We start from the raw sequence: 288358 nt of genomic DNA, 5'->3' as shown, positions 1-288358 counted from the left end.
CTGAGAACGAGCCAGTGCCTTCCACAGTTTGTAACATGCAGGAGACGTGTATTTTGGCCTAGGTTCACCTTCAGCTATTTAGGAACACTTATTTAAATATAAGCTATATACACATGCATGTGACCTTGTTCTGAAATTCAGAGGGTCAACTGGGTCTTGTTTGTTTTGTTTTTTTGAGACAGGATCTCACTACATAGCCCTGGTTGACCTGAAACTCACTATGTAGATTGGGCTGGTCTCAAATACCTGGAGATCTGTCCACCTCTTCCTCCTAAATGCTGGGATTAAAGGTGTGTGCTACCACATCCCTGGGGTAAAGAGGATCTTGTGATGGGTGTTCTGTACTCAGAGTCCAGGATGCACACCACTTGTCACAAGATGCCATGATTTCAGTCTTGCAGAGGGATCTAAGTGTGAATTAGAACTTGGTAAGGGGGGCATGAGCCTGAAGCTTGAAGGGACAATGGAGTGAGACAATGCTTTGGTGTGACTTTAAATATGTTTATCAGTGGATACAATGGTAGGAGAAGCTTGTTAAGAAGAAAATGGGGTTAGACCTGAGGAAGCCATGCCCACCCATTCATTGAAGAAGAAAAATTGCCTGAGACAAGGACCCAGGTTCGAGGCCAGCCTAGTCTGCAGAGTGAGATCCAAGAAAGGTGCAAAGCTACACAGAGAAACCCTGTCTCAAAACAAAAACAAACAAAAACAAAACAAAACAAAACAAAACAAAACAAAACAAAAATTGCCGGCAGACACAAGAAGTAACTATTATAATGAGTTCTTTTAAGGGGTAAGAATTATTGGGTCTCCCCGCAGGAAGTGTGCCTGCACCTGTGACAAATAATAGCCCGGAATCAGGCTGAACTAATTACGTGCAGAGAGATAATGGAGGGAGGTAAGCAGTGTCCCACCAATGTTAATCCTGGGAATAGAATACTAGCACCGAACAGGGACATTTGTGCTCATTGTTGCTCAGAGGACAGGGCTATTCCATGACAGTTCACTAGCAGTACATGCTGAGCTGGAGCAAAACTGAGGGTCAGTATTATAGCAACTGACCAAAGAGTCCTCTTTCTATATAATCTGAAGATGTTTTTCAAAAAGAACCTATTAAAAATTCCTATTTCTATTAAATCATTTCATTAATTTTCTGTGGCAAATTAAAAATAAAAGAATACAAGTCCTCTAAGTAGTGATAATAAGACAAGCATCATTTGGAGGAGAGTAGGTAGTCCGCTGGGGTAGGTTGAGGGTCAATAGTTAGATGAAGGGAACTCAGTGAAGACCAGGCACTCTGGGAAGGCTTCCTTCCTGGATGCTCAGGTTAGAGTGTGGAAGACAGACGAGATTTGACAAGTGGAGAGGACCCCTCGGGTCATGCCCGCAGCCACAAATGGGCATCACACTTGGATGAGTTTTTCTGCTGTTTCACGGTATGCATATTCATCCCACACCACGATCAGAACTGGGTCAAGCAGATGCAGGCATGGAAGGCTGAGCGCCGTGATGACCCTTAGATATGGCCCTGACACGATAACTCTTCATAGTGTCAGTGAACATCCTTTTATATCCCTGTAGAGTGTAAGAGCCGAGAGGTCAGAGGCTCCCTCTGGTGCTGTGCCCAATTAAGCCCAGCAGACAGCAAATCTTAAATAACAATTTTAGTGAGTGAATGGATGAGCGGGTTTTATTTTTAACACCTCAAAACACGAGGGCTGAGTAAAATTGGCAGTTCTCAAACAATAAAGCGAGAAACCTTTTTTAAAAAAGGTGATGTCATCCAACCCACACACTCAAGATTCCATCCTTGTGTCTCCGTAGGATTTCATTTGATGAAAGAATTCCACTCTTATTTTGAAGAATACGATATTAGATTACTTCTGAGGCCTCTCCTAACTTGGTTTTTCTATTGTAAGTGCACCAGAAGGTAAATAATAGAGGCTATGAAAACATTGACTTATTTATCTGCAGCTGTAGGTGCAGAATATCTAGGGGTATGTTAGAATATTGGAATTGCTGGGTCCTGATTGGCTTGTAGAGACCCTGAATGAAGCTCCTGACTAGGTTACACGAGAGGTATCCATTGCCCCCTAAGAGTGCATGTTGAATTCCACATGTCAATGTGTCTCAGCTGGGGAGGGCTATGGCTGTGTGTAATATACACACAGCGATGGACAGGAAGAACACTGTGGGGACCTCTGGTCACCACAGAGACTTAAGTTAGTACATGGTTTATTCTTCTTCCATGGTAAGTCACAGCAGAGTTCCACAGCTGATGTATTTGGTCAGTGAAGCCCTCAAGATCTAAGTTTCTTATAACATGTGGCTTTTGTACTAATGGTCCCAAGACAGCTGCTCCACTGTAGGAGAAAGGAAAGAAAGTCAAACTGGTACCATTGGACTTTGTCAGAGCTGGTAAAACTTGAGAGGAGGGACAAGAGGAGGGACATTGTATGCCCTTGACAGACATTATGACTCTGAGCCCAGCTGAGTGAACTTCTGTTTTTGGCTTCTGTTTCTCTGACTCCCTGCTAAGCAGAACTGGTCTTGTAACATTGTGGCATGCAGGTATCTAGGACCAGCCCTGAGGAAAAGGAGAGCCATCTCTTTGGATAAGCTTTTGCTATAGGGTCCCAAATGCCCCTCTGGGATTCTAGGGCTTGAGTGGGTGTTCAAGGAGCTTATTCTCTGAGACAAGGACCCAGACATCCCATCTCATCTGGTCTTTTCCGTATTTGAACATTTATTTTCTCACTTCCTATCTATTTGCCTCAGAAAGTGAGTGAACCAACTCTTCATTGTTTGTTTCAGGAGCAGCAGAAACCATTCAAAGACACTGGGGACCAAAGCCACCATCTGTTATACATCTCTGTATCCATCTTTCTGAGGCAGATGGAAGCTAGGATAGAAAGACTACAGGTATCCCAACAGGTCTTTGAAGTCCTTACCAGACTGACTGGCAGGTTTTTATGGAGGGAAAAGAGACAGGAGAATTTGAGTGAAAGAAACTTTACTGGGTCATCTTTCAGGCAAGAGCTCTCTTTACTCTGGCAAGCAGACAGACAGTACAGTATGGGGGTCTGATGTGTGTGGAATATTCCTTTACACTGTGTAAATTACCCTGTGATTGTTTTAATAAAGAAGCTGACTGGCCAATAGCTGGACAGGATAAGACTAGGCAGGAAAACCAGACTAAGAACACTGGGAAGAAAATGGGCGGGGCCAAAGGAGTTGCCAGTGAGAGACACAGAGAAAATAGGAGGTGCAAGATGAAAGAGAGGTAACATCATGTGGCAGAGTGTAGATGAATAGAAATAATTAGTTTAAGTTGCAAGAGTTAGCTAGTAATAAGCCTGAGCTATTGGCCAAGCATCTATAATTAATATTAAGTCTCTTGTGGTTATTTGGGAGCAAATGCTGAGACACAGGAAAACCCCACCTACAGATGGGGTCTGAAATAGCATGGGTCCTACCAGACAAAGAAGATGTCTACTCTTAGAGGTTCCTGGGGGAAGGGGTTCCTGCACAGCACGGGAGCAGGCTTAGTTAGTATACGATCTATACTATAGGGGAGAAATAACTTGGCTTCATGGCAGAGGTCACATTTTGTTTAGGTTAGGAAGTGAAACTTTGCTAATGCATGACCTATAAGTCATGACTACAGTCAGGCTGGCTTCAGACCCCGTCGTGGAGGCAAGGAGGGTTGTGTGTGCCTAGGTTTTCCCCCAACCTGCTTATAGCCTTCTCTGCGTAGGCCTGGAGAGCCAGGATGCTCTAACAGGGCCAGAGAGACCATTACCAAAGCTTCAGAAATGATGGCTCCTCAATCACGTAGGGCTCCATTGGCAGCTGGCTCCTGCTCTGCACACTGCCATGCCACCTACAGTGGAGAAAAATACCCTCGTATGTATGACTGGGGAGACCCTACTTCTCCCTGTGAGAGACAGACCAAGGGGCAGTACTCCAGGAGAGAGGGAGGGAGAGGGGGAGGGGGAGGGAGGGAGGGAGGGAGGGAGGGAGAGAGAGAGAGAGAGAGAGAGAGAGAGAGAGAGAGAGAGAGAGGGAGGGAGAGAGAGATAGAGATAGAGATATTGAGATTGAGAGAGAATGGTTGGGGGTCCAGGTTTTTGAACACCAGATCTAAGATTTTCAGGAAAAAAAAATCAAATCCTTTTTCCCCAGGGGTTCATCACACCAGCTACTTTTGACACCAGGTGTGTGGGAAATTCTCTATACACAGCATGCAGTTCTCCAGTGGACACCTGCTGAATGACCTCTGGTTTAGTCTAGATCTGGAAGATGGTGTCAGACCCACAGGCTGGGAGCTCAATCCTGGAAGATTAATCCTCACTTAAGATTCTAATTCCAAGTCCCAGGTTGTGATGTGTGCTTCTGACCCACAGGCTATAATATACCAGGCTCCCCATGACCCTTCCTTGTTCTGTTAGTTATCTAGAGCAACTCACAAAACTCTGGGAAACATTTGACTCATGTTCGTTATAAAGGATATTATAAAAGGTAAAAAGGAGAGCTGGAGAGATGGCTCAGCGGTTAAGAGCACTGACTGTTCTTCCAGAGGTCCTGAGTTCAATTCCCAGCAACCACACGGTGGCTCACAACCATCTGTAAATGAGATTTGGTGCCCTCTTATGGCCTGCAGGCATACATGCAGGCGGACCATTGTATATGTAATAAAATAAATCTTTTTTTTTTTTTTTTAAAGACTTTGAAAAGAGGCTGTTATAACAGATGAGACATGTGGGAAGCTGTGATGATGAATATCGATTGTCAACTTGACAAGGTCTAGAATCACCTTAAAAAAAAAACAACCTCTGGGCATATCTGTGAAGGAGTTTCTAGAGCCACCCTAAGTGTGGATGATACTAGTCCATGAGCTGGGGTCCCAGACAGAATGAAAAGGAGAAAGTTCATCTCTGCTGGTTGACAGGGGACGCTGAGTGACCAGCTACCTCAAGCAGCTGACACCCTCCCCTGTCACAGTTAACGTTTAGGTTGCAATACATCCTTCTTCCTTTGAATTGCTTCATCAATGATTTGATCACAGTAATGAAAAAAGTAAACAACGCAACACCCTTTCCAGTTACACCACCCTCCAGGAACCTCTACATCAGTACTTCTTAACCCTTCGAACGCTGCAACATTTTAGTACAGCTCCTCGTGCTCTGGTGACACCAACCATAGAATGTATTTTTGCCGCCACTTCATAACTGTAATTTTGCTGCTGTTATGAATGGTGAGGTTAATATCTGATATTCCCGATGGTCTTAGGTGACCCCCATGAAAGGGTCATTTGACCCCACAAGGTTGAGAACTGCTACTCTACATGTCTAGCTCCAACAAAACACACCAAACTCTAATGTTGGGGTTTTTAATTGATATGCCTTATTACAAAGGCATAATTGATTATACCACTGGCCTTTGATGATTGACTCCATCTTCATCCCTACTTTCTTCTCTGGGGGGGGGTGGTAGAAAGTCTCCATTTTCTCTAATTGTGTCTTGATCTTCCCAATCACTGACCCCCAGTCCTGAACCTGCCTAGAGGGACACCAATCACCAGTCACCTCATGAGCACACAGAAGACCATCATCAACCTGTGGGCAATCCTGGGGGCTCCAGGAGCTGTACATCAAGAAACAAGAGAAAGACCAAACTTCACAACACTGCACTGGTCTTAGCGTCAGTAATTCTCATGAGAGGCAAACTGGGTAAGTGCCCACATTCCCATTTCCCAGATGCTGAAGGCCCCATGTTTAAGAAGCAACTCCCAGGCCCTCCCAGAAATACACATGTCAGCTGCAACCAAAATATCCGGAGGTCCCACTTGGCTTCATTGGCTGTGGCAAGAACTTGTGAGTCTATCCCGATGCTATCTGCTGGGAACAAATTTTATTGTATCTCTAACACCCTACCCCACATCAACCAGGTTCATGAGACGTGTAAAATAAGAAGCTATTAATCACTGTACAGAAGTATTCATAACTGTGTTAAAATTCTTTTAAAAGACAACATCTAACTCAAAATGCAATCCATCTTCCCCAAATCCTATCCAAGAGATTTCAGGAACATGCTAGGGACATGATAAAGTTAATCTAGACTGTAGATTCTTTTTCTGTCTCAGTAATTATTATCACTACCTGCAGGTCAGAGTTGTGAATCCCAACTTTGTGTAAAATCCACAAGGGGCTTTCCTAAATCACATGACAGCCAAGAGTCTACTTTTTTTTTTTTTTCTGAAAATCTTAGAATCTGTTGACACAGAAATTATCATACACCTAAATCCTGGGGGATTATGTCTATGCAAAGATAGATTTATTATCTATGCAAAGATACAGCTATTTGGTGTTTGCTGGTACCAAGACCTTTGCTGCTTCCCACCACCACCCCCAAGCCCCATCTCAGCATGGAAAGCCAAGGAGGCATTGTATCAGAGCCTAGGAGTGGTGAGGGAGAGTAGGGGAAATAAAAAAAGAACAAGATATTTAGAAAAAAAAATCTGAGCTGAATCCCATAAAAGGGGGTGTTTTAATTTTTGTTTGTTTTGAGACAGGGTCTCACTATGTCCTGGAACTCGCCGCGTAGACCAGGCTAGCCTTGAACACCACTATACCCGACTGGTGTTTTCCTTTTTAATAGAAAAATCTAAAGAAGGGCTTTTCTGGTGTGTCTCAATATCTACCCAGAGTTCTCCCAGGTTCTGACTTCCCTGAGCTGTAAAAGGAAATGGGAAATAAAATACATGGAGCCATGCACCATAGTTTCTGGAATGACATTGGCTTTAAATATATTATCTGTATTTGTCCTCTTCAGCGCAGGTTGGGTGTATGGGAAACGTGGTTGCTGTAGGTACGGGTGTTTCTGTTTGCTGTCTTGCTTCTTGTCTTGGTTGGTCAGAATGATAATTCTATCTGTCCCAAAAGACGCTGCACAGTGATTGTCATTCTATTCTGCTAAGGCCAAAGGCTGCACCTGAGCCAGGAAGTGGTAGGTAGGTTCTCGAAGCGTCTGGAAACCCACACCAGGCCATCTGTGAGCTTGGCATAGCCAGAGTGCATCTTGATGAACAAGAGACCCAGGAATCCTAAGTGTGGAAGGGATGGATGAGCCATAAATGGACACTCCACCATGACCTTCTCTGTCACTGGGTGAAAGTTTATGAAAGGTCCTTGGGGGTGGGGGGGTTGATGATGCCCCACCTTCCCTAAGTGACTAGATAGTTACACGTCTAAATCTTATTTTGGGAAAATATGCTTACTCTATTTCAGTAGTCACAATAAGTCATTTATGAGACACGATTAGACCCCCCCCTCAGAATAGGATCCAAGAAAGCTTTTTATTGACTCGGTTTCATTTTGGAGTAAATGGAAAACAATTGGCCATCGGGTGAGGCACAAGCATAGGGTATAGATCTTGAATGGGCAAGAATAGAAATCTGTTGCAAAGGTGGAATTTAGGAAAAGTTGTCTGTATTTGGGTCCAAATTCATGGAGATGGGGCACTTAGTAAACCTAGAGCTGGTCCAGGAATGTAGCTCAGTTGTTGGTGTCCAGTTTGGATCCCAGCCTGGTAGGCAGGTGCTCTTGATCCCTGCTCTGCTCCCTCCCTCCCTCTCCTCCTCCTCCTCCATATATAATTTATTCCTTCAAAACTAATCTATCAACCCAGAGATGATGGCAACTGGGGCCAGACACCCCTTACTCAAAAGAAGTCCTCAGTAGATGCTACTGAAATGTGCACCATAGGCTTTCTGGTTCAGGACACTGCTGGTCCCTACTTTCTGGTTACGTTTAATGGCCTCTAGGCATTCTGATTAGATGCCTATAAATGCATTGCTTCTGCCTACAGGCAGTCTGAAAGGTATGTGGGTTTTACACTGGCTAAGGACACAGGTCAAAAAGGAAGACACAGTGTGGAAGTCATCTGGCCTGTTTTTATAAAGATCCATACAATGAATCCCATGTAACACTTCAGACTATACATGCATGTCCTCAGGTGTGTTATCACTTCATCTTTTTTTTAAGATTTATTTATTTTTATTACATGTGACTGGGTGTTTTGCCTGCATGTATGTGTATATGTGCACCACATGCATGCAGTCCCCATAGAGGCCATTATAGGGCATTTGATCCCCTAGAACTGGAGTTATAGATAGTTGCAAGCTATTATGTGGATAATGTGACCCAATGTAGGTCATCTGCAAGAACAGACAATGCTCATAAGTACTGAGCCATTCTTGCATCACCAACTTGATCATTTTTAAAATATTTAAAAAAAATTTGATATTATAATTACATCATCTCCCTCTTTTCTTTCCTCCCTCCAACCCCCTTTGTTTGTTTTTATGGATGAAAAAAATGAAAGTTAGAAAAACAGACTGAATTTTACTGATGATGGTGTGTGCTACATTGTAACTGTTATGAGTTAACTGAATTTTCAGAGGAACTTCATCTGTATGAGAAATGTCACAAAAGAAGTAATTTTTAAAGCGCTACCAAAATATATCATTGCTGGTGGTGATTCATTTAATGGGAGGATAGATACTAATATTAGAGAGAGATGGTAGGTCAAATTATAGTTTTGGTACATTCTTAGTGAGGTTTCATAACTTTCTGAGCCCGAGCTCAGAAAATGAACAGCTTTTCCCTATAGGGTATTTTCCCTATAAGCTGCTATACTTCTCATCTAGTATATTTTTCATTTCAAATATATCTTTAAGATTTTATTTGAGAATCTCTTTCATGTCTTATTGCATCAATATTTTCCTATACATTTTTGAGAACATGGAGCATATTTGTAGTGGCTATTTTAATATCTCATCTGCTAATTTCTGCATCTCTCCTATTCCTGCCGACTGACTTTGTTCCTGGTCATGGATTACGTTTTGGTTTCTTGGTGTGACTAGTCATTAATTAGGAGCTGCACATTGTACTTTTTAGTTCTTGAGGATGGAACCTCATTATATCCCTTTAAAACAGTGGTTCTCAACCCGTGGGTCACAACCTCTTGTGGGGACGGGTGTTGTATATCAGATATTTACATTATGATTCATAACTATAGCAAAATTACAGTTATGAAGTGGGAACAAAAATAATTTTGTGGTGTGTGGGGGGTCACCACAACATGACCTGTATTAAAGGGTCACAAGCATTAGGAAGGTCAAGAACCATTGCTTTAAAGAGTATTGGTGCTTTTTCTGGTTGGTAGTCACATGGCTCGGGGATTCTTTCATTGCTTCGGTTTTTAAGCAGCCTTAGAGCAGGCTAAGAGAAACCTTTATTTATGTCAGGGATCGTTTGACTCCACAGCTGTTACACACCCCTGGACTGCCTGGTTTTGAGTGTCAACTTGAGGTAAGCTAGAGTCATCAGAGAGGAAGGAGCCTCAGTTGGGGAAACGCCGCCACAAGATCCAGCTGTAAGGCCTTTTCTCAATTAGTGATAAACGAGGGAGGGCCCAGCCCATGGTGGATGGTGCCATGCCTGGGCTGGTGGTCCTGGGTTCTATCAGAAAGCAGGCTGAGCAAGCCATGATGAAGCCAGTAAGCAGCACCCTCCATGGCCTCTGCATCAGCTCCTGCCTCCAGGTTCCTGCCATTTTTGTTCCTGTCTGTCTTCCTTCAGTGATGAACAGCAATGCTGACGTGTAAGCCAAATATACCCTTTCCTCCCCAACTTTGCTTTTGGGTCATGGTGTTTCATCACAACAATAGAAACCCTAACTAAGACAACCACAAAGGTCTCTAGTGAAGATTTCAGGTACTCACTAAACGTGTTTTAACTCTGGCTGGTGGGAATTTGTAAAATGTCCCACTCTAAGTCAGCTCTGAGAATTGTTCTGATTGTAGTCAGCTTCACTATTTAAAAAACATAGATAAAATTTCAGTCAGAGGCTCCAGAGGACCCCTGAGAAGTTTTCCAGAGCATCTTCCTTATGAAGCCCCCCCATTCAGGCATTTCTCCTAGCATATCTGAGCTGCCCTGGCTTCCTTGATCTCTAGATTCTGTCCCCTCCACTGGGCAAGACTAGTAGGCTCTTCCTGGATTCAGCTTCTCCCATCACTAACTAGGAATTTCATTTCTTCAGGGAGAACCTGAGGTGATTCAAGGGCTTGCCTCCACTGTCCTAATCCTCTCAGTCATAATCCCATGTTGATCACCGTTCAATATTTGAAAATTGTTCCTTACATTTTGTCCTGTTTTGGTTGTGTATGGCAGGTGGCAGGTATAGGGCTGTCTTATTCTTTCGTAGGCAAAACCCAGACTCTTGGCTTCTGATACAAGTCTGTGGCATCCCTCAGGTTCTGCTGTTCTCCCTGAATCTTTGATTCTGCTCTCAAGGTCATGGCCTGTCGTTCTTTTGGAATCCTTCATTGAACTCTATGGCCCTCAAGTCCTGCTACTTACCGTCCATTGATAAGTAAACCAAGCCCCAGTCTATGTATCCGGCCTCAGAAAATGAAGATCAAAGAACGATTGAGAACTAATTTCACGCAATTATCACCAACAAATTGCATCATTATGAAAACCCAGTTTCGCCGATATTACTGTTGCCAAAGAGACAAGGCCTCTCTCTTCTATCAGTTATTGGACAAGGGTGCTTTCAGCCCATCAGTGAGGCTTTCCAAGGCTCCGCTTCCTGGGTTGGACCTTCACATTGACTGGCCAGCCCTACACTCAAGAGTCCAGGGCCAGCACAGCTTGGAGGACAGACGAGGTCTAAGAGAGGTAGGGAGCCTCTTTTCCCTTTCTTTGATCTTCATGACTAGGCATCACCGTAATTGCCTCCGTGCTGTCCCCTGCGTTCCTAGGAAGTCATTTGGAGACTTAATGTCTTATTTTGTGCTTCTGATCTTCTGTGACCTGACCCTAGACCAGTTGCACCTGGAGGTGAGCAGAAAGAGGTTAGACACCATGGGGGACAGGTAATGGGAAAAGAAGAGTGTAGCTAGAGTTTTCCTGCCTTGCCCACAGTCAGGACAAATCTTTGTCACCCACCAGTCCCACAGCCGCTCAGACCCAACCAAGTAAACACAGAGACTTATATTGCTTACAAACTGTATGGCCGTGGCAGGCTTCTTGCTAACTGTTTTTGTATCTTAAATTAACCCATTTCTATAAATCTATACCTTGCCACGTGGCTGGTGGCTTACCGGCGGCTTCGCATGCTGCTTGTCATGGTGGCGGCTGCAGTGTCTCTGCCTCAGCCTTCTGCTTCCCAGAACTCTCCTCTCTCCTTGTCCCACCTACTTCCTGCCTGGCCACTGGCCAATCAGTGTTTTGTTTATTGACCAATCAGAGCAATTTGACATACAGACCATCCCACAGCAGAAGAGTGTGGGTGGCAGCTGGATGAAGGCCCAGGAGCTGGGGCTCACAAAATAGGGTGTGGAAAAGGTGGGGCCTCTGCCCAAGGCCTTTACCTGCGGCACAAGAGGCAAGGGGTCTGGCCTTGTGCCGAGTCCACAGTTCACACAGAGGTTCCTCTCTCTCAAGCTGTCTGCTATGAGTCCACATCCTCCCAGAGGGGTGCCTTTCCCGGTTCACACTGGCGGCCACAGACACTTGAACATCAGCTCCCCCACCTCTGAAGTGGAAGTTGTGATATTAAGGCAAAAGGTGGTGTCTTAGTTCTTCTTCTTGTTGTCGTGTTAAAGTTCCCTGACTAAAAAAAAAAAAAAACAGCTTGAGGAAAGAAGGGTTTCTTTGGGCTCACAGGTTGAGGGTGCCGCTCATCATGACAGGTAAGTCATGGCGACTGGAGTTTGAGGTGGCTGGCCGCATGACCTCTGCAGTCGGGGAGCAGGGAGTGATGAAGGCCAGTGCTTAGCTCACTTTCTCCATTTTGTACCGTCCAGGATCCCTGGTCAAGGAATGGTGCCACCCACAGTGGGAAGGTCTTCCCACCTCAACTAGCCGAATTGAAATGATTCCCCACAGGTAGCCTCAGATGCCCATTTACCAAGTGATATGTCTTCAAGTTGACAGTCAAGATTAGCCTTCACAGGTGCTTAGAGGGCTTTTTGTTTGTTTGTTTGTTTGTTTCTTTTTTTTAGAAACAAAGATACTGATGCACTGAAGTAGCCCTTCTGAATGGCAGAACTGAAAAGTAGTAATTGCATCCTAAGTCCCAGACTCTGTCCACTGAAGCCTGGTAGGGACCCAACGCAAGACTCTGAGAATTTGCAAAAAGAAGAAATAGAGAGAGGTTGGGGGCTGGGTCACTTACTCTATAGCAGAGTGAGCAGACTCCTGTTGTGGGATATTTGTACACTGTGTGAAAGCATTTTACTGTGATTGGTATAATAAAAAGCTTAACGGTCAATAGCTAGGCAGGAGGTATAGGCAGGACTTTCAGGCAGACAGAAAGCTCTGGGAGGAAATAAAAGTGGAGTTGCCAGCCAGACATGGAGAGGAAACAGGAGGTACAAGACAGAAGAGAGGTAATGCCACATGGCAGAACATATATTAATATAAATGGGTTAATTTAAGTTAAAAGAGAAGCTGGGCAGTAGTGTCACCTTTAATCTTTGCACTTGGGAGGCAGAGGCAGGTGGATCTTTGTGATTTTGAGGCTAGCCTGGTCTACAGAGCTGGTTCCAGGACAACCAGGGCTACACAAAGAAACCCTGTCTTGAAAAACTAATGAATAAAATAAAAAAAAAAAATGTCTCAAATGATAATCTGTTTAAGTTATAAGAGCTAGTTGAGACAATCCTAAGCTAAAGGCCAAGCTTTCATAATAAATAGGTTTCTGTGTCTTTATTTGTGAGCTGGGGGCTGATGAGAAAGCCAGGCTACAGACTCCCTTTTGAAAGAAAGGGCCTTTGGGTATGATCCAAAATGACTAAAGTGGCCTTGACTCCTCGAGTCACCATATTGTCCCCAGCAGCTGAAACCACCCTTCAGCTCAAGTTCTCTGCTTTTTAAAATGTGGAGGCCCCTAGATCTTAGGCATGTTCTCCGTCAGTGAACACATTCCCTTATATAGGCGGCACGTGCTCACCGGATGTGATGTCTTGTCTGATCTTTGCTGGGCAAACGGGTTACAGCAGGGGCCAAGCCTTGGGTCAAAGTGTGGATAGGATAGCAAGGTGGGCAGAGGAAGGGGATGAGGGTGACGGGACTTATTCTGTCCAGAGAGACATCTGGTGGAGGTGTCCTCAGAATATGCACCTTTTAGTGCTGTGGAGATTAGAATAGTGGGGAACCAGGGTCCCCCCTCTTATTTTGTTGTGTCCTGTTCCTAACACACCTTGGTTCTGTCCCACTGTCCACCTCGGTCCTGAGGATAATGCCAGGGTGTCTTTCTCTGTTCTCCCTACCATATTTTTTTGAGACTGCATGTCTTATAGAATGTGAAGCATGCTAATTGCTGATTGGCTAGACTGACTGTCCATCAAGCTCCCCAGTTTGGCCTGTCTTCTTCACCAAGTACTGGTATGATTGGCATGGATCGCCACACCCATATTTTTACAGGTGCACTGGATACCTGAATTCACACCCTCATCCTTGGTCACTCAGTTAGCACTTTACCTATTCAGTCAATTCCCCAGTCTTCCAGATGATTTCTAAAGCCCAAATCAATCATCAGTGAAGAAGCCAGGACAGAAGACCTTTGATAAATAGAGGAAAATCCCTACATCTTGATCTCGTTTCCTCTCCTCCCGTTTGGTTTAGAAGATACATGAAACATAGGTTTATTGGATGTGCAGCTAGCACAGAGCTTTGAAGATTCAATAATACAAAATCTAGAGTCAAAATCTGAAATGTTTTCAACAAGCTGTGCCCAAACTAAGGAGACGAAATGTAGTCAAGCTGACCTAAACCACTGCCACTGTGTTATTTATCTTAATTTGTTGCACATGTCCCTAACAGAATAGGCCCCATTTCTATGGTACTTTATGCAAAAGATATCCAGTTAATTTAGTTGACCTACAGTGTAACATGAACAAATAGTTTCGAGTTGCTGTCAAATAAGATAATATGCATCCAGCCCACGTTTAGTGTAAGCGCTTAGGCTTTGTTTGTGAAATTGTATTCTATGAGGTTTTAGCAAGCATTTCCTAGACTGGAAAAGTTGGGTTCTGTGGTCAAGGGTACTTGGGAAATCTGTGCCACATAAACTTTCGATGTTGGTCAAGGTGCTTAGTAGATGGAGAAAATGGCCTACAAATTATCCTCAATCTGTTGATGACCAAATTTTTTCTCTGAAGAACTTCTCCCTTAGAACACGATCAGACCGAAAACCCACCGGACCATTCCATCAAATTGCAGTTTGAGGGTTGTGTTTGAATCTTGGTGCCGTATCAATCAGGTGATGAAAGCTAATCTAGGTAGAGGTGACGACGGTTTAGAAACCGGGTCACCTGAGGAGGAGCTGGAGACATGGTTAGGTGTTCAGAAGGAAGGTGAGAAATACAGGAGGATCCAACTGTCATTTCAGACATTTTAGGAGGCGGAACTAGCCCAGTGGGTGGATATTTCAGGAAGCTCCTTTGGAATTAAAGGACATTTCTTGGTGCTGGCACTGTGTACCTCATGTTAAACCTAATACAGTCTTCCCTGGAAATAGGTTGGTTGTGAGTGACTCAAGATGGGAATGTCCCCAACCTATAAATATGTCCTGCTGTGGGTAGAAGTTCTTGAAGATCTGAATAGTCCAGAGGTTTTCCAAGCCTGGATGTGGCTGCGTGAAGCCCTGTCTAGACATTATCTTTCGTCAGCTCGGTTGATAGGATACCAAGACTTATACAACCCTCAAAATAAAATTTGCTTAAACAATACAGTGTTGTTAACTAAAGAATAACATTTAATTTTTTTAAAGAATGAAAGACATTTCTCTTAACTGGAGCTGTCCATCCCCATAAAAATGTGGGCACCTATCTTAACCTGAGAAAAATGTCAGGAAACCCAAAGGGGGGGGCTGTTTGAATGGACCTGAAACCAGCTGCCTCCATTATCATTATTAGATTGTGAAATATGTCACATAACATACATTCATCTGTCCCCTTTCAAGCAAAGTCCAGCCAGTACTGGATGTCACACTGAGGTCAGGAGCCATCACCAAGGCCCAGGCTCTCCAGTGAGCTCTCTTCACTCTTCCTGTCACGCATACTCTGGTGTTTCTAGACCCTCTGGCTGCCCTCACCTGGACAACATGGCTCCTTCTTATTCAGAAAGAGATAAGCTTTGGGCTAGTGCCTCATGTGACCCCCTTCTACCCTCTTGCAGATCTGGGAGCACATGGCTTCTCTTTCAGTCTCATAGCCTGCCAGGGTGATCCTGACTCCATGGGACTTAGCGTTTTAGGTTTGTGAGCCAGTGTAGGCTGTTGGTTGAGAGCCTCATTCTGAGATGTCTGCCCGGGTTTGAACCCCAGGCCTGGCCCTTCCTAGTCCTGTGATCTTATGTAAAAACCATTGAGCTTCATTGCACCTTTGGTTGCTCACCTGGGACTGGAAGAGAGGAAACTAAAAATTTAGTTGGAGGCGTGCTGCAAGAATGAACATGGATGACAAGAGACGCTGGTGATGGATAACACACACACAGAGTGTTGGGTTCCAACCCTGTCATCCCACCGTGATGGAGGTTGGCTATTGATAGCACTGCTTACATTTCCTGAGGGTGAGGATGAGGCAGCCACAGAGTGCTGGTTAGTGTCCATTCTCCTGATTCCTAAGAACCATGGGGCCCTCACCCATCATTTAGTGACTGGGTGGCAGCTACCCTGGAAAACAAGAGCTCAGGGGAGTTTAAGGCATGCCGGGAACTCAGCTACTCTGGTGCTCAGCTCTGGGTTTTCCTAGCAAATGCTCTGCCTTTTTTGGGGGGGGGCAGTTTAATCAAGGCCTTATTGTCTCCGCTGTAAAAAGGGCTCCCAGAACTAATCATCTGAGAGTTGTAGTAACAGTGCTATCTTTGTAGATACTCGGATATAGTACAGGGTGGTGGCTAAGTATACAGCCATTGGGGCAGGTCTTAGCTTTGTCACGAGCTGTGTGAATGTGGGTTAGATCATAGCTTCTTTGAGGATCTTTTCATCATCTAGGATATGGGGGCGCCAATGTCTGCCTTGCCTACTAGGCGTCCATGGAGTAACACAGATAAAGTGTGTGATTGCTACACCACAGGAAGACTCAGAGACAGTGTAAAGTTTTGTCCTAGTTTCTTAGATGTCCATGGATTCAGACATGCTCTCCAATGCCAAGTATTAAGCTTTATAATTTAAAAAAACAGACTAAGAGGCCCATATGTTGGTTTTTAACAACAATAATAATGGTTTTAATTTAAATCACATAAAGCCAGCATATCAAAACACCTTACATCATTAAGTAGAAATGATAATTTCTTTCTTTTCTTTTCTTTTCTTTCTTTCTTTCTTTCTTTCTTTCTTTCTTTCTTTCTTTCTTTCTTTCTTTCTTTCTTTCTTTCTTTCTTTCTTTCTTCCTTCCTTCCTTCCTTCCTTCCTTCCCCTCCCTCCCTCCCTCCCTCCCTCCCTCCCTCCCTCCCTCCCTCCCTCTCTCTCTCTTTCTCTCTTTCTTTCTTTCTTTCTTTCTTTCTTTCTTTCTTTCTTTCTTTCTTTCTTTCTTTCTTTCTTTCTTTCTTTCTTTCTTTCTTTCTTTCTCTTTTTTGAGCCAGGATCTTACTATATAGCCTTGGCTGGTCTGAAATTTGCTATGTCTTCCAGGCTGACCTTAGGAACCCATCTGCTTCTGACTCCCTAGTGCTGGGGTTAAAGGTATATGTCACCACACCTGGCTGGAAAATGGTCATTTCTGTGGCCATCTCCATTATTGCCACTTTCCCAGAACTCTTGTCTTCTGGCTCATTCCATTGTTTCCTATTAAGGACAAGGGCACTATTGGCTGGGCTGGACAGTGAGGAGATGGGGAGCCAGATGGGAAGATCAGAGCTTGATTGGGGCCATTATCAGATTACATACCGCTATCCAGGTGGTCAACTATGGCTTTTAGAGCTGAGAGTAAAACTACTGGAAGCTTTGACTGTTAACCTCTTACCAGCTCAAAGCATACGGTGCTGCGAGCATCTGTGAACTCAAAGCCTCTGGAAGCAGCTGACGCTCTGTAAGGTGAAAATAAGTCTGCCACATTCCTTCAGGGAATGGCCTCCAAATGGCAGTTCTGCACAGTTACATAAGATAATTCTCTCCCCCCTTGGCCCTCTATACCTGACCACTAGCCATATTTTCTCTACCCTTCCCCTTTCCCAAACTCAGATAGCCTCCTGGATTTCTAGAACACACATCTGGTCAAAGCGCTTCTTTGTGGGAAGCTTTTTAAGGCTCGTCCCCTTTACCTCTGGTGGAGGTCCAAACTGCTTAGCATATTTGGCATTTAAAGTTCGTCAGAAATTGGACTCTGTCTAGTCTGCCAGCCATGGTGCTCTCTCACTAATCTCCTGAGTCACAAAGTTGGAGCCACTTCAGAGGGTGAATAATGTTTAAATACATTTTACCCGCTGCTTGACTTTCTATAATCCAGGAGACCTCTCTTCTCTTCTAGAATCTGTGGGAAATGTAAAGAGATGGGATCCTAGGTCCTGTGTCTAATTCTTACGCCACCAGCAATCTTTCCATAGTGTTAACTCCTGTTTATTGGCCATGCCTGGCTTCCTTAGTATTAGCTCTGGGTTCTTTGTAGGTTTTCTATGTACAGGGCCACACTGAGCCAAGATACCTGAACTGGGTATGCCTGTGGACACCATGAGAGAGATGGGTAGGCATGGAGAGCACTGTACTTCTGGGCGTGAATGGGGATGAATTATACACTCCTCAGGCAGGGAGGAGGGAGGTATGTGACCTTGTCGTGTGACTAATGAGGACTGTTACTGCCTGGGGGCGGAGATCTAGAGATGTGGATCTGTGAGTAATAGAATCTTCAGTTATTATGATCGCTATAATTCTCCTAACGTTTACCAGAGGTTGCCCCATGGAGGCCATCATACAATCTTCGGCAGCACCCTGTTATAATATCCACTTCGCAAAGCAAGAAATTGAAGCTCAGAGAAGTTAAGGAGCTTGACTGGGATTTAAATCTAGACTCTGGGCAGATGCTTTCAACTACTAAACAGATTGACTTCTGTTTTGGAGACGAGTGACCTCCTTGATTTAAAGATGCTGATGCTGGGGGTGTAATAGGGAAGAGGTGGGTGATGGAGATAAAGATGTATTGATTGAATAATAACATTGAAATGAACCCTATTTAAAAAAAACAAGCTCAAGATTTAGGTCTCTGAAGTGGAGGGATGATTTAAGGGGCCTCATATAGGTGTGGATGTGAGTGTAAAAATCATGGACTTAGGGTAGCAACCTACAATCAGTGCAGGAGCTGTCAGCTGCTGCATCTCTGCTCTGCTAGCTCCTGCCTCTGGATTCATTTTGTTGCTTTTTGTCCTCTTGACACTCTGTGTGGAAATTTGTGTAGGCAGGAGAGACTTCCTGTGCACCTCAGGGTAGTCTACAGGTCTCTAGTTCAGGCTCAAGAGGAGAATTAGCAGTCTAGAAACAGCTGGCTGGGGGAACTCTGGGGATCACTGGTCATGTGTTTGTGCAACTTGGATGCATCTGTCCATACTAATGCATCTCCTACCTTAGTTTAGAGCAGTGGTTCTCAACCTGGGAGTCACGACCCCTTGGGGGTTGAATGACCCTTTCACAGGAGTCACACATCAGATATCCTGCCAATCAGATATTTACTTTATGACTCATAACAGTAGTAAAGTTATAGTTAAGAGGTAGCAACGAAATTAATTTTATGGTTGGGGGTCAGCACAGCATGAGGAACTGTATTAGAGGGTTGCAGCATTAGGAAGGTTGACAACCACTGATCTAGAGGCATTGGCAGCTGGAGACTCTCTTAGCTGCATTGTATCTTTCTCGTTAGCCCCTAACATTCTGGTGCAGCAACAGACTCCAAGTTGGCTCAGTGGGAAGTAGCTAGCATGCACACTACCCAGAACAGGGCAGCTGTGGTTTTATCAGGCTAGCTGGCAGTGTCCCTCCTATGGGTGACAATGGCAAGTTCAGGACCCTGTGAAGGAGAAGCATTCTGGAAGCCCTTCATTCTATCAGGTTTTGGATTTAGCATGTATTCACCCTTCATTTATAAAATATTTACTGAGCATTACTTTGTATCCAGCACATATGAAGGGACAGAAGACTGACTCTGTATATTCGATGTCTCTGATCATAATAATGCCATGTGACAAAGCCACCAGATTTCAGCAGCATAAGATAAACAGTTTTATACTTCTGGAACCATACAGCTGGGAATCAGTGTGTCTCAGCTAGCTTGTTCCTGTATCTGGGGGTTTTGCTGGGTCCTCTAATCGAGGAAACTCTGACCATGCTTGCCTTCCAAAGGTCGATGACAGAACACCAAGAAGGCCAGCTTAGACATGTAAGGCCTCCGAGACACAGGAACTGATCTGGTACACCGTGCCTTGCAGCCCATTGTGTTGTCTAGAGCAAGCCACATGGCTGAGCCCATCTCAGCACACAGGAAGAGATCCTCCCCCCATTTCATTTCACTTTGCAGGTAGCAGGGTAGGGAAACACATTTTTAAGGACCTGTGTTCAGCTGCGGACTCTAGCAAAGGCAGTATCAGAGGAACAAGGCTACAGAGTGTTACACAAAGGCGTTCTGGGGGACCTTAAGACAGAACCCTAAAGAGAAAAATGAGGCAGCCAGGAAGGATCTTTCGGATTAGGAAAGACCCAAAGTGGAACATCATGTGGGGTCCTGGATAGAGTACAGACACTGAAGGGAAACTGGCTCAAGATGAGTCTCAAAATCAAGGTTGGATAAGACAGGGTACACGGGTTAGAAGTAAGCCTCCTCAGTTAAGCGCTGGCTTAGCCTTCTCCCTCATGCAAACACTGTATCCCCCCTTGCCTTTGTGACCTTTTCCTGAACCACATTCAGTGCTTGGCATGAAGTAGATGCCTGACACATGTTTGAGAATGCATGGTACAATATGCTTAGAAGACAAATTCATGTAGGATGCTGGTCCTTTTCCCCTCCGATTGCTCCAACTTCATTCATTATAGATCACCTGTCATGTGCTGGGTGTGTATGAGGTGATGTTCCCTGTAAGAATGTTGGATTCTGGAGTTGAATCCCCTGATCCTTTTTATGTTTCATGCAGCATTTCGTGTTTAAGTTGTGTGCTGGCTACATTTATGTCAGCTTGACCCACACTGTAGTCATCTGAGAGGAAGGAAGGACCCTCAACTGAGAAAATGCCTCCATAAGATCAGGATGTCAGCCAGCCTATAGAGCATTTTCTTAATTAGTGATTGATGGGGGAAGGCCTAGCCTATTGTGGGTGGGGCCATCCCTGGGCTGGTGGTTCAGAAGTTCTATAAGAAAGCAGGCTGAGCAAGCCATGTGTAGCAAGCCAGTAAGCAGAGCCCTCCCATGACCTCTGCATCAGCTCCTGCCTCCAGGCTCCTGCTCTGTTTGAGTTCCAGTCCTGACTTCCTTTAATGATGAACAATGATATGGAAGTGTAAGCCACATAAACTCTTTCCTCCCCAGCTTGCTCTTTGGTCATGGTGTTTTGTCATAGCAATAGAGACTCTAACTACAAAAGGTTGCTTAGAAAGAATCCCGTGAAAGCTTGTATTGCTCCTCTGATCTCAAATGCTCATTTTCTGGAATGTTTTTCTAAGATGTGGAGACCTTTAATATATGTTCCCTTAGTTGTCTCAGTGTTCACTGTGAGGGTGGCATTCAGCTGGAAATGGATATGGCAATGGATAGAATCTTCTGAGTTCTTCCCAAGATGCCCAGTCCCACGTGCAACTGCGCATGCGTCTTCTGATCCCAAGCATTCCCACAGTGGTGACTCTAAACTACAAGAAGATAATGTGTATTGGCACCGGACAGGCGAGTCCACAGCTTGAATGGTCTCCTGCAAAGTCATGTGCTGTCATGGGAAAACTGGACTGAGATCTGAGACGCAGGCTGAAGCCATAAATCTGGATAAATTGTGCTAAAGCATGGCCTCTCTGCTACCCCATATGTGAAATGAGTGGGCTTGGCTTGGTGGTCTCTAAGATCCTCCCCAGTTCTGATCATCTCCAGCTCAATAAGGAGACCATCAAAGCATTCAAAGTCAGAAAGAAATGGCGGCCACCTTGCTGGAATTCCACTCGGGAAGCTTTCTCTGACATCATTGGTAGTTTCATCATTATCTTTATCAATGGCACTGTCATTTTGGGTGTAACGGCCCGATTACGCTAAAGGTCTCCCACATACAAGCTATCAGATCAATGGACTCATATATGCAAACACGTGGAATATGTTTTAATGGATTTCTGCTACCTAGTTGGTTTGCACAGCTGCCCAGAGCCCGTGTGAGCATACCAAATAGAGTTCATGTGGGGAAACTCGTTAAGAGTTGCATGTAGAGCGAGTGATAGTTTGGCTGCCATCATTCATAGGCACTGTGAGAAGTCGAGGTTGATTACATTTCAGGTTGATTTATACATACTGCCAGGTGTTGTGGCCCCTCTGGCTAAACCATTCATTAAGTGTCCCGCCTCCATGATTCCCGAGGAGTGGGCGGGCGAGGCTCAAGTGAGGCAGGTCTGAACTTAATAGCCTTTGCTTTCGCCGAGGCTGGTGAGTACCCTGAACTGCCAAGAAGGCTGGAGTCCTATCTGCCCTCCTTCGGGACTCTGCATATGGCCTAAGCGTAGCCCTTTCTCGAGACCAGTTTTCCTTCATCAGTCATCACCCTCTCAGGCGAGAAGCTTTCTTTTCTGCAGCTCTCTGTCTTTGCTCGGCAGTAAGGATTGCCTTGGATTTAAGTCCAGCTATCCATTTCAAGCCATAACCTTGTCATGAGAAGAAATATAAAGCAGCATGGCCTAAGCATGCTGGCCCCAGAGTGATGCACTTAGCCTTCCTGCTTCGCTTTCAACCTGCCAGGGAATCAAGGGCCTCCAGGAAACCAGACCCTAAGCAGAGAGGGTGGCGAGCAGGACAATAATAACACACTCAGCCCTCTGCCACCAGGGATTTCAGCTAGCCCAACTACTGCCATGCAATATGGATCATCCATTAAGCAAGCCCCACCCTGCTACCCAGAGAAAGAGTGGTCCCTATCCTATAGCCTAAGTCAAGCGTGTCCACTTCCCCTCTGTCCTACTTTGTTTTGGTGGGACTGAAATTTAAACCCCTGCCCATGGTTGGTGTTAATGAAGGTTTTGTCCCAAGGGTGATTCTATTCTCTCCTCCTCTTTCTACCTCTTCCTCCTCCTCTTTTCTCTTCTCTTTTCCTTCCCCAAAACCTAACACAACCTAAATGACCTCACATATACCAAAATGTCGCCACATCTAGGATAATAGCTTCAACCTCAAGGTCTGAAGAAGGAATGCTATATCCCTGGACATTTGTACAAGCATCTGTACGGTGACAGAGGTGTTGGCTAAGTATCAGCAGTTGGGAATGGGAATGCAGTGGGGTTTTATAAACACAGAAAAGAAGAAGGTAGGTGGGATCCTAGTGGAGGGCATTGGCTCTGGCATCTGCAGTCATGGTGTCTTCTGCTGGCAATGTTTCTAGGTGACTAGGTTGAAAGACCAGTAAATTAAAAACATGTGAGTTCTCCGATTCTTTGTGCTTTGAGACATGCGACAGTCTGTTCGACCTGTGGACTACTGGATCCATTTCAAATCTTCCCAGAGCTTTTTGTACCTTCTGAAAATAACAACAAACCCATGCTATGTTGTACAGGTATACAGTGGGTGGTTGATAGACTCACTTCTTTAACTTCAGTGAGTTTATGCACTGTTTATGACATTCCCTACAAACAGGGCATTGTCCAATGCCCACATATTTCTCAAAGGTCAGTGCTCCTGAGCCTTTCATTACTTTACTGCTTAACTCTTGATTTACAAAGGATCCTGATAAACACTGGTGCCTGCCTTCCGAGTGCACAGCTGGGTGAAGAAAGCCAAGCAAAGGGATAACTAAGGAGATAGGGTGGCCTGGTGGATGAGCACTGTACCAGAAGAGTGGGTCACCTTCAAAGGATGGTCCAAAGATGCAGGAATGGATTTTACTCAGGAAAAGACCATAAAGCAATAGTTCTCAACCTGTGGGTCATTACCCACTTGGGGAGTCCCATATCAGATATCTTGCATATCAGATATTTACATTATGATTCATAACAGTAGCAAGATTACAATTAAGAAGTAGCCACAGCATTAGGAAGGTTGAGAGCCACTGCCTTAAAACGTGCTAGATGATAAAATGGAAAATGATTTGTCTTAAAGTGGCAACCCTTGAGATATTGCTGATGATTACAAAAGATGATCGCATATTTATAGATGTAAAATGTATTTATTTTATGTCTATAGGTGTTTTGCCTGTATGTCTGTGTATCCCATGCCTGCTTGGTGTCCATGGAAGCCAGGAGAGGGCACTAATCTCCTAGGACTGGAGTATAGACAGTTGTGAAGTGCCATGTGGGGGCTTGGACTTGATTGAAATGCTCTGGGGGAGCAACCAGTACTCTAAACCACTGGACCATCTCTCTGGCCTCCATATTTATAAATTTTGAAAGATTTTTATGTTCATTTATATATTATTATATCTGTCATTCTATTCTACCATTGTGATATGTCTTTTAATTAGTTGATTTATTTTACAACCTGACTGCAGTTTCCCCTTCCTCCTCTCCTCCCATCCCCCCATCTCCCGGGGGGGGGGGCATCCCCTCCAACCCTCAATCCACTCCTCCTCTGTTTCTGTTCAGAAAGGGGCATCCCTCCCAAGGGTATCAACAAAGCATGGCATATCAAGTTGCAGTGAGACTAAGCACCTCTCCTTTTATTTAGGCTGGGCAAGGCAATCCGGTATGAAGAATAAGTTCCCAAGAGCCAGCCAAAGCACTAGGGACAGCCCCTGCTCCCATTGTTAGGAGTCCCACACATAGACCAAGCTACACAACTGTTATATATCAATAAAAGGCTTAGATCAGTCCCATGCAGGCTCCCTGGTTGTCGGTTCAGTCTCTGTGAGCCCCTATGAGCCCACGTTAGTTGTTTCTATGGGTTTTCTTGTGGTGCCCTTGACCCCTCTGGCTCTTCTGATACTTTCTCCCTCTCTTCAGCAGGATTACTGATCTCAGCCTAATGTTTGGCTGGGGCTCTGTATATGTTTCCACCAGTCACTGGATGAAGGTTCTTTGATGACAATTGGGTTGGTCACCATTCTGATCACAGGAGATGACCAGTTCAAGCTATGTATTCACTATTGCTAGAGATTTTAGCTGGGGTCACCCTGGTAGGTTTGTGGGAGTCTCCCTTGCGTCAGGCTTCCTGAAAAGCTTCTCCCTTTACAGTCATCTCTTTCAGTACTCTCCCCTCAACCAGTACTATGTCTTACTAGCATTGGCTTGGCCCATAAATACAGTTTTAGAGAATTTGAGTGGGGGGGAGGTGATACCATTTTCCTATCTGCAACACTTAGATGGCAGTGTGCAGGTTAACGTTTGATGCACATGGTTTTATTTCAAGTTCCTTAGTCTGAGAGAGCCCTGGCTGGCTTCTCATGGCCCCCACTGCCTTCCTACATCTTTCATGCATTGCATTTATTCTCCTGAATCCACACGTCACAGGGGCAACTCCAGGATGACCTGTGCTCTGCCAATCTCCAGTGATTGCCCTCAATCTTCTTCTAAACTAAGCTGCAGAGATCAGAGGCGGAGGCCACCACCAGCCTTTATTAATCTCCCTTCCTTTGCTTTCATTCTAGGGCATAAGACCAGCAGAGACCTGGGGCAGGTAGAGTGGACAGAAGTCAGGGTGAAGGTCTGGGAGCTAGGCACTCAGAATGCTACATAACTAAACACTAAAGATTAGCTGTAGCAGGACAGGCCCATAGGGTCAGGGAAATTGGCTCAGACCAGTTACCAAGACATGCACATAACATACTCCTTAGGAGCTAACCTGTAGTCTGCCTGAGGGCCTAGCAACAGGCGCCGTTAGAGTTCCTGGTCACCGTCAGAGGTCCTGGTTGCTGTCAGAGTTCCTGATTGTGCCCAGCCAGTGAGGGATGACCACACAATGCCATCAGACTGTGACGCAGACTGGGTGCTGGGAGGAGGGTATATAAGGCCTTCCCCGTTATTAAATAAGTGAGTTTGTTGTTTGCCTTCAACTGATTGCCATTAGTACTGAACCTTCTCACTCCCTGCCCGGAGGAAGCCTTTAGGATCCAGCAACAATTAGCCAATGAACGTGAACAATGGAAACCATCGCCAAGGAAAGGCAAGATTCCAGTCCTTGAGCAGTAAGGCAGGACAGGTCAGGGAACCCGGGGGACTGGGTTGTCATGAGGGGCAGCTCACACAGAGCATACCAAAGTGAGCGCCGTTCTCTGTTGTCAAACTCTCAAGGGAAATGAGCAACTCCTACAAAGAAAGCACCGCCCACCCAGTCCCTCCTTTTCTTCTTTTCTGCCTTGTATAAAAAATTCAGTCGTCCAAAAGAACCTTCGAGATTTCAGATGAGGCTCAGAGCAGGGCAGTCAACGGCTGAATGTAAATAGAACGGCCTTCCTGCTGTCACCGTGCTGGGCTAGAGAAATGATCTTAGCCTCCAGGGTGTTTCTACAGTGAAATGTATGTATTTATAATGGGGGGAAAAGAAGGATAAAGGATGCAATGGGCTTTGGGTGGGTAAAAGCGGGCCAGCTTTGCCTGCTTTCGGGGAGGAGCAGGGCCGGCTGCCCACATCTCAGTGAGCCATGGAGTCAAAGTCTGCTGGAGTCTTCAGCCTCGGGTCCCAAGTTAGGTCTCTTCTACTGTGTCCTAAGTAGAAAGGAACACAGCATCTAGCCGGACTGGAAGCAAGGAGTGACTAGGAAGAGATATTCCAACTGTGTGCTTTTATCTTGCTTTATTAATCTGTAAAATGCATCCCAGTATGCCTACGTCACTGGGCCATTATAAAGATTAAATAATGCCAGCAAGCTGCAGACACTCAATAAATGAAACTCCAATTTCCCTCCTTAGGCAGTGCAAGTATTTTATGGCTATTATTTTTTATTTTTATTTTTGCCTCGAGAGTGATCACTCGCCTGAAATACCCAAGGTCTAGAGTTGTATTTTCTTCCTCTACCACATTCCTTCTTTGAACATATCAAATCCTCTCTTGTGTGTGGCCTCCTGGGGACTGCTCCAGTCTCCACACAGACAGCTGCAGTGACCCCTGAGAAAGCATCCGTCTCCATGTTAAAATAGCTTTCGAGTCAAATAGAGAAAGACTTTACTTTCTGCTTACCCCTGCTTCCTCTGCTTCAGACACAGTATGTTTATCCATCAGAGCCTTGCCCTGCCAACCAGGGGTTTTCTGGACAATCAACCCAGTAAAACTGGGTGACTCAGAACTGACAAACAGTTGCTCCAAGAATCCTGCTGAGTGATGAGTTGTGACTTAAAAATGGCCTGGTATTTATCGTGGGAAGAAGCCCTGGCAAGAAGTATGGACTGGAGTTCAACTGATCCTCTGGGACTTCTAGTGTAATGAAGATTCTCTGTCTTGATTGGCTGCTTATGGGCTTGGCTGATGAGCACGAGTTGTTCTCTTGGCCCTGGAATGATGAGACCAGTTTGGGCAGTATCTATTCATCTCATCCCTGGTCCAGCTAGCCAGCTGTCTACTTGAAGACATTTACCTACCAAGTATCTCCGTGGGTTAGACACTAGGGTAGGAACCAGGCTAGGCACTAAGGATGCAGAACTCTCTGTCTGCTGAAGAAGAGATGACTGACAAGTGGGATGACCCGTGGATACTCAGAGAATTGTAGAAGACACTGGTGGACAAGGACATTGAGTCTTCAGGGAAAGAGACAGTGGCTAAGAAAATAAAAGGAGACTAATGTTCTGGAAGCAATGGAGAGTGGGTCTCGGAAAGCAATTAGTGGTTCAGAGGAATGGGCCAGTGAGCCCTCCTGCTGCGGAGAGCCTCCCCTGAGGAGCAGCAAAGGCAGGGTGTCTGAAGCGCGAGCTGAGGTGATTCTCTGCCTTGCTTGTGATTTAAGACCCTTTGTTCAGACGACTCAACCATTCTGGAGCTCTCAGCCTTGTCGGTGAAATGGTGACAAGAAGGCTAAACTCATGGAGCTCCTGTTAAGTCTGGATGACGTAACTTCTGCCAACAGTGCAAGCGAATGGCACCTAACCGTGAGCTCCATCCTTTCTCTGCAGGAGGGCACCTTCCTCCCGTTTGTGGCGTGAGCCTAGTCCACTGCGGCCGCTAGATGGCGCACTGTCCACACACAAGGGCTCTTGATGCACTTGGACTAAGCTGTGGCCACTTCAGCAGAGCTGGCTAGGGGAAAGCTGGTTAATTAGGGGGTCTTGGCAGCCTAACTGGACTCACTTTTCCTTGCCTTGACTCTTTTTCTTCTGTTTAGGTTTTACTTGATGAGCAGTGCTTTATAGGCTGCATTTGTTTCTGGAAAAGCGAAAAGCCGTGAATGAAGTCCTCACTCTACACATATCTACCTTGAGTCCCGGGGTCTGCTAGAGTACTTAGCTCACATTTAGGATTTATGGTTTTAATAAGTTATTTAAAGACATTCATTTGAATCCTATCATTTTATTTTTAATGAACAATTACAGTAACAGATTTCTTTATAGCATGTTCATAAATGCTTCTCATTTGGGTTGATCCTCTGTACCCCTTCTTTACCCCAATCTCCCTGACCCCCTTTATCCCTCCGGGATTCCACTTTCCACTTTCATGTCATATATGTCCTGTTACCCTCCCTAAGTCCTGTCATTTTAAAAATTACACTAAGGGATGGGGGTGGGGAGAGAAGGTCATGTGTGGAAGCCAGAGGCCCCAGGCCTTGGCTGAGTGGGCATACCTTCTGAGGGCATTAAAAAAAATACATCCTAAATTCTTCCTCCAAAGAGGGTTAACTACTTGGGTGAAGTTCCAGAGCTCCTCACTTTCAGGCTGCAAGCCACATGCTCTCATCTAGCAGGAGATGGTCCATTCTGGGCCAGACTTAGATGGCAGGGAGTCTTAAATATGGAGCTGTTGTCCCGTCATCGAGCTATGCAGACCAGTGTGTTTGTCAGCAGCAATAGCCTGGCTGAAGCGGGAGCAGCAACAGTAACAGCAGCAGCAGCAGCAGCAGCAGCAGCAGCAGCAGCAGCAGCAGCAGCAGCGTGGGTATGGTCTGAAAGACTCGGAGTCAGCCCTGTTTTACTGGTTCACTTGGCATTGCATACAGTTGGTAACACAGGCTTGAGTCACACCATGGCATAATTAGCCTGGTAACTAACAAGCCCTCATGTTCTGTGTGGTAGCGAGTTTCCCGGGAGCAGCTTGCTTGCTTGGCTTTTGAAGAGCATTCCTTTTCTGGTTCTTGGATGACTTGACAAAGGAGGATGGGGGGGGGGGCACACTGGTGTTGAGAGTGCCCTGGTCTGAGGGCTCATGTAGAGAGAACTGCAGTGGTCTCTGGGTGCAGACGCCTTCTCCCACATTGTCTTTGTCCCTTGGCTGGACCAGAGCAGCGGCTGAGCTCAGACTAACCTCCTGCTGTCTCCTACCATGAACTAATGACCATGAAGTTGGGCTGGCAGCATAGTTTGGAAATGATCTTGAGCTGGCTACTTGGGCCTGTTCAAGGAAGCAAGCACTTTCTGTGAAGCATGAAGCATTTGGGGACATGTATACTTGTGTGTGCACATGCACACATAAATATGTGCGTGTGTGTGTGTGTGTGTGTGTGTGTGTGTGTGTGTGTGTATACAAGACTGATACCCACACTTCCAGAGTTGATTATTTTGTCAAATATAATCCAGCTCAGGGGCTAGAAGTTCTGAATCCTGTGAGTTCTTAGGAGAGTTGGAGTCCCCAGAGGATCAAAATGATCTAGGATTAGGCTGATGAAACAGGAAACACATTGGCCGGAAGCCAGAAGGCTCACGCTTGTGTCTCTTAGACTACCACTGAGTTTGTGGCTATGGCGTGAGTGAAATCACTTAACCTTTGAGTCTTAGGATCTTGGACTTCTGAGTTGGGATGCTATCTCCTGCTTCACAGGAGTGGGGTGACGATGCACTAAGATAGGGACTGTGGAAGACCTCTGTAATCTCTACTTGGGGTAGAAGTGACTGTTCTGGTGGACCTGGCATAATATGTATGCCTTCACGGAGGCTATTAGATTCTCCCCAGGAACTAAGATAAGCAAATCAGGCAGTTAGTAAATGCAGAGTGCAGAAGCAAATGATTGAGAGTGAAGTACGTATGTGTGAGCGTAGAGAGGAAGGGATGAAGGAACAGAACAGACGTTGCATATTCACAATTCACACTCAATATACATGAGGCACAGGAAGCACCACATATTCAGGACACAGCAACCACGCACAAGATGCGTGAGGCTCTCATTCAATTGGCCTCTTCGTGATGATGCCCCAGTGATGTCTTCAATTTGAGACTCTAGAAATGGAGATGAAAACCCAAGACCTTCAGGAGACTAGCTGAGAAGGTGAACTGCAGCTGGCTGTCCCTTGACCCTTGTCTTTTTTATTTTATATATATATATATATATATATATATATATATATATATATATATATATATATATATATATAATGTTTGGCTTCCAGGTACCATCTGTCATTAGGATCCCTGGGCACACCTCAACTCAGTGCAGCAGCTGGAGGGTTTGATATGGCAGATGGACCAGCCATGGGAGTATCATACAACCTAGAATCCATGGATGCTTTTTCTCCCCTCTCACAATACTGTAAGGGGGTCTCCCACATCTTTTGACCCTTGCTTTTCATTATGACTTGGGTAGATTTGAATATTTATGGGATGTGAGCCACTTACCATGAGCCCTTCCCTGGGGTGACTGGGACTACTCTCTGGTAGTGGATCTGGAGGCTGCCATGACAGCAGGATAATTTCCTTCAGGAGGACACTTGGGCTAGGGTAGGGGAGCCACAGTTGGAGCAGTGGGACCTTTAGCCTTCACAGTTTAACTTGGCTCCTGACATGTGGTTCCATATCTATGGGGAGCTGGAGAAGACAACCATGCTGATTCTTAGTCCTTCCCCCCATCCTCCCCCTCCCCGCTAGCCTTCCTCAAGGTAGACAGAAAATTGAGCTCCTGACCAGATGCAATGGATAGCTTCTTGGGACCCTACACCCACAACTCTGGTCCTGAAGGCAGAGGGGGGTGAGTTCACAGGAACTCAGTAGACTTACATCCTTCCTTTGCTAGCCTGACTCATAGTCCACTAGTGTTGACACCCTCTTGTTCTCTTGATGTTCCACATGTCATCCATGAGAGGCCCAATATCAGAGTGTCACTTAAGCAAGTCTCCCAAATAATTTGTGCCTTGATTGCCTAGGCTCAGATAACAGTAGACACCATTGAATAATGCCAAATATGAATAAGATTGGTAATCCTTTTTCTTTCCAATTTCCCCTATTCTCTACATACATACATATACACGTGTATGTGTATGTGCTGTATTATGTAATTATATACAATAATCATATACTATGTAATTATATTATATATTGACATATTTGCTTTATTTTTAAATAGGCACATGGGCACAAGTCTAGGTCCCAGTATGTAGGAATAGATGACTAGTTTTTTTTGAGCTAGGTATTCAGGTTAAGGGGAAAATGTAAGGAAGCCATCCCAGACTAGCACAGATTCCATCTGGGGTCCTTAGATGAGCCTTGGGAGTCCTGAATGACTTTCTTTGTGAGCTGAAGGGAGGCCCAGAGAAAGAACGATGCTCTAAGGAAGAAGGAGGAACTTGAGAAAGTACGTTCTACGTTCTGACAGGAGGATTCACCAGGAGCACAAGGGACCATAAGGACAAGTAGCTCTGCCAGCATATTATACACCATCTTAGAGACATTGTTCCAGCAGAAGAAACATTGGCAGATGGAGAAATGAGAAGGTCAGGAAATCAAGTGACCGGAAGGATGTCACAGATCCTCATGATTCACTCTTGCTCGGTGTCTTCAAGTACGTTGGGCTTCAGAGAGCCTTGATGGGGCATCTTTTCAAACAGGTCTGCAGTCTTCTCCCATCTTAGGGTCACACCTCCCACCTTGCACCATCAGAGACCCAGACTTTCTAATTCTGTGTAATAGGCAATGTTTTTTTATTAAGAAATTTTTTTATTCATTTTTACATACCAATCACAGATCCCCCTCTTCCCTCCTCTCACCCCTTCAGCCTCCCCCCACCCCCCAATCCACCCTCCATTCTCTCCTACAAGAAGGTAAGGCCCCATAGGGAGTCAGCAAATAAGCAATGTTTTTAAAGTACTGAAAAGTGACAGGGAAGGAGCTGTCTGAGGATAGTCATGGAGGTAGCCTCCTCCAGCCCATGCTTTCCTTTCCTGGCCACCTGCAGCCAAGAGTGACCGTAGGGAGGGAACGAGGAGAAGGAAGCAGAAGCAGACCAGACACGATAGGTTTATGCGTTGCTGCTTGGCTGGAGCTCTTCCAGGCTCAGCTAAGAAGGCACTCTTGTTCTGTCCATCGTGTGAGAACAAGAAAGTAGAAACTGGCACCCGATTCAGCCAATGAAACAAGGCGCTGCCACCCTGATTCACCCAGTTCAAAACCAGGACCCTGAGCAAGTACTTTAAAAAAAAACCCAACACCTTTTGCTATGCTATAATCCAGTGGTTCTCCACCTGTGGGTCGCGACCACCCTGGGAGTCACATATCAGATATTTACATTGTGGTTCATAACAGTAGCAAAAATACAGTGATGAAATGGCAACAAAAATAATTTTATGGTTGGGGGGTCACGACAACATGAACGGTTTTAAAGGTTTTAACAGCATTAGGAAGGTTGAGAACCACTGGTACCATTTCTCTGAACATTTGGGAGGCTGTTGGTCACAGGAGAGGTCTAGAAGCCCTTTTATTGGAGGAAATCATCCTGACTTTAATGGGAGGTACCAGCTGGGAGAGAGGCACCATATAGGAAGTTGAATAGGGAGCTGTAACGTAAATGATTGTCAAACTATAACAGAACATTGGAGTATTGAGAGTTTAGGTTGTAAGAACAACACACTGTGATGACATTTGTAAGCGACATCACTATCCCATGGCCAAGATGGACTGGCCCGGGGAGTATTTCCTTCCTTCTACCCGGAGTGGTCCAGACTTAGTGGAAAGGTCACCACGATCGTTGTTCCCAAGCGTCAGAGAAGTCACTGTGGTACCTTGCTGCAGAACTTGCTGGAAATCTGCCCGAGGGCACCAAGGGAAAGCTATTCATGGGGAGGCATCCTACCAGACACACTCCGATATTGAATGGCTCACTTTATAAAGTGTAATCCCCTCCCAGAAAAATATTGAAAGGACTTGTATTCAAGGGTTGAGATTTAATAAAATTAATCATTTTTACTGCTTCATCGGAGACATTCTTAAACGAAATAGACTTTTTTTTTCTTCGTCTACTGCGAGTGTATGGCAGTAAGGACCACAGTGACTAGCAGCTGGCTCTGGTGTAATTGGCTTGATTTGTATTAAGGCCCCGACAATTTTACCCACCATTGATTTGCATTGTCAACATAAATATCAATCCTAGGAGAAAGGAGAGAACACCTTATACCTATTAATAAGACAGTTTTGACACCACAGTCCCTCCAGGGTCTCACACACTAAAATAAAAATCCAGACATGAGCTGGGCATGGTGGGCATGCCTTTAATCCCAGCACCCTGAAGGCAGAGGCAAGCGGTTCTCTGTGAGTTCAAGGCCAGCCTGGTCTACAAAGCAAGTTCTGGGATAGCCTGTGCTATTACACTGAGAAACCTTGTCTTGAAAAACAAAACAAACAAACAAAAATCCAGACATTGGACTCCTAGCTTTAAACCCTGGGACATTTTCACCAAACCTATTCCAGTCACCAAAAAATAGATTTTCTCTTCCTTGTCTGAATGCTTAATGATTGAGAAATAAAGTGTTGAGTCCAAATGTCATTTTTATTTGTGATAGAGACAAGATTAGAGCATGTCACATTAGATCTGCTAACAAAGGGGTCTTGATAAGGCTAAACCTAACCAGGCACAAAGCACCAGGCATCCAGAGAGGCTAGGGGAGGGGAAGGGAGGAGGGAGTGGCCCAGAGAAGCAGAGCAGAACCGGTATGGATTGCTGCTGTTGACCTCAGGAGCAAGGAGGGCAGAGCTGAGCATGGCCACTTAATCCTGTCGAATAAGTGTCTCCGCTCTCAAAAAATAGAGGGTAGAGAGTAATGGTTCAGTACATATAGTGCTTGGCATACAAGCAGGAAGACATGAGTTCCATCTCCTGTAGTCCAGGAGAACATAAAGCTAGTCATGGCACCACCTGCAATTGCAGTATGGTGGAGGAGAGATGGAAGGGTCTCTGGGAGGCAGAAGGAGCTTGCCTAGTTTGCAAGAGACTTGGACTCAACAAGGTGGATGGTATACACATAAATACAAACAACACACACACACACATACACACACACACAGAGGGAGAGGGAGAGGGAGAGGGAGAGGGAGAGGGAGAGGGAGAGGGAGAGAGAGAGAGAGAGAGAGAGAGAGAGAGAGAGAGAGAGAGAGAGAGAGAGAGAGAGAGAATTCAGCCTTAAAATAGGAGTCCCAGAATCTTCATGTTCTTAAATTCTTTACCTGAGCTATTTTTCCTCTACTTCACATCTGGATTTTTCATCCTACTCATCAAAATGGACTCTATAGCACAGTGATTCTTAACCTGTGGGTCAAGACTCCCTTTGGGGCGGCGGGGTTGAAAGACCCTTTCACAGGGGTTGTGTATCAGATATTTACATTACGATTCATAACAGTAGCGGAGCTCCGGTTGTGAAATAGCAATGAAAATGCTTTTCTGGTTGGAGTCGCCACAGCTGGAGAAACTGTATAAAAGGGTCAGAGCGTCAGGAAGGTGGAGGACCACGGCTCCAGCAGATTTCTAATCATTTCTTTCAGTAATCCCTTCTCTTCTCTTTGCAACTTTCTATGACTAAAAACAATGCCATGCTTGTGTGAATGGATAAGGCGCTCTGGGTTTCCATCAACACCCCCACCCTTGCTGAGGGACAGGGATGAGGTGGAACAGAGAAGCAGGCCAGGGTCCACTCGGAAGTGCCATGCTGAGATGGAAACTTCACCATTCTGGGCTCAGCTGGTCAGGAATGGCCGGGCAGGATACCCAGAAATGACCAGGTTCTGGTAAACTACATCTGTGCTGATTAAATTTTGGCAACTTGACACAAACCTGGATATGTCAATTGAGTAGCTGTCCCCACTAGATGGGCTTGTGAGCATGTTTGTGGGCATTTTTTAAAATTAGTAATTGATGTATTGGGGGACTGTGAATGGTCTGCAAGGGTGGCCCTGGGCTATCTAAGAAAGGTAACTAAGCAAGCCAGGGCAAGCAATCCAACAAGCAGGAGCTCCGCCGTGGTGTCAGCTTCTCCTCCTGCCTCCATGTTCCATCCTTGAGCTCCTGCTTTGGCTTCATTCAATGCACTGTAACCTGTAAACCGAACCAAATACATCCATCCCTTCCTCCAGTTGGTCTGGCCATGGTGTCGATCATAGCAAAAGGCTGCAACCTAGAACAAGGTCCCCACCCCACTGTAGTGTGTCCCAGGAATTCAATCTAGAGTGGAGGACTCCTCTGGAGAATGACCGGATGCTTAGATCTACCTGCTAGGAAGAGTGGCCTCTGGACGCCTGGTGGAGCAAACAAATCATTAGATAGCTAAACAGACCCACAGCCTGGGGACTGAGACCAGACTGACCCACAGCAGAGTGGGCCTTTCTGGTGATTATATCTTGGTGTTGCCAGATGTGTACTGACCCCATCCCCATGGACAGCCCTCCACTAGCATCAAGGAGCAGCTTTCCAAGATGCCGCAGCAGCCATCAGCTGTCCGTGACTCTCATTTGTCTGCTGCTGTTTCCTTATTTTAACACATGGTATTCTCCTGGCGGGTCCCGCTGCCCAGGTTTGCAGGTCATTTTATGTTGACTGGATTTTTGAGTGGTTCCTAGTCACCCCTGCAGCATTATTTACTCTGGGGAAAATTTCTTCCCAGGCAGTTAATCCTTGTCCAGAGTGAGGCTTCCCAGGAGGCCTGATCAAAGACTTTCCCACAGCCTGTCCTTTTCTGAAAATGTCACATATGTGAGTTTCTTTAGCTAACAGTTACTGCTGTGAATGTTTAGGAGCTTGTGTGTGTGTGGGGGGGCTTCAAAATATTCTTTAAGCTGAAACCAGCAGATACTATGTAGGGGCTCCAGCAGAAGGGGAGTATGGGGTTTTGAAATGAAAATCTTTCCCACTGCATACATTTTTTTTTTTAAAGTAAGCAAATGATTAAATGGTGTTTAAAAACTCACCTTTTGAAGAAATAAAAATTTAAAAATAAACCCACGTCTTTATCTTCCAGTGTAGATACCTCCTAATTTCCTGTATTTAAGAGGTTTCCTTGGGGAATTGCCTGTTTACTCTAGCTTGGTGCCTGAATTACTCATGGAGGCTTTTGCTTTAAGAGCTCATCCATAAGTCAAGTGGCCTCCAAAGGAATATGTTTGCTTTAAAGATGGAGTCTGTTAAATGGATTGATTAGTTGGTTGTTTACATGTTTGCAGGATTCCTGGGTGCTGACTGTGTTCTGCCAGTGATATCCTAGACCAGGATTGCCCGCAGGGTCTGTCACTTTTGCAACAACTGTGAGCAAAGCATCTGAGAGGATAATGACTTCAAAGGAGGAAGACATTGTTATGGCTCACGGTCTCAGGACGTTCAGTCTGTGGCTGTGTGGCTCCCCATGCTTAGGGAACGTACCATATGTACCATTGAGCTCAGGGAGCATATTGCGATGCTCCCCATGCTTAGGGAGCATATCGTGGTGCTCCCCGTGTGAGAAACATGTGAGAAAGAAATTCTTTGCCTCAAGTTGGACAGGAGAGAGAGAGAGAGAGAGAGAGAGAGAGAGAGAGAGAGAGAGAGAGAGAGAGAGAGAGAGACCTACTTCTTCCAGCTAGGCTTTATCTCTCCCAATTTCTAGAACCTCTCAAAATAGCCCTACATGCCAGGAGCCAAGTGCCAAGTGCTCCAAATAGGAGCTCATGGGGGAATATTTCATATTCACCCTACCATGCCTGGGAAGGTTCTAAACACAACTTCTTAGGTCCTGTGGGTCACCTGCATCTGAACACATCACACCTTCACAGCCTGACATATTTCTGAGGTTTACAGATGTGTTCATGTGGTTGCATTTGAGAGAGTTTTGTCCCCTGGGTATGCAGGATGCTACTTCAGTTCACCCAAAGCAACTTCAGTGAGTCTGATGGATGCAGAAGCCAGTTTTTCAAAACTTACCAGATAACCCTTCTTTAGGAATTCTTGCTTTTAACATCCTTCTCCAGGATAGGGTCATAGTTTCCAGGACATGCCAGACTTTTATGAGACCCTTATTAGGCAGACACTATCTACCTTGACCCCTTGGAATAATGGGAAACGCCAAATAATGTCTACACTTCTGCATGAATTTACCACTTTGTCCCTTTGGACTCTCGCTTTCTCTAGAGCTCTCCAGACATGAGATAGGATCTGAAGATGCTCAGTCTGCTGATGGGGCAGCAGGTGGGTGAGTCTGGAGAAGAAGTGAGAGAAAGGGTGAGCGTTTGGTCTGTGATATTCACATACACATATGAATTTTAGGTTCTTAATCTGCTTTGGTAGACAAATCACACACATTCCCATGAATAACCATGTCTGTTATGCAAATTGGCTTCTGTCTGCTGGTCTGTTGAGAATAATCTTCCATAATTACAACAGTTATTTACTGTGGGCAAATCAGCTGAGTTAGTTACCTTCATCAGCCCAGGGAGGCCTCCACCTGCTGTAGCAGTACCAGTATCTGATGGGCCTGTGCGTTCTGACTGGATGAGCTGTGATCTGAGTGCACAAGTCCCAGGACAGGAGGAGCTACAATACTTTCAGGTAATGTATTAGGACCAGGCTCCCTTCTGCTCCTCCATGCCGAGGTGTCTAGGACAGGGTCCTCAAGGGTTTCACAGCTCATTGAGAAAACAAGTCACGTGGAGCAAATGGAAGATAATTAAACCTTCAGATGTAAAATCCTGCTTAGAGCCATTTCAGTGAGTATTCAGCAAGGAGGATGTATATTGTGGTTAGAACATTCTTAGATGTCTCTCTAGAAAACTTGCCCTGGGGCTTATGAAAATGGGAAGGATTCCTGCAGAGGCCTCAGCTGGGAAGGCCCTGAGCAGAGCTATAGGAAGGAATTAGTCTTAAGAGGTCTGTCTGGATCCTAAGGAAGTAGGAATCTAAGTCTGGAGATAACTACTTGAAAGGTTTATGTATCCCAATCCTGGGTTTCTCCACCAATGCAATAAGTCAGATCAGGTGGAATTAAAGTCCAGGTTTTAATCTGAGCAAAGCATTCCCAGGTAGTCTCAGGGGAAGAGGGGAAACCATGAGGCAAGTTTATGGGCTAGACCTTAAATAATCTGTAGGCATGGTCTTGAGCATCTCAGGGAGAGGAGCTGCTGCTTAGCAGGCTTTCTCAGGGGCGGGGTCTGGAGATAGAGGTGGGGCTTCCACCTAAACACTACTGTGTGCTGAGCAGTTGTATCTGACCTGTACAAGTCAGGTACATGAAGTAATCAAATTCCTGTAGTGAGGGAAGTGGGGGTAGCTGAGACAGGGAGGGTTGCCTGAGATAAGAAAAACAGGGACAGCTGAGATTCAATTGTAAATAACACCAGAATTAGGGAACAATGGAAGTTCAGGAAGCCAGGGAGAATATGGTACATTTCTCTGTCTCTACGGATTTCGTATATGCATATCCCACAGACTAAAAATGCTAAGTAATAATCACCCGCACTAAATGTATTTAGACTTTATCTTGGAATCATTCCAAAACCAAAATAGTTTAATAACCATTTATATTATATTGGAGATGATAAGCTATCTACAGATTATTTTAAATATATGGGAGGACTTTGTTAGATTATATGCAAATGCCTTGCCATTTCATGTAAGGGATTTGAACATCCTTGGATTTTGATATCTGTGGGGGTCCAGAATCCATCCTCACAGATGCTAGAGGACTACTGTTCCTGAGACATGGCTCTGCAAGGTGATGATCTGTTGGAAATTAACAATGCTGGGAGTATAGGCCAGACCAGAGATGCAGAGTCAGGGAGGGGCCCATGTTTCTTCCAGAATTTCCATCTTTTCTCCCTATCATGTTTTCTACTTTGATTTTACAAATTGAGCTCTATAACATTACCAAACAGCTCAGGACAGAGCTCATTTTTCATATTTTATAGATAAGGAAAATGTGACAAAAAGAAAACTGTGTGTCATCAGTCATTTCGTCACATCACAGGGGACTGACTCTCTGGGGTGGGGGTGGTCTGTCACTCTTGGTTGTAAATAGTAAAAATGTCAGTAAGATGGGAAATTATAGCTGGGGGGACTCATGTTTTGATACTTTTTGTACTGTTCTTACTACTTGAGATGATATACCCATTACCCCAGGCATCTTTGACTGTGATGCGAAAGAATTCATGTTTTATTGGGTGAGGTCAGGGGCAGCTACTAGGTCACCTATTGCAGAGCCCTGTTGATTCACCTGCAGCCATTTCGGTGGCACAGAGTCAGACCTCCAGAAGCCCAAGGAACTCCAGGAATGCTGTGTTCTGGAAGAAGGGGACTAACAGTTCAACTCCAACTGGAATGGGCAGGATTGAGAAAGGTGGAGGTGAGGACACTGTGAGGAAGATCAAGCCAGCTACACAGAAACAGGCGGAATGCTTTCTCTGTGTGGTAGAGTTGCAGGGTAGCCACCTTGCAGCCTGGAACACATCTGGGCACAGGCATTGTTACGAGAGGGAGGTATATGTATCATTCACTCATACATGTATCTGGTGAGCATTTATTGAGCACCTACGTTAGGCCAGATGTGCAAATCTGGAGACTCAAAGATAGTCTTTGCTGTCCAGGTATGCTGGTTTGAATAGAGTGCCCCCTCCCCGAGTAGGCTCATAGATTTGAATGCTTAGTCACCAGGGAGTGGAACTTTGATGGGATTAGAAGGATTAGGAGGTGTGGCTTTATTGGAGGAAGTGTGTCATTGGGGGTGGGCATTGAGGCCAGGCCCAGTGTCATTTCTCTGCTGGCCTGTGGATCAGGATGTAGCTCTTGGCTACTGCTCTAGCGCAATGCATGTTGTGATGCTCCCCTCCTTGATGATAAAGAACCAACCCTCTGAAACTGTAAGCCAGCCCCCAATGAAAAGGTTTCTTTTCATTGTAAGAGTTGACTTAGTCATTGTGTCTCTTCATAACTGTAGAATAGTAACTAGGACACCATGGTTCTCATGAGTCTTAGTCTAGTCAGTAAGAACCCAATACTCTTGGCATCAAAGTGAGTGGACCCCCTTGGAAGGACTGAGTGTGAGGCATGATGCACGTTCAGGGGTTGTGCCCAGATCACAATGCCCAGAGAGACCACCAAAGATGAGCTTACCAGAATGCAAAGGCAAGGCTTTATTGGGGAGCAATACAAGCCTAGGCAGGGACCCCATCAAGCCATCCAACACAGTGGAGGCTGGAGGAGGTGCCCACACCTCTGCAACCTCAGATTTTAAAGGCAAAAACCACAAGGTTACATCAGTTAGGCGTGCTAGTATGGGTACAATTCTGATTGGCTTGCTTCTAGGGACTTTTTAGAAACCTTATCTTCATCTTACTGCTAGGGTGGGTGGTTGTTTGTCAGCATTTCTCATTGGCTGCCCGAGGGTTGGGACATTCTGTGGTTAAACAGTCACTACCAGATGGTTAACTTGATATCAGCAGTTCTGAGAATTCAAAACTCAGGCCTGTTTCAAACTGGGGTTAGGGGCTTGCTTAAAAATGGAGGTGCTTTGGTTCTTCACAGGGAGGGCTCGTAGAGAGTCAGGAAGGCTTCTAGGAGGAGATGGCATTTGCGCATTGGTCTTGCTGATCTTCTGGCTGTCACTCATTCCTTCCTCTTTGAGGGTGTTTGAATTTGCTCTTCCTTCACTCTCCGAGGCTGTTCCACCCTTTGGGCTATGTTCTCCCACGCATCTTTATGCATAAACACCAGTTTCTCAGAGAAGCTCCTCTATCCCTCCTCCCAGATCTAAGGGTGACTCCTGCTATTTTCCGTTTCTAAATACCTAACTCCTTTCTAATGCAAACATATTTATGGTGTGCGTGAATTTTAAATACATTTTAATTTTCCTATTAGCTTCTAAGTTCCTTAAAATAGGCTTTTTTTTTTCTACTTTGTTTCTGGTATTATCTGCCACACAGAAAGCATCCAGTAAATATCAGTGGGATGTATGAATAAAGTCACCCAACACAGGCGAGTTAATAAGCATTCTGGAGCTCAGTGTCTTCATGTAAAAATGGGACTTATATATTTATTCCATAGAGTTTCTATAGTGTGGGAGGCTGACCAATATCTCCCAAAGAAGTTCATATCCTAATCCCTGGCTCAGAATGGAGAAGGGAACTCTGTATGTGTGACTAAATGAAAGGTCTTGAAGTGGGGGGAATCTCCACGGTCATCTGGGAGGATCCCATAGAAAGTGCAAGTGTTGTCATAGGAGAGAAGCGGGAGACCAGAGGACAGAGAAGGTAGCTGCAGAAGCAGAGATTTGGAGGTGGTGTTCAGTTGACCTTGAATGTGGAAGCAGGACTTTAAAAGAAGGGCTTCAAGTTGGAAGAGACAAGAAACAGATCATTCTCTGGAGCCTTCAGAAGGCACATTCTTACAGACACTGGTTTTGGTATTTTTAGACTTCTGACCTCCAAAATTACAAGAGAAAACAGAAACACTAACTTAAGCCTCTAAATGCTTAGTAATTTGTCACAGCAGCAATAGGAAACTAATACTTGTAGTGATCCAATCTGATAATGCATAGGATGAGGCTTGGAAAAGCACACAGCCAACAATCATGGGCTTGTGATAGCTCGCCTCTTGCTGATTCCATTTCTGCACAGTGCTGTGTAAGTTCCAAGTCCTGTAATAGAGAGAAGTGCTTGAATAATAGCCCCACACCCCAAGGAAGGATAGTTTTTCATGGTTTATAATTGCCACGGAGCTTGAATATCTTCCAGGTCTTATAGTTCTTAATTATGTTCTCATGCATATGCATCAGTTTACCCACACACTGCTACCTAGCTTGTTAGTGCAAAGACAATTTAAAACATATATATTTGGAATGGTTTCTTCTGCATGCATTGCCCCCTGAAAATATCCTATGAAATAGTTCATTTCCACTGCAATCACCTACCCCAGTTGGGACTCATTTGCCAGCCTTCCCCAGCACAATAGAATTAAGCCTCCTCTCATCCATTAAGCCTCTTCTATCATCTGAATGCACCTCCAGTCCTGGCAATAGCCTCTTCCTTCTATCTCCCCAGGGTTACAGATTGGGTTTTCTGGACTGTGCTTGCTTTGCTGGGTATCATCTGAAATCCAGGAAGGACCAGGGACTGTCTAATCCAGGAATTAGTGTTTAAATGACAATAGAAAGACAAAAAAAATGGTACTGACATTTTGCTCGCTATTTCTCCTTTGTAGAAGTGGTTTTAGTGTCAGGAAGACAGCTCAGTTAGTCAAGTCCTTGCCAGGCAAGCAAGAGGACTGAATTCAATCCCAAAGACCATGGGAAAAGCTGACTCTGATGCCTTGCCCTTGTAATCCCAGAGCTGGGGTGAGGGAGAAAAGGTGGAGCCTTGGAATTCTCTAGCCAACTATCCTCACTTGATCAACAGGTTTCAGGCCAGCTAAAATCCTGTCTCAAAGCAGAAGGTGGATAGGTCCTGAGGGATGATGCTTAAGGCTAGCCTCTGGCTTCTCCACTCAGGTGCACTCACATACAAACACATCTGCATGCCTGTGCTCAAAGAATGAAGACACACACACAAACACACACACACACACACACACACACACACACACACACACACATGCACACACACGCACACACGCACACACGCACACACCAGAGTGCTTTTGTCTGGTCTGTGAATCTGATCTATTGAATTCCAGAGTGTTTGAATGCTAGAGAGGCAGTTTTTCCAGCAAATCATAACTTCACTATCTATGAAGGCACATGATTGCCCATGTGACCCTTTAGCCTTTTAGACTCATAGGGCTCCATCTAACTGGTCTGGAAGGCCCTTCCTCTCTGTACTCAGTTCCCCATCTCCTGTTACCCAGGAGCTCATGGGAGGAGCTCTATCTGCCTGCTTATATTGGGACAATGATAGCATCTTCATGGAGGTGTTCTCCTCCAATGCACCAATGTTGTGAATTGAGTGGTCTGCCCACGAGTTTTGACTGCTACCCTGGATTTCACTTCTTTTTTTTTCTTTTGTAAGAGAAGAGGTTGCTGTTTTGGGAACCTTGCTGTATTTTTAGGAGGATCCTATCAGCTCTCTGTGGCTAGGTTTCCTTGTCTGTGAAGTGGAGATGATTTGTAAACACGGTGGTGCCATGTGGAAGATTACATGCATTAACATGCAACTGTTTGGCATTGCTGAACTCCACCTTGCCCAGCTTGAAAGGTTATCGTCAGCCCTTGCTATGTTTCCTTTAGAGGAACCACCTTGGGCAGGGGAGTCAGGATCGACTTGTTTGGGAAGAGAAGCCCGGCGTTTTGAACAAGCTGTGTGGACAGTATTGATGCCCTGGTCACCTGACTGTTCTTAGCAACGGCATCTTCAGCTGGAAAGACGTGAGCTTGGAGCCTGGGCATCTTTAGGGCAGCACCTCTATGGTGTCACCTGTTTATACTCACGGTGGCTGTCACAGATGAGACATGGAAGCCTATGTCAAGCGAGTGCCTCTCTATACCTCCAATCTTCCCTGATTCATTTGTATACTTTGCTCCTCACTATGCAGTTAGAAGGCTATGTGTGGATTCCACTAGTGCAGTGAGAAGTGGACCTTGATGCTCCTAAGGGGATGTCTGAGCTTCCATTCCCTCCTTCTAGCCGGCCCAAATCTGTGTCTTTGGGGAATACTAGTCCAAACACCATACTTGATATGAAATTATCCTCTAGTTAGAGCAGACAGTACCTTCTTCTCAAATGGGGCCCTCTGTGTCATTTGGATGTGCATTCTGGTGCATGTGCACTAACTCCTCCAGTAGCTTACCAGCTCCTCTCGGCCTCCCTCCAGTATCTCACGAGTCTGTTGCCTCCTCCCACCTTGGCCATGGTTGTGCCAAGTTCCCTCACCCTGCTTGTCATTCTTAACACTAGCCACTTCTTATTTCCTGGCCTCTTCCAGAGAACTCCTTTCGTCTTTATAGCCAAAGTGGGTCCTTGAACATTGGAGTCTGGAAACCATCACATCCTGTAACCTGTATTTGTCTATGTTGTCCCTTAGAAGCATCCATGTTTTTGTGTGGTGGTCCACAGAGGCTTCCTAGTGAGACCTTACTCAGGGTCAGAGACTCTGAGCTTGCTTTACCCAGCAGGCCTGCATAAGGGGATGATTTGGCCATGGGTATGTTTACCACGTGTTTGGAAGGGCCTACACTTGGCTGTGTGGTGTACTTTGATCTTGCAGGGGGAGGTCTTTTGCCTCTTCCCTTGGCATATTATTAAAATCCCTTTTGAATAAAGCTCTGGGCAGCTGGGTATTGAGCCAGGGCCCTCCCGAAGCTATCCTGTGTCTCTGTCTTTCTTATCGTCTCCTTCTATCTTTCTATCTATCATTTCCTCATTCCTCTCTCCTCCACCCAAGAACCCTTTGAAAAGTGGGAGCAGATTGGATCTGGACTCTGGTAGACTCCCATATTTTTGCTCTGTGCTCTTGGGATTAAGCCCAAGCCTACAACTATTTCTACCATCTTGGGTCATTGCTGGACTAGCTTTGTTTTCTATCCTGAGTAAAAGAAAACATCTCCATAAAGTTCCTTCTTGGGTCCCCAAATCTAGGTTGTATTTCTTCATTTCATGGCCTTGCAAGCACTTCCCATGTTGCCCTTCTCTTACTTTATAATTTTCTATCAATAATTACTCAATTAATGTTTATCTCCATAAAAACAAGGACTCTTCTGCTTTTATTCACCCTCAGTCTTTTGTTTTTTCCTTGGTAGGTATGACCACATGCCAGGTGCTCAGAATACATCTGGTAAATGGGTGAAGGAATGGAAACATGATTGGGACTACATAGAGCTGATTTTTGAGTTGAGACTTTTGAACTCATCCAGGAAGCACCTTGGATTCATCAAGCCCTGGGAATGCACGGTAAGCAGTTGGTCTCTAGTTAGTAAGTCAGAATTGAAAATCTCATGAAACTAGGTATGGCTTAACTTGGATGTGGGGAATCTTCTGTTTGATTATGGTAAATGATCTTCATTAGATAGGCATCCTTCAACTCCTCTAAGAACATAGATTTCACTGACTACTTAGGGGACAGACTCGAGTAAACAGATGGTCATAGAATCTTGTGTTACTATGAGCATTGGAGACAAGTGGTTTTTACTGAGCAAGAAGGTAATGAGTGTGATTAGGTAAATGGAATTAGGGGACAGGGGGGTATGGAGGACATGGAGTTTCTGCATTGAGGTCATGTACTCTCCACCCGATGCTAAGATTTAACAATATTCCACAAGGGTATATATTGCCAGGGTGGGTGATGGGAAAGTAATGAACGCTCGAGGGTGTGACTAAAATGTGGAAAGTGAAGAAAGCCTGTTGATTGAAGGGCAGAAACACACAGAGACTACGGAGAATAAGAGGTGGGGGAGATTCTGATGGAAATTGAAAAGCTGAGCCCATCTGGTCCTGCTGTTGAAGTCGCTGAGCCAACCAGGCCCTTCTGTTGAAATCGCTGAGCCAATCAGGTCGTCCTGTTGAAATCACTGGGCCAATCAAGCCCTTCTGTTGAAATCCAGAGAGGGAATTATTTGTCATAATCTGAGCCTGGACCAGAGTCAGCTCCCAGGTAAGGCAAAGTTCAAATACAGGAGCAGAAACCAGGGAAGCCGAAGCAGGTCCACAGAGGAAGGACAGCACAAGACAGAGGGAGCCAGATTCCAAGGCTGTTTGCATCCGACACCCGCCCTTTGCTTTCCAGTTCCTTGGATTCTGCTTCCAAGAGCTCTGGCTGGTTTCTCTAGGGATTAGTCTTCATTTTAAAAACAAACTCTCCTTTACTTTGGCTAGCCCAAGTGGGTCTGTGTCCTTCAGAGTCAAAAGAACTTACTGAGGGAACCAGTATTCAAGCAGGCGATGGGACAAGTGGTTTCAACTTGAATGCAGGATGAACCTAGAAGGGCCAGCTTTGCTGAAGTTAGAGTCCAGAACACATCCTTCGAAGAAATGAATAGATCTATCACATTTGTATGTAGCTAAGCCGAAAGCTAGGTCTTGTATTTATGCATATTGTTGACATGAACTATTGGCCACACTTCAGTGAGGGGAGTGTTCCAACTTGGACAGTTGACCTAGAGTGGATTGACATAATGGCTTGTGGTAGAGGGGCCATTTATTACATTGGCCTCAAGGCTGGCATTTGACAGCGAATTGCTGGAAGAGATGGTCCAGCTTCTCTCTCTTCCCACTCTTTCTCTCTTCCTATTACTCTTCCCTTCCCCCTCTTCTTTTCTCTCTCTCTCTCTAAGTGGCAATCCAGACTTTTTAAAGATTATTGCTGCTACAAGAGCTATTTCTATGACAAGGGCTCAGCCTCTTGTAAAATTGCACAAGCTTCTATTTCCTCTTGTACAGAGTCTCAGCTAAATATGGTCAGATGTTCAAGGGTGCAGTTTTGGTAATCACCTCTCTGGCCTCAGGTTGCCAGCTAGTCAGCCGGTGTTTACTGAGCATCCCCTGGGTGCTCGTTTCTACAGCAGGTGTTCTGTACACTTGGCGCACACGTGTGAAGAAAACAGTTAATTGACTGCTCGGTGCGCCGCTCTGTTTGGAAGAGTTCTGATGCTTTCGGGGGGCATTGCCAGGGCAACCGGACCAAGAGTCTCGTCATTAATTAATACTGCAGCAATTGCACCCAACCCCTGCTAAACAGAAGAGGAAATAGGTTGGAATGATTTTCTTCTCAGGGTGGAGGCAAAGAGAAATACAGTTGAAGAGGCTTTACCCTATTTCAAAGTTACTGGGAAAGGACAGGAAGAGGGGCAATGTGGGAGAGTTAGGATGAAAATGGTGTATCTCATAACCAAGAAGAGGACCAGCAGCATAATAGTGGGATACCCCCTTTGGGGAGAAGGCAAGCACAGCATCAGGGAGGTCTATCATGGGTGAATCTCTTTTGCCCAATTTGGGTTCGGGTGCATGGAAAGGTTGGTTATATAATATATAAGTTCCTGAGAAGATCCACTTAGAAGGGTTTTCATAGACACAGCTGAGGATCCGTGAAGAAAAACACACATCCATGTTCTGCATAAGTTTTTATTTGTGTTGCTGTGTGTACAGCCCTTGGGCACTGTGAGATATTCTGCTATATATGTAATGAATTGCTATTCTTTGCTTAAGTCAGTTTAAGGATTTTTTTTTCCATGCTGTTAATGAGTTTCACATCTGAATCCCCACTGCAAGTCTTAAGCAGTTATGAGCTATTTAGAATCCCATACGGGGAGTGAGGCTCTTTACCACCACCCAATGGCAATGTCCTTAAAGCACGATAATTCTAACAAGGGATAAAACAGGCTGGGAACCGAGAGGTAGTAACTCTGCAGCTGTTTCTTATGCCAATTTCCCCAAATTTTTAAACCAAAAGGAATTGCTTTCTCGAAGGCACCAAAAGAGGACTTATTTGTGCATTCTATTTCAGGTACAAGGGAAATTTGGAGAAGTGAGTTGTTCATCACTGATCCTGTCCTGGATTCACTTCATACAAACTATTCTGATGGTTCTAGGTCGCAATTCTACACACAATCCTGGCGGATTATATACTCCAGCTTTTTTGCCCTCACTCTGGCTAAACGCTACGAATAAAATAGGACCTTGTTAGAACTGAAGTGACCCTTGAGGCGTGTAAATACTTAAACATCAAGAATGGATATAAGTGACACTGTAGTTTGAGGTTATAACTGCTGCTAGATTTGTGTTTGTGGGGAATATTTATTGACTACCTTGGCACCAGTAACTTGGCATGCCCTACTGTCTCCTTCTGTATCAAAAAGAATAAACTCCATTCAGAAGATGAGGGAATTGAACTGAAAAGAGATTAAATACTTTGCTGGGCCAAAATCATTCATGGTTGAAAGAAAATTAGCGATTCTCACATTGAATTGCCAAACTGCTACAGCTGGCAGAGTGCAAACCAGAGCTCTAGCTGCAAGAGAGGCTGGAAGTGCTAGCCTTCTCGACTCCACTGGGTGAGGTATCGTCAGCCTCTCATCAGGGGAAGAGTTTTCTGAGGGACAGAAAAAGGCTCGAATACAGGCAGCAAAACAAGAGTCACAAGTTCACCAGAGTAGCTGACATTGGTGTTTCTGGTGATGGACAAAGTTAGTAATGTGTTCCCTGAGACTACCTCTTCGTATTGTCTTCCATGAGACCACCGAGGTGCAAGGAGATGTTGCTTTAAAACACTCAGTGAACAGAGATAGCGTCACATATTTCCAGTATGTCCACCAGATTGCTAAGTGGTAGAGAAGTAAAGGTGTAAAGGGCATGCCCCTTTCCTTCTAGGTGACAGCTTGGCCATCTTTACAGAGTTTGAATAATGGGAGCGGGTAACTAGGTGTGATGGTTCATATAGCTTGTCAACTGGATAGCGTCTAGAATCACCATGAAGGTAAACCTTTGGGACTGTTGGGGTGTGAGGGGGGTTCTAGATTAGGTTAACTGAAGTGAGAAGAAGATCTACCCTGAGTGTGGCCTGCACTGCTTCATGGGCTGAGGTCTCTGACTGGAAAACAAAGGAGAAAGTGAGCGAAGTCTAGCCTCCATCTCTCTCTGCCTCCTGACTGCCAGGTGCATCGTGATCGTCTGCCTCACGCTCCTGCCACCATGCCTTGCCTACCACCGTGAGCTGGAGCCTTAAACCAGAAGCCAAAGTTAACTCCCATTCCCCTGAACTGTTCTTGTCTGGCAACCTTGACATGGCAACAAGAAAAGTCATATCATAGTCCACGGTGAATTCCATCAGGTGCTTCCTATGCATTCTGAGTCCTGACTGCAACCCTGTAAGATCAGGTTCCCAAGGCCACTTCTTCCCAAAGTATTGTGTACAAGCTCAGAAGGACATGGCCGAGTTACAGTCAATAAGAGGCAAATCCTAGTGTAGAACTCGAGGTCCACCCAACCAACTCCAAATCGAGGAAAGAATAGCTCTGTAGCTTGATGAAATCTCACAGCCGGAAGCGAGGCTGGGACAGGAACACACAGCCTTCTCCCTATAACACCTTGAGCTTCAGATGGGGCTCAAGGGACCCCATTACCTTTGTGTTCCCTTTGCTCTCTTGTGCTGTACTTGTTGGTCCTTGCCTTTGTTGTTCTGAATGCTTTTCGTTTGCTCTGGGTTTTTAAAGCTTGTCCACTTTTTTGCTCGGTCTTTGTGCTCAGACAACGGCCCTCTTAGCTGATCCTGGGAGGGAGATGTTACAGGGCTTACAATACCCAGAGGTATCCTCCAAAAGCAGGCCAAGGAGAATAAGTTCTCAGCCAGGTGACGTTAAGGGTCTAACTTCTCATGGTGAAGCTGCTCCCTGGGATGTGTGATACCCGTCCCCCTTTTTGGAGAGAAAGCCTTGGGTTGTAGCTTCCATCAATGGGACTGCTGGGCTATCTCATGCTGATCACCCACCCTTTCTGCTAGTGAGTTCTTTCCCTTGCAGCGTTGATTAGCTTCTTAACAATAGCGAAGATCTATTGAAGAGGGAACCTGCTCAGGGAACATAATCACTGTGGCTGGGAGCATGACAGAGACATTGAGCAGGTGCCTTCCAACTAGTCCTGTCTACTAGGAAAGAGCTAGTATTCTGAAAGAGTGGTTAGAAGAAATAGAAAGAAGGGTGAGGGGTGAAGAAGAAAAGGAAGAGGAAGAAAAGGAGGACTAGGAAGAAAGAGAGGAGAGAGAGGGGGAGGGAGAGAAAGAGAGGTGGGGGAAGGGGGAAAGAGAGAATGTAATTAGAGCTGTTTTTTTTTTCTTTCCTACCTTCCACCACTTATTCAGGTTCTACCATTAGCTTAGTAGTTTTTGAACTGTCCCTTAATAGGTATGCCATTTCTACATGTACTGGCTAGTTTTATGTCAACTTGACACGAGCTAGAGTCATCAGAGATGAGGAAGCCTCACTGATAAAATGTCTTCATAAGATCAGGCTATAGACATGCCTGTGTGACATTTTCTTGATTAGTGAAACATGGGGGTGGGGGGGCATCCAGCCCATGGTGGGTGGTACCACTCCCGGGCTGGTGGTCCCGGGTTCTATAAGAAAGCAGGCTGAGCAAGCCATGAGGAGCAAGCCAGTAAGCAGCACTCCTTCATGGCCTCTGCATCAGCTCCTGCCTCCAGGTTCCTGTCCTGTTTGGGTTCCTGTCCTGAATTCCTTTGATGATGAACAGTGATATGGAAGTGTGGTGGTATTGTGTTCCCCAAAATATTGTGTATCCTAATAAACTTATCTGGGGTCAGAGAACAGAAAAGCCACAATATTAAATATAGAGGATAGGCAGTGGTAGCCCACACCTTTAATCCTAGCATTCCAGAGGCAGAAATCCATGTGTTCAAGGATACAGCCAAGCATGACTCATGCCTTTAATCTCAGAAAGCCAGCCTTTAATCCCAGGGAGTGGTGGTAGAAAGCAGAAAGATATATAAGGTGTGAGGACCAAAAACTAGAAGCTTTTAGCTGGTTAAGCTTCAGGCTTTCGAGCAACAGTTCAGCTGAGAGCCATTGGGATGAGGACACAGAAGCTTCCAGTCTGAGAAAAAAGGACCAGCTGAGAAGTTGGCCAGGTGAGGTTAGCTGTGGCTCGTTCTGTCTCTCTGATCTTCCAGTATTCATCCCAACAACTGGCCCCGGGTTTGATCTTATTAATAAGAACTGTTAAGATTCATGCTACATGGAAGTGTAAACCACATAACCACCCCCTCTAAGTTTCTTTGGTCATGATGTTTCATTATAGCAATAGTAACCCTAACTAAGACACTACAAAGGAATTAAATATTACTGTTGTATTAGCATCCCAGTAGCATTTCCACTCAGCTCCTGCAAATGGAATTCCATGCCACCACCAACCACCCTCTCTCCCCACCCCACCCCCACCAGTGCAAACTTCAGAGTCATTTGCTGCACCCTAGAGATCATTTTGTCTTCGCAAGACCGAAAAGAAAAACCCATCAGCCGTCAAGGATTTTAATTATTTATTTTTAATTACACAAGCAATGCTTGAATATGCTCCAGTAGTAAAAAATTCACACAATACATATAAAATGAAAATCTCCCCAGGTGAAGAATCTTAAATAGCTCTGGTCTTAATCTAGCAGTCCTCAGCTCTGCTGTGGGCCATTTCTGGGGAAAGGTAGAGAACCTCTCAGGGGTCATGGGCGAAGGTCACGCTTGTATACAGGGAAGGATGGGGAAGCGAAGTGGGTCTTAAGAACTGAGCAGTCAGGGGTGTGCTGTTAGAATTTGTTGTTCCTCACAAAGGAATAACAAGAGGAGAGTGAGCCCCACCCTTTGTGGAGGTTTACCTTCTCTCCAGTCCAGGGGTTCTCAACCTGTAGGTCTTGACCCCTAAGCCCATCAGGAAACACAGATATTTACATTATGATTCATAACAGTAGCAAAATTACAGTTATGGAGTAGCAACGAAAATAATTTTTATGGTTGGGGGTCACCGTAACATGAGGAACTATATTAAGAGGTCTCAGCACTAGGAAAGGTGAGACTCACTACTCTAACCCATGCTGCCTTTAGGCTGGGAGCTTTGGAGGCAAAGACTCGGCATTCTGGCCATATTTAGCCCCAGCAAATGGGAGGATTTTTGTCAAATTCATTTTTTTCCCAACAGCATCCTAATAGTGGTTTTCCCCTTATAACTCAATAAACGCCTTTTATAAATTTGTTCTGGAGCCAAATGGAGATGGATAGAGAGATTTGGGAAAGGAGTCTGGAGCATCATTGCATGGAAGATAGAGATGGAAGCGATCTTAGATCTTAGAGTCATCCTTCACTTTGCAGATGACATTACCAACCTCCAGAAAAGTTAGGTCTCCTGAAACAAACCACACAGGCAGAGACAGTGAAAAAACCCTGCCTAATGCATTGGGATTCTAGATGCCACTGCAACTTACCTAGAGGACTTGAGAAGGTGAAAACAAATCTTGGTCCATATTACCCTCATCTACCTTAGGGCATTATTGCCGGAGTATCTGATGAAATAATGAATGTTAAGTGTTGCTCAATGGCCAAACAATTTTTGAGTACAAAAGAGTGAACTTTGAGTTATTGGAAAAAAATATTCTTACGTATCTGTAGTCCTGTTTCTCAAAACATGATTATCACCTAACTGGATCAAAATTCTTGGGGATTTAGCCCAGGGAGATGAGTTTTTGTTTCATCTTGTTTTGTATTGCTTGTCTTTTTTAAATTCTCTAGGAATTTGATTATGGACTCGGAGTTATATGATGTGGGCATTATTTTTAATTCAGTTAGGTGTACTGTGGAGTGTGGTGCGGGTTATGTTGGAGGATGTCATTAATCTTAGGAAACACATGCTAACATAGTTCTGAGTTGCTTGGGGTTATGGTTTGGTCAGATGTATCCAACCTGCAGCCCAGAGGCTGCACACATCCCAGGTTGCCTATGAATGCAGTCTGATATATTCATAGATGACAACATCATGTTCCAATATCAGGTTGGACACCTCTGGCTTAGGATCACTGTGGTTTAATTAAATATCCTCCCCCAGGCCCATGTGTTCAAGACCTGGTCCTCAGGATGGTCCCTTTGGGAGCTGTTAGAAGCCTTTGAAGATGGTGAAGGTGGTTAGGCTACCGGGCGAACTCCTTTGAAGGAGATATTGGACTCTTGGCTTCTCTCCCTCCTCCTCTCTTTGTTTCCCTTGGATACGAGGCATGCGTTTTTGCTCTGCCACATACTCTTGTCATGGTGTGCTACCTCATAACAGCTCCAAAGACGAGGAGTCAATCATAGACTGAAACTTGCCAAACTGTGAGCTTATATCAGCTCATTGTCATTATAAGTCACTTGCTTCAGGTGTTTGTAATAGTAATAGAAAGCTAACACAGGTACTGTGCATGAAGATGTCTGTCATTTACCTTTAATGGCCCAGTAATTGCATAGACATGTTTGAGTAGCACCAAGTATAGCTGATAAGAGCTAACTTTTTTTTAAAAAAAAAACCTGAGTTATTAGTATATCACATGCATGTTGAGAGTACTATGAATACATTTTCCATACATGCTCAAATTAATTTTATAATCAAATGGCCAGTAATACAAGTTCTCCAGGTGATTCTGAACCTCCCTCCCTCCCTCCCTCCCTCCCTCCCTCTTTCTTTCTTTCTTTCTTTCTTTCTTTCTTTCTTTCTTTCTTTCTTTCTTTCTTTCTTTCTTTCTTTCTTTCTTTCCTTCCTTCCTTCCTTCCTTCCTTCCTTCCTTTCTTTCTTCTCTCTCTCTCTCTCTCTCTCTCTCTCTCTCTCTCTTTCTCTCTCCCTCCCTCCCTCCCTCCCTCCCTCCCTCCTCCCCTCCCTCTCTTTCCTTCCTTCCTTCCTTCCTTCCTCCCTCCCTCCCTCCCTCCCTCCCTCCCTCCCTCCCTCCCTCCCTTCCTTCCTTCCTTTCTTCCTTTGGTATTTTGGTCTTTTTGGTACAAGGTTTTTATGTGTAGCCCTGGCTGTCCTGGAATTTACTCTGTAGATCAGGGTGTCCTGGAATTTACTCTGTAGATCAGGGTGACCTTGAACTCATAGATCTGCCTGCCTTTGCCTCCCAAGTACTGGGATTAAAGGCATGCACAACCATTGTTTTATTTTTTTTAAATGCTTAAGGAATCATTGATGTAGAGCTTGTAGTCTCTGTACAGTCTTTTTCTTTTCTTCCTTGGTGTTTTATAGAACTGGAGCTCCTTTTCCTTAACAATACTTGTGAAGCTTTAGTTTTCTTTGCCTGTCTTGTCTGAGTTGTCTGTCAGACCCAAACACAGAAACAGTGGGCCATCCTTGCCTTTCTAGGCAGGCCTACAGGTGGCATTGAGTTGACTTGAAGGCAGCTAGTAAACCAGTGGTTACCAAACTTGTGTCCCTAGAGAATCTACCTGTAAGTTTTCAGCAGGCAATGAGGTGGAGGCAGGTGGGGTGGAGGCAGGTGAGGTGCAGGCAGGTGGGGTGCAGGCAGGTGGGGTGCAGTCAGGTGGGGTGGAGGCAGGTGGGGTACAGTCAGGTGAGGTGGAGGCAGGTGAGATGCAGGCAGGTGGGGTAGAGGCAGGTGAGATGCAGGCAGGTGGGGTGGAGGCAGGTGGGGTACAGTCAGGTGAGGTGGAGGCAGGTGAGATGCAGGCAGGTGGGGTGCAGGCAGGTGGGGTGCAGGCAGGTGGGGTTCAGGCAGGTGAGGTGGAGGTGGGTGAGGTAGAAATGGGTGACTTTCTAACAGCAGAATTCCCTAATTCCAATGGACATCTAGGTTTGAATTCTTTTGTTTCAAATCTCAGTGGTGGGCTGGAGAGATGGCTAAGCGGTTAAGAGCACTGGCTGTTCTTCCAGAGGTCTTGAGTTCAATTCCCAGCAACCACATGGTGGCTCACAAACATCCGTAATGAAATCTGGTGCCCTCTTCTGGCCTACAGGTGTATACGCAGACAGAACACTGTATACATAATAAATAAATCTTAAAAAAAAAAAAATCTCAGTAGCAGAAAGACAAGATCACAGGTGAAATTCCTACCTTAAAAGCTTTTTAACCTTGTATGAAGAAAAGCTTTGCTTTTTCGTGACATTCTTTTACACTTTATATCATTCATGCCATTTCAAAATAGGGGCCTAGGAGAGAGAAAGTGAATCAACCAGGGCAATTTATAAATGAACACACACAATATCGTTATTTTATTTTATTTTATTTTTTTAGTGAATAACTGGCATGTTCTCTTGTAGAGGTGGTTGCACTTTATTGATGGGTAAAAAGGCCTTTATTCTTTCGTCTCTTATTGCAAATGTATCAACTACCTCAGGAATTTTGGATGAAAAGGTAAAAACATTTTGTCAGCACCAGTGAGTTGGCATCAAAATGAGTGATGTTTTTAATGAGAAACACTTGAGGAACACTTACCAGGCAAGCTGAAAGGGAGACACAGAAACACAAGGAAGAGAAACCCTGACTCACCCCACCCAAGCCCCTTTGTCATTAACAGGTTCTGGGGCCTTGCAGGTCTGGAACAGCTCTCAGGCTGAGCTGGGTCTCTGCTGCAGGAGTCAGCAGGATCCTTCACTGGCACGCCATAAAGCAGCTTCGCCTGCTCTTATGTAATACGTCTTTGCAGCTTAAACCTTTAATTAACCAGAGATGTCATCAAGAAAAGTTTGCCAAGGAAGAGGATGCCTGGTTTAATTAAAAAGATCTTTAATAGTTATTAAGGAAATCAATTTGGAATTCAGGCCTAGGAGCAGAGACGGGGGAAGGAATCAGTGAGAGGAACCTTCCCATCTTTCTGGGTAATGGATTTTAGCCCTGTGATCTGCACTGCTTCAAAATCCCCCAGGCTGGTGGTCCAGCACATGGAGAGAGATGCTTGTCACTCATCGGTTTTTTGAATCTGTATCCCAGATCTGAGAGGCAGTTCTGTCTTAATACAAGAGAAGGCTAACCTTTCTGGAATGCAGTTATCCTGGCAATCAAAAGAAATAGGAAACCTTTATAAATTGAAAATCTCCTACCTCATAAGTATAAACGATTTCTTTTCCCCAAAGAGACGCATTATTTTTCCCTGAGGATTTGTGCTTGGACTGTACATCAGGCTTCTTTTCCATTAACGTTCAAACTGGCCTTTGTCGGATCAAGCCGGAGAAGGGGATTTGGTTCTTTTGTGCACAAGAGAAATATTATTTTTCACTTGTCTCATGAAAATGAGGACACAAAAGGTGAGACAGCCAGAGGATGGGTGAAATAAATTGTCTTGCATAGAGAAAACTACAACAGGGGGATGATATTTATATCATTTTCCCATGAAGCGCAGTTAAGTTCAAATGCTTAAAGCACTTTTCAAATAATCTATGTTTAATTAATATTTGTACTGCACTTAGCAAGTGAAATGGAAGACAGGTGCAGAGCATGGCTCTAAAAATGATTTTCCTGTTGGGATGTGGCTAATTTTCCGTTGGACCAAGGTACCTCCATCCAGGAGACCTACTGTCACCCAGCAGAGACATGAGGAGGGACCAGGTCTTGAATGCTCAAGCTTTTCTTCACATTGCCAGTTTATATTTTTTGAGAGAGAGGGGGGAAGGCTATTTATTGATATTCCTCAGAGCAAACTGCTTGGAGTCTGAGCTGATAGTAGCGTGGCTGTTTTGTGGATTCTCTGGAACCTTCTGAGTTCAGTGGCTTCCCCATCTCCATTCCCAGAAGTATCTCAGCTCCCTCTTCCTCTTGGCCTGTCAAACCTAGGGAAGACTGTCCCTTTGGAGCACGGTGTATAGTGAGGAGGCTTGAGAACTACAGGAGGGTAGATATGGGACAGTCCAGGCTTGACCATGAACACACGGTCTTGCTGCTGCTGGCTGATGAGAGATTTTTCTGGGCTACAATTTCTTCAAGCACAAACCAAAGAGTGCTGAGATAAATGATCTCCAAGGTTCTCGTTGGACCCTATGATTCTGATCCATCTCCCTCCTTTTCCTAGCTAAGTCTCCAAGGTAGGAGGCAGTATCCAGGAACATCTGCTTGTGGCCACGTATAAACTGGCAAGCAGCAGGCTAGATCCAGATTACATACCTGTTTTGTTTACTCCATTTTTTTTTTCCATTTGTTTTTTTGGTAAGGGGACGGGTTATTGAGTAAGCTACCAACTGTTAAGATCCTCCGGGAGACATCATGAATTCACATCACCATCTAGACATCTGTGTCTGTTGAGAATCTGGCAAGCTATCATCGCTACAGTTGATTTGTGTTGGTGGTGACCAGGTATAGTTAGTCACTGCTGGACTTCCATGGCCCCCCACATTCCCTGCTGCTGTGATCACTGTGCCCTACACCCCAATGTTCCTGCTTCTGTTTTCATCATGCTCACACCACTACTCCTCGGCTTCCTCTCACTTCATCCATTCATATGGCTCTCGTGGCATATGTAGGCATGTGGACCAGAGGGAGAGGTGGTTGTGAGGATGAGTAGAGTATGGGTTTGGGAACTCCTTGTCCTCTGAAGGAACCCAGGTGCTTCCCAGGATCTGTGAGCTGCTGTGTGGGTGAAACATCTTTAGTAGTATGTGTGGGATCAGAAAATGCCCTGACATCATTGTGTGATTACCTTATGCAAAGCCCCCTTAATTTGTCCATATTGTCAATAATAGTCCTGTGTGACTATTTGTGGTGATATATTGTGTACCCTAAATGTGGTGATAAATTGTGTACCCTAATAAACTTATCTGGGGATCAGAGGATAGAGCCAGCCACTAGATTAGACATAGAGGCCAGACAGCGGTGGCATACACCCTTAATCCTATCACTTGGGAGGCAGAGATCCATCTGGATCTCTGTGAGTTCAAGGCCACACTGGAAACAGAGCCAGGCATTGGTGGCACACACCTTTAATCCCAGTACTGGGAAGCACACACATCTTTAATCTCAGGAAATGATGTCGGGGCAGAAAAAGGTATATAAAGTGTAAGGAAACAGGAACTCATGCTCTTGAGGCTAAGGATTTCGTAGAGGTAAGTACGTGGTTGGCTTGTTCTGTTTCTCTGCTCTTTCAGCTTTCACCCCAATACCTGGCTCCGGGCTTTTTTTTTTTTTTTATTAATAAGAACTTTTTTTTTTTTTTTTTTTTTTTTTTTTTTTTTTTTTGGTTTTTTGAGACAGGGTTTCTCTGTGTAGCTTTGCGCCTTTCCTGGAGCTCACTTGGTAGCCCAGGCTGGCCTCGAACTCACAGAGATCCGCCTGGCTCTGCCTCCCGAGTGCTGGGATTAAAGGCGTGCGCCACCAACACCCGGCCGTACTTTTAAGATTCATGTTACAACTATTTAGGGCATCTCAAACTCAGTATATATATAAATTTGAAGAGCAAGGACCCATGTTTTAAGCAATCTTTCTTATTCATCAAATTTATTATCTATACCACAAATGTCTTGAGCATGACAGGGGACATTGTTGACAGTTGTGCCAGAAATATGAGTAGAAGAAACCCAAGCAAACTGAGGCATTGGGGCCACTCTTCTCAGCTAGTACCGCTACAGGAAAAGTGCCCTCAGCCTCGGTTGGTTGTTCGAGTGGCTATCCACTCTTAGGGCGTGCTTGGCACCTCTTTGAAGTTCCTGGCAGATTCGAGAGGCCTATATAGACTTAGCTTTCCTGTTCACTTTGACCGTAGGCTCATACCTTCAAGCTGAAGCCTACCAATAAAGATGGATTGTATGTGACTATCATATATAAAGCAGGTGGGATCCAGGGCATGACAACCGCCATTGGGTTTCCCGATTCTGCAGACTAGGCTCTTCACTAGCTAATTTGAGTTAAAGATTTTCCTTCTGTGTTTTTTTTTTCTTTTTTTTTTCCATTAAGCTGAGTCACTCCTTCTCACTAGCAAGAACATTGCATTTTCTATGCAAAACGTGGGGGAGGGGCCACCATCCCTGATGATCAAACCAGTTTCTACAGTCAGATAAGACCTATCATTGTAGCCGTAGTAAATTTTACGCTTGGCATTTGGATAAGGAACAAAGAAAGTTTGGGGGGTATTTCAAAATAATGGAAAAGCAGGCTTTTGAAATGCAAAAATCTAAATCCCTTTGAAGGAAACAAATTATACAGTAGTGCATAAGAAAATAAAAAGGCGGAGGGAAGGGCTGAGGTGGTGGGAGCATAAAGTAAAATGTTTAATAGATAAAGGTTCAGAGAGGTGACCGCCAGGTGCCTTAACCCGTACATAGATAGAGCCACCCATGTCCTCATCAAAGATGAGGGGAAAAGGCATCCGGCTTTACTCCTCTGACGAAAAGGGTACCAACGTGGCCGAATGGGCAGGCATGGGCTTCGTAATAGCTCCTTCTCCTTTGCACTCAGCCCAGATGATTCCATCGCTCAGTGCAGAAAAAGCCTTGGTAGGAGACCTGGGACGTGTGATTTTTTTGACAGGATCTACGGTAGAGAGAAAAAAACAAGAACGCAGAGGCAGAGGGGGTTGATGCATTATTTACAGCTAACACTTGAGCAGGGCCCACTGCAGGGGCTGGCTCAAAGACTGTAGGGCTGTGGAATAAAGACAGGCATCTTTGAATTCTCCCTATCACTTTTTTTTTTTTTTTTTTTTTTTTTTTGCTGGGGAACCCGGCCAGGGCTGGAACAGCATGCCAGCCTCTCATCTTACTGAGCCAGCCACCATCTGCCTTGCCCCTGTTCACCTTTCCCCCTGGCCTAGAAAAGGTAAACTCTTCCACAGAATACCACCTAGCCCCAGTAGGTCAAAAATCTGTGAGGCTGGCCGTTAGGGGCATCACACGCAGGGGCGGTGACAGGTCTGGTGAGTGTTCAGATGGCAAGATACGCATGCAGCCACCCGTGCAAGAACACACACACACACACATGCACGCTCCCGGGTGGGCAGCGAGGAGGGACTTGATCCAGAAGGAACAAAGGGTGTGCAGGGAGCTGAAGGAGAATGACAGGCCCAGGCAGACAGCTAAAAGAAACCGAAAGCCCAAGTGTGAAAACCCACAGCACACGCCGCCGCCGCCGGAGAGCATATGCATCGGACTTCACAGCTTCCTCCTGTTTCCAGCTTACATTTGCTCCATATGCTGCTTTACACAGCTTTCTGGGACCATAATGGGTTTTATTCTGTAGTTTTTATACTAACATGAATGACTCACATCTGCTCCAGTACCCAATTTGCTCTCTAATGTCTTCGCCTGTGAGGAGGGAACAGCTTCTCCTGAACTTACCAACGACAGGAGCGGCGCAGCGTCCAAATCCAGGGGAAAAGGCAGGGTTAGACTTGGAAATGTGTCAGCTGAGGGGTTCTTTGCAGAACTGGAACGTGGAGAAATATGAACTGGCTCAAGAATCATGACCAAGAGGTAGCTCTATTTAGCCTGCTAAATGAGAGTCCTAATTCAGAGCAGATTTTTTGTTGTTGTTGTTATTTTCTTTTTTCATTTCCTGCCAAAATCTTTTGCTCGGAGCTTTTCCTCCCTCTATTGATCATGATGAGAAAGCTGTAGTTTGGGTTGGTCACCAGTGATAGAGTTAATGCCCCCTGTGGGATCAATCGAGCACTGTGTTATTTAGGCTGTTTTGTATTAGTGTGTGAGTGCATAAGCACAGGCATGTGGGGACCAGAGGATAACCTTGGGTGTTTTTCTCAGGCATCATTCATCTTGTGTTTTTAAGGCAGGGTCTCCAGCTGGCCTGGAACTCACCAAGCAGACTAGGGTAGCTGGCTAGTGAACCCTTAGGGACCGCCGTTCCTGTCTCTGCCTCCTCAGCTCTGGGTTTATGAAGTACAGCTTCCTTTTTTCCCTTCCTTCCTTCCTTCCTTCCTTCCTTCCTTCCTTCCTTCCTTCCTTCCTTCCTTCCTTCCTTCTCTCTTCCTTCTCTCTTCCTTCCTTTCTTTCTAAGTGAGTTCTGGCAATGGGACTCAGAACCTTGTACTTGCAAACACTTGAACAGACTGAGCCATTGCCAAGCCCCCAAGCCTGGTGATGAAACAGTTTTAAATATCTGTCCAAGCTTGGGGACCTCTAGATATATTGGATCTCAGGAGAGATCTACAGTGCTGGGATCTGCACGGAGATTAAAGACTCACCTGTAATCTACTCCAATTCAAATGCCAATATGCCCTCTGGTTGGGTCAGGTAATGGCACTTAGCAAAATTGGATTCTTTAGAAATCTGTCAAGGCCCAGGCACTCCTCCCCATGTGAGAGGAAGGCAAAATAACGATGTAAGAGCAAGTGCTTGCTTTAGAAGAGAATCTCCAGTCTCCCCAGCATTATACAGGCCTTCCTACCGAGACGTCTCACCCCAGGGCCTTGGTTTCCCCATATGCCAGCCAGTCTGAATGAAGCACCTCAGCAGCAGGCAGTGTGGGGCTGCACCATCTCAAGAGCTTGGCGGTGGTGTTGTGTAACTGTCTGCCATCTGTTACTCAGAAGCAGCAGCATCACAAAGCGCTGAGCAATGGACTCTGCTGCTGCTGCTGCTGCTGTGCCTGCCTAGAGCACTGAGCAGCTCCACAGCTTGCTTGAGGGGTGGGCGTGGGTCCCCTGCAGAGCCGACACAGAACACTTTGGAGGTCCAGGACCAGGGACCTAGGGTGAGGCTCCTGGAATAGATCCGGGGGGCTCAGAAAGCTGCCGCGTCCCAGCCCTCCTACGGCGGCAGTTATTTGCCCAGGCCTTTGGCTGCCTGAAGCATTAACTGGAGAGTAGGAGGTTAGGAGTCCAACAAAGAGACAAGTGTGGGACATCAGCAGTCAGCGGGGGGTCTGTGTGTGGTGCTCAGCAAACTCAGCTGTATCTGGAAATGGGCTGGCAAGCTTTTTTTTTTTCTGGCTGTTGGATTTCCACAGCTGTTTCCAACCCCCCAGTTTCTTAACCTCCAGCCTCTTACCTCCAGGACTCTCCAGGGCTGTTGGGCAGGGCTGCCTTACGGCTGAAACACAAGGTCCGGTACCGGTACCAAACACCGGAGGCTTTGTGTGGGCTCCGCTGTTTCTGAGCATGTGTCTTGAGGGCTCCATAGCACTGGAGGAAATCTGGAGACTTGATTGACACCTTTCCTACCTGTAGTCAGGTGTGGGCGCTGCCCTGATGCCGAGCTCTAGCTCGGTGAATGAAGATGTAGGGAAGATGCAGCCGCATTACTTGCTGCGTCATCCTCACCTGAAGAAACTTGGAGCCAGGATCCCTCTAACTCAAACGGCGTGGCTCCAGTGGCCACGGCTCCCCAGACTGCGCACGATTTTCACCTTTTCTCTCTGAACTCTCAGGGAAGACAGATAGATGCCTGGCATTCAGTGTTCACATCCATTTTAAGATGCAGAATCTAATAGGGAAGGTATAGGATGCAGCTGTGATTTGCACGGTTGATGTAGGTAGGCTTGGTTAGGAACCATTCCCTATTAGATATGGTTAGAATGCCAGCCTACCTCAGGCCTGTGTGGGAACTGGATTCAGAATGTCCCCTGTCTCTAAATCCTAGTGGCTTTTGTCTGTAACTGGAGGGCATATTCCTTAAAAGCAGTTGGGAAAGGGATTTTGAAAGAGACTTGCGTGTACCTAGTGCTCCAATTCCCACCATCACTTTCTCACAGCTTCCTATAGTTGCCCTAACTTTAGGTCCCCTCTCCAGCAAGCCCCGGTACTTTACAAGGAGAGAAAACTCCTCAGGGAGATAATTTTTGCCTTAATTTTTAAAAGGACATCTTTCAAGTTAAATTTAGACCCGGCTCAGTTTTCCATTAAGCAGAGAAAGTTGCCAGGCACCTGCTCACAGGCAAAGACATGCCCTGGGGAGATGGCTGAACTCGACCTTGGCCCTGAATGGCCAAGCAAGTGTGCCTGGACTTGAGGCAGCATCTGGGTCAGCCCCACTCTCCCCGTGTTGGCTCCGGGGCTACAGGACCCTGATGCGAGCTCCACGCGCAGCGCCCCGCGGCGAACGGGAACTCCTCCCAGGCCGTGCTTCACCTGGCGCGGGTTGGTCCTGGTCCGGTCCTTAAGTCTCAGCTTGCAGCGGGTGTAGCTAGCATTCCTGTCACTTGTGCCCGCCCTATCCCGCCCCTCACGGCCCCAGCCCGGGATGGTCCGAGAGCTGCAACCAAGGTCCCTGAACGAGCACGGTGCTCCTCGGTCGGCGGGAGGCGGTAGCGCCCCCTCTCAGAGCCCGGTTCGCTCCCGCCCCGCTCTCTTCTCCCTCGGAGTCAGTCTGTCTGTCGGGCCCGCCCTCCCTCCGCGCTCCCTCCTCCTCGTGCTCCTCCGGGGGTGCCGGGCACAGCCTCAGATTCCACCTTCCCGGCTGCTCCAGTCAGTTTCCCTCGCGGCAGCCGCGGGCAAAGGCAGCCGCGGCGAGCAGCAGCAGCTCGGCGGTCACCGCGGCTCTCCGGCTGGAGCGGGCGCCCGACTGAGCTGCCCCTCGCCCCTTCCCGGTCGCGTCTCGAGTCTCCGGCGCCCCTCGCCCCGGCTGTGGCTTCTCTCCGAAGCGGGCGGGGCAGGATCCCACCACCCAACATCGGGATCCCGGGAGCAGCGTTTCTCTTAGAGCGAGGCGCTCGGCGACTCGTGCCCCGCCGCCCCTGACCGCCGGGGGGTGCCCCAGGGACGCGTCGCCGCCGAGAGGAGCAGGCAGAGGGGACCATGCGGCGCCTGACTCGCCGCCTGGCGCTGCCCATCTTCGGGGTGCTCTGGATCACCGTGCTGCTGTTCTTCTGGGTCACCAAGAGGAAGTTGGAGGTGCCGCTGGGACCCGAAGTGCAGACCCCCAAGGTATGCCGTTTGGTGGCGCGCAGGGCGCGGGGCACTGGCCGGTGGGAGGGCGCGCGGTTTTACGCGCGCGGGGTTTCAGGGTTCCAAGGCAGCCGGGGGTCTGGGTGCCGCGAGCAGGTAACAGGCGCGGGATGCGGCCATGGGGAGGTGCTTGAGGAATTTAAGAAGCTTCGGGCGTCTCTGGATCCCTGGCGTGTGTAAGTGCCAGTGGGTGTGGGTGGTGGGCGCGCGCTCGTGGACAGAGCGGGGCTCCCAACTTAAGTAGCAGTCCGGTGGCCGAGGGGGCGCTGCGGACCAGCCACCCTGGGACTGGCAGTCAGTGGGTGCCGCTGGAGGGTCACTGGAGGTTGGCTGGGTTGGCGATGCTGGCACCCGTGAGAAGTCTGCATGTTCGGACCTCCTTCCCTCCGCCGCTGCCAGGCCCCAGGGGAGGAGGTTGATGATCCGGGTGCGCAGCGCACGTGAGCCACACTAGCGAGCTCCCTTGGAGCTTTCCCAGACGGTGCCTTCCCTGCCCACCCGGCCTGGCCTGGTGGCACCTGGCTCTGTAACTGTTCTCCAGCCTGTTAGCTGAGGTGGAAGTTGAATGCGTTCAGAACACCACGAAGGAGCCCCCAAGAACGGAAAGCTTCCTACTGGCAGGGAGTTTGGGAAATGGGAATCCAAGTGGCTTTTCTAACTCTTGACCAGGGGTGCAGCCCAAAGGAGTGGGAGGTTCCCCCTACAGTTTCATGCTTGAGATTCAGAGCCCTTGTCCTTTTCCACAGCCTTGAACAGGGGAAAGAGAGCGAGGCCTCCGGGGGATTTGCTGGCAGCTAAACAACCTTTATGAGTTCAGGGCAGTCTGTAGGAGTGGGAGGGGGCCTTGGAGGAGCTTGTGGTCTGAAAGAGGAGGACTGATGAGCACCAGTGTGTTGAATAGGAGGGGATCTCATCACCGAGTATAGCAGGGAGGGCCTACTGTGTGCTGAGTGCCCAGTGGGCGCTTTCTTCATACGTCGTTGTTGAATAGTGTTCTTACTTCATAGATGGGGAAACAGGTTGAGAGTCTTTAAATAACTCACCTTACTTGGATCATTCTGGATTTGAACTCAAACCTCCACATTCAGGATTTGCCCACTTGGATCCTATAGACTCTCCTCTAAACCAAGTCCACTGTCACTTGTGCTTTGGAATCTCGCCAATGTTAGCTGATCAAAACAAGCATTTAGTTAGCACCCATATACCCCGGCTATTGTGAGCTGCCACGAAATGCCGAGGTCCAGGGTTTGCTCCTAGGTTTTATTCGTCCGTGGTCCGGGACGTGCAGGACTGACAGCCAAATGGTTTCACTGCCCCGGGTGTCATGAGAACCCGGGCTTCCTGGAGGAGGACACAACAGCCGAGTTGAGAAGGATACACCATTGGCCAGTCGGCAGAGGGCATTCGAGGTGCGGATGAAGTCAGGGGACTGAGGTGGCAGGGGGCAGCTTGTATGGGTCTAATCAGGGAGGGCCACGGACATTAGGGTCTAGGGAGGGGGTTACATAGGGAAGTGATACCGTGGATTGGCATGGCCACCAGCCAGTCTTTGTAGTACAGGATCTATTTTCTCACTGATGCAGACCCTGACCACAGATCTGCAGGGATTTTTTTTTTTCCTTTTTCCCTAGGCGGTTCTGCTCTGTGTGATGCAGTTAATGATGCCTGCAGGGACATGAACTTTCTCTGTTTTGGACTGAATCTCATTACCTTAAGCTGACTTATTCCTAGTTTTGCCCCAGGGATCTGGGACAAGAGCTCTTTTTCCTTTGGAGGTGCTCTGTGTTGCTACACCTTTCTCACCTTTTAATCATGGTCTGTGCTCAACACACATTTAGTGACAGGAGGAGCTATGTACCTAACAGGCACTGTGCTAGTTTTGGGTGCTGCCTTTGGTTTGTGTGTGTGTGTGTGTGTGTGTGTGTGTGTGTGTGAGCTCTGGGGAGTTCCTTGGTGATGTAGAATCATCAAGCGATGTGTAAGCGATGAGTGGTCTCATATGAGGAAGAAGCCTGTTCTTTGCCTGAACATTTGACCCACTCCTCATTTTTGTATATCCTTCTAAAAGTCTCATTTATTCTTAGCTCTCGAGATTTGACCACATTTTATTATTAGGTGTACTCCTTCCCCCCTTTTGGGTTAGTGTTCTTCTACAACCCATTTTCACTTTTATGTGTGTCTCCATAAATGTCTTGTGTATATTTTTATATATATTTATGGATGAGCATTTTTCTGGATCTTTGTGTGTGTGTGTGTGTGTGTGTGTGTGTGTGTGTGTGTGTGTGTGTGTGTCTTAGTCTTCATTACGGTCACTATTGCAGTGATGAAACACCATGACCAAAAGGGTTTATTTGGCTTACACTTTCTTGTCACTGTCAGCATCAAAGGAAGTTGAAACAGGAACTCAGAGCCAGAACCTGGAGGCAGGAGCTGATACAGAGGTCATGGAGGGGTGCTGCTTACTAGCTTGCTCCCCATGGCTTGCTCAGCCTGCTTTCTTATAGAACCCAGGACCAGCAGCCCAGGGATGGCACCAGCCACAATGGGCTGAGCCCTCCTCCATTGATCACTAATTAAGAAAATGCCCTACAAGCCTGCCCACAGCCCAATCGTATGGAGGCATTTTCCCTTTCTTTCTTTCTTTCTTTCTTTCTTTCTTTCTTTCTTTCTTTCTTTCTTTCTTTCTTTCTTTCTTTCTTTCTTTCTTTTCTTCCTTCCTTCCTTCCTTCCTTCCTTCTCTCTCTCTCTCTCTCTTTCCCAAAACAGGGTTTCTCTGTGTAGTTTTGGAGCCTGTCCTGGATCTCACTCTGTAGACCAGGCTGGCCTCAAACTCACAGAGATCCGCCTGCCTCTGCCTCCCGAGTGCTGGGATTAAAGGCGTGCGCCATCAGCGCTCGGCTTGGAGGCATTTTCTTAACTGAGGTTCCCTCCCCTCAGATGACTTTAGTTTGTATCAAGCTGACATAAAACTATCCTTTCGCAGTGTGTATCTCAGGAAAGGTGAGACCAGGCAGCTTTATGTCCCATGATTGGTGTGAACGGAAACTTTGTGTGATGTGTCTAGAGGAACACAGTATTCTCCCCCAACTTGCCTGCGTGTTAGAATTGTCTGGAGAACCTGACTGGCATAGAGATTCTTGAGTTTATTATGGGGATGATGATTCTGTTGATTTGGGAGAAGGTCCTAGAATTAGTCCTTCTGCGAATGTGTCACGTGACTGTAAAGCAGCACTTGAGAAATAGATGAAGAATGCCAAGTCTGTTGTTTTGTTGCTTTGTGTGAACATGGCCAAATGAGTCGTCTCCTCCACGAGTGTGATCACAACTAAGTCAGTGTGAACCTTTGCATGCAGGAAGTAGAAACCCATAATGTAGTGCTTTCCCAGCTCACAGACTTCGTTTCCCATATTAGCTCATTTAATCTTCCCAGAAGCCAACAAGGGAGCTAATACTTTGTTTTACAGGAGAGATTAAATGATGATATTTGGGCGGAGATACAGAGGCTTTTCAAGGACAGCATCAGGACAAGAACAGGATGAGGAATGTTCTGGGGACTGCTCACCTCGTGTTTAAATTAGATGGACAGCCTGAGTCTCCACTTGTGGGCGATTCAGCAAGGTTGGAGATGGGCACAGTGTGAGCTCATCTATTTTCTGGAGCTTCTCTGCCCGTGGAGAGTTTCCGTGTATGTGTGTGTGTGTGTGTGTGTGTGTGTGTGTGTGTGTGTGTGTGTGTGTGTGTGCAAGCATGTTTGGGTCCTTGCCTTCCACATTGTTTGAGATGGGGGTTCCTTTGCTGTTTTTCTGCTGCATAGACCAGGCTAGCTGGGCGCGAGAGGGTCGGGGCTCTCTTATGTCTCTGCTTCTCTTCTTGATGTAGGAACCCTGGGATTTCAGACATGGGTTGTCTGTTGTGGCCTGCTTTTACGTGGGCTTTAGGGATATGAACTTAGGTCTTCATGGTTTCAAGGCAAGTGCTTTCCCCATCAAGTCTTACCCGTTAGCCTGAGGTTGTGTTCTTGACAGTAAGAATACAGTTGGTACATTTGTCTACCATGGGGAAAAACTCAGGTTCTGAATGAGAACAGTCCACGAGGCATTTGTAGGAAACAAGGATACAATCATGGGGGGAGCCTTTTCCTGAATATACAGAAGCCTAGGGGAAACTAGTGTAGGGGTGGAATGATGTCTTTCCTCCTTATCATAAAGTTGTGGTCCACACCTCTAAAGCAAAAGACAAGCTAATAAGGGAAAATTGATTGTAGTTTTACATGCCACGGAAGCCTTCAGATTGAAAATTCCAAAGACCCAGCGTGTGCTGTCAAAGACCTCACATTGTAGATCTGGTGGGAATAGACAGCTGTAGAGGACATACCGCTGGAAAAAAGGGTGCATTCCAAAGCAGGCGACTGGGGCAGGGAAGCAGCAAAGCCTGTTTAGATCCTTTAAACGATCTGAACAGCACTCTTTCCTCCTGGGTGTGGGCAGCACCCTTTATAGAATGCAGGGCTTTAGATCTCCTGTCAGACAAGGTAGGTCAGAGAATTCCTTTATTGCCATCTCGAACACACAGAGTGCATTAGATTAATCTTTGGAGGTTTTATGGCTTGCTTTGGGTAAAGAGAAGTCCTCGTATTATGTGGCTTGCCCCAGGGAAGAGAGATTCCAGGTTCTTTGCCTTGCCCTTGGCAGAGAACTGGGACCAGGAAACAGGAGGAAATGCTTATGGAGAGACCTTGCTTCTGAGACCTTCACTTTGGGATTTTTTTTTTTTAAAGCTCCAATACCAGCATGGTGGTGAGAGTCAGTTTATTTCTAAAGCGAGAACAGTGGACATCCTTCCGCTGCTTCTTCGGAGAAGTTGAGAATGGTGTAGCTAGGGGAGAGAGTTCCTGGGCTGGAGACTGCCCAACTATTAGACTCTGTCTGGTTATAGGCATTCAGATCCTTGTTCTCCTTATCTCACTGTGCTACGAAACGTCCCCGGTCTCCTAGTGATGATGTCATCACAGGCCTGATATAACCCTCTGCTTAGTGCGCCACAGTCTGAGTGACGTGGACAAGGACAAACTGTGCTGCAGTCCTGTTACAGTAATCAGATCTTCTACTTAGTTTCATGAAAGGATGTTCTAGGAGCTGGGCTGATAACTCAGTGAAGTGCTTGCCTGCTTGCTGCTCAAGCGTGAGGACCAGAGTTCTATACCCAGCACCCACATCCAAAGGCAGGCAGGGTAGTATGCTCTTGTAATCCCAGCTCTACTGAGGCAGAGGCAGGGTTCCCAACCAAGTCAGTGAGTCCTAGGCCGGTGGAAAGACCTTGTCCCAAAGAACAAGGTTGGGGTTGGAGAGACGCCTCTGATGAAGTGCTCGCTGCACAAGCTTGAGGACCTGAGTTTGCCTCATCCACATTTACCTAAAAAAAACAAGCCAGCTGTGGAGTGCACATCTGTAAAACCAGATCTTAGGAGGCAGAGATAGGCAGATCCTTGGCACTCACTGTCCAGGTAGACAAGCCAAGCTGCTGAGCTCAGGCTTCAGCCACGGAGCCTGTCTCAAAAGCTAAGGTGGAGAGCGACTGTGGAAGATACCTGGTATCTACCTTTGACCTCTACGTGCACAAACATACACGTGCACACTCATATAAACATGTATATCACACACACACACACACACACACACACACACAATTTCTGAGAAATGACACCTGAGGTTGACCTAGGTAGGGCTCTATCCTTACTCATGCACACACTCATGTACACACTCATGCACACACATGCACACATAAGAAAGACTGGCTCTATGAACAGCTAAAGTAAAGATTTCTTTAAACGTGACTTTTTTCTGTGCTGATTAAATGCTGGCTCTCTACCCCCAAATTATTCATCAAATCTCTAATTTCTAGTGAAAACCACGTGACAAGTTTGATGTTTTATTCACACTGTGTATTAATGATAAATACCATATCACTTAAAAAGACCCGAAGAAGGCGTGTTCATTTCTTCTCTCTCTTGGCATTTGTTTGCCATTTGGAAAATCGTATAATAACTGACAGATTTAAAAAAAATAAAGGAGCAGAATTTCTTGTCTCTTATTTCCAAGAAACTAAATTTAGTCCAAAGGCTTAGTAAAAAGGCCGGAGGGTAACTTTTGAGGGAGGTATTAGAAATGTAAAAGCTTGGAGTAAAGTGCCTCCAGCCTATGCAAATGTCTCAGAAGGTACTAGAAATGCAGCAGATGCTATTAGAAAATACCTCGTCTTTCTGTCGTATTTGCCTACCACGAGCACCTTAACTATACAACCCCATTGTTCTATTTCCCATTAAGCAGTTAATTTCTCCAATTAAAAAAAAAAAAAAGAGTTACGAACTTCACAGAAGGCCACTATAAATCTGGTGGCACTCGGCTTATGCACATTGGATTCTGTCCAGGAGATTTGGGCCCTGGCATCACCAGAGTCAGTCTATTATCAGATGCACGCCTAGCCTCTCATTTGCCGTGCAGATGCCCATGCAAGGTGCTGGACCAGCTTCCCTTCTGAGGCTGTTGTTGGAGCCAGGGTATCGGGGTGCTATTTATTGGTAGCCCAGAGCATTACCTGCTCCTGCAGCAGGGTTGCAAAAATGCAAAGTGGGCGGTTGGGATCTTAGGAAATAGCTTGCCTTTCCTTTCTAGAATGTGCTTTTTCAATCTTTAAAAATGTCTTTCATGTACTTAAAAAAGTTTAAGCCCTGTGCTATTAACATTTCCATCACCTCTGTGAGAAATTTACCCGGGTTCGGTTTTGGGTCGATCCGTGACCCAGAGCGCTTTGCAAAGCCCCTTTATCTGGTCCTCAGAACCAAGTGTCGGTCCATGTTCTGACTCCCCTTTGCTTCCCTGGTTCTCTTTACCCCAGTTCCAGGCAGGAAGCCCGGTCTCAGGACCCAAGGGTTGTGCACTAGGGACATGTCTGAGTTAGCCAGGGGGCCATGGCACTCTGTAACCTTGGCTTCTCAACAGGGCCTGGCATTTTTTTCAAAACAAAGACCAGCAGTTCAATTCCACCCTCCCTTGCCTGGAAGCACAGACTTAACACCTGCTCAAGACAGGGAAATCACAGAAGTAAAGCAGTCAAATGAGTGTCTGTCTGTCTGTCTAGAAGGTGCCTTTCTTTAGGGCTGCTTGTCTCTCCAGAACACTCAGCTGCTCACTTGGGTTCCTCAGAGGTCATTTGTAAACCAAGCAGGGACAGAATAAGCCTGCTGTCTGCCGATGCCCAAAGCTCAGGATTTCTACCCACCCTGCCTTCCTTGCTACACCCCGCCATCCCAAATTTCCAGGAAATCGGACCCTTCACCGGGCTCCCAGGAACCGGTTTGGTAGAGACATGCTTTGTGTGCCTTTGTTTGATTTCTAACGTTTACACGCTTGTCACTCACCCAGAGTGTCGCAAAGTCCCCGATGTGTTTTTGGAAAATAATCTGAATTAGAAAGCGGGGACAGTTCCTCAGCTCTGCTCTTAGCGGGGAGACCATGAACCCTGCCATGGCTTCTGCACACCCACTCCAGAGACCCAGAATGATAGTCTGGCCATCTGTTTGGGGACGTGAGTTTGATGTGTCCTGTGCCCTCTGCAGCTGGCAGCTGGCTCTGCCCAGTGCCTGCGCTAGCTTGAACTAAGTGGTGAGTTTACCCCTTCTGCAGCCCCAGGCACTCCTGAGAGCCAGGTGATAAATTCCGGCCCACCTCAGCGCCTCCATTGTGTCAAAATTAGGTATGGCTTTACTTATACACGTGGCAGCCAAGGGTGTCTTTCTGCCTTTGGTAGTGCCAGGCCTAACTCAGCTTTTTCTCCTCCTGGCTCGCTGGCCTCAGCTGTGAACTGGGAACAGCACACCATAGCAGAGTTGATGCCTTAGCATCCGGCCTGCAGTGAGAGCCAATTCAGGTTAGTGAGTAATTCTGAAGGGAGACCTATGGCTATGCATAATTATGTGTGTGTGTGTGTGTGTGTGTGTGTGTGTGTGTGTGTGTGTGTGTGTGCATGTGTGTGAAGGCCAGAGGTGGACATCAGGGTGTCTTTCTTAATTGCTCTCCATCTTTCTTTTGGAAATGGGGTTCAGCTAGACTAGCAGGCAGCAAGCTGCAGGAGTCTTCTGTTTCCCTCTCCCAGTGTTGAGATTACAAGGGCCTGCTGCAGAGCTTGGCTTTTCACACGGGTTCTGTGGATCCAAACTCAGGTCCCTGTGCTTGTGAGGTAAGCATTTTATTCCCTAGCTCCTGTTACTTATCTTTTATTTATTTTACCAGAAATGCTAGACTAACCAAAAGCTCAATCAGTCTCTGAGTCTTCAGATGTTGAACTGATTAAGAAAGAACCCTTTGGGATAATAAAGAAAGTGTGCATTCTCTCTCTTACCCCATGTGCACACGTATACACTCTCTCTCTCACATTCGCTCACTCACATAGATGTATGCACATGCTATTGCCCTGGGGAGTTCTGTAGAAGCTCTTGAAATTTGCTGGCTCTGGTATTTCAGAATGAGTGGCCTGAAATGACCTTCTAGGGCCGCAAGTTTTGCATCTGGCAGCAGGCGCTGCTATCACAGGACCTAATGAGCATTAAGGAAGCTGCTGGGGACAGAGAGGAGACGGTGACTGTAGTGTGAGAAATGTTGCTGCCAGGCGGTGCCACGTGGGGTTCATCACGTTCTTTTACTTTTCCTCTGCACCCCTCTCCCCCGAAATACTACTAGTTGTTTTCTAAGGTGGAGAGCCCAGGGAAGTGGGTGAGATGCCCCACCGAGAAGTCTGAAAACACAGTGGGTATGCGATCTGCAAGAGCCCTCTACTTCCACACAGGCCCCAAGGTCGGGGACAGCAGGCCACTCTGATTCTTGGAGCCACAGGACTGCTCTGGACACAGAGGCGGTTCTTTCTGAAAGAAGGGAGTTCAGCTTTGGGCCACCCTGAGCTGTTTAGCCTTCTATCAGCAGGAGCTCTTATCTCTGGCAATAAGAGAAGTCTGATCCCCGGTCTCGGACAATGCTGATTTCAAGTTCAAAGCCTTTTCTGCGTGCCATTTCCTGGAGACATGATCTGCCACTTAAAAAAAATAATAATTAAATTCTCCCCCTGTCTCCTGTCTTGCAAACCGTAAGCACTTCAGAGCTCTTTTTCAAGGAAACACAGGCAAACAGAGCATGCGTGCGTGTTCCTGCCAGTGGGCTTGAAGGCCTGTGGAAAAGAGCAGCTGTCTCCAGGGCCCTGCTGGCTGAGGATCCTGCTGTTCACACCCATTTTGTATCTTATTCAAGGACAGGTGAGCATGGGAAACATCTACAGCAGAGATGGGGGATCCCATCTTGACCACCTCCCTCCACCTATCGTCTCTGCCTTCAGAGGAGATATGGAAATTAAAAAAAGACTGAAGATTTATGTAGTATCTCTCTCATTCCTCTGATGATGATCTATCCATTCCTGATCTCTCTCTGCTCCCAGCCATAGGAAGATTGGCCCAATCAATATTTATGTGCCCATCACTTGCAGCTGGGACATGCAGGCAATAATGGCTGCCAAATTCCTTGATGGCCATTGAAATATTCACGGGCGCCTGTATTGGGGGTCCATTGTTTTCCCCAGGATCTCGGGAAGAGCAGAGCATGTGATGCAAGGATTAATTAAGCCTCTCAGATAATTGGCTATTAATAGATGGCCAATTGATGACTGCCAGCTGGGTGCTGAATTGACTAATGTCCTTATGGTGGGCAGGTGGTTGACTTCAGAAGAGAAACGGGCTGAGAGACCTGACTAATTAAAGGCTGAATCAAGAAAAGGCAGCTAAGAGGTGGCTTCTCTGCCCACCCCCGCCCTTCCTGTGATATCTTACAGTTTACAAAGCATTCATCTGGACGGATGCTTCATTTGATCCTTACTGCACCCCTGTGAGATGGATGTTATTCCTGTTCTCATTTTCTGAGGTATGAGAAATCTGAGGTTAAGCAGGGAGGGGTGTGGTGATAATCTAATTGTACTGAATTATTATTTTGATTGTATGTTAATAAATAAAGTTGTCTGGGAGTCAGAGCTATTAGAGCCATAGCAAGAGTGTGGCGGTGGTGGCACACGCCTTTAATCCCATAGATATCTGTGTGTTCAGGGTCAGAGCTATTAGAGCCATAGCAAGAGTGTGGCGGTGGCGGCACACGCCTTTAATCCCATAAGATCTCTGTGTGTTCAGGGATACAGCCAGCATTGGAGACATATGCCTTTAAGACCTAGGGGGCTGTACATTCAGACAGTGACGAGGCAGTCATGTGTTTGGGTTTACAACCAATGAGAAGGCAGAACAACATACTTTAAAAATACGAACCGACAGGAAGTAGGTCTCTTTTCGCGAAGCTGGGACAGCAGGAGGAAGGGTGAGATTTTAGCTCTGAGCTCTGACTTCTCGGCTTTCTCTTTTACATTGTTTCTGTGTTTCTTATTTAATAAGACGGTTGGTTACATCAACAGAGGGGACTTGGGCAAGCTTGTCTATCCAGACTTGTTCGATTTCTTGGACTACAGAGCACGTGCTATTTTTTTTTTTTATGGACACACTCAACGTCTCCTTAGATTCTTTTCTCAGGGAAAAATGAAATATATACTGTTTCTGAGTGTGAGTTACATGTATATTCTTTATCTGCCTACAGAAGGGCCTTGACACAGGAACTAAAGGAAATACAAAATTTGTCCCTGGGGGTGAGGGGTTGTGTAAGACCTGGAGGCCACCCTGCCCCTGTGATGTGGGAGGATGCCAGAGCTTAAGTTGTAGACTTCACGTGAGAAGTGGAGAGAGGCTATCCTGCACGGTACCCTCTAGTCTTATCCTTAGATAGTTGCGTTGACCTCATTTGGGGACCCTATGTTCCCCAGCCACTTCACCTCCATGCCTGCACAGTCTGCCCACAGGGAACGAGTCTCTGCTGCCATCCATAATGTTGCCTCAACTCGGAAGCCAGCAGGCTTGTAGAATCAAGACAGACTGTCTACCCTTGCTTTGACCCCTTTCTAGGTGAACATGGTCCTTAAACAATCGTAAGTAATTCCCTTCTAAGAGGAAAAACAATGTAATTTGAAAGAACTGAACGCAACCTGTTTGCAAGGCAGGGCTGGTACAGATAGATGACTCCAGGGAAGTGGTGTGAGAGGCCATCTAGCATCCTCTTAGCTTCTTCCTTCTCTGCTGCAGGGAACTCCAGCTTGTGTCTATTTATTAAAAAAAAAAGAGCATAAAGGTTAGTCTGGAAGGTGAACTGATGATTGCTTCATTTTGCCTAGCAGATGGACTGCTGGTTCCTTACCCACTCTAGGCTGACTTGGAAGTATGAGTAATGCATATTCCTAGATCAGCAAAGCACAAAGGCAAGCTACTTAGTGTTGTCTTGGGCATTCTGTCTAGACTTGAGGTAAACTATCAAAAGGCTCTGGGTGGTCCATTAACTTTGGTCCTGATTGACAAGGTCAGTGGGTGCTCTACTCCAAGATCCAGAACTGAAACATGACTTTCTTACCCTCACACATTTCTCCTCAGAGGTGAATAAGGGTGCTGTATTTTTAAAAGATGTACCTGGAGTGTGAATAGACAAGCCTTAAACTTTCGCCCAATACTCAGAAGCCCTACTGGCTTGGTAGATGTTTGCTCAGTTCTCTGCAATTCTCCCTGCCTTGCTTCAAACTGAGATTATGGTTTCTGTTGGGTTTCCTCTTAAAGCTGAACATATGTTTTTGACAAACTTGTCATGGTCTACTAGAGTTGAACGTGTGTGTGTGTGTGTGTGTGTGTGTGTGTGTGTGTGTGTGTGTGTGTACCTAGGATCCTGCAATCTCAAACATGGTCTAATAAGTCCAACATAAATGCGCATGCACAGCCTGCCATATACTCAAACTGTACTAGGCATACTTTTTTTTCCAGGTTATGTACAGTTGTTCAACCACTCTGCAGTTGTGGTATGAAGTCTGATATGTAAATGAGTGGGTGTGGCTATATTCTAATAAAAGCATTATTTGCAGAAGCCACAGTTAGATTTTCAGATATATTTTCTTCTGTTGGTAATATTTTCAGATATTTATGAATGTAAAAAAATCCATTTTGTGTGCAGGACATGCTAAGCCTGATGACAGATCATATTTGGCCTGCAAACCACTGCGATTCTACTTGTTTAAGAATACCAAAGCTAGTCAGTCTCTCCTGTTGAACATCAGTGTCATGGTTGACCCATGGTTGAGGTTAGAAGCTAGAAGGGGGTTGGAGCATTTTGGGGGTATCTGGGGGACATTCAAGTTTCTGATCTGAGCAGTAGTTTCACAGGCCCATCTATCTACCTTATGAAAATTGACTGGATACATATTCCTTCCCTTTTGTTTGTTCTGCTCCTGCAGAAGGTTCAAAAGGCAAAACATCTGAACTCAGTGTGGCTGGTGTATGACTTTAGGTCTTAACATCTCATTTCGGGGGCAGAACCTAGCAGCAGTCTCTATTCTTTTTATGGCCACTGTTTTCTGATCTCTGAATAAGGCAGTCTTTGGAGAAAGGTGTTGACTTGACTTTACAGTTTCCTAAATTCTGCTCCCTTTTGTAGACAGAGAGATATTTAACAACTGGTGTGGGAGAGGTTCCCAGTCAGTTCAAGTGTGTACTGAGTGTTCACCTATTTGCTGCTGGATCAGAGGAATACAGGGTTCCTAGGGGAGAAGAGGGGTGGTGGAGGGCATCTAGGCTACTGAGCACTGTGAGTAGGGCTTTGGCTGGTGTAGTTGTCCTATAGTATATTGTGGAATATTAGTTGAAGATGTGTTACATTTGTTTATGCTGTGGAATATTTGTTTAATGATGCAAAGATGTGTTGTATTCTTCTATGTTACATTATTTAACTCTGTGAAGTTGTGTACTTTGCCTGTCTAAAACACCCAATTGATCTAATAAAGAGATGAATGGCCAATAGCTAGACAGGAGAAAGGATATGTGGGGCTGACAGGCAGAGAGAATGAATAGGGGGAGAAATCTGGGAAGAGAGATCGAGGAAGAATAAGAAAAGAAGGAAAGAACTCTGAGGCCAGCCACCCAGCTACAGAGCAAGCCATGGAGTAAGAAGTAAAGAAAGGTATATAGAGTAGAGAAAGATAAAAGCCTAGAGGCAAAAGGTAAACAGGATCATTTAAGTTAAGTAAAGCTGGCTAGAAACAAGCCAAGCTAAGGCTGGGCATTTGTAAGAAATAATAAGCCTTCATGTATTCATTTGGGAGCTGGGTGGTGGGCCCCACAAAGAGAAAAGTGTAAGAACAACCAACTACAATAGTATAGTAGGTGGCATGCACCTATGTTTGTAGATAAAGTGTCAGGGCTTAATTGCAGGAAGTGCAATTATACAGCGCAATGTGCCATATAGAAGACGGGGCTCTATCTTCTGCTTTTGAGAAAAAAGGCAGGGAAATAATGCTGATGACCTGCCTACTGCTGGCTGCTCTCTGGGTTGCCTGTCTGTTGTCTGAGATGGTGGGCATCATTACTTTTGTTTTCCAGAGGAGCACCCAGAGTCATCCATGGTAGTACACGCCGGTACTCTTAGCCCTTGGAAGGCTGAGGCAAGGGGATTGCTGTGAGTTCAAGGCCTACCTACTGAGTCCTGTGGGTATCTATTAGTGACCTACTCAAAGATCGGGCTCCTGCAAGCAAGCAGAGAACAGGAATACCGAACCAGACTCCTTCATCTCCAGAGCTACTCTCCTCCTTCTCCTTCACCTTTTTCCCGCCGCTGTACCACACTCAGCCCAGACTTCCCTCTCTCCCCTAGTCACACCAGTTCTGCTCTCTCGAAACTGAGAAGTTAGACTCAGCGGCAGCCAGCCTCAAGCCAGCACTTTCCCCATATCCCAGAATTCTCCATGTCCTGATTAGATCATAAACTTTTGAGCAAGATAGTTTGGTATCAGAAGCTGTCTCCTCTAGGATGAGTTATTTCAGGGCAATATTCGAGGCGAAAACTTTACAACATTTTCAGAGAGAAGTATGTTGGGCTTTTGTCCCTCTCCACAGCGGAGTGTTTCTGCTCCTGGGCTTAGCCTTTCAAAAAGCAAGTCTCCAAAGTCTCACATTCTTGAGCGTGCTCAGGTGCTTCAAAAGCATCTCAAGATTGATTACAGAGGGAAGGGCGAGGAATTAGTCAACAGATGCTCAAGATACAAAGGCTGCAGTCGATGGCTTAAAAAACCTCCCAGCATCGCCCCTCAGAGAGGAATCGTCCTATATCTAGCATAATAACACCAATTATTTGGTTGTTTGTGCTGAGAAGTTGAAAGCTATCGTGTGCCGGGAAAATACTCAGCATGGAGCAGTAATTATAGATCAGCTGACAATAGAAGACGCAGTGGTTTGACTGCTAATTAGATTATTAGCACTCAAAACAAATACCTGCTATTAACCATAAATGAGCTGTGTTTATGAGATTTTTCTTCTTCTTTTCATACTTACTTCTTTTTATAGTGTGTGATTTCCTTTCTCCTATCTGTGCCCTGACTCCCCAGTTCCCCATCACATGAAGCATATTTGGTTTGTTGAGCCTCCATTAAATCTGTGTGTGTGTGTGTGTGTGTGTGTGTGTGTGTGTTGCCTTTCAAGTTCAAAGGGGGTCTGAGTGCTGGCATGTAGTTTCACATGTCAGGGCCCTTGATGATTCAAGCAGGTCATCATCTTAGGGGAGAAGTCAGTGCCACTTTGAGGCCAGATGTGGGACTTGCCATGGGTGCAGAGAGTTTGTGAAGAGGGATGTCTTAGTTAGGGCTTCTAATGCTGTGAAGAGAGACCATAACCACAGCAACTCTTAAAAAGGAAAACATTTAATGAGGTGGCTTACCATTCAGAAGTTCAGTCCATTCTCATCACGGTGGGACATAGTGGTGTGCAGGCAGACATGGTGCTGGAAGAGACAGCTGGGAGTTCTCCATCTTGCTCAGGCAACAGGAAGTGGTCTGAGACACTGGGCATGGCTTGAGCATGTATGAGATCTCAAAGCCTGCCCCCACAGTGACACGCTTCCTCCAACAAGGCCACACCCCCTAATAGTGCCACTCCCTTTGGGGGCCATTTTCTTTCAAACCACCAGAAGAGAGGAATTAGAGACTTTTTTTTTTTTCATTCTGAAAACCTGCTGGGGTTAATTGCCAATGAAATGATCTGGCTGCGTTTTATTTATTTTTTTGTGGCGCTTGTTATTTTGGACTCAAGAAAGATATGGAGGGCATCTGGGTTTTTCTATATCCCCCTCCCCATCCCCACCAAATAGGATATCTTCCTATAAGCAGGTGGACTGTGTGCTCCCAGACGCGTGAGATAACAGTTCCTCCTGCCCTAAGTGGTTCTTCGTATTGTAGGCAGAGTAGTCTGGAGGAGCCCGTGGGGACACTCTAGGATATGTGGAGAGAGAGATTGGAGATCTAGGAGAAGTTAATGAAGGCTCCAACTATGCTCTCAATAAATGGTCCAAGTGACTTTCAGATGTCCTGCATGAAGTATGTAAAGGGAGACTCATTGGGGGCCTCTATTATCCACCAGGAGTCCATGTAGGAAGATAGTATCTCCAGGGACTCGAGAGGGTGCATGACTACTTTCCAGAAGTGCTAGGGGCTTTATCTGTGTTAAGTTATTCGTTCTTTACAATGGTACTATGAGGTGGGCAGGCTGAGAGGCAGCTGTAGACCCCAGGGCATTCATTCATATCAGTTGTTTGGCGGCTACTTTCCAGACAAAATACCATCTAAGCCAGATGATGTGGTAGCTCTCTTTATCTTATGAATACAGGACTCAAGGTTACTAAAAGCCCAGTAACTTGCCCAAGGTAACAGAACTTATTAATGGGCACACCAAGACAGATCGGATGACTCCAGGGTCCAGGATGTAGTACCGTGGGGCAACTGGTGAATGAGAAAGATGAGTTTTCTCAGAGGGTTCTCCCTTTGTGCCGCTACTTCCCACACTGTGCAGGCTTTCACACACAGCAGTGACCCAGAGCAACCCGTGGACCGATTGGTAAAGGAAACTTGACTCTGTCCCAAGAAAGCTTTATTGACAATAAAATTTGAATTTCCCATCGTTTCCATCATGACATTGTTTTGTTTCTCTGGTATCTCTTCCAACTTAAAAAATGCAGTAAGTATCTTGAGAGACAGAAGAGACAAAAACAGTGGGAAATTCGGACTAGATAGGTTTTAAGGCTGCCCCCCCCCAGAGAGCACAGAGCCCATATCAGGCCTCCCTCCAGGCTGATGAGATGAAATCTGACATATGGGCAGCTCACTCAGCCTGTTTCCTCTCCTGAACTTGTCTTTTCCTCTCTCCAAATCCTCGCACTAGTGCTATGCTTCTGAGATAGCAGATACTTTGGGGACAAGCGGATCCCAGGAAACGCTTCTTCCAAAGTCACTAAGATGATTTAAAAAGGCTGCCCTAAATCCTTCCTCTCCTAATGCGAGGGCCTGTGGAGTAACAGGCTCCTATTTTAGTGAGGCAGCTCCAAGGATGAGATTAAACTTCAACCAGAGTTTTCTGAGCTAACCGAGAAGTGGTGTGATCAGGAGAGAAAGTCAACCTTGCAGAACAACTCTGAGTAAATTCCAAAAGCGACTGTCACCAAGTTTTATCCCCACGAAGCCCCGAGAGAGGATTCACTGCATTCCCCTGGCCTTGCATTTCACTTTCACTTTCAAGAGAGGAAATATTTCTAGCTATCTCCTAGTCCTCCATCATGCCATTGTTGTCTTCCCTAGGACACAAGTCTATTTTCCCAGCCTCACAGCAAGGCACCCCATATCCAGGAGGGAAGGCAGAGTTCTAGGTACAGATGTGGTCAAAGCCAGCGTTGTAGTATAACAGCAAAGACAAAAAGTTGTAACAGAGAGTATACAGCCCGTAAAGCTGGTGTGTGTGTGTGTGTGTGTGTGTGTGTGTGTGTGTAGTGTGTCTGTGTATACGTGTGTGTGCATTTTTTTTAACTGTCTGGTTTTGCTAACCTCTAAGTTAGACCTTTACTTCTCAACATCCAGTTCATGGGTTCAGGGGTGTGGGTCACCTGCGAGTTTGTTGGGAATACAGAATTGCTGACCACTCTAGACCTACTGACTCAAACTCTGCCTCATAATAAGATCCCTAGGTGATGTGTCTGCAAAGAAAGTTTGAAAAACCTGGCACCGGCTGGCATTCTTTAGTTCTCAAACCCACCACAATTTTCTTTACCTTCTGGGTTCTTTATTCTTTCTGTGAATATAGGATGTGGCAGAAGATAGAAGATGGGCTATTTCTTGGCTTCTTTGCTCTAGGCTCAGGAATACCACCTCCCAGGAAGCCAGGAGGCTTCAGAACATTGTCATCTGCTGAGGTTAGGGAGCTGAGCAGGGTGGGTGGAAACTGTAGGGTGAGAAGAAACACAGATGCATGGTCCCCACAGTCTTACCACACCCACCCACACCATGCTTGATGCAGCTGACGGGACACAGTCAACACCATTAGGACAGAACCTCATCTATGGCATCTTGCTGTAGGATAGAAAGTCAGTTCTTCAGGAGTTAGAAGGAGGTAGTGTGGGCATAGGCAGGGGCAAGGCAGGACCTCTAGAGGTGGTAAGACTCGGCAAACATATCCAGAGCTCAGTTGGAAAACGAGCATGAGCCAAACCATGGAGGGGTGTGAAAATAAAGCCATTGCTTATTTTTGTTCTGAAAGGAGAGTATGTTGGGAAATAAACAGATTTCCCCAGTTGGAAACATTATACATTCCTCACTGGGAACTTTGTTTAGTAAGATGTTTGGGTTTATGGGTTTTAATAGCTCAGAGTATGCCAACTGTGACTAAAGAGATGCCTCTGTGAAAGTTGAACTTGGCAGTGCCTTGCTCTTAACCTTTGGCCTAAAGGAGAGCCCCCGTGAATGTTCCACAGTCTCAGCAAAGTTGATTCTGACTTTTCTGGACTATTTATTTCAGCTGCTCTTAGATGCCCACTGGAGAAGTCATATTGACCATCTTGAGTCTTTCCTGGGGAATCCTTGGCAGAAGCCATGGCTTGAAGTCACTCAGAGCTGTCTTGTTTTGGGAGGGATATGCTGAGCATCGGGGCTCAGGGGACCTGAATACATTTGGAAATATTTTAGCTGGTGTCTTTGGGTACTAGAACATTTGTTTCTTATATATACAAGCTAGCTCAAAGGCAGATGGGTCCACTGCTCTTAATGGGATATGTGGCTGATTCTCTGCATCTCTCTCCAGCCCAATGTGGGAGAGATGGAAGCGCACTCATCATGAAGCACCAAGTTCAAGAGTGGGATTCAAAATTGTATCTGTAGAAGGCCCCTCATTTTTTAAACACAGTATATATTAATGAAGTTCTTAGAACAAGAGTATGGGTGAGTTCCATACATGGGGTTCCCATACATGGGGTACTGTCCATTCTGTTTTTCTCATTGCAGCTTATTTACCTACCTGCTCCTTGATTTCATCCATTAACCTTTCTCTCACTTTTCCAAAGTAACAACCCAGACACATCAACTTCCATGCCTTTACTTTATCTGTGTTGAGTAAGCAGTATATGTATGTGTGTGTGTCTATATATATACATGTATATATGTGTGTGTGTATGTATATATATATATATATATATATATATATATATATATATATATATATATATATATATAATATTCACACACATATATTGCAGATCTGCTTTGGTCATAGTTATGACAATGTGAGATCATCCTATTGCATATGCTTCCTTTTTTTTTTTTTTTTTTTTTTTTTTTTTTCTCGAGACAGGGTTTCTCTGTATAGCTTTGCGCCTTTCCTGGAACTCACTTTGGAGACCAGGCTGGCCTTGAACTCACAGAGATCTGCCTGGCTCTGCCTTCCGAGTGCTGGGATTAAAGGCATGTGCCACCACCGCCCAGCACATATGCTTCTTTGTATCTTTCTCTTTGCTTAACTGTTTATGCTAGACATCCTATTTCAGCTGGTCCCTTATTTCAAGTGACTGTATAATATTCTGCTCTATCTAAGTGACTTATGTTATCCAACCATTTCCATGTCATGGACATCTACATTGGCTCTCATCTCTGGTCACTACAGACAGAACTACAATACACATCTCTGCACACATGTTTTTACATCCTGGGGACTTTGCTTCTCTGGGATGCATTTTATGAAATGGAAATGCTGAGTTAAAAGAAGTTTGTGCTTTTTATATTAATAGGCTTTAAAGATTGATTTATAAAACACTAAACAATCTATGTGCCCCTTGGAGAATTATGAGAGAACTTTTTCCTTAGCATTTCTTTGGTATAAATATTAACTTTTTCATTTTGCCTGTCTAAAGGGCATCAAGGGGACCTGGTTGCAATTTTATGTCCAAGTATCTACCAGAGAGGTTGAATATGTCCTCAGATATTTATTGCTCAACAAATCCTAGCTTCTCCTTGGGCACACAAGATGTACTTCTCATTCTTCATTGCGTTAGTTTATAACGATGTAACTAACTTCTTGGCCCAGTGGAATGGGATGGGAAAGATGAGTTCAAGGCCATGCCCCGAGACACCGTCTCATGTAAAGAGTGTATTCTTGTCTTTCCGCCAGATCAATGCAAATGGCCTTATTCTAGGAATGGCAGGGTCGAGTGACAGAAGGATCACCAGTTATAAACAACCAGCGGAGAAGACTCTCTGTGTTGATCAGGGCTCCTGTGTAAACAAGAGTTTCTTCTATCTAAACTGCTGGGATCTACTTGTTAGCATGCACTGTTGCACACTGCAACTTGTCTTTAATTCTTGCCAAGTGTCAACCTGGGTGATACTCATTTTGCTGGTCAATCTACCGTGTTCTTTGAGTATTTAAATATTATTTGTCTTGCACACATTATTCTCTAGTAAGTCTTTGTTTTACAGTACTGTTCATAATTCTAACCATAGTTGTTTTTACCCTTTTAGAAGGTTCTTTAAGGAGTTTACCATCCTAAGGATACTTGGAAAAGGCTAGGCTCTGTGCCTTCTCTTTGAAAGCTTTAGCTCACTCCATTGTTGAGACTATTTAACATTTCTAGAACTAAATGTCAAGTCTTTCTATCCAGAATGCCTCCTTTGTCCCATAAGGGTTCCCATTAGTCATTCATATTTCCTACTTCCTCTTACTACCCGTTTAGACTCAACTGCTCAGATTGGAAGGGCACCCCATACTACTGTTGAGTAGTTTCATCTCGCCCACCTTGAGAGTTCTGTTGAAAGTCTTTTATTGCGGGGTGGGGGGGTTCAATAGTCTCCCTAGCTGGTGTTAAGTGGGTCCTATCGTCTCCGAACCCTTCTTGTGTTTCTGTAACTATTCTACGAATTGGGCAGGTGGATGACATCTGGCTTGGGTATCTGGCAGTTGGTGGGTATTTTTTCATTGTCTCCTGGATCCAAGCCTTGCAGATGGCAGGGAAGCTCCACCTCTAATTACTGTGCTTACTTTCTGTTTGCTCTGTAGGGTGTGTGTGTGTGTGTGTGTGTGTGTGTGTGTGTGTGTGTAAATTTCCTCTCATCTTTAGAAGCTGGGTACGCATCTTTTCCTGTATGGATCCCAATACCATTTACAGGCTCCAGCTTTTCTCTAGCCCAGAGAAAACATCTGCTTTTCTTTGTTTAATTCTCATCGATTCCTTTTCCATCCCTCTTTCTCTTTGTGAGGCTACTGTTATCCACGAGCCAGGTCTCTAGAGTCTGTTCTCCAACTTTCCTTTTGCCCCTGATTTTTGTGTCTTTGTGTTTTTGCTCTTGTGATGTTATTTTTTTTTTTCTGGCTTGATCTTTGAAGCCACTAATTTAGGTCTCTACAGCAACCATCCCTTTCAGCAACTCATCTGCTGTGCTTTTGAGTTCGAAAATTATGATTTTGAGTCCCAGAAAGGCTTTCCCGTGCTGTAATTGAATATCATTAAGTGCTGTTATTATTTTTTATTTGAGTTGTCCTCCGTGTTCCTCTAGCAGCTCTATTTCATCAGTGGCTTCCCTTTGCGAGTGTTTTGAGCGTTCATCTCTCTGGCCTCTGGTGCCCTCTCTGAGAATTTTCCCTTTGTGCATATACTGAAGATCAAGGCCAGCTGTTGGCTGCCTTGAGGTGAGGTCCCCAGAGAGTAGAGATGGCATTGTGGTCCTACCTCCTGGACCTTAGGGACAGGTTGCCAGTTTCCTTGGCCACCTGGAAAAAAGAACTTATTTTTCCTAACTTCCAGCTAGAGAAAAGTTAGCTTGCCCACTAGCTTTCCAGCCCTTCCTCTGGCTCTGAGACAGGGTAGCCCCTCTAATGTTCATGTTGGCTCAAGCTGCCTTCCTCCTGGGAGTCTGCCATCCTGGGTGAGGCTATCCCCTGGGTTCAGGCATATCTCATGCTCTATTGTCTGCGGCTTTTCTCTAGGCTTTCTTCCCATCCACAGCATTCTTCTCCATCCAGCCCTACAGAACCTGGTTTCGTGGAGTCTCAGACTATCCTTGCATACCTTCTCAGCAGCTGCTGGGCTCTACAGAGCAGCCTGCAGGAACGTGGAGCAAACAGAGACAATTCTGGTTGTCCTTATGGACACCTGGAAGCTACCACTGCCAGACTTGCCTCATTGATTTCTGAAATTGCATCAGAGAATTTTCAGAAACTTCCAGGCAAGTATTCATATCGTCTTCTTCTCTCTCCTTCTCTACCACCCCCCCTCCCTTCCTTCTCTACCTATTTTTTTTTTTTTTTTGAGACAGAGTTTCTTTGTGTTGCCCTGGCTGTCCTGGAACTCAGAGATCCACCTGCCTCTGCCTCCCAAGAGCTGGAATTAAAGGTGTGCACCCCCCACTCCAGCTCAACTATTCTTTTTTAATGTTTAGGTTTCTTGATAAAGTGATTAAAATGTGATAAGAAGTGGAGATAGAATCTTTGTAGTTATTTTAAATACTGCCACATGCTAAGATAGGAATTTGTTGGGTTTAGTTTTCAAAAGATTTTTGTGTTGTTGTTGTTCACTGGGAAGTGTTTGTACAGACTTTTTTTTTTTTTTAATTTCAAGCTGTATATTTTAATACCACTGGATAGGGCTGCCTTATCCAAACTAAGATTACATTTTTCTGTGGTCATTTAGGTGACTTCTAGGTTTCCCGAACCACCAAGTAACAGTTGCAGAAGCAAGTAATGGTAAAACAGTGTGCTGAGGTGAAGGGTCTGGTGACATCTGAGAATCACAGCCAGGGATTTGGGGATGGCAAGGAGGACGTGGTCTGACATGAAATTGGGGATTGACAGCTTGGTGTGGGCCAGTGAAGATACCAGATCTTTTTCCTTTTTGGTTTTTAGAAACAGATTGCCCTGGAACTCACTATGTAGACGAGGCTGGCCTCGAACCCAGAGATCCACCTGCCTCTGCCTCCCAAGTGCTGAGACTAAAGTCGTGGGCCACCACCACCCAGCATACCTTTTTTCATAAAAGGAAACTGAAGGCCAGCCAGTCACAGGGTGTCAAAGGCATACTGGGTACTTAGTCGGCCTAGAGGTTGTCAGGTGTGTCTTCTCAATGAGAAGGGTTAGAGTGCACCCTAGGTCACGAGTGTTCGTCTTTCCCACTGAGACCGTGATCTATGATAACGAAGAAGCTGAAGAACTCACTCAAGGTCATGTGTGAGTAAATGTCCAAGGAGCATCTTAGGAGCGGATGAGGAGGTCCACGGCCTATGTGACAGTGCTGTTGGACAGCGTGGTTCTGCTCACACTGTGGTTAAGAAAGCAACTGCTGTGATCGCTCTCTTGTATCTCGAAGCTGGCTCGTTGCTTTCTGGGAAGAGCATTTCGGAGGACTTTCAATTCCTAAGCAGGAGCAGAGGATGAGGGAAGACCATCTTTTATGGCCTGGTGATTGAGATGGGATATCAGAACCCAAGCGGCAGAGGGCTCTCTGGGAAGGAAGGAGGAATATGAAGTGGGGGGAAAAAGGCACACACAGAGCTACAGGGGAGAAGGTGCCCGTCATACATGTCACTCCTCTCTACGGGACTTCCTTGAGGGTCATGGTGCATCTCATGACTTATATAAAAATCCAAATTCAGATGGTGAAAATGAGGCCGGACAGATGGCTCAGTGGGTAGAGCATGTGCCATCCGGGGTCTGGAGTTTGGATCCCCAGAATCCACGTAGGGCAGGTGCAGGAGCACACATCTGTAACCCCAGCATTCCTACGGTGAGGTGTGGGAGGCAGAAATAGGTCTCTGGGAAGCTCCCAGGCTGGCTAACCTGGCATGTACAGTGGTGAAGAGCGAGGCACACTGTCTCAAACAAGGTGCGACTCAAACTACAGGGACTGACACGTGACATTGTCTTCTGACCCCTACACATGCACCACGACACGTGCTCACCCACACTTACACTAGTGTGTGCACGCGCATGTGCAGACACACAAACACACACACACACACACACACACACACACACACACACACGTAAGCATGCGCACACACAAAGACAAAAAAGGTTGATGAGGTTATACTTATAAGCAAGAAACAAAACAGATCCAGTAACTGGAGAAGATCAAATGGAGATTCATCATGCACAGGGGAAAAAAATGGCAAACATCGGATAAGGACACTTGTCTGGGGAGAAAAAAAAGAGGTTCAAGCAAGCATCTATTTACTCGTACCCGCTCCCTTCATTTTCAGAGGTCCTTACGATGCACTTTATGCTGTCACAGTGATGAAGCCAGAAATCCCACGGGGATTGGTTCAAGGCCGAGCTCCTGTGCAGTTTGAAGTAGTTTGTTAGAGTTTATTTTTGGTTTGATGGGCTGCAGTTTGAAGTCAGGAGTAAAAGCCACATGGGGCTTCTAGGAAAGGCGTCCCCTTTCAAAGCAGCCCGGAGAATAAGCAGTTAGTCCTTTCTGCCCTTGCTTTTTTTTTTTTTTTTTTTTTTTTTTTTTGCCTTCCTTGCTGTTAGTAATGATGAAATTGAATTTCACAAATGTTCAGCAAACAGTTACTAGATGTCCATCCCTGCACATGGCATTAGGGGGATAAAAATGTAAACTGCAAGTGATGTCTCTTGCCCTGGGACAAAAGGGGAGTCATTCTGGGAGGTCCCTGTCCTGGTGTTTTTTTGGGGGGGCTTGCTAGTGCAGAATCCATAGAGCTGTGCCCTTGATCTCCATAGGCTTGTGTTCTGCGTGCTGGATTCGTCAATATGGCAGCATCGTCTGTTCCCCTCCTAGATGGTCCCAGGCACTTCCGAGCGGAAACAGACAACCTGAAGCCTGTGTTTGAGACTCTGAAATTCCCAGTCCTTTAAACCACTGCCTCTGCTGGAATTTCACGGGGGTGGGGACAGTTTGTCCGACCCTGTCCTGGAAATGATATACAATATACATGAGTGAAGGAAGACCAAAAAAAAGGAAAAAAAAGCTTGACCCCTCCCCCTACCCAAGCCATTCAAGTTCTTTTTTTTTTTTTTTTTTTTTTTTTTGGTTTTTCGAGACAGGGTTTCTCTGTGTAGCTTTGCGCCTTTCCTGGAACTCACTTGGTAGCCCAGGCTGGCCTCGAACTCACAAAGATCCGCCTGGCTCTGCCTCCCGAGTGCTGGGATTAAAGGCGTGCGCCACCACCGCCCGGCCAGAGACATTTTTTTTTTTTTTTTTTTTTGGTTTTTTGAGACAGGGTTTCTCTGTGTAGCTTTGCGCCTTTTCCTGGAACTTACTTGGTAGCCCAGGCTAGCCTTGAACTCACAGAGATCCGCCTGGCTCTGCCTCCCAAGTGCTGGGATTAAAGGCGTGCGCCACCACCGCCCGGCCCTCAAGTTCTTATTTCTTACCTTCTGAGTCGTACCTTCGTAAATCTGGCCTTTAGGAATTCTTTTTTTTATTTTTTTATGTGACACTAATACAGGAGAGTTAATAAGAAGTTTTGCATAGCCAGTTTCTTCTACTTGGGGGGAGGGGGTGGTGGGGAGCCAATCAGTTGGACACAAACTCTCCCAAATTTTAGAACAGATGGTTTTCTGAGAAGTATGGAGAAAATGTGGTAATTACCCCCGGGTTAGCAAGACTCCCATAAGAACTAACATGTGGTGCTTCAGCCTTGGGTCCCCCCCCACTGGGGGGGGCATTCTGCTGGGAAATCAGGGGAAGGACACTGGCAAGTGGGAGGGGAACCTGTTATCTACCATCCCCAACCCCCATCAAGCACACCTTCTCTGTTGGATTTCTGTGTTTGCTATTTCCCATGGTGCTTTGTTTTTTGCCTGCTAGAGAAGAATGAGAGATCTTCTTTCGGTGGCTTTTAAAATCCATGGGTAGTTTTCATTTCCAGGATGCCTATGGTTGGCAGGCCATTTTCTTGCAGTGACTTGCTGTGAATCGGTAAGACACATTGGGGCTTGGTTACCCCTGAATTGGATAGAGTGCCTTGTCACAGAGGCTGGGGAGGAATCTGTATGTGTCTGCATTTATAGAAATACGAGGAATGAGGGGTAAGAGAAGGAAATGGAAGGAACCGTTGTGGCTGTTTAGCTCTCTGGAATAACCGCTTCTGGAAAAGGGCAGTGCAGAAATTAAACTAGTGTTACTTTGAAAGATGGGACCTTAAGACAAGGAAAAGAATGGGTTTGCTTTTAACGATTTCAAATAGAATTGAGGCTGTTCCTGCGATTGTTGGAAGTAAAATTGGTTAGAAAATGATGTCAGTGGAGAGTGGAGACTGTGAACCAGGAAAATAAATGAGCTCTGAAATCACCTTCTATTTTATAAATATTGTTTCTGGAGCTGAGAAAATTGAGATAGATTATTCTTTTTTCTCTCTCCCAAGCCATGGGTGGAAGAAGCTCTGAGTATCCCATTTGGACCTTGTGAGGAACATCTCATCTTGTCCTGGTGCGCTAAGTAGCTTTGTCTGCATTTAGACACACTCCATTTCCCTTTCAAGGACCACTATCAGCAGTAGCAATTACAAACACACCTCATAACACATTATTGAGACACTGCCACGCAAATAAGCTGGAGAGATGTTTAATGATTGTACCACATCGCGTCCATTACAATCTGTCCTCTCTGCCGCGGGATGGAGGGGCCGGCTCTTGCGCGAGAGCGTTCCTGTGCGTTTCTGTGTGTTTCGTTTTCCCTGCCTCTTAATTATACGCAGCTCAAGCCCAACCAGTTTGCACTTTTCAAGGAAGGAGGAAGGGGCATGGCTTCACATCCCCACAGGCTCCTTTCAAGCTAGAGAACTCCGCATCTTTGGATTTCTAAAAGTATCGGTGCCATTAGCAGCCTGAATTCATCTGAGAACAAGGAATGATGTATTTTCTGACTCCATGGGTGGCGGCTTTTTGTTATCTGTTTCTTGTGGAGAAGCAAAAGGTGGGCCATTTGGAGAGATGCTATATAAGCAGCCACTTCCTACACTCTTTCATACGCTGGTTGGGTTTTGCAGGAAGAGCTTGCCATATTCAATTCTCTCCACCATTCCCCCATTGCTGTGGGTCTTGCAGTACTAGAGTGCACTTGGCCATAACAACAGCTGTGTTGTAGGCCTAGGTGAGGCCGTGGCTGACCGATAAAGCACTCGGGCTTTTCTTAGTGTGTTAGCAGAGTGGAAACAGGAATGAGATAACAGCTAGGCTCAGAGGGGTATCACAGAACGGGCACCCTTCCTTCTTGGGGATGGGGGCTTTTGACTGTATCCTACCTACTTGCTATACAAGTGGTTGTTACCGCAACCAGGGAGAGGGGCGTTCCTTTCTCAAGGGTGCTTGGCTGGCAAATGGCAGAATCTAGCGTCTTACTCCCTAGTCCAAGCCCTTGGCAAATGTAAGCTGTGCTGCCTTTGCTTCTGTGAAAGGCAGAGCTCAGTAGGGAGCGGGGAGCTGCCAGTAGAGATGCTGGGGGCCTCCTGGACCCTCCAGCCATGACGATCACCACCGAGCATGCAAGTGTTATATGCTTGTGTAGTTTTCATTCTCCAAGGACACTGACTCCCTTCCATAGAGACTCGCAAGAGAGGGCATTCTGTTTCCAAGGATTGTTTTTATCAAAGGATTCCCCCTCTCCTTTTTTTAAAAGAAGCTCTCAAGATCTCTACTAGCGTTGCCTTTCAGATGTTCTGCTAAAGTCTTGGGTCTTCCCTGAAGAGGGAGCATAGGGAAGACAGAACAGATCTTCACGCTTGCTTTTACGACAGAGATGTTTTCAGCTGGATGGAAACTTGGGTTAGATCTTGGAGTGTCTGCTCGTGTAGTTAGTTGAGTTTGCAAGGTGTCCAGACCCCTAAACTTAGTCCCTGATGGGTCACCCTTCATTCATTATGTCCTTTGGTCCTTGGCAAGTGGATTGCTTCTGAAAGCTTTTGGTTCCCATCTGTCACTTCTATTAGTCAACTCGACGTTCGTGACTGGTGTAGTGAGGGCGGAATCCTGGGACCCTGGAAGTGTACCGTTGCCCCCATCTGTGGCCGGGAACCTGAGCGTTCACAGTGGGTCAGAGGCAGGAGCCTGCCTGGGTGTTTCCTGAATCACACTGCCTGGCTGAGGGGGCCTGTGTTTGCTCAGAGCCAGGCAGATGGTGCCAAGTAGTGCGTGCTCCTCCTGCTACTTTAGCAGCCAGCTCGAGAAACGAGACGGGGCAGCTAGCAAATTGGAATTTCGGAGAATCTGCTCTGTCTTTGTGTGTCGAGGGTGTGTTGCTGGGAAGGCAGTAAGAGTATGTTCCTGAGGAAGCAGCTGTCCCTGCCTGGTGGTCTACATGAGCTCAGGTCTCCAGCCTTGGACAGAGGTGGGGGGGGGTGAAGCAAAGGGAGCGCTGATGTGCCTGTGTGCTTGTGCATGTCTAACATGAGCAGCACCACAAACAGTGCCGGAAGTTGCAGTGTTGGGAAACACTTCCTGACAGCAGAGGGTTCCATGGTCTCTTGTCTTTGTCTCCCACCCTTTGCTTTGATGGTTTTAGCAGGAGCTGGCAAAACGCCCAGCATTCTCCACCCCCGCCCCCAGCCAGTTCTGCAGTAGGAAGACTGAGTCTCAAAGGGACCATTTTTAAGATGTGGTGAGTCCATGGAACAGGTCCGCAGGACCTCAGGGATGAGGTGCCTAGAGGTACAAAATAATCCTTTTGCTTTCTCTTGGATTCTGTTTCAAAAATAACGGGAAAATAGTGAAGCCCCGGAGGGTCATTTTCAGTGGCATTAGAGGATCAAATATAATTTTTGGAATCTGAAATAAAGGTAAGGGCTAGCTAGGTTTGAGACAGGCTGTGAGGAAGACAGGAGGAGGTTTAGATAGGAGAGTGGCCAGCGAACCCAGGGGCAGGAATTGGGAGCAACTTGGAGCAGATATGTATGCCATGGAGGTGTGGGCAGCAACAGTGACATCCTAAAGACCGACAGGCATGTTATTCACCTCCCAGCTGAGAGCAGGAGCTAGCATGGACAGAAGTGAGCAAAGGCATCTTCTGGGACATTGTTTCACAGAAGCAGAGGAGCCTCGAGATTGGAAAGAATCCTGTAGAAGAGACCCATTTGCAGGTAGCGAGGTCAGTGAGAACAGAAAGAGAGTCCCCCTCCCCTCTTCCTTCCCATTCCGCCCTCTTCCTAAACATGTTTTTTTTTTTGTTTGTTTGTTTGTTTTGTTTTGTTTTTGTTTTTTTGAGACAAGGTTTCTCTGTGTAGCATTGCGCCTTTCCTGGAACTCACTTTGGAGACCAGGCTGGCCTCGAACTCACAGAGATCCGCCTGCCTCTGCCTCCCGAGTGTTGGGCTTAAAGGCGTGCGCCACCACCGCCCAGCCCTAAACATGTTTGTTGAGACATACCATATACAGTGAAGCACCTAATTGTTGGTGAGCTTGGTGAACTTTTACATATGCGTGTTCCATGTAAACAACGCTGGTACATGATATAAAGCCTTGTACTACCCCAGAAGTGCCCTACACATTCACTTCCAGGCATTAGCTTTCCCTATAAAGAAGGCTTTATTTAAGAAAAAAAAAATACTGGAGATCTCCCCTCATCCTTCTTCCCATTATAGGAACTTTCTGCAAAGAAGTCATCCAAGAAAACCTCCCTCATGCAACAGCAAATAATATAAAGAAAAAAAAAAAGAAATTGAACCATTGGTAGAATAGACAGACACAATAGTATTAAAGAGGAAATGTCAATAAGAGCCATGAAAGTTAGCCCCGAATCAGGAAGGATGCTAAGGAAATGTTCTCATGGAACAGGCAAAAATTGTAAGCAAGTATCTCACAACAAATTTAGAGAACTCAACAAAGAAATCATTTTCGTGTGTGTGTGTGTGTGTGTGTGTGTGTGTGTGTGTGTGTGTGTGTGAGAGAGAGAGAGAGAGAGAGAGAGAGAGAGAGAGAGAGAGAGAGAGAGAGAGAGAGAGAGAGAGAAAAGACCACAGAATATAAGCACAAATTCCAGAAGGGATGACAGGAAGCAGTGAGATGCGAGCTGGCAGGACTCAAGAATGAGAGAAGAGGAAAAAGGCAGTGGTGTCTCAGCAGCCAAGATTCAGTTGCAAGGCTCTCGAGGGAAAACAGACACTGTGGAACATGGATGATGCAACTGAGAAAGGTGGATAAACTCAGTGGAAACTAGGGACACGTCAACAGTGACTGGAGAGATGATGATAGGTATAAAAGGTGGGCAGTGAGAATCTAGTATAAACATGATGTAGGTCCCTGAGGGCAAACAAAAAATAATAGACTAGAACAAGGATTTAGGATGTTAATTAGAAAAGCTTTCCTGGAAATAAGGAGATTTATCTAAATGTCAAAAGGGCATATTTTTGGGTGCCAGGGAAAGTTACCCAGAACAACCGGAAGCTTGCAGAGATCACCTGTAGGGGACAATTCCTTTATGATGCCCTCTCCCCTCCTTGTAGAAGCCAGGTAGAGGTGACAGGCAGGGCATTGGATAAGGATACCTGGGGCCATGTTTTTCATGTATGTATGAGAAGAGATTTGTACACATAAGAAAAAGGCTAGGAATAATCTGGGATGTTATATTGGAATCAGAAATCTTGGTGTGCATGCATGTACATGCAATGTTCCTAGTTCTTTCTGCTGAGAAGGCCCAAGGGAGTGGAACTCCAGGAGCAATGAGAGCACGCTGAATCTTCTTGTTTTCTAAACATTGTCCTATGCTACAAGTCACCAAGAGTCACAGAAAAATGGCTGAAAAGGGGGATGTTGGGCATCCTACACGTAGGATGTAGAAGATAGGGCATGCAGAAGAGACAGTGTGGAAGGAACCTGAAATATAATGTTATACCAAAATGTCAGAAAGTGCTTAAGAAAAGCTAGAGTTGTGTCCAAGAGCTTGAAGGATTCCCCATCAGATAAATTGGATTGATATGAGCATTGAGTTAAATAAGGATATAGATTATGGCCCTGCTGACTAGAATAGACACCTGAGAGCCCATACTGTTAGGAGTGAATCAATGAATGAACATCCAGGTGAATAAATAAGAAAACACATGAGTGTAGCTGGAGAGTTTCTCTCCAGGTCCCTCCAAGCCCCCGCAGTCCCACAACCCACGTATAAAATAAACACACAGACACTTATATTATTCAAACTGTTTGGCCTAATGGCTCAGGCTTCTTGTTAACTGTTCTTACATCTTAAATGAACCCATTTCTATAAATCTATACCTTGCCACGTGGCTCGTGGCTTACTGGCATCTTCACTTGCTGCTTGTCATGGCGGCAGCTGGCAGTGTCTCCTTCTGCCTTCCTGTTCCTTCAATTCTCCTCTCTGTTAGTCCCACCTATACTTCCTGTCTGGCTACTGGCCAATCAGTGTTTTATTTAATTTTTTTTTTTTAATTCGGAGATGAGGACCGAACCCAGTACCTTTCGCTTGCTAGGCAAGCACTCTACCACTGAGCTAAATCCCCAACCCCCAGTGTTTTATTTATACAGAGCAATATCCACAGCACATGAGAGAGAAGGGGATACCAATTTGAAGTAGAATTCTAGCCAATACATGTAGACTAAAATAATGGAGATGGATGCTCACCACCAGCCCATCATAGCGACCGTTGGGGTCAGGCAGGAGTTGCTAAGGAATGCTAAGTCTTGTGGGTGGAGTTTTCATAAGGAAAGCATTTAATATTAACACAGCATTAAAATAGCTTCACACACAAACTATGGTCAAATTCAAAAACGTGGGGCACTGAACCAAGTGGGGCGAAGAGACATCATAGGGACTGTAGACGAATTTCTCAACAGTCTTATTAAAGAAGAAGCACAGAGCCAAATACAGGGGTGAAAGCCGTTGAGATCAGAGAAATAGTGAGAGCCACCAGCTAACCTTAGCTCACCACGCCGCCATAGCTTTCCAAGAGAGAGAGAGAGAGAGAGAGAGCTTCTTTCCTCTAACCTGCACTTTTATTGCCTTGCTGTTCTGCCCTCTCATTGGCTCTTAGCCCAGCCACCTCACTTCCTTGTCACTGCCTGTCTGTACAGACCTCCAGGTCTCTATGGTTGGTACTGGAGTTAAAGGCATGTGTCATCACTGCCTGTCACCTGTCTGTACATGCCTCTAGGTCTTTTTTTTTTTTCTTTTGGTTTTTCAAGACAGGGTTTCTCTGTGTAGTTTTGCGACTTTCCTGGAACTTGCTCTGTAGACCAGGCTGGCCTTGAACTCACAGAGATCCACCTGCCTCTGCCTCCCAAGTGCTGGGAATAAAGGCATACGCCCGGCCAGACCTCTAGGTCTTTATGGTTGGTAGTAGAATTAAAGGCGTGTGTCACCACACTTGGTTGTTCCCTAGTGTGTCCTTGAACACCCAGAGACTCTGCTTGCCATGTGATGAGATTAAGGGCGTGTGCTACCACTACCTGACTTTTGTTTATGGCTGGCTATGTCCTCTGATCTCCAGGAAAACTTTTATTTATTAACATACAAATAAAATATCACCACATTTCAGCACAAATAAAATATCACCACAAGGGACAGTTGGGGAAATTCCCATGGGGGTCTGTGGGCCGTGTCTTCTTTGGTGGTTATACGAGAGAAGAGTTCTTGTTTTGCAGAGGCATGCACTGAACAAATTTAGTGATAAGGGGAATCATGTAAAACAAAAACAAACTCTATCTGTACCTCTCTGTCAATTTGTATATATCTTTGTCTCTGCAAAAATGGAAAAAAAAATATAGTTAAATATCACCATCTGGGGAATTTGTGTGGAAGGAGTATAAGAGTTCATACTCTTCTTGCAATGAACTTACTTCAGAATTAATGAAAGGATGCTGGATGAGACCAGTGTACAGCAAGAGAGAATCCACTGGGAGCCAGGGTAAAGAGATGAAGTCTCGTACAAGGAGAAAATATCATATTGGCCCCGGCTTCCTCTGCTGCAATAGTCAGTGTCCAGAGGACAGTGAACGGCATCTATAAGATAATCAGAGAGAGAGCATGTGAACCGATGATTTATATCTATCCTAGCTATCTTTTAAGTATAAAGACAATTTGAGGCCTGCAGTAACTCAGGGACGATTGTCCTCCTGAGCCTTTCCTGAGCACACTAGTAGTGGAGGGACGTCAGCCCGTGATTGAAGATGGAGAGTGAGCACCGAGTGTTTTCACCTCAAAGCAAGAGTGAAACAGAAAAGAGGAGGATGAGAACAATGGAGGAAGGAGGAAGTCAATATTCTGACGGTGGATAAATGACACCACCATCTCGAGGGGGAGTGGAGGGAAGAGGAAGTTCTCGGAATGCCTCCGTCTATAATAGCAGCGAGTCAGAGGACATAATTGAGAGCTGAGAGATGAAGTCATGTAAACGTAATGATGCTTACTGACAAATGGCGACCATTTAGGAAGATACTCCTATTGACTACAATCAGGGGGTAGAGCAGAAACTGCAGTACAGCCAGAGTCTGTGGTGCCTGGAGGCTTGTGCCATGGCTCACCGTCTTCTTCCCGGCACAGAGCTACCCCTTGAGTATCTATGTGCACCTTTATAACTGTCTCTCTGCCTTGTTCTGTCCTTTGTGGAAAGAAAGGAGGAAGAAGATAAAACCCGCCAATTTGTATCTTGCCTGAACTATAGAATTGATAAGCCATGTCTAAAGACATAGTTTTAGGTTTCCTGAATAATCTGTAGCTATGTATCTGAAGCCAAAAATGTTCCTTGCAAAAATCATACAGGAGAAACAATCACAGAAAGAAACAGAATGCCTAAAAAATCCCTGAAGACATGATATAAAATGAGAGCCAGGACTAAGCCTGCTTGCCTTATTGCTAAATATAAATGAGTTTAGCTCTCTTTTTTTTAAAAAGACTTTTCAGATTGGATCACAAATCAAAACCCAATTCTATGCTGTGTATTGACATATCCCTGAAGGAAAGTCATACATGAAGGCTGAAAATTAAAGAATGAGTAAAAAACACACCAAGCAAATGCTTAACAAGGTTAATAATAATAAAAAAATAAATGTAGACCTAACAAGTAGTCATGAGTGGGCATGAGACAAAGTGGAATTCAGCTGAAAATGCATCCAAGAAGATAAAGGGTCTCTATAGTACTAAAGGGTGCATGTCGTAGTGATAACATTAAATGGTACATGCCATAGTGAAAAAAAAATAGGATGACTGATAATAACAGAAGCTTAGGGAGATGTGAAAAGAAACAGATGAAAACATATTAGAACTAGACCACTTTCACTCACATGTCTCAGTCTCCAGATAACTGGACACAAGATAAAAATCAATATTGAAGGCCTAATTAACATAAGTAATAAAGGAGATCTGATGGGTAAATAACAAATCCTGTAGACTAAATGAAGAAAATATATCTTTCCAAGTCCCATGAAGCATCCGCAAATATTGACCATCTATTAGGCAACAGAGATAACCTCAATAAATCCCCAAAGGGAGGCGAAATACAGGCAATAGTCTCAGATTACACTGCAATTAAATTAGAAATTAATGCTAAATCAGGAAAGACTACTGGCCTAAAAGCAAAACCCAGGCAACATGAAATAAATATTCAATGCATGGAGCGTAGAGGAAAATAAAAATGGAAATAGATTTTCTGCAAAATGATGATTATTAAAAGCAATAAATATCTGCATTGGTATGATGTAAGTAAAGCATGTCTCTGAGGAAAAGCAGTGGTTCTAAGTATTTACATGAAGGAATGATAAGACGTGGATTAGTCATCTGTGTCCAGGCGTTCTAACAGAGTAGAGCCAAGCTTAGTACAGAAAGAGGAGAAAGACACAGAGAAAAGTGGAAATTAATGAGGCAGAAAACAGCACTTGAAATACATTTCAAAGCTGTCTGAGAGGAAAGACAATAGATAAGCTACTAGTTAACATAATCAATAACCGTGGGTGTGTGCGTGCAGATGTATAAATAGAAATGATGAGTGGGAACAAGGATATAAACAGGAACCTTCAAGAGTCATGACACTGCTTTGCAGAGCACTAAGCAGTTACATTTGAGAACCTCGCTGAACTGGATTATTTTCTAAGAAAATTAGATGTACGCAAGTGACACCAGAAGAGACTCCGTGGGGCAGAAACTTAAAATAAAAATTTCATGGGGCTGGAGAGATGGCTCAGAGATTAAGAGCACCGACTATTCTTCCAGAGATCCTGAGTTCAATTCCCAGCACCCACATGGTGGCTTACAACCATCTGTAATGAGATCTGGCACCCTCTTCTGTATACATAATAAAAAATCTTATGTCACTCCAAGTAACATAAAAAGCAGCAATTCAGATCACTTTATATGGGAAAATTATATCACACACTTTAAAGGAATCAGCACTTCCATTACTTTTTGCTCTTTCTGTTTTTGGGGAGCATTTGCTTGGTCTTGATGTTTGATGTTTGGTCTGATGTAGCCAAGGTTGACTTTGAACTGTTCTTCTCTTGGTTTTCTGAGCATTGGAATTACATGTATATACCCACCCTGCCCTGCTCCCAGCATGTGAAGCTTGGAAGAATGAAAGCATTAATGGTCACTAATGCCTGACAGGGTAAGCACAATAGAAAAACGGAAGAATGATCCCACACACAAACACAAATTCTAAGCAGTGAGTTTACAGGATATGGTGGGAGAAGGGGGCGTGGTTTCTGGAAGCAGATATGGGTCTACCTTAATGAACATTAGGGACTAGCCAAGCTGTGATGTCTTCCAGGATGCCAAAGATACCTTTGAGGAAAGCCAACGATTTCACAGTACTCATGGTCAAACCCAAGGCTTAGTCCATGCCAGGCAAGTACTCTGCTCCTTAGCTGTACCCCAGACAAGGTCTCACCATGTTGCTCAGGCTAGCCTCCACCCTGCCCATGTCTCTACTAACCAAGTGCTGAGCTCACAGGCATGTGTAACCACATTGGGTTCGATGATCATGTTTTTAATTAAAAATACAATCAAGAAAGCAAGATGTTTTTTGGTTAAGATACTCTTTGGTTTAATGTGCTAAAAATACATCTATCTACACCAAAAGTCTGTATCATGCTTAATAGGAACGAACACACTAAAGAAATTCTCCATAAAGTACAAGGACCTACATTATTAATGCTATTATTCATTTCTAACCAGTGTTAATTACCATTGCAGTTAGGCAAGAGAAAAAAATTAGAAAAGGGTAGAGGGTGGGATGGGGTGGGCTGCTGCTGCTGTTATGTGCAGATATTGTGGCTTCTTGGTTAGGAAACATAAAAATATAAAATACTAAATATGTTTCAAGTGAGTCCCTGGAAGAAGCAGTAGGTAAAAAAAAATTAAGAATTCACCATCTTTCACATGTAGAGACATCAAACAAAATATGCAGCAGGAAAAATCACTCACAGTTACAATAATTAATAACAGCGAAACCAGCTAATAATCAGTCTAGCGAAAAGCACAAAGGATGTATATCAGAACTTAAAATCTACCACAGAAGCCAGGCATGGTGGCACACACCTTTAATCCCAGCAATGGGAGGCAAAGGCAGGTAGATCTCTAAGACTTCAAGGCTACTCTGGTCTATGTGGTGAGTTCTAGGTCAGTCGGAGCTATCCAGTGAGACCACAATCTTTCAATTGAAATCACTTTCAAACATCATGAAAGACTTAGAAAGGGGCTTAGAGAAAATATATCTGATGTTTGTGCATAATAAAGTAATATCTTCATCTTTAAGCTTAACTTATAAATTTAATGAAAATGGAAGGTTCTCAAGAACATAAATATAACTATGTATTTGTAAGAGCATCTAGGAAATTTAAAAAAAAACAAAGAGCTTAGATGGATTGGCCCTGTGATTGATATTAGAATTCATTATGGACCTCATTATTGAATCTGTGTAGATACACAGTTACAGGGAGCAGAATAGTTATTCCAGAAAGGGTCCAAGTGTACACAATCTTTCGGTATTTGACAAAGCTAACATCACAACTCATTGAAGGAAAATATTCAAATCTATACAGTGTATACACCAGAAGAGAGTCCAAAATGAAAATAAAAACTTGAGATGGAGAAACCAAACCAGAGAAATTCTAGAAGAAAACAGAGAAGACTCTCCTCAACAAAACTCAAATCTTCAGTCTCAAAGGGGAAAAAATTAGATGGAAAAAATGGAGAAAATCTGAGTAGCAAAAGGGATGTATATAAATAAACTTAAAGACAGTTGGCAAAGGACTGATCACCTTAATAGGTGTGCTGGCTAGTTTTACATCAACTTGACATAAGCTAGAGTCATCTGCAAGAACGAACCTCAACTGAGACGTGCCTCCATAAGATCTGGCTATTGGCAGGCTGTAGGGCATTTTCTTAATTAGTGGATGGATGGGGGAGGACCCAGCCCATTGTGGGTGGGGTCATCCATGAGCTAGTGGTCCTGGGTTCTGTAAGAAAGAGACTGAGCAAGCAAGCCATGAGGAACAAGCCAGTAAGCAACTCCCCTCCATGGCCTCTGCATCAGCTCCTGCCTCCAGGATCCTGCCCTGTTTGAGTTCCTGTCCTGACTTCCTCTATAGTTAACAGTGATGTAAAAGTGTAAGTAAATAAACCTCTTCCTCCCCAAGTTGCTTTTGGTCATGGTGTTCAACACAGCAATAGTGACCCTAACTAAGACAATAGATAATGATTTCCAAAAAGGGAAAAAAAAAACCAACTATGTGATAGTAATGAAATAATAATAAAAATCTTTAAAAAAAGAAAAGTAGATAAAAGATAACCAGAAACTCCCTGAAATAAAATATGACCATAAATGTGCTACAAGATATATTCAATCCCCTTACCAAATTAAAACTATGTAGAAATATTATTTATAGATAATTTTATCAACCAGGCTGATTAATGAATAGAATAAAACCACAATACTGTACAGTATGTAAGTTTTTTTTAATGTATATAATGTATAAGCATTGTTGTGTGCTTTTTTTTTTAATTCACCGAGAAGCTGACTCTGAAAGTAGGGTAGAGGCTGTGGAAGTGGGGTGACCTCTCATTTCAGATCCAAGCTTGTTTCTCAAAGGTGCGCCGTCCCGAGCCAGGCTGTCTTCCCCTGGCTCTGTAAGGGGGAAAGGGGAAAACAGCAAGCAGCTAAGGACAGAGATGACCCTCTCAGGTGGGACTTCCTGCTGACTACCCCAACAGAGCTTCCCAGGTGGGTTTCTGCTAGATGTTTGTAAGCTCCTAATTTGATGACGTTTTGCTGTCTACTGCTTCTCGCTATCTACAACTTGCTATTGATTCTTCTGCTTACTCTACATTTAATAAACCAAAACTCGAGTTGTCATAGATTTTTTTTTTCTCTAGACAAACCAAGCAATTCTGTACCAACTTTTATATGAGAGGAGGTTAAGGGTGTGTGGGGTTGCAGAATGAGAATAAGTGTTTACATTTGTGTCCACAGACATAAGCAATTTAGGAAGATAGACCACAGTATGACAGTAGATCGCCTTTGGGAGAGATGATGTGAACTGAGGATGAAGAAGGATTGAAGAGAATCTTTATCATATTCCTGTTTGAAAAAACCACGTGATGGGCTGGAGAGATGGCTCAGAGGTTAAGATCACTGGCTGCTCTTCCAGAGGTCCTGAGTTCAATTCCCAGCAACCACATGGTGGCTCACAACCATCAATAATAAGATCTGGTGCCCTCTTCTGGCCTGCGGGCATACATGCAGGCAGAACATTGTATACGTAGAAAATAAAAAAAAAAATCTTAAAAAAAAGAAAAATCATGTGATATATTACCAATAGAATTCTCACATATTGACTAATATATTTGTTTCGTGATGCACACCCCGTTCTGCCCATCTATAGGAAGGTTTGAAAGTGCTATTCGTTCCAACAAGGGTCAATTTCCCAAAGCCTTCCTTGCCCCTAATAGCCGGGAGGACAGAGGCAGAGCTCCTCCGAGTGCATGGCAAGTTTTTCCAGGTAAAATCAGCATCCTCTCGAATCACTAACTTTTATTAGGCAGTGGAGTGTTTGTCTGCACAATGGCACTGCATTCGCTGAGTGTGCAGCTCGCATATCCCCCGGGGATACTGGATGGATCCGGATCAAGCATTAGCTGCTTGTTTTGCAGGTTTTTAAATAGAGGCATACAATGTGATTGATACCAGCTCGGGATTACTCAGTTCCCAGTTACATTATTCTGAAAGGTTCTGATCTTATGGAGCCTAGGACATACAGTGTTCTTTATTTTCTATGTATACAATGTTCTGCCTGCATGTATGCCCGCAGAGATGTGGAAAACATCACGGGGAACAGTGGTGAGGTTCCCTCATTTCACCAGCCAGGAAACCCTGCAGATCAGGTAGATACTTGGCTAGTTCATGTTGAATTCAAACTACAAACTAAAGTTTTGAGCACCAGTTCTGGATTCTTTGCTATCTGCCGTTTCCCCTATGTAGAAAGTCTTGGCCTACTGCGCAGTGGTGGCGCACGCCTTTAATCCTAGTACTTGGGAGGCAGAGCCAGGCAGATCTCTTTGAGTTTGAGGCCAGCCTGGTCTACAGAGTGAGATCTAGGACAGGCACCAAAACTACACAGAGAAACACTGTCTTGAAAAAACAAAATAAAAAAATAAAAAATAAAAAATAAAAAAAGTCTTGTCCCAGTCATTGCTCTATGGACAAGATGATGTTAGAGATATTCAGCATTAGGAGTGTACAGGTCACCTGGATCAGGCTGTGAACACAGGAAACCTGACTCAACCACCCTAAAACAAAAGAATTAGGTAATGAAACTAAAAGGGTCTAGATAATAGCTTTGCTGCATTTGCAATAAAAGCCAATTTTTATTCTTTCATAGTCTATCATATTCTCAAAGTATCTTGTTCCTTTTCTTTTTCTCATTTGGTTGATAGCTTCATGGCAACAGGAACTTATTTGGCTTCTCTAGGTATATCCCAGGCAAATAAGCATACTAAGTTCAGTAAATATCATGGAGGGAGTTCAGTTCTCTACCCTGGGAGTGCAGGGTAGGGGACAGAGCTAGCACATGGCTTGTGAGTGGGGAGAGGGTTTCCTCCTAAGACGATACTGAGGTGTGGCAATGGATGCCAGTGGCTGGAAGTCAGCAAATGTTCAGGCTTCCACATAACTAGCCTGCCCGCCCACGGGTCCTCCTACTTCCTTCTTTCCTATTTTTGAGATGAGGTCTCCCTATGTTGCTGACCTTGAACTTGTCATCCTCCTGCCTCAGCATCCCCTGTGCTGGAATTACAGGTGTGTGGTACACACCTGGCTTAGGGAATCTACTTTTTTTTCTGTTGAAAATCTCTTCACTATCATCTTTCCTCTTGTACTTAATTTGACCTCAGAGCTAGGAAGACACTTCCATACCTGTAATTCGTTGCCCAATCTTAGCCGAGCAGTAGAGCTGAAGACCAGCAGGCACCACACAGAGGCCATGAGCCTCTCCGATATCCTTTCCCATGGCTATTTCTTCTGGGTTTACAGCCAGAAGTATGCTGGTGGTATCTCAGCAATGTGGATGTAATACAGTTTTTGGAGGATATTTTCAATGATATACAGCCAGGCTGCTGTTTGGACATGGATCCAGTGTGGTGACTCAGGGTGCTGGGCCTCCACGTAGATCAAACTGTGATCTGGCTGAATGTAGTTGTGGTGATATGTTGGTAGATGTGTTTTCCCTGTGTTGACATTTCCATGGTATTCAGGAAAGGGGTTTGTGCAGGGCATGTTTTATCAGGAGACTTCAGTGGAGAATAGGACTTACATTTTAACGGTGGGATCTTATACAAGTCATTTATCAGACTGTCAAGTTACACTTCTGTAAAGTGGATATATATAAATAGGAACATATTTCCTGTGTATCCTTCAGGACTGATATGGGGATCAAATGTGTCAGCGTGGGCAAGACTGTAATGAACAAGACCAAAGTTAATCTCTTAATGCTTACTAATCTTAAGGTCATAAAATTATAGGGCTTAAAGATCTTTGTAGACAAAAGTTCTCAATTTTAGAGGAGGAAACCAAAGTGGCAAGAGCATTGGCCAAGGATGGATGCTTAACAAGCCAAGGGAACTGTCTCTGCTTTTCTGAGAGAGACACTATTGCTATGGGTTAGGCAGGAAGGATGCTGTCCACCACCACAAGGTCACATTCTTGGTTCCAGACACTGTGAATGAGGTCATTTGCTAGAGGAATCTTGAGCTTCTTGATGGAATTGAGTTGCTGAGCTGCTGATCTTAAAATAAGGGGAGTATCCTGGGTCACCCAGGTAAGTCTGTTGTGATCCCAAGAGTTCTAAGGCAGAAAGAAGAGGCAACAGAGGAGTTTAGAGATTTGATGTGAGAAAGACTTGGTTCACTGTTGCTGGGTTTGGAGATGGGGATGGGAAAGAAGCCAGAAGTTGAAGGGAGGGGCAGCCTTCTAGAAAGTGGGGAAGGGGAGGAGTGAGATCCTTCATTCCAGCATCAGAAAGCAGGTGGTCTTTGGCCTTGCTTAATGGGGCTCACGGTATACTTCTAGCCTTTGGATCTCCAGGTGAATACATCTGTGATCATGGGTTGAACCAGTGAGGGAAGATGAATACAGGAGCTATTTCCCTAATAGATGTGAAGTCTAGGCATAGGCAGGTAGAGGGCCTCCTCCTCAGTTACAAGTCTCTCTGCTGCTTTGGGAACCTTTCCCTAGGGCAGTGGTTCTCATCCTGTGGATTGCTCTTGACTCCTTTGAGAGTCAAACGGCCCTTTCACAGAGATTGCCCATGGCCATTGGAGAACAGATATTTATATTATGATTTTTAAAAGATTTATTTATTTATTATGTAGAGGGTATACAGTAGAGGGTGCCAGATCTCATTACAGACGGTTGTGAGCCACCATGTGGGTTCTGGGAATTGAACTCAGGACCTCTGGAAGAACAACTGGTGCTCTTAACCTCTGAGCCATCTCTCCAGCCCTTATGTTATGATTTTTAACAGCAGCAAAATTACAGCTATGAAGTAACAACAAAATAAATTTATGGTTAGAGAGTCACCATAACATGAGGAACTATATTAAAGGATCACAGCATTAGGAAGTCTACGAACCACTGAATCTAGGGAAAGGAACTTGTGTAGTGAAAGATCTCAATAACTGTTCTTTAGCTTGGGAAAGATTAGTATATAAATTAACTGGTTTTAGAAACACAATTTTCCTTTTTTTTTTTTTTTTTTTTTTTTTTTAAAAAAATCTACTCTGCACTCTCTCCATGGAGGCCAAGAACTTTACATTTTCCATTGACCTGATATCATCATCACTTGCCCTGATGAACAGGCAAGTGACATTTTAGGGCCCAGGAACATGCTAGGGGGAAGCAGAAAGTGAGAGGTCAAAGCAGAGATCATTTTTTGTATGAGTGAGAATGGAGGCCGGGTCACACACCCTTTTTTGGGATGATTTCCTTTCACCAAGCACCAGAGTGGTAACGAGTAGTACAGTACAGAGACCATGGGGACTCAGATACTCAGCTTGCAGCCCTTTGGAGCTGGGATACATTTATGTGCATGGTTGGAACAAGGCTGAAATGAATAGACTCTAAGAGCTGCCTGGGACACTATGACCCTACTGACTGTGACTCTCTACCAAGGTCTCCTCCTCTCACTGTATTGTACACTCTGGTCTGGGTCTTTGCCATCTTTCTTACTTTGCCTACTCCTATTGTACTTCTGTGACTTGACTCTACCTCTGGTACCTCTTTGATCTGATGCATCATTTGTACTCTTTGTGATACAGCTAGAGTACTATGAGTTCATTAATTCTACTGCCTGTATGACATTTTACTCGTGGTTTTTTTTTGGTATAGACGCAACCTCTTTTTTATTTTGATCTGGCTACCCCCACACTGTGGCCCTGATCTGGCATCTGACCTATGTGCTTATTGGATAGAGGAGCCACTGCTAGGAAAGATGATCTGGATGGCTCCCTGTATCACTGAAGCAATGATGCAGCCAGATCTCAATTCCTCCTACACTATCTCTTGCCCCAACCTGATTGCCCTTTCTAGTGAGTCTCTGTAGGGGCATTCATGTTGGACCAGAGACAGCTCATGTCTTCCAGTCTCAAGATCAGCTTCATGTCCCTTAGAACAATTTATTTAGTGATGTACTTTCATTCTTCCTTTACAAATAAGAAAACAGAGAAGAAGCTGAGAGACACCTGGTGACTGGGATGTCTGACATATTGAATAGACCGAATCAGGGGTGGCCCAAGGCCATCCATTTGCTGCAGCAAAGAGAATGATGGAGAACATCTGGCCACATATTGCTCACATTCAATTTCTATGGTTTTGATCTCACAAACAGCTGTGGTCTCCCAGTGGGGCCAGGTTAAATCTGCAGCCAGAGTAGATCTTACTGTACTTAAAACACACAACTGACCTAGATGCAGTTCCTTTCTGGTGAGTCACATGCTTGAACGAGCCCTCTCAAATCCGATTCAGGTTAGCGAGCAGGACTTGGAAGAGCCTAGCAGTGATCCCAAACTCAAGGATGTTTTTCCTTAGAGGAGGCAGCAAGTTTGTGAAAGCGTTTCTCGGTCCATTTGCATTCCACACCTGCTAGAAGCTTCAGAAACAAAGTGATGTGTACATGATAGATAATAATAAGGAACGTAGCGCTTGTCATTTGTTAACAGCGCTATTCATTACACTTCAGTACAGCGGGGCACGATAGATTCCTGTTATCCTTTTCCTAAAAAGGAGAGAAAGATGCAATCAGGATATATGCACAGGATATACTGTGTCTATGGTCTCTGCTTGGGAGGTACAGCCTCAGAATCCCAGGACACCATTTCTAGAGGGGCTGGGACCTCCCATGAGGTAGGCTAACAGAATCCTAGACTCCCAGGGTTGGAGGACACTAAGGCCAATGCCAAGCTGTCAAGATTTGAGCCCCTTCCTCCAAAATACTACTACCTGGATGGCTCTGAACTATAAGCAGGGGAGTTCATCTCAAGCTAGCTAGCTATCACTGCACCAATGCGATACTGTATTGTAGTAATCCTGGAGTGCTGCCATGGCACCCAAGCCTCATGAAGAGTTGGGAGCCAGGCAGTAGCCCAGAAGGAACTTTTTCCATCTTGATCCTCTCCTTTTCACCATGTATCTGCTTTGTTTCTCTTTCCTAGCATAGACCCTTCCTCTGCTCCTCAGGCCCCATGCTGGGCAGAAATAGAATCCTGCCAGCCACGAGCAGAGGACCCTTCTTCTCTCGCTTTCTCCCCGACTTTGCAGGATCTTAGATGAAGAACCTCATTAGATACAGCCCGAGACAGAGAATCTTCTTGGTCTAATGAACTGTTGTTGAGGTTGTACAAACATGGCGTCCAGGAGCCTGCCATTTTAGGCGCTTATGATGGTCTTTGTAAATGGTCACCCGATCGCTGCTTCTACGTTGTGCGTTTATGTTCATAGCAAGGTGCTCCCCTCCTTTGAATATACATATTGTCAGGCTGCTCCTGTCCTGTGACAACTTGGGCAGTCATGGTGTTTCTCTGGTTTGAGATGAATATTTAGTGCTAGGGGCATTTTTTTTTTTTAAATTTTATAGTTGTGAGGAAGCATCCTTATCCCTCTCCATGATCATAACTATGGATAATCACAGATACTTTCTGGTTGTCTGCCTGACCATGCTCTCTGTGGTGACTGAGTCCTGGCACATTTCCGATCGCCTTTTGCACTTGATTCATTTTGCCTATGTCTCCCCACTATATATTGAACGTCGGTATCCCCCACCGCCAAATTCATAAATCGGAATCCTGGTTCCCAGTGTAATATAGTATTTGAAGGTGAGGCCTTCTCGGCGATTAGGTCCTGAGGGTGGATCCCTCAGAAGTGGGTTCATACCCTTCCTTATGAAGGCCCAGAGAGTCCCCTCACCCTTTCATTGTGAGGTTATAGATATAGGAGGGCTGTCTGTTAACTAGGGGGCCTGTGAAGTCCAGAATTATGACAAGTACATTTCTATTGTTTACCAACTGCCTCCTTGGGCTATCCCATGGCAAAGCAGGTCATGCAGATGAAGGGACTCTCTTAGAAAGAGTGAAAAGCAAATAGAAGCAGTCTTGGTCAAGTGAAGAGATGATCTGTATCAGAGGTTGACAGTTCTTGTTTTTTATTAAAGAACCAATTAGTAAACGTTTTTTTGCCTTCCTAGGCCATATGGTCTCTGCTGCAGCTGCTTAGCTCTGCTGATACGGCACCAGAGCAGCCACAGTCAGTGTGTGAAGGAGTGAGCATGGCCATGTTCCAATAAAGCTTTATTTATGGACACCCTGATTTGAATTTCATATAATTGTATGTGTCAAAATATTCATCTTTTTATTTTTTCTAACCAATTAAAATGTTAAAAAACTACCCCCTCTGCTCATCTGTTGCATAAAAACAGGTGGTGGAGAGGATTTGGGCTCCAGGCCATGGTTTGCCAAGCCCTTGTCTGTCTCCTGTAATTAAGGGCCCTGAGAACCTGCCATAGTCTACATACATGACTTCCTTCCTCCAGGCCTGAAACATCTCTACTGCTAAAGGTGGAAGACGTTTCCTTTATGGAAGAGGGAAGGGGAAAACTTAGAGGGTCTGCTTGAAATATGAATAGGACTTTTGGGAGTGGTACCATAGCCTTTAAAACTTGGCTCTGAATGAGCACCTACTTTTTAACCCTTTTAAAACACTTGGCAGTTTGTAAAGTATTCATGCTTTCATTCCATCCTTATACCACTCGGAGGTTGAGATCTTCATTGGTGAGGAAACCATTCCTGAAAGATGACTGAGGCTCCATTGCTTGGCAAGAGCAGGGTTCTTCACTGATGTGTTTAATGCTCTCTCTACCTACACTGTTTGAAACGAGGACCTTTTATTGGGCATCTCCATATACGTAGCATTCTGCTGGTATTCAGGGAGCTTAGATGTCAGTGGGGAAAAGACCCAGTGTGTGTGTGTGTGTGTGTGTGTGTGTGTGTGTGTGTGTGTGTGTGTGTGTGTGTTTTACTATATTGAGTGAGTATGGTGCTTCCAGGAAATTACATGAGGACCCTCATTCAGCCTTTCCCTGAACTATCAGGCCTCTCATGGGACACTCAGAGGAGGAGGAACAGGTTTGATAATTCTAGTGTCTGGAAATGATAAGAAATTGGGACAGTGTACCATAGCCCTCGAGGGGATGAGGAAGAGATTAGCCTCATCCAATATGTCTACCTGCTGTGCCCTGGTTGCCAAGCAGTGGCATTCTCTGGACCAGTCCTGCTTCCTCCACTCAGAACTTTGTTGAGTGTTAAAGACGGTGACACAGGACCTTCTGAAACTGTTAATCGAATCTGTAAAGTTCACTCAGCTACCCTGCCTCAGGCTAGCAGGGCCCTTGACAACAGTTTCCTTTGCTCTCTCAGCCATAAATGAGATCTGCAGCATGGGGATGGAGTGAGGACCCAGTTGCTTGTTATTTCTGTCACCCCTTGCATGAAATACAGGCTGTGTAGCATCACTGTCAGATAGGGTGCTTTTGGTTCCATTAAAAATAAAACAGAAAACCCTTTGAGCAATGGGGTTGAAGAAAATCCGAGGAGCAGCCCTCTCCCTTCCCCAGGGAAGATGTCAGGATGTCCAAGGCAGAATTGATGAAAGAATTTTTGAAGCAGTCAAGAAAAGCAAATGGACTAGGCTTCAGGGATGTTGGCACAAGAAGTGAGGGAAAAAAATAAGCTAACCCCCAAATATGTCTGTTCCCAGAAGCAGTAGTTCTGGTGGCTAACTTCTAAAGGCTGGGCTTGCTTGAATTGTTTTGGTCCAAAGTAGCTATTCTGTAAGAGGAAACAGTGACAGATAAACACCTTTTCTTCTTGAATTGGTTAATAAATGACAGTGAAGCTTCCTCTGTGAGATCATCACTGTGTCATTGTTGTGTGCATGGGGGCAGGACTCGGGTGGGGGAGTCCAAAGAAGTGAATGACAAGCCAATGACTCCCATGTCTCTCAAGCTCAAGTCCAGCAGAAGGGGCAGCCAAGAGCGCTAATTAACTCTGGACCAGGAGGAAGTGGCAGATGCTGTAAGGGAAAAGGAGGCATCTGGGTAGAGTAGAGTAGTTAGGAGAGGCTTTCTGGGAGAAGGAGAGCGTAGAATTTAGATCAGTGGAGAAAATTAGAAAGACATTTAGGGAAAGGCAAACAGCAGGCAATGTGACACCCCCTCACCACTACTACCGACAGTCTCCATTGAGGAACTTTATTGTTCTTGTTCATTGAGAAATTTGAGCCTATCCAAGCTGAGTTACTCATCTTTCTTCTGCCAAACCTTTACATTCTTGATTTCCATGTCCAGCTTTCTTCCCTTCTGCTGATCATGATGGAGAAAGTACCTAGAGCCAATCTCTCACTTCTCCCCGGAATTTTCATCTTCTTTGTTCATGGGCGTTGCCCTCCCAAATCTATTTCCTCTCCCCCAGACATCAGAACCCTTTCTTATTCTAGTGCATCATTCTCATTAGTGTAAGAATATACTCTATCATCACTTATCCTAAGACAACTCCACCTAGTAGCATATGTACCCTTGTCTTGGTCACTATACTCACAGTAATGCTTCATAACTAATAACCACAGTAGTACACAACAAACATTTGTGGGATGTTTTTGTTGGGGGTTTATGTGTAGTCTAGGGTTCCCCATATCTGAGTGGGACCCCAGTTATAGGTTGTGAATGTTATCATCCTTTATCCAGAGGCTGCCCAACGTCTATTCTCATAGCGAAAACCGTGATAAGGAAGACACAAACCCAGTCAGTTAATTTTAAACCCCTGTTCTGGGCACATCTGTACTCCCATTAAGCCATGTTGAGTCACTGGGTCAAGCCCCACATTCATAGGTGGGAAATAAAGCCCATCTGCAGAACTTGAGGAAAGAGTCCTTGCTGAGTAATAATCTACCTTTCTTCCCTCTTATGTTACTTTTCAGTGTTCCTCTTGACATCCACAGTCTAGAAATGATTGCCTTCACCCGTGGTTCTCAATTCTTTAGCCTCTGGTCCTTCGTCTCATCCTAGTGGTCTCCGCACCAACAGCTACACCCGGGCCTTTCTTTGAATCCCTCTTAGTCTTTTCAGACTTCCATAATAGAATGCCATCGGCCAAGTGTTTGTACATAATACATAGCAGAAATGCATTTCTTGTGGGGCTGACACCCGGGGAATTTAAGGTCAAGGCAGGAGTACATACAGTGTTTGGTGAGGGCCCGCTTCTAGGTTCACTATAACCTCAGGCGGTAGAAGGGGGAAAAACCTCTCTGGAGTTCCTCTTATAAAGATGCTAATCCCCTTCCAGAGGGCTCCTAATGCTATGACTCCAAGAGTTATGTTTCAGTATATACTTCAACAGTGGGGAGTCGGGGCCAAGAGGAGGCGCATGCCCGTAATACCAGCACTTGGTAGTGTGAGGTAGGGGGATTGCTCAAAAATGCAAGGCTTGCCTGGGCTATGTAGTGAGTTTCAGGTCACAATGGGCTCGAGAGTGATTCACCACTATGAAACAGATAAATAAATGATTTGAGGGACGCACGTGAAATCCATGGCAATTATCCGTGTGGTCAGATCAGTGGCTACATGTCCAGCTAACCTTATCTTCTCCACCTCCAGAAGTAGCCCCTCCCCGCTTTGTTAACTCCTTTCTCTTCTGGGTTTATGATCCCACCAGGACCTGCTTCTCTGTGGCTCCTAATCCCTTGCCTGCTTTGTCCTGGACCCCAGCTCAGCGGTGATGCCTGTAAGGGTTTGGTTAGAGGCCCCTCCTCTTCTCTTTTTAAGATTCCCGCCTCCTCGGTTTGGAACACCTCCACGCTGATGATTCCCAACTGCTTATCTCTTGCATAGTTGTCTCTGATTTTCATCCTTTTATCCAAGTACGGTTCTCAAACTTGAGAAAACCCAACAGAACTGTTTTAGCTACTGCAGTTTACCCTCTTTATGTCCTCAGCCATAAAGGTCTTTAAACAGACCATACTGGCCCTGCCTCAGAGCCCTTGGGGTGGTTGTTTCTGCCTAGAAAGTGTCCCCTCAACTTTTTTCCCATAACTGGTGCCTTGTCATCTTCCAGCTCATGTGACCAGATGTCACTCACCGGACAAGCCTCCCTTGGCCATTCTTCTTAAAGGAGCCCACACACTGCCTCATTATTTTTTATGACAGTTTCTACCAGTTAACAAAGTAGTCATTATTTTATTCTCTTGGATCTTATTTGTCTCCGTAGCTACCTTTCATAGCACATGCTCTGTAAATCTTGGTTGAATGAAGGACATTGAAAGGCCTTTGGAGGTTGTCCTGTCTGTAGGCTGTAGACCCCCCGGAATTGCTAGCTTGGATCTGAAAGTCCACACATACCAATCATTGCTTGGAAAGAAGTCAACAATAAACCTCACTCATGTGTGCACTAATCATCCTCTTCTTAGGGCACTGGGGATCCAACCTAGGGCCTGCGTAGCGAGGCAAGCTCTCTACCGCTGAGCTGCATCCTCAGTCCCCAGTGGGCTTCTTTATCCACATGAGATGTGCTCTAAAACCTCAAGTGGAGGCCTGGAATCTCGGTGAGTACCAAGCCCTATCTATATTCTGCTCTTTTCTATACACATGCACTTACATCAAGTTTAATTTATATATTATGTAAGGTAACAGATTAAGAACTTGCCACTGACCTTAGCAAGCTCATTATGAATTTTTTTCCTTTTTTTTTTTTTTTTTTTTGTTTTTCGAGACAGGGTTTCTCTGTGTAGCTTTGCGCCTTTCCTGGAACTCACTTGGTAGCCCAGGCTGGCCTCAAACTCACAGAGATCCACCTGGCTCTGCCTCCTGAGTGCTGGGATTAAAGGCGTGCGCCGCCGCCGCCGCCGCCGCCGCCGCCGCCGCCGCCGCCGCCGCCGCCGCCGCCGCCACCGCCACCACCCGGCCCTGATTTTTTTTCCTTTCTTTTATGTCAACCACTTTTATATTTTCACTTAAAAGAAACCCCCAACCAGCCTTCTTTTTTGGTGTATTTGAGTTGTCTGTATTGATGCTTTTGTATTTTCAAGTCCATTATTAACTGAAAAAAAATAATCTCTCAAACATATAATCAGGGCAATACTAGGGCAGCAAATTGGATACCATGATGGCTCCTGAGTGACTAATAGAGCAGACAGATATATGACATGGACGCTTTGGACAAACGAATGAATCACATCCTGGGTGTGTGTTCAGCAGAATAACACACACTCTAAAAACATATAAATTGTTTATCTCTGAAATCCTCCATTTAATATTTTAAGACCTTGGAGTGGTTATTGCTGTGATCACATGCCTGGCAAGAATCGTGTTGAGGGAGGAAGAGTTTCTGTTGGTTGAGAGTTGAAGAAAACATACAGTTCATCATGACAGGGAAAGGCACGGAGTCAGAAGCCTTAGGCATCTGCTACGTCGTCTCCACAGTCTAGGACAGAAAGTGGGCTCCAAAAATCTCAAGATCTTTCCCCAGGGACCTACTTCCTCCAGCGAGGCTTCAATTCCAAGAGGTTTACAAGCTTCCAAAACAGCTCTGGCTGGCTGGCTGGCCGTAGGGGGATGTTTGAATGCATGAGCCTAGAGGGGTACACTTCATGTTCAGACCACAACAGGCCTTCCCAGCGAGGGTAACTGAATCTGCTGACAGGAAGCCACCGATAAGGTGAGAACTACTTTTTTTTAACACCTTTCATGTGATGTTAAATAAAACAGGTTCAGTTGAAGGCACTAGTAAATTCACAGTGCCTTTTTCTCTTTGTGTGTCTTCTTAGTTAACACGTAACAAGTACACGCAAGTGTGTTGATTTCTTCCACCCTTGAAGGTTGAAGAACCGTAACGTCGTTCACATAACTCTTACCATTATAGCAGCAGAATCTGAGCTTCAGAGGGATGGAGACTTCCTCAAGGTCACATTCTTCATCTGTGGAAAGGCCTAGGGAGATGGGAAGGGAAAAGGTCAGGGTGTTGGGGAGCAAGATGGCATGATGATATACAGCCTGGCTGTGAGGACACTGCAGGGCCCCGCTTAGGAGGGTGGTCCCTGGCTGTAGCCTTGTGCTGATTTTCATGATTTAAAGGCTATGATTCTTAGAAGCCAGCAGCATGCTGAAGACTTCATATTTGAGTCTGGAAAAAAAAAATCAAGGTGTGGCCAGGGGCAGAGTATGGTCTCTGTGTAAAGGTCCTGCACTGAAGACATCGTCACCAGCCAAGTGGCCTTCGCAGAGAGCAAGTGCCGCATGTGGGTTGGAAATGAGTGCCTCAGTCAGAGAAACAAGGAACCACAGAGGAGTCAATGAGGGGGTCACAGCCACAGCCATGCAGAGAAAGGAAATGGAATGTTCTGATGAGCTCCCTCCAGTGGAAGGGATGGGCAGGAAGGGACAGTGTGACAGAGACAGCTGAGTCTGGTGTGGAACGGGCGTTTCTGGATCCTGTGGTTTGGAGTAGATGTGTCCGTGTTGGGGTATGACAGAAGGTGGCGTCCCTGCTTTAAACCAGCGTGGCTTCTTCTGCCGCGCTCCTGTGTCTTGCTGCAGCTGAGGCTCCTTTTTCCTCTTGACTTGGAGTAGTTGAACTCTCCTCCCGCTGTTCTCGGGTGAGTTTGGAGTCCCCGGGGGTTACGCTTGAGCACCGCATTCCTTGCGTTGGAGCCCACTTCGCTCTCTTGCTAAGCCCTCGGGTGTCAGATGTCCCTCCTAACCAAAAGGCTTAGGAGGTCAGGGGTGGCTTTTGCAGACGCCCAGGAGACAAGAGCGGGAGGAAGTGAGGACCTTGAGTCAGATTCCTACAGATTCTTTTTGTTTTGTTTTTCAAGACAGGGTTTCTCTGTGTAACTTTGGAGCCTTTCCTAGATCTCGCTCTGTAGACCAGGCTGGCCTCGAAATCACAGAGATCCGCCTGCCTCTGCCTCCCGAGTGCTGGGATTAAAGGCGTGGGCCACTACCGCCTAACTTCCTTAGTTAGGCAAACTAGTCTGACAGAGTTACATGGTGTTAGGTGCCCGTGCATGCCTGCATGTGCATCTGTGCGTGCGTGAGTGCATGCCTCTGTGTGTGTGTGTGTGTGTGTGTGTGTGTGTGTGTGTGTGTGTATGCATATTCAGGCAGCCTCTGTATGCCTTTGGTTCTGGCAAGCCAACAGTTGTTCGAACTTTGTATCTATATCACCTGGATGGCTAGCCCATGGAGGGCTCTTCTCAAACCCGGAGTCTTCCTGTTTCTGATACTGCTTCCAGTCAGGGCGCACTCCCACCCCATGCTCTGATTCCCATTTCTGTGGTTTCATGGTTTCCTATTTGGGGTTCACAGCCAACACACTGATCTTAACAAACCTTATCTCAATGGGCTCACCACTTCTCGCAGCCTCAGTTCCACTTGGGGACTGTTGCCTCTTCAGGAATATGGAGGGTAGCAATGCATATTTCCTGGCTTTCTGTTGTGGATCAAATGAGCCCCAAGTGTGAGAGGGTGCCTCTCATGGGGCTGGCCACAGTGCTCATTCAATATAAACTACCCAAGGCTGAAATTCTGGAGGGAGTGGCTGAGCTGAGCTAAAAGGCCAGATTCTGCCTCTGAATCCAGGCTTCTTTCTTCTCTCTTCTGACACTTGTGAGTGACCTCAAGAAGTCAGGCATCCTAAGCCTCCCCCACCAAGGTTGCCAATCCCTGATCCCTCATGCTTGCACCAAGATTTTGTCCAAAATTTTACTAATTTAAGCTTCTCCAGCGGCATGTGGTGTAGGCACCAGGGTCATAGGACTGCCCTTTTCTCATATGATATATGAGGGATAGGCATAACCTGGCCTGGGGATCAGTGCTAGCCCATAAGCCATGCTCTTGAAGAGTGGCTCCTGACCAGGGACCTCACTTTTCCAGGGAGGTGGCAGAGCTGACCCCCGTTGATTCAGATGATAGTCATGTATCTGGGATGCCCATCTTGTGGCAGGCTTGCGGTCATTGCTGGGCAGAGATGAGAAGTAGGGGAAAGATGAGATCAGCTGAGCCCCAATGACCCTAGGCTCAGCAGACCAAACTGTCTACCATCTTCTGACTCCCTGTCTGTTTTCTTTAACTGGATCTGACAGCAGGAAATGATTAGATTGGGCAGCTCGTTAAGGATCATCGATTGACTACATCCCCATCATCAGGTACCTCGAAGAGAAAAGCCAGGCCATGGAGCCCATAGAAGAGTACTCAGTTTTACCTCCAGGGAGATGTGGTGCCTGGCTGTCTGCATCTTCTGGCCACTAATCTCATGGTTTAAAGCATGTAAGCCTGCCTACAGATTCCACCTTGCCCCATGCCATGGTCAGCCTACAAATGGATGGGATGGAATAGGCAATCATCTCAGTTTACCAGCCTTTTCCAGGCTTACCACTGGATATCCTGATCCTAGAAAATGCTTACAAACTGGGCAAACTGAACAGCCAGTACCATAATCATTAACATCATCACTGTCACCAATCGTCGTCGCCGCTGCCACCACCACCACCACCACCACCACCACCACCACCACCACCACCACCATCATCTTTTCTCCTCTTCTTCCCCTCCCTTCATGTTTTTTGTATGCCAAGATATTTGTCACACACTAAGCCTTCATGAAGTAGACCATACCCTCTAGGAAGCTGAGGCAGGAAGGTCACAGTTCATTCACATGATAAGCCCTTCTCCTATTATATTTCCCCAATACCCAAGTTAGGCTTAAGCCGTAGATCAGCCCTCTGCTAAGACTGCCCTAATCCTCTAATCCTGGAAGTTGGTTTCCTTCAGGCTTCCACTTTGTCCTGGTCTCTGGCCTTTAGCACCATCCGTGAGTGTGATTCTTTGATTGTCAGAACCTCTGATGATTGAGGCTAGTCTTGTTCTTCACCTCTTTTGGGCCATACTTCAAGAGCTTGGAGCATTGTGTTTGGGCTCCTGTAGCAGGCAGTCCTTGAAAACGTCTCTCTAAATCCCATGAGGCTTCAATGACCCCCTGCATGCTGTCTCCAGTCCCATGCCCTTCTTGTGGTGCATTCGTCATCAGACAGCAAGCGTTCCTCTTTCCCATTCTTAGGACTGTCTGCAGTCTCCTACCCGCACAGGACCTTGTCTGGTCCTAGGTCCCAGCATCCTTGAGACTGCTGGTTAATGATAGCCAGTGCTTAGGTAGTTTTACCAGAATTGTCTGTCATTGGTCTAAGCTTATAGAAGTCTTTGCTCCTTGCCCTGTTAACACGACACAGGGTTTATACAACATTTTTATATCAGTTTGAGCATCCCATAGCTGGGAAGACAGATAGACCACCGAGAATAACATCTTGCACACCAAAGGCATGTATAAGTGACTTTTGGATAGGGTGGGCTCGATTAAAATCAAATTGATTCAAATCATGATGTGAATCACTAGTCAGGAAGAGTCGATTAAATCAATACTTTCCCTTCAAAAATGCATTCGTTTTTGATATAATTTTAATGCGCAGGCTTCCCAGCTCTGACAGAGATAGATGTGGCTTTCATTTTTAGAAGTTACATAGCATGCATTTTTAAGCTGTGATTTATTTTGACATTTCCTTGAATCAATTTTGCAGCCACGTCTGAGTTTTGAGTGATGACTTGGTTATTTTATTTACCAAAGCTAATCAAACAAATGTGTATAATTTTCCCAACAAAATAAGCATGTGCACTTTTGAATGTTTAACTATTTTTTTTTGCTGTAAATGTAAAAATGTGTTTTTGCTGAGATAAATTAGACTGTTTCAGACAGATCCAACCCCAAACACTTGTACCAGTATATTTTTGGGAGTTAACCCAGTCTTTACCATCCTACGACACTTGATTTACAAGTTAGGAAGGAAAGGGAAGCTTTTCTACATGGATTCCCAAACTATTTTTAAGTGTAGACTGAATTACATTCATCTCCTTTGGAAAACACGATGCTTCCACCCAAGAAGTTGTAGCTGCAGTTACAGACTTGACGTTCGTCTTAATCCTTGTTGTGAGACCCACCCTGTGCTTGACTGTTCCCAACTACTGGTATGACCTTCCCCATGCCTTATGGGTACTCCTGGGATTAACTGAGCCTTGCCATATCTAAGACAAAGGTTTCTTCACTGGGATCGGTTGGATTTTATTTGCAGAAGGTGTTTTTAGATTAGCCCCAAACAGTTAGAGTCAGATATAGTTTTGATGCTGATGAAGGGCAGCCTTCTCTGTGTCGGGATGTTGGGAGGAGCCTCTTAGGTCCTAAGAGATCCAGCAAATGTGTGTGAGTTTAGGGATGTGCTGGTATCTTTTCCTGAGCCTGGTGTTGTGTTTAACCCCGTGACTTCCTCATTTAGGGCATAGCTGCATCCATTCTCTATCTACTTGATTAGCAAGAGTCTGTAGTTTATGAGCTATAAAAAGTGAACCTGCATTTGATTCCACCTTTTCATATCTCTCTAAGCCACTGGTTCTCAACTTGTGCGTTGCCACCCTCAGGGGTTGCATATCAGATATCCTGCATATCAGGTATTTACATTACAATTCATAACAGTAGCATAATTACAGTTATGAAGTAGCAACAAAACAATTTTATGGCTGGGGGTCGCCACAATTCGAGGAACTGTATTAAAGAGCCGCAGAATGAGGAAAGTTGAGAGCCACTGCTCTAAGTGGATAGGACCCTAACCTGGTTGGAGAGCACACAGGAATGACCTAGTTTTGTCTTCAACTGAACTGTTTAATGTTAAAAAACTAAGTGACCTACAAGTCTTGAAGCCACATCCTCTGAGTCACCCGGAATAGCTTGTTTATTACAATCATTCCTGGATTAAATCATTTCTCTCTTTTATCTTCTTTTATGCCAAGTGATATTTTTCCATTTTTTAAAAAAAAATACAAATAAAAGCCCAATTGAATTTTATTAAATGAACAATGGCTGGCTACCTATTGTTCATTTGCAGCTGACCTTTGCTGGACTCTTACAGAGGGGTGCTCCATGCTCAGTGGAGTGGATGCCACTTGGTTCTCTGGCTGTGATGCTGGAGGTAGAGAATCAACCAAGACTTCCCAGTTAAGTTCACATTCAAAACAATGAACCAGTGTAAATATATCCCCTATGTGGCTTGGGCTGCACTTATTCTATACTTTTATTAATTATGTATGTATCTGAAATTTTTGGCAAGATGTCCAGCATTTTACTCAACAATCCTGATTACTCAGGCTAATGTGTTACATTTTGTTTTCCATGACACTTTAAGGTACTGAGTACCAGCCTGCTTAACTCCCTTCAACTAATTCTTTCACTGTATCATCAGCTTTTCTGTGCCCTATTATCAAACAAATATCTTTTTGATCAGTTCCAACTTTGTGCCATGCATTGCTCCCATTAACGTGTGCTCTTGGCCATCTTGGCCAGGTACTAGGTCTCAGGATCCTAGTAAAACCCAGGGTCTCTGGAGGAAGGAGCAGCATCCCACTCTGCTTTCCTCTGGGTATATTTAGGAGGAGGATCTGGTACCTGGAGGTCTACCGGAGGTAGTAATGGTGATTGGAATATGCACAGCAAGGTGAGCTGTGTGGCACTGAAAAGCTTTGTGTCTTAGGGAACCTGGAGGATGCACTTCGCTGGCTGTGGGAGCCTCACCCAGAAGTCATTTCCCCTTGAAGCATGGGTTTCTAATAGAATGAGAATCTCATCCTGTCTGTCTTGTCCAAGTCGCCCTAGGCAGGCATGAGCCCTGCAAGTGTCAGGGCAACCACACACAAAGAGACGTAAGGGCACATATTAATGAGAGCAGTGCACAGCACAAAATCAGAGCTGATCAAAGCCCTTGGCTCCAACAAGCTACTCCTCTAAAGGAGTAGCCAGCTAAGCCAAACATGATAGCATGCATTCTCATGTTTGTTTGTTTGTTTCCCAGAATTAAGACTAGCCATAGGCTGGTGTCTGGATTGCTCCTCTCACTCGGATCCCAATCTTGCACCCCAAGCCTGTCTCCCTCTCTCCAGGCCTTGGAGCAGCAGTGCCCTGAGATGAAGGCCAGGCAGCAAGCTCTTCAATGGTCCTGAGTTTGCAGTCCTGCCATCCAGTGCCTGGCTGCCCCTGGCCTGTACCCTGTCCCTTGCCTCCATCACCGAAGCCTCTGATGTCTCTGACTTTGCTCTCCAACCCAGGCTTTCACCAGGATGTCCGGTTCTTGCTGTACCACGAGTGAGCAATTGAGCCTCCTGGACCCGGGAGTACCCTGTTGTAGTACTCCCATAGGACTGTCCCCCTGAAAGTTCCTATCGGCAGGCTCAGTGCTCAGGGCTCTTGAGACTGATCGATGAGGTCCAGTGGGTGGGCAGAGACTGTGTGCCAAGGACTGCTTTCATGAGAAACTCAGACCCCAATCCTTTATTCGAAGGCCGCCGAGATGGCTTTAACTCTGAGCAGTTTCCTGGTAACCTTTAAAAACAATGGGGTTTTCTTATCAATCTGTGTTCCTTTAATAAGGGGGAGGCTGACTGAGATGAGGCTGGGCATGACTAGGTGAGTAGAGGATTGTCTACCATTATCAAACCTAATTACCATTTCCCAAACCTTTCTGGAACTCTGAGAGTCATTCACGAAGATCATTACCGTTCGCGTTTTTTTCTTTCTAATGAGCCTGAACTTTCCTGCCACAGCTTAAGCCTGATACTCCTCAACTGTTGCTCCTATTGACTAATGAACGTAATTGGTCCCGGGCTTTTTTCCAGCTTTTAGACTCAGCACTGTCTCTACGGAAGGCAGTCCTTTCTCAAGATCACCCTGCCTGCCGCTTCATTTCCCTCCCGAGTTCGAGTTCGCACTCCCTCCCACCTCCCTCCTGCTTCCACCTGTCTTCTTCTGTGGCTCCACCCTCTTGTTGACCCTCATCCCCCACAGCTCCATTTGTCACTTGGGACCCGGTTTCCCCTGCACACTAGGTGATGAATCCTGATCAGGTGCCTCCGTGGTGCACAGTTGTCCATTAACCTTGCCTTTAACTCAGAAGCTGCATGTGCACAGTGGAGAACGGGAAAAAGGATGCCGCTACCCTGCTAATTATGGAGTGAAACCCAAAGGTAACATGACGGAGTAAGAAATGTGTGTATTTTCCTGGTGCTCTGGGGGGGGGGGGGAAAGCTGTTTAATTAGAGATGAATAAGGAGACAAATCGAGATTTCTGGAGATGCCGAAAAGGGACTTCTGGGCATTTTCGATGTCGTTATCGGATGATTTAACTGTTTATTATTTTACATTTGAATTTCCACCTTGGGTTTTCATTTGACAAAGGAACCCTTCCACCTTGGAGGTTAGTAGCAGCAGTGAAGATGGGGGAAGTATTTGCTGTGATAACGGAAAGGAAAAAGGAAGGCAGAGAGACTAGTGAGGGAAACAGGATGAAACCGACACAAAGGAACTGCCCAGGATGGCAAGAACCAAGCTGGGATTGGTCAAAATGGGAGAATAGCAGTTAAAAAAAAAAAAAAAAAAGCACGTGGGAGATGGCTATCTAGTAATTAAGAGAAAGCCCTTCCAAAGCAGATCACCCTGGTTTACATAGTTTCATGACCTTGAACATCTTACCCGGACAAACCTTTGGACCTATTTCACTGTTTTACTCATCTGTAGAATGGGTGAAATAATACCACTTCTTACATTGTCATCAATATCATCACATGATATTTGTAACCATCCCACATTGCCTGCAATATCTAATGAACAGAAGCTGTAATTATTATGGGATTTTTTTCCCCCCAAGAAGGTGTAGATAGCAAGACTAACCATTAATCTTCCCCTAAGAGGACTTCAGTTCCGGCTATTGACACAAGGGGATAGTGTAGCATTCTGGGAAATTGAGCACGCACCTAGAATACTTGAAAGCTTAGTGTGTTTAATGCTGGTGTGTGTGTGTGTGTGTGTGTGTGTGTGTGTGTGTGTGTGTGTGTATGTGTGTGATGTTGTGACCCACTAGGTGTAGGAACCTTCCCTCCTGGTTCATCTTGTTGCCCCAGAGCAGGGCTTCTTTTCGTTCTTAGACGTGTTCCTGTTTGGATGATAAGTCCTGTAGTTCCTTCCCTGTCTAAATTAGTAAAACAGTATTACTCCATTATTTTTGTCCTTTCCAGTTTTTTTTTAATTGCCTATGTGCCTATGTGTATATGGACATGTGATCTATTACACCCCCACCTCTAATTCCCTTTCCATTGGCAACAGTGATTCAATAGTTCTCATCATTGAATGTTGGTGACCTCCTCCTATAGAAGTCATTTGATAGGGCTTGTCCCCTGCTTCTCTTGGCTGATCTATTTGCTTCTAGCAGGAACGGGTCTCCTGTAATAGTGGGCTGGGAGAAAGAAGGAGTGGGGGGGCAGTATCCATGGAAGAGAGCTGTTTCTAAGGTGTGGGGCTATGGCTGGAGTATGGCTAAGCATCCTTGCCTGCTACTTAACCTTGTGTTTTCTGGGTCAGTCCCAGAACTCCCGAGTTCCATTTGTCTGACACAGAAAATGTGGCTACTGTGATATGGACCTCAAGGGCTGGCTGCAAGGATGGCATTACAGAAGTTGAGGACACGCCATCTCAAGTCAGGATGTCAGTGGTGGCTGATGGCTGCAGACTGACGGTGTGTGAGAAACACGCGTAGGTTGAGGCTTGCCCTGAGCCTCCTTACAGCCTGAACGTGGCTCCTCTACAGAAAACTCTGGGGTCAAGCCAGTCTTCTGCAGACCCTCTTCCATGTGGGAAGGGTCAGCAGTGACAGAGGAGAGGGGACTGCAGTTGACTCTACAAGGTAGATGTTGTCACAGAATCTTACCTGTTAACACCACTAATTCCCCTCTAAATTGTCTGTGTCTGGGCTGGTGAAATAGCTCACAGAATAAAGGCAGTTGCTGCTAAGGTTGGCGACCTAGCTTGGATCTCTGGGATCCTCATGGGAGAAAGAACCAACTACCTCCTGCAGGCTGTCCTCTGACTTCCACGCATGCATTCTTGTGCACACATACAAATAAGTACATCAATAAATGCAATTTTTAAAAGAAGACGAGTTAAATTGCCTGATTTCAACTTCCCCTCTCCCCTGTGTTGAGAAGAACATCTAAATCTCCCTTTCCTTGGGAATCTTCACCTTTTCTTTCATATGGTAACTGTGCACAGGATAGATTTGTATGCCTCCTCTCAGTGAGCCTGCCTGCTGTCAGCTTATCCCACATCCTTAGTTATCAGGCCCTCTAAAGGTAGAGTGGTTGTTTTCTCACACTCAGGAGACACCTGACTCTAATGGGTGGTCAATAAGAGGATAATCACTGAGCAGGACAGCTCTCTAAGGTGTGTGTAGTGTTCCGTCCTGCCCCCTGCTACCAACTGTCTTCTTGGCTCCTCCAGCTGTCCTTTGTGTATATGGTTTGCAGGGCTGTGGGTGACCTGGATCTACTATAGTTAAGGCAGCTCTGGACAGTCAGTGGATTGCCGGAGCCTTGTAGTTGAGAAGTATTTAATGAAATAAGTGTCAGGTATCAGGCTAGGCCTGGGGAATGCTACATTGTACAGCTTTAAGGTGTATTCAACCTGTAGCCCATGGGCTGCCTGTGGCCAAGGATAGCTGTGGATGTGGTCCAACACTAAATCAAATAAAACTTGCTTAAACCGGGGTTGGGGATTTAGCTCAGTGGTAGAGCGTTTGCCTAGCAAGCGCAAGGCCCTGGGTTCGGTCCTCAGCTCTGGAAAAACAAAACAAAACAAAAACAAACAAAAAAAAAAAAACAAAAACAACACTTGCTTAAACCATCATGAGACATTCTGGGGAGGGACTTCTCCTCCTCCTCCTCCTCCTCCTCCTCCTCCTCCTCCTCCTCCTCCTTGAAATTCGGTAGTTCAGTTCTCAATGCTGATGACCTGTAGAATTGGTGTTATCATGCTATGTTGTCCAAACTTTGCAAGGAGATGAGTTGCTGTGTCTCCAGGCCCTCGAGGCTATTGAAATAGCACTTTATAGATATTTTCTCTCTAACTCATGCTTATGTATTTAGAACCTGTCAGAGCTGTGGAACCCAGAATGGAAAAAGGACCCCCACCCCTAACCTTCCAATGCTAGGGATGGAATGAACCCAGTACCTCATACACTCCGGACAAGCACAGTACCAGAGTTACATCCGTAGCCCTAAAGTGGGTCTTTTTACTGTGGGGCTCTGGAATTCTGCCAGCCTTGAAGTGAAGTCATGTTATTCAAATGGAATATTTGTGATTCAATAATCAATTCAATAGCAAAAGGAAAAGAAGCTCCCTGCCAGTCCTGACGGAGTAAATCATCCTGAAAGCAGACTAGCAGCAGCTCCTAATAGCTCTTGTAAACACGCTGTCACTCCCAGGGCTGGGCCCTGGCCAGCCAGATGCTCTCCTGACTCCTCTCTGCTTCTGGGAAGTGCTTGATATCCAGCTGTGACATGCATTCAGCATCAGTCAAGAGATAGTTCTCAGACCTCAAGTCTCAGGGACCCAGAGATCATTTCTGATTGTTTCCAGCTCACTCAACAAACCTTTTAGGAGGCTTCCAGGTTGCTGGAGGCTCAAAGCTGTGTGAGGCACATTTGCATGTGGATGTGGGAGATGCGTAGGGGACAGTCAAGGGGGGTCCCTGATGTGTGCCCAAGCTACCTTCAGAGGTAAGGAAGCAAAAGTATAGAGAACATGGCTTTTCCAAGGTCACACAGTTGAGCATTGGATCCTGGGCTGATCCTGCATAGCAGTATCACTTTACAATCTCTTTCATGACCTGGGCAGATGGCTCAGTGGGTAAAGTTCTTCGTATGCAGACGTGAGGACCTGAGATCCCTGAAGCTTGATATAGTAGCATGAGTCTGATGTCCAACATTTCTATGACAAGATGGGAGGTGGAGACAGAGGAATTCCTGGAAGTCCGCCGGGCTCAATTGACAGAGATCCCTCTGCCTCTGCCTCCCAAGTGCTGGGATTAAAGGCGTGCGCCACCACCACTCAGATCTCCTAGTCCTTTTTATCTTGAGAAGCATCTAATAAATTGTGGAGGCTGGCTAGGCTGGAAGTTGCAATCTTTCTCCCTCAGTCTTCCAAGTAGTGGAATTACAGGCCTGCACCCCACCCCCAAGCCTGGGTGCCATTCCTCTTCTCACTACGGTGAGGACCAACTGAGCCTGGTTGTAGGATGCAGCAACTAACAAGGAGACCCTGCCTCAAACATGGTGGAAGGCACAGCCCGACACTCAAGGTGGTCATCTGACCTCCACAAGTGTGCCTTGGCCCTTGCTGCTGTCTCCTCTGTCCCCCAGCCACATACATCGTATATCTCCACCCCTGTGCACACACACACATAGACACAACTCAACAACAAAAAACTCCTCTAGCACTCTGCCTCTCCAGTGAACTTCCATCCTCTCTCTATTTCTGTAATGATGCCGTGCAGGAGGCTTTGGCGGGTTGGGTGAGGGAGATTCCCCATGCATACTAGGAGGGCAGTGGCATGGCATGATGGGAAGCCACTCATATGGAAAGCCAGGCACAACATCCATATGGAGAGTTTATTATAATAGAAAGACAGAGAAAGAGAGGGAAAGGAGAGAGGGAGGAAGAGAGAGAGAGAGAGAGAGAGAGAGAGAGAGAGAGAGAGAGAGAGAGAGAGAGAGAGAAAGGGAAAACGGAGGTGTGTACACCTCATGGCAGGGAAGGGAGGAAGGAGAAAGAGGAAGGAGAAAGGAGGGATTTTTCCTTAAAAGAGGATTTACATGAGGTTGCAGGGTGGGTCCCCAAGGGTCGGACCAGATTGCCAACATTTTTGCTTTCACACCAGAGTCATCCCTCATCCACCTTGACCTCTTCCAGAACCCTGTCTCAGGCAGCTGGTGCCAATGTGAAACCCAACCATGTCCAGAGAACCTGCACCTAAATAGAATGCCAGTGGAGTAGAAGAACCTTCCGGGAATGAAGCATGGAGCCTGTATGGCCATAGAGAGCCTTATCAAAGCTACTCTGGTGTGTGTCTGGTCTGTCTCTCTCCTTTTGCCCACAGAGCGCCCATGAGCCTTTAAAATGCTAATCAGCTCAAACCCAAGTCTCAACCCTACCATGGCACAGTCCTGTCTAGGCCTCTAAGGCCAAGCATGAGCTGGTGGCTCCTCCCATGGAGGGAGCCCTGTTGCTATTTCTATTTTGCATAGAGTAGGATGTGTCTTTCACCTACTGTCACGCAGCTGGTGAGCATGAGAGCCGTCTCATTCCAGCTCAGAAGCCCTCCAGCCCTCTTCCTGGCCATCACTCCCGCAAATAGGAGGTGGGTTTGCTTTGCTGGTCCCCTTCTGGCTCCTAATATGTTATGGAACTTGCATGTTTTCCTTGCCTGTGTCGTCTTCTATGTTCAGGGCTCAGCTGTTCAAGAGCAAAAGCTAATGCATGATGCATGGAGAACAGAGTGTAGGAAGGAAGCACAGATAGGCAATTAATGAGCCCAACACAGAACAGAGAGGCCCCGGTGTGGTCACGACAGGAAGAGTTACTCGGCTTGGAGTCTGCTGGCTGTAACCGCAGTGAGGCACATCTCTACATGGTGTGCTGCCTCCCTCGATGTCCCCCCATCTAAGGGGACCCCGGGGGAGGAGGAAAGGGACCATGTTCAGGGATCTCGTTGAGGAGCCATGCACATCATCGTCTGAAGACCATATGTTTTGCAAGCCTCCTCCTCTCCAAGGAGCCCAGTCTATAAGTCTGTGAGACCAGTGGGACAGGGTCCAGAGAAGGCTGAAATTTCCAAGTGGATGAGAGTGCGGCTTGTGACTGAAGAAGGGCAGGAGGAGGATGGAGAGGGGTGGTCAGGACAGGGGGAGGTAAGAACGGAGGGAAAGGGAAGCAGCCAAGAGAGTGAGAGGAAAGGAGGAAGGAATCGAGTTGGGGAGAAAATACATTTGGCATACATGTATATGTATGTCTGTGTGTATGTATGATAGATGTATGTGTGCATGTGTGCATGTATATGTATTATGATGTGTGTATATGCATAATGTATGTATGTACGGAGGGTGATAGGGCTACACAAATGACCGTGGTAGAGCCAAGTGTGTAGGAGGGAGGAGGAGGGTGTACCCACTCTGGGTCCACTACAGGGATCACAATTGGTCCTTCCCCTTCCCTCCCTGATGTGCTCCTCTCTGCCCTGGGTCTCTCTTCTTTTTTGTGCTCATCCTCACATCTTGATCTCGCCTCTCTTCTCCTTCCCTGCCCCCTTCCCTCTTTATCTTTCTTCCACTGCAGCCTTGATGTCTCCTGGCCAACGCCCCACCCCCACCCCAACCTGTGAGGTCTAAATAAGTACCTCTGGCCCTAGGTAGGGCAGTGTCCCAGCTCTACAGCCTTGCAGTAGCACCAGGCCCTGCTCCTGGGTTCACGCTCCACTCTCCCATTCTGAAATGCGGCTGAGCGATTTTGAGGCAGCCTGCATTTCCCTTTTGCATTTTGCCCTATAAATTCTGTCATCAATCTTGCCCTACAAAGCCCAGAAACTCACTGTAGGATCTGAAGGGACAGAGAGCTGTCAGATTTTAGAGGAGGGCGGAGTGGGAGGGAAGGAGGGAGGTTCTGGCAAGGGGGACCAAATGGGGCGCCACTTAGAAACTTTGGGGGCTGGATGCATGAGAGCAGTTGAGCCAGATAACTGGTTGACAGATGCCAGCTAGAGCCACAAAGCACACGGGGTCTGCTGTGTGTCCCCCCCACCAACCCTGGGAGACAGGCTTCTGTGAAGGGGGACCCAGCTCATGTTACTTCACACCAGATTCTGATGGAAGCTTCTGTCCCCACCCTTGGGTTCAGATCCGAGTTCCTCTCCCTCAGGCCGCCATCCTCCTTGATCCTCTGTATACTCTGGTGTCCTCTGGACTTCGTTCAAGAACTAGGTGGAAAAGGCCATGTCCAGGGAGAACGCAGACTGATGGTGGGTACATCTCGGGCTGACCCTGCTTCTACTTTGATTTTTTTCCCAAGGTCAAGGAGGCCATGCCAGCGCTGTGCTAATAAAGATGCATGGCCCCAACCGTTCCTACAAGCAGAGTGCTCCTGCCTGAACGGGGCCAGCCTCTGCATCCCTTCAACACCTAACTTCGCAAACTTCCAAATTTGCATTTTTGCAATTAGGCAAAGGCTCTCAGATCATCCACTGACTGAATGATTTGGGCATTTGCTTGCACACCAATATTTGCATGAACCTGGGGCGGGGCGGGGAGGGGCGGGGATGCGCGGGACCTGAGACCTCAGGATGTAGAATTTCAAATTAAAATTGGGAGTATGGCTCACAGCGCTGCCCTCGTTTGTTTCGGCTGCACTGGCTCGCGGCTGTCAGCTGCCTCTTCCCCTGCACGCTGATAAATTGCTGCGGAGCATTTTTCAGGCTGGTAGAAAATGGATGAGTCACAGGGTTTGTGGCGCCTAACTGCAAGTGTGCTGGAGTTTGAGGTAAAATAGGCAGGTGGAGGAAAAGAGTCTCCAGGGTCACGAGCATCTCCTTGTTGTCTGAAGACAGCTCCGTCTGGGCAGGGCCTAGAAGGTGCTGCATTTCCAGGTTCCTCACAGAGGAAGGCTAGAACCCAAGCTAAGTGACCCCCTTTATAACATCCAAACCGATCTCATGAGTTTGTTGATGGGCTCTTTTCAGAAAGCCTAATGGGTCTTGGGCTCTCACTGACTTTATGACAGGTCTTGGGGACTGGGTAATGGTGGGACATTCCCTCTGAAAGGCAGGAAAGAGGGTCGTGACCAGGCGATGTGAGTGTATATCCCGCCATGGTATGTTGTAGTTAGTTCTTCTTCGGTACTTCACTCAGGTGGTGGCTTCCAGCTCACCTCTTCCATCACAGAGGTCACGGGAGGAAGCCTTGTGGGACTTCGGAGGGGAGTGGAAGGACCATGGCGTGGCTGCGGGTGGATTAAGCTGTTCTCTTTCCCTGGGTTGGGGCCAGCCTGGTGCATTTCTCTCGTCACTGTCCCTGTGCCAGCTTCTTACAGAGCCAGAGAGTCTATCACCCCGTTGGGAAGGGGGAGACAAATGATGGCGGTAACGTGGACTGAGCGGGATTAGATAAAACCAAAGAGGGATCACACACAGCAGCGGACAGTCATTTAAAAGGAAATCCATCTCGTCGCCGGCCAGGGCCTCTCCAGAAGAGAAAGACATCTTCCAGTTGCAGGTTAGAGTTTCCTGCTGTGTGTCAGGGTCTAGGGGAGCTGGGGCTCTGATGTGCTGGGCGGGGGTTGCTCATGGCTCTAATTAGCCTTGGATGAGTCCTTCCAGAGGCAGGGGTTGAAGGAAGCCTCTGGAGACAGGCTGTGTAGCCAGATCCCAGCCCAGTGCTTGTCATCTGCTGTCCCCTGGCCAGGGACACTGAGAATCTCTATTTTCTCATTTGTAAAAAAGGGGTACTGTAAAAAGCATTTGCTTCAGGAGGCTGTTATGAAGAATACACGAGGAACTACAAGCAAAGTGCTCGGCCTGGAACAGGATGCAGTAAATGACAAGGATGGGAATCAGAGAGCAGCTTTGGGTTGTCTAACAGGCTGAAGACAGATACACTCTAATGAACACGGCTCCTGTCACCTTCCTCATGCCGCCCGGTAAAGAGCAGGGAGAGATTTTAATGCTATTTCTGAGACATTGACCTTCTCTTTCTGCCACTCTCCAGGAAGGAAGATAAGGAAAATAATTATTGCATTGTCTTTGTGTTTCCTAAATGGCTTTATTGAGGTATCCGCCTAAGATCCACCCGGATAAAATGTCCAGGTCAGTGTAATAGTATCTTCACAGGGTCATGTAAACCATCACCATGATGTAATTATAGGCCATCTTGATCCCTTCAGAAGAAAGAAACTAACTCTATTAGCACTCACTCCCCAGGCCCTCTACCAGATCCAGCCAATCACCAATCTACTTCGGTTCCCATAAATTTACCTCTTCTGGATTTTTATCCTAAGTAAAATTCTTTCTTACGTGGCCTTTTGATTGGCTTCTCTCATTGGGCATATCATTGTTCTGGCTCACCTATGGTATTAGCACTTCACCCATTTTCTCTGGCAAATAATATTCCATTGTATGAGTATCGACTTTTTTTTTTTTCTTCAAGACAGGGTTTCTCTGTGTAGCTTTGCACCTTTCCTGGATCTTGCTCTGTAGACCAGGCTGGCCTCAAACTCACAGAGATCCACCTGGCTCTGCCTCCCAAGTGTTGGGATTAAAGGCGTGCGCCACCACCTCTCAGCAAGTATCTACTTTTACTCATCACTTTGATGAGGCATTTCTTTGGGCCATTTCAACTTTATTATGAATAATCCAGCATCCTTTGTAATACTCATGGGCCTTGTTACTGCACTCTGTTGCTGTGTTCAGGAGGGCTATCTTGGGTCACTTTGAGGGCTGGGTCTGAGGAGGTGGAACGGCATTGTCATGCTCCTTTGGTTACCCATCAGAATGAGTTGGCCATTAGGTACTCTTCTGCAATATCATCTTTTGTCCTCTCTCAGAAGAACCCAGTACATGGCACCTTCTGGAATGGCACCAGAGTCCTGACCAGTGCTTCCAATTTCAGGAGTGGACTTGCATCCCTCCTGGAATTGGGAATGGCGTGGAGGCAAGATGCAGGTCTGTCTGGAAGTTGTGGGGCTCCTAACCTTTCTTGTGAGGTCAGAAAAGGAGAATGGACACCCGTGGAAAGGAAGAGATTCCAGAGTTGTGGGGTGATGGCCAAGCTTTCTGCCTGCTTCTCCCTTGGCCTCTGACTGCAGGAGATTGACACTGCATTGGCAGGCTTTGAGTTGCCTCAGCTATGAGGTTACATTAAGCAAGGACCTCTGAGCCCGAGTCCTTGTCTGTGAAACTCTGGGTGCTGGAGTCCACATCCTGAGGTGTCATGGTGTACTAAGTGAGTGGATGGTTGGGAAGACAGAGTGCCATGTCTACGCAAAGGGTCACGTTATTAAATGAGTAGGCTCAGATACCTGCATCATTCTTTGCCATAGAAGCAGGCTCCCCTGTCTTTGAAGCTGGGTATACTGAGGCGTGGAAAGCAGTGTTTTTGACAGAGACAGCAAGAGCAGAGTCAGGGAATCCTATTCAGTTTCCCAACAGACACAGTTGCCCGAGTGTGGCCTGCTTTCCTGGAGGTGGGATCTATCTATCCTAAATTTGCTCCGAGGAGGAAACTTCTAGACTTGAGCTACTGTCTGTACACAGTGTGGGTGCCGCACCGCAAGCCTGTCCCCATGACCTTTACACTTCAGTTACATTTTCATACTTACCGTGGTATCTCTAGCTTTTTAGGGCCCTTCCAGGGTCTCAGGGGCCCCTCACCACTTCCTTGACCCCAGGGCACGTGACCCCCACCCCCGACCCACTGTGAAATGGGAAGACAGGAATTCCCCACCTTTATTCCTTCCCTCAGCGCAGAATCATGAGTCCAAAGGAAGTTTCCCCCATGTGACCTGCCCCTCTGTTCTCTCCCGTGTCATACATAAAGACATCTTGGATGGAGGGACTCGGTGAGAGAGAGGAGGTGACAGCAAGATGACATGGTCACTAAAGGGTGACAAGGTTACCCACGTCAGGCGGAGGAGAGAGCTCGTGGGCTGACTGGGAGGTTGTTGCCGGTCTCTGTCACCAAGTTTGCTGAGAGGACACAGTGGGCAGTGCTGGCGTCCATACCTCTGGGCGGTACCGTGAGTGAGTAGGCCTCACCCCATCTGGGAAAATGGCTTCCACAGGCAGGGTAGCTTTTCATTCCCATGAGATCTTCTCCTATGCTCCTGGAGGGTGGCCCGGCTGGAGCGACATGGCCCTGAGTGGGCAACTAGACCCTGAAGGGACCAGCCTGGCCATCCTAGCCCTGCATTGCTGCAGCCGGGCCCTCCGGCTGCCCTGCCCCCCAGCTCTTCACAGAAGCCAATATTTGCAGCTGGTTTTATGTTTCCGCTGGGGTCCTGGGGATGATGATGTTTTTGGTTGAGGCACACTTCATGTCCGACTCCTGTCAGCATTTCTGACAGGAAGAGCCCTCATTAAAGGCTTCCCTTGCTGGCTCCCTCCCTGCTTGCTCAGCCCGAGTAACATAAATAAGCCCCTGGTTTCGCTTCCACAAGCATTCTGAGACCCTTAAAGGTGCCTGGATGCTATCTCGGCACCCCCTCCCAGCCACAGGGGCTCCCCAGGTGGTGCTGGTGAGGAATAGATGCTGTCAGAGCCCAGCCTGGTGCCTCTGGCTCCTGTCAGGCTCCTGGGCTCTTTATAGCTGGGGCGGTGCGGAGATTCCCTCCTCCATCTCTCTCCACAGTGGCGCTCTGGCTCCCCGTGGGCCCTCAAGCCAGCTCAGCTAAAGAGCCGACATGAAGCACTGGGCAGTGGACCTGTTCAGACAGGTTCATATAACAAAAGTTCATATAACAAAAAAAGCCGGGTCACGGGAAGGGCCCCGCCATTGTGGTATGCATTTTGCTCTGGGCAGGTGTCCATAACTACTATCTCATCTTTCCTACATTGTGAGTGGGCTAAGGCGAGTTGGATTCAGCGCAGTTGAACCTCTTGCCTTAGGTTCCGCAGGCAGAGAAAGGAGGAAACAGGGATTTGAGGCCTGACTTGACGGCCAGTCTTCTTCCTCCTTGTCTGATGGGCATCTCACAGGTTGCCGGTCTGTTACAAGGCTCGGGAGTGTTAAAGCTCGAACCTAAACTCAAGGCTGCCTCCTGCCTTCTGTCTGGCTTTTCATTTTCCTTTGGCCCCCCAAGGAGGCTGCGGTTACACACCCATGATTTAGTGGGCACCCCGGGGAAATCTGTGGAAGGATTTGTCATAGTCGTCTTAAAGGCATGAAGCTCCCTGGAACAATTTGAATGTGATTCCTACCATGACACTTCAATTCATACATAATATTTTTTTCAGCATGGCATGGTGAGTGGAGCCCATAAATCTGGGGTCCCGAGGGACTGCCATCAAGTTATCTGGGCTGGCAGGTATACTATGTTTCTTGCCCACCCCAGCTCCCCTTCTGGCTCCCTCCTGGTCTTCACCCTTGGAACTGTGTGGTTTTTTTGTTTTTTGAGACAGTCGCACTGTGCGGCCTTGGCTGGTCTTGGACTCATAGAGATCCGCTTGCCTCTGCCTCCCAAGTGCTGGGATTGAAGGTGTGCGCCTTCTTGCCCAGTTGGAACTGTGTGGTTTACCTATTGCATTGAACTTGACTTAGTGTTTAGCAGTTCCTCTGAAAAACATTCTTCCCGTTTCCTTGATGCAGGAAATGGAGCCCACACTGACTCCAGCGTCCCCATAGCTGTGATATGGGGGACATGGGTTTAGATTGGCTCACGACAGTATTTTACACCACTATCATCTTAGCTGAAAGGGGGAGAGAGGAAGCTGAGGGTCTATAGGAACCAGGCGCCTCTGCTTTCAAGGCTCCGAGGACATAAGGCATTCATTCTATCATGTCATTAGAATGCTATTTCTTTGCTATCTTTGTGTGTGGTGTGTGCACATGTACGTATGGGTCCGTGTGCACAGAGGCTAGAGAAAAATATCAGACATTTTCCTCATTGATCGTCACATTATTCCCTTGACATGGGTCTCTTGATGGACACGAAACTGGCCTTTTAAAATTATTTTTTTGGCAAGGCTTGGCTGTCCATCCTTCCTGCGCCTCCCCCACAACTCCCGGGTGCTAGAGGTACAGGGGCGCATGGCCATGCCTGACTTTTTACATGGGTGCTGGGGATCTGATCTTGGATCCTCATGCTTGGGTGGGGAGCACTGTTACCTACCAAGTTACCACCCCAGGCTTGATTAGAATATTGAATGAGGGAATGATAATAGGCAGGAATGACAGACACATAGATGGTCTGAAACTGAAGTGCTGGGGGGGTGGGGGTTACTCTAGGCTCATTTGGAAAGAATGGTCCGGTAGGGGTTTGCTTCTGGCCTTTCCTCACCCCCCTCCCATCTTCTTCTCGGGAGAGGCTCAGCCAGCCCGGAAAGTGTGAGCCTCTCTGCTGCCTGTGGAAGAGACAAATCTCCCTGAGCACACTGCCGCTTTCTCTCTGCTCTCTCCCTTCTCAACCCGGTTTATTCTGGAGATCGATAAAGATGAAGGAAAAGTCTCTCCCAGGAGAGGACCTCGCCGTGCACTTTTGAAAAATACACTTCATCCCTTCCTCCACGGGGCCCCTTGCCTTCCTTCCTCTGTTGCTTTTGTTTACTTCAGAGCGGTTTCCTAGAAGTATGGGGGACTGTGAGGCTGGGTTACAGAGCTCTGGTTGCTCTGGTGGGCTGGTCTTCCTGGCTGATGACCTCTGGGTGTGGTCACACCCAGGCAGATCAGTTCCAGACCAACAGAAATCTAGGCCCTTCATGCACAGGTTTTTCCCATGAACACATCTATTGGTGGGTTTTCTGTAAGTCATCTGAGTAAGGGAAGGAATTAAAATGGACAGTGATCTTCTCATGACTCTCCCAGTAGAATCCCTTAAGCTCAATTCTATTTCTGGTAATGTATCAGAATGAGGTGGGGGTACCACTGGCTTAGGGAAGCCAGAGTTTGGGATAGGACTGAGGATAAGTACTGAGGATAAGTACAATGCTTCAGCATCCTCCCTGCTTCCTAAAGAATACTATCTGAAGGACTTCCGGAAACCATCAGAACAGTTGACCCTGGAAGTTGCTTCTAGATCCACTATTCCAGAAACATATTAGCTTATCTCACAGCCTTCATTGTTTTTGTGCCTGTGACTGGATTTCCCCAGGGAGCCAGTAAAAGGTGTGTGGGCAGAGGCATTCTTTGCTGCTTGGTGTTTTTTCCTCACACACAGTAGGAACCTAAAGCAGATTTATATCCAGTCGATTTCAGTGGCCATTCTCACCAAGCGTTCGCATCCGTCGGCCTGGGAGGAGGGCCACTATCCACAAGTCTAGATGAGACTTCTAGATACATGTAGCGCTTGCCAGAGGTGACTCTTGCCATCCCTGCTCTCTTGCCCTTTATCAAGGGCCGGACTCTTTGCCCGCCAGGGAGAAGAAAAGAGTGAAATTCTCATTTTAAATGTAGTAGCCTCCTACAGAATTGTCTTCTGCAATCTTTTTGTATCCAGGCAAAATAATCTCCTAGGACCATCAGGCATAATTCAAATCATTTTCAAGAACTCATTGAAAACCCGCTTTGTTTGGGGGATTGTAATAAATGTCGGTTTGTGACTAAATGAAAGCCTGGCATCGTTGGGGACTGTGTAGTGTGGGTGGTGACAGTGGGTCCCTAGGGGCAGATGACAAGGCTGTAAGGTATAGGGATGATTCCCATAAAGGAGCCAAACACAGTGTACACAGTGACTTTATTCTTTTTTTTTTTTTTTTTTTTTTTTTTATTGTACCTTTTTTTTTTTTGTGATATATATTTTTTATTTTACAATACCATTCAGTTCTACATATCAGCCATGGGTTCCCCTATTCTCCCCCCTCCCACGCCCTCCCCTTACCCCCAGCCCACCCTCCATTCCCATCTCCTCCAGGACAAGTCCTCCCCCGAGGACTGTGATCGACTTGGTAGACTCAGTCCAGGGAGGTCCAGTCCCTTCCTCCCAGACTGAGCCAAGTGTCCCTGCATAAGTTCCTGGTTTCAAACAGCCAACTCATGGAATGAGCACAGGACTTGATCCCACTGCCTAAATGCCTCCCAAACTGATCAAGCCAATCAACTGTCTCACCTATTCAGAGGACTTTATTCTTAAAGGGGCAGAAAATTGGGCTTCAAAAGTAAAGACTAGGATGAAAGAGCGTTCTGCCTGGCAGAGCCAACATTGGCACACCTGCCCATTTCCTTAAAGAAGCTTGCACAGTAATGTGGTGCACAGCATTCTGAGTTTGCTGGCGTGGAGTAGCTGGAGAGTCTGAGGCCCAAGTGAGAAAGACCCATGTGCAGAGGGAAGAGTTGGTCCCCAAAAGAGGAAAGCCATGGTCATTGTCCAGTGTTAGGAAAACCACCGAAGTGACATTTTAGAACACACATATTGGAGGGAGGAATTCATTTAACCCAAGAGAGAAAGAGAATGAATGCCAGAGATACTTATAAGTAGAGTCAGTAAGCCCATCAAGGAATGTGAGAGTTGAGAAAGGGATATCAAGGAAGAGTCTGCATTTCTGGTTTGAGGAGATGAGAAACTTGCAATGAAAAATTGGGGTTGGGTGAGAAAGGGCATCTTTGGCATGAGCTGTAGCACTAAGGTTACAGATGTGTAGAGCTTAAGTGGTCTATGGGCCATCCTGATGGGGCATTTGGTAGTGAGTTGAGCTCAGGATAAAGGTCTGGCTCAGGGCAAACACTAACTACTTGAGTGTGGATGCGCGATCGGGACTGGCTTGAATGAATGGTGCCTGGGGGTGGGAGTGGGAATCACAAGTCATTAAAAAAAAATCAGAAAGATGTAGGAAGCTCAGAAAGAAAAGCCTCCCAGAAGAAAGACTGGCATACTCCAAGCAGACCCCAGCAGTCCTGTGGCAACAAGGTGGATCCCCCTGCCACAACCCAGGCCAAGAAATGGAGGGACTCAGGGGAGGGATAGAGAGATGCAGGACCGTAATCCAGAGCCAGGTGGTTCTGCAGAATTGGCAGTCTCCAGGGCTGGCACAGGCTTCCCTTGGAGAGAGGTGACCTGCTGGGCCCCAAGCACCGGAACTAATCAGGAGGGCTGTTTGGCTTAAACACATCACCCCAGCTGTGCTGAGGCTGGGCCCCGGGTGTCATGTTGACAGCAGCCAGCCCATTAATGGTGCAGCTAGGCCGGTGGAGCATAGTTCTGAGGAGCTGCCATTAACAGCATTTAATAGCAGGACTGTAGTTAATGGTTAGCACATGTTTTATGAACAGGTCCCCTGTACTCTGTGAAGGCTGATTCGATTGAATCAGAATGGATTTGCTTTTCTCTATCGGCTCAGGAGTGTCTATCAGTTTCTTCTCTTGATGGAAGGGCTTCCTCTCTAACAGGAGTGAGACCTGGGCCATGCCGGTCCTCTTTGAGTTAACTGTGGGTGGCAGGCCTCTGTGCATGGCTGGGGGGTAAGTGGATTGTTGGCAAAGTAAACACTGGGCTGTCTTCTTTCCTGCAGGCAGAGAAAAATCTAGAAAAGCTCTGCAGTCCGAAAGATTCTATATAATAAATTAGAGAAAATCCCCTGGGCTAGGACGGCCTTGGTGCCAGGCCTGGTCACAACTCTGGTCTCCTCTTCACCCTTTGACAAACTGTTTAACCTTTCTGCCTCTGGTCTCCTCACCTGTGAAGTACAGCTAATGACATCTGTCTTCGTCTGGGGGCACAGTAGGAATTAATGACCATGAAGCATTTAACAGACTGGGAAGGGAGGGGCTTGGGATGGTGTCAATATTAAGCGTTTCAAATGAACCAGGAACTCCCATCGCAAGGGTAGGGGAAATATAATGTGGCATTTCCTTGGTTGTCTTACCAATAACACAATATCATAAACCATATGACTTAGAAATAGTAGAGATATCTATCACTGTTCTAAAGGCTGGGAAATCCAAGATCAGGGCCATTGGTACCTAGAAAGAGCCCATGTATTATACATGGCATCTTCTTGCTGTGTCCTTTCATGGTGGAAGGGACGAGGGCTCTAATATAGGGTATCTATTATAAGGGTACTAATTCATTCAGGAGGGTTCTGTCCCTGTGGCCTAATAACCTACAGAAGTCCCCTGCCTCCTAATATCACCTTGGGGATAGGATTTCTACATACTAATTTTGAAGGGATACAAACATTTAGATCATAGTAGGCATTATCAGTTAATCACATTAAATTGAATTTCAGATAGCATTTACTTAGGGCAATTAACATTTAAGGATTGGTGCATAAAACATTGGACTTGCCGTTGAAAGTAGAAACATGCTATGTTTTCTATTTCTAATCCAAGGAAATTGGATAGTGTTTTGTTGTTGTTGTTGTTGTTGGTGGTGGTGGTGGTGGTGGTGTGTATGTGTGTGTGTGTGTGTGTGTGTGTATGTATGTATGTATGTATGTATGTTGGTGCATGTTTGTGTAAGTGCACATAGTAGGAGAGGTGTATGTGGACATGAGTATGCATGTGAGTTTAGAGGCCAGTGATCAATGTCAGATGTCTTTCTCAGTTGTCTCCACCCGATTTTTTAAGGTAGAGTCTCTCACTGAACCTGGAGTTCACTGATGGGGTTAGACAGGCTGGCCAGCAAGCCCGAGTATCCATCTCCTCTGCATCCCCAGCACTGACATTAGGGGCCCCGCTGCCATACCCTGCTTTAATGTGGGTGCTGGGGACCCTGAACTCAGGTCCTCATATTTGTTTGGCAGGCACTTTACTCAGAGCCATATCTTCAGTCCCCTATCTCTGAATTTTTAACTGAAATTATTTTCATTAAATGATACGACAGAGCTGCATCTACCTGGTTACCAGGAGACACATGACTGTGTCTTTTCAATGCCGTTTCTAGTTCTCAGTGGAAGGACTTATTTTCTTAGTCTCCGAATGTGGAGTTTTTTTATTTGTTACATCAGTTGTATCTTTCATCTCAGGTCTTTTGTTGGGAAATAATTTGAGTCATTGCATAGCGAACTTGAGAAGGACGCGTCAGTATGGTACTTAGCAGTGTATGACTTTGGGCAAATCTCTTAATATCTCAGAGACATCGTCTCTCCAGAAGAAGAAAAATTAATCTTTGTAACGAGGCCTCCTTCACAATGCTGTGCAGAGCCAATGAGAAATTAGATATAAAAACTGGGCACGTGTCAGATGTGGAGGTTTTATTGCCAAGTCGGGGAAGGAAGCAGATGCAGAGGGAACCCACAAACCACCCTCCTTCTGGGTCAGCTCTCCCACCTTTTTTTTTTTTTTTTTTTTTGTGGAGAATGGCTGGCTCCATGCTGAACACACTAAGGGTCAGAGACCCCTGGATCTATTACGTCACCTGAAGATGTCTTGACTCTGGTTAAGAACAAGCCATAGGGTTCCCTGTCCTCAATACCCATGGCCACCCTGAGCCTCTGTAGTAACAGAATACTCACTAAGGGCTCATCACCCTGCTGGACCACTTCCAGAATAATTGCCACACCCAGTGTTCACAGCCCCCTGGAGGTGAGCCTCTTCTATGGATGAGAAGCCCAAGGCAGCTTGCTGAGGAGCCTATGGCTAGTGAGTGGTCAGTGGTCATATCAGAAGAGGCCCAAGCAAGAGTTGCACATGGAGAAGATAGAACTATAAGAGATGTGGCAAAGGTGCTTTTTAAAGGACTATGGGTAGGAGAAGGGAGCCCCTTAGAAGCCAGCCCTAGCAGGTAGTAGACAGGGTAAGGAATGGTGATATGGAGTCAGAGTTGAGCTGAGAGCCTAGCAGGAGCCAGAACTGCCAGAAAGAGTCTTAGACTAAATAATCCCAACTTTGCTCTGCACAATGCTCAGGTCTCCTGTCAGTGTCTCCCACTGACTAAGCCTCTTCCTAAATTAAAAGGCAGCGAGCGTCCTGGGTCATGGTCAGCATTTGGAACATGAATGTGAACATGAAGTAGAGATAGAGATATGTCCCTAAGTTGTGGGGAGGGGCAAAACAGAACCCAACCAGCTTACTGCTTTGCCGGGGCGTTTACCCACCAACCCCACAGTTTCCCCAGAGTTTTCTTGAGTGCGAGCAGCAGGAAATATTAGATAGAAGGATTTAGATTGTGGAGATAAACAGATAGAAAATAAAGGACAGCCTCGAGAGAGCCTGGAACCTATTCCAAAGAGCCCCGACTATCTCTGGCCCAGGGTTTTTATAGAGACGCCAAGGGGTGGAGCAAAAGACCTCCTCCCCCAGCACAGCCAAGTGCAGACCATCTCAGACACCTGCACTCAGGCCCGTGGTCTTAATCCTTCTCTATGAGGACCTGCTGGGTAAAGCCACGAGGAACCCGAGAACGGGCTCCCACACTGCTTACAAGTCAGTTAGGTGCCAGGTGTGAGAGGCGTGCCAGGTGTGAGAGGCATCCCAGTAGAGCCCCGGTGCATCTCCCCATGTAGTCTTGTGTCCAATGCTCTCCAGTCTCGTGCAGTTGCCATGTGAGGACAAGGCCTAGGCAGCACACAGTGAAGTGATCCTTTTCCCTAGGGACTATGGGAAGGGCTGTTGGTTGTTCCCTCAGCCAGACCCAAGATGTGTTGGCAGCAAAGCTGCTCCCCGCCCCCCACTTTACCCTCGCAGCCACCCTGCGACTGTCACAGGTTGTTTGATTTAACAAATGTGGAGCAGGGTCAGGCCTCACTAGCCATATTGGAATCATAGGGAACTTGATTTCATTGTATCTGCAGTGCTGGCCATGGAGTCCGGGTCCTTCTAGGCAGGCTCTCTACCAGTGAGCCACACTTTTAGCCCATTGTAGGTGTGTTTTCGAAAGGTTTTTGTTCACCTTGTGGCTACCTTGAAACTTATTAGAACTACTGCCAGCTGTTGGCTACATCCGTGAAGAAACACTACCAATGACTGTGTTGCTTCAAGTGCTTCGGTGATTTTTACATGATGTGTCCAATGTATTTAGATCATATTCACCCTTCACTCGCCCTCTCTAACTTCTCCTGGAACCCTCTCCCTAAAATTCCCCTCCCAATTTCATGTTCTCTTTTTCTTTTTTTACTTCTTCAAAGAACCTGTGCTAGCTCATTTCATGCCAGCAACCAAGCTAGAGTCATCTGGGAAGAGAGAACCTCAGTTGAGAAATTGGCTCCACTAGACTGGCCTGGGGGCAAGCCTGTGGGGCATTTTCTTGACTGATGATTGATGTGGGAGGGTCCAGTCCACTGTGTGTGGTGCCATCCCTAGGCTGATGGTCCTAGGTGCTGTAAGAAAGCAGACTAACCAAGCCATGAGGAGCAAGCTGGTAAGCAAGAGTTCCTCCATGAGCTCTTGCCTCCAGGTTCCTGCATTGAGGTTCTGCCATGACTTCCCTAAGTGATGGGGTTATGACATGAGAATTATAAGATGAAATAAACCCTTTCTTCTCCAAGTTGCTTTTTTTTTTTTCTTTTTCTTTTTTTCTTGGTTTTTCAAGACAGGGTTTCTCTGTGTAGCTTTGCGCCTTTCCTGGGACTCACTTGGTAGCCCAGGCTGGCCTCGAACTCACAGAGATCCACCTGGCTCTGCCTCCCGAGTGCTGGGATTAAAGGCATGCGCCACCACCGCCCGGCTCCAAGTTGCTTTTGATCACAATGTTTTATTACAATGATAGGAAATCTAGCTAAGACATAATCTGTTGAGTACAATTAGTGCTTGCCCATATGCACATGGATGTAGGGCCATCCAATAGAGCTTGGGTAACCTGCCATGGACCACATCCCTGAAGAAAACGGATTCTCCCTATGGTGGAATTCATCAGCTGCCAATAGGCTCCTTAGCTAGGTTTAGAATCTATGAGTTGGCTGGTTTGATCTTGTGTAGACGGTCATGGCTGTTGTGACTTCATGAGTAGTCATGAACTTCGGAAGACATTATTTTGCAGCAGTTCTCTCCACCCTCTGGCTTTTAAAGTCTTTCTTCACCTTCTTCCATTATGTTCCCTAAGCCTTGAAGGGTGTGTGTGTGTGTGAGAGAGAGAGAGAGACAGAGACAGAGACAGAGAGGCAGAGACAGAGAGAGACAGAGACAGACAGAGGCCCTCTTTAGGACTAGATTTTCCACAGTCAATTGTTTTCTGCTCTTTGAGCAGTTAGGAATCTCCAGAGATAAGAACTATGATGAAGGGTGACAGCTGCACTAATCTACGGGTATAAAATTCGACACTTAGATGGCGGTTTGCATTACCACCTGTTTTAAAAAAAGATTTTGAGAAATTCGATTTAAGTGTCATAGGCTCACTGGAGTATAGGCCCGCCACCCTACTCTCAGGTCTGTGGAAAATCAGAATTTTGGTATGGGGGGCCTGGGATCTGAATGTGATCTGGGGCCAGACTGTATCTCTGTTATAGAATGTCTGCTTTCCCCATGGCTTTTAATTTGACCTGAAGTTCAACACTTTAATTGAATTTTCAGCAGCTCACCTAATTTCTAAACCAAGCCACACACTGGTTAGATTGAAAGTCTACAAGCAAGGAGAGCCATGGCGCTCAGCACCATCCAGGTCTCTTCTCACGCTTGGCCAACGGAAATAGAGGTCATAATGTTGGGCTGGGCAGCCGTTACTGCTTCTCTCAACCGAGGCACTTCCTATCAGAGAACTAAAACAAACAATTGTATGACTAGGGGTTTGCCCTGCTTCCCTAGAATGAAGAGAAAGTAAGGATCTACCATTCTGTCCCTTTCAGGTGCTCACTCTAGGGCTCCATGCCTAGACCTGGCTGGTGGGGAGTCTTTCCTCTTTACACTGAGCCTGCTCAAAGCCCTCATGTCATTAGTCTCAGTGCCCCGTGTAGATCAGAGGCTTGGACATCTGGTTGCAGGGACATGCCAGGGCTCAGAGATCAAATAACAGCATGATGGCACCTTTGGCCTTGGCAGCTGCTAGCTCCGCTGGCCGGGATGGTTCTGTTTTGACCCTGAGGTTTTGCATGGCCAAGGCCAGTCACTTGATCAAGGGAAATGGCAGGGCTGGGTTTTATACGTCACCTTTAATTCAGGCTGTCCAAAGGTCAGAGCTTCCAAAGGGATAAGTGCTCATGTCATTTGCGTCTTTTAGAGTCTTAGAATAATTGAGAAGCAGTACACTGGCACCTCACCGATGAGTTTACAATTTGCACATTTTCATTAGCCCTTCTGGAGATTGCCAGTGTTAGAAGCCTGATCCGTGTGATAACAGCAAGCCTGAAGACACATGGTATCTGTGCCATGAATAATAATTTTGGCTTTTGTGGGAATGACTCCTTTTCCTTTAAAAAAAAATATTTTCATGATTGAGTCTCATTGTCTTTTGCTCAGACAGTCCAGTGAGCTAAAATCTACTGTGAGTTACTTGGTGTGGCCTGGGGAGGGGGCAGTACTTGAACTTCTGCTGGGTATTTAGGAGACAGAGGGATGTTTCCAGGCTGTGCTTTACCATGAGTCTGTGGCTCACACTGGCCTCTGGCCTTCCATGTTGCTCTCCTCTAAGCAAATGGCTCTGATGTCACAGTGCCGTCATGTTTCTACTTCTAATAACTTATGTCTTTTTACTAATTAGAGTTTCTGATTGGCATAGAATCCATTAATATTGAGTTGGTATCATTCCGGGCCAAGGTAAAGCCATGTGACATTTCGTTGCTCCTATGGGGCTTTATCAAGGGTCATCAAACAAATGAAGTCTGTTAGGCTGGGGAACGTATTGAACATAGCTCCCAGTGCCCTGGTATGACATTCAAGGGCCCCCGGAGGGTGGGAACCACAGCTGTGGTGTCCTTTCTGTTCATTCGCTTGCGTGACCGACCTGGATGAAGTAGTCCCTGTGCAGGAGGTGTGGCACTGAAGGACTCAGGCAATCATCTCTCAGCAGAGGAGAGAGGAACAAAGCCAGAAAGGCCAGACACTGCTAAATGCCATAATAACAATGGAGGGTGGCGGGGTGGGGAGTGACTATGGCCACTGGGGCATCTGGGGAAAGCTTCTCAGAGGAGGGGACATTTAATACAAGACTAGAATGACAAGAAAGAGCCAGCCAAGCCAAGATTATTTTATTGGTCACATAGACAGGATGGTCAGAATAAAAACAAACATAATACAAAACTACTATGAAAAATAAACAATCATTCTGGCTTTCAAGCAGGCAGTTTATTCAGGTGATTAAAATAATCACCACATTTTCTTGACGTGGACACTTGTTTCTCTCTCTCCCTAGACAAGCGACCTCCCTGAGGGCAGGTTCATTGACTTCTCCTTATAGCCACAGACCCTAAAGCAGTGCCCGTCACACCGGGCCGTAGCTGGAAGTCAGTGCAGTGGGTAGATGAATGAATGAACTGGGTGGATAGATGTTTGCTCTTCCCGGACTTTGTGTGGGGAATGGTTCTTCCCAGACTGTGGGAGGAGCTTAGAGAGAGGTAACACCCTGCCAAGAGACATCAAGAGCAGGACTTAGCGACTTTGACCAGATTTGCTCATCCCTTGAATGCCATGGTCTAAAAAAATGGCATGAGAAGAAAAGATTTAACTTCAGTAAAATATTAATGCCATTTGGGGGTGGGTGATCTCCCTTGCAAGCAAGTGTGGGCCCCAGCTGAGAAAGCAAAACAAGCCAGTCCAATCTGAAGCATGGGTGCTTTTGGACTTGTGCTCCTGGGAGGCAACAATACCTCTAGGGAAGTTTAGTGATGGAAGAAGGAGACTGTTTCTTAGTGTTGAGACAGCCTTGGATGCAGGTCACACATGAAACAGATCAAGGCAACGATAGAACTCACGCTGTGGCATGGTCGGTCTCCATTTGTGCTTCCATGAACCTTAATTTGAACAACAAGTCTTGCTTGGGAAATGGGGTTTGCCTCACGTCAACCCTCAGCTGTCTTGTGGCAATGAGGAGACCAGGAAGGCAGACCAGGGCCATGTGTGGCAGACAGGTTCAAGTAGGGTCCCACTAGTCTGGGTGGAGAGTTCCTCCAGACTCAAGTACTAGCGGGTGAGTTTACATCTGCAGCAAGCATGGGCATCAGAAGTTAGGGTTGTCTTCAGCCTCAGTTTCACCAGAGAGGATGGCGCTACTTGACAGGAAGTGGACAAATTTCCTGGGAGTCACGGTCCCTCACAGTGATGCTAGGTGTCAGCAGTCGACCCAGCAGAGGACAGGCCAAGAACCAATATTAGTTGCTAGTCTCGTGCTGGGACAGAATATTCACCGATGCCAACTCAAAGAGGGAAGGGCTTGTTTAGGGTCACAGTGGAAGAAGGGATGTGGCCCATCGAGGCAGGAAAGGCATGGTAGCAAAAGCCACTCTAGGTATGGTGGCAGCTGGTCCCATTGGAGCCGCAGGAAGTTGAGAGAGATGGATGTTGTGCTGAGCTGGCTTTCTGTTTTTTTTTTTTTTTTTCTCTCTCTCTATTCGGGCTGGGTCCCCAGCCCATGGGTTGGTGCTACACGTCTCTGGAAATAACCACATAAATAATGCTTAGAGGTGTGTTTCCCGGGGCATTGTAATTGAATCAGGTTGACAATGAAAATGAACTATTACTGCTCTGATATTAATGGGCAGATCCCCAGGCTTCAAGGAGATGCTCAGTGGAGCCAAAGAACAGCCAGCCATGTCTATATAAGGAGAGGGTCCTATGATTGGGATGAAGTAGGGACTCATGGAGAATACAAGCTGTGTGTGGGTAGGTGTCTGTGTCTTAGTTATGGTTTCGATTGCTGTGACAAAATCACTATGACCAAAAGCAACTTGGGGAGTAAAGGGTTCAGTTTGTAGTCCACCATCCAGGACCTGGAGGCAGGAACTGAAGCAGAGGTCATGGAGGAATGCTGCTTACTGGCTTGCTCACTCCAGGGTGAGCACCTGCCCATTGGGTGGCACCATCCGCAATGCTCCGGATCCTCCCACATCCATCACTAATTTAGAAAATGTTCCCACAACAGGCCTGCTTATGGGCCAGTTTTGTGGTAGCCTTTCTCAATTACTCTTCCCGGGTGACTCTAGCTTGTGTCAAATTAAACAAAAGAAAACTAGCCAGCACAGTCTGGTACTGGTGAACCCTTCCTGTCTCAGCTTGGGGTTAGGGCTGGGCAGAATAAATAGCTCCAGCTTAGGAGGCACCCGAAACCAGCTGCCCAGAGACTAACAAGAAGCAGGGTCCTAATAAAGTTACCTTCAAAGTGTTCCTTCTTCCTCAGCCAGCAAGAATGCCATAAAAGATACAATTCCTCGTTATATTTGAATTTCAGAGAAACCATGGGTGATTATTTTTTGTTTTAAATTCCATGTCCCAAATACTATAGGAAATGTTTTATAGTTGATCTGAAATTCAAATTTAATTGAGTGTCCTGTATTTTTATTTGCTAAATCGAGCGACTGCAATTGGAAGGCAAATTAAGACAGAAGCTTCTAAAGGGGCCTCTGGACTTCTAATGCATCTGCTTCCTGGCCATCTAATGCAATCGAGGCTGGTGCGAGCCCGGCGTTTCTCTTCCACCTGCCGGAGCAGGTCCATCCTGGGTCAGCTGTAGACTGTGGGCAGGAGCTGGCGTGGCAGAGCTGGCGTGGCAGGAGTGGGGGCACTCCTGGCTGAGTGGAGGGAGGATGCTGTTGCAGGTTTACCAGGAGGCTAGGCTTCCCTAGGGCGCAAGCTGCTGTGCTCTGCTCACCTTCCTTAAAAAGGTATCCAAAGTGTGGGTGGACCTCCAAGATAACCTCTGGTGACTTGTGGGATGCGGCCCCTGGGATGTCGTCCACTCCTGTGAATGGTTGCTGATGTTTCCGTGAGGTGAGACGCTCTGCTTTGTGGAGTGAGGGAGCGAGGCTCACAGAAAACAGAGAGATGAATGACCGAGGGTGGAATCTGGCACCAAGACTGTGTGACTCAGGAAGTCTCTGGCTTCCCGTCACCGTAAAGTCGATGGGCTCAGAAGAGCCACTTGGGTAATGCTCTTCCCCCTGATGACAGAGGCACTGTGAGTCAGGAAACCTGAGAGAGGCACTAGACCTCTCCGCTGAGGAGCTGGATCCGTCAACACAGACGGAGCATCTCCCCTTGGCAGGTGGCACATCCATTCTCATCACCAAGGATATCCTGTCATCCCAGGGCACATGTGTCTGGGGACGAGAGGTGGGGAGCTGAGTGATGTGTTGTTATTTTTGAGTTGAAAATGAGAGATAGTGAAGGCAATGTCCACTAAGCTGTTCCTGAAATCTTTGTCACTTGGCTGTCATTGTTGAGCACAGGGAAAGACATCCTCTTAAAACAATCAATATAAACCCTTTATTTCAGTGACTGGGTGATGAAGAGGTGCTTTGCCGGGGGAAGATGTCATGGTCTCTGAACCCACAGAGGCAATGTCAACAAACCAGTAAATGGAGAAGGGGTTTTGGACCTCTGCCTGGGACTTTTTGGATTTCCCGATCCCATGATTTGATTAGGGTTCTTCAGAGACTCTGGGCTAGGGTATGAGAGGGGTGGGGGAGATGGAGAGGGAGAAGGGGAAAGGAAGGGAGAGGAAGAGGGATGGGGATGGGGAGGAGGAGAGGAGAGGGGAGGGGAGGGAGATGGAGAGAGAGGAGGAGTGGCAGGGAGAGGGAGGGACTTATTTTAAGACATGAGCTCATGCAGTTGCGGGAGGTGGGAAGCCTGAACTTTATGGAACAGTCTGGTAGTTCAGATAAGACTCATGTTGTTGTCTTGAGTGTGAATCCCACAGGCCAGGAGCCAGGCTGGCAACCCACACAGAGTTCTATTCTGTGTTGCTCTCACGAGGCCATCTTCTTTCACTGAGAAACCTCTTTGTTCCAAGGCCTTTTAACTGATGCTTGTAAAGCCCACTGCACCCTGGAGGGCAATCTTCTTGACTCCAGGTCTACTGTTGATAAATGTCAATAACATGTAAAACTATCTTCACGGCAACATTCAGACAGGTGGACCAAACACACAGGCTCCACAGCCCAGCCCAGTTGGCACATAAGCTTCACTATGGTGTCTTCCCTCAGTACTAACTCTTTTCGCTGTGTCTGTCCCCCTCTGAGTACTATGCTGCTGTCTTGGGTGAGAGGAGAGCCAAGGGAGGGAGGGAGTGAGCATCCAGATACTGGGGTAGGCAAAGTTGGAGCAGGTGGAGGGACTTCTAAATTACTCATTCTGCTGCCGCCTGCACCCAGAAAACGTCTCACCAGGGTGGTTTCTGTAAGGTGGTGCAGCATCTATGCCCCCCCGCCCCCGCGCGCGCGCGCGCGCGCCTTATATTTTTATTGCAATGCTGTTCCTGATGCTCTTCCTCCTTTGTTCATATCCTATTTAGTTATGCTCAGCCTGTGGCTTGGAATGAGCTTGATGCAGAGACGAGTCCTGTAGATAATGAGATTCCCCCCAGACCCGACCAACTATGATGGCAGATTCTTACCTCCCCGCAAGAAGGCTGCATATCTGTGGTTTTAAATATAAATGTTTAGTTATAATAATTTTATATTCGCAGAAAGGGAGCTAAGAAAACACTGAGAGTTCTCGTGTACCCTCGCCCAGCTTTTCCAAGGTCTCATCATACTTTATAATGGACTTGGGTGGAAACAGGTGCATCCCTGTTCCATTCAGACATCGTTTGGATCTTAACGGATTCCTATGGACTTTCCTTTATCGTTCCAGGAGTCCACACAAGATCCCATGGTGTATTTGGTCCTCAAGCTTTTCAAGGCAGTCTTGTCTGGGTGCCACTGGATCCGTCTCGTGCCACTCACTCCTCCCTCTTCCTCTCCCCAGTCTGCCTGTCTCTGGTTGAAGAGTCACTGATTGAAAACTGCTGGTGAGGGCTGTTGATCTCTGTGCAGAGGACCGACCTTGGTTTCTCTTCCCTCGTGCATGCTGGGAAGGAGGCGGGCCCCCTTGGCTGCTTGGTAAATATTTTACAGCATCTAATGGAATCAGGTTGTTTACTCTGCAGGAAATAGAAAGGCATTAGTTAAGGAAAGTAACAAGCTGGCTGGTTGCTGACACTTCAGGTTTAGTGAGAGGCCTGGGAGCCTGAATGATTTTCTTTTAAGGAGCCCTGATGCAGTCCTTGCAACTAGAGCTTTCCAAATGAGAAGGACTGTGGCTACCAAACCCCTGAGGACCAGGGCATCGGAGGCAATCTCTAGCCCACTGGGACCTTACAGGGTTCCTCCTCACTTCTGTCGCCTGAATGAGCCTCATGACCCCTAAATTTCACCCCTTGGTCTCTTCCTCTTCAGAATAACTTGCCATCTTTATTCTCTCTGGGAAATATTCACTGTGGAACTGTGAACTCAATTGAGTCTGCCTCCTATGGGGGTTCCACAAACTGCGCCCATCAACGTAACCTCTTGACCATCAACGTAACCTCTTGCCCATCAACATAACCCCTTGCCCATCAACATGACCCCTTGCCCATCAACATAACCCCCTGCCCATCAACATAACCCCTTGCCCATCAACATAACTCCTTGCCCATCAACATGACCCCTTACCCATCAACATAACCCCCTGCCCATCAACATGACCCCTTGCCCATCAACATAACCCCTTGCCCATCAACATAACCCCTTACCCATCAACATAACCCCTTGCCCATCAACATAACCCCTCGCCCATCAACATAACCTCTTGCCCATCAACGTAGCCCCTTGTCCATCAACATAACCCCTTGCCCATCAACATAGCCCCTTGTCCACTAGAACCATGGCTTTATTGACCATAACAGGATGGATGGTAGTCAGCATGTGGCCCAGAGATGGCGAGACAAATCTCTCTGATGTGGTTGGAGGGAGAACCCACATATCCACACCACTGTCCACTGCTTTCTACTCCCTCTGCCCTGTCTCCCCAGATTCCTGGTCCTACTCTCTTCTAAACCTTCCCCCCCACCACCCCCACCCCAAGAGTTTCATTTTGCAGAAGAGCAAAATAAAAATGTTTATTATTTAAACCAAAGCATATAAAGGCTGTCGTAAATGGTTCTGGTGCCATTTACAAGCTGTGTGTCGTAGTAAAGTTTAATGTGAAATCAGAAGGGAATCCAGGAGGATCTGCACAGAATCCCGAATGAAGGGGAAACAGATTTTATGGACCTGCAGACTTGGAGCATGGGCCTTTCTTTCAGGTCTGGCTATTTTGCCTGCTGCTCCAGGAAACGTGCTATTTGCTCTGTCCATTCAGATCTTCCCTGGGGCTCTCTCTCATTCTTCCCAGACTGAGTCTCTATCTCCTTTCAGTATACCCCGATTAATTCTGTGAAGCAGGGCCAGAGAGCGAGTTTCCGGTGTGGTTCCACCGTGCACCTGGCTGGTACCTAGGAGCCCAGCTACTAAGCTAGTTCTGTTATCACTTTTGAACTGCTTCAGAAGCACTTGATTGGACACTAGGGATTGCTAAGGAGCCTCGGGGGAGGGGGGGACCTTCCTGGGTACACTTGAGCAGTAATTGCCCCCACATTTATATGTGAGAATAAGCTAGAGACACAGACCCTGGCACTGAGAAGGGATGCCCAAGATGGAGGACAGTGATATGGAGAGATGGACCACCACACCCGGAGCAGAGCAGGGAAGGGCTGCGAAAACAGCCTTGCAAAGAGGTAAGTGTGTAACCGTAGAGAACCAGCTAGATAAAATGCTTCTTATGGGAATACAAGGGATTTGCAAGGACACAGAGGGCTCTTGTGTCCTGTGCCCTATTCCCGTTCTTTCGTGACTATGGGCTGGCTGCATGGGTGAGGGAAGGGAAGGAGGGCAGACTTGTGGGGAGTGCATTTGATAGCGCAGGATCCTTGAAATGCCCTGCAGCCGGCAGCAGCCCTGAGTCCAGGCAAATGACCTCAAGGATGTAAAGGGCTTCTCCACAGTCTATATCAGAGAATTGGCCTGATCTGAGATAAAGAGATTGGAGGAGAGTTCATGTAGCACTCTTAGCAGACCTTGTAGTCTGGATAGTGGATGAGTCCCTGTTGTCTGGATAGCGTACCCTGGAAGAACAATGATAGAATCCACCAAAGGATGGGAAGGTAGATGAGGCAGGCCTGGGGGTGGAGAGGTTTGGTGTCTCTGGCATTCTTTGTCTTACCACCTAGGAATCTTCCCATTTATTCAGCACCCAAAGAATGGTCTCCCCGACTTTTGGCTGCCCAGGTAACAAGAATGTGTATGTGTGTGCATGTAGAGGCCTGAGAATGATGTCAGACACCATACCCAGCTACTCTTCCACTTTTTTCCTTGAGGTAGGGTCTCAACATCAAAATAAGAACTTGCTGATATGGGTGGTCTTGCTAGCCAGCTTGTCTGGGGCTACTCTTTGCTTTCTGAGGCTGCAATTACAGGTGACCACCTGCCATTTGCATGGGTGCAGGAGATGCAAACTCCAGTCATTGCACACGCACAAACAAGCACTTTAACCACAGAGCCCTCTCCCCAGTCCCAAGCTAGGTCTTAAATCCAATCAGTGCTGTCAGATAACAGAGAGTCCCATTTTCTTTTTACCATCTCTTGTACCAGACCCTTCACAGGGTTAAACACTCATCTGGCCATTTCTATGTTTCCTAGCCATAGAGCCAACAGATCCCCATGCCTGTGATGTCTATTATAAAAGAAAATACACAAAAAAATGGGAATCAATCCTTCTACTCATTCATCTAATGTGGGCCCCATAGGGAGTACTCCTTGTGGGTTGGGGTTATCCCCTGCCTCCCATTCCAGGCTGAGGGCAGATGATTTCATGGACCTTGTATGGGCTCTTTCTCCCAGAGGGCTGGGAGCTGGCTCTTGGGAGTTTGGAGGCATCTTACATGCTCGGCAGCTTTGGATTAAGATGTTTTAAATCCACCTATTATGGACCATAAGCTGCAGCCCCAAAGGGCTGGTGCTTGGCTGGGGACCAATGCTGCCCAGAATGGATTGGGTACAGGCACTGAGAGAGAGAGCCTAAAGAGGGAGATGCCTGGGTAAGCTGTGATGCCCACAGCAAAGCTCTGGCTGTTATGCATCATCCCATTTCTGACCGTGATAGAAAAGGCAACTCTATCATCTCTGAAATCCCTCAGGGAATGAGGCTCATCTGCAGAGATGGTTGGCATGCAAAGTGTATGGCCCATTGGCATGCAGAATGTAAGACCCATTTGCAAAGTTTATGGCTCAGTGAGTCTTGGGTATGGCCCAGGAATCTGCAGTTTTAAAAAGGGGCTCTCTTGAGGGGTCTGATGTACAACCAAACTTGGGTGTGCTAGTCTACTGCTTCTAAAATCAATTCCTTCAAGCCTATTAGCTCAGGCTAGTTCAGATACTGGGGAGGGGAGACTACAGAAGCCCTTGGGGCTTTCCCTCCCTCTGTGTCTACTTGTAGAATGTAAAACATGTCACCTGTAGTACACTTCAGATCTTAGAGGACAGAGTCCATGTGTAGACCTGATTCTGAAGATGGTTTTTTTTTTTTTAAGTGTTTCCAGGGATTGGCTTCCTAGAGGAATCCTGGGCACCAGGAGACTACATTTTCCTATTTTGCTAGGACTAGGAAGCAGTATCATGAGAAAGGTTAAGGTTTGGTATGAATCAGGACTTTTCCAGGTTCTCAGCAGTCTAAGTGGTTTCTCCAAGGGAATCAAAATTGGTGGATCTTATGGTAGTCCTTATCACCCACTAAGCCTTTCCTTATTGGGATCTAGGTGGGGCAGTTGACCACAAAGTGAGGTCCTCTGCCTCCCTCTTTGAGCTCCATGTAGGGTGAGGTCCTGCTGTTTTCCCCTAGAGGAGTATTCACTTGCTAGCTAAGGGCTGGCACTGGGCGGCTTGCTTTCTGGATTCTACTGGGAAAGTGATCGAGGCTGTGGGCTGAGCTCCTCACAAAGATGTAGGGAACCTGGATAGGGTATATTAGCAAGGCTGATTCATGGCACCTAAACCAGGGTGAAGAGACTCAACCTCCCAGAGCCTTGTCTGGGAGATTTTGACCCATTCCTTGGTTCTCCTGTGGAAACACTTAAAAAAAAAACCAATAAAAAAACAAACAAAAACCAAATAAATCACCACATAGGAGAATATCTTGGAAACTCTAAAAACCTATTTTATGAACTTGAAATCCATGGCATTGATGAGTGAGCTGAGAATCAAAGACTAGTGGAGGGTATAGGAGGATGGGGAACAAGATTTGTTTCTATTAGAGATGTTACTGGATATTCAAATAACTCACAATGGGTCAAATTTGGCCTGTAGACTAATGATCAAAGTGTTGTTCAACCCTCTCTAAAGCTCAGGGAATGTTGAGGATGAGTGGGCAGACAGAATGTAAGAGCCAAGAGAAGGGGATGCACAATGACAAAGTATTTTCTGGGCATAATATGGCGTCCACAGTCCTTATCACAGCTGGGGTTATCTGCACACGATTGGGCTGATCTACATTTCAGAGGAACTACTAGTGATTGTTGATCAAAAGGTATTGCTTTTTTCAGTCCTGCAGCCACAGAGAAGTGGCCCCTTGTCACTGCCCATGATCAGGCAAGTAATTAACTCAACTCTGTGGGCCACACAGAGAAAGAAAACATGAAAGTAGGAGGGGGACTCACAGAGGAAAAAAAGGAGTGCCCTTGGGAGAGGTGGGGAGAAGAAGGGAAAATGTGTGTGTGTGTGTGTGTGTGTGTGTGTGTGTGTGTGTGTGTGTATGATGAAACTTCACTACATAAATGTATGAAACTATCAAACAAACTGGAAAACAGTTTAAAAAGTGTTGTTCAAAAGCCAGGTACTTGTCATAACTTTCTGCGACTCATTCATTAACTATAAAGTAGCAAAGTCCCAAACAATGCCCTGTGTGTCATTTTATCCCTGGGTGTCTATGTAGGGCTGGGTCAGCCTGCCTGGAGCTGATCCCCATCTCTGCTGTCCAGATACATTTGAAAGTTTTGGTCTTTTATTTTTTCCTGTGTTATATGAGGACAGTAACGGCACCCATCTCACTGGAGAATCAAATGAGATATTCCATTAGGACCAACTTGCCCCAGTGATTCTCCTCCTCCTCTAATCTGCCCAGACAGAATTTAATACTATTATTAGTGCTACTGTTCTTCTCTGCTCTGTTCCACAGAGGTAAACGTGCCAGTGAGGAGAGCAAGACAGTGGTGCGGAGTCAGCGATACAGGTTAAGAAGAATAGCAACCTCAGGCCAGGCCAAGATGGCCCCCGAAGGTCTCACCTAGTTCCTTTTGTAAAATGTGACATTTTACTTTGAAATAACTGATCACTACAGGGAACACGGGGAAGTGGCGGGTTTTAAGCCTCTTATCAAAATGGGGTGGGGATTATGGAAGTTCTGCCCATCAATCTTTTATCTCTTATCCAAGAAACTGAAAAAGAAAAAGATCATGTTCCTTGGTTATGGGCTGTGAGTATCCCTGGACAGCTCAGGGTATGAAGGTTAATGACCAGCATGTCCTCACTTGGATGTGTTTGAGTTTCTTGGATGCTGTTTGACCTCAGCTGGCCCCTTAATGCTAGAGTGTTGAAATGCCTCCCCAGGCTTGAGGTTCTGATGTTCCAGTGTCTGGTTCAGTTTCCTCATCGTCCTGAATGCATCATATTGTTCATGCTGTTCAGATACCTCTTTGGTCCCACCGAGGCATAAAACTTGCACTTGACCTTTCCCTTACTGACCAGCTTGGTCTTGGGTGTCTTCTCACCATGAACATGACTCCTGGAGCCTGTATCTGCACCTCCCACTGGAAGGTTGCCAGATAGAGTGCCTTCTTAAGGGCTTATCTGGGTTGAATGCCAGTGCCTTACAATTCTGATGCCACACACTTCAGACGACCCAAATGCACTCAGGATGCAGTATAGACAGTGTGCAATTTCTAGAAGAATCATTTCTGGTTGGTGCATTGTTAAAATATGAAGCATTGAAGTATGAGTTCTTAGAGTGAAGAGAAAGCACATCTGTTTATCTTGCTCTGAATTACATCCTCAGCACAAAAGGACATTTAATAAATCAATGTCCCTATGAAGAGGGTAGTGTTGTCAGTGAATGATAATAATCGAGAAAGCAAGAAGAAAAACATTGCTTGTTTTGAATGGGAACCTTGGGTTCCCAGAGAAAAGAAAGCTCTATCCAGTGCGCTTTATTGTAAAAGCACAGTGTGTTGAGTTTGCAAGCACAATGCAATGGCTGGATGAAATAAATGGTGTATCATTTTACTGTTGAGGCCTTCCAAGTATTTCTGGGAATTGTTTGGGGTCAGGACAAAAAGCCCGCCTTGTCACAATAACTTCCGGCACTAAAAGACTTACTCATGGCAGTGTGAAGAAACAACCACATGGGGGAAAGTTGATCTTTGTGTGATAAAAGGGTCTTACAATAAAATAAAGCTGCTGGTCTTTTGGCATGTGGTAGAGCACAGCATGTGAGTATGTGACGGCAACATGGGGGGTAGGTCTCTCTGGGGACGGGCTTCCAAAGTACTGGGAGGTCCCTCTGGAGACCTTAGAGGATGCTTTCCCTGCTAGCCCACCACTGATGACATCACTCTGCCAGCGGTGTTTTAATCAACAGACTAAATGAGTGGTACACTGATCTCACACTTGTTAGTCTTTGTCTACTGGTTAATCTATGAATTATGGTGTCTCACGTATCTTTATAACATAGGGCCCAGTATATAGTATGCCCTTAATATGCATTAGGTGGATGAATTACGTAATTTATGGAAGATTACTACAATGTTAATTAATATATCTCTTCCTCTTTGTGGAGCGTCCCAGAGCTATCTGAGCCCCAAAGCTAGACTGTGGCTTCTATAGGACTGGATCCTTTGCCTGTATCTTCAGCTGCCATGTTTATTTTTTTTTATTTTCTGTATATGGGATTTTTGTCTGCATGTATGTCTGTGTGCTACATGTGTGTCTGGTGTTGTGAAGGCCAGAATAGAACATTGAATGCCCTGGGACCGGAGTTCCACACAGTAGTGAGCTGCCATGGGAGTGCTGGTAATTGAACCCAGGTCCTCTGGAAGAGCAGCCATTACCCTTAACTGCCGAGCCATGTCTCCAGCTGCCATGTTTTTGGCCAGAATTGTTGAGTGGTGGGTCTTCCCTTCCTGTTCGTGTACAAGCCTTATCATTCATTTGCTCATTCCTAGATTATTTATTGAACAGCTATTATAGACCAGGTATAAAATAAAACAAAGAACCCTTATAGCTTTTCTTTTAGCAGGGGGAAATGGCCAATAAATAATAAGCATAATCAATAAAGCAAGTCAGAATGAAGTAAATGCTATGTAAAAAGACAAATGAAGGCTAGCTGGGAGAGTAGAAATACTACAAGGGACAGATGGTGGGTTGCAGCAGTGCGTTGTATAAGAGAAAGTGAGATTTGAGCAAAGTCGATGAAGGGCTTGAGCTTGTAAAATCTGGGAAAGTGTCTAGGTGGAGAAAAGAACTAAGGCAATGGCTTTGAGGTAGGCATTTGTCTTGGTGTTTTTATTGCTGTGAAGAGACACAGTGACCACAGCACCTCTTACAAGGAAAAGGTTTAATTGGTGTGGCTCACTTATAGTTTCAGAGATTCAGTCCATTATCATCATGGCGGGAAGCATAGTGGCATGCAGGCAAATGTGGTGCTGGAAGAACAGCCAAGAGTTCTACATCTTGCAGGCAACAGGAAGTCAACTGACACTGGCCAGTATCCTAAGCATAGGGAACTTCAAAGTCCATGCCTACAGTGATACACTTCCTCCAACAAAGCCACACCTACTCTGAAAAAAGCCACGCCTCCCAATAGTGCCACTCCCTTGGGGGCCATTTTCTTTCAAACCACCACAGCTTTGTATTGGAAGACCTGAAGAACAGTGGGGTATAACTGGGTTGGAGTGGGCCAGGGCGAGGCTTCAGAGAAATAAGAAATGAATGACAGAGGAGGTAGAGGCCATAGTAAGTAGAGCCCTTCTAAACCATAAAAAAGGGCTTTAGCTTGAATTCAGTGGGGAGTGGGGAGCCACTGATGGGTCTGGAGAAAAGCGTGGACATGGTCTGACTTATTTTCAAAAGACAATCCTGGATGGGGGAAAGATACTTCAACAGGTAAGAGCAATTCCTGTGCAAGCAGGAAGATCTGAGTTCAGATCTCCAGCACCCCACATTTTAAAAAAATCAATATGGCCATGTGTGTCAAGCTTGAGGGCAAGATAGGACATAGTCGAAAGGATCTCTGAGGGCCACTGGCCACCAGCATAGCTGAAAAGCATTGAGATTCCCACATCAACAGAAGGTGGGGAGTAATGGAGGAAGTCACCCAACATCTTCCTTTGGCCTCTACATGTGCATACACACATGCATACATATACACATGGATACCACACCACACCACACCACACCACACACCACACACACACACACACACACACACACACACACACACACACACACACCTTTTTTAAAGGGCCATTCTAATCGCTCTTATTAAATAGTCTTTAGGAAGACAATGGTAGGACCTGAGAGACCCATGAGGACAGTATTCATATTCAAATAACACAGGCCCAAGATGATGGTGGCTCAACATAAGGTGGCAGCGGTCACAGCAGCAGTCGGAAGGAGGCTGATGGCTGAGCTCTTTGACAAGGAAAGCCACGAGATTTCGGATGGGTTGTTCACATCATCGTGTGAGACGGCAAGGAAGAGAAGAGTGACCCAAGGCTCTTCATCTCAGCAGACAGAGGGCAGGTGATAGTATCAACAGGGCAGGAGCATGCTGTGACACAGCTCCCTTGATTCCATCCTTCAGAGAGAAGGGGAGTGGGGAGACTGGGAATCCACCCATCTCAACGAGGAGGCTGTGGATACCCATGTTGTTGAGGCCTCCATCGTTTTCTTCAGTAGTTCAGCCCTCTTTTGGGGTTGTGGTAAAGATTCTTCCTTTCCTTTCTGCTATCTCCCTTGATGGATTTTACCCGGCTCAGGGCTCCCAGTTCATTCCATATTCATGTGGAGATATGCTTTACTTAACACAAGAGATGAGTTTTTGAAAAGAGAGGTGTAAGTCACCTTTTAAAGAAATATTAAAGACTATTTTATATTCACCAGGGGAGCTGACTACTTCAAGTGCCCTATTATTAATGCTTATGTAAGGTGAAGAATCCTTTTGGCTAGATGACTGTGGATTCCACTAATTTTGCAGTTTTGAAATGTTGAGTTATAATGTGTAGAAGTGAGTGCACCCTTGAATAATACATGTCTGTTCTGGAGGCACCTGCTCCACATTCATCAGCGTGATCCACTGGGGTCACAGGCTCGGCATGCTGTCAACCTGACCTAGTCATTTTCCTCCTAACCCCTCTATGCCCCATTCACCTAGACCCGAGTCCTCAGATTCACCTCCTGAGACCTATCATCTTCATGATTCCCCAGTTCCACACTATTTCTTTTCTTGCAGTGATGATGAACTCTCTTTCATTTGTTTCATTTTCTTTCTGGCCAGTTCACATGGCCAGGTCATAGCAGTGCATTTCTCAGTATCTACTCCATCCATCTCTAATGAATCATTCCTCATTCAAGGATTGAATCAGCACCCAAGAACATCCTTCTTACCGTGACCCCTTCACTGCCTGAGGGGATGTAATTTCACAATCTGAACATCTGAGGGCGGTCACCTTGTCTGTGACCAATGCTTCCCTTTATTCCTTCATCGCAATGCAACATGGGAGTCATGATGCATCACTCACCATGACGAAACATTTACTCTACACTTGCAGTCCTAAACACCAGCTGGTGGGAGCCCACACCCTCACCTGCGCTGGCCTCCAGGGTCCTTCAGAGTGCCTCAGTTCTATTTAAATCCTCTCTGTCTTTCAAAGCCCAGCCCAGCCCAGCCACCTCGTCCTTTTTTTAAATCCTCTTTATTCATGCAGAAATGGCCTTTCCTCCTTCTCTAGCACCTGATGCAAATCATTTTTGTAGTCCATGTCCCTCGCTTGGCATATTATTACCCCTTCTCTCATCTCATGCTTCCAGTCCACTGGGTGCTGTCTCACTCTTCACCTTTATCTTTTGGCCATGTAGTGTGTGTGTGTGTGTGTGTGTGTGTGTGTGTGTGTGTGTGTGTGTGTGTGTGTGTGTGTGTAGTGATTAATAAAGATAAACTGATGCCTGTATGGCTGATCTGTTTCTAATGAATGTTTTATTGCTGCCCCATGCTACATTTAATTTGAAGCTTTGTACGGTCCGGGATGCTAGCCTTTTTACCTCTCCAACCTTTCCCACATACTCCTGCCCCCAGAAGTGTGTGTTAAGCTACTTCTTTGAGCCCTTGTACAGTCAAGGTTGCAGGACCCTGATGGTGAATGCACAGCAAATTGAGAATGCATCCCAAGCACTCTGGCCTTGGGTCTGTTTATTTATGCATTTATTTATATCCCATGTGGTGGATATGAATTTCAGGCCATAACAGTAGGGTGCAGAAAAAATGTCACATTTCTTTATTTCTCTAAATCGAATTTAAAGGATGCCATGCTTCCACCTGCTGAGTTGGCAGAAAATTCAGCTCTTGTTTTGAGAATCCTTCCCTTACCTCACCCTGAGGACTGGAAAAAACTTCCAGATTCATATCAGGTCCAGAGCTGAGGGAAGGGTTCTTTAGTTTGAGGTCCACACTGTCATATCCTAGCCCATGTGGTCTGTGAGCCCATACACTTTCTGGTTCCATGGTGAGAACCAAGCACTCAAGCTGGAAAGATTAGCCCCATCTGAGATTTCTGTGCACTCCTAAGGCAGTGTGAAGAGAGAGTCCCCTTCTCAGGACACCTCCTGGAAGCTGGTCTCTTCTCAGCCTTAGGGATCATCCTCAGAACATCCTGCCTTCCCGATGAGACCTGCTATCTCTTCAAGACTGTGTAGGGTTGTCTTTATGCACAGCAATGTCTGCCTTTACTCATGCAAATTGATAACTTTTGAGACCAATTCTTTAATGGAGGGTGGGTAGGAATCTCACCTCTTCAATTCTCTTTCAGTGGCCCTGCAAAAACCACTCCAAACATATCTACAAACAAAAGCACCTTAAACATTTCTCTCTGATTTTTCGGTTATGCATCTCAAGAAATTAGCTTTTATTGAGTACACTCATCATGAATTGATGACCAGGCAGTACTAGAAATAAGGAGTTGGGGCAGGGAAAATACAAATGCTGATAGTCATGATCCAGAAAAAAAACCAAACACTATTGACATAATTGCTATAGTTAAGATCTCACTTGAACTTAAGCCTCCTGGTAGCCAAATAAAAGAGAAACGTGTTTTCAAGACTCTTAGCAGCTCTCAGAAAGGGAAGAAATGATTCATTTCTCAACGGAAGCAATATTTTCATAAGGTAAATGTCTCACAGAAAGGCTTTATAAGGTAAATAAAGAAAACGTCTCCCACACGATCCTGAGAGGATTGAATTCAGATCTCTGCCTTTTGTAGCTTTCCACTATTGATGCCCTCCTGATGGTGGACCCTTACTCTGTTACCTATTTATCTTTGGTTCAAACACCAGGGCAGATGTTGCTGATCTCACAGCCTAAGCAGAACAAGGAGCAAGATGATCTGCTAATGATAAGAGTCTAAGTGCCCAACATGCACGGCCAGATTGACAGGCAGGTTCAGATCCTCGAGGTACTTTTTGCCTCTAACAGTCTTGACCACTCATTACTTTCTGCTGCTGAAATCTCATTTAGCACAGGCACTGAGACGCTTACTCATCACTGACTCACCAATGCCAAGCCCAGTGTGTGGCATTCATTAGATGCTATATTAATCACTGTTGGATTAGCACACTTGTCCCCCCACCCCCCTCATTTCCTATCTGCAGGATGATCTTCTGTGGCTCAGTCCTGAAACAGACCCGAGAACTAAGTTCTTCTAAGGTAGACTCTTCCCTTCATAATGGCAGGATTAAGCACATAGGCCCGAGCTTCCATTGGGATGAAGACAGCAGTTCGAACCCAATGGCTCTCTGCTCCTTTGGGAGTTGAACGACCCTTTCCTAAGGGTTGCCTAAGACTATAGATATTTACATTATGATTTATGACAGTAGCAATAGTACAGTTATGATAGCAATGAAAATGATGTTATGGCTGGGGGTCACCACAACATCAGGAGCTGTATTTCAGGGTCACAGCATTAGGGAGGTTGAGAACCACTGGATTAAGGGGAAATATGAAGAAGAGCATATTGTACTCTAAGTGAGCACAGGGTAGACAGGGTTGCCCCTGGAGGGAAAACATGAGCTTATATGATAATTGTAGGAGTCCATGTGAAACTGGTAAGCAGACGGCCCAGTTCACATCTCACAGGGAGTCTCTATTCACGTGGCAAATTTGGGCAGGTCATTGCATTGCCTCCTCTTCAAAATGGGGACGGAGTCATCTATCTTTGTGGTTCTTACTTGAAATAAAAAAGGGTCCCCATCGAGTGAACATGGCTAAAGGAATTGTGGCTTGTGACCATTGTTGTCACTAGCCACCATAGTGAGAGGTGAGCAGTCTCCGCAAGGCAGCTGCGTGGAAGGACTCCTGGTGATCAGAAAGAATGAGATGGGTACAAAAGCCAGTGACTCAAATACTCACAAAACAGCGGAGAAAGGACCTTCAAAAAAACCCAGTCCTCCATAAACGCAGTCAGAACACTGGCAGAAACTCACAATAAACTTTTCTAGAATGCCAGGAATTAACCGAAGACTTTAACCAACCCATTGAGTAAAGAGAGGAGAAATGGCTGGATTTGTCTTGAAGAGTTTATGACAGTAAACTGTGGGATTTTAACTTGTCCCATTGCCGGGCACGCCCCCTCCCCCCAACACTTTCCCTTGCAGTATTTTTTTTCATTAAGGAATTTTTAAATTCATTCTATATACTAATCATAGATCCCCCCTCTCCTCCCTCCTCCCACCCCACCTGGCTTAACCCCCCTAAACCACTCCCCCATTCCCTCCTCCAACAAGGCAAGGCTCCCATGGGGAGTCAGAGGAGCCTGGTACATTCAGCTGAGGCAGGTCTAAGCCTCCCCACCCCTCCCCACCCCCCCACCCCCCCACCCCCGGCATCAAGGCTGTGCAAGGTGTCCCACCATAGGTAGTGGGCTCCAAAAAGCCAGCTCATGCACCAAGGATGGATCCTGGTTCTACTGCCAGGGGGGTCCTTAAGCAGATCAAGCTACACAACTGTCTCGCTTATGCAGAGGGCCTAGTCCAGTCCCATGAAGACTCCACAGCTGTTGGTCTAAAGTCCGTGAGTTCCCACTAGTTTGGTTTGGTTGTCTCTGTAGGTTTCCCCATCATGATCTTGATGCCCCTTGCTCATAGAATCCCTCTTTTCTCTCTTTGACTGGACTCCTGGAGCTCAGCCTGGTGCTTGGCTATGAATCTCTGCATCTGCTTCCATCAGTTACTGGATGAAGGCTCTATGATGACAGTTAGGGTACTCACTGATCTGATTACTGGAGTAAGCCAGTTCAGGCACCCTCTCCACTACTGCTAGTAGTGTAAGCTGGGTCATCCTTGTGGATTCTTGGGAATCTCCCCAGCACCCGGCTTCTCCCTATCCCCATGACGTCTCCCTCCATCATGGTATCTCTCTCACTGCTCCCCCATTCCATCCCTGCTCCAGCTCAACCATCTCATTCCCTCATGTTCTCATCCCCCATGCTCCACCCTCCATTGCCTCACCCCGTCCCCAGTTTACTCATGGAGGTTTCCTATATTTCCCCTTCCCAAGGCGATCCCATGCATCCCTCTAGGGTCCTTCTTATTAGCTTGCCTCTCTGGAGCTGTGGGTTGTAGCCTGGTTATCCTTTGCTTTACATCTAGTATCCACTTATTGAGTGAGAACATACCACGTTTGTCCCTCTGAGTCTGGATTACCTTACTCAGGATGATACTTTCTCGTTCCATCCATTTGCCTCCCTTGTAGTATTTATTATTATTATTTTAAATTTTATAATTTAATTTAATTTTACTTATCAGCCACGGATTCCCCTGTCCTCCCTCCTCCTGCCCCTGCTCCCTCCAATCCAGCCTCCATTCCCATCTCCTCCAGGGCTAGCACTCCCGTGGGGATTCAGCTCAGCCTGGTAGATTCAGTCCAGGCAGGTCCAGTCCCCTCCTCCCTTTACCCAGGCTGAGCAAAGTGTCCCAGCATAGGCCCCAGGCTCCAAAAAATCCAGCTCATGCACTAAGGACAGGTCCCAGTCCCACTTCCTGGGGGCCTCCCAAACAGTTCAAGCTAATAGACTGTCTCACTTATCCAGAGGGCCTGATCCAGTTGGGGGCTCCTCAGCTATTGAATCCATCCACCACCCTGGCAACCACAGTGGAGATCAACAGAGAGCAGCCATTAGAGGAGGCAGAATAGGCTGAAGCTCCCTCTCCAGAGAGTCACCATTCTGGGACCTGTCCAGCAACTTCCTGGAAATGGACCACTCTTAGGATTTGCCTGCTTTTGGCCAGACTCAGGGCTCACTGGATGCGGGCAGCACCGTTACTGTGACGTTTGTAAAAAAAAAAAACAAACAAACAAAAAAAAAAAAAAAAAAAAAAACCATTGACAAGTGGTTAACGTAACCGCTGTAACAACTAGTGATACTGGTATTAGCTGGGGTGGATAAGAAAGCAAAGGTATGTTAAAGGAAGGCTGGAAGAATGGGGGTGCCCATGAGAGCTTTGGGGAGCTCCAGCATATTTCTGAGACTCTAGAAAGTCATGCACACGTTCAGGACTGTGTGCACACGCAGGCAAATTTGAGAGGGCCCCAACCATTATCACTCACGTCGGGTTGACGTTGAGCTCCCAACACAAACAGAAGTGAAGAATAATGCAGAGAGGAGGGCATGGCGGCGCATGCCTTTAACCCTAGCACTCTGGAGAACAGAGGCAGGCAGATCTCTGTGAGTTCAAGGCCAGCCTGGACTAGATAGAAATTCCAAGCCAGCTAGGGCTACATGGTAGGACTCTGTCTCCAAAAAGAAAAACAGAAGAGGAGGAAAAGGAGACAATGTCCACAGAATTGCAAACTACACGCCCGACCCCTACGCAGACCCTCTCAGCAAAGGTGCAAAACTTAACTGGTTGGAGGCATCTCAGGAAGTGCCTGTTTAACCATATTTGTGTGACTTTGGCAAATACAAGCTGGACACAATTGGTCCTGGACAAGTAAGTCACTATCCATGCATGTGTGCACGCACATACACACACATACAGAGAAGAAGGCAGCTGAGGGAGAGACAGAGAGAACAATACCATCCTTTGGAAAAGTATTCGAGGTTGACACGCAATATCATTTAAAATATCCAGGCTTAGAAGATGGCCCAGCTGTCAAGGGCACTTGCTGTCAAACCAGATGACCTGAGTTTGATCTTCAGGACCCATGTGGTGTGGAATGAGACAACTTACTCCATATTGCCCTTTGACCCTCATAATTTGCTGTCTTAGCTCAAGTTTTATTGCTGTGAAGAAATGTCAGAACCACGACAACCCTCTCTCTCTCTCTCTCTTTATTTGAGACAGGGTTTCCCTGTGTTGTTTTGGTGCCTGTCCTGGATCTCCCTCTGTAGCCCAGACTGGCCTCGAACTCACAGAGATCGTCCTGCCTCTGCCTCCTGAGTGCTGGGATTAAAGGTGTGCGCTGCCACCGCCACCCCCCCCCCCACTACCACAACTCTTACAAAGGAAAATACTTAGTTGGGTCTGGCTTACAGTTTCAGAGGTTCAGTCTATTATCATCATGAGGGGAAGCATGGTGGCATGCAAGCTGACGTGGTGCTGGAAAAGGAGCTGAGAGCGCTACATCCAGATCCATAGGCAGGAGGAAGAGACAGAGACACACTAGGCCTGGCTTGAGCTTCTGAGACTTCAAAGCCCACCCACAGTGGCACACTTCTTCCAACAAGGCCACATCTCCAAGTAGTGCCGGTCTGTATGAGCTTATGGGATCATTTTCATTCAAACTACCACCCATGCCATGGCACAAAAGCCCTCAACACATACACAAAATTAATAAAATATAATAAAATGTTTACAATGCCCAATAGCCAATTCTGGCCAAAAAAAAAAAAGATGAGCAATTGAGTAATGTAAGAAAATATGACCTGTCCATGGGGAGAGGAGATGGAGATGGTAGCTCTGTGAGGAAGCTTAGGCTTTGAACTGATGAGGCATCCCTTAAATCAGCTGCTACAGATACATTCACTAGAGGAAACACACCTAAAAAAAAATGTAAAGCCTGTGAGATCATCATTTTGTTCATTAGAAAATACCAATAGATGGTTAGAAGTTGTTTTTGGAAGCCAAGGAGACATGTGGGTGCTGAAGAGGATAACAGCTTGCAACAAGTTCACTAGAGGGTCTCAAAAGCAGAAGGGAGAAACAATGAATTTGACAGGAAGTAGTCCAGCTGAAATTGTGGCTTCTGAGAATCGAATAAAAATAACAATAGCTAAAAGTGAACACACCTGCACAATACCATACAGCAGACTAATGTAATCAGAGAGCCAGGAGGAAAGGAGGTGGAAAGAGCCAGAAAATAAAATGAGGAAATAATATCCTGACATTCACTCCGTTTATGAAAATGATCTATACATCCAAGAAACTATACAGATGCCAAATAGGATAAACTCAGAGATGTCAACCCCCCCCAACACATCGTAGTCAAACTGTCAAAGACAAAGAGATAATTTTGAAAACAGCAACAAGAGAAGCGATCTGTCATAGGGATTTTTCCATTAGGCCAGCAGCTGGCTTCCCATCAGCAACCTTGGAAGCCAGAAAGCAGTGTATGACATATTCAAAATACTGAAAGAAAGAGGCTGTCAACTGAAGATTGTATATTTACTAAAAACTGCCCTTCAAAAATGAAGGAGAAGTTGAAATATGCTCAAGTCAACAAAATAGAAGGGTTTTAAGAAAACCTTCCCTGTAAGAAATACTCAGAATTTCTCAAGTTGGGATAAAGGAGCACCAGGCAGTTATTTAAATACACATGGAGGAGTGAGGGCCACCAGGAAAGGCCAATGGCATAAGGAAATGTAAAGGATAATATAAATGCATTTTTCTTTATGACTTTTCTCTTTTCCTTTCTGTCTTTGAGGCGACTACCTGGAGCAATAATTATAAGCTTACAATGCATAAAATGTAGTTTTATAGCAGTTCTTTATGTAAAACAGATGGAAGGCAACAGAGCTATGTTCAAGCAAGGTTTTTATATACTATTAAAATTAAATCGGTATTATCCAAATTAGATTGTTATAAATTAATGTTACTTGTAGTCTGTATGCAAACTACCAAGAATGTAACTCAAAAAAGTAACAACAGGGGATAAGCCTGGCACACTAGAAAACAGCTATTTAACACGAAAGAAAAGAATGGAGAAATTGAGGAACAACAACATAAGATATGAGTAGTAATAAAGTGTAATAAAGCCTACTGATATTAATGATATTATGCATAGATTATGCACCCCAAACAAAAGCAAAGATTGTAAAAAAAATTGGATTTTAAAAAGAACATCTAGAGAGACTAGGTTCAATCCAATGTACCACAAGGAGGGAGGAAGGAAGGAAGGGAGGAAGGAAGGAGGGAGGGATCTCAATTGTATGATATCTACAGAAGACACATTTTTAGATTCAAAAATATTTCAGCTTCAAAAGATTGGAGGTGGTTAAAGGTTTCACAGGCATATAGTAACCCAAAATAGAAATGTACTAAAAGTAAATGAGATAGACTTTTACGACAAAGCTTCCGTTAGGGACACAGCTATTCAATAATGATAAACGGGTCAGCCTATTTGGAAGACATACTCTATATGAACTTCCATGTACCTAGCAGTGAGCCTCAGAATACACAAAGCAAAATCCGAACAGGTTGAAGGAAAAATAGAAAATTCAATGATAATGAAGACACCACTCCACTTTTACTAATGAATGGAACACGACAGGAGATCAAAGAGGAAGTGAGAGATTCTAACATCACTATAAACTAGGTCCAATAGACATCTGTAGAGTCGTCCATCCAACAAGAGCAGAATACAGGATTCCTTCCAACTATATATAAGGAACATACATAGAAGAACATACTTAGAAGAGGCTGCATGTTGGGCCATAACAAAACCATCATAAAAGGATTGAAATCATATAAAATAGGTCCTCCACCCACATGAAAGTTGAATTATGATTCAGTAATAAGAAAGACATCTAGGAAAGTCACAAATAGGTAGAAATTAGGCAACACTCCTAAACAACTATTGAGTAAAAGCGACATCACAAAGAGATTTAGAAATGCTTCAAGACCGTGAAAGTAAAAACAGGATGGTGTGCCAGAATTTATGAGATGCAGCTAAAGCATTGCTTCAATAGAAACTCATGCCTATTTATGGCTTGATTTAAAAAGAAAAAAATTTCTAATACTGATCATTTAAATTCTCATCTTTAAAAGTAGAAGAAAAGCTAATGAAGCCTAAAATGGTAGAAGGAAAGAAATAAAGACTAGAGCAGAGATTAATGAAATGGATAAGCAAAGAATCAGGCTGGCAAAAGATCTCAAGCCGGTACAGAGAATAGCTGCAAGTAATTCGGGAGAGCCAGACAAGTAACGCTGGCAGGGTGGTGAGGAGGGTGTCCAGCGAAGGGCTCTGGTATTGGACGGTGTCTGATTTTGAAGTATGAGGCACTGATACTTTCTTCTGGGAAAGCCATGAAACGAATACCCTAAGGAATTACGTGGTGGTAGGGATCCAGTGCTTTTTAGATGACTAAGGAATAAAATCAGTAAGGTGAAGCAAGATGCCACCATGGTAACCCAGGCAGCTAGACACAGAATAGCGATAGCAGAAGGTCAGGAGTAGTACACCGAGGATTGGGAAGAAAGGAAGGGAGACAGGAGGGTGGTTTTTGATGGCTGTTTGGATCTTTGAGGAGAAAGAAAGGATGAAGAGTGAGTTTAGCTCTGGCTGTAACTCTCTACCTTTTGATCTGAGATAACTCCTCTGAGGCCTGGTTCCCTCAGAGGTGAGTTAAGATTAGCACTCCTTGCCTGGCCTACATCACAGGATTCTGGTATGACTTAAGTGGAATAATGTGTATAAAGTAGGTGTGAATACCGGTTTTGAACTCTCAAGCTCTTGACAAATGGGAGCTGTTTGCCAGTGAGGGAATGAGGTCATTTCTGTTGAGCATTTCCACAAGGAGAGTATGAGGTAGAAAGTTTGAGTGGGTGGGTGGAACCATGGGAGGGGATTCTGGAGAGAAAGTAGAGCCCTGGTAGCATTTGGAGAGAGCCGGGGGAGGTGTGAACAAGGATTCAGTCATGGAAAACTACAATGGCTAAGTGCAGAGGTAGCCAGGTTGTAGGAACCTAGTGCTGAGGGCAGGCCTCAGAGTGTAGGTCACAAACTGCCCTAAAGATGCGAAGGAGGAAGACCGAAAGTCTGGGGATGAGGAGGTGACTGTGGACGCAGGAGTTGCTTCAGAATACAATGGAGGTGAAACTCGTTATCAGTTTGGCTGGACTCATGGTTAGGCAAAGGCAGGCAACAGAGTAGACTGCTTATCACATGACTAGCTTTGGAACAAAGTGTTGAGAGAGTTTTGGAGACTTCTGTTGAGATTTCATGGTTCTCGAACTTTGGTTGTGGACTTACTGTTAGCAGAAGTACCAGGGCTATGTACTCTGGGGGAAAGACTGAATCTGGCCCCTGCTTCTGATGTTTTGGGTGTTGTAAGAATGGGGCACACAAGAAGAAACCTATTCTTGTCTAGGGAGGCAGGAAGGGAAAGCCTAGCAAATCAGATACCCCAACTTCATGTCTCAGTTGTTTTTCAGTGTCTTGGGTCTGAGAACCTGGAGAAATATCAATTTAAGCCAGCAGAGCGACACAGAGATGTGGTTCTTCTATTAGTACGAGCTGTGGTGCTCGCCGGGGACACCTCATCTACTTCCTGACTTTGGGATGGTCAGTGATCTCAGCATGACACTGAACTTGGGCTGGATGTAGCTCCAGGTCCCTCCCAGCCCAAGGCTGTTTTGAGGGTGGACAGATCTAGTGGCCTCTTGAGTTTAGGGTGGGATGCGGCTTTACAGATGCCTCTGTGGAGTCCAGCTGTTGCCTTAGCACACAATGAAGTACAGCCTGAGGCAGAGCTTTTTTGCACAGGAGGCAAAACACAGCTTCTGCTCTTTATGCTGACCAGGTGGGGAAGAGCCCCGATTACTCAGCAATGCTGCAATTATACAGAGAGACGCTTCCCGAGCCAAGAAGGGAGGAAGATCGTCCCTGGAAGAAAGAGTGCAGACTCAGATTGTGCACTTGTTCGCACGGACCTCTGGGTTGCTGTAGTCATTTCCTGGTCCCGGATGCCTCTTAATATGCTTGACCCCCGAAGGTAACAGAAAAGTAGAGGCAGCAAAGGTAGAGTCCGGTCGTCCTAAAACGCCGATTGCATCTGTTTCTTGCCTCCTGTAAATGAAATGAAATTTGTTTCGGCCTGTGACATTCGAGAGTCCCACGGTTTGGTCCTTGCATCCACCCTTGCCCCTCTTACTCACCACCATCTCTCTCGTTCCCAGCAAGGGGTCTGCAGATGTCAGTGGCTGTTCCCCAGTCTACTCAAGGGCACAGGCCTTGGTGAGAACTGTCAATCTTTTATAGTTTAGGACTTTGTCCCTGAGCCCCTTGATGGTGCCCTGTCTCAGAGAGCTTCTAGGACTCCGTTCATACCCATGGGAACCTGCCCCTGGGTATTCCTTTCATAACTCCAGCATGGTTTCTTGGCTTTCCGGATCACAGATTCCTCCATGCCTGTTCCCTGTGGATATCATGGCATCTACAAGGTGCTCCATAGGAACAGAAGGCGGGCCAAGGCTCAGCTCAGCAAATCTAGCAATGGTTTAGAGCAGGAGGACATATTTAGCAGCAAGGGGACATTTGATCCCCGTACACTGGTATCATAAAACGGTCCTTTAAGAGTGCATAGAGGACAGGATAAGCCCCTCTCCTAGAAGCTGGGAGGCATGATAAGTATTCTTTGTCCTGAGCCACACTTTCCTCCAGCATACTAAGGGTGACCACTGGCCTTTTGTTCCCTATGATCTTGTTTGAATTGATCCCGATGTCATGAACATATGCCAACAAACTGCTACAGACCGGAGACTTGGTTTTGTCAACTTCATAGGTTAGGGGTGGGAAGGAGTGGTGGACAAGATTGAGGGACATGCTAGTGGCTTTTGTAGAGGAGACAAAGTCTCAGCAGAGTTTTCAGAGCAAGACAAAGATTTTCCTGGATCAAAGGTATTTTGTTGTTGTTGTTGTTGAACATGGGATTTCATTTCCTATTCTGGGATGTTAGGATTGCAGGTCATAGGGACTGGAAAGCAGGGCTCCGTAACCTGAGCACAAAATGTGTCCGAGTCACGTGCTTTCTTTTTAACCAAATGTCCAGTCTGAGATCTGCTCCTCCACCTGTGTCCCTCAGGGTGCCCTGATGAGATTTCTAAGACTGTCCAGAGACTCACCTCATAAATGATCTCAGTGTGACAGAACAGAAATTGGGATGACGACAGTTTTGAGAAAGGAAGAATGGTCATTTAAAGGTCGTGGCATTCAATTCCCTGAGCACGCACGGAGTGATCTCTATTACAGCAATCCCATTCTCCCATTAGAATCAGAGAGTGGAGCAGTGCAAACCATTACACCGTGTGTCATAAAAAGTCATAATAAAATGTTGTATAGTGAGAGCTAGGTGTGTGTGTGTGTATGTATGTATGTGTGTATGTGTGTACAGGTGTGTACATCTGCACTTTCTCATGATTCTTGAATATGTATGATTTTACAGTCCAAGAATGGGGATGTCAAAGTCCTTCAGTTACCAGTGAGTATGAGACACACATAAGCAGGTATTTCAAGAGACAGGAGAGCTGAGGGACTCCAGGCCAGTGGGTGCTGACTGTCAGTGTACATGACATCTATGTCCTTGGCTGCCTCCAGTATATCAGGTGCTAGAAGCCTGTAGACTTTTTTTTTCACATTCCCTTGCTGTACAGAATACATTGAAAGGAGGCATGTTTCCGAAGATTTGGAAGGTAGAAGAGGAAGCCTTCGGTGGTTGCTGTAGCAGTTTGATGGGAGGGCTCATGGGTTTTAGCAGGTGGCAGACATACAATCATGCTGGTGCTTCTGGGTGTCTTGAAAAGATGACAGACGTGTCATCACTGCTATGATATAGGTAGCAGAGACCACTGATGACAGTCTCCTAGAATTCTATACATTTTTTTATTTTCTGAATACTGGCAGTGACTTTCTATACTTTGGTTCTATGGGCCTTTGAAAGAACTGCGTAAGCCTCTAAGTGCCTCCATTCAGTCCCTTTTGCTTAACATACCTATGGTGGCTTCTGATACACATTCTCGGGTTTTTACTTTCAGTCCATATTGGTACCCAGCTTGGTGCCCGATTTCAGATTATGAGAGATCAGATGTTTCCACGTCAACCTGCATTTCTTACCCTAGTAATTAGGGATGGCACCAGGCCCTGCAAATCTTGTTGGCTTTATTCTCAGGATAAAGTCAGTTAAGTACTAGAGTTCTATTATATCCTCTTGTGCTGTTTTGAAAACTCAAAATCATCATATATATATATATGCATATTCCTGATCCAGCTCTGCCATAATGAGAACTCTTTAGGTATCTTGAGATAATCTGATAGGGAGTTGATTTGTTCACTATGATTTTGTGAACATTTACCACATTTACCACATGCCAAGCACTTTCTTAGGTACTAGGGATATCAGAATGAAGACTTGAGCCCTATTTTTTTTAGCTACTCACAGTTTTGAAAGCAAAAAAATGTAATTCACCAATGATTTTATATGATGTGCTGAGTGCTAGCTTAGAGATGGTGCATAACTGACTGCAGAGAGCAAAGGATTATTCACAATCTATGAAGGACAGAGGCATGTATATCAGGATAGTAGGCAAAGTTGCTCTAATAGGAATATAAAACGTTACTATGATTCAGCCAAGGTAGAAGCTGATACTTCTGTTCTAAATAGTCCTGAGATGACCCATTGTGAATACACTATGCAATGTGAGGTCATGTGTATTGTCAGGTGATTGTTGCCCATATGGGCTAGCCTACATGGTTGTCTACATGGTTAAGAATAGCTGATAGCATCATATCCATGTTCTTGCTCAGGAGACGAGAGTGTCCTCGGGGGAGTCAGTTTCTATGCATAATTTTTGCCTATCTTCCATTAGATATTGGTTCCACTGGGCTCCAAGGTGGGAAACAAGGGGAAACAGCCACTAGCTGGGTATGACAACCCAGCTAAAAGCTAAGGACTCTGCTCCTGAATGGACCAAGTAGAGGAGGACGCAAGGAGATGATTCACAGTCTCCATGGGGAAGTCTGCCCTGAGAGAGGATGGTGAATCTGCTACATCTTCATGTCACATGGACTCTGCAGGGCCAGGGGTTTAGATGCTTGTGGCCAAGACGGTACATGCGAAGATGATGGGGGTGGAGGTGGTACAGGTGGCATTGCCTTCCAAAGTGATGCAGTCATCCCTGTGACATTAAATATGGAGGTGGGATTGGCGGGGTCTTTGCGTGTAGGCAGACTGCTCCTCACTTTGGCTCTTATACTCCTCAGCTTTACATTTTACTTATTTATTTTACTGTGTTTATAGGTGTGTGTGTGCATGCATGTGCGTGTGCGTGTGCGTGTGTGTGTGTGTGTGTGTGTGTGTGTGTGTGTGTGTCCACACACGCGCGTGCAGACACAGGTGTGGCCCAGTGCTCGTGTGGAAGCCAGAGGATCACTCTCCTGCTTCCTTGTAGGATCTAGATATCAAACTTAAAATCTGCACACGAGAGCCTCTATCCACTGAGCCAACTCACCAGCCCAGTCTTCCTAATAAATCTCCTTAAGCCCTTCCTTTTGCCAATGTCCAGACAGATCTGGAGGGAGGAAGTGACCTGCTCAGGGTGACAGTCCCTCTCTGCTGGGCTAGTCTCTGTTGCTTAGACAGGCGGTGGTTTACTGGGTGGACCTGTTCGAGAACGGGAGCACCTTGAAGTGCCTTGGTGAGCTGAGGATGCCCATAAGCCCCGAGAACCCTTAGAGTCGCTCTTGCTCCTCATCCTCTGCTTCCCCTCTGGAATGTGTTTCCTGGTTTGTAACATGGCTGGTCACCCAACTTGAAGCCACTCTCTCCATGGTGACTGTTTGGCTTGTGAGCCACCCTTTAGTCCTTCTCTACCCCACCAGACAGAGTGGCCATGAAATACCACCTTGGCTGAGTCGGAGAATTTGTCATTTTTACATCTCCACATCTTAGAGTCTTCTGCTCCTGGTGACAAATAAATCCCCAGGCTTATGGCTGGCCCCGGCCATTCATTAAGCAAATAAAGCCCCAGCGTGGGAGTCAGAGGCTCGTAAATAATCCATGGTGTTTTATCCCCCCTGCCTGCTGCCTCACGAGCTTTGCATATTTATAATAAGGGAGCAGTATTTCTGACACTGACTATTATGTGTGGGAGTGCATGATGGGGAAGGGTGACGGCCATACTCCGCTGAGAAGGCCCACTCACTGGGCCTAACTGGAAATGGTTGTCCTGGAGCCCAGGAGGGTGGTGGCATTCTCCAGGGGCCTGAATCAGGAACTCTTGTCTTGTTAACATACAGCTGTCCTGAATCCCTGGAGACTCCTGTTTGGGTTCCTGGCCATGGTGGGAGACATTATGGAGTAGAAGCTATGGCCTTTGCTGTCCTGGAGGCTCACTACCGTCCTAGAGAAGTGGGAATAGGTGGTGTCTTAGTTACGTTTCTCCTGCTATGATTGAGGAGAAAAGCCACAGAAGGGAGAAAGGCTTTGTTCTGGCTCACAGTTCTAGGATACAGTCTACCACGGCAGTAGTCACGGCAACAGTAGCTTGAGGGAGCCGGTGACATGGTACCCACAGTCGGAATGATGAATGCTAGTGCTCAGTTCATTTTCTTCATTTTAATACACCTCAGCATCCTTGCCCCGGGAACTGTCCTAGCCACAGTTAAGATGGGTTCCCCACCCTGCATCACTGACCTAATCAAGATAATCCCTCACGGACATTCTCAGGGGTTACTTAACCTAGACATAGGTTACCTACCTAACATAACTCACAGGTATGCCCCGAGGCCCTGGAGTCAGCCAAGTTGACAGTGGACACTGACTGTCACAGATGGGGAGCCCCTTCACACCCGGCTCCTTGCACAGCCTCGTGAGTGAAGAGGTGAGACACCACACTGAGGATTGGGGGAAGAGGAGAGAAAGTTTATGCTGATAATGAGGAGAGGGATGACGGCCACTAAAGAGAGCCTCTACCACTGAGGGTAGGGTTAGGAGAGCGAGTACACTCAAGTGAGCCATAACCTCACTGAGTGTGTTTATTAGCAATGGACAAAAGCATTATCCTTCCGTGATGAGATGCCGCTGATACAGCCTCCTCACCCCAGCATGTGTGAGCATGTACACACACACACACACACACACACACACACACACACACACCTCTTTGTATGTCATATTCTCCCCTGCAGCAATTATTGCCTATGAAGTATCATTGACAGAGCCATGTAATCCATACAAGCACACCATAATAGATGTGAATTTCTTTTTGTAGTTAAACAGAAACACAAATGATGGACAGCTGACAATCTACACCAGTCCTCATAGGAGAGGATGGGCATATTGCTGTGAACCCAGCAGTCTCCATGCCCAAGGCTGCTTCTTACAGTGGCCAGGCTTGACTTGAACACACAGCCTCTTGTCTAGGGTCTTGGGCACCCAGAGAAGACCATCAAGGTGATGGTTTGGCCTCAGACTGCCTATGACCTGCACCCTCTCTTGATTTATCAGTAAGGAAATGGTGAGAACAGGCATTAATGTGTGTCTTCAATGCTTAAGAAAGAGCATATGCCATCTCTTCATCATATCTTGATTTTGTGCCAAATGGACCACTGTTCCTGATTTTTTTTTTCAATTTAACTATGTGTGTGTGTATGTGTGTGTGTGTGTGTGTGTATGAATATGGATGTGCATATGCACATGTGTGTATGTGTGAGTGCATCTATGTGAGTGTGCATATGGAGATCAGAGGACAGACAGCCTCAGGTTGCGTTCCTTGTTTTGTTTCTGACACAGAGTTTCTCACTAGCCTGGAGCCTGGCTAGCAGGCTAGGCTGGCTGTCCAGGGAGCACCACCATCTGCTCATTTCCACTCCCCCCACAGTAAGATGACATGCGTGCACCACTGTGCTTAACTATTTTATGTGGATTCTTGAGATCAAACTTAGGCATTTTTGCTTGTACAGCAAACACTTTATCGATAGAGCTATCTCTCCAGTTCAGTATCTCTTAAAATGAAGAGTTATGATTTTTTTAGCTTTTGCATGTGTCTAAGGATGGGTGTAGGCATGACATGGCATGTATGTCAAGGTCAAGGCACAAATTCCATGGTGGTTCTCCACTTCTACCTTGTTTGAGACAGCCTCTCTTGTCCACTGGTGCTGTGAGCTTCTGGGTATTTCCCTGTCTTCTCCTCCCATCTTACTACAAGACTGCTGTGATTACAGACTCCTATACCACATCTGGATTTATATTGGTTCTGAGGATCTGAACATCGGTCCTCAGTTTTGTATATATAGCCCTGGACTCACTGAGCTGTCTTTGCAGCCTGTGAATTGCGTTTTTAAAATCCTTAGACATAACAGGAAGGCAAGGCAAGTAGAAAGAGAGTGTTTCATTCTTAAAATGATTAGACTCTACTGTTACATTTGTAGCTGGTGTGTGCTGTGCCAGGGTGTCAGTCACAAACTGAAATGTATTTCTTCGTCTAGGTTGACTCATAAACTGGGCAGAACTGGGAAAACAGGGAAGAAAGGACCCTGGGCTTGGAGTAAAGGGCTCGTGGTTTGAGTCCCAGGTCCACCTGTGTATCCTTGGGTACATATTTGCATGCTGAGTATAGATGAGACATCTTCGTCTGTGTATATAGATGCTGGAAATGGCCTGCCATGGTGAGCTGGGAGAATCCTCCTGAGTAGCAAAGTTGTGGATAAAATAGACAGGCAGGGATCAGAAAAGTGACGATGGTCACTCAGCACGTTTGATGAGGAAGTCAGTCTAGACCCCATTGTGATGTGTTAATGAACACTAGGGCTCAGTGATCTCTTCAAGCATTTGTCTTGGTTTGGTGTCAGGATGACCCAGTTTCATCCACTCTGGGCCTCATTTGTCTCCGAGCCAAGCCAGGTGACCACTTCAGCCATTACAGGCCACATGCCAGCATCTGTCTGAGGAGAGGAGACTTGACAGAGTCCAACAGAAAGCAACAGGAGGGTGTAAGGGAGACGGAAAGCAATTCTCCTTCTTGGAAGCCAGCCAGGGCAGCCTCGTGCCAAGATTAGCAAGGATAATAACAACAGCAATAATAGTGGGAAGAAATGGCTTCTACAAGGCCTGGGAGACTTGGCAAAGTAATAAGAGGGGAGAGGGAATTCAAATGGACACTCTGACCTTTGTAGAAGTGAGAGGCCCCGCCTCCGACTGCAGGAAATGTCTTCCTGAAAGGGCTTGGCATTCCACTGGAGTCTCCGGCCTGCCCTGCACTCTCTGTGTGTCTGAGGACAAGCTCACTGTGACTCCTACTGTCCCATGTCACCTCTACTAGGCTGTGGGAAGCCAATTGTTTGCCCAAACACCAGTCAGCTGGGAAGATATTTTGAATATATGTTTAAAATGTTTAAATTGGTAGACTTGGAGTAAAGATGAACATTTCAATCAGCAGACTTTGAGTAAAGATGAACCTTTAAATCAGTGGCCTTTGCACTAGGGCATATTACCCTCCGTAAGGAGGGTAGACCTCATCTGGTCAGTTGATGGACTGGGAAGGAAAGGCATAGGTTACCTGAACAAGGTGTTCTCCTCAAGACTATAACCCAGAAACCCTGCTCTTGTTATGAGTCTTCAGACCCAAGGCTGGGTATCAGCTCTTGTCTTCACCTGTAGCCTGTTCAGATTTGGGATTTATCTCCTCTCATTCGCCTGAATCTCAGTTGTTTATCTCTTTCTGCGTGCACGCTTACACACGTGCATGTGTACACACACACACACACACACACACACACACACACACACAGAGGCACCTACGCACGCATGCACGTACGCATGCACGCACGCACACGTCCTACTGGCTGTGTTTCTGAGAAGAACTCTGACACATTCACCAGTTCAATTTTACTTTTCTACCACTTTCCTACTGCCTCCAAAGTCTGAGCTCCCAAGCTGACCCGGGGCCTGGTCTCGTCTGCATCCCTCTGTTCTGACAAGTTGGCTAAAAATCCTGTCTTCTTTGTTGTCTCCCTCACAGGCAGCCCTGCCTTGCCATCCTCTTGGCCATCCCTTTTAATCTCACGCTGGGCAAGCACAGTGGCAGTAGCCTCAGCTGGCTCACTGTAGCTCTGGTTCTTTCGGTCTCTCCGAGTCCGCCTCCACCTCTTTCATAGTCTAGAATGTTAGTGGTGAGCAAGCAGCATGAGCTGAGGTCACAGGCTCTTGAGTCAGACCTCCTTATGTTGGGATCTGGGCCAACCAGCCTCATAGCGTTTGCAAAAACTCTTCGTTAGTCATTTCTGAGATAGGGATAATACTGACACCAGTATCTAAGAGTTATGGGAAAGATTGCATGGCATGATTTATGCAAAGGATTTACCCTATCCACATGGGACTATTTTCATTATTCTTAGCATAGAATGTTTTAGAAGTTTGTCCAAATTAATGAAGCGACTGGCTTGCTGTACTAAGCAGTCAGTGGTAGAGTGGAGCCGTGTGTCAGGTGTGATGTCTGACCTGGGGCTTCTTCTCTACTGTCCAACCCGCCTGCCGATGCTGTCCAGTAGAGTGTCCTTGAGTCCCACTGTGTGGGACCACTCTCAGAAATTTCAATTGTTCCCCTTTGCTTCTTCAAATAAAAGCCATACTTGGGGGGTCATTATGATTTTTATCTCTGCTTAGGGCCCCCAAAGATCATTCTTTGGCCCTACTTGCCTAGGAAAGCTCTGTCCACCTTAAGTAGGTGCTGTTCTCGGTTCTTGGAGACTTGGGAACAAATCCTCACCTGTACACAGTGGGACAAAGGGTTGCAAGAGGCTCACCTCCAAGCCAGACATTGAGATGGAAGGCGGGGTGCTAAATTCCATCGTCCCCTGCTAAAAGGATCCTACGGTCTCTGGAGCTGTTGTGTTGGGCCATGCAGCATCACTATTAACCAGAAAGGCAGCCTTTGATTTGTCTGCATGAGAAAAACAATAAAGAGCAGCTCTTTGGTGCTTCTCCCTTTTTCTGACCCACATAGACTATGTACATATAGAAAATTTGCAAACATATTCAGCGGCTCTGACAATGTTCTGGCCCATGAAAGCTAGAAGGCTAGAGTGTAGTGACATGTTCCAGAGCCACAGGGAAGAGAGACTACCTAGTTATTTCCTGATGCATTTATCTTCAGGGCCTTCACTGCATAGACAGCTTGTCTCACTTTATTAGTTATGATAACCCTGTAAAGTAAATTTATAGCCACACTTTATAAATGAGAAATGATTCTGTATGAGAAACAGTGAGCACGGGAACTTATCCAAGGCCATACAGGCAGGGGGGGACCAGGAAGACATTGAATTCCGAGTCTTAGAGCTTCAGTGTCGTGGTCCTGTGTTCCTTCTCGTCTACCAGGGTCAGAAGACTTTCTCTCTGAAAGACCAGATGGAACTAGTTTAGTTTAGTTGGTCAGATTGGCTGTAGGGTGGTTGTAACCCCTAAGCTCTGCCCTAGTAGTAAGAAAGCAGTCATAGATAGTATTTAAACAAACAAGCATGACTATGTTTCCATAAAACTTTATTTATAAAACCAAATGGCAGATGGACAAGGAGAAGACCCTAGACCTCTTCAAAAAGCTGCCTACTTTTTCTTTTTTTCTTTTTTGTGACCATAGCTACACATGCCCCTTCCACGCCTCCACAATGACCAATCTGTGCCTGTTGGCTCTTCCAGCTCTTATGTGAATCTCTTTTGGCTCCAGGGTGAGCATCTGCACTCGCAGGTCCATTGGCAGGTGATTAAAAGCCCTGCTATACATTTCTGACAGCGGTGGCTGGCAGAAGGGCCCACATGGCTGAGACAAGCCAGCAGGAGCCAGGGAAGAGCTGGGGGGTGGCCATGTGGGAGGTGGGTTTCATTCCTGGAGAGGAGTAATGAGCATGTGATTAGCTTTTCAGAAATGTGCACGCTGCTGGAAACCTATTGCTTTCTCCCTTTCAACCATATTCTCTCCAGAGCTACTGAAGTTGGCTTACCAAGAAGGAGGTGAGCTGGTGGCCATCTGTCCTGAATGACCTGTATTAGCTGTGTGATGTGTAGGAGCTGATTGTAGATTAGGCTGAGGCTGGGGGTAAACCGATCTAGCAATACATGGCCATCTCTACATTACTGTAGATGGGTGCAGAGGGGCCACTTGTAGGCTCAGCATGAAAACTGAGAATTAGAACATCAAACAGCTTCCTTGGGTGACAGACGCCTTAGGTCTATGACTGCAGAGGCCACTTTGAACTTCATACAAGGTTCTGGGTTGAAATTGTCCAGCTCCAGCTCTGTGGTTTTCAGAAGGCATTCTGATAGTCTTGGGGAGATCATGGACTACTTGAGGTCTCTTGCTTTCTTCTAAACCTCTACATCTTTTGGGATATCACTGACCACGTGAAAAGTGTACATGCAACTTTTGATGAAATAGCTCCAGAAGAGTGAATTTCATCTTAGGTTGATTTTAGGTTTAATACCATGCTTCTGAACACAATAAAAGCCAAAGATTCTGGGCACTGAGTCTGTGTCCATGTTATAGATAATGATCTGCTTAGGTGTATTCTGGCAGCAACATCTATCTTCCTCAAATGTCTGTGGCTCAGTCCCTTACAGCAGGGATGTGCTCACAGGGTAAACAGGGTCATTCACACCACACTCCTCTGGGATTGTGTCACAATAATAAGACTCATACTGTAGAGAGCTGCTAGGTTGCAAGATCTTTTGTCATGTACCCCCTTCACTAAATTCCCACAGTGACTCTGTAACCTTGGCAGCTCAGGTGTCCCTGTTTTAATAGAGGTCACATGAGTGAGTGAGTGTACAGCTGGACTAGAGTCCTTTGCCACAAGCTTCCATTCTCAGGAGGCTCCAGGCTCCAGCTGTAGCCGGAGCATCTGCCTGCAGACTGGACTCATGTTGCCCATCCTAACTCTGATGATCTTCTGTTGACCACTCTAGGCTCCTTGAATACAGAACTGGATTGTACGGTTGTTGAGTCAACCTAGATACTGTGGAATAGTCCAGGCCCTGCAGGACACAGGTTGCTTCTCAGTGAGTAGTCAGTCACTGAAAGAATGGTGAGCTGGGTGTGGGGGGTGCATGCCTCTAATCCTGGTACTCTAGAGGCTGATGCAGGAGGATTTGAATGTTGAAACCGGCCTGGTGAGAGAGGGGCTGATGGAAGGTCTCCCATCATGATGGTGTGACACAGTTGGCGAGTTAGGTGTCAGATGCTAGGCTCTCCAGTTCCAGGAGAAAGGCCTCTCAACAAGTGAAACTTAAAGCAAACCATACTTGAAATAAACTGGCAATACATGACCATCTCGGAAAGGCAGAAGGGAGGCACTGCAGGGGGGGCATTGCTGGACTCCACACTCAGCCAGAGTTAGATTTTCATTTAAGGCCATGCCATTTCATGTCGGGTAGAGTTTCAGCTGAAGAGTTGCATAGAGGCATTACTGCCTCTCTGAGGGGATCTCTACCCCCAGGCTTCTGTCACCATCTGTGAGCCATGAGGCATGTGGGATGGTGATTTAGGATGCCTGCCTTTGAAGCCTGAGTGCCTTGGACCAGCTTCTGGCCTCAGGGATGTACTTAATCTTCTTTACCTTGCCAAATTAGACTCATATATAAGGGTTATATAAGATGGTGCCCAATAAAGCATTAGGCAAGGGACCAGAGGGTGCTGGACTACCACTTTACCAGCTCTGGTCAGTACCACTGAGGGGGACTGGGGTCTTGTGCTTATCCTATATGACCAGTCGCTGAACTGTGTGTGTCCTGAAGGGCTGGGCTGGACAAGGAGTCACAGGGGTCTGTCCCCTAAAACAACAAGCCCAAGGCCACTATGAAAGTTGAATAAATGTGTTGAATGAATTAGCTGTACTTTCTTCATGTCAACGTGCCTGTAAGCCTGTTCTTATACCCTCTAGAGCCTACACTAATTTCCAAACTCACTTCTCTCTACTCATCCTCAAAGCTCCCCCATGCCAAATGTCATTTGCCAAGTACCTTAGGTTATTAATACGTAGTTGCCCTTCTTCCTCAACCTCCAAAGCTGGCTCTTCCTTGTATCTGACATTAGATCTGGACACTTGCTCCACAAAGTTTTCTTCCTTTCGCAGCATGTCTTTCCTTTCATGGAAATGGCCTCCCCTGGGGCTGGAGAGTGCGGAATGTTTGGCTTTGGCCTCCATCGGGAAATGAGTGTGGTGCCGCCCCCAAGACCAAAGGCCTGTGGTGAGGGTAATTTTACCCTTGTCGCTATAACTACAGATGCCCTTATTACTCACATGGATGTCTCACCCTTGTTTAACAACATATTAAACCATTAGTCTCCATGCCAGTGGGTTCAGCTAGTTCACAATGGTAAAAGCTGATCATTAAATCCCCCCTTTCCTTGCTTAATCGCTTTTAAATTGGTTGCCTTTTAATTCCATCAAGTGCCCTCTTTCTCAGACAATCCACTGTGCCCTGCACAGCGTGGTCGCACCCCTGAGTGTGACGAACTGGGCCACTAGGGTCCTCTTCTTGCAGAGTAATGGGAAGGCTTTATTCCCTTCCTGCTCACCTGGTGCTCAGTCCCTGATGAGGCTTCTGAGCCAATGTTCCGTACTTCAGCAGTCTGAGAACCCAGAGAGTTCTTTACAGGTAAAAAAAGAAAAAGCTGTGTTTTCTCATTGGGAAATATAAATATTTTCAAAATGGATACTGAGGTTTATTCATTATTAACAGTAAATTCAAATGGCTTTGAGGCTGCAAAAGAGTTGGGGAAGTTCATATTGCAGGCTCGCTCGCGCTCTCTCTCTCTCTCTCTCTCTCTCTCTCTCTCTCTCTCTCTCTCTCTCTCTCTCTGTGTGTGTGTGTGTGACTGTTAAGCTAGGTGACCAGAGATGGCAGGTGCATGCTAGGTGACAGGAGCTACCTTAGCTCACAGTGGACCAGAGACAGGTCATACCTACTGTGATGGTTAACCTTGACTGTCAACTTGACTAGATTTAGAATCACCTAGAAGGGCAACTTTTGGGCAAGAGTAAGAGGGCATTTCTGAGGTTTGTGTGAGGAGAGCAGACTTCCTCTAAATATAGGTGGCACCATCTCTCTAGATGGGGCTTGGGATTTGTTTAAAAGGAGACCATGAGCGGATAACCAACTTTCATCTTTCTCTGTTTCTTGTTTGCAGACGCCGTGTGCCCAGCCACCTCACACAGCCACTCTCTCTCACAACTCTGCCTTTCCCGCCGTGGTGGGCTGTTCCCTCAAACCATAAACTCAAATAAACTCTTCCTTCTCTAAGTTGATTTTGTAATACATTTGATCACAGCAGCAGCAGGGGAAAAAAATAAAATATACTTGGTAATCATAGGAGAGGGGTTAGGGTCTTAGAAACTTCTGTGGAAATGTCCAGACAGAACTGATATGTGGAAAGGAAGGGTCATTAATAGACTGAGCATGGGGTTGGTCAGATAACCCATGGTTCAAACTAGAAGCTGCCAAAATGGCCCCTGGGGCCTGAGCTCACCCATTAATGGACCTCACATGTTTTACCCTCAGAGTTACCCTGAGGATTCACAAGGGCAGCTCTGGAATAGATTGCCCAGGCATTGGCACAGTTCATTCCTGGTGTTGACTCCCAGAAGGACTTCTAGGATGGCCGGTCTCTATAGAAGAAATAGCCGTGAAGATTTGTCAATCAACACTCTCCGTTGCAGAGGGAGAGGTGTATAGGTTCAGTGGAAGGGACCTGAGTAGAGCCAAAACACAATGTCCACTGTGGTGTAGCCCCTCACATCCAGAATAGCCCATTTTACATTTAGCCCCTGTTTCCCTGGGATGCTAGTTAGTCTTCCTACATCTAAGAAATCTTGGAGGATGAGACATTATGGACCAGATTATCCCCCCTTCCGCCCCCCTCCCCCCGTTACTATCTCTGGGAATTGTGGTCTGTAGGGAGGTAACTAAGGGGGAGGGATGGAGACCCAGCTGTTACAAGTTAGATTAACAATCAAAAAGGAGGCAATAAAGGCTAGCACAATCCAATAAGGTCTGACATCAATATCCTTGAAGGAAATCAGGACCAGGAAGAAAAGTGTCTGGGGCGGGAACACAGAGAAAAGGCCATGGGAGGACACCGGGAGAGGCCCTCTGCAAGCCAAGGAGAGAGGCCGTCAGAGGAACCATCTCTGCAGACACTTTGATGGTGGGTGCAGGTAGATGCTCCAGCCTGCAGAGCATCGAGGAAGACAATTCTAGTGTGTTAGGCCCTGTGTCTGTGGGGTTCCATGATGGCAGCCCCTGGCATTAGTCCTGTTCCCTAGTTGTTCCTGGAGCAAAAACCGATTCTCGCCATCTCCTCCCTCCACTTCCTAGGTCCGCCCCTCAGCCTGCATGGAGGTTTCATGTTGGAAGCTGTCTGGTGGGCTGATCCCCGAGGCACTAGTTGCCCATGGTGAACTTTATTATTGTATCTCCTTACCTCTTCCAATCCATAGGCCATCCTCCATCCTTCCTCATCTTCGATGGCCTTGATGATTGCGAGAGTGCTACCATTTTCTCCGTAGTTGGATTTTTCTGATATTTATTCCTGATCAGACTGTAGCTATGTAATTTAGAAAAAAAAAAAATATAAGACATGGACTTAACCTTCTTAGCACAGCATTTTAGGAGTCCCATGATGTCACTGGTGACGCTAACCTCAATCACTTGTGTATCTCCTATCATCTACTGTTTGCTTCTTTATAGTTCATGACTATCCTGATTCTCCTTAAGCACCAGCCCACAGGCTTTAAGATGTGCCCTTCCCAGCTGCCTTGTACAAAGTAGAGGTGTTTCCTCTCTGTAGCTCTCCTGTCAGGCATGGATTTGGGGTGCTATGCACAGAGTGGAGGCCACTGACTCTCGGCTCTCTGTGGACGAGAATAAGCTGGCATAGTTCTTGAGGGAGAATTCTGTCACGGGGCACCAGCGCTTTAGCCTTTTGGCTGCCCCCGTTTCTCACGCGCTCATCTGCTAATTTGTAGCTCAGGCCTCCCGTTTCCTCCCTGCCCTCGCCCTCTCCCCTCTTTATTGAATTAATCTTGACAGCAAGACTTGTGTGGGGACACAGCTGACCCAGAACTCTGCACCCTGTCCAGGAGGGAGGCTCAGAGGTGCCAGAGGCAGCTTTGGTTTTTACCCCCCTTGTTTCTCTGATGAGGGAGCAGACATGGAGAGGTTAACTGACTTACCCAAGGTCAGAACACTAGGGGCCGTGACTGAGTTGATACCTCAGCTTCTGGGTCATATGTGCTACACACCTCCAAGCCTCGTCCCTCCCGGTGGTCATGCAGAGAGCCAGAGAGCATACGTGGACCTTTAGGGAGAGAGGCTCACTGCCAAGCAGCCAGTGGGGGCAGGAACTTGTTTTGTGTCCTTTATGAAATGGGAGGCCCAGTGCCTTCCCATGAGGAAGCTTCCTCTTGCTCCAACTTGAAGCAATGGGACAGGGGACAGGGACTTCAGTGAGCCCAGAGGTGCTTGCTAGCTGTTCAGCCCAGGGTTGGTGTTTCTTCTTCAGGTGTGTGTGTGTAAAAAGGATGCTCACTTTCATTCTCATCTTCATCTCCATCTCTCACCTCTTAGGGGACAGTCACTGTGGACATGTCTGCTTTTTACATACAGCATTTGCCCTTAGTTCCTAGACCCCCCTGTGAGATTCCTTATTCTCCCCACTTCACATCTGAGGGAACTACAGCTCAGTTGATGATGTAGCTTACTCCAAGTCGCATAAATAGATAAGGGTACGTGTGGAGCCCATGTGCCAGAGCCGGGCCTTGAGAAAACCTGGGGTTATCTATTTTCATTCCGTATCAACAGCTTTCTGTAGACTCTTAGAGTCACAGAGGCTTAAAGCCACTTGCTTGCATTATCATTAATTTTAGATCGCCAGAGCAGTGAACGTTTTTCATAGCATTTCATGACCCTTAGCATGGAATTTACTGTGTATTTCGCAGCTAAATATAGATTTTCTGTTTTATTTGTTTTGCAGTCCATTCTTGGGGTTTTCACTTTGAGCCATCTGTTCATTGACTGAATGTTGTTATATAGCCATAGGCACGTCCAATCTGTGATCTATGGGCTACCTATCTCAGCTTAGATAGGAAGGCATTCCAGTACGTTTGTAGATGGCAGCTTCAGGTCACCACCTCAAGGATGTTTTCTTTCAAGCAGTCCCATAGGGGGTATGCTATAGATCGTATCTTGAATGTCCCCCCAAAGGCTCATGTGTTGAAGGGTTGATCCCCAACCTGTGATGTTAGTGAGGGGTCATGGAAACCTGTAAGAGATGGAACCTAGTGGGAGAAAGTTAGATTATTGGGAGTGCATCCTTGAAGGGAATATGGGGGCCAGGGTCCTTTGTGCGCGCTCTCTCTCTCTCTCTCTCTCTCTCTCTCTCTCTCTCTCTCTCTCTCTCTCTCTCTCTGTCAATATTGTTCTCTTATTTACTCCCTGCCTTGACATACTCCCCCATAAGAGGCCCAAAGCCAAAGACTCACACAACCATAGACTTAAGTCTCTGAAACCATGAGACCAAATAAAACGTTTCCCTCTGTAAGTTCATTCTCTCAGATCTCCTGCCACGGTTATGGAAAGCTGATCTAATAGAGTTGCTATAACTCTAGAGGTCCTAGATGGTGGGAATGCCATTCTTTTTCCCAGGCTCAAGCACCAGTCCTTTAAGTTCAAATGCTCTGAGTCCTAACCATGGTCCCCTTTGTAGGCATTGCCTCATTATTTTCTGAAAAGCAGTGCTGCTGGGGGTGGGACTGGGACTGAAGCCAGCCGAACAGTCTCCCTTTTGCTAGGGACTAGTTAGTTCTGCCTGCATGCTTGCTGGCTTCTTTCTGGAATGTTGAGGTTCGGTGACCAAACCTGGAAATGTGGAGATATTCCACATTCACATCAATTGTTTTGTAGCAATTTTTTTTTTTTATGGAACATGTCTTGTTATACTAATAGGCAGACTCTCTTCTCTCTATATTTTTAGGCGCCTCCACCAAAAATGAATATTGTTTTGTGTGTTCCTTCTAGTCCCCTGCTTCTGGTTCATGATTTTCTCAGTGTCACATCACCTCAGCTCCCCCCTTGAGGTTTCCTCCCCACTGTTCACTCCAGCCTTTATGGTTAGAGCGGCTTGCCCAAGGTTCTACTGCACGTACCTAGGTGGCGAAGGCAGCACCAGAACTCTTTGGTTGGTAGCAGTAATTAGATTTCCTGCCGTGCCTGCTCTGCTTCTTAGGGCGTCTGCATTTATTGGCCATCTACTGGTGTTCTGCCCTGCTCCATCTTTAAAAAATTCTTTATTTCGCCGCTTAATTTTATCATCTAATTTTTCAGCTCTTATTTTATTAAATTCACACTAAATAATTCTCTGACACGAAGCCTATTTGGGAGGTATCCTTCTGTTGTAGCTGAAGTTTTCATTTTGTGTGTAATACTGGTTTTGAATTTTATGCCTGATGTGTTCCATTCTCTTGTTCATTTCTTTCTTCCTGGAGCCTTACCTGCCTCCCTAAAACCTCATGGCATTTTCGTCCTAGCTGATTCACCCTGATTTAGGATGAATGTATTCTTGATCCCTTTCCCACCGTCTCTGTACCTATTCACTTTTTTCCATGAGGCAGAATTGGTGCACTGGGCGTTCCATGTCTGTCTACTTTCCTTGGCCAGTGTGAGGCTGCCTGGAGGCAGAGCTGACCAAGGCTGTGGATACTTTTCATTGGGATACTCAGCCTCTCTACCAAGTGCTTGGGTTTCAGAGAAGAATCTTACAATCCTTCTGCTGAGGAGGCATATGTATTTAAGGATGAGAGAGCCCAATCAACAGGCAATTAAATGAAGTGTTATGACATAAGGGGGTACAGGGAGCAGATTTTCTCAGCTCACTTTGAGTAATAATTGAGGTAGTTCCGTGTGGAGATGCTAATGTATGAATTCCAGCATTAAGCCAAGTCATTCTAGCAGCGATGTGAAAAATGAGATACAGTCTAAAGAGATGGACTCACAGCAAATACCTATCCTGGTCAGCTCTGCAGAGATCTTGTCTGTATTGGGAAGCTAAGGCACTTAGGGATGTAAAGGTTGAAAAGTAAGCAGACATCCCCATCCCCCACCCTTCTTTAGCTTGCCCAATCTCATTAAGATTCTAGGCCACAGCCACCACCCCCTTTTCCCTAGTAGGTTTCTAGAGGCATGTTATAGGGCCCAGATGGCATGTCTGGGCAATGCATCTTAAAGCTGCTTTTTTTTTTTTTTTTTTTTTTTTTTGACAATCGAGTCAGGACCAATTACAGGATCCTGTGCACAGCATTCCTCATTAATGTGCTCAGCCTGAGATGGGCAGAGGCTGGCAGGTCTGGGGAATTGGCTTAGCCCTCACTAAGGGGCAGTTGGGAGGAAGAGAGGGAGAGAGTCATTGATTTCTGGGCTGCCAGGTTGGTCTCCCCATGTGAGCGCTTTCTGCGACTGAACTCACCCTTCTGCCCCATGGGCACACAGTGCATCTTTACTGAGCAAGCAAATGAAGTTCCAACTGTTTTTTTTTTTCCACTGAGTGCTTAGAATACACAGTGCTCAGTACTCGCCTTTTATTAAGCTACTAGATGTATGAAACAGTATCACAGTGTGATGGAACAGGCGGCTAAGGCTTCCTCAGATGGGGAAAGGAGTTTGTCATTTGTCTGAGGTCAGGGACCTCAGGTGGAGAGAAAAGCAGACAAGTTTTGGGATATTTACCTTCCCTCCCACCCTTTTCCCCTTCTTCCCCCCGACCCCTGCATTTCATAGCTCCATTATGTGCTCTAGTCTCGATTTGGTCCATCTGGAGACATCTCCCCTCCTTAAATATCTCTCTCTCTGCTGAAGCCTCTATTTGCTGACCTTCTCTCCCTGGATACAGGACCATTGCAAGTTCTTTCTAGGCAGGTAGTCCTGGTCTCAGTTCTACCATTTTCTCACTCACTCCCCTTGGGCGCTTACAGTTCTCTTTCCCTAGCTTCATTGCTTGTGAATGCCATGGGAATGATATCCAAACCCTAGGGCTTCTAAGGGGAGGTTGTCCATGGAGGGGTCACTTAGGCAGCGGGTATTGGAGAACCTTCAGTATCCCAGGATGATGCCAATGATAACAATGGTTAAGTGAGACAGATACATTACTGCTCTCAAAAAAAAAAAAAAAAAAAAAAAAAAAAAAAAAAAGCTACAGCGTTGTCAGGGAGGCAGGCATGATACACTCCTTAGACAGAGTTCCCAGTGTAGACTGTTGTGATGGTGAATCTCGGTTGTCAGCTTGACACAGTTGGGAAGAAAGAACCTCCACTGAAGAATTGCCCCCATCAGATTGGCCTGTGGGCATGTCTACAGGGCATTTTCTTGACTGCTAATAGATGTAGTCGGGCAAACCCGACTCTGGGCAGCACCATCCCTAGGCAGACGGGACTGGGCTGCGGAAGAATGGCGGCTGAATGGGAGCCTGGGATTAAGCTAGTAAGCAGCAGCCCTCCATGGAGTCTGCTCCAAGCGCCTCCCTTGAGGTCCTCCTGTCACTTCCCTTGATGATGGGTTGTGACCTGAAAAATGAAATAAACCCTTCCCTCCCCAGCCGCTTTTGGTCTTTTTTTTTTTTTTAATCGTAACACGAACAACAACAACAACAACAAATGCAAATATCATAGACAACTGTGATTGCCATCTCTAGGAAGGATGTAGGCAAGTTTGTAGGATAACGGAGGAGGGGCTCGATGCAGCCTTTGAAGATCCACAGAGGCCTTCTAAAGGATAGAATGCTTCGTTTGAAGTCTGATTAATGAGGAGTTGGTCAGAGGAAGGATGGTCCAGGGAGAGTGCTAAGCAGGTGCAGAAGGCTGATCCAGGAGAGCTGGTCTTGCTTTACAAACAGCAGTGAGGCTGATGCACCTGGAGATGAAGAGGGAATGAGGCTGGGGTGTTCGCAGACCTAGAGCAGGCCAAGTCTTAGGGCCCAGGGAAGGGAGAGAGGATGTCTTTCTGGGTGCTCTGGAAGCCGCTGAGGGTGTAGTGTGTGAGCCAGAATGGGTGTAATGGGCCTCGATGTCATTTTTGAGAAGATGTCTTTGGAAAATGAACTGAAGACACCAGAGTGGAAGGCTAGAGAAAGCTGGACCCTTTTGTGGCCCTGGTGGCTGAGATGGTTGCAGAGACAGGGAGGTTAGATGGAAGGATGGAGCTGCATTTTCGAGGTAAACTCAACATGATCTGTGGTGAGTTGTCAGGTGTGGGTTGCTCAGGTGATCGGGGTGAAGTGTAAAGTGAGGAAGAGGGATGTGTCCAGGATAAAGCATAGATAAATGATGTGGGCTGCTTCACAGGTTGTGGTGCAGCATTGAAAAAAAAAAAAAGCTTTGATGAAGCCAGTAGTGATGTGTAGACCAGAATCAACACTGGGAACCCGTTCAGGGTGACATGCCTTGGGTGGGCCTGTCTAGAACTATTTGCTTTTAATACTCAGAGCTCAGGAAAACTATCTGGTCTGTTGGGATCCTTCACTTATGGAAGGCACAGTTATGAAAGAAAGCAAGGAACAAACCAGCGAAGGAGGTGGATGAGAGGCCAGAGTAGGGAGAGAGACCAAGAGAGGGATTCTGGGAACCAGGAGCTAGGGACATTTGTTGTCGGATATTCCTTCACACTGTGTGAAGATGTGCCATGGTGATTGGTTTAATAAAAAGCTAAATGTCCAATAGCTAGGCAGGATTGGGGGGGCGGGCAGAGAGAATGCTGGGAAGAGGGATGGAGACGCACAGAGTAGCAAGGAGACACCGGGGACACAGAGCAAGCAGCATGGATTTTACAAAGTAAAGGCAACCGAGGCCACAGAAAAGAATGTAGAAGAAAAGATATGGGCTAGTTTAAGTTATAAGGAATAGTTAGATACAAGCCTAAACTACCGGCCAAATTTTTGTAGTTAATAAGTCTCCGTGTGGTGATTTGGGAGCTGGCTGGCGGGACAGAGAAAAATCTGCTAACAATCATTGAAAAAGGGCTTTGCATGGTGAGTGAATGTTGCTCATGGATGAACCCAACTGTAGCTCAGTGCTGGGCCCCCAGTAGGTGTTCAATTAACGTGTGTTCCATTTCATTAACACGGCCTTTTCTCCACTCGTTCTTTTACTTTTGAGTATCCACAGGCCTTTCCCTTCCTTCCAAGGATATTAGGAGATTAGAAATAGGCAAAGGCATGTGTAGAGAAAGTTCGTGAATGAGGGAATGTTCAGTGCTGTCGTTTTTGGTGATCCCCGAGGTGTCAGCAGCCTGGACCATTGGTTTCGTCCTGGAGCTAAGGCATAGGAAAGCTTCCTGGGAGCCAATGGCTCTTGTTCAGCAGAGGGCCCTTGGGGAACCACTTTTCAAGCTTGTCAAGCATCCTGAGAGTTCCTGAATGGGTATACCCCAGCCAACCCTGTAGGGAGCTGCCTTCCCCAGCAGGTCTCTGGAGTCCCTGTCACCCTCCCTCCTGGAGAGGTGTTGACTGCACTGTAATCACACTATTATGATGCCATTAAAATGTCACATTGAAGAAATCCACATAAACAGAGCATTAACAACCGACTGAAAATTGTAGTCTTTTACCACTAATGACCTACTTTCTGTACGTGCCACGCCCTCCCGCCAACCTCTGCTCACTGCCACCTTCCCCAGCCTTGATTTCAGAGGCAGTGAGAAGATGCAACCTTCTTTTCTGCCCGGAAAGCCTTAATGTTTAATGTGCTGGGAGAGACTCTTGGACAGAGAGCTAGGATTGCCAGGCCTGGGATGGGGGTGGGGGCAGCGTAGCCAGCGTTGAGTAGCTCGAGGAAGGAGACCAGCTTCAGGGACGCCCACACTCCAGCAGACCTGACGTTCTGAGAGGTTTGGCAAGAGAAAGGCCGGTCCTGGGGAGGATGAACAGAGCCATGCCAAGCAATATCGAGAAAGTTGAGGGTTGGCTTCATTTTGTTGGCTTCCCCTTCCTTCCCTGGGGAGGAAGAGATGTAAGCTGAGACACCGGAGTCACTCTGGTGGGAGAACAAAGTATTAGGAAGGACATGTCTGTCCTGTTGAGTGGAGGTGAGCCACAGACCTCTGCCTTCCTGCTGCTGAGTCCAGGATGAGGACAGAGGAGGGCTTAGATGTGAGGGTCATCTCCTTTCCCTGGACACAGCTGAGGAGAAAGCCTTTTGGGTGCTGAAGTTTCTTTGTCTCTAGTCTCTCATTTTAATGGACTAAGGAAACAGATTGCTTAAAGGAATCTTGTAGTGAGTTCTTTTTTTATCAAGTGAAGCGTACACCAGAACTTCCCTGGTGAAGTCATTCCTCTCTTCCCAAAGCATCTAAATAGCAAATCTGCACTGTACTGGGTGATGGGTCTCATTCCAGGAAACAGAGAGACAGCCACTGTGCAGGGGGCGGGGGGGGGGGGAGCTGAATTAGTGTGTCAGGGAGTCCATTTTAAATGTCCCTCTAGCCTATGGCATCCCTACCACAACTAGGGATGGAACTACAGAAGGGGCTGTGTACCACAGGGGCTTTGGACAGTGTCACCAGGATGGATGATGACAAGCATGCCATTTGGGGAGAAACGATTGGTGCTTTCCAAGGTGAGGGGAATGCCCCCAAGAATGTTGTTTATAGAAGCAATGTGCCCTAAATCCTCTCCTGACAGTTCTTCGGAGACATCCTGGGAGGGGTTCGGCTGTGCCGGTGAGATGTTCAGTGTTTGGGACAGGCTTATGAGGATGTCTCCCTGTTTTTCAGCTTCCTGCCACTATCACTTCCCAGTATCACTCACAGCACTAAATTCGCCCTTGCCCGAGACGGGCATCCCACCCCTTCCAGACACAGCAGGCGTGCTGTCTGGGAACTGTGGGTCCACTTTTGACAGAAAAAAAAAGAGCCCCTTCTATGAAAAGAGACAGCAGCCCTCCTGCAGTCCCACGAGATAAAGTCGTTTCAAAGTCTTTCGCTGCAGCCCACACCTCCATATGCAGTGGCTGACCTAGTTTTGAGGGAGCCAGAGGGCATCTGGATGTCACCTTATTTACGAAGTTGAGAGAAAAAATGCACCAGGCTCTAAGCCCTCGCGGCACGCGGTATCTCGGGAGATCTATCCTCCGCTGCGGAGTCAGAGAGAGAGCGGGGACAATTTCTGCTTAGCCGTGAGCTGGAGGCTTTCTGCGAATGTCACCTTTGGGGAATGGGTGACAGGGCTTAGGGAACTGTTAACTCTGAGATTCTCTTGCTAGCTATGTTTCGGGGGAGGGCCCTTCATCCTGTGGCTGACGGGAGGTGTCTCTAGGATAGTCTTGACCGAAATGAGTGCCAAACTGAGCCTCTGGCAAGTGCCTGCCCCCTCTGCCTTGTTCTTATAATATTACCCTACTCAGGTGCTGGTCAGGGAAGCCTCTTTTAATGGGTGATGCTGGCCTTCATAGGTCCTGGGCAAGGGTGGGTGTGGAGTCTACACACCTGTGGTTAGACCCTGACTTACTTGCTATGTGGCCTCAGCCAAGTCATTTTCACCCAGAGCACTCAGCTGCCTCTTCACTAAAATGAGATAATGGTACCTGCCCAGGCTTATTCTGAGTATTTGAAGAAGTGACATTTTTAAGTAGAACTAAGCACGCAGAAAATGCTATGTAAGGATTTACTGGTTCCTGCCATCATCCTGTGGGCGATTCCGCCCAGTATAGAATTTGTCACCTCTATAACCCGGTCCTTTTGCTTGGCTTCCCACAGCCTCTCATCTTGATTTCTCCCACTAGAGGAATGTTGCTGGGTGTATTGGTGAAGGCCTGTAACCCCAGGTACTTGAAAGACTGAGGCAGAAGGATGGAAGGTTTAAGGCCAGCCTAGGCTACAGAGTGAGTGAAGAACCAGCTTGAGCAATTTAGTGAGACCTAGTCCCCCCAAAAAGCAAAACATACACACACCTGCACACACACTAAAATAAGATAATGAAATGAGGGCCGAGGGTGTAGCTTTGGAGTACAACTTTTACCTAGCATGTGTGACACTTGGAATTCAGTTCTCAGTAACACACTTGCGCTTGTGCGTGTACACACACACACACACACACACACACACACACACGCACACGCACACGCACACGCATGCACATACACACTTTGCCTGACAATAACTTAGAAGGAAACTTGAGGAACTGCAAACCTTGTCGCCCATCTTCTTGGTGAACACACCTGTAGGACTGTGCATGGGCAGCACCATCCAGGAAGCCCCAACATGATCCCATGGGGCTAACAAGTCCACCGGAATAAAAGGGACCAGAATGCAAGCATATAGCCCAATGTCCCAGTCACTTGACCTTCAGCAAACTCAGGGTCCCAGGCATACCCAGTCTTTTGCTCTTGTACTTGTCTCTTCCTAGAGTTATCCAGCACGGCCCCATCATTTTTTTTTTTAATCCACTGTGTGTATATAAAAAGACTTAGCACAAAGCTCAGTTTCCAGCCATCTGAGCTGATAATAACCTCATATATTAGTTTCTTGTCTTATCATTTGCATTGCACTATGCTCAAACCCAAGTTTAGGGTAGAGAGTTGAGCCCCAGGAAGAACTCACATTACTAATGGCCACTCTCCAACATGTGGACAGTGAGGTGAAGCAGCCAGTTACTGATGGATGCTGTCAGACACCCCATTCCTGGCACAGGAAAGGAAGAAGCTAAACATCAACTGGCTGGATGTGAATTGCATTTTTCTTCTCCCCATTAACATCCGGGCTCCAGGAGAAATGATAGCAACCACAGCCACGTTGACAACAGTACTGTTACATATGCCTCATGCTTCACCAAGCGACTTTTCCTGTCTTATCTCACGTCTGGGATCTGATTTGTTCCTGCAAAGCAGAGCTGGAGGGAGATGAGTTTTGCCGTTGGGATAGAGAGAGGAAGTAGTTACATGAAGAGATGACGGAGGCTTCTCCTTCTTGGGATAGCCTTGACCTACATTATAAGGTGCGAAACTCTTAAGTCAAGCTCTATCCCTGGGCTGTGCATCCCCGTTTGCCATCTGGCATTTGCTTCCATGGCATTAACACTCTGGCCTCCCTTTCTGTCCAGAAAAAAATGGACTAAAATCAACAAGAGGGCGCAGCTCGTACTCTGCAGCTTTCCTGTTGCTTTGGGCTTTCTTGACCCCTTTCCTTTTTATCCATAGATGTCAGCCTGTGTGCATGTTTCACTTTGCCCAAAGGGAGGTTTAAAAGCCACATAACTAGGCAGGTGTGCACTAATGACAAGACCCGCCCCCACTCCTCACTCCATTTCTGCTCCCGGTGACCCCAGTTCTGCTTATTCGTGACCTCTACCAGACTCTCTGGTTCACCGGGGCCCCTTGAAAATTGCTTCGCCCCACAAGCTATTTCTTGCAGCCGAAGAGCTTTCTGACAATGCCTTAAGATATCCGCTGGATCTTTGCAGCAAGCTAAGGAGGGGGAGAGAAGCCTGATTTTTGAAGGGAGAGCTCTTTTCTCACGGGGAACTCAAATTTTCAGTTTTCTTTTTATCCTTCTAGAAGCGATTTTCAGAAGGCTTGGCTTCTGACTCGGAGACTCGGCCCCCACCGAAGGCTACTCTGGCTGTGTTGCCAGGCTATCCTGGGAGAATCTGTCGTCCTCTTCTCTCGCGCCTCTGTTCCTGAAAGGAAATCACAACAGCAGCCCCCTAGAACCATCAGAACTCCATTCTGATGTGGTGACCTTTATTCCCGAAAGAGCTCAGTGGTGTACCCCAGAAAACAATGTGTTTCTGCATCCAGTCCCACCCAGCTGGAGGGTACTCCTCCAGTCGACTTTCTCTCCCCCCCCCCCCCCCGGCACCCAGTTTCTTCTGGGTCTCTCCTATGCACTGGTTCCTTCTCCTGGTAAACTCTTTTCTCCAGTATCAACCTCCTGCAATGGACAGATCCCACCCTCCTGATTCAGGGGCTTCCCAAGTCCCAGTCGACAGCGTTCTGTGTCAGTCTCTGGACAGACAGGGAAGAAGGAGTCCCAGTTGCTGATGGATACTAGACACCATGAGCAGAGTCAACTCTATCTGACGTCTATCAGCAGTGGGGATGCATTCCCCAGTCAGATGGCACCAGACTAGCAATGCCTGTTTCCACAAGGGAGCTTTGGGTTTAGCTTCCGGTGGTGGCATGTATGGCCCTTGGAGAGCAGGAAGCGGACCCATCAGCCTTTGCAATCACATGCCCTGGCATGTGGCAGGAGCCTTTCCTCTTTGCCATCATACTGACTTTGACTTTGCTGGCACCCCCTGCCATGCTAATTAGTAAGCAAATTAAACTCCATAGAGGGTCCACATTGTGTGAGAGTCCCCCACCCCCACCCCCCGCGCCCCATTCCAGAAACAAAAACTGGGCTTCTGCCCATTCAGTTCATCATATTCTATTTCACATTGGGAGTTTTTCAGGCAGTTATACTAATTACTAGGAGTTTTCTACTTCCTGGAAGCTAGACGCTTCCCCCAACATTGTATTCCTATGTGGCATGCAGTTGAAATGTGGGCAGAGAGCCGATAGATGGGGGCAACCATGGGTAGGGGAATGGAAAGAGAGATTGCGCTTGTCAGCAATGAAATGAGACTCACATCAAGTGAGGAAAAGTCAGTGTTGGGGCGGGATCTAGACTCAGTGTCCCAGTTAGCTTATCCCCCTACGACGAGCTCAGAGGTCTAATCTCACAGCCCCCTGTGTTTTATAGAAAGTGTCTGGTCTCACGATGGTGAGAAACAAAAAAATGATTAAAGTGACTGGAGCCCGCAGTGCAGGAGGGGAACTCACCCCTGTTGAATCATACGCTACCTCATTTGGTCTGAGAAATAGCCCTTTCTCCTCTATTTTATGTCCACTCTGTCTATCAGCTCTTTAAGGGGTGATGCTCCTATAATTAAAATTAACCATTAAGCTATAGCATTGAAGGAGCAATTGCCTAATTTTTGAGGAAAATTTAAATTTATGGCCAGCACCTGAGATCAAATGAATACTAAGGAGAAGGGCAAAAACCCTGTGGAAGATAAATAGAAAGCCAAGTGGGATATTGACTTGATCCTTCTCCAGTGCAGGGTAATTTGGCTTCGAAAGCAAGTTAGATTGTAATAAATTAAATTTAGATTTCTGCACATCAATTAAATAACTCCCAAGACAGAATTCCAGGGAGGAGACGAGGTGATAATACATGGGGGGAATATGAAAATGAAGATCTGATCTAATAATCTATAATTGATGTGCTGTCCCTTGGTAAGGGGCAAGGATTTTCCAGCTCTTCCCTCTGTCAGGTGATTGGAGCTTATCCTAACCATTGGCACGAGCGCATTCCCCATAGCGGTTTCCTTCCAGGACCATTGCCTGTGTTAAGATTCACACCAGTGGTGTGGAAGACCTGGGGAAGTGTGCTGTCTCTCTTCCCTCGGCTGATTGTCCTTGCAAAAGCGAGGTCACTTCCTGCTGGTGGGGTGAGAGCATAGGAATGAGTAAATCCTTTCATATTTTTGTGAGGGACTCACTAACAGGGGGGAAAAGACCAATGTTTGAATAGCACATCCAGTGATATGGAAGAGACACCAGTTGATACAAGTATTAGAGGAGGACCACAAGGCTCTAGGTTCAATCCCATTAGCTGTGTCGACTCTAGAGCCTCTGTTTTCCTGTCTATAAAGTGGAAACTATGTAACTGACCCACCTCTTCAACAATGAAATAAATTGTTACTTTATTACTATACAAGGGAAAGCACTTTGCATGCTATCAGCATTTCTCTTTGTCTTGTGTGGTGCTGACTCTCATCTGTTATACTTTCCGGCGCTCAAAAAGTTCTGTTTGGTCTGTTTCAGATCTATCTGGCCATTGGTTTCATTTGTCTTTCATTTTTTTGCTACTTTTTATTTCCTATTTTATCTGTAGTTGTGCCTGCACTGAATCTCCAGGCGGATGTTGTCCTCTGTGGCCCACATCTGGAATCCTTGGAGGATCTCAGAGTGCTGATAGTTTCTGCTGCTTTTGCCAACAGTGGCCTCAGTGTCTCTGTCTCTGTCTCTGTCTCTGTCTCTCTGTCTCTGTCTCTCTCTCTCTCTCTCTCTCTCTCTCTCTCTCTCTCTCTCTCTGTGTGTGTGTGTGTGTGTGTGTGTGTGGTCTTTCTTCCTTCCTTCCTTCCTTCCTTCCTTCCTTCCTTCCTTCCTTCCTTCCTTCCTTCCTTTTTTTCCATTTTCTTCTTTAGTAGAACCTTGTTGGAATCCCAGGGTCTGAATGAGAGGTGTTTTCTCCCAACCAGGATGTGCATTTCTGTCTCCTGAGACTCAAGGGCACCGCCCCTCTGTGCTCTTTCATCCCCTTCTTAGGCTTAATTACATCAGATTGGGGTTTAGTGTTCCCTCTTTGAGGAGCCCAGGTTTAACTTCTCAGAGATCTTTAACCTCAGGACAGGCGGCCTCACCTTTGCCCCTGTTGGATATTCAGCCACCCCAACTCTCCTTGCAGCAGCCTGTACGTTGCCTAGCCTCACCCCTCAGTGTGAGTGAGAGATTATCCTTGTCAAGAAGCCAGCAATGCATCCCAGACTGACGTGGTGGCGGCTTCATTGGTGTTGGTAAGGTGTTCCTGGGAAGCATCTGGCCTGCCGTGGTTCTGGAGCAGCAAGGACACCATGGATGGGAAGCAGGACTGCCTGGGGGGAATGGAAACCCTGGAGAGCCAGAAGCTGTGGTCCTGGGAACAGCCTCGGTGAGAGCAGGTGGGGCTCCAGTCCCCTACAGCTGGCTTAGAAACTGTCTATTGAGATGTGGAATGTTAGTTCAGGCTTGGAGAACAGACCCCTTCTAGGAACTTGGGCAGATCATTTACCTTCCCCATATCTTATTTTCCTCATTTGAAAACTGGGGCTATAATTTCCTGTTGGGTTTCAAATCTGTAAGGATTTGAAATGACTTCCGGCATTCTCCACACAGTGCTTCCCTCTGAGGCTGCGACAGTAGGGTGCTGTGAAAGCCACAGGGTCTGGGTACTTGGTCAAACACTATTGCAGATGTTTCTCCAAAGGTGGCTTTAAATGACAGTAACATTTAAATTGGTGGGCTGTGAGTAAAGCAGATTCTACTCCAAAGTGTGGGCGGGCTTCAGCTGGAGGCTCTAGGAGATGAAGACTGGCCTCTCCCTCTCCCAGAAAGAAAGAATTCAGCTGGCAAAGACTGCCATTGGCCTTAGGTTGCAAGTCATAAGTGCATGAGCTGATGTTCCCCTGCCTCTTTCTCCCCACCCCCACCCCCCCACACAGAGAGAGACAGAGACAGACAGACAGTGAGGGAGAGAGAGGGGGCAGGGGTGGAGAGAGAGAGATGGAGAGAGAGAGGGGCAGGGAGAGAGTGGTTCTATTTTTCAGGGGAGCTCTGTCTAATACAAGAATACATTTAAGAATCAGCAAACTGGGAATGTCGAGAGGGCTCAGTGAGGAAGAGCACTGGCTGCTCTTGCAGAGGACCCCCGTTTCGATTCCCAGCCCCCACATGGTGGCTCACAACCCCATCTGTAACTCCAGTTCCAGGGGTTCTGATGCCCTCTTCTGTCCTCAGCTGGCACACATGCGGCACACGCCCAGGCATGCCGGCAAAAAGACCCACATGCAGAAAAGAAACCTAAAGGAAACGTTTGAAAAGAAGCAACAATGACGGAAAACCGGGCACTGATGTCATCACTCGGGCACGCAGACATCTAGTATCGAAGGCAAGGCCTGAGTAACAGCTGCACCAGAGAACATAAAACTGACCAAGGATAAAGTGGAGGTGCCTAGGGGCTGGAGGATGGATGGTACAGTAGCCCACACAGGTCTGTATATGAACTCTGCAGGGTCTGATGAGCTTGTAGAGATCAATCTGAGATGTGCTTCTCATGTAACACAAGTAGGACAGGGCATTACCTACTACACCAGGACAGAGGAGACAAGGAGATAGGTCACGGCCGTGCACACAGTTGCCACCGTTAAGACACATGCGTGGCACCAGTTTACTAGTGGCCCTGCTTCTTTCATCAGGCATGAGAAGCCAGAGACAGACTGTGGGAAGCGCTCAGAACTCTGCGGCAGTGCCTAGATGGGATGAAGACTCTCTCCTGCAATGGCTTCCTGCTCAGGCTCTACACTGCACTTTTCTAAGGGGAGCTGTCTATCCTGAGAATGGTGAGGGTGCACTGAGAAGGGTGATATAAAAATAAGGTATGAATGGTACGTGGCAAGCATCGCTCTAAGGAATGGAATACCATAGAATATCCATGTCAGTGCACATTTAATGTGGAAGTAAGCCATTATGGAGGATACTGTCCCAGTGCAGAAGGCTTTCCACAGGCTCTGAGGCCCTTGCTGAATGATTTTGGCCCTTGGCACCTGTCTTACCCTCCTGTTGAATCTGTCTATAGAGGCAGGAGCTTTTGCAGTAGGATTAAGTCAGAGATCCCATCCCTTGCAAGCTGATAAGCTTGTGCAAGCCACATACGGACTCCTCTAGGTAGATCCCTCCCTGCACAGATGGGGATCGATTGTGTAAGGAATCTGTGACAATCTATATGACAACATAAAATGTTACTGTTATCATTTTGAAGACACCTTCACCATCATATAATACATTCAGATGTCCCTAAGGGAAAGATCAGCTCCCAGGACAGGCTGTCCGCCTTAAGGGGGTCTTGGTGCAGCAAGCTGTGAATGAGCTCTAACATGTGACATCTAAACATCCTGAGAGGAACAGTCCCCTCCAAGGCTGCCTCCTACTGACTCTTCATAAGATTCTTCCTGCCAGCTGGCTGATGCTCTTGCATTCTGGGGCCAGAATTCCAGCTGAGTCTTCATGGCACCTTTCTCCACAAAGACAGTGTCTGCCAGAGATACCAGGGATGCTCAGCCTCCCTGTGGGTGGAGAGAGCCAGGCCAAGAGACCCCTGGCCTCCTGCCTTCATGGCTCCATGCCTCTGCTTGATGCAAATGGAGTATGGCCTGGGATGAGGCCCAAGAGGTGGGTTGCGCCCCTGCCTCCAGCCTCTGGTTACCACGGGTGCCTGGTCCTCCACCTGCTTCTCCAGCTGCAAGACCCCAGTTTAGACATCAGGATCGGTCAAGGTCATTCCACAACTGGTCATTTTGTGAATTTTTTTTTCCTTCTACTTCATCCCACATATGTGACCAGCGCCATTTTCCTTATGGCCTACTTTCTAAGACTCCGCTCTTTTCCAGAGTTTTCCTCAATGCTTATGTCCTCTGGATAGTTCATTTTATACCAATGCAACTGGGCCACAGGATGCCCAGGCATTTGGTCAAATATTTTGGAGATGGGACCCACCCCAGATCTTGTCAGCCTCATAAGGACATAAGCAAATTCTTTATGATCTGTAAGCTTTTCTTTTTCCTTTTTCAGTTTTAAGGAATTGAATCTAGGGCCTCACACAGATGCAGCCAGCTTCATAGGTCACAGAGAATATAGGTCTGTGCCACCAAGCCTGGCTTTATAAATTCTTATACACACATGCACACTACTGGTTCTCTTATTCTACACCACACTCATGAATGGACCACCTTTTATCTGGCTTCCTTTGCTATACATTCCCTACCTGTTCTTCAAGGTCTAACTCCTTTGACCCTTATTCTAAGAACTATTCTCTGTTTCCTTCGCTCCTCTGTAAAAGCACATTGTCATTGAGCTTATGTGGTTGAATTCACCTTGTGGTGTGGTACAGCTCGCTCTCTCTCTCTCTCTCTCTCTCTCTCTCTCTCTCTCTCTCTCTCTCTCTCTCTCTCTGTGTGTGTGTGTGTGTGTGTGTGTGTGTGTGTGTGTGTGTGTGTGTATACACGAACACACAGAGCAGGACCTCTCTAGGACAGGGACTGCTGTCACTTCCTCCCCTTTAGCTCAGAGCGCTGTGAGGGTTACAACTTATTTAGAGAATGGTAATGAATTAAGTTGGCAGTGAGCCAATGGAAGACATTTCTGCCACCCTTCCCATGAGGATGGGATGTCAGGGTTACCCTGGGGTGATGTTCCCACCAGCGGTGACAGCTGTGAAGCTGTGACATGGCTCAGCACAGGTTGTAGGTTTCTCACGCCCACCTGAGTCCCCACCCTGCCCCCACCCCCACCCCCCGCATGTTCTGGAGCGAGCAGTATTGTGAGACACTAATAAAATCAATTATTGGATAAAAATCGTCGGTTTCCAGAGCTTCATTTTATGCTATTAGAGGAAAATGCTGTTTCAAACAGAGATAACAAAGAGGACGAGAAAGATCAATTACCAGATAAGATCTCACGGTGCCTGAGATGAGCATTGCAGGCTGGTATAAGCCCTCTTACCTGCCACGGGGCCTGTGCAGCTGTCATTAAGGCTACCCTGTACCTCCGGCTTGGGTGTCTGTGTGCAGGAACAGCTAGAATTCTGTGACAGAGTACCTGGTCTCTTCTCCCTTAAGATTTGTGCAGCGCAAGACACTTGCTCCCGACTGTTAGGGTCACAGGAATGAGCAACCTCTTTTTGATAGCAGTGCTGACCCCCGGACATTAGCCACCCCATTTGAGGCCATCAGGAAGCTCTTCCTGGAGGTGCAGCATTTGTGGTTTAGATGGAATTGAAAGGTTTGGGTGTTTGGGGGGTAGAGACTACTCTTTCTCATGGTCTCATCTCTTTGGAAATGGCTGCCAAGTGCAAGCATCCAGCTTGCCAAGGTCCGGGCCAGGATACTCAGCCCCGCTAGCTGAGTAGGAAGACTATTGGCTGTAGATTTGGTGTTGGTAGGGTAGACCAGGTATCATGGGCTCTGATGGGTAGACAGCCCCTCTCCTCTTGAAAGGATCGAGAAGGTTAAGCTCTGCCTCGAGACCTACCACTTGCCAGACTGGTGGCCTTTCCAGGGTCAGTCCCTTCTTCCCTACTCTGCCCCGAGAGTTTGAGTATGCAAAATTTATTTAAGTTGATGTCACCTTCCATATTCTGAAGTCCTATGTCCTCACGCACAAACAGTGACATGCTTATTATCCACTCTCCCACTGATACTTCCTAAGAGTGGCTATGGGTTCCTGGGTTGGAGAAGCCAAGGGACCAAGGTGTCTAGTGGGTCACACACCGTGGTCGATTGATGACCTACTTTCTGAATCTGCCTCTCTTGAAGTGCAAAGGAGAGAAGAATAGTCATTGTGGCCCACCTCGTAGCATAGGATGTTCTAACGTCATCCTGGGAAGATGGTCTCTTGGGTCAGGGTACCAGAATTCAGGCCCAGGTCCTGCTACTTTCTACATGGGGATCTTGGGCACAATGCTTCTTTGTGACTGAATTCTCACCTGTTATGTTGAAAATCGGAGCGAATGTGTGAGGATCATATGAGATCGTGGGAGCTATGGTCCTAGGACAGCACCTGGTATGTGGTGCTTGATGATGAGCAATATTATCACTGTTCTGTATGTGATTGTTATCGCTGGTGTTTCTGCTGAGATTCTGCCCCCTGGCACCATGGTTGAGCTCCTCATTGCCAGGACAAGTCTAGTCTCTAGTTGGTTGCTGACAGATGGATGGGAGCTAGTGGTGAGCAGGGAGCCTTCTTACAGACTTTCCATTCATGTCACACAGCCTTCTGATGCGGATTGGGATGACCTGTGGGAGCAGTTTGATGAGCGGCGGTATCTGAATGCCAAAAAGTGGCGCGTTGGCGATGATCCCTACAAGCTGTACGCTTTCAACCAGCGGGAGAGCGAGCGGATCTCCAGCAATCGGGCTGTCCCAGACACACGTCATAAGAGGTACTTCCTCCTCCTCCTTCTGTGTTGGTACCTTACCCTTCTCTGTGGCCAGGGCAGATCAGCACAGGCTTGATTTAGGGTCCTGCAGTACCTAGCACCCAGTGCCAGGAACTGGGACAGGTGGATCAGTTTCTGCCATCAGACACCAAAGTGACATAATGGAGTAATATATCTGTGCTACTTACTGATTATTGCCAGAAACCATCCCAAAGACCCTGCTTTCTGCTCGGAGGTTGAAACCATAGAGGGAGCACCTGCCCCTCACTTGGTGAGCACTGTAGTAGGTGCTACATTCTATAATGCTCATGGAGCACTAAAAGGCTGGGTCTGGCTTCCCCTGGCTAAGTCTCACGGCCCAGCCTGGCTTTCTAAGCGGAAGGACTTGATGGGTACATCCTCAGGAACCCAGATTGCTGTCTCTCCTGTCACTAGGAGAAACCCTTTCTGTGGTAGCCTGTGTACATTTTGCCGTATGGAGAAGAGAATCTGAGGGGCCTCTTCACTTGACATTGGTTTTCCTGTCTGCCTGCCCAGGAATCCATTCCCATAGCCTCCTTGCTGCCACTGGTTTGGATAGGCCACAGCTCCAGAACGCGACAGAGAGCAGGCCTAACCCAATGTAGAAAGCTTTGTTTCCGCAGAGAGAGGCTTTGTGAAAATGGATGCTGTATTGTCTCATCGACGGCTCCTTCAGCCCTGGTAGTCCCTATGCTTCCCACTGATGAGGGAGAAAGTAGTTTGGTCCTAACCCGATTCTCGCCTCCCAGCCTCCATGCTTTGGCCCAGGCATGCCAAAGAGTCACACAGAGATGACTTTGATTGGTTCATGACATTGACTCTGCACTCACTCCAACAGCAGTCTGACCACTGGGGTGGGAAAGACTCAGAGGCAGTTCACCTGGAAGGGTATAGCATTGACTTTAAGGTACAGAGTATTGACTTTAGACTCTTAGCTTTTGTTTATTTGGGTCCCCATGTTATGGGGTGCAAATGGGCTTTTATAATGATTGAGGCTTATTTTATTGGTAATTCTTGAGCACGTACTATGTGAAATTGTTCAGACTCAGTTTCCACAGCGGGGGCTGCAGGACCTGGAAATCTCATCTTTTGCATCTTGTATCCCATAGAGACATTCAACTAGTCCTTGTTGGTCAGTGCCATTACCGCATGTAGCTGGAGTCTTGGTGTCCATGTGAATACAGCCAAGAGTACAAACTGGATGACAGCCTGGCTTCTAACTCTGCCATCTGTAAATTTAACTCTCCTTAAAAGGTGCTGCGAAAGTCTACCTAAGCAGTAGTACCCATGGCCTCTGTAGCCAGAGGCCCCTCCTCCTCCTTCCTACTGGCCTAAACTGTCTTAATGTCAGAGTCCCGTTGAAATTCTTTTTAATATTGCTGTTTGAATCCCCTAGCTTTTCTCCTATTACTCCTCTCTGAGCAAAATTTACATATCAAGTTATTATATTTCCTTGAGCCGAAACTATGTGTGGGAGAGCAGGCAAAAAGGAGCAGAGAGCAGGCTGAGAAGCCCCATTAGGTCTCAGGCAAGTAGTCTCTTCCTTGTCCTGATTCTGGATGCCACCCCCGCCCCCACCCCCATGACCCAGGAAGGAAACTGGAACTGTCCTGGGCAGGAAAGGCGACTGGGTGAGAGTCCTTGGAGTACAGTCCCAGCTGCTCTCAGCCACAGGAGGATGTGCCAGGAGCTCGCCAAGCAGTTGAGCATGTTAGGTTCTGCGCTCTCTCTTTTCTCTCATCTGTAAAGCAGAAATGAACGTTTGTACCAAGGCCAGACTTGTGGTAGCAGGCAATGAAGAGCTGAGCTTGTCCCCCAAAGAGCCCAGCTCGCCACCCAGCTCTGTTAAAGAATGGTGATCTGCACAGAGGCAGCAAGAAGGGTAGAGAGGATTGAGATAGAATCCAGACGAAAGAGGAAAGAATATTAGCCATATGTTTGCCTCAGGGCAACAGCCTTACCCTGCAGGAGTTGGAAGGGTGCCACTTAGAGGATTCTGGATTCGGGGAACTTTATCCGGGGGGAAAAAAAAACCCAGAAGGGTGGAGATCGAAGGGCCCAGAATTGGGGTGGGTGCCTAGAACCGGAAGTCAAGTCTTGGGATCCTGAGTGCAAAGTCCTAGACTGGCCCTATGGCAGGTACCTGTTGGATCATCCAGCCCGAGGCTGAGTTTAGTAGAGTGCTGCCCCCTGCTGGTGGTACTCTTGTGATCTTGAGAATCCCATAGTGTGCCCGCAAAGCCCTCTCTGTGTTCTTCCTTCAAACCCAAACCATTGGGTGATGTACTAGCTACGTGATCATCCTCATCCAGCCCCTGATTATGGAGACCATCATTCTATGGCTGTGATCACCAGCCAAGTTTCCGAATCCTGCTGTGAGTCCAGTCTCCCTGATGGATACTAATGTAGTCCCAGGAGCTTGTCCACCCAGACCAACAGAGCCTTGGGACTCACTTGGGGGGCTGCCTGCCTCAGCCATGACTGGCATAGCTAACAGTGGCCAGAGGTTCTCAATAGCAATACTGCTGACATTTTTGGCTGTATGATTCCTCCCTGAGGGGATGTTCTGAACATTACAGGATTCTAGCAGCTTCTCTGGCTCCTGCTTACTAAGATGCCAATAACCTTCCCGTACCTCCCCCCTACACACACACACCAGGTTGTGATAACCAAAAATATCTTTCCCATATGTCTTTCCTGGAGGACAAAATTTCAGTGAGGATCACTACTATAAATCTGGCCTTGCTTTTTATCCAAATCTTCAGAAGTGAAATGAAAATATTTATCACCAGTCCATCATCACCAGCAGTAGGTCAGGCCAGACCTCCTGTGTAAAGCAGACTGAAGTAGAAAGCAATGTAAGAGGGTCACCAGAGGGTCAGGACAGGGGTCTTTGGGATCAGACAGCCATTTCTCATCCTGGCTGTGCCCCTGGTTAGATGAATGGACTCAGTAACTTTCTCTACTCTTTGCTTTCCTCTTCTAAAAAGCAGGGATAAAAATAACAGGAATGATCCCACCTACTTTGGTTGCTATAAGGATCAAATAAAATATGTAGACAGCATTGACCTATTTTATAGTTATTAGGAAAAAAAAAATACTGTGCAATGACGGCCGAGCCTCGTGTGGAAGAGAAACATTCTGGTAGAAAACCAGAGATGATTAAACCAACTAATGAAGCACCAGCCCGGAACCAGAATGAAGATGCTAAACTGTGAAGTTGTGGCAGTGGGGATAGGGAAGAAGCGAGGTGTGGTTCAAGGTCAGGCTTGATGCCAGAGAGATGAGGCTGAGCAACACGGTGCGGCATGTTGGCTATTCAGCGCCGGTCTGAGCAGCTCTCAATCCGGGCTTCTCACGAGAGGCACTTGGGCAGCCTTTTAAATATGTTGATACCCAGACTCCAATCAACTCAAGTGTGTCCTTGCTCAGCTCCCAAGTGACTCTAATGAGCAGCAAGACTTGAGGGCAGCCGCTCTGGGTAAGGGCTTCTCAGACTTAAACAGGCAAATAGACGAGTCATCTGAGGATTCTTTGCATCCGACTCTGTACATCTAGACTGAGGCCCAATAGTCTGCATTTCTTTTCTTTTTTTATTTTATAATTTTTATTTATGTGTGTCTGTGTGTATGAGAAAGTGAATACCACATGTGTTGGAGGAGGCCAAAATAGGGCTATAAATCCCTTAGAACTTGAACTATTGGTAATAGTGAGCCATCATGTGGGTCCTGAGAATCAAGCCTGGATCCTCTGGCAGAGCAGCAGGTGCTCTTAGTCACCATATCTTCTCTTCAATTCTAAGATTCTGTGTGTCTATTATGTCCCCCAGTGACAGCGATGACTATGGCCTGTGGGTCACACTTTGAACAGCAAAGACTTGCCATGGCTTTCAACGCCTGGTTCTTCAGACCAAAGGGCCAACCACAACAGCATCAGCTGGGAATCATCAGTGTTGGAAATGCTCATTCTTCGACTTCACCCAGAAGTCTTGAAGTCCCAGCTCTCTGGCTTAGCAAGACTTCAGGTGATTCTGAGGTCTGCCCTTTTAGAAACTAGGAAGCACTGGCTAGCTCTGGCGGCCCACTTCTGTGGTCTAGATGGAGTCCATGTATGAGCTGGTTCTGCCAAAAGGCTTGGGTTTTAAGGAGGGAGTAGAGGCCCTGGGAGATAAGGGCACCCAACTGCCCATGTATTGTGTACCTCTCCCTCTGTCCAGGTGTTGGGGCTCCCAGCTCTGGCCTTGAAGAGGCTGGCCTCTCTTGTTCCCTCCTCTGATTTCATCCACCATCCTCATCCTTCTGGCAACTGGCACCACTGCTCCTGAGTGTCTACTACACTGTCACTCCTTAAGCCATGGCCAGTGACCTCCATCCGCTGCCCGGCTCATCCATGGGACTGAGCCCCATTGATGGGGGCTTTGCTCCTGCTAAGCCAGTTCGTATCCCCGTCCTGCCTCGCAGCAAAGGTCCTGCTAGTTCTGTTGTCCCTTGCCCTGTAGGGTAAAGAACACATTAAACATCTATTACAGTGTCCGCTGTGTGATAGGGATCCAATATCCATTCATTGAATAAATAAGAGATGGGTCAGGAAGACCGTTGACCACTTCCTCCCACCTGCCTTCCATGCAGAGAGACAAAGGGGGGGGGGCTAAAAGAAGCCCCCTCTCATCACCCATTGACCCTCGGGAGCTTCGTATGAGAGATGGAGAGAACAGTCATAGAGTCAAAGGAAAAAGCCCTTTTCTCCCCCTTGAAGAGTTCTCATTATTGAAAAGAGAAGAGGGAAGAAACAGCACGTGGGAGGGGTCTGGAGCTTATTAAATTTGCTTGCGATTTTCTTACCACAGTAATTGGATTCTGATTTATAGTATGCGTTTGGACAGCGCCTGGAACAGACAACTATTAGCTGAGCATTAGGGCAAGAGCTGCCAAGTGGGTGCTGCTGGGGTGAATTGCCTCGGAAGCTGGAGAAGCCAGGTGACGGGGAAGGGGGTGGAGGAGGGGAAGGCGTCGGTCCTCACCCTGGAGGCTGATGAACCGACCACATCTTTAGCACTGTCCTAGCGGCAGTGATGATGCCGTAGCCAGAACGGTGCAGAAAGTGATGGACGATGGATCCCTTACGTATTCACATCCCTCCCCTGCCCACCCTACCCCTCACATCTGTTCGGAATGATGGTCACAGTATGGACGCTGGGACTTGCTACATGCTTTAGACAATGCAGGTCTCTAGAGGCAAATGGGGAGGGGGGTTACAGAGAGACTTCTGAAACACCCTGGCCCCTCCCCTTCCTCCATCTTCTTTGTGTAGTGTTGGGCTGGATAACTTCCGCTCATTCTGAGTCCGCACATCATTACACAATTGTGAACGGCTGTGACCAGCTTCAGGCAGTCTTTATGGTCCAGACAGACGTGTATACTCATCCTGCTAGCTTGTCCCACTTCAACTGAGCAGAGCACTGGGCATTCTAATCCCAACTTTTCCCACCTCAGGCATGTTGTTCTGTCAAGGGCCTGGGTCCTGTGGTCACAGTGATAAATAAGACATGGAGATACATGTATATATATATATATATATATATATATATATATATATATATATATAAAATCACATGATTGGTAGGAGGTAGTGGTGTGCCATGCAGAAAAATTTCATTGTAAGAAAGAGATACATTTAGCTGAGCTAAGAGTCCAAGAATATTTCCCCCGAGTTCTTCTGTTCATAACACAGTGACTGGCCCAACAAACAATCCCTGCTCTGCACTTACTCTACCTCGACCCTGTTACACCAGCTGGATCTGTCATCATCCCAACAGCACATAAAACATCTGGCGGACAACAAATGGAGACACACCCCTCAGGTCAGGGGTGGGGCGGGGGGGGGAGCAGAGATATTTTGATAAAGCGAATGTATGGTTTTGCCGTTGCCTAGCAATGCCTATTATGGGATTGCTTGGATTACAGGAGAGCAGGTGTCAGGGTGGGCTATGCAGAGTTAGAGCTAGGGAAGCTTCATTAGGTCTCCCCCCTTGGCCTGGCTGGGTTTGATTGCTCCCTTCCGGCATATTCTCCCAGCCTTCCGTCCAGCACGGCACCAAATGGTAAGAATCAGTGGGGCGCCCATCGCTTGCCTGGCGGGAAAATTCCACACTTCGATACGTCTCGCCAGGAAGACATTTTTCCTTTGCTCCTTTTCATCCTGGGAAATGAAGGGGCAGTGGCCCAGTGTCTGAACACATTTCTCCCTCCTTGTATTTACTCAGTTGGAATGGCTGTCAAAGATCATCATCATTTCTCTCTTTGTGCTCCTCGTCACTTAGCAGTAATAGGATAAGAATCTTTACGGCTGGAATGGCGAAGCGTAAAAAATGTTCATATTCCCTCGGAGTCAAGGCTATTCTACTGGCTCAGCACTGTGTTAGTGATTCTGCAGCAGGGCTGAGAGGAGGGGAGGGGAGACCCATCACAGACACTTAGCTTTTGCAAACAAGCTCTCCACATCTGCTACTCTCCTGGTCCCCCTGTGAGAACCATTTTTCAAGACAAGATGTGAGCCCCTGGATGGTGTCTCTGTGTACGCTTTGCTTGGAGTCCAAGTTGCTCCATGGAAGAAAGGGAACCACGGGAGGAATTTCAGAGCATCTTGGAGGTAGCTGTGCAGTTAAACTGAGTCAGCAGACCTGGGTACTTAGCACCAATGTCTACAGTGCTGGGATGGCTCATCTTCATTGTCAGCTTGACTAGACTTCGAATTCCCTGGGAGACACACTTCTAAGCATGGCTGTGAGGGTGTTTCTAGGGAGGGTTAACTGAAGATGGAATGCCAATCCTGAATGCAGATGGATATCCCATGAGCTAGGAACTCAGACTTTAAAATAAAATAAAAATAAATAAAACAAAATAAAAAAATGTAGTATTCATCTTGTCATCCCAGCACTTTGGAGAGAGAGACAAGGAGGGAGAATCCAAGGCTAGCCTCAGTTATATAGAAAGTTGGCCTGGGCTACAGGACACTTAGACTCAAATATTAATAATTAATATTTTTAAAGGAGGAAACAAAAGGGACACCAGCATTCACCGCTCTATGCTGCCTGTTCTGTGGAGATGAGTGGAAATGAATAGTCACAGTCAAGAGCATTCCCATCACCATGCCATGCCTTTCCCATCATGACGGACTGCATCCTCAAACTGTGATCCCAAATAAGCCCTGGCTTCCTTAAATTGCTGCTTATTAGATATTTGGTTATAGCCATGAGAAAAGTAATACAAGAGTCTTGAGACAATTCTTCCCAGGTAAGAGGGGGGATGGGCCACAGGAATAGAGTATTATTCCCTTTTACTCCTGTCCCTGGATTCTTTGAACACGGAGCCTGCAGATCTCTTCTGCCACTGCTTGCTCTGACTTCCAGATTTCCCAAAGGAAGGACTCATTAGTCTTCCAAAGAGGATCAAGCAGGAACACTGGCTAATGAGAATCCATCTAGACAAACGATTTCAGCGGATCTGTTTGCTCATACCTCATCCCCTAGAGAACCCCACCAACTTTGACCCTGTGTTGTGCACATCATCTGTTTACTCATTCATGATTTGTGCTTTCAATTCATTCACCCAACACTTGTATGTAGAATGTTCCCCATGTCCAGTTCTGGCTTAGGAATTGGGTCCCCGTGGGTCTCAAACATGGATTTCATTGAGACATCTCTTCTCGAATCAGTCCGGCACGGCTACTTTTCCCTCTCTCTCAGGGTTTAGTCTGGCTTTTTCTGCCTTGGTCAGGTGGTGGAGCATAGGGGCCAGAATGGGGGCTAGAAATACTTCTGTGAATGAAGGGGAGCGGGCCTGTGCACAAGAGGGAATCTGTGGCTTGCAGAAGTAGCTGGTGCTTTAGCTCCAGCTGGCAGGAACATATGGGTCTTGATGAGTTCACCAGGTGATGGGCATGTCGGAGTAAGAGCATAGGAAACTGTCAGACTGGAGAGCCAGTGTTGTGTCGAATCTATCCAGTTTGGAGACTGAGATGATGGAGGGAAGAAGTAGAGAAAACATTTTGGAAGAGAAACAGGGTCACGTTTAACAAAGTCTTGACTTCAGGAGAAGGACTTAAGAGTTAACTCAGTAAACAACTAGAAGGCACTCATGTAGACATCACCCTATTGCCATGGCAATCCTGGGGGTGTTCTATGTACATTTTATGCCAGAATTATATGATGAGAGCTTCTAATGGAAGAAAGGAACCAAAGTGGACTGGGCAAAATGGGGCCAGGTAGCAATAATGCCCCCGAGGGAGGAGGAGTACCAAGTTAAACTCCTTAGGAGTTTGCCATGGAATCTTAGTAACAGAACCCTTATAGTGGCTTCATGGCTGTCACACTAGGCCATTTGTTCCTAGGTGAGATGGGAAGGATGAAAGGATGAGGATTAACCCCTGATCTTGGAGTAAAGGACCTGGGGTGGATGTGGGACCTGTCATTCATCCCCAAAGCCACCTTCGTGCTTCAGAATGAGCACCAGAGTGGGTTATTGAGACCTGGGCTTATCTCCAAAGGTAGAGATGCACCTCACACCTGGATGAGAAGAGCCAAGCTCACAGAGGTTGAGGAGCCCTTGCAAGGTTAAACAGTTTATTGGTGCTTAGCTGAAACTCAAAATCAGGTTTTCAAATTCTAAACCTATATATAGTTCTCATTCTGTGACTAACATAAACCTGTTAGGCCAAGTCTAGTGTGTGTGTGTGTGTGTGTGTGTGTGTGTGTGAGAGAGAGAGAGAGAGAGAGAGAGAGAGAGAGAGAGAGAGAGAGAGAGAGAGAGAGAGAGAGAGAGAGAGAGAGACGGAGAGAGAGAGACGGAGAGAGAGACGGAGAGAGACAGAGAGAGATGGAGGGTCAGAGATAGGAACAGACAAAACAAAGTGAACTTGGAGTTAGGAGAAGAGGTGATACACAAGGACAAGGATTCTGGGTTTTGCAGTTAAGGTAGTTTGACAATTATATTTTAGCTTTGCCTGGAGGCACAAAAAGTAACATTTCAATTATCTAATGAAATAAAGAGTGCCATCTGCTGTTCTGTCACCTAGGCCAAGCTGTAACAGGCAGGCGACTGACAAAGCATCCTTTGTGGCTTTGAAGTTACTGATGAGTGGCCTTGGTTCTGGGGGGCAGGTTTCCCTGCCTCCTTCTTGGATCTGTTTTCCATAGTTCATACAGTCTGAGAATTTGAGCAAAGGGAAGAAGTCCAGAAAGAGATGCAAGCATATGTTTAGTGCCAAAGATGGGAAAGTGACTTGGATTAAAGATTTGCCATGAGGAATTTAGACTACAGATTACTGCATATGAGGCAATAAGGGAGGTATCTGCGGAAATGCCAGTGGCTGCCCCCATGGAATGTCAATCCTCCAGAATAGCAGCTCCTCCACCTGGGCAACTGGGAACTCCCTCACTGCCCTCCCGTAGCCATTGGTACACGCCCACCTTATGGACCACTCCTGTCTTAGTTAGGGTCTCTATTGCTGTGATGAAACACCATGACCGAAGCAAGTTGAGGAGGAAAGGGTTTATTTCAGCTTACACTTCCATATCGCTGTTCATCACAGAAGGAAGTCAAGACAGGAACTCAAACAGGGCAGGAACCTGGAGGCAGGAACTAATGCAGAAGCCATGGAGGAGTGCAGCTTAGTGGCTTGCTCCCCATGGCTTGCTCAGCCTGCTTTCTTATAGAACCCAGGACCACCAGCCCAGGGATGGCACCACCCACCATGGGCTGGGCCCTCCCCATCAATCACTAATTTAGAAAAATGTCCTACAGGCCTGCCTATAGCCCAATCTTATGGAGGCATTTTCTTAACTGAGGCTCCCTCTTCTCGTGTGTGTCAAGCTGACATAAAACTATCCAGCATAGCAGGTTTTCATAAGCACTCTGATTAGTTGGATGCCTAAATCAAGTGTTTCTGCCTTATTCTATCTACCTATGCCCTTTGCTGAAGTACCAAGTCCTAGACCTGGATCTTCATCCTCCTGAGAGACCTGCTTCTCTTTGGGTTATCTTTTGCCAAACATTTTGAGACAGAAACGTAGAATAAGGAAAGAAATTAGGGGTGAGTACAAGAATACCTGGGTCCTCCCTAAGATAAGGCCCTAACCTCTTTAGCCCCTTTGGCATCTGCGATGACTAGTCTTGGTTGTCTATTTGACTATATCTGGATTGACCAAAACTAGATAGCTAGGTACACCTGTGAGGGATATTTTTTCCTTAATTCAGTTTTTTGAAGTGGGAAGATACACCTTTAACCCAGCTCTTTTGATGTGGGAAAATTCACCTTTAATGTGGGCCACACCTACTGGTGGCCTATAGAAAAGACATACAACTCTCTCTTTGCCTGCTTCTCTCGCTCTTCTTGGCAAGTCCATTCCTTCACTGGCATTATAGCCTACTCTTAGGGATTCTAGCATATACTGAAGAGCAAAAATCTAAGACATGTAACCTCATGGGCTGAACAATTGCTAGATTCTTGGACCTTCCATTGGTAGAGAGTCACTGGTGGACTAGCTGGACCACAGCCCATAATCCTATAAATCTACTATGTATGCATATATATAATATATTATATATAATAGATAGATAGATAGATAGATAGATAGATGATAGATAGATAGATAGATAGATAGATAGATAGATGGATAGATGGATGGAGGCACACACACACACACACAGAGAGAGAGAGAGAGAGAGAGAGAGAGAGAGAGAGAGAGAGAGAGATTTTCATTCTATCAGTTCTGTTCCTCTAGAGAACCCTGACTGATACAGCATCCATTTCTGCATATGAACCATGAGTGGAGTAGCTGGAGGTGGTTATTATGGTCAGTTCCAGTTCCATCTGCTGCATTATACATGCTTCTTCCAGTAAGACTGCATACAGGAACTGACTTAGGAGCGGAATCAGGTTGGAAGCTATTTCCAGAAACATGACACCTTCCTGCTTTCAGTATCTTCCTCCCAGCATCACCCTAGATTAGTCTTTCCCTCCACAAACTCCCCTTCCTAGCCAGGCTCAAGGACCCTCCAGAACCATTAGCGCTGTCCTTTTATATTGCCACCTTGTCTGTTTCCGCCAGCCAGCCTTCCCCACTCACCATATATTTGTCAGCATGGAGGTCACCAGGCCTCTCCCGGCCCGAGGCACAGGCATCTGGCAGTCACACCTGTTTTTCTCTCAATGGTTGGACCCATCCAGTCTTTTTTTTACTGGAAGTACGGGCTCTATTAGTACAACAGCATCCATTCGCTGCTGGGCAGGGCATGGTTTGCGGGTGGCAGCTTAGGACATTGGGTCACTTGCCTGAATGTGTCACCTGGAATTAAGATGCCAGAACCTCACTCTTCTCGTCTTTAACACCTAGAGTCTGTCACCTGACCGTCCCTTCTCCTGCCTCCAGTACTTGAAAGAACCACTGGTTTGTGTCATATGAGGCATGTGTCGCTGACGATGGGAAGAAACAGTGCTAATGGATTGCTTGAAGGAATTATCAGGGTGCTAGGACCAGGGCCAGGGTCCCTGGATTATTCCTAAATAAAAGAATGGAAGATACAGGATATCCTCCAAGTAAGACTGCTTGTGTCTTATATTTATTTAGCATTTTATATCTCTTGCGATGTCCTTTTTGGTCTTGGGAGAAGGGATGATGACCATTTCAGAGAACCAAGCTGAGGCCCAGGCAAGGGACCTGGTGCACTAAGACAAGGCTAGGTTTTCCACCTCTAAAGAGTTAGGAAAAAGCATTTCAACTCCATCATAGCTGGTCCCTAGGTGAGTTACCGAAACTTCTCCAGACTCCATTTCATCACCCATAGAGGGGGGAATAATGATGCTCTTTTCCCTGTTTTATAGTGTTGGAAGGAAAAAAGGTAGACTCAGAGGTGGAGGGGTCATGGTGGGTGCCAACAAGTATGGAGAGGTGGTACCAGCTCAGAGCCTTCTCCCAACCTCTTTAGCTAGGGTGCTGTGGCTCTTTGTGCATTGCGCTGAGCGGAGCTCAAGGTGAGGTTGGCGCAGGGCACGCTGGGCAGGAAGTCCTCGGAGAGCCCCGGGCCCAGCCCTAGCTCCCGGCACGGAGTATCTCTCTTGCCTGAAATGTCAAACGTGCTTAAAAAACTGGATGGCAAGAAAGAAGTGACAAGGCATCTGCAACAGTGCATCTGGCCAAGTTTGTACTTTTAGAGACGCCGCGGAGAGACGCCAAGGCCAGAAGAAGAAAAAGAAGCGATGGAGGGCCCGGGGCCAGCAAGTACAAAAAACGTGTTTGACAAGAGAGGAAAAGAGCAGAAGAGGAGATGACAGCTGTGGGTGGGAGATGCGCGAAAGGAGGCCCAAGCCCAGCGTGGTGACAGACGGCAGGATGGCACGCGGGGAGCCACATGTGAGGCTTGGAGGTGGCTAGGAAGCCAGATGAGAGTGTATGTGGAAGGTGGAAACTTGTAGCATGGGGCCAGCCCCATCCCTCTAGGCTACTGAGGACTGAGGTCTGTAAGCGCCAGTGGGGGTTGCCTTCGGTGTCTCTGAGGCCGCAGGAAGAACCCCTTGTATTGATGGAGGCTCTATCACAAACAAGCTGTTCTTGCTTTCTGACCTGGCCTCACCCAGGAGTAAACCTGCAGAAGGCCAGAATAACCCTACTGTCCCTTCCTCTTGGGCTCCCTCCTCCTGCCTCCTGCCTCCTGAGAGTCTCCTTCATTGATCATTCACAGACTTCCCTGAGCCTGCCCAGGTCCACCTCTCCAGAGTTAGAAGAACCCAACCCCACTTTGCTCTGAGATCTGCTCCCTCCTACAGCAGGTCCCTCTGTTCACCACTTGACTCAAGCCAGACACTCTGGAGTCTGTGTTCTTCTCTTGCCCTAGTTTTTGTTCAGTCTACCTTCTGGTGATCCCCGAGTCTTTGTGCTCCCTGCCCAGCTCTGTGGCTCGTCCCTCTCACCTGGGTGGGTGATGGTAGCAACCCCAGCTGCCCTCCTGGCTTAGAGCTGACTAGCACATGCCCAAGATAACATCCCCCTCAGTCTAGACCTTTCTAAATTCAGACTCATCTGACACTACCTTCTGACACAGTGTGCGTGCGTTTCCTCAAAGCCTTGCAGAAGGCCAGACAGGACTCGTTCCCTGGTTACAGTGTTAGGGTGGACCTCCTTGTTCTCTGCCCCTCTCTGCTCAGGGCACCCCTTCATCTTTCTGTAATCCAGACAACGTGTCTCTTCTCTGGGCTGATCTTAGCAGAAGTCCAGCATCCCCCCTACACTCACATCCATATCTGAAAAGCACTCCTCACCCTAAATTGCAAGCATCCGTTCCCTCTCTGTCTCCTTCCCAAGCTTTGGGGGGGGACACAGGCCAGAGATGCTGACCTCTTTTTATGTATCCAGAGTCCAGAGCAATCTTTTGCCCTCATTCTTTGCTTATCGAAATCAACCCTATGAATCGGGACCCAAAGGGTACCTTAAATCCATTCTCAAACTCTCTCCTGAAAACAATGTCTGGGAGTACAGGAGTGGGAAATGCATCCTCAGAACAGAGCGAGGAAATCAAATCACGGGAAATTTAAAGCCACCTTCACTCCACAAAGGAGTCCCGTGTTCGCTCATAAATCCAAGACCATAATCAGCAAGCACTTATTGATCATACTGCTCCCCTGACATGTGGTAGGCACCTTATATATGTGCTCTCGGGTAAGCCTCACAACTTTGCTATGATCCTGGTTTTAGAGATGAGGAGATTGACGCTGGCAGGTAGAGTGACTTGCCTCTGAGGGATGTGAAAAAATGTAGAAAAGTGGCCCTGCCTGTAGGAAGGGCAGAGTCTCCCCGCAAGGATGGACAGCTTGGTGGAGGGGGGCGGTTCATAAGATATGTGGTGGAGAAAGGGGTTTGAGCCGAGGGGTGTGCAGCGCCTATATAATTAAGTGCCTGTGGAAGGGGAGGTGCCAGGATGGGGAGGTGTCAGGACAGGGAAGTGACAAATGGGGAGATGTGTAGAAGCTGTCAAATAGGACATAACCAAGGGAGGTAACCAAGCTGGTTTAGTAGAGACAGAAGTCTCCTAGGAGGGGACTATGCAAAGAGCCGGGGTGGGCTGGAAGGCAGGTGAATGCAAGCAGAGAGAATCATCTGTAGTAGGTAGCTGTTCCAGCTTTGACCTGGAAGTACTAACTCCCGGTGAGGCTTCTGGTAACTGTCACGCCTACATATGGCCTGCCTCTGAGGCGGGCCGAGATGAGCTCGTAAGAACTGAGATCTGGATGTGCCAGCTCTCTTGGTTCCTGGTAAGACTGGATGTCAGATGATAGACTGAGCGGTAAACACTGCTGGACTGCATTTCACCTCTCCCAGACCCTGTAACCTATCCCTTTACTTGTAAGTTACCTCCTCAAAATAAGCCTCCCTTTTAACTATGTGGGGTTGCCTTAATACTTCCACCAATAATCATCAGCAATGGTGTGTGGCAGAGCTAGGACACAGGTCAGACTTGGGAGGACAAAAATCAGAACAAAAGGAGGGTATAGAGACAATCTGGGGACAGGGTTAATTCAGAAGGTGTTGACTTAGGAAAGTGTAGGAGCCTTTGCTTTTTGTTACCTGACCACCACCCACCCCAGAGCTTTTCCAAGGAACACATTATTAAGAGTCCCTGGAGAAGAGATATGGGACATTTTGGCCCTCAAGAGGACCACACCTGAGGTCAAGACCCCAAGTCTGGCCTTTCCCTAGAGCCAAAGATGTAGTTATGATTTTAGATGCTCCCTTGTCAGAAGTTTTTTTTACTACTCTTGAGCAAAAGAAGGGCATAGTTCATTGAGCCTATAGCTGGGAAGTCTGAGAAATAAGAGAGCATCGGGAAAGAGGAAGAGGACACATCATTCTTTAGCCTATGGTGTTCCAACTTCCTAGAACATTCGAGCGTGTAGTCTTTGAGACACAAAATGAAGAGAAAGGCCAATATTAAATGAGACTTGTATCCGTGAAGCTGATATCCCTCAAGGGTATGGTAACAAGGTGGGAGAGGCACTGAGTGGGAAGCCAGAGTGTCTGGTTTTAGAAGAGCTTCTGCTACTTACTGGCTCCTCCGTGGCGAGAGAGGAGTGATGGATGTAGCACCCACTTTGAGAATCACTCTGCACATTTAGAGCTCTGTGAAGAATACCTGAGACAGAGCAAGCATTCGGTAAGCATATCTATTATTACTATTGTGCCACGTGATTCCAGCAGGGCTAAAATAAGACATGAAGGCGCCCTGCTCCCAGACACCAAAGATCTTTTTCAGGAAACACTCAAAAATAAGTCTTGGCCTATCCCCAATACTTGCTAGTCCCAGGAAGGAGCTTCTGAATTTACAGAACCTTTGGAGAGCACCCACCCCATACTCTCCTTTGAATTCTGACATCTACATTCATATGCATGCGCGCGCGCGCGCGCGCGTGTGCGCGCGCGCACACACACACACACACACACACACACACACACACACACACACACACACATACACAGAGAGAGAGAGAGAGAGAGAGAGAGAGAGAGAGAAAGCGCTGCCATCTGAGTAGTATTGGTACTAATTGACCTAGGTCCTAGTACCATAGGGTAGCCCCTTGCGTTGTACACAGAGCTGAGAAGAAGGAGCTATCCCCTGCTCACTGTCAAGTTTCTGGTCAACTTTGTGACCTAAATCGTCTCACAAAGTGAGCCCGGTGCCCAGGGGAGCAATGGTCATTTTTTGAGGTCTAACTCAAAAAGAGGAATCTGTACTCTCTAGGGCAAGTAGGTATTCTGGGCCCCTCTTACTTCTGTCTACACATGCCACAGAGATGGCCCAAGGAGATGGACTGAGGCTAGAGATGAGAACTACTTTATAGAGTGATAGCCATAGCATTAAGAACAGAGGAATGTCTGCTGGTCCCAGACCAAGAGTAGGAGCCATCCTGTCTTCCGTGTTAGTATTTACAGTTTTGGCACACAAAGGCAAATCATGATTTAATGTGATGGATCATTAAACTGTGCTTTCAGATGCCAGTTGGTAAATTAGTCCACATCTGACTGGTGGAGCTGAGACAGAAGAGAGAGAGCGGGGGAGATTTTACTGATGCCGACGTCTACGTCTAATAGTCTTTTCATTATTCTGAGATTGTGGCCTTTTCTGGAATTTATGGCAGATGATGTTGATGTGTGTATATATATGGTTTGTAGTAAATTACAACAATGGAGTGGATGTAGAGTCCTAGAAAGGCAAGATAAGGAGAGAAGGGGGAAAAAACAAACTACCCATAGAACAGTGATTCTCAACCTGTGGGTCTCAACCCTCACGGGGGTTGCATATCTGATATCTTGTATATCAAATATTTACATTGCAATTTATAACAGTAGCGAAATTATAGTTTTGAAATAGCAACAAAATAATTTTATGATCGGGGCGTCACTACAACATGAGGAACCGTATTATAAAGGGTCACAGCGTTAGGAAGGTTGAGAACCATTGCCGTAGAAGAAAACATGCATTTCACATACACAGGAGAGGGATGGTACCTGCAGAGATCCAGAATGGACAAAGAGCAGTGTGTGGCTGGAATATTGAGGGTATGGCAGTCTGGAGTCGGGAGAACCAAGGAGGGGTGGTAAGCCATGATCAGGTGTCTCAGCTGTATTTTGTGAACAATTAGGTAGCATGGAAAGGTGCAGAGGCTGCAGCTTTCAGCCGGTCACTCCTGTGGCTGCAGCTCCAGTGCATTGGGAGGAGAAAGGAAGTCGCTGCAGTCATCTAGAAAATCCTGGGTGGGAACATAGAGAAACAGCCAGATGGAAAGATAAGGAAGACGAATTGCTGAGCTGGGTTTAATTAGGGTGGGTATGGGGGAGAGAGAATCAGGGTTAGAAACCATGTCTTGGGCTGGGGCACATGGTTGATGATGAGTTGGGGAATACATGTGAGAGGCTGAGAGTGAGTGAAGAACTCATTCTTGGGGATACCCAGTAGACGATGCTCCTTGGTGAGTTACAGCTGGGGCATGAGCCAACACGTGGGCTGATTGATGGCCCAGAGAGAAGGACGATTCAGAAAAGTACGGCCCAGGAGAAAGTGTTTGAGGAATGAACGGCAGGGCTTCCAATGAGGGGAGGAGGAGGAGAGTCAAGAGGATGTGGCTGTGAAGGAGGCAGCCATGCTAGGGCCATGTCACCGAGGCCAAGGGCCAAGAACAAACCAAGGACGTCAGAGCATGACTAGTAGGTTGATGGCTGTGAAGTTGTTGTTTCACACCATGAAGAAGTGATGGGAAGGGAACCTTGATGGGGATATTCTCGGAGGAGAGGGTGGCAAAAGAGCCCTTGAAGGCTATGGTAGCTGATGACATTGAATGGGATGACAATGTATGATGGGGACTGTCTATAGTGTCTGATAGGTTTTCTAAGCCTGGATGCTTTAAGGAAGCTGAGTAAGTTCAGTCAGTAAAAACCAAAAAACAAAAAAATACTTACCTCTACTGCACAGTAGTCACCTTGGGTAGGTCAATCCACTGTTCTGGTCCTCAGTTTCTTCATTTGTAATAATAAAAAAAAAAGGGTGGGGCAAGCAAGCAGCTGGATTTCTAAACTGATTGACACCACATTCCATTCTGTTTGGTTTAATATGTGATATGCTTTAGTAAATCAATAACTATATTTGAGTTTCCAGTATATAGGAACCTATATGTACTATGAAAGGGGAGGGTGAGCTCAAGGGCGCAGATGTGCTAGGTTTTGAGGGAGAAGTTTGGGGAATGGCAGACCCCTGAAGGTCTCAGAACCTCTAACAGGTCCATATTCCTTCACGAGGCACCAAAAGTAATATTTTATGTAAGCTAATCTAATCTTCATCGAATATTATCTGCCAAATCCTCTTGGCCCGTGTCTACTTTATTCACCAAGCATGCAGACATCTCCCAGAAATGCTGTCTAGCAGCTCACAGTGAAGGGGGGCAATTAGACAGATGATCTTCAAGGACCCTTCTGGCTGGATATTACAAAAACCCATCAGAGTTTATTTTTTGGGGGGGAAGAGGGGGTGTCAAAGAAAAGTCTTCCAGCTATTGGTGCTGCCTCTAAACTAGAAACAGATACTGAGTGAGCATTTAAGCAAGTCGGAGCAATATGGTCTCATACCCGGCTGCCCACTCCCTACTTATCTTCCTGGTTTGTCGTGACAGACCCCATGGGACTCTCTTACCTTGCCAGGAGGCAGGATGTTCAGGACTGATTTCCAGGATCATCGTTCTGATCTACAGCCTGCAATTAATCAGACTGTGGAAGGGGCCGAGAAGTGTCAAGGCATAAATTTTTCGAGAGATCGGAGGCTGCTGGCAGTAGATCCAGGAGATGCTGATATTCTCTAAAGAACACGATATGAAGACCCATATAGCTGGACTGGCGAAGAACATATTGGTAGTTGACCTAGCCAGATCTACCCTGAGACCAGGTACCCTGCAGAGTGGCCTGGTGGACCAAAAAGGAGGAATGTCTGTGGTAACATTTAGGATAGCATTACAAAAAAAAAAAAAAAAAACCTTACAATTCTGTAAGGGAATTTAGCCTCCGTGTACTCGGGCATCCATTGTGTGAAACAAATTCCCTTCCATCATTGTAGGTAGTCCCAGCAAGAAATGAGAAAACAGTTCTTCCAGGTGGCCCACACTGTCAGATTTCAGTGTATGTAAAACTATGGAAGGAGAATCTTGAATTGGGAGCCATCCTAGGACATTTAGTGAAGTGATGTCCAAAGAAGGAAGGAAAGGGGGGAGGAAAAAGGGAAGGAGAGAGGGAGAGAGGAAAAAAAGAAAAATATCATTCCAATACTAATTTTTCTCTACATGTAGAATCCTCAGGACATCACTTACTTAGTATTACCTTGTGGGTGGAAGCCAGCAGAGCATGGACAAAGGGTCCCATGGGGACTCTTGGACCACAGAGTATTGAAGACGGACAGAAGACGATGTAATTCCATGGCTCTTCCTCCAAGTACGCAAGGAAATTTGTGTTTTACCTAGGAGAGCTTTATGATGATGATGGTGATAATGGTGGTGATGATGGTGATGATGATCCTCCTCCTCCTTCTCACCCCCCTCCTCCTCCTTCTCACCCCCCTCCTCCTCCTTTTTCTTGCCTCCTCCTCTTCTTCTAATGCAGCCAAGGTTGCCTGTATTAATCTGTTTTGTACAACATTTATACCAACCCCCACAGGGTTTGCATATCAGATGTTTACATTACAATTCATAACAGTAGCAAAATTATAGTTAAAGAGCAATGAAAGTAATTTTATGTTTGGGGATCATCACAACATTGAGGAGCTTTATTAAAGGGTGGAAGCATTAGGAAGGTTGAGAACCACTGGGTTATAGCTTAAAATGACATTTACCTTCTCATAGTTCCTATGGATCAGACACCCTAGCATGGCATAAGTGGGTCCCCTACTTCAGGGACCCCTCCCATGGTGACACCATTGTCATCACAGAGGTTGGCTCAAGGAAAATCATCCTTCAAGTTCCCTCACATGATTTTTAGTGAGATTTGGTTAACCACAGCCTTGTGTGGAGTTCTACAACATAACAGTGTGTTCTTCCAAAGTGTGTTAACCAGGCTCCTGTAACTTAGTCACAAAAGGGTAAGTGTAGCTAGAGTTTTCCTGCCTTGTCCACAGTCAGGACAAATCTTTGTCACCCGCCAGTCCCACAGCCGCTCAGACCCAACCAAGTAAACACAGAGACTTATATTGCTTACAAACTGTATGGCCGTGGCAGGCTTCTTGCTAAATGTTCTTATATCTTAAATTAATCCATTTCCATAAATCTATACCTTACCACATGGCTGGTGGCTTACCGGCATCTTAACATGCTGCTTGTCCTGGCAGTGGCTGGCAGTGTCTTTCCCTCCTTCTTCCTGTTTCCCCAATTCTCCTCTCTCCTTGTCCCGCCTATACTTCCTGTCTGGTCACTGGCCATCAGTGTTTTATTTATATAGAGTGATATCCACAGCAGGTAAGAAATGATTTGTCTCCATTTTCTCCATTTCCCTAACACCACAGCCGGAGAGGTAAGGGCAAACGCAATCACATGACTCCCAATAAGGGCAGGACTAACTTCTTGGGAGAGAGTTGTGTGTGCCCAAGTGTGCAAGCAGGTGGGGTGGGGTGGGGTGGAGGGGAACACCTTCTGCTCCGCCTCCATCTACCATTCTCTATGGCGTCCATTCCAGGCCAGGAGAAGCCTCAGAGACACACTGATTCCTCTTCTTCCTTCTCACCACCACTAAGCAACTTGCAATGTTCTGTTCATGAGGAAGATGGATGAAGGGAGACAGCCAGATTTGGGACCAGTGACCTTGCCGTAGATATTTCCGCTCCTTGGCAGGGAGTCACCTAGTTCAGCCCACCAAGAGAATGGCTTATACAAAGAGGTGTGGATTGGTGGCCATCTTTAAAGCTGCCTACCACAGTGCCCAGCCAAAGTCCTCTCAGCAGGTCACCTGCCTGCTTTGGCCTACTTTTTCCCTTCTGAGTATACCGAGATTCAGTAACACACTAAGCAATTAAAATGTACCATTGTAACAGCATAGTAACTCCTAGTATCATTTGAAGTATCTTTTATGAGAGAAGGAATTTCTCTAACACTAAGAAAGAATAGCTGTTGAGGCAAAAAGTAGGAACAGTATATGTTTATGCGGATGAAACAAATTAATCTGCATGTGAAATCCCAGTGAAATTGACATGAAATAAAAATTTCATGCCTTCCAGTGTATCTGTGTCGCCCATGAAATGAGATTAAAAGGAATTTCTGATTTTACACTCGTCACACTTTTCTATGCCATCTGCGTCTTGCCCTTCTAAAGAGTCAGGTGTGAACTTGGGGGCCAGCCACAGAGCTGGCATTTTGTATTTTATGTTCATCTCCCTTTTTCCCCCCTGAGAGCAGATGTCCTTCCACAGAGTGAAGCTCGGAGTGGATTTAGAGGTTCTCTGCTTGAAAAACAAGACCTGATGCCCAAAGCCAGCAGCAAACTCACTGCGCTCCGCTCTGAGAAAACTGATGTCCAGGAAAGGTCTCTGGGCCCAAGGCTGGCTGGCTCCCTTCACCGGCCTTCCTCATGCCCGGCAAGTCACACGCTGGTGCTGAAGAAGGGACCGTGTCTCTGCGGCTTCTTCTGCTTGCTCAGGGGACTCCTTGGGGCACACACAGCTCTCCCCCAAGAAATGAGTGCCACTTCTTTTTTTTTTTTTTTTTTTTTTTTTGGTTTTTCGAGACAGTGTTTCTCTGCATAGCTTTGTGCCTTTCCTGGAGCTCACTTGGTAGCCCAGGCTGGCCTCCAACTCACAGAGATCCGCCTGGCTCTGCCTCCCGAGTGCTGGGATTAAAGGCGTGCGCCACCACCGCGTGCCTGAGTGCCACTTCTATTGGGAGTCATACGCCTTTATCTCGCTGGCTCTGAAGTTAGGGAAATGCAACCTATGGAGATCAATTATTTTCTCAAACTGGGACTGGCCTTCTACAGAGCAACCGGAAGTGGGGGCGGGGGTTAGAAAGGAATCCAGAGTCTGTTTAGGATCAGATGCCCGTGAAGTGTTTGACCCAGTCTTGCAGCGGACACGTAGTCCCCACCCTGTGAGACTCCCCGTGGGCAGCATCTCTCTTGGGGTACCCCCAGAGAGCAGTTCCCTCATCTTCCCGTCTCTGGCCAGCAGCACAGCTCGTTCTTCCCTCCTAGGCTCCCCCGGTTTCTAGAACGTGTAGAAACTCCTTTTTCTGAGTGGAGTTTGAGTGTGCAGTGCCCACGGTGTGAAGAGGCACAGAACAGACATGAGTCACACCTGGGGCGGTCTGGCACGAGGGTACTCTAGCATGGGATAAGCCTCACACATCTGGCTCTAGTCCCCTTCGCTAGTTTCACTGAGTATCTCAGCCTCTCTCTGCCAACCTCCTGAGTCCTCCTCTGTCAATGAAATTATTGAGGCCACTCCACGTAGTTAAAAGGGAGGTTTATTTTGTGGGGTCACTTACAAGTGAATGCATAGTTTAACAGAGTCTGGGAAAGGCGTGGCGCAATCCGGCGGTGTTCTCTGGAGAACTCTGCTCGGTCTACCTCCAGCGTCCAGGGTCCAGGAACCAGGAGAGCTGGTGCATCTGGCACCCGGGTCTTCAGCGTCCTCCCTTGGCCCCGCCTCCTTGTAGGCGTGACAGTTACCGAAGCCTCAATGGGGGTTGGAACTTCCAGATCAAAGCTGGAATGGCTACCCACTACACTCCTCAGTCCATCATGGTGGGGAGAGCCCGCCCAGGGGAGCACATTTATCATGGCAGACAGGAAGAAGAAACAGAAAACAGACCGGAGACCTGTTACAACCTTTAAAGGCACACACCCCAAATAACCTCCTTCCTCCAACTAAGTCCCCTCCATAGCAGCTTTCCAGAGTGGGACAACCCAGCATTTAAAACAGGAGCCAGAGTGAGGGAGCATTCTATGTGCAAACCATATCAGTAGTGGGAACTGGAAAACAATAGGCACTTCCTAAGCTCTTGTGAACATTAGACACCCAAGGTACTCCATATAGTGACTGGTGGTAAGGGTTCCCGCCAGTGGTCATTTAAATACGCTGCGTGGTGGGTATTGGTGCCACCCTTAACCAGGACACTAAGGGCCAGAGAAGGGAAATCATTCATTGGTGAACCCCAATCAACTGTTTAACCTGAGAGTCCCCCATACCAGGCTGTCTGATTCTTACTGTGTCGGGTTGCATTTTTGGATGATGCCCTCCACCCAGCTCTGGCCATGGTGCCCACTCAGTAACTGCCCTCAGTCTCTCCCTTCCAGGGTGCCAGAGCCCCCTTCCCGGCTCAGAGAGCCATTGAGCAGCTCTCTATGTTAGCCTCATAGTAATAATAATGATGCTCTCACTCTGCTTTTAAGTTAGCTGGCCTGCCTCTCTATCACTCCCTCTGGTTTTTATCTTCCAGCCTAAAATCCCAAATGGTTTATAATTTATGACCAAGCGTTTTCTCCCAGCATGTGGTGAGGGGAAGACCATGTGTTGTTCCAGGGCCATAGGGACCACTAAGAGCTCCTAGCTCATTAGCCAAATGGGGGTGACCATGATCATCGTCATGTTCTCCCTTGCAGGCAGCTGCAGTAGTTTACAAATATGTGGAATAAAAATGGAGGGTGCTGTGTGCACATCATTACTGTGGTAACTGACAGGCATGTTGCTAATGTGCTGAGGTTCATTTAGGTATGGGGGAGGGACAAGGACACAGCACTTCACAGTGGGGTGCGGGAAGGGTGGGGGAAGTCTCCTCCTATGCCCAGGGTTGGCCTCAGAATTGCTCCCTGGAAGTACCCTCAGCCTGTGACCCTGAACCTCCCCAAGGTTGGGAATCCAGAAGGCACATTGAGCCTCACCTTTGTTTGGGGAAAGTAATGGGTCTCTGATGAGTCTTTCAAAGAAGAAGAAGGAGGTACAAAACTGTTTAAAATCATCCTGGAGGAATGTGTTATTCAGGAGCTGCTGTGGTGGGATGCTCCTCAAACAGCACACACACATATTCATTCTCTCTCTCTCTCTCTCTCTCTCTCTCTCTCTCTCTCTCTCTCTCGTCTATTTCCCCACACAGCTAATGCCTCGTACACCTCCTGGTTCAGAAGATGAGCTAAGCGCTCCCCCCCATACCCCATCTTTCCTACTTGCTGGCTCCTCTCTCCAACAAACCCCCTGAATCTTTAATAAATTATCAACATGCTTTCTCGTCCATCTGCTGGCGCCAGACGTCAGCATTGGCTGCCTTCTTCATTTTGCCTCATGGCCCCAGAGACCTCAGTGTTTGATTCATCTTTTAGGTCCCTCCCACAGAGAGCCCACTTACTGTCTGGGCTGACTCTCCTCTTGGAACGCATCTTTAAGGATTTTTTTCTCAGCCTCAAGTCCTTGTTGTAAGTCCCTAGTGCCTGTCGCTGAGCAGGCTGTGGACCAGGCCTTAGATAGCAGGTGATTCCTGCCTGCCCTGTACTAGGGAGAACATGGGATACTAGGAATCAGTACCAGCTAAGGAGTCACAGACCTGGCTTTCTCATCTCATGCGTGAACCACGTATGTCCTTTGGGGAGGGAGTACTGAGCTTTGGTTTAACTTTCCATGGAGGCTGCTATGAATATCAAACAGATGAAGGGAGATTCCAGACCCTTTGGGCTACACCAGAGGCAGGAAAGCTTGGGGAGGGATACCGGCCTGAGAGCATGAAACACCGTCTTGCCCTCTCTCCTCTGTGGGCCTAGGCATGACAGCAGAGCTCCTTGGCTTTCTGGTACAACCCCAGGCAAGGCCCGTGTCTCACTGCTGTGGCCATAGGAGTTTCCAGGCCCAGGAGAATGCCACCTAGGTTCCAGCTGCTGCTTGCTGCTTTTCTGGTTCGGCTTACCATCTCCAGCCTCCCTCCCTTTTCTACCCTGTGAGCTCCGCATCTCTAGTCAACACACACTACACCCCCCTGAGAGGCCAGCTCAGCTGTTTTCTGCTCCCATTTTCTTGGCACTTGCCAAATGCTTTGTGTGCGTTAGCCACAGTCTTCCTGGCAAGCCTGTGTAGGAGGCTTGTCCTTCTGTGAGGAGAGCTTTGTCCGCATTTTATGGGTGACCGTATTGAAGCTTAGAGGAGGTAAAGTGTCATGTTCTAGGGCTCACAACCAGCATTTGGCAAATCTAGATTCAAATCTAGGCATCAGACCCAGGTTCGCCTCACCAGCATTGATGATGCCACAGTCCCTGAGCTCTGTCCCTTCTCTTGCCTCTCTCATTGCCCCTTAGTCTCTGTCAGTGCCCATGGAGATGCCCACCAAAGACACCTTTCCAACACGAGAAAGATCCAGTTAGGCACAGCAGGAGTCACCTGTATATCTGGACTGATGTTAGAAACAGTAAGCACGTGACTATTTATCTAGCACCTTTTGCTCCCTGCCCTGGTAATCAATGAGGGAGATGTGCAAGTTGGGGTGGCCCTCTCCATTGTGTGGGTGAAGAATCTAACACTGAGGAAATCCAAGTCACAAGTGAGTAGCCCTGTGGCATAGCTGGACCTCGGGTACGAGGAGTGCTTACAGCATTTGGTTCAAATGGCTTGTACAGACTGAAGGTAGGCTACGCCCACAGCTCTTGCTTCTGTGCCTAGGTCTTTGGTGGGAGAGTTTGGACTAACCCTGCTTCATGGGAAAGCAGAGCAGAGGTAAGGCGATTTGCTCAAGGTCCCATGCTGGCAGGTGGTGTCCAGAGCCCCGGACCAGGACTCTGTGGGCTGCTCTACTTCGTTTTCTCTCCATCATCACTTTACCCAATGGGATCCAACATGTTTTCAATGGAGTCTTCTTCACATGTGAGTCAGTTAGCCTCTGCCTGTGTGCACAGGCTTCTGGGTCAGCTGGCATCTCTGAGGCAAGCAAAGTAGTGCCTGTGTCTAAAAGCTCTCTAATCAGGTTGCAACTCCAAAGACCACCATTCTCCCTCGGCTTCCCCCAAATAGCTCAAATCATGAAAGCTAAGGCCTGACTACAGAGGATCTCCAAGCATCTTCCCCCAGAGCGCAGCCACAGCAGCCAGATGTCCTGGCAGTGGTGGCATTCAGGGTCTCCTTTCTCTCCTTGTTTCTGAAAGAGAGCAGGAGGCTACCCTAAGATCTCTGATTTTTACCTCCCTTTCCACAGATAATTTGTCCAGCCCACTCCCTGGTCTCAGGCTTATTCTTCCTGGAGTGTTTAATGCTGCCCACCCCACTGCCTGGGCCTCTCTCCAAGACCCTCCATGTCCTCCATGATCCTGTAATCTCCCAAGCAAGGACCCCAATACCACCATTCCCTATCCCTTTGCCATTGCTTCTAACAAGAGTTGGGGCTATATCCAAAGACAGACAAGTCCAGGTTCTTCTCAATAGAGGCTGTTTCCAAGCATTTTCCTTCCCTTTTTCTAATAGTTTTTAATGCTCAATAAATCATCCCTGATTAAACTGAGTGGCTTAAAACAACAAAACCCATAGACCATCTTCAGTGTCTATGGGTCAGGAATTGGGAGCATCTTGGCTGGGCGGTGCTGGCTTAGCATCCCTCGTTAGGCTTCAGTCAGCAGTCTGTTATAGCTGCTGTTGTAGAAGGCCTGTCTGGAGTGAGTGGATCCACTTCTGATGTACTCCATTCATATGGCTGGATAGCTGGTAGCGGTGAGGGTAGGGGGCCTCATGGATGTCTCTCTCTCTACAGGGATGTCTGAGTGTCTTCACAGCATGATAGCTGTCTCCCCTCCTTGTGGCCAAGGAAGAGACCACAGAGCTTTCATGAAGCCACACAGTGTCACATTTACCATTTCCTACTGGTTATATAAGGATTTGGGGAAGGAGGGGACTCCATAAGAACATAAAAGCTTGTGGGTGGGACTCCCTAGAAGTTATCTGGAAGGCTGCCACATGTCTGAGAACCATAAACGACTGAGTCTTCTGCTGACCTGGGCATGCATGTCCTGACTTTCTTCCTTCTCTATAAAAAGGAATCTGGTAGACATACATAGCCTTGTAGGGATGCCAAATGAATGGAGCTATGGTTCTTCCCTGGATGCGCTCCGTAAAGTTAGGGTTACAGTCTCATGAGAAATGCTAGAAGAGACATCTTCTACATGTCCAAACTATAAGAGTATAAACAGCAGATCATTTGCTTGTTGGAGACTTTGGAATGCTTTTCCCAGCAAAGGGGACCTTGACACTTAAGTCTTGAAGGATGACTAGGAACCCATCAAGTGATAGCAAAAGTCATGTGGCATGAGCAGTAACAGAGAGCTTGAGAGCTTGTGAGACTGTGATGATGAAGCTGGAATTTATACATCAGGGGCTACCTGAGGGTTTTGAACCAGAGGAGGGCCTGGCAGAGCCCTGTGGGATGGGACTGGGCAGAAGACTGTGAAGGAAGGAGCTGTCCTACAACCTGCTTGGCTTGGGGATTGACCTCACTGGGACACCAGGGGATGAAGAAATGATAGACTGCACGCAGAAAGCTGGGATCGGGTGGGCCTTGGCTCTGATGAAGATGCACCACCAGCAACATACTGGACACCCAATGCTTTTGTGTTATACATCTTAACCATAGAGGCGAGTTTATTATATAACTGAACAAGGAAGCAGGTTTAGAGTCTCTATAGAGGGACAGTTTCAGGTTGTAGCCAGCCAAGAAGAGGAAGCGGTGGTTGACTATTTATGCATACAATGGTTTTAACTAAAGGAAAATCATTCATAACATCTGTACTTGGACCAGGTGAAGGTTTTGCAATTTCCCTGAACCTCACCTAATAAAGGCTTTGCCATTTGCCATGGGTCTGAAGCACTGGGGTCCTTGACATGTCTACGTGCATGTCAGCAATACACATTCACTCAGGACTTCATTTATTCCCCCACAGAGTTGCAGTGTGCTGAGGCAGAGTGGTATGGAGGAGGAGAACCAGCTCTGAGGTGGAACCCATTGGTGTCTCTGACAGGGGACAGGAAGGCCTTCAGGCTGTGGCTTACCTTTCCAATCATTTCTCCATCTTTCCTAACTCTTGGTTCCGATCCTGGCTTCCACCATGCCTGTGTTGTGAGCATATGGTATTTAAGCAGTTGATCCCACAGAACCATCACCACCAAGGTGACCATAGGGGACATCAGGTCTTTAAGCCCAAGGCTAGAGATCTTGAGTGTTTCAGGCCCACACCTGTGTGAAAATCTGGTTTAAAATGTGAACCATATTTCCAGGAAAATTGAAAATGCCTATTTGTACAAATTATTTGCTAACGACTCCAGAGGGTTCAGTTCCCTCAAAGCCTATCTGTGGGCCTCTGGATTTCCAATTAAAGTCTCAGGAAGAAATGGAAAAAAAAAATGAGAACAAATATCTGATCTCCTCCCTATGTATGTTCTTTACTTTTTTTTAATAGCCTATAACCCCACCCACAATCGGGCCACGCTTGAAATCACGAGAAACAGGAGGAAGTATACACCCAGATGACAGCCCCTAGGGGCACTGGCCTCACTTGGAGGGTCTATTTCCATTATTATAGCAATTCTCAGGCTGTGGGCTACAATTTTCACTCGAGGCAAGGTATTAAATTGAAATTACCCCGGATGTAATGGCCATACAAAATAATCCCAGACACATGGAAGCAAATGCTTTCTCAAGATGGGACTTAGTTGCTTATACTGAGGCTTCAGAGCTCTGTCTCTTTAAGTATTGGGAGGAGGCAAGGGGCAGGGGGCAAGCAGTTAGCTAGAACCCACCTCTGAAGCAGCCAGTCCAGAAGTGAATATGATAAGGCTTCTGTTGGGTTGATCTGCTCTCTGGCCAGAGGCTTGGGTAGGAAGACTAGGAGGGCCCATATTTGGGCAGAGCCCAAGACTTGGAGTTTTGTTCCTGCAACTGTTAGGAAATACTGTACTTGAACTTCGGAATATGGAAAGGACAACGCTTGTTTCCATTTAGGCTCTAAGCCCAGGTTCTCCGCCATGTGAGACATTTAGTTTTGGTCATTCTCAGTTGATGCCTGTGGCCCTAGGCTCTTCTGTTTTGCTCTCAAAGGTCTTACTTACCATCTGCCTTTGCTTGCCAGATGTTCGCTGCTGGTCTACTGCATGGATCTTCCCCCCACCAGTATCATCATCACCTTCCACAATGAGGCGCGCTCCACTCTGCTCAGAACCATCCGCAGGTAAGGCATCTTCCCGACTGGTCACGCAGCCTGGTCCTGAGTCAGGCTTGTGTCTGCTCACTGGGCACCTCACAGGCATGTACCAGGCACTGGTCTATGCATCACGTGACTCCACTCTGCCACTCCTCACAGGCTGATGAGTGAGAGAGGCCATCATCCCATTTTTAAAGAGAAAGACAGATGCTAATAGTGGCTGGTGACTTGCAGCCATTCAGAGACAACGCAGAGGAATGGATAAAAGGCCCTTTGCCCATCTGTGCCAGGCTCTCTGAAGAACGTGGACTGGCATGGTCACAACAGAGGAAGGAAGCTCAGATAGTCGGGTTGCTCGCAGCATCCCCGGCCTCTGGCTAGGATCAGGACTTGAGTGTGCCTTGGGCTGCCCATCTTGTGCTGCACTTTCCCCAGGCTAAGACAATGGTGGGGGGGAACAGCTGTGGGCAATCACTGATGGACGCTCTCAGGGCACCTCCATTCAGTTCCAGTCCTGCTTCCCTTGAGCTTCCGGGACACCTTGACACTAGTTTCAGTCATGTTCCCGCTGTGAGAGGTCCATTGTGACAAAGATGGCCTGTGGCCTGCCTAGCTTTTCCATATGCTCAGGTCTCAGTGCCAGCCACAAGCAAACTGGCCCTAGAACATGGAGCAGGGACCGGACTGGGAATTGTGCCCCTGGGTTCTTAGGAGACTCTGGCAGGTTTGGGCTGCCATTCTCTGGAATGACACTCCTTTCCTCTCCCCGACTCCACCCCCCCCCGCCCCCATCCAGGTCAGCTACCTCATTCTCTCCCTTCCTCAGATCTCCAACAGTAGCTCCCCTATCCTAACTAGTAAGGTCAGTCAGTAAGGACAGACTTGGGCTTCTGCCCTCAGCTGGGGTGATAAGTAGGTCAACAGAGAAAAGTGAGACCTGGAAGTCCCCCATCAAGGTCACATAGCCTAGATTCCAGCCCATGTCTTCTCACTTGCCTGTACCAGGAAGGCAAGTCATAAGGGAGGGCTCAGCACTGCTGGTGTGGTGTTGGGGCTTTAGGGGTACAGCTTGAACTTCTAGCACAGAGCCCAGCCTCGCCAATGAAGTGCCCACAGAAGCCCCATGTTTATTTGTTTTTGTCAAACTCAAGCGAGAGTCACTGGAGAGGAGAAACTTCAACTGAGAGAACGCCGCCATCAGATTGCCCGTAGGCAAGTCTGTAGGGACATTTAAAAAAAAATAATAATTGATATGGGAGGGCCCTGATCACTGTGGGCAATGCCATCCCTGCACAGGGGGTCCTGAGTGCTGTAAGAAGGCAGTCTGAAGAAGCCATGAGAAGCAAGCCAGTGAGCAGCCCTCCTCCATGGCCTCTGCATCACTTCCTGCCTCTAGGTGCCTGCCTCGACTTCCCCTCAGTGAGAGAATGTGTCCCGAGAGTCACCAGTTATATGAAAGCTTTTCCTTCCCAAGTTTGATTTTGGTCATGGTGTTTTGTCACAGTAATAGAAACTCTATCTATGGCACTTCATGTCCCAGAGACACACAGTTTACCAGGCAGCATGTGGGAAGGTCATCTGATACAGAGAGGGGGAAAATGAGATTAAACATGGATGGGCCAGAGAATGTCTGAAACACAACAGACCTCCCTCTCATCATCTCCAAAAGACAAGTCACACTGTCCCCATTCTTCCACACCTGTGTGCTTTGGCAGTGGGGGATTCTGGGGAGAGGGAAGCAAGACCAGCAGTCGACTCACCCCAAGGGGACATACCATGTCTTAACGTCCACCTGTTACTGAAGGTTGAATATCTACTGTGTGGGGCCAATGCTTCCCTTACAGGAAAGAACCCACTCTTGGGGAAGAAAGAGCAATTTCACCTGCAGCCTGCATGCCTTTGGTATCTGATGGCTAGCTATTTCCCCCAACTGCCAACCCTGTCCTGGCTTCTGTACTCACCCCACGGACCGTTTCATTCATATTTCCAACAAGAAAGACAACAGTTCTTCACACATACACACACACACACACACACACACACACACACACACTACAAACTGTTACAGCAGGTCACTACCAGTGTCACTGTAGATAATGAAGTGCCTGGCTGGTTTGCAAATCAATGTAGGCATGCAGAGGGGACAAGAGAAAGGGTGATTTCTCTGAGGACTCCATTGGTATCTCAGGGGTGCTCTTGCTTCTTAGCCGAGAGCCGGAAAAACACAAGGGATGGGCTCAAGATGGGCAGGAGCATGATGGGACAGATGATGAGAGAAGAGAAAATCACAGCCTCAATGAATTGGCTCTTTCTCAAGGGGAGAGAAAGCAAGACCTGAAGAATTCACCATGGCCAGTGTCAGGGCAAATCCTTCCAGGGTGTGAGACTGGTGGTGTCTGTCCTATTCTTCTTGGAACAGCTGTCAACCCTTTACCTCCCATGGGGTGCAGGCACATGGCAATGGTCCATGACTTTTTATCTCCATCCTTTTTCGTCATTGGTAATTTCCTAGACCTAGAGAGGCACTTTCTGGGTGAAGATGGTTAGGAATTTGGACTCTGAGACCACATTTGCCTAGTTCTGCCAGTAACAGCTGTGTGACCCTGGGAAAACTGCCGGACCCCTCTGCCTCAGTTTTCCGTTCTGCCAAAAAGAAACTATGATTACTACTAATCCCTGAGCATGAGTTCAGTGAAGAATGGATAAGTACAAATAGGTTTAACTGTCAGGGTTCTCCACAGCACAGAACCAATGACATCGATGGTTATAAAAGGACATTTGCTAGGTTAATTTACAAGATCAGCACCACATAGTCTAACCATAACAGTCTGCCAGCTGGAGAACCAGAAAAGCCAGTCCCCAAAATGGAAGCCTCAGAATAGGGGGTGGGGAGGCATGGGACATAAAGATGGCTCAAACAGTAATGGCATTTGCCACTAAGTCTGGAAGTGGAGTTCAACTCCTGGGTCCCACATGGGGGAGGACAGAACCAACTCCTGAAAGTTGCCCTCTGACCTCCATATAAGGGCCATGGTCTGTGCACACATACACATGAATGAATGAGTGAGTGAATGAATGAATATAATAGAATTAAGAGGAGGTCAGCGTCACAGCCCCATTCTAAGACTGAAGTCACTGAAGCTCCCTGGAGACAGTCTGGTGTGAGTACATGTTTAAAGACCGAAGACTCTGGCATTTGATGTTCATGAGCAGCCATAAGGGTGTGCACCCACTCATGGAGAGTCAAGCTCTGGACTGGTAGGCTTCTTCCTCTCAGTTTTTGTGCTGTCTGAACCCCAACTTAATGTGTGGTACTGCATACATGGGGTTGAGTCTTCCTCCTTCAACTGGATGGTGCACATGGCAATCTTTCTGGAAACGTGTTCACAGACGCACTCAGAATATGCTTTACTAATTTTGGGAATATCTCTTAATCCCTCCAGTGTGCCCATCAAGATAAATCACAGTAAGCAAAAGACCGGGATCTGCTGCTGGCACAGAGGGAAAGCATCGATGTGGCTGAGCCTCTAGTCCCGATAGATAACAATGTTCTGATATGGGGGCTCTCCAACAACGTGAGAAGTCGCCAGATTCTCTTGGAGGGCTTGCTAGAACATGCCTTCTTGGGCTCCAGCCTCAGAGACTCTGAGTCAGTGAGTCTGGAATGTGGCCTAAGAATTTGCATTTCTGACAAGTCCCCAGGCTGTGACAGTGTTGCTGGCAGGGGGGTGGGGGTGGGGCTGCTGCGACTGAGAATCAGAGCCAGCTGTGCCTTGTTTCTGTTATTGGTAGCAGCTCCAATAGTCTTATCGCCAGGTGCCCACATTCCAAGAGCAACTGGCATGTGCCAGGCATGGTGCTAAGCGATGCTCGCGAAGCCCAGGAAACCATGGCATTTGGAGGCCCGGTACTGACTGAAGCCTTCCTGCTGAGAAGCGGAGGCCGCACAGACATGTGCTTGAACCGCAAAACCTGTCTCACTCCGGAACGACCACACTCAGCTGTCAGCTGGCCCCGGGTCTTCTTCATTCAACTGGTATTTATGGAGCGATTGATAAGGCCTGTCTGCATACAGCTCTGCGGAGTTCACGGAGCAACTTCAAATACGCTTCCTCTTTTCATACGCACAAAAGCCTGTGAAGTAGGTCAAGTATTAATATCACCTGCTTTTTACAAGGGAAAGGTAATTACAGAAGGAATGGAAGTGGGGAGCCGACCTGCTCAGGACTACACAGCAAGATGTTGTAGGGCTTACTGAGTCCAAGCCTGTGAGTCTACGTTCCCCAAACTACTCCCCCCCACGACGTGACTCGAGGCCCCACATGGACCCCATAATTAGATCACAGAAATCAGGGGAGTGGGAGAAGTCATTGATTCTGCCTTGTGTGGCTGCACATAGGAGACAGATCCAAAATGATTCCTTGGACAGTGCGGCCCACACATGCCAATGAGATGAGCGCGTCGACCCATCCTGCGGTCACGTGAAGAAAGACGGGTGGGGCAGCTAGGATGGAGTGAGGCAAGGCAAACTGAGCCCTGGGGAAACAGGAGGAGGATTTACTCTGCTGATGGGGGGCTGGTGAGATGCCTGGACTGTAGAACCTGTGAGGTGGACAGAGGGCGGGAGATCACAGCAGCCAAGGTTCAGATGGCAGGAATTGGGGGCGTGGGGGGGGGGAGGAGGTGTTGAAAGGAGGGTGGTGGAGGGGGGGCCACCCAGGCCAAGGTCCCTGGGCCGGACTTCACTTTTTCCTTTTCCAGCCACTTCAGACATCCAGAGTACCTGCCCGTCTCAGGTGCTCCCAGCCTTGAGGCACTTGTAGGGAGACCCCCACCATCCCTTCATTTGCTCGGATGACAGGAGCAGAAGCAGGCCAGGTGTTAGCAGGAAATGGTCTAATTAGCCCTCACTGCTGACAATTTCCTTCTCTCTCTCTCCCTCCCCCCTCCCCTGACCCCCACCCCCGTGTTCTAAACCCTGGACATTTTTTATTCGCTAATCATCTCTCAGTTCAACCAGCTCAGAGCTACACGCGATTTACCTTTTGATGTTCACAGAAGAGAACTCTTGAATTTCAAAGAGCCGGCGGGGATTTGGGGGAACCGAATGCAGAAGCTCCAGCGTAATCAAACCTCATTAGAGGTTATTCTTCAAGCAGGTTTTTTTTTCCCCCTCCGTCTGCCTCCCTCTCCCCTCCTGCCCTGATTAGAGGGCTGGTGGATGGCTGGGTTTGCTGTGTTTTCTCCGGGACAATCACAGCGAGCAATCTCTACCCACCACCTTATGGTGGAGGCTGCAGCCTCCTCCTTTCCCTGTCCCCCACTTCCCCACAGACTGTCACAACTGTTCGGGCTTTGCGTTGGGGTTCCTCTCTCCTCCTTACACTAGTTGCCATGGTGAGAATTAAGGCTTCACAAATAAAGGTAGCTCCAGGCAAAGTTCCTTTCTCATAGAGTCTGCATCCTGCATAGAAAGGGGGGGGGGCTGCACTGGAAAAGGGGCTCAGGAGGATCTGAGTAGAGGGATGCCCCTGTAACCCTCACCAGCACCCACCCTGAAACCCCTTCCCCGATATACGCAGGACTCTGGGTGTATTGTGGTGGGTGTTGTGAAGCAAAAATGCTTTGGAGAAATCCTGACATCTGGGGATGCTCGGAAGAGTTCCGAGACCCACAGTTAATACTGCAACCAAGCCTGTGACCTTCGGATAAGACGTCTCTAGCACGAGAGGTCAGTTCAAGTAACAAATCATGAATGACCCATGGCGTAGTAAGCATGGCTATTATCTGTCATCACTTAGGGGCAAAATATTACACTGAATGCCTCATATAGGTTTTCTCCATAGCCCTTTGATACTGTAAACGACTCCCCTTCTACAGACCAGCCACTATGCTTGCCCCAAGTCTAACAGCTTGAATACCGCTGAATGACAAGCTTCTGCGGGTGGAACTGACTTCCCATGTGCCCAGCACATAGAATGTGTGCCCTCAACATCTTTCCAATATAGAGAGATGTCAGCAAAGCTCCAGGCCTGGCATGTTACCGTCTACAGAGATGTCACTAGGCTCTCGGGTTCATAAACTCAACCCTGTAGTTTCCCTGCATCCCAAAAGAAATTAAGGAACAGAAATGAGTGAAGGAAATTTGATTTTTTTTTAAAGCAGTGTAGCCAAACCAAGGTGGAAAGAGAAGTGTAATTCCCTCTTTACTATGCCTGTGGTCATCTTTTAATTTATAGAAACCCATGAGACAAAGACTATTTAATATATTGTCAATTTAGCATTGAGATGGCTTGGCCAATCCTGTTCTGGGGCAAAGCGACTTGGGTCCCAGGTTACCTTCACTATCTCAGGTTCTCTATCACAGAGATAGTTTTTAAGTCAGATCCAAGGAAAATCCAAGGTAGGCATTCTGTCTGAAAGGCCCCGGAGTGGGAAGAGGCCCACAACAGTGGGGCCAGAGTGGAGCCTGGAACTGACCCAGGCTCTTTGCTACTCTCAACCTTGGTCAATAAATCTTTTGTCAACGGGCAGTCCTTAATACAGAAACTCACGAGTCAAAATGATGAGAACATGTGACCATGAGTGCTCAGCCCTAAATGGAAGAAGACCTTTATCCAGGCCCTCTCCCAAGGCTCAGAGAGTATCACATCACCGAAGAGGGGACGGAGAGAGTGTGAGAGTCACAGGATGAAGAGTGCTGCGAAATGCTGGGCACGGCGTGGGCATTGCGTCCGCGAGCTCATAGAGGCTGTGGTCACCAGCACAAGACCAAGCCCGTTAAAATTCAAGCATGATCTGGGGAGCCCCTAACTGAGGAGCTGTTGGCAAGCTGATAGCTGTCGGGGGAGGGAGAGTCAGTTTTCTTCTTCGGGGTTGTGGCCTCAAGTGTGGTGTCCATCTTGGTGGTGGATGGCTCCACCCCGATGTGACTATGAACAACACTAGTTGGACTCACTCAGTGGGGGATAAAAAATAGAGACAGGGGAGGACATGCAGTTGGGAGGAGGACCTTTGAGGAGACAGCAAGAGTTGGAAGGGGAGAAGGGAGGTGTGTGTATGTTTTATCGAGTCTCCAAGAATAAATAAAAAGTGTTATTTGAAGTAACACTGCTAAACAGTGAGCAACTATTGGAACTTTATTTCTAATGCAATGACTGGGGAAGGTGAAGAACCATTTCTCTAAGGGAAATCATTTTACCATGTCTTATAAGAGAATACAGATTTAGAATGAACAGAACGTTCTCAACTTGGCAGTGAGGAAACTAAATCTGTTTCAACATTTTGGGGGGAAATATTAAATAATGATATTTCTGTTGTTGATGTATATGTGAAACACACACACACACACACACACACACACACACACACACACTCTATTCCCTAGGGCTGGGGAAATATCTCAGTTGGAAAAGAACTTGCTACACAAGCATAAGGGTTGGAGTTCAGATCCCCAGCATACATGAAAAAGTCAGGTCTGGCTGTGTGTACACCTATCTTCCCAGTGTTGGAAGGCAGAGATAAGAGGACCCTTGGAGATTGCTGGCCAGTAGTCTAGGCAAATTGGTGTGCTCCATGTCCAGTGGACCTTCTCTTCAAAAATAAAGTGAGAATAGTTAAAGTAAATACCTTAGTTAGGGTTTTCTATTGCTGCGAAGAGACACCATGACCGTGGCAACTCTTATAAAAGAAAACATTTAATTGGGGCTGACTTACAGTTCAGAGGTTTAGTACCTTATCGTCATGGTGGGAAGCATGGTGGCACACAGGCAGACATGGTGCTGAGAGTTCTACCTCTTGGTCCGCAGGCAGCAGGGAGAGTCTGTGTTATACTGAGCATAGCTTGCACATTTGAAACCTCAAAGCCCACGCTCCAGTGACATACTTCCTCCATCAAGACTACACCTCCTAATAGTGCCACTCTCTATGAGCCTATGGGAGTCAATTTTCATTCAAACCAGCACAATACCCAACACTGAACTCAGACCTTCACTTTCATATACATACAAGCATGCACACACACACTCACACACACACACACACACACACACACACACACACACACACACGTATACAGGCATACACAATGATCTTCCATATCTGAAAGAGAAAAGAATCTCAGGGATTTTATGGACTGGCTCATGTGAAGCTACGCACTTATTCTGGCCTGACAGAGTTCTTTGTCCCTATTTCCAGTCATTTAATAGATGTACAGCTGAAGCCATTTGTATTCTTAATTTGGAGTTCCACTTGAAGCTTAGATTCTACATGTCTGTTAAGCACACTGATTCCATGATTCTGCTAGCTGGAGGGAGAGTCACGGTCTCTCTTCAGAGTGTTTCCTCTCTCACCAAGACTTCTACATGGCATCAGGGTTACAGGGGCAGGAGCTTGCCTGGTGAGGTGTAAAACCAGCTGCCAGTGTCAGAACATGATAAATGCTGCAAGAAGCTTCAGCTAAAAACTGCTAAAGAATCCCAGGGGAGGAAACAATTAATTCTCCCTAAGTAGATTGGAAAGCTGTTAGAGAGGAAGTGACATTTGAACTGGTCTTTGTGGGCAGCTTAGGGCCATTTCAGCTCCTAGAAGAGGCTCTCGATGGTGAATGCGCACAAGAAATTCAGGTGGCCGCGCTGGGCATGAACAGCTGTGGGCAGCATAGGCCGGCTCAGGGATGGGAGGGTGTGGGTCACGCTGAGGGTTTGGGGTATGGGGAGTGGGGAGGCACAGTTGGATTTTATCAGTTTGTGGCCACACAGAAGTCCACACTCTTAGATGTATGTCTCTGAAAGGTCACGTGAAAGCCACAAGGAAATCAGCCTGGGACTGAGAGGAGCTGGGACAGGTAGAGGCTGCAGCGGTAAACTAAATACAATTAGACAAAGTGAGGGGTGGTAGAGCATGCCTGTAATCGTGTACTTGAGAGGGGGAGGCAGGAAGATCAGCTGTTCAAAGCCAGTCTGGGCTGCACAGTAAGACCCCATCTACTCCCCTGTTAAAAAATGGGGGGCGGGGGGGGGGAAGCAGGACAGAGATAGACAAGGTGAGAGTGATTTAAGTGAAATGTTCAGCTAGAACTCCTATACTGGGGTTTGTGGAGAGGGAGGTTACCATTGTTGGTACCACCTGGGTTTCTGTCTGGGTGGGTTACTGGGCAGCCTATCGTTTACTGTGATGGAGAAGGCAGAATGATTTCCTCCATGGCCCCTGATGCGTAGGATGACTGGAGAAACCTTTTGGTGCCCCCGAATCTCCAACCCTCCTATGCGGTGATACTGAAAACTGGAGTTGAGACGTGTGTTTTGGCCACTAGAAGACATCATCATCATTTCTCTTCCTTCTAGCGTGTTAAACCGCACCCCGACGCATCTGATCCAGGAGATCATATTAGTGGATGACTTCAGCAATGACCGTAAGTCACGTTGATTAGTGGCAACTGAGGCACTGATGTCTGGTCCCAGCCACTGTGTACAAGTGGAGGGGAGCCCGCTGACACCCTAGAGGTGAAAGGAAGCCAAGTTGGGGATTAGACATGGAAGACTGAGTGTCTATGCCTGAGCTGAAAAAGGAGATAAACCTTATATTTGAGGGGGGGAAATGTTGGGGTTCTCTGCTGTAAGTTTTTGAGGACCTAATTAGCTAAATTTGTTAGACTCCTGTCTGGGGTGGTTGCTGAGGGAGTGCACATGTGTGGAGGAACGCATGTGGTACCAGAGTCGTTAGCTTCTCAGCTACATTCCTGGACATGGGAAGAGACCCCACACACACTGAGAATCAACACTAGAACCCAAAGCTCCCTCAGATGCTGCATTAATGAGTTCATCTGACCTGAGGCTGCCATGTTCCCTCCCTCTTACCCCCTGGGGATCTGGAGGGCCTTGAATTGAGATCCCCATAAAACGTCCCCAACACACGCCCATGACAGTGTGAGCCTTTGAACCTTTCCACACACTGGTTACCACCCTTTCCTGCCTCGTATTCCGTTAGTCATTCCATAAAAGAACCCAGGTGACACCCAGATTTACTCCTCTGGTCCTCTTTCCCCAGTATAACATGCCGGGGTCTCCAGACACCTCTTTAAGTCTGAAAGTTACAATAGTTATAGAGTCATTGCTAGAATTCAAATATTAGCAGTGCCAAACCCCTCTTCAAATAACCTCTGTCCTGGATGCAGTCCTTCTCAGTCAAATGGGACAGTCTTTTCCTGGTGGTGAGCCAGGCAGGTGGCACCAGAGGACAGACAACTATAAGTATCAGGAAAGCAACCTCCATCCCATCCAGCAGAGGTGTTGGGAACTGGGCGTAGGGGCCACTCACACATTGATACCTGAAATGCATAAGCTCTAGAAACGCACACACAAGGACGGAGACACTGGATTCCTTGTGGGAAAAGTGGGTTATATGTGAGGCCTCTGGTACTGAGACCTGTACTAGTTCCGGAACTCAGTGGTCTGCGCTCCTTGCCTCATGAGGAGGAGCTTGGAGTAGGGCTTCACTCCTTCTGGGGGTCCCCTGGTGCTCAAGAGCATAAGGAAGTGCTGTAAGGTCCCCTAGGAATGGGATAGCCTTGGCTCAAACCCTAGATCTGGGACTTCCTCACTCCTTATCCTTGTGCCTCAAGAAAGCCATTAACTTCAAGTCAGCTCCCTCACCTATATGAGATGACTATAGTGATATATATATATCACTATAGTCATCATATATATGGCTTATATAGAGGCCAAGTGCATTAACACATTCAGAGCTCTTGGAATAAGACCTTGCCAGGGGAAACCTGTAAAACTTTCTTCTGTTGCTTGGTAGAGTCCAGAGCTAAGCAGAAAGGCCAAGGTCTATAAAGAAAACCAATGAGTAGGGCCACCAGTCAGGTTAAGGATGAGACAGAGCAACAGAATAATCCCAGTGTGACTGGGGCGAGTGACCGAAGGGCAGTGGGTCTCTTACCCACCCTGGCACATTGTTCATCAGACTGGAACCACCCTCCCATTATAAGCTCTGCTGTGATGGGGGAAAAAAAAATGGTGGCTGAGCTCGTCATAAAGTGGGCCTCCGTGCTCTAAAAGCGAAGTCCAAAGTCGTTTTTTTTTTCTGTTGCCGGCTTCCTGGCATTTTTAACTAGACTCACTGCCGTGAAGAGAGTCCGAATTAACCCAATGGGGGTATAGCAATGAAGATGACCCTGGGGTGACCAGACCACGGTTCCACACTTGGAACGTTTTCGCGAAAGCTCCGCAGGTACCACTGTGGGCTGACCTCTTCCAAATGGGCCCCGTTGTGATCACTTCGCCCGGTGATCCTCAGCCCCTTCATGGACCTAGAAACACCCTGGCTCTGCAGTCAGGGGGGTGATACCAAGTAGGTCCTACCTTCCTGATCCTTCTAATTCGCTCACGTGCAGTCACGCCCCAGGTGCCCACTCAGCATGACCCCTTTGTCTTTGCAGCTGAGGACTGCAAGCAGCTCATCAAGCTGCCCAAGGTGAAGTGCTTGCGCAACAGCCAGCGGCAAGGTAGGCTGTGCCATGGGGGCGGGGCTGGCGCGCACGTGGATGGAGAGTGGGGCATGGTGGGTGTTTGTATTTGGGTGTCCGGGGGAATACTGAATGACTCTGACGTGGTCTTGCTGGGTCACCGGAGCAACGGTGGTACCCACCTGGCCTTTGGTCCCCGGTACAGGTCTGGTCCGGTCCCGGATGCGGGGTGCTGACATCGCCCAGGGCGCCACTCTGACATTCCTGGACAGCCACTGTGAGGTGAACAGGGATTGGCTGCAGCCTCTGTTACACAGGGTCAAGGAGGTGAGTCAGGCTGAGAAGGGGAGCTGAGGGTTCCGACCTCCCATTTCTTCCAGGGCCTCCAAGCTTGTGAGTCCCCTTAGGGATCTGGATGGGACAGAGTGTTGTCCCCACTTTATAGATGAAGGACTAGAGCATCGTGGCCCGAACAAGATCACACTGTGTGCAGTCAGTGGTGGGGCAAGGCCTGGGCTGTTTGTTTAATCACACTGCTGCCCACAGCAGCAAGCCTGAAATGGAAACTGTGGGCCGGTAGCATGTGGCATGCAGTGTCCCGGGCAAGAGAAAACTCCCCAGAACTGTATCTGTCAGACAGAAGAAAGTTCTGGAAAAAGCATCCTCCCGAGTACCTTCTGTAGGGAGGAGGCAGCAGAGATAACCAGTTCCTGGAGCTTCTGTCTTCCTTTTGCCCACCTAGCACCTTCCCTGAAATCCCCAGGCCAAGCCAGAAGGCTGGATGCTGAGATCCTTTTACCCTTGAATTGCTCTGAGTTTCTGTGTGCTGCTCTTCTCTGTGACCCAGCCACCACTTTAGAAAACAAAACAGGATCTTACTCTTCTCCTTGTTCCTTGGTACTCTCGGAGAAGCTCACCCATTTCTGTGTGCTCATCGGCGGAGCACACAGCTCACTGGAGACCCCAGTATCATTGATACACACTGGTGCTGCCTGAACGACTGACTTGCACAGCTAGCGTGGCGTTTGTAGGGGTCGGGCATTTGTAGCATACTCATTTCACAGATGAGATAAATAGTGTCTGGACCATTATGTGGTGTGTGGTTTGAGATTCTTTAGGGATGCTATCCCCAGAATCAGAAGAACAGCCTGTGGCCTGGGCTGGGATGGCTTCCTCCTGCCCTGGCTGATAACCACTCAATGCCTGCCTGCATAATAGTGTTGAAAGGAGAGAAGAGTTCAAAGGGCACACTGCTCAAAAGAGAACCAAGAAGCCTTTGCCACTTGTCCATTGCAGGAAGTACCCTCAGCGGGATGCTGAGCTCTCTCACACATGGAGCTAGTTGTCAACACCTATTAGGGACTACTTTCTCTGAGTTTGGAAGAGTTTCTCTGAGTCTGGACCCTTAGCATTGTTCAGAAGGATCCCCCCCACCCCACTCCTGCACGCGCAAAACACACACACACACACACACACACACACACACACACACACACACACACACACACAAATCAGTCAGAAGGATCTGAAAAGGGAAATGCTTTTGTGAGCTGGCTATTCAATTGAGGGATTTCCCTTGGCACTGAAGGCCCTTCCAGAAACCTCCTCCCCTCTGTATTCTCATCCTAGCGTCCCTAGGCTCCCCAGGATTCTGTGCTGACACAGATGGGCTGTTCCTGATTCTGTCCTTGTCATTGTCCTGTCTGTGTGTGGGAGGGAGGGTATTGTATATGACATCTACTTGTTCAGAGGCACATGGGAGGGAGTCAACATCTAATGTCTTTCCTCGTTTGCTTTCTACCTTTATTTCTGAAACAAGATCTCTTGTACCAGGTTTTTCCTTTTAGGCTGCCAATTAGCTCCCAAATCATAACATAGAGACTTATTATTAGCCAGGCTGGAGAGATGGCTGGAGGTTAAGAGCTCTTCCAGAGGTCCTTAGTTCAATTCCCAGTACCCACATGGTGGCTCACAACCATCTGTAATGAGATCTGGTGCCCTCTTCTGTGTACATAATAAATAAATAAATCTTAAAAAAAGAGACTTATTATTAGTTATGAATGCTTGGCCTAGCTTGGGCTCATTTCTAGCTAGCTCTTTTAACATAAATTAACCCGGTCCTCTTGATCTACCTTTTGCTTCAGGGCTTTTTACTTTTCTTTCCTTCTGTGTATCTTACTTCCGATGCTTCCTGTGTCTAGCTGACTGGCAGCTGCCTGGCTTCTGGCCTTGGGTGTCTCCCTTGTTCTCTCCTCCTCCTCTTTCTCTCATCCCTTCTCATCTTCCCAGCCTAGATTCCTCGTCCTGTTTATTCTCTCTGCCTGCCAACCCCACCTATCCTTTCTCTGCCTAGCTGGCCATTCAGCTCTTCATTAGACCAATCGGATGCCTTAGGCAGGCAAGATGAAACAGATGCAGCACATCTTCACATTCTGAAATTGAACAAATGCATCATAAACAAAAGCAATGCACCTTTACACAGTTAGAGTCCTATTCTGCAGCATAAACAGATGGAGCACATCTTTACATCGTTCAAATAATATTCCACCACGATCTCTTACCGGACCTAAAGCTGATCATGCTGTCGGGGCTGACTTGTAATGTAATGAGCTCCAGGAATCTTCCTGTCTCTGTTACTCCCACCACACACACACACACACACCACAAGCACTGATATTGGAGTTACAGGCAAGTGTTGCCTTGTCTGGCTTTGTATGTGCATTCTGGGGATCCCAACTCAAGTAATCATGCTTGCACAGTGGGTGCTTTGCTGACCGACCCATCTCCCCAGTGGCAGCCAGTGCGTCACCTCTGATCAGGTCCTTCCTGTCCCTGGCACCTTATTTTCCTTTTCACAAACTGTCTTGTTCCTCAAGACTTTGCCGGAGTCTCCCCATCTGCATGCTCAGCCAGGATGGCTCTGAGCAGCCACTGCCTACCTTATCCTCCATTTTCCTCTTCTGAGTTCTTAGTCTCCCTTAATAGATGACAAATGCAGCTGGGAACTAGTCCTCTTCCCATCACCACCTTAACTGCTGTAGATGGCTCTCAGGGCTTGAAAACCATCCTTAGATGCCCCGGCATGTCGGGGGTGGTGGCATGCTTGGAATTAGTAGAAACAGTAGACTCATTGTCTACCCCTATGCTAATTAGCTGGTATTGATCGACACCTATTTGGGGAAGAGTCTCAAACAGGCATCGTGAAAGGAATTAGCTGGTACTTAGCCAATCTCACATGGCTCCTATAGACTCATGCTGTGATAGTTTGGAAAGAACCACACAGAACAGGTATCCATGGGTAGAAGTACTATGACATTGGTTCTCAACCTGTGGGTCTCAACCCCTTGTGGGGGTCAAACAACCCTTTCATGGGGGTCATCTAAGACCACCAGAAAACACAGGTATTTACATTATGATTCATAACAGTAGCACAATTACAGTTATGAAGTAGCAACGAAAATAATTTTATGGTTGGGGATCATCACAACCTGAGGAACTGTATTAAAGGGTCGCAGCATTAGGAAGGTTGAAAATCACTGTGCTATCAGAAAGTTCTTCATGAGAAACATAGAGAAGCTTAGTATATCTCAGGTGCTGAGCAGACTCCCCCCCCCCCCCCCCCCCCCCCCCCCCCGCAGTGGGAACCTTTATATCCCCAGAAATGTCTTATACGTGAGTTGCTCTCAGGAGCCAAGGGCTGGTGAAGTCAGGGCTTGAAGGCCAAGGCTGCAGAACCACAGGAAGGTAAAAGAAAGTGGGACATGGGCAGGGAGAGAAGTTGAGGCTCGGGGCAACGTTCCCCGCTTCAGCCAAGGTCACAGGAAAGAGAAATAGACTTAAAGCCAGGAGTGTGGTATTCTGGAAGCCCTGTGGCCCAGGAGCAGAAGATGGCAAAGAAGAGGGCTGGATCTCTCCTTTTCCATCACAAACATGTCCCACAGTTACTGCGGCGCGGACATCTTAGAAAACATAGAGCATTAGAATGAAAACTAATCAACCACAATTCTATCGCGGGAAGACATCTGCAGTCTCATTTCTCCCCACTTAGGATCATTTTCTCGTCAAAGGAGCATCTTTTAAGTATAGTTGTCATCATCCTGTATTTACCCAACTTTGTATTCCACTGTTTCCTGCCCCCCCCCCACCCCCGCCTTACCCATAAGCACTTTCATGTGGTCTCTAAGGTAATTTAACCCTAGCTAAAGAAGCAGGTATAGTGTGTGTGTGTGTGTGTGTGTGTGTGTGTGTGTGTGTGTGTGTGTGTGTGTGCATGCACACCCATGTAAAGGACATGTAACAAAAAACTGACTGTTTTAACCATTCTAAGCTGCAGCGTACAGACTGGGCAACTCTCACTGGGATCTAATTGCACAGCATTCTCACCACCTCGGAGGAAAACTTCACACTGATTAGCCACCGTGCCTCGCTTCCTCCTCTTCCCTGCCTCTGCATCCACTAATTTGCTTGGGCCCCCGGGGACTTTCCCATTCTGTACATTTCGTAAAATTAGAATCTATGAGATGGCCTTTTTGAGCCTGAATTATCTTACCCAACATGTATTTGAGCTCTATGCATACTTGGAGGAGCATGTCAGTATTCTTTTGGTGGTGAAATAATCATCCCATGGTTAAGTCCGGGCCATGTTTTGTTTCTATGTTCATCCACATGTGGGGACCAATAATAATGCTAGTATAACTATTCGTGTACAAGTTTTTATTCATGTATATTCAGTTCTTACTAAAGACTAGGACTGCTAGAATTAGATGTTTCTTGTACAGGGATCCCCCAAGATGATTAACTTTAAAGAACTTTCTTGTTTTAGTTATTTCTGTTGTTATTCTTTGACAATTTCATACATTTATATGCTAAGTTTGATGCATCCTCCATTACTGTCTTGTATCCCTACCTCTCCCCCACTAAAATCTTTCTTCCCTCGAACAATTCTCCTCCTACCTTGTTCTCTCTCTGTCTCTCTGTCTCTCTTTCTCTTTCCCTATGTCTCTGTCTGTTTCTGTCTCTCTGTCTCTGTCTCTCTTTCTCTATGTCTCTGTCTGTCTCTCTTTTCCTAAGTCTCTGTCTGTCTCTGTCTCTCTGTCTCTCTGTCTCTCTCTCTGTCTCTGTCTCTCTGTCTCTGTCTCTGTCTCTCTCTGTCTCTGTCTCTCTCTCTCTCTCTCTCCCTCTCTCCAGGGTCTCATTGTGTGGCCCTGGCTTCTCTGAACCTCCCTGTGTAGACCAGGCTGGCCTTGATATCTGCCTCCTGAGAACTGGAATTAAAGACTCGCGCCACCACGCCCGGCATGTCCTTGTCTTTTTTTGCTCACTATATTTAATTAAGGTTGCTTGCATGAGCACTCATGGAAGATTGTTTATTGGACGATAGGCAGCTTATCAGTGATTATGCCGCTAGGGAAGATGAATTTCAGCCCCTCCCCTAGTACCGATTAGCTGCCCATAGATTAACCGTGAGGGGCGGAACCTCAAGAGCCCCTCCTCCATGCAGGATGAAAATAGGGATGTGCCCAATCTTATGGGAGTGTTTAGTGGGAAAACCACAGGCTTAGGAGGGTATTTTAAGGGAGTTCAGCCTTAATGAGTCCGAATCCCTTTCTATCTCGATGGCTCTGAGTCCATCTCAGGAAAACTCCCTGAGAGATGGTCTCATTTCTCTGACTGCAGCCAGCCTTACCTATAGACTGGCACAGTTTTCCTTGCTTTCTCAAATGGGAGTTTGGCTTCTTGCAGCCAGACACTCCTCTGGGAGTCATTTTGGCCCCATGATGGAGCTTAGCTTCTTGGTCCCCGTCCCCTTCTGAGCTCAACCTTTCACAGTGAAGAGATTAGCGAGGGGAGCCCCAGGATTAGCCTAGAGAGTCCTCTGTGGGCTGCTAAGATTACCCTGAAAGGCCTGCCTCTTAATACTATGGGGCAGGCCCTGGGACAGCCCCCGCAGGGATAGGGAATGTGCATGCACTCCAGCTGTGCTTCTGGGTTTCTTTTTATATGCCTTGTCGCCACAAAGAACGTGATCCGATCTTGAGAGTGGAAATGGAAGTTTTAAGCTATAATTGGAGACTGGGGTTTTCAAAAATAGAACAAAATAAGAGAGAAGCTGTCCTAGGCCATCTTCAGCTGAAGTTTTCCGCGTGACACCTCCCTAATTTCTCTTCCCTTCCCTCTAATTACTTGATACTGGAAACTCCAAGTTGGTTTCTGTTGTGGTTTTTTTTCTCTTTTAAACACAAGCTTCTTTCTTCTGCCTCCTTCCCTGTATGTGTTTTTGATGGGAAAGAGATTTCAAGAAATCTCAATCCTTTCAACATCCAGCAAATTCATATAAACGATAGTTAATGTATCCTTCAATGCCTTCACGTGTGCTTTCCTCTCTAGCTTCCTCACATGAGCTCTATTAAAAAAAAAAAAAAAAAAAGGGCAGGATCATTTTGCAAATCATAACAACCTGCCTTCACATCGCAGATTTACAAACGGAATCCCACAGAACATGCCAGTTTACTAAGGTCATACATATTCCTACATGACAGAGCCTGAATGGAAATCCAGATAGCCTGTCAATCAATGTGTCCTTTACCCCCACAGTAGCAACTCCTTTAGAACCCTCCTCTGGGTTCTCTCATAGGAATGATTTGGATGTAAACTGATCCTCCACCCTCCACCAGCTTACGAAATTAAATATCTGATCCCCACCTGGTGGCGCTGTTTGGGGGGGGGGTGTTATGGAACTAGCGGGAGGGGGGTGTCTAGCAGGAGGAAGTAGGTTGCTGAGGGTGAGTCTTAAGGACTGTAGCCCACCCCTCTTGCTATTAACCTCTCTTTGCTTCCTGATCTTCAGAGATATTAGCAAGCAGCCTCACACTCCTTCCCTGTCACACAGAGCCCAAACAGACCCTTCTTTCCTTTCAGTTGTTTCTTGTCAAGTATTTGGTCATAAGGAGGAAACCATAATGTAGCCCACCTGCCCCTAGGCCAGAGGAGAGGCCCCCGGGGCTGTTTCTAGACCCCGGATGGAATTCATCTTCCCTAGAGTGTGGCGTTTCCTTACTCGTCTTTGTCCTCCTACAATTCCTATACCACAGGAGGACTCGGGAATGCTGGTGACTCCCCGAGAGAGCGCTTCTAGAAGTTTGTGATGGCCCCTTCACAATATGCTTTCATTGTGCGAATCAGTGAGAAAACAAGGGGTATAACAGCAGCAGTGATTGATGGCTACTGCCCAGTGTTTTCAGCCTTTTTCCTCCTGGTAAGAGAGGGTGGGGAGTTGAGCTAGGGATAGGGTAGGGAAAACAGGCTTGGATTTTCACACGGTAGGGAGAGGAAACGGGGAATAGAGAATAGTCCAGGATCTGCCCAGGATTTTATCAGCTGCTTGCTTATGCTCAAGCTTGGTCCTAACTTTTAGGACATACCATTTAGGGGCACACAACGGAAGCCTCTGTTGACTCTGGGTATTATATTGAGACCCTCTCCATTAGTGAGGCTCCAGTTTGAAAAGCCACCCTGCTAAGCCATAAGTGACCCACCTGATCCCTGCCATCACCTACACAAGGGTGTAGGGAGTGATAGCCTCTCTCTTTCAGTCAATGCCATCAAATACTCGCTGCCTTCCATGCTCTGGGCTAGGCCTGGGGACACACCAGAGAGTAGATACTAATCCTCTCATGTAGAGAGCTTGTGTTCTGGTTTTGGTGACTCACTAAAAGTCTTCTATAGCCCCTTTCAAGGTAGTAACCCCACATAGCATCCCCCAAAGAGCCCTCACTGCCTGTCTGTTCTCCATAGACCAGATACCACAGTGGAGGTGTGATGGAAGTCCTAAGACACGAGCCCTCAGAGGGGTAGGAGAATGCGTGTGGAGTCCGTCACAGCTGTGGCACAGTGCCCATGTGGAGGCGGTGGCCGAGGCATGTGCGCTACACTTAGCTTTTCATTTTGTGATTTTTAAATAGGGAAGGGGCAGGGGTGGCTTCCACGAAAACAAAACAAGAATATCGTCTGAGAATCCTCAAGACCATTCACGGGCTCCATGCAAGAATCCACAAGCCAGCCGAGTGGACGCACTTGTGCTTATCACTGATTACAGGCAAAGGGAACAGGTTAACAGCAGCAGAGCGAGGTCCCGTGGAAAGTTCCGTCATGAACATCCCAGCTGTCCTTCCCCCGCCTCCGAAATGTTCTATAGCCAGCATTTAACCTCTCACAGAAGGAATGTATGGCAGCTCAGGGAGGGGAGGGGGGTGCTGCCAACCAGAGAAGCTCACCTCCACCTTGGTATCCAAGGTTTTAACTGGTCATCACATAGATGACCCTGAATTTTATGGTCTTCTTGGTCACCACGTGGTGGGAGAGGTCAAGTTGGTACTTCACGGGCACGGCACAGACCCCTTACCATATACTTCACAGTGTTAGCACAGACTAGCTAGTGTGGCCCAAGACTCCCAGGCAAGTGATGACTGTCTTCTAAGTACGATGTATCAAGGGCTTAGAGGTTATTATCCCTAGCAGTTGTGTACAGACTAGGCATGTCTTTGAGTGTGGACAAGGGTCACAGAAGGAGTCCGTGTCCCTGTAGAGGACCCTGAACACAGCAAGAGAAGATAGATTGGAGACTTTGTCAAACTTACAGAATACAATCCTGAACTTTTTATTTTAAAGTTAAAGTAATAGGAGCATCCTCGGGGGGGGGGGGGGGGGGGTAGGCTTACACACCCAGCATCAATCAATGGCTGGAGAGTAGCTCCAAAGAGACCTGAACTTGTCATTTTAAAATTAAAGTAATAGGAGCATCCTCCAGGGAATGTGTGTAGACACACACACACACACACACACACACACACACACACACACACACACAGCGTCAATGGCTGGAGAGTAGCTCCAAAGAGACGGTGGCACGTGGCACCCAGGCAGGTGCAGTGCTGACAGCTGAAACATCCGTAACATCCCTGCAGCGGAAGGGATGCCTTGGCAATAAAGCGTTCCTTTCCACCTGGCCGATTGGTTTTCAGAGGTACCTTGCTCCTGTCGGAGTGAATTGGATGTGGGAGGCTCGGGGCCAAATTAAGTCTGTGAACTTAGAATCAAGGACTCTGTGCTTCTGGAGCTTAAAAATAAGAAGACGACCTCATTTAGGGAAAAGATTGAACCTGGAAATTAAATGGCTTCAGAAAGCAGAAGTTGCTGCCTGAGCTGGCCCAAGGGTGGTGGGTGGAAGGGAGAGCCTGTTTATACCGTTGTTGGGGCTGATATCCCTGTGGTATACTCGCCTACAATGGACAAACTCGAAAGGTTTGGTAGTCCTCTCTACCAGGAACTGAGGACTTGGGCTTGGTCATTTTGAAAATATCCCTTAGATGATCCTTTAGGGATTATTTTCTTTGTAAGTATGTGTATGTGTGCATCTGTATGTGGGTATGTGCACATACACATGTGTTCAGGTGCCCACAGATGCCAAAGGCATCAGAACCTCTGGAGCTGGAGTTCTAGGTGGCTGTGAGCCTTCTGATGTGGGTACCGGGAACTGAACCCAAGTCCTCTTGGAAGAATAGGAAGCACTATTAACCACTGAACCATCTCTCTAGCCCAAATGACTTTGATGGCAATAGGCAGGGTATCCTGAGGAAGAAGTAAGTGATAAAATTGGAAAGCAAGATGCATGGCTTTTTTTTTAATTGACACAGTAATTCGGCATATTCATGGGGCACTGGACATTTCCATATAAGTATACAACAAGTAATGATCAAGTGAGGGTGATTCGCATTTCTGTCACCTCAAACATCGATCATTTCTTTGTGTTGAGAATATTCAAAATCTTCTCTCCTAACATTTTGAAATATATAATAAATTATTAAAAGCTGTATCTTTCTCTACTGCGCTGAAGAACTGAAGGACTTACACCTCCTTTAATTGATTTTTGGTGCCTGTTACCAATCTTTTCTATGTCTTCCCTCCCCTACTCCCCTAGCCTCTGGTGATGTCTGTTCTGCCCAAACCAACATCTCATGTTCTCACTCATATGTGGAAGCAGGTTTGAATGGCCTTAGATGCTGTATTAAGAAATGTACCTTATGTTAGAGGTGATTAAAGTATTGGACAATTGAGTAGCATGGCCAGATTCACACAGCAGAAAGAGCATGGGCAGCCATAAACAGAAAGAAAGGAAACTGTTGTTGGTTGTTTTTACTCTTTTGGGGGGCCCCTCGCTACCCAGCTCCCAAATAAATCACACACAGAGAACGTATTATTACTTATAAAATGCCTGGCCTTAGCTTGACTTGTTGCTAGCCAGCTTTTTTTTTTGGTTTTGGTTTTGGTTTTGGTTTTTTTGAGATAGGGCTTCTCTATCGCTTTGGAGCCTGTCCTGGACTAGCTCTGTAGACCAGGCTTAGCCAGATTTTCTTAACTTAGATTAGCCTATATACCTTTTGCCTCTGGGCTTTTCTTTTTCTATTCCTGTATACCTTTCTTTGTTTCTTATTCTGTGGCTTGCTATGCAGCTGGGTAGCTGGTCCCAGGGTCCTCCTCCTTCTCTTTCTCCTCCCAGATTTCTCCTATCTATTCTCTCTGCCTGCCAGCCCTGCCTATCCTTTCTCCTGCCTTGCTATTGGCTGTTCAGTTCTTTATTAGACCATCAGGTGTTTTAGACAAAATATCACAGCTTCACAGAGTTAAACAAATGCAACATAAATAAAAGTAACACACCTTAAAGTACTATTTCCCAACAAGAAACAGTATGAATGAGATGGGGAAGGGCTTAGAAGTCCATTATGGTTCTCTCAGCAAGAGTCAGTGTAGAATCGAAACAATCCTTTCAAGAATCAGAACCAGAACCTGATTGATGGACAGGGTAAACCATAACTTAGTGCTAGGGGGAAAGGATATGAGATGATCTGTTAATAGAAATCAGAATTTGAAGGAAGGGGTATGTTGGTAGAAGATGGTGAAACCACTGTTGAAGAACTGAGTGAGTATGTGTATGGAAGTAGCCAGCGGCGTTTTGGGCTGATAAGTAGATGGGAATTCAGAACTAGATATATAGGTATGTGTCTGCTTGCAAGGAACTGCTATTCATCAACTTGTCTAAGAGCCTCAGGCCTCAGATGAAGGAATTTGGTGTCCAGGTTCCCTTTGGGCATGCATGGCTTTGCTTGTGACTATAAACCAGACTCACTAGTTGATGAGTGTCTCTAATTTCGCTGACTTCCAGACAGCAGGTGTTCCCTGTAAACTGATCGTGGGTCTTTATTTTGCAGGATTACACAAGGGTAGTATGCCCTGTGATTGACATCATTAACCTGGACACCTTCAATTACATTGAGTCTGCCTCAGAGCTCAGAGGGGGTGAGCGAGCTAACACTTCTCCCCTCTTCCTCCTCCTGCTTCTCCTCTTTTTCTTTCTCTTTCTCCTCATGTTCTTCCCCTTCCTCCTCCTCTTTCTCCTCTTCCTTCTTCACCCCGTCTCAAAGTAGGGAAAACGAAGACCTCCTGGCGAGCTGTCTGACATGTCCGAGTCTAGACCTTGCAACAAAATCCACTTCAGCTTGGCCCGTTCTCCCAGGACAGTGAAGGGAAATGCTGGGGAAAGGAGCCAGACACCCCAGCCCCAGAGCTCTAGTTTCCATCTGGGACTCACCCCTAGACGTGAGGGTGTAGGGAAGCTAGGAGTCCCAGGTTATGTGGGGCCTGACTTGGTCTGCCATCTTGATATTGGCATCACCCTCTCCCAGAGACAGACACACACACACACACACACACACACACTCCCCTGCTCTCAGCCTAGGGCCTAGTTCACTTCCATCCAATACTGACGTCCAGATGATTCTGACCATTTGCACCAAAACCACTTGCTTACTTCTTCCTAAGACTCAGACCTATGACTTTCGTCCCGGTAATGCCCGTTCTGTCACCTTTGTGCCATGTGCCTTGGCTCTTACCCTTTGGCCTTCGTTTATTTACCTAGCAGGGAGCTTCAGGCAGGCCCCATGGGTTAGAGTGGGAGAAGGGAATTTAGAGGGAGCTTTGATAGCCCTGCTGTTGGGCAGACCAAGGGAGACTTGTCTTCCCAGGGGCCGGTTTCCCCAGGAACTGGGAAAGGAGTAGCAGGATAGGAGAGCTCCGAGTATTCTCTGAGGAACCAAGTCAACTGGGCCAATGCTGTCTTTCAGGGTTTGACTGGAGCCTGCACTTCCAGTGGGAGCAGCTCTCCCCAGAGCAGAAGGCTCTGCGCCTGGACCCCACTGAGCCCATCCGGTGAGTGTAAAGGGTCGCTGCAGTAAAGGGTGGGCAGGTTCAGTTCTGCTTGACCCTTCCTGCTGTCCTGTGGTTCAGAAAGGTCAGTACTCAGTGTTTAAAAGGAGTGGAAACGTGGGAACCAAAACCTTGGGGCAGGGAATCTCTACTTTTCCCCTTGTTCTAGAAGGCTTCTGTCTTATGGGAGATTTCTGGGTAAGGCAATGGGACCTTTGAGAGACCTGTGCTGAGGAATGGTAACCAATACTCTTCACCTTCACATGGGCCATGATGGCTTTTACACCTCTGTGGGAGCCCGTTTTCAGGTTCCTCATGGCTTTATCCAGCAGGTCCACACAGAGAGGATGATTAGGACCACGGGCATGAGTGCAGATGTCTGAGATGGTCTGCACTTGGCTGTGCTTGGGGGAGGTCTTTTGCTTCACACCTTGGCATTTCTATAAATACCCTGGGGCAGAGACAGTCAGGCCTCCTTGGAATAGGTTCCAGGCCCTCTCGAGACTATCCTGTATTTTTTATCTGTTTATCTCCATATTCTAAAGCCTTCTATCTAATATTTCCTGCTGCTCACACTCAAGAAAACTCTGGGGGAACTGTGGGGTTGGTGGGCAAACGCCCTGCACACCTCATGACAGCTAACATGTAAGGGTCCAAGAACATCACATTTGGGCCTCTGGTAAAGGAAGCAATGCTTCCTAGGGCCCATGGGTCCAAGGTTTTGGTTGTCAGGATTCAGCTCAGAAAGGGTATGTGGAGGCTGTGAGCCCTGTAACTATGAGGTGGTGTGAAGGTGTGACCCCTGCTGTGTGGTGACATACCTGTGGTTTTGTTCTGTGTGAACTTGGTGGCTTGAACAGAGCTAAGCGGCCGTTCTGTAGGTGGCTCTGGCATGCCACACATTCTCTTTTTCGGTTCCCATTGTCACCTGTGCTAGCAAGCTGTCTTCCTGGAGTTCACAGCCATTGGAGAGGCTCTGGCATAGAATAGAGCCTAGTCTCTATCCTGCAGAGGAGCCTGTGGTCTCAGCATCGAGATATGGCCTTGACGTTTATACTTGAGACTGGTTAGCAAGCTCATCCACGGCCTCTTGGGAACCTCCAAACTCAAACAGTTCTGCAGGGGGGCAGCTGAGGTATCTGAAGTGCTTAAAGGACTACAGACAAGGCCAGTAGACTGGAATTGCTCCACTCAGTCACTTACAAATGCCCAAGGTTATTCAAGAGTGCCCGTGCCTCTGGTACCTCCATTGTTATAGATGTTTGATCACTTCATTGAATTGACCGGAGGGGTACCAAAGAGCAGAATGGTTGTGGTCGAGATCGGTGGGTGGAGACTCGGAGATCACTGTGTCTCATGCATCTCCTAGCTCATCTTCCCTTCTTCAGCCTTCATAATCTGGACTGAATCTAAGAGAGACAGTAGAACCAGATGATGCCGGAAGGGAAAGGAGCTGCCTCCCACCAGGCTGAGCCCTGTGCTCCCCTACGTTGGTGCACGGAGCAGGTTTGGGGTATGGAGAGAGTGTAGCCTGTGCAAGTCTTCAGAGGAATGGAGCAAAAAGCGTGGGCAAAGATGGTACTGAAGCTACCTGGGTTCTCCAGTCCATCCCAGGAAAAAAGTCGTCTTCTTCTGTACATACTTCTTAAGTTTCCTTCTTATGGACACTGCTTATCAGGGAGGAAGTGTTTCCAGAATTAGACAAACATTCCAGGAGCAGCAAATTGCCAAAGCAAGGGCAAACTTGGGGCTCCTGACCTGCTCTCTAGGTTTGCTGTGGAGACAAAACTCCCTTTGCTCTCTGGGCACGCTAAAGTGAGGGCCAAGACCCTGAGTGTTCACAGCCCTAGCCATTGCTTTCACTGATGTGTGTCCTAATCCTTACGGAATTGCCTGTGTGGCTCCTGCTGCTCTTGCCTGCCTCTTGAACACTTGCTGTTTCTGAACAGCGTCCCTAGCATCTCTCTGAGCAATCAAGAGCCATACTAGGTTAAAGGAGATGCGCCCCCGCCCCAAACAAAGGAGAAGGTGTATTAGTTTGCTATGGCTGCAGCAACAAGTACCCAAATTGTTTAAATGGTAGAAGCATGCACCATGGTTTAGAGACAGGCAAGGTATTGGCAGAGTTGCTTTCTCCTGATGGCTGGCCAGGTCTCTGGGCTCCACGTGCAGATTGCCAACTTCTCTCTAGTCTCCACATCTTCTTCTTCTTCTTGGGATATTCACATTTGCATGCCAATTTCCCTTTGTATAAGAACCTCAGTCATACTAGATCCAGGCCCACCCTCATTACCTTGTTTTAGCTTGATTACCTCGATATAGACTCTGTCTCTAGATAAGGTCACATTCTGAGATACTGGGAATAGGATTTCAGCAGCACTTTTATTTTTGCAGGTGGGGTGGGTGGGCAGGAATTCAAAATACAACATAAAGGTGAAGACTGAAATCAAGGAAGTAGACAGAGGTCAGGACATGGCCACGATGCTCACAGCCTTTCTCTGTCTGCTCCGCAGCGGCCAGCTTTGCCCCGAGAGCCTCGCTGTGCAGAACTGGGGGAGGAGGAGCACATGGCAGCTCATTGGAAGGGTGATGATAAGTGAAGTTTCTTGCCTGCAAGGTCAGAGAATTTACAGGCAGAGGCAGATCCTTGTTTTAGATAGCCTAAAAATATATTGGCCCTTCTGAAGCGGGGAAGAAATTTGCCTTGAGTTCTGGACTCCCCGACGCAAGGAGTTGGAGGGTACCTTCTCATTAAATGATTTCCTACCTTACCTTCTTTCCAAACACACAGGACTCCCATCATAGCTGGAGGGCTCTTCGTGATTGACAAAGCCTGGTTTGATTACCTGGGTAAATATGACGTCGACATGGACATCTGGGGTGGAGAGAACTTTGGTAAGTCTCTGTCCTGTGTGTCACGATGTCTATTGTTCAGTGCGGCCTGAGAACTCTGTGTCCTTAGCTGCCACATCAATTGAACAGTTACCAGGATCTGTTGGCGCGGGGAATGGGGAGCAGTATCTGGAAATGGGAGTCTGCGTTTGGAAAAACTCTGGTCAGGGTTCCAGACAGTGATTGTAGGAAGGTGGCCATAGCAAGAGAATTTCACCGTGGCAAGTGTAGATACCAAGGACCAGGGATGCATGCCCAAGCAGGTTCCGGAGGGGGAAAGAGAGATGTGAAATCCAAGAGAACTAAGAATGAATACCAAGTCCATGGGGCCAGATACCGGCTGGAATTAGAAGCACTGAACTTGGGAATCTGGAGTTGAAGAAGACTGAGGAGGAAAAGAACGTGGCACAGGATTGAGAGAGCAATCCCTTCTTATCATAGTTCTGGGTTAATCACCACAAAAAAAAAAAAAAAAAAAAAAAAAAAAACATGAGGTAATTTACCCTTACCTTTTAGTAGGATAAGAAGGTGCAGAGTGGCTGGCTACTAGACCCAGCTGCCCTGACCTGGCTTTAGTAGTGACTGATATTTGCAGCTACAGGAAAAACATCTCAGATAAGGAGTCCCATCTCGCCCAGCTAGTAACACTAAGTTATCCTCTTTCCCTCCGTGGGACAGTGTAGCTTTGATGGAACAGCTCTCCTTCTCGGAGGTGTTACGCATATCTGGAGTTGAGTAAGAGTGGTAGTGTCCACGGGCATGTGAGTTTCTACCCAGGAAGTGAGACCTAATGGGTCTGGTATATATAGTCTGCTTTGCCCTTGGATATCTCCATCCCTCGGGGTGCCTAGGGCCTGTTATTGTGCAGGAAGCCCGCAATGACTGTTGGCTGAGCAAGCCAATCACAAAGTGTGAGAGGGAGAGTCTTCATGTGAGGGGTGCTTCCCCTCTGTGGGCATTGGGGGGTCAGGGGAGCGGGGTGTGCTGGCGCGGGCTTGGGGAGCAGTACACAGGCCAGAAAAGTGATCCATGGGCTCATCCTGGCGTTACCCACTGCCATGGCTGTCTCCTGTCCCTGCCCTCAGGGTGTTTTACGGCTTTCTTCCTCAGTCACTGAGAATTATTTCTCAGAAATTTATGGCTGTGGCCTCACCCGCAGCATCTGCTCTCCCAGCCTGGACAGGATAGAGGAGAAATCTATCAGGAAACTGGTCTCTTGCCAAGGTAGGGGTCAGACTGGAAGCACAGTTGAACAAAACTGGCATCTCCAGTCCCCAGCACACAAGTCAAGGGCGACTCTTCTCCTGGGGGAGTCAGTCCTCAATGGTTACACCCGTGGGATGTAACAGAGATTGTGAATGTGCTGGTGTGGGCGTTCAAGGCTAGCAGCCTCGATGAAGCTGGGTATCTTACTACACAGAACCATTTATTTGCAAGTTCCCCAGGCACACAGCACTCCCCTCACATCGTCACACTTAGTGAGAAGTTCCAGGCCTCCTTCCCATCTGCAGCTAAGTGCTCCCTGCAGCCCATCCAATAGATGACTGGGCTCCGGTCTCTGCCCCAATGCCGCTCGTAAGGATTCAGAAACTGTTTCTCTGGTCAGCGTATTCTGGGTCGAAAATTTGTGTGTGTGTGTGTGTGTGTGTGTGTGTGTGTGTGTGTGTGTGTGTGTAATTGTTAGAAAACCCTTCAAGTTCCAGCTCGCCTCCATCCGGTTTGTCTGCTGGGGTTCTTCCTGTCCTCTTGAAATGCACAAGGTGAGGATGATCGCTCTGGGATGTAGCAGTCTCATTTGGATGCGGGCAGCATTGTCACTGGCAGGATGGCACCTTCTGGTCCCACTTACCCAGCACCCTTCCTTTAGAGTGATGTTAACGCACGTAACACACAGCTGCTCAAATCAAGATGCAATCTCGTCGAGCCGGCTTCTGAGTTGGTGTTTGGCATCACCAAGGGCTGATTTGAATAGAGAAGTTGGGAAACGGTCCCTGGGAGGTGTGGGAGAGATGTTTTATAATCTATCACAAGATTTTTGAGACCACAGAGAAGCACTGTAGACAGCCACCTCGGACGGCAGCTACTTTGTTTCCCTGCACCCAACATCCTAGTATGTTGTAGCTGGCTCACAGCACTTTGAAAGCCTTTGGGGAAATTTTTTCCACTTTATTTTATTATTTTCTTCTTCTTCTTCTTCTTCTTCTTCTTCTTCTTCTTCTTCTTCTTCTTCTTCTTCTTCTTCTTCTTCTTCTTCTTCTTCTTCTTCTCCTTCTCCTTCTCCTTCTCCTTCTCCTTCTCCTTCTCCTTCTCCTTCCCCTTCCCCTTCCCCTTCCCCTTCCCCTTCCCCTTCCCCTCCCCCTCCCCCTCCCCCTCCCCCTCCCCCTCCCCCTCCCCCTCCCCCTCCCCCTTCCCCTCCCCCTCCCCCTCCCCCTCCCCCTTCTTCTTCTTCTTCTTCTTCTTCTTCTTCTTCTTCTCCTTTCTTCCTCTCTCTCTCTCTTTTAAATTTTTATATACCAGAAAACAAAGAACCATTTTCCAAGAATGGCTACATCACATGATTGTGTACACAAAGTAGGGCCAGGGGTAACATTTGCAAGGGGCAGATAACCAGGCCTAAAAGTATGAGAAGGTGAGAATTCTAAGGCGGGGTCACGTGATTGATGACCGGCTGTCTGGATGGAGGGTGTGAGCAGTGCTTTGGCTACAAAAGAAGGTGAAAGATGCTGCCTGTGAGAGTAAAGGAATCCTGTCTATAGGCTCTGTCAGGGGAATCCCACCTCCCCACACACATACCACCAAGTTACCAAGTCCTGAAGATCCGCTTCAATATCCCTCACGCCTGCCTTTTCTCTCCATCCCCACCAGCCCTTTGACAAATGGTTCTCCATCGATGTTTATTGCCGTCAAATCTGTTGCTCTTCGGCTCCCGGCAAAGTGCCCTCGCTGAGAGGCAAGCCTCCCAGGTCTTCATCCACAGCTCTGCCTCTCTCCCATGGCTTTGTCTATCTTTCCAGGCTCACCAGACTTCTCCTCCCACTTCCAACCTCTGTACACTCTCCTGATCTTTCAGACTCTTCAGGTCCTCTATGAGGATGGAGCCTCCTTATCCACCCACGGTGAACCCCCGCAGATGGCAAGGGCAAGGAGACCTCTTCTACTACGGGGACACTCTCTCTGCCTCCTCCTTTACGACCCACCCTTCCGCCACCCACCCACTCTGCCAACCCGTGTCCTCCGCACAGAGTTTCTTTATACCACCATTGAGCTGACCATCTAAGTATGTTGTATCTGTCCCGTTGTCTGTTCCTGTCCTGGTGCTGGCTCCCTTAAGGCAAGCGCAGAAAGTTCATCTCATTTCTGGTTCTCGAAGCCCAGAAGAGTTGAAACTGCTCACAAAATGCATGTGTGAAAAGCGAGAGACTGAATGGGAAGGGATTTCTGGGTGGGAAGGCAATCCAGACACAGATGTCTCCCCCCACGCTCGAACCTACGGGTGCTCAAGTCCCTTATATAAAACGGTGTAAAACTTGCACAGAACCTATATGCAAGCACTTGTATTTCTTAAATCACGTCTCCATGACCCATAATACATAATACTGTGTAAAATACTATGTAAACAGTCGTAAACTAACGTGATTTAGGGGAAGATAGTGAGGAAAACGGCTATACATGTATGCTCAAAACAGACACAATTGTTTTCTATTTTCAATAAAATACGAATCCACGGTTGGCTGAACGTGGGATGAGGATGTAGGACAGGCGATACCATACACGAGGAACTGCTTGGAGTAGTTTACATTGAACACAGTGGGGCCATGTTTGAGGGGTCTCTTTGATTGCGTTAGCAATAGCAGCAGGCTGATGTGTCCATCCTTTCCAGAAAAATAGACTCTCTGTGTGCTCTAGGTATGTTTGCCTACGTTAATGTGGACTTGGGTTCACAGCTCCAAACTTCCGTGCGCTCTTTGGCCAGGGTGACTGTGACTGAACCCGATCCTACCCACACCCAGCCCCTTCTCCACTTTAGAAGTGGCTGCAGACGGATGGGCTGCAGGGCCTTGCAAAAGCCACGCTGTGTCTTGGTTAACCTCCCCACCTGCTGACCCTGGCACTTCATTTCCACCAAGTGTTTCTAAAATGAGCTGAGCACTTTTGATAATTATATCCACAGTTTAGGATATGAGCAGGCTTTAGGGAAATGTAGCTTTTAGATTTTTTTTTCCCCTCAGAGGTTGATTTGCATTAAAATTGGATACTTAAACTCCAATTTACATAACACAGGATACATGTAATATATCTACTTACTCTGAGCTGAGCGACATCTCACTTTTAGCTTTTGGTCTCTAGAGGGAAAAAGGAATCTGTTGCTAGTCACAAAGTGTCTGTGCAGCGGGTTGGGGGCTGGGGGTTCGTATCTCCAAAAACAGGAAGCTCTGGCACATATGCGGGGAGAATATAGGATCCCTGAATTTAGCATGGGGGGTTTCCAAAGCACAGCAGGCACCAAGGGCAGTGCTGAAAAGAGAGATGAGGTAGAGCCCGAAAGAGACGTGCCACCACCCACCATCCTCAGAATGGAGACCAGGATGCCAGGCTATTCCAAGCTCAGGGGATGTGTGTGTGGTACAGGAAGCACCCAGACCATGAGATCAGCCAGGAGTAAGTTTGAAGCCCATAGTTATCAGTAAGTACCCTTGAGACAGTTACTTCAGCTCACTGAGCCTGTGTCTAGGGCTTGAAGGTAGAAACAGTGATCTCTTAGGTAGGGTGAGCAGCACCCCCCCCCAAAGATATCTACCCCAGCCCCCCCCAAATACCTGAACCCTGTTAGGATGTGACACAAGATGTTTAGGTAATGCGATGAGGTCACTAATCAATGACCTGAAGTTAGGGGATTTTACTAATGTGTTCAATCTAATATCACAGAATCTCTGAAATCAGAGAGCTTTCTTAGGCAGCAGAGAGATAGCATAAGCCAGATGCCATGCTCCAAAGGGACATCAGCAGCTGTTAGTTTGAAGATGGAAGAGACAACTGGAAATAACTGAAAGGAATTCTGGGCCATTGGCCAGCAAGGAGGAGGGCACACCTACGTCCTGTAGCCCTAAGGAACTCCAGAAAACAGCTGGATGAGCGTCATAGCAAATTCTCCTTCAGAGCCCCCATGAAGGGACACTATCCTGCTGACACCTTCAGCCCCCTAAGATACTGAGTAGAGGCCCCTCCCAAGCCCTCTAAGTCTGGAGTGAATTGTTAAAAGTGGCACAAGAAACTCATCACATCTGCCTCTCCTGGGGCTTCCTGAAGACAGCCCAGTCTCTGCTCCACAGGGTTGGCTGCCTGGCCTTCAGGATGCATGTGACCAACGTCCAATAAAGGAGGGCTGTCTGACCCTACTGAGATATGTCAGTGCCCACGCTGTTGCTTTGTTAGGGAAATGGCCTCAATGAGGAGGAACCCCCACATTTGAGGAGACACCACCTTTCTCCAGTTAGGAAGGCGGCATCTTCATTTGTGACACCCACTGTAATTCTCCACAGGCCACCTTTTGTTGCTGCTCCTAAATGTCCCACATTCTGTGAAGTCGGGACACTGGTTGCTTATTTGCCACCAGAGTCTAGAAAGTTAAAGGGGGTTTGTAGTCACATGGCCATGGGTGACTACCATGGACATGTATGTAGTTAATACTTGACCAGCAGCAGAGGCCTGGGTACAGTCTCAGTGTCCCAGATGTGAGACAGAATGCAGTTTGGCTCACAGATCCAAAGCTATCTATAAGATGGCCTCTAGTCAAATCAGAGCATTCATTGAAAGACAATGGCAATGGCTTACTTGATTTTATGCTGCTATTGAAGAATAGCATGCTGGGTGGCTTATAAAGAACAGATTTATTTCTTACTATCTTAGAGAGTAGGAAGTTCAAGATTGAGGGGTCTGCGTCTGGAGTAGGTTTGCTTGCCTGATCATCCCCTGGCAAAATATTAAAGCAAGAGAACATACTATGGGCAGCAGGAGTATGGAAGGCAAACTCATCCTTTTATAGAAATAGCTTCCTGTGATAACAAACTCATTCCCCAGACAACAGCGTTAATCCATTTACCAGAGCCGATCCCTCATGATCCCTCGGAGATCTTAGGTTTTCAACTGATTTGCTTTAGAGATTAAGCTTTGGAGATTAAACCATGAACTTGGGGAGGAACACATACAGGCCTTAGCACAGAGCTCACTTCTTGGTCCAGTAAAAGCTGAGAAATTAAAATTACTGAATTACCTGTCACATAAGTAAGGGCAGATTAATGAATGACAGCAGCCAGGTGAATGTCTCTTCTGCCCACCACTGTCTTCCATATTCCCTTTGTCCTCAACAGGTTTAAGCTTGAAAAGAAGTAGAATGGCTAATGTGATCTCACACATCACAATACGATGCTCTATTTATAACAAGGACCAAGGAACCAACAAGATGGCTCTGTGGGTAAAGCACTTGTCCCAGAGACTGAGGACCCAAATTCAATCCCCAGAAAGCACATGGTGAAAAAAAGAGAACCAGAACTTTTTCTCTGATGGCCGTATATATTTTGTGGCATATGTACACATGTGCAGACCCCCCCACCCACACCCACCACACACTAAATAAATGAATGAAAAATAAACAGAACCAATGGATATAGCTATTCTTGTGAGAATTGATACCCTTTGACTTTGTTAGAAATCAGACTACAAAATGAAGCCAGAACTTTGACCAGGGATGGTGTGCTTCCTGGGAAAAGGGCTACTCGGTGTCCCCTGAATTCCTACCCACCACTTACAGGCTCATTAGATGGGTGTTGATTCTAATGAAAGGTGAGGGTTCTATGGTAAAAATAGTTGATGGGTTGATGAGGAGCTGGAAGACAAGAGAAAGGAATGCAGGGCATGAGGACAATTTGCTCTCAAATATTAATCTGAAGTTAAAAGAAATAAGATCCCATCACAGTACCCCCAGTGAGGATGGAGTAATTATACATCTCCCTGCCTGGAATGCAGAGTAGATCTGGGTCTGTGTGACATCCATCACCAGGGAGATGATGCAGGGGCTGACTGAACATGAACCCCTGCAGGCTCTTCATACGAAGACTCTGGCTCCTTCCAACCTCACTGAAGACATGATAGCAATGTGCGAGTGCAAACCTGGAAAGCAAAGCTTCACACCTCAGCCTCTGTGGTCCAGGCATTTGTCCAAGCCCCCTGTGGGCTTGCACAGGATCAGCAGACTTTCCTGAAGGCTTTCATAAACCTGTCAACCAAGCAGACCTGGTTATGTGAGCATGAGAGGTTGCTTATCCTTCTGAAGTCATGATACAGATAAAGTCAGGCTCTTTGTGCATCCTGGATTTTAAGGATTCCACGGAGTAGTGCTTAGAAGTTATTACACCAACCTGAAAACTCCACACTGTACCCCTTGGATGGCCTCTTGACTCAAGCGCAATACAGGGACCCATGGCAGGTCACATGCCTCCCAAAATTCCATTTACAGCCATCTGGACTTGAGATTTAAGAAACCTAACTCATCCCAGGCCAAGACTCCTCTGGATGGAGCAGCTGGCCTGAAGGAGACCTAAGTTTGGTAGGGTTGGATGTGTGACTTGATGAGGCCGAAATGGGATGGCTGATTATGTGTTTGCTGCTTGTCCTACTTTTTGGGTGCCTTGAAGTCCGAATCTGTATCTGCCAGTGGACTGGCCGGTAGCAAGTGCTCAGCTCCGAGGAAGAGGGCTGGCTGTCCAGATAACAACTTGGAGTTGGGAAAAGTCTATCAGTTCCTAGCGTCCTGCTGACAGTTGCCCTAGCAGGGCCGCATTAGAAAATAAGATCATCAATAAGCACTGAGTGGGATCATTATGAAGATGGATAAGAAACTGCCTGGCCTCAGAAGTACCAGAAGGGACCATTGTCTTCCATGGCTAAGGTCTGAAGAGCTGTGATAGTTAGAGATTTGGCACTAACACCACACATGGGAAATTGAAATGGGGGAAGATGGGCTTAGAAGAGGAGGAGGAAGGAAGACAGGGACTACGGGATGATGAGAGAGAGGTAGAAGAGGGAGCAAGGTGGCTCGTGCATCTCTCATGAAGTGTCAGCGATCCCTGAAGTTGAGCACTGTATCCTGAAGGCACACACTTCCTCTAACAAGGCCATACCCACTCCAACAAAGCCACACCTCCTAATGGTGCCACTGAGATTATGGAAGCCAATCACATTCCAACTACCACAGCAGGTGTTAGTCGACTCTGAAAGGAAAGGCTGGGCAGGGGGACTGCACGGGAAAAGGTAGCTTATAGGGTAGGGAGAATGAAATTGAGGTTGCAAGAATCTGCTTTTCAAATATGGTGGGACATATGTCTCATTTGAATACATGGAAAAGAAGACACTAGCCGAAACGCATGCATCTGTTTAGAGAAAAGCTGGCACAAAGTATGTAGCTTATATCTAGTAAGCCAGGCAGGCCATCAACTCATGTGCTGGGGCTTTGTCGGGATTTCCTTTTCAGAAAGTGGAGCAGACCCTTCTTGGGGGTACCTGGAGAAGAGTTCATAAGAGTACACGCCAAAGAGAAGACTCGGTCACACATGGAATGGACGGGATTCCACATCTGACCTCTGAGATCCCTGTTGTAGTGTCTGATCAAGATGTGGGTTCCGAGTCAGACCTTCCTGAGTGGCTCACAAACACCACGCTCAGACAGTGACCTGGCCGAATGCCAATTCGCTCTATCTGGGACCTTTGAGGAGACACAAAAATCTCGGGTATTAAGTTAATTAGCTCCAGGGTCTCCTGTAGTGTTGGCAGAATGAGGAAGAAGCAGGAAGTGGCCTGGGAAGACGCACACCCAGGTGGGCGATGCCATTAGTGTCTGAGTTTTCAAGAGACTGCCTTCCCAAGGGTGTCTCACAATCGACGCCGCAGAGCCTGCCTGATAGTACTCAGTTCACAGTCATTCTCAGAAGTCTCTTTCATCCGATGCTGGCAGCAGTTCTGTGGAGGATTTTGATGGTCTTGGTTTAACTCACAAAGAGATCAAGATCTAGCCTCGGCAAGCTGAAGCCCTCTTTCCCAAGGATGCATCTAATAGGTCACCACAGACTTGGAAGACAAAGCCAAGTTCTTACCGTGTCTTCTCTCTGTTTTTTTTCTGGGTGCAGCCTGCCTGGGAGAGGCAGGCACTGAAATGTCAGGGAAGGCTTGGTGTAAAGGAAGTCCTGCCTGCCACACGGGAGCCTTTGTTTTAGGAGGAGGCAGAAGGGGGCAAGAAAGGTTGCAGAGAACACGTGAGAGCCGGGAAGGGGGAGGGGGAATCCCAGGCTAGGTGCCTGCTCTGAGAGCTGGTAGGCTGGAGACACTGCAGGAGTCAGGAGAAAAGCAGAACAGAGAGGACATGTGAGGTAACCTGGAGAGGCTGAAAGGTGAGACCCACACTGCTGGAGGCACGCTCGCTCATACATGATGAAAAGGCCCTGGGATACCTACATCCATATTCTCTGTCCCTGGACTAGTACTGCATCACAGGGCCAGCCAGTCTTGGGTATTTTTTTTTCCCCTTACCGAGCCTGTCCCCACACTTGAACTTCAGCGCAGAGGCATGGGCCAGGCAGGAAGCCCCACACATTAGAAATTGCTCTTTCTCCCCCTTCTACCACTGATGTGCCCAGTAGGGTGTGGGGTGGGCGGGGGAGTTTGGGTAGACTCAGTAAGGGGTGCATTGTGTACAGAGAATTTTAAAGTAGCTATACAACTGTCTTAAGATGCTTTTCAGCGGCCACCACACACAGGCAGTTTCAAACAATGGCAGTGATAAAGTATTCCCCTGCTGTTTCCTACTGCTGCTACTACCATCTCCCCGATCCCCTGGGGCTGAAGTCGGGGCAAAAATCTGGCCTGGAGCCTGCTCTGAGTAGCTCCAACAGAAAATCACACCAGCCACAGCCTTCTCTAACTCCCTCCCATCCACCACCACTCAGCAGCAAACAGAAAGAGGTAGATGTGTGTGTGTGAAACCCTGCCCAGGGGAGCATCCTCTGTAGCTCTGATTATTGCTCAGACCCTGTCTTCCTGACCTAGACTCAGTTGGCTCATATTTACCCAGTGGGAGAATGGCAGACTTGGTACAGTCCAGGTGCCTTCTGCTGCGTCTTTGATGTGGTGTTTTCTACCTCATCCTGAGTCTACTCCCAACAGATATCTGGTCCCTAACTTAGAATAGTATTTTTTTATTCTCAAATGAATCCCTTCCTCCCCCCTCCCTCCCTCCCCCTCCTCCATTTATTTCACTGGGAGGGTGCATTGTATTGTGTGCCACAGTGTTCCTGTACAGGTCAGAAGACAACATGTGGGAATCCATTCTTTGCTTCCGTCATGTTGGTTCTGTAGACTTAACTCAGGTCTTCAGGCTTGGTAGCAAGTACTTTTGGTGGCTGAGCTGCCTTGCCAGTCTTGTCCTCCATCTTTGTTCTGGCCATTTGTGACCATAGAGGGTGAGTGTGACTGATTTTCCACACTGGAAGCTTTGTCCCTGTATCACACCCCAAAGCAAGTCTTTTATTATCTCCCAAAACATCCCACTGGGGTCCCCCCCCCCCATCTCCATGCTGTCTGTTGAACAGTTCCAGCCCTAGACCCGGTACTTCAAATCCAGTATTGAAAGATTGGCAAGTAATAGGAGAAATGTGAATGTCTTTCAGAAATCTCCTTCCGAGTGTGGATGTGTGGAGGCAGCCTGGAGATCATCCCCTGCAGCCGGGTGGGGCACGTCTTCAGGAAAAAGCATCCATATGTTTTCCCTGATGGAAACGCCAACACATACATAAAGTAAGTGCATGCCCTGGCCCAGTGTGTATGGACAGTATAGCAAGGCAATGGAGGCCAAGGGTTTGCAACAGAGTCTGAGCTCTGCAGCGTGGTCTGAGTTCCCTGGATGAGACATGAGTTGCAGGTCTGCAACATGGACTCTGCATTAGAGCCAAGACTTGCTTAGGGTATCGCCAAGACTTGAGAAGCCCCACCAAGCCCACCCATGCCCACCTCATTCCCTGGAACCTCAGCAATTAAAGCGCCTGGTTAGATCCATTCTGCAGGGCTTTGCCTATAGGTATTGGGGAAGGGAAACAACTGGGTCACTCAGGGAATGATTCCTGGGACGAAGCAAGAAATGGGAAGCCAGAGAGTACATAGAGCATTGTGCCTGCTCCAGGACCTCTTGGGAGACTAGAAGAATCCGGAGGGGCGTTCCTGATAACCCAGCTGCAGGGCTTCTCACCTCCATCAACACCCCACATAGATACAGAAGTCAGTGACCCCTTGCCTGTCTCTCCCTCTCTCTTTCCTTCATACATCTCCTTCTCAATTTTTCTCCTCGTTAGTTTTCTCTTGTTAAAATATTCACACCTGTCTTTTTCCTTAGGATTTAAAAAGAACTATATGTATATGGGGGCGGGGGGGACTGTGCACTTGTGAATTCAGCTGCTTTTAGTGGCCAGAAGAGAGCCGAAGTTACAAGCAGTTGTACACCACCTAATGTGGTTGCTAAGAACCAATCAAATTTGAGTCCTCAAAGGAGCAGTGCCCACTTAACTGCTGAGCTGGTCTCTCTAGCCCCTGGTTGTCTTAAAAATATTTTTCTCCAACTTTCAGCCCTTCCTTTGGTCCTCTTGTCTCTTGACATCCAGTTACTTCACTCATCTACCTAATCCCTTCTTTCTTTTTTTTTTTCCTGCTGTTTGGTCTATTCATGTTGGGGAAGGGGCTTCACATCCTTTGATTTTGACTTATTTACTAATGGTGTTCGTTCAGGACTTGTCGCACATGTGAATAGGTGTATATCATATCCTGACACACCCGGCTTGGGAGGCATGGGTTTGAGCCGTGTTCAAATTCTGCATCTTGCAAAGCATGGTGGGGAAGGAGGGGATGAGGAGGGGGGAAGGCAGCAGGCTAGGGAGCATCAGGGAAACCAAGGCTGAGCCACCTTTCATTTCAGGTTTTGTGACTATAAAGGTAGCCAGGTGGCGTGGCTGCGCAGGAGCCAGAGACCACTGGATGGGGGCTGGCCTGGGAAGCAGGACCCTGGAACTTCAGATGTTTATCCTATTTGAGAATGGGCTTTGGCCAGTAAGCCTCCTTACAGGCCAGAGGTGGGCCATTCTGGTTATAGAAAAGAGGCACAGTGTTTGTAAAGCAGCTTCTAGTTTGCAGGTAGTGAAGCCACTTGCAGGGGCTAGCCAGGTGATCTTAACTCCTTCCAGTGCCCCCAAATGCAGTTGCCTGTGCTTATGTCTCCTTTCCGATCCCAGCTCAGAAGGGTTTGCCATGCTCCTCTATCAAATGTCTGTGTTCTCAAGTAGACCTAAGAACCTGGAGGAGCAAGCTAGGTTTTAGTTAGACCCAAGTTCACTGTCTCCTCAGTGTGTCAGCTGCCCAGACCACCAGCCCTCATTATTTTCTGATCCTTCAGGGATCTTCCTGGGACCCCCTGACTGTTGAATGATGACAATCATTCCCTCTTCCTCTGCCTGTCCTTCTTCTGTGGTTACCTTTCGGGTCGGACACAAGCAGATGTCTGATGAAAAGCCTAGCCTACTGGCAAAGTGCTGAAAGAGATGGTCTGATTGCTAATTCCTTGCATGTGATCATTGCTTGGGCTGTGTGTGCACTGACCTTACTCTTGGGGTGCTGAGACCTCAACATGTCCCCTGTGGGAAAATGGAGGACCTCGGAGCAAGAGCTCACTAACCAAGCAGACCCAGAGTTTAGCTGGTTCTCACAAACCTTACCTTTGTCCTCAGCAAATGGATACACCCCACTACTCCTGACCCTTTTCTGCTTCTTTGAGAGTCACCAAAGTTCAGCGTCTGGTGTGATTCCCTGCCCCCATCTGTACCTTTTGGGGAAGGTTGTTGGTACTACCAAAGTCCTGCATCTTGGGACTTTGCCTTTGGAGATAGGGCACCCTTGATTCTGTTCCGTGTTCTAGAAACAGTGATGTGAACACCTCTGTCCTGGTGGCTGCTGCCAACTTTGCCCTCCTGTGTGTATTTTAATTGGGCGTGTCCACGGATAATTGCCAGACGAGCCCCCTCTTGAGACTCCTTTCTCTCCCTAGGAACACCAAGCGGACAGCTGAAGTGTGGATGGATGAATACAAACAGTACTACTATGCAGCCCGGCCTTTCGCCCTGGAGAGACCCTTTGGGAAGTAAGTGTACACTGGCTGAGGAGGGCAGAGAAGCGAGAAGGACCTCAGCTCATGGTCCATCACTTTAGCTGTCTCTGAAGCCTCCTCCAGGTCTAGAGCAGTGGCCACTCTGATTTCAGATCCCTCTGTGCTCTACCCTGTTCTGGGGGTGCAGGGCTTTTGCCAGCTCTCCTGTGACTCTGTGCCTAGATGACCACTCCAATAGAGGGAACTGCGTGGTAGATGAAGAGTTGTTTGCAGAAAGGTAGCATGGGTCACTGGTCCCTCCAGTTGGAATTCCTTCCTCTACATCTTTGTTCCTCCAAGCTTAAGCTCCACTCCTTCTGTGGAGGGGGAATGTATGCTCACATATCTTCTTTAGCAATAGTCAAGCTTCGTGGGCGAGGATGAGCGGGGAAGAAGGAATGTTTATTAAACTCTAGGTAACACTCCATGCAGAGTCTCTTTAATCTTCCCTAAGCTCTGAGAGAGGCAGTTACCTAGCCCTGTTTGACGGTAAGGAGACTGAGGTTTTTTGCAGAGGAGAGCACAGGTCGCTCCTGAAGGTTTACAACACACTGATTCCCAAACCATGTGACCTTGCACTCCCCAGCCGCAAGCTGGCTGAAGTCAGGAAGAAACCGCAGTTCCCCTTAGGTATCATTTGTGTTCCCTGGGGAGCGGGCGGGGCAACCATGACATTTCATCCTGCTGGCTCCACTCACTCATTCAATAAGGTCACTGATGAGCAGATGGCCTTTTGAAGCCTAAACCTCTCAGGTTGAGTTCATCCCTGCACCAGAGCATTAGATGGGAGCCAGGCAAAGTGATTTGCACCTCTGACATCACGGTCGAGGCCCACCCTCCAGTCTGCTCACCCCACCCACCTCTCCTGAGGCATCGCATCTTGTCCGCGTCACAACTGTGGGTCCACTGACCACGTCTCATCGACCTCACTTCTTCATCCACTTCCCTCTGCACGTGGATTCCTTCCACTCTTAAAGACAGACCTCGGAAAGTTTGGTCCTCCAATCTCTGCTGTTGTCCACCTAGTAACACCTTCCCCTACACACAGATACAGACACACACACACACACACACACACACACACACACACACACACACAGTGCTTTTATATCTATCTCTTCTTCCCCTATGCACAGGCTGCTAGGCAGTCCTAGGGAATTTCAGATGTTCCCACTGATGCTACTTCATGGCCATGGTGTCAGCAAAGTCACATGACCTCTCCTGGCCCTGGTCTTTCCTAACCAGCTCAACCCCACTGTTTTTATGAACCCTTCTTCGCTCCCTTCCACCCCCGAGGCCACTGCCTCCTTCCTCTTGCACGGATGACATCTATTTTATGGATGAAATAGACAATATTGATTTCCCAAGACAAATCGACCCATTAGCCTAGCCACAACAGTACCATCCTTCTCGCTCTCTTTTGCCTCTGCGGACAGGTGTGCTTCCCGTATCAGTAAGCCAGCCCTCCTCTGGATGCACCATTCATGCCTGCATTCATTCATAAATCAACATTTATCATATTCCCACAGTCTGCATTCATCTCCAGCCGGCTGGCTGGTGCAGGGCCCCCTCAAACTTTAATGAGCACACAGATCTCCCAGGGAGCGTGTTAAAACATGGAATCTGATTCCTGAGGTCTGTGTTTCTAATAAGCTCCCACGTGATGCTGTGCTGCTGGCGGAGGATCCTAATTTGAGGAAGAAGTTTCCACAGAGCGGTTCCCAAACTAACCTGACGGTGGAATTAACCTGTGGCGCCTCAGAGCTCCTGCTGCCTGAGCTCATTCTCCAGAGGACTGGTTTTCTTGACTTTCAAATTTGTAGAGTGTCCAGCATTGCAGGCGGGGGCACATGCCCGTGTCCAGGCAACTCCTCTCTTGACAGCCTCAGTTTATCACAACCTCTCCTGTATCATTCCCTTCCATGTTTGCATCTACTTCTTGACTCACAAGGGAGGAGGTGAAAGATAATACGCCATCGAGCCTACTTTAAGGCAGCACCGCTCATCACCTCTGCGCCTGTCTTCTGCCTGCCCAGGGCCGAGCATCATGATGTAGCCACCCACTTATGCTGCCTCCCCCAGGCCCTGTGGCTGTTCCCACTAGGCTTAGCCCAACCCCCTCCCTTCTGGCAGTGCCCCCGGCTTGTAGATTTCCAGTCTTCTCTTCTGTTGTTCCTGGATCCTACATCTTCCATCCTAACTCCATGCTTAGTTTCTTCTTCCCACCCCTGGCTAGCTGGTCTTTCTCTGAGGTTCTGTCCTAAGTCTTCTTTTTACCAGACGTTCTCTGGGTGATATTGCCACATCTATTCACAGCTCTGTTTCTAACTGTAACCCTTCCTCTGGGCTGTAGCTTCTTAGGCCCAAGTATCAAATGGCCACTTCTCCCTGCATGTCTCCCAGACACCTCCAATGGAACAAGTCCTAAGCTAAACTCATTAAGTTTGTTCCTGAATCTGTTCCTCATCCCATATTCTCCATCCAACCCCACAAATAGTTTTCCTTACACCATATGTGCCAAGTCACACGTCTGGATATCACCCTGGCTCCCCTTCCATGACTTGTCTGAGTTATCATCATGTCCTGAGACTGCTGCTTCATTCAAACCCAGAGAAGCCAGGCTCTTTCTGAACACAGAGCCTCAGGCATGCTAAAAGCATGCCGTCTTTGTCCCGGAGGAGCTGAGAGGTCTGGCGAGGAAGTGTGCTATGAGCTTTAGGAAGTTTTGAGGCTGGGGGGGGGGGGTGAAGCTCAATGGTAGAGCAGTTGGCTAGTGTGCATGAGGCCCCGGGTTTGAGTCTCAGCACAAGAAGGAGGGAGGTTGGGAGGAAGAGGAGGAAAAGCAGTTTGGGGGAAGTCTTGGAAAGAAAAAGGGGTGGGAGGAAGGGGGCGGGGCAAGAGGCAAGGCCACCTCTATTGACTACCCATAGAGGACAAGGGTTGACTAGAGCTCAGGTGGGGTGGAGGTGAAAAGAAGTAGAGGATCGACCATGTCCGTTCCCACCCACTTCACTAAAGGGAGTGCAATGGCACTGGGATTGTGCAGTCACCTTCTACCTGTCCTCTGGCCCCGCTTCTGCCCCAACTGGCCCATTCCAGAAGGAGTGGTAAGATTTTCCTAAAGCAGCTCCCTGTCATACTCTGCTCAGGGCCCACCAAAGTTCATCCCAGTGCCCTTGAGATAGAGTCGACACCCTTCAGCAGTGCTTCACGTGGATCTCCGTGGACTCACTTCCCCCCATTCTCTTTTAAGGCCACCTAGAGCAGGACCCCTGCCTCATCCACCCTTTGGCTTCTCTAGATGGTTATGCTTCCTTCTACATACCAGCATCAGTAGCCACTGTTTTCTTGAGTACCATGGACCCATCAAGCAAGAGGGTACCTCCAAGGTGTCTTTATGCCCTGTCTTCAGGGCCACGTCGACTGTGGTCCATGAATCACTATCTTGTACTACTATTCTCAAGCGGTCATGTCCCACACTGAGTGCAGTGCCTGTCATGTGGAGATGCTCAGTGACTACCTGATGAACAACTAACTATGTGATGAGACCCCCAACACCATCCAGAGAAGAGGATGCTCTGAGCCTGGGGCCATGGGGAAGGGTATTCCAACCACAGAGGGACTGTAAGAGTAGCCCCAGAGTCCCAGCAGTGAATTATTCACAATACCCTCAGTGTTCTTGTAGCTTGGCTTTTAATGGAGATGGGAAAATACCCACAATTCCATTTTTCAAAGAAAAGCGCAAGTCCTTGGTGTCGTTTCTACATCAGCAAGCGACCAAGCTAGGTGCTTTCATAGGTCTGTCTGGAACTAGAGAAATCTCTACTTGGTTCATTTCCTCAGTATCCTCTAGAGATGTGTGGCTGCAGAAGATGTCACTGGTGGTGGTGGGGAACTGTTGTAGGTTACTGCGTCTGACCGCTGTGTTTTGTCTCCACGTCCCACCCTCCACCCTCATCATCCCAGCATTGAGAACAGGCTGAACCTGAGGAAGAATCTGCACTGCCAGACCTTCAAGTGGTACCTGGAGAATGTCTACCCAGAACTCAGGTACACCAATTGGCTGGAACCATAGCTAGCTGCAAAAAGAGGCCCTTGTCCGGCTTGGACTGGGAGAGACATGACCCATGGCTGATGGGAGGAGAGTCTTTAAGTCTTTGGAAGACTGAGCAGACCCATCAGTCCTGCTTATCCTAAAGCCAGAGAATTGCATTGAACTTAGTAGCCTAAGAGACTGGGCTTAGCTGGTAGCAGAATCTCTCCATTGATGGGGGTGGTACCCTGGGCTATGCTCAGAGCCTAGGATGGGTGACATAGACTCCATCCTAGAGATCAATCTGCTGTGTGGCTTCTGAGGGTCTCTTCTGCAGCACACTAACAGCATCCTTCCCGCCTCTGAGCAGTGCCAACCTTCGTGACAGCTTTAGGGGAGATGGCTCTGCCCTCTCAAAACACACCTGCAATCTGTCTAGCAGTTAGCAGCCACTAATGTCAAAACAAAAAACAAACAAACAAGCAACAAAAACAAAAAGCCATTGTATTCTCATCTGTCCTCGTGGCTTCCTACAGGGTCCCCCCAGACTCCTCCATCCAGAAGGGCAATATCCGGCAGAGGCACAAGTGCCTAGAGTCCCAAAAGCAGAAAAACCACGAGACTCCACACCTCAGGCTAAGCCCCTGCACCAAGGTCCAAGGAGAAGAAGCAAAGTCACAGGTATAGTAACTCTCTGTGGTCATAGCTCTCCATGCCATGCAGAGTAGAGATGCCCAGGTTAGCCTTGGTCCCTGCTTTGGCATGACACCAGGGGTCCAGAATGGAGGAGCAGAAGGACCCTTCTTGCTTGGCCTCTGGCTTTTTTTCCACTTGGTTAACAAATACATGGAATTCCTTTGGAAGATGGTTCCCAAATGGCATCTGCCCTTAGGAAACGGTCCGGTCATTTCACGGGAACCCCAAAGAGACGGGCAGCTGTCTCCTACCTACAGGCAGTAGACATGGGGCTGGGCCAGGCAGGGAAAGCCACACGACCTAACTCTGCACATGTGACGTGCAAAGAGGAAGATAAGCCTGCTGCCAGTCGTTGAGACCAGAGGCCCCAAAGGGGGAGTCTCTCAGCTGTCTTCCAGGCTATCCTATCAGCTTTGGCTAAACCACCCATGGCTCTATCCCTGGGCACCCTCCTGCTTCCCCTGTGTCTGTGGATTGTTTGGGGCTCTTTCCAAGGAGGCTTTCCTTGTTCCTTACTAGATTTGCGAACAGAGCACACCCTGTCCAAGTACCGTGTTCTGCCAGTATTCCCCCTTCTGAAGCTAGACCTGCTGTTTTCCAGGTCACTGGCAAATTCGCCACCTGTCTCAACCTCCATAGCCCCTGGCCAAGCACAGCCATTGCCTGACTCCCCTCTCTGCCTTGTGAATCCGCAGGATCTCTGCCGCCTGCTCCTCCTGTCCAAGTTCTTGCCTCGCTCCTCTCCCGACCTTTGGGGGTGTTTACTGAGGTTCTCAGTCCCCTCTTTTTTGCCCCCTCTATGAACTCTTGGAGCTATTACCTGTATTTCCAGCTTTGACCATCTCCTGTTTATTGATTCACAAATTCTGTGCCTTCATGCATCATTTATTCACTCAGCGGACGTTGTTAACTCTCAAGATGCACAAGGGCAAGGCCGGGCTGCGGGAGGAAATGTGTAAGCAGCCACTCTAATCTAATTTCTGTCCCCGAGCCTTTGTCACTGATACTATAGAAACAGAGAGGTGGCATCCAAGCGTTGTATGAGCATTGCAAAGCTGTCCCAGAGGACTTGAAAACCGGGCTTCTGTTTGGGAACGGTAGGTAGTAGAAACAGACAAGGTCAGGGAGGGAAGGGAGGGTGAGCCAGGAAACACAGCATATACTGTGACCTGGCAGGAGTATAAGGATGGGTTTTAGGGAAACTGAGGTCACAAGGTAAGGTGAGGGCAAGTAGATGTTGGGATTGGAGAGAAGCAGGACCTCGGTTACTGTCTGTCTTCCGGAGGAAGTAGGTTCCTGAGGAAGTTGAGTTTTGTCCTCATTAGTGAGACCTCTATGAGGTCCCACTAGAGGGCTCTGGGAACAGAAGGTTCACAGTTAAGGACTCCCACCTGGACAGTGGCTCAAACACCGTGTGACTGAGGGAGTCAAACTCCTCTGTGGTTTAAACTCTACGGATGGCCCTGAGCACCCCGGTTGCCTGGCAATGCACAGTTCTCTGCATGTGTCACCCTTTGCCCTGGTGCCATGGTTCCAATTCTCACTAGTGTTTTGACCCTTCTCCCTCCCATAGTCCCCTGTGTCTGCAGCCCACTGTGTTCTCCCCAGGGGAAAAAAAAAAAAACAGAAAAAACCTCTTCTCATACCCCACCCTCACGTATTCCTGCTAGCTCTCCATTTCCCCAAGACCAGCTCCACTGACTTTGGGAACTAGGTAATTCTTTTAAAATATCCCCATTGAGACTCTCTGTGTTAGATTACCGCCACAGCCTCTATCTAGTTGGTCCTCCTGCCCCATCCCTCATCCCCACTTGGTGTGTGCTCTCTAAACCAGCATCCCAACCTCAGCACAGCCTTCGGTGGCTCTCTCTTGTTCACAAGCATCTACACTCTCAGACCTGGCTCTGGCTTGAAATGACTTTGCCAGCAGCAACCTCTGCTCCAAACAGGGTAGAGGGGGTGGTGTGGGAGTTCGATTAGACTAGAAAGGACAGGAAATGGGGGTGTCGATTTTACTTTAGGTGTGGCTGCCCCGGAGGACTGTGACATAATTGGCTCAAGTGGCACTTTGTAAAGCATCGCGCGTAGGTGACACATCTCTCTGTGAGTCTGAGTGTGGGTGTTACTCATGGGAATTCCAACAGTCAGAATGTTGTCTGGCCCCTTCCCTGGGACAAGATTTGCTTGGTCTATCTCCAGCTGAGCAGAGCCTTTCTGGGACTTGCCAACTTTGGTTGCATAAGGAGGTAGGAGGGAAAGACACCAACTCTCTGGGCCTGAGAGAGGGTCCTTTAATACCCAGTCCTAGGAGAGGTAGCAGGGTCATCTTTACCTGGAGGAGAATGGCCCATCCCAGCTGCCCTTTCAGATGACCTTCCTGAGGTAGGGGGAAGGCACACCATGGCAGGCACTTGGGGCCACTGAGGAAAGGCCATGTAGGTACACAGTGCTCTCTCCTTGAGGCAGTGGTAGGCTGTCACTCTGCTTTGCTTTGTGATAATGGCTGGTTTGCGTGACTTTCAGATGCTCGATTACTGTTAACCTCCACAAACTGGAGTACCATATTACCTGCGGGGGAGACAAAGTGGGCTCATTCAGAATTAGACACAGCCCCCTTCTCCAAGGGCGCACAGCCCAGCAGCAGGATTGGGCTTCACCTTCAGGTACTCAGAAGGAAATCCACATAGCTATTTCAGCTAACAGCATCTCTGTGAAATGAACACATATGCACCTGTTATATATCTTTGCAGGACCGACTTGTGATCTTTTCTCTTCTTACTGGGATCCTCTTCCTCCCTCATACATCTCCATCATTACCTTACCATCCTTCATCTCTGTCTGCAAACCACAGGCACCAGTGGGGTTCCTTCCCCCCCCAGCACAGTTCTGCCCCTTCTTATCTTCTTCTTCACTACCTTTCTGGACTTGGCCTGTCAAGAGGGTGGATCTCTACCCTTGGACTCCTTCAGCGTCTCTTCCTGAGCCCACCTCTTCAGTCACTGTGCATCCATAGCAAGGGGGTGATACAAGAACCAGATGAAGTAGGTATTACCCCTACCCACTACTTCACAGCTGATGCCACCACAGCTCCCAGAGGTTAACTGGGGTTACACACTAGTGGTGACCTCCCCCCCACCACACTAAGCCTATCCAGCAGTTCTCTCTGGTGCTTTTTACAGCCAAGTCATGGTTCCAGAGCTTTATTAGATGTGTAGTCATGGGAGAAGACACCTGTGTGTGACCTTCCTCTTCAAGGTTATAAATATTAAAACGGTTAACCAGCTCCATCTTGACAGGAGAAAGCTGGCAAGAGGGTCTTCGTTATAGACAATTTCAAGTGACAAATTCAGAAGCAAAAGTCATTCCTCCGTAAGAAGGTCTGGAGTCAGTAGAGAACAGTATCCTCCCTAACATTTATGAGAGTTTGGGCAAGAGCGTGACTGGGCGGGGGGGGGTGTCTATGTTCCACAAACACCACACCATACCCCAGAGACACATGTTATACTGGCTTACTGCATTTGCCTGGCTCCAGTTTCTTCCCACTTCTGGCTCTGTCCTACATGATGAACTCTAAGCTTTCATATTCAAGTATTATATTGAAAGCCTAGTGTGTGTGTGTGTGTATAATCAGAGACTCATCCTACCCTGAGAGGACAAACCCAGGCATTGGATCAAGACAGACCCTGAGATCAGGTTGGAGCCACTGGGTGGGTGTTCTAGGACCCTGAATTATGGAGAATGGGACAAGGAGGTCCAAGTTCTGTCTCTAGCTGACATTCATTTGCCAGGCAGGTAAAACCCAGGTACTGGGATGTCCTCATGCCTGCAACAATACTCCCTTGATTTAGTTTGGTTTGTTTTTGTTGGCAGGGCTGGAGATCAAACCCCAGAGTCTTACGGTTCTCTAACCATGCTACATGCCCAGCATGAAGGCTATTTAACTAGTTAATCCAGTAGTTCTTTTTTTTTTTTTTTTTTTTTTTTTTTTTTTTTTTGGTTTTTTGGTTTTTCGAGACAGGGTTTCTCTGTGTAGTTTTGGTGCCCATCCTGGATCTCGCTCTGTAGACCAGGCTGGCCTCAAGCTCACAGAAATCCACCTGCCTCTGCCTCCCAAGTGCTGGGATTAAAGGCGGCCCGGTAGTTCTAATTATTGTCCTCCATCCATACCAGCCCATCCATCCCACACCCTGCCTCACCTTTCTGCTTGCTGGCTTGGCATCATCCTTTGAAGAAAAATGCTGAATTCAAATGTTTCAAAGATACTGGCAAACTGGTGTCCTGGGGTAATGCAAGAGGCATACATCATGCATTCAAAAAACCTGTGAAACCCCGGAAGTCTCTAGGCTAATACTTTTCATCTTAGCTTCACTGAAATCTCTGGGAAAAAAAAAATATCCATGAAAGGTAGGAAGAAGACACATGCTCCACTCTAGTTTGTATTCCAAATTAAAGTGAGGGAAACATAAGATAGTTTGCACTGTATTCTCCCCCTGCCCAGCCAGTGGTTGAGGCTCCCAATTTATGGAGCAGAAGGCAGCAGCTGGGAACCCCAAGGGTGGATGTGATTGAAAGTGCTCCTCAGATCAGCAGGCACACGGACACCTCCAGGGTAGAGATCTCGAGTCTGCAGTGGAACAAGCTGCCAGCCCATTGCCTCCTGCCCCCTCTTCCTCAGAGTTCCTCACCACAGCCTGGGAATGGCCCCTCAAAAGCGCCGTGACAGCCAGTTCTCTGGGACGGTTTCCAAAGGAGCATATCTCTCTTGTCTCACTCTGAGTCACTGGTGTCACCATCAGAAACAGTAACCAAACCTTTGCTAAATGGAGATCACTATTCTGAATATGCACGTATTAGCCATATATTCTATATAGTGGCCCTCTTACCAGAGGGACTGGTAGTCTCTTCATACTGTACACGAGGCTGCAGAAGCAATTCGCCAAGAGTTTACAAAGTTATTAAGCCAGTGGGCAGTTACCCCAGAGCCCAACCCTGTGATACAACCAAAGTGGTTATGGGGCTTTACTCCCACATACAAGTGTTTCCAGCAATGTAGGAGAAGACAGGATGGGAGCAAAGGAACAGCCTCAAGCATGAGTCGAGTGAAGATCCCAGTCAAGAGAAATGTACATCTAGGAATCTGCTGGCTCACCCTGCTGCCTGCGGGCTGGGAGCCATCTCTAAGGTGGAGGTAAAGTCTTCGCCTGTGCAGCCAAGGAAGAGAGTGAGCCCAACAAGGCCTGCCAGCCTTTTGTGCCTTTGTAACACCCAATGCTGCCCTCCACAACTGGTCCCTTAGAGATCTTGTACTGAAATAGAGGTGTTGCTGGATCTGATTCATTTGTTACAGGCATCTGTCTGAAAGGAACCCTTCAAGGGCATTTTCATGGCCTGATAGGCTTGCCAGTGTGGTCTACAGAGAACATCTGGTGGCCCTGATGTCCTCTATTTGGGTCCCATCTCATCTGAGGAGAGCTCCTATGCAGGGTGAGTCCAGCAGCTGCTCCTGACTTGGGTCAGGGTAACCATCGGCTGCTTTGAACCTCACTTCCATGACACGGTGCCTAAGTCAACCTGAACGTGGAGGGGCTCGAACCAGCCAAGCTCTTGAAAGGCTCCAACTTCAGCAAGACCAGCAATCCTGTCTCATGCCCACTCTGTTTTCTCCGGTGTTCAATATTCACTTCACAGAAGACATTTAGAAACACGGAACTCAACGACCATCAGTAAAGGACATTGGCTCCTGCTTACTAATGACCCAGTCACCTCATGTTTCTACGAGGATTGGTTTGTGACTCCTCACCCAACATTCCTTCGCATGAGGATGGACACACCACTCTTGGAGCTAGTACACAAAGCCAGGGCCAGGATCTGGTCTATGTGCTCAGCAGGCATGATCTTGTTTACTCCTTAAATAGCCCTTCAGATGGGCTGTGTGCTGTTATCACCCCCACCTGACAGCTTGGGTGAGCTAGGCCCCTGTACACTAACCAGGGTGTATATGAACGATACCTTAGAATTTAGGTGTTGGCCTGCAGACTATCTCATGATAGCTTCAGCATGTCTGTCCTTAAGACTAGATCAATCTTTGTTGTGGGGACTGTTCTGTGTCTTATAGGATATTTAGCATTGTCCTGCCCACCTCACTAAATGCCTGTAGAACCTAGTCTTCTTTTCACTATTTTTTATTTTTATTTTAAAAAATTTCTTGTTCATTTTACATACCATCTCCAGTTCCCCCTCCATCTCCTTTTTCCACCTCCTCACCCCCCCCTCCATCTCACCGCCCATCCACTCCTCAGAGGGGGTAAGGCCTCCCTTGGGTAGTCAACAAAGTCTGGCCTACCAAGTTGAGGCAGGACCTAGCCCCTCCCCGCTGCATCAGAGCTGAACAAGGTACCCCACCACAGGGAATGGGCTCCAGAAAGCCAGTTCATGCATCTGGGATGGTCTTAATAATCCAGAAATGTCTCCAGATACTTACCAGATATTTCTTCAATGAGGTGTAGAGCAAAGTCCCTTTGCTCTAGGCTGACGTTTTCCTGTTTGTCAGAGAATGGGGCCCTGGGTCATTTCAAGATCCGCACCTCTGGCCAGCATCACCCTCGCCCTTCCTTCTCTAAGTTCTTGTAGCACCTTAAGAAAATCTTTCCTCCCTAATTTTCCATCCAGCTCAAAACAGTAAGTCCCCAGCCAGGTACCACTGTGATCCCTTTGCATTCCCAGGTTTCCCAGCTGCAGCCCCGGGACATGTTCCTGAGAGAGAAGGCTACTGTTCTTGCTGTCAGACACTGTGTTCCAGCCACGGCATGTCCTCTGAGTACAGCTTCCCCGCTCTAACAGACTGGCAAAGGAATCCAAGGACCACGGGAGAACCTCTCCCCTCAGCCCATCCCCATAGAGAGCCAAAGCCATTCACATCAGCCCCTAGATGGGTCCTTGGCTTACCTTCCCTGGGGGTGGAGAGGGACATCCATCATGAACAGCACTTCCGCCAGGCTCTGAATGGAGCTATCCATAGAGGGCCCTACAATCCTTAATGGAGGACAGATCTGGCTGAGTATTCTTGCTGCTACCTTTCCATTTATTTATTTGTTTTCTAGAGCTGGGAGCTGAACCCTTGCTTGCTAGGCAAACACGCTACCAGTCAGCTAAACCCCAGCCCTCCCCTCAATGACTGCCTTCTTAGGGTACATTTCTGATTCAGGATTCATTTAATAAACCCATTCATTGCCTGTTCCTCTGGGAAGTGTGAGGGACACAGAATGGGACATGGACCCTTTGCTTTTAGTTCCTCCTACCCATCTGCTCCTGACCTCTGCTTCCCGTTTCTCTTCTTTCTTCTTGCATATGGGGCCAGAGATCAGCCCTCCTCTGCGAGACTAAATGTCAGGAATACCCCAGAAAGTATACTTGTGTAAGGAGTGTGTGTGTGTATGTATGTGTATATGTATATGTGTATGTGTGTGCGCGTGTGCAGCAAGCACTACTCTTAACCACAGGGCCAGTTCTCTAGCCTCCTTGTATAAGGACTTTTATGATGGCTTCCTGTTCGCAGGTCCCTCTTGCAGACTCTTAAAGTGACTTTCTTAGACCCCAGCCCAGGCGTGCTCTGGTGTGCCCCTTCTCAAGAGGCATTTCTGAATGTGAAGTCTCAGATGCCACTTCTGGGTGTTAAAAAGGAAAGACTGGCAAGGTGTGTTTTTAAAAACTGTGGTGTGTTTTTAAGTTCCTGTGTTTAATCCCTTAATGCTTTTAACAGAAACAATGTAACTCCATGTATATTGCGGTGATCTTATGATAATGACAGGATTTATTTTTGAAATGTTAATTTGTGCTTCCCAGTGGGCTACAGAGCAATAACAGAAGAGACTAACTCATTTTTCCATCACGGATTTAAGCCTTATTTTCAGGGGAGGGTAAAAATCTAATAGATTTCAGGCCAGTGGTCCTATGGGTCCACAAATAATGGCTCCCTGTAGCTCTGCCCTTGGACACTGCCCTTGGGCCTTTATCCTTCCCTCAAGGAGAAATATTCTTAGTCCCAAATGCAGATTATCATTCTAGATCACACTCCTGATGCCTAGGGCACCAGAGTCATCTGTCCAATGCCCCAGACCAGTCTCAAGACCCATGTGGACTTCATGCCTGGCCTTGGCCTCTCAAGTGGATTAAGTCACCAATACACGTATCTAGACCCAAATGGGACCATTTAGGGAATGCCTATGCCCAAATATACAGGCTAGAGGTGGGAAGAGAAGGGAGCAGGCAGACTAGAAGCCAACACTACATGTGTCTCAGGACCTAGTGTGGCATTCATGAGGCATGGTCCTGTATTTATACTCTTGTCTCATCATCATAAGATGTTAGGAATGGCCCCTCACGAGGAGGTCAGGGCCTGAAGAAGACAGACCAGACAATGATGTCATCCCTAATATGGGAATTGAAATGAGAGTATGAATACAGGTGAAACACTCCAGGGACACTTGTCCCTACAGCTGCGAGCTGTCTGCTCTCCATTGACTGCGGCCAAGAAGGAGCTCATGAGTGGCCTGGTCCAAAGATGGAAGGCCACTTCACACACAGGGATGTAGTGGAGAGAAGATACAGCCCTTGGCAGGAGTCCCCTCTGAAACCTCACGATTGGAGACTAATCGTGAATCGTCTTTACTGCATGATGGAGGAAAAGGGTAGTTGTTGCCTCTTTCACAACCCGAGAGAAAAACCTCTTTGTCGTTTCGGCAGCAGTTACACCAGGGCCTTAAGCAACGGTTAAGTGCTGGCTAAGCAATCCGCCACTTTGGTGTCTTGCAATGACCGCACAGAGCGCCCCTGTTTCCTATTCCATCAGATCTCCAGATCTCTTGCTGATCTGGTCTCTCTACTCCCCCCCCCCTCGCCCCCCGCAGGGGTGGAAGGGCCAAACCCTTTGCTATACTGGTGTGTTAGACTGTGCACACTTTTAAGTAATGTTACTTTGCACAACTTTCTTCTTTCCCGCCTGACTCGTCTCCATCGCCTCCCTTGAGTGTTTCCTTCCCTTTTACCCTTCCATCTGCCTCTTATCACAGCTTTTCATGTTCTCAAGGCACTGACTTGGTATCCTGCCAAAGAAGAGAAGACATCCTAAAGACATCTGGGGCAGAGAGAAGCCTGTTGGGTAGCTGTTTGAAGTGTTAAATGTCAGCAACAAACTCTCATGGAGACATTATCTTCAAGCAGATGCTGGAGGATCGTGTGGATCAGCTAGGGTGTTGAGGCAGCTGCCCAGAGTCAGAATTATTTTGCAACTTCCAGTATATACCTGCTTGTTCATGGCTCAGGACCCAACATGGGGTGTGGGGACAGAGAGTTCATGGCCGTGTAGACTCCTAGCCTTTGTCCTTTGAGTCGCATTCTACCAGGCGACCTTCTTGATGATCATTACTTCCTGGGATCCATGGAAACTCTTATCCAGCCATATGGGTCATCACACATAGGCATGGTGGTACCCCCCTATTGATGGTGGCTGCCCCACTTCTGAGTAAATCTCCTTGGTCTCCTCAGGTGTGGGCTTTCACATACACCCAGCAGATCATCCAGGAAGAGCTGTGCCTATCTGTTGTCACCCTGTTCCCTGGTGCCCCGGTGGTTCTTGTTCTGTGCAAGAATGGGGATGAAAGGCAGGTGAGTGATCCGCAGGTCCTGGGGTAGGGTAGGGTTGGGAGTGGTCAACCTCCATACTGTGACTGGGGTGGGTTTACGTCTTCTCCAGTCAGGAGATGATAGGGCATGTTGAAAGCGGAAGGGTGAATGAGCACGAAAAACTTCCAGAGTCAGGGATAGGACTCCCTCAATGGGGTCAGCAGTAAAGGCTACGTTGGTCCCACTGAGCAGTGAATAGCTGAAAGCCTGCAGACGTTAGCTAATCTTACCAGGCCCGCCCACCCTGTATGTTTCTGTCCCTGCTCCGTCACCTACCTGGACTCTAAGACGAGAGCCAGGGCCATAGGTTCAAACTCAACGCTTTGCCCTCAGTGCTTTGCGAGTTGTATCTTAGATGCACACTGTCCCTCTAGCAGCGTGGACTTGGAATGTGCTCAGTTTCCTGCCCGGGTATGAGGGACTGCAGCTCAAGAGCCCGTTCCAAGTATGAGTGCGGCACACAGTGGATCACTGTATCTATCTGAGATCGCCTCTTCCTCTTCTCCAAATGGGGGCTGATAGAACCCAAAGGAAGTGTGGGGAACAAGCCTGGTAGTGGTCTCTACGAAGTACCGCGCTCAGTGTCTAGTCGGGGTATGTGTCCATCCCTCTATCCTTGCCACGTACGAGGTGGTGAAGGGAAACCGCCTGAGACCCACCTCTCTGTGGGCTCCTGGTACAGAGTTGGAAAACGTCTGTTGCTGTCACCTTCAAGGGCCCCATCTTCTCTTTGTCTAACTTTCTCCTCAAGGAAGACATGGAACATGGCTTTTTGTTTTGTTTTGTTTTGTTTTTTTTCTGTCTGCCCCATGTCTAACTCAGTTCACATTTCCTACCCTGTCGCCTGGAAAGTTATTGCCTCCCGGTGAGTTTTCCTAGCAAACACTGATTTAACTTTTAACATTTTTTTTTTAGAACTCATTTTTAAAAGACTAGAACTGGAGAGATGGCTCATGGGTAAAGGTACTTGCAACAGTACCAGGCCTGCCCATCTGAGTTAAATCCCTGGAGATACATGCAAAGAGAAAAGCAACTCTGATAAGTTGTATTCTGGCGCGCGCGCACGCACACACACACACACACACACACACACACACACACACACACACACACACAAGTAAATAAATACAAATTTAAATGTAATAAAAAAAATAAAACCCTACTGCCTGTCAGAATAATTTCTTCCTTCATGAGACCATGAAATCACATCTCTGGCAGACCACATGGGGTGTGATCCCTTCTGATAATGCCTGGGTGACTTATATTATCCATAGAACCCATGGCCTTGGTCAGAAAAAAAAATGAGCTCATGTTCTCTCCCCTCTATCTCCTCAGCAATGGACGAAGACAGGCGCTCGCATTGAGCACATAGCATCCCACCTCTGCCTGGACACAGACATGTTCGGTGACAGCGCCGAGGACGGCAAAGAGGTCGTGGTCAACCCTTGCGAGTCCTCACTCATGAGCCAGCACTGGGACATTGTGAGCTCGTGAGGACCCCGGGCAGATCCAGCTGTGGATCAGGGGTGGTGCTTCCCTGGACCAAAGTGAACTGGAATCCAGGCTGTGAACAGCCCACATCTGCACCAGATGCCCTCGACTGGAGGTAGCGCAAAGGCCCCCAGGACAGGAGCAACTGCCTCAGGGAAGGTGGAGGAAAAGGTGGCGAACCGGCAGGGGCCCAACAACACCCCGACACGTGTGCAATATTGGAAAGGTCCATCCTGGCCAGGTCTTCCGAATGGGACCTGGAGATGGAGAGCCAACGGGAAGCATCTGTTGTGCCCTTTCTTATGAAACAAGGCACTTTATGGAGGCCAGAGAGAAAGGCTTCCTTGTCGCCGCGCCAGGACTGCATGGAGAGATGAAGAATGGAGATGATGGTTTTTCAGAGCAAATAAAGTTAACATTGGAGGTTTTCCTTTGATAACTCCAGCTGCTGCTTCAGCTAGCTAGCACCTAAGCTGAGCTCCCCACTGAATCAGGGCGGGGCATCTTTGTGTCAGAATGGATGAAGAAGATGGGAACCTTGTGCCCTTACCCTAGGTTACTGCCAACCAGCTATCTGATCTTAAAAAGACACTTTAGGGGGCCAGCAAGATGGCTCAGTGAGGAAAGGGGCTTTGCCATCAAGCCTGGTGACCGGAGTTTGGTCTCTCGGGCCCACGTGGTGGAAGGAGAGAACTGACTCTTACAAATTATCTTTTGACCTACAGAGAGGCGGGGAGGGGCATGCAGGTCCACACTCATAGAATCATAGTACTACACACAAAACAAGTAATTGCTATCATTTTTAAGACACTTCAGAGCTGGGAGATGGGCTTATTTTGTAAAGTGCTTGCCTTGAAAACATGACTTTCAACCTCAAAACTTATGTAAAAAAAAAAAAAAAAAAAAAAAACAAAACAAAAAAAAACAAAAACAAGATGAGTATGGCACATACTTGTAATCCCGGAACTAGAGGGGCAGAATTGGGTAAATTTCTTGTTAGCCAGCCAGCCAGTCTACTTGGCAAGTTCCAGGCCAGTGAGAGACCCTGTCTCAAAAAAGAAAAAAACATGATGGATAGGACCTGAGGAAAAACATCCAAGATTGACTTTTAATCTCCACTTATATGTGTACACACATGCACATGCTAACCTGCATTCACAAACATGTAATACACACACACACACACACACACACACACACACACACACACACGGCACTTCACTCTTTTGGCCTACCGCTTTCTATTCCATTACCATGATGGGACCAGCTGAGTGGTGGTGACTCCAGAAGGCTCTAGATTCCTATGGAGATCCTGATTTGGTAGATCTCATATGGAGTTCAATCTCCTTGGCTAATTCTGAGGCTTCTGCTTGCTTAAAGCACTGTCATAGAATGTCTGGCCTTGAAGAAACTCATAGCCTGTAGCCCTTAGTATAGGAACTTCCTACTATAATAAAACCATGTTTTAGTGTCTTCTGGGATTGGTTAGAGTAGCTGTCATAGTCAGGGTTTCTATTGCTGTAAAGAGACACCATGACTATGGCAACTCTTAATTGGGCTGGCTTACAGTTTCAGAGGTTTAGTCCATTATCATCATGGTGGGACATGGTGTTGTACTGGGAGACATGATGCTAGAGAAGGAGCTGAGAGTGGAGAAGGAGCAACATGCAGGCAACAGAAAGTGGTCTGGCACACTGAGCATGGCTTGAGCATATATGAGACCTCATAGCCCGTGCCCACA

At 46.9% G+C, this 288358-nt stretch overlaps 2 protein-coding genes and 1 long non-coding RNA gene across 5 annotated transcripts; 2 read left to right on the top strand and 1 right to left on the bottom strand.

The window, feature by feature from the left end:
- Positions 1 to 58139: 58139 nt before the first annotated feature.
- LOC143270281 (uncharacterized) lies at positions 58140 to 62675 on the bottom strand. Its single transcript, XM_076559608.1, has 2 exons — positions 59228 to 62675; positions 58140 to 58424 (listed from the first exon to the last, which is right to left on the bottom strand). Exon 1 carries the CDS (start codon positions 62673 to 62675, stop codon positions 62208 to 62210), a length of 468 nt encoding a protein of 155 aa, XP_076415723.1. The 3' UTR covers positions 58140 to 58424; positions 59228 to 62207.
- Positions 62635 to 287056, top strand: Galnt14 (polypeptide N-acetylgalactosaminyltransferase 14). Of its 3 annotated transcripts, none has more exons than XM_006990687.4 (15): positions 62635 to 62769; positions 201955 to 202124; positions 230794 to 230892; positions 240210 to 240277; positions 242309 to 242374; positions 242541 to 242662; positions 253600 to 253687; positions 254512 to 254596; positions 257385 to 257488; positions 268201 to 268327; positions 270618 to 270710; positions 274683 to 274766; positions 275286 to 275430; positions 284989 to 285108; positions 286462 to 287056. In XM_006990687.4, exons 1-15 carry the CDS (start codon positions 62641 to 62643, stop codon positions 286618 to 286620), a joined length of 1659 nt encoding a protein of 552 aa, XP_006990749.1. In that variant the 5' UTR covers positions 62635 to 62640; the 3' UTR covers positions 286621 to 287056. The 3 variants fall into 3 exon arrangements, with proteins under 3 accessions (XP_006990749.1, XP_042122702.1, XP_076415722.1); XM_042266768.2 differs by lacking the exon at positions 62635 to 62769 and adding an exon at positions 62841 to 62966; XM_076559607.1 differs by lacking the exon at positions 62635 to 62769 and adding an exon at positions 111712 to 111846.
- Positions 127544 to 128890, top strand: LOC143270107 (uncharacterized). Its single transcript, XR_013047051.1, has 2 exons — positions 127544 to 128479; positions 128707 to 128890. It is a non-coding gene; the product is annotated as an uncharacterized LOC143270107 (long non-coding RNA).
- Positions 287057 to 288358: the final 1302 nt, after the last annotated feature.

This window comes from Peromyscus maniculatus, chromosome 22 (assembly GCF_049852395.1).
Source record: "Peromyscus maniculatus bairdii isolate BWxNUB_F1_BW_parent chromosome 22, HU_Pman_BW_mat_3.1, whole genome shotgun sequence".
NCBI lineage: Eukaryota > Metazoa > Chordata > Mammalia > Rodentia > Cricetidae > Peromyscus > Peromyscus maniculatus.
The sequence above is the reverse complement of the archived record's forward strand: the minus strand, read 5'-3'. Positions and strand labels throughout refer to the sequence as shown.

Bases quoted from the DNA above. Each gene is read 5' to 3' on its own strand.
- Galnt14 (XM_006990687.4), top strand. From the start codon at position 62,641: ATGCGGCGCCTGACTCGCCGCCTGGCGCTGCCCATCTTCGGGGTGCTC. The intron at 253,688-254,511 runs GTGAGCGAGCTA...GCTGTCTTTCAG, and splicing joins TGCCTCAGAGCTCAGAGGGG to GGTTTGACTGGAGCCTGCAC. The intron at 275,431-284,988 runs GTATAGTAACTC...TGGTCTCCTCAG, and splicing joins GAGAAGAAGCAAAGTCACAG to GTGTGGGCTTTCACATACAC.
- LOC143270281 (XM_076559608.1), bottom strand. From the start codon at position 62,675: ATGGGCAGCGCCAGGCGGCGAGTCAGGCGCCGCATGGTCCCCTCTGCC.